This window comes from Oncorhynchus keta, chromosome 2 (assembly GCF_023373465.1).
Source record: "Oncorhynchus keta strain PuntledgeMale-10-30-2019 chromosome 2, Oket_V2, whole genome shotgun sequence".
NCBI lineage: Eukaryota > Metazoa > Chordata > Actinopteri > Salmoniformes > Salmonidae > Oncorhynchus > Oncorhynchus keta.
Window position 1 is genome coordinate 38,674,419 of NC_068422.1, and position 288,358 is coordinate 38,962,776.

The window sequence follows — 288,358 nt, forward strand, 5'->3', positions numbered from 1 at the left end:
AGTATTTGGTCACCTACAAACAAGCAAGATTTCTGGCTCTCACAGACCTGTAACTTCTTTATTAAGAGGCTCCTCTGTCCTCCACTCGTTACCTGTATTAATGGCACCTGTTTGAACTTGTTATCAGTATAAAAGACACCTGTCCACAACCTCAAACAGTCACACTCCAAAATCCACTATGGCCAAGACCAAAGAGCTGTCAAAGGACACCAGAAACAAAATTGTAGACCTGCAGCAGGCTGGGAAGACTGAATCTGCAATAGGTAAGCAGCTTGGTTTGAAGAAATCAACTATGGGAGCAATTATTAGGAAATGGAAGACATACAAGACCACTGATAATCTCCCTCGATCTGGGGCTCCACGCAAGATCTCACCCCGTGGTGTCAAAATGATCACAAGAACGGTGAGCAAAAATCCCAGAACCACACGGGGGACCTAGTGAATGACCTGCAGAGAGCTGGGACCAAAGTAACAAAGCCTACCATCTGTAACACACTACGCCGCCAGGGACTCAAATCTTGCAGTGCCAGACGTGTCCCCCTGCTTAAGCCAGTACATGTCCAGGCCCGTCTGAAGTTTGCAAGAGAACATTTGCATGATCCAAAAGAAGATTGGGAGAATGTCATATGGTCAGATGAAACCAAAATATAACTTCTTGGTAAAAACTCAACTCGTCGTGTTTGGAGGACAAAGAATGTGAAGCATGGGGGTGGAAACATCATGCTTTGGGGTTTTTCTGCAAAGGGACCAGGACGACTGATCCGTGTAAAGGAAAGAATGAATGGGGCCATGTATCGTGAGATTGAGTGAAAACCTCCTTCCATCAGCAAGGGCATTGAAGATGAAACGTGGCTGGGTCTTTCAGCATGACAATGATCCCAAACACACCGCCCGGGCAACGAACGAGTGGCTTCGTAAGAAGCATTTCAAGGTCCTGGAGTGGCCTAGCCAGTCTCCAGATCTCAACCCCATAGAAAATCTTTGGAGGGAGTTGAAACTCTGTGTTGCCCAGCAACAACCCCAAAACATCACTGCTCTAGAGGAGATCTGCAAGGAGGAATGGGCCAAAATACCAGAAACAGTGTGTGAAAACCTTGAAGACTTACAGAAAATGTTTGACCTCTGTCATTGCCAACAAAGGGTATATAACAAAGTATTGAGATAAAATAAGTATTTGGTCAATAACAAAAGTTTCCACCATAATTTGAAAATAAATTCATTAAAAAATCAGTGATTTTCTGGATTTTTTAACCTAATTTTGTCTGTCATAGTTGAAGTGCACCTATGATGAAAATTACAGGCCTCTCATCTTTAAGTGGGAGAACTTGCACAATTGGTAGCTGACTAAATACTTTTTTGCCCCACTGTATATTTGAATATAATTTATTTTTCACCCAGAGTACACATTTTTGATTTATTATTGTTATTATTACTACTACTTTACCTGCATTCTTAAAAACAAAAACATAAAAGTGTAATGAAAAATGTAGGAAAAGCCATAAGAGGGAAAAACACGATGGGATGGGTGATTGAAGGATGGGTAGAGAGAACAGTAGAGGGCTCTGAAAACTATTATTGCTGAAATAACCACTTCCATTTGTGACTAGAGAGTCAAATACTATTGAAATGTTCCACATTGACTGACCTTCATGTCTTAAAGTAATGATGGACTGTCATTTTGGTTTGCTTATTGGAGCTATTCTTGCCATAATATGGGCTTGGGGAATTTATCCATATATGGCTCTCTTCTGTTTACCACCCATACCTTGTCACAACACAACTGATGGTCTCAAATGCATTAAGAAGGAAAGAAATTCCACAAATTAACTTTTAACAAGGCACACCTCTTAATTGAAATGCATTTCAGGTGACTACCACATGAATCTGGTTGAGAGAATGCTAAGAGTGTGCAAATCTGTCAAGGCAAAGGGTTGCTACTTTGAAGAATCTCAAATATACTGTATTGGTTTTCCTCATCTGAAGAGTTGTAGTATGGATCGGACCATTTACATTTACATTTAAGTCATTTAGCAGACGCTCTTATCCAGAGCGACTTACAAATTGGTGCATTTGGTGCACCAAAATGCAGCGTGGTTAGTGTTCAACATGTTTAATATAGACGATAAACGAGAACACTACAAAATACAAAAAACAAATGTGAAAACCAAAACAGTCCTATCTGGTGCAATGACACAAAGACAGAAGACAACCACCCACAAAGTACCCACAGAATATGGCTGCCTAAATATGGTTCCCAATCAGAGACAACGATAGACAGCTGCCTCTAATTGAGAACCAGTCTAGGCAACCATAGACATACAAACTAACTAGAAAAGAAACAGCCCCATAAACATACAAAATCCCCTAGACCAGATTAAAAACATAAATCCCCCATGTAACACCCTGACCTAACCAAAATAATAAAGAAAACAAAGATAACTAAGGCCAGGGCTTGACATAAACAAATCAAAATATATTGTATAACTCTTTTTTTGGTTCATCGTTTTGATCTATTTCATATGTTCTCCAATGTAGTAAATAGTAAAAACAAAGAAAACCCCTTGAATGAGTAGGTGCATCCATACTTTTGACTATATATATATATATATTACAATTTATGGGGAAATTGATCCACAGGCCTACAAAAAGGGGTCCATGGGCCTCCAGTTGCCCATCCCTGGTCTAGAGTCTTGAGTGGCCGCCTGTCCTCATCTCCTTCAATTTGTCTGCACTGGTCTGGAAACACAGTAGATTGGAAGCAATGTCAGCACAGCAGCCAATGGTCGAACTTGATTTGACGACTCCAATATAAGATCTGTGTCCATGAAGTAAAGGGACAGAGGAAAGGAAGCTAAATCATTTGGACATTTGCAACAGAATTTCTCACTCCCTTTCTTTCCCTCTCTAGTTCACCCATGATTGTTAGCACCTTTAATGAGTGGTTTCGGTGAACATGAGTATGATTGCATTCATTAAACAATATTTATTTTGATGGCCATTGTCCGGAGCTCAGTAGATGCTGTTGAAGATGTGCTGTGCTGTTATGCAGTAGTGGCCTAACTTGCTACATGCAACAATGAATACAAATGCTTAATAACATGAACAACTCTAAAACCACGAAACGCTAAATAAAGGCTTCACAGGAGTCAGAATGTGTTACATTGTTTTTGACACTCAATTATTTAGAAAAGAGACAAATTCAAAAATAACACTTTCAAGATGTTAGAGGGCATGTCAAAGCAAGTCTTTCAGTTTGAATATCACTTTGGCTGAGACTAAGATACAGTAGAATGTATCAATGTGCTTCGGGGCTCTCACATGGAATTCAGCCAATGAATGTGCTGTCTTCTCCACGCGATCATCAGTGGCAGTGCATCAGAGTGGGTGACCCTCAGGGAGCTGAAATCTAAAGATTGTGGAGCCAACTAGGGGTTAAATCACAAGACCATGATTGTCTCCGAATAATCAGCACAGGCACCAGGGTCTGACAGAGCCTAGAGTTAAAGGTCACTGATCTTATGATAATCTGTCAAGTCCACTATACTTTCACAGGGGAGATTCTTTGGTTTCATGACGCTTGTCATAATAGTTTATGTAACACTACAGTAGTGGAGTTACTACTAAGTAGACCTGAGGTAAGTGTCCCCCCTGTAGTACTAGCTCGATAGCTATTTAGTTTGGTGGTTGGCGTTATGTAGGTATTATGACCACTTCAAGCACAACTTGAACACCACACATTACAGTAGACTACAAGTGTTAGAGTTAGTAGGCTCTACAGTAGAGCCACTTTTACATTGCAGGTTCTCAGCATTAACGAAACTAAATATCCTTCTGTCCCCCACAATTGTATGGTGCCAAGGAAAGGGACTTCTATACATCATCCTTTACCCATAAATAAAGTGTTTTAATCTCTGGCTTTTAGTAGGTTTATATTTGTGGAAATTTAACATGTTTCTGGCAGTGTCTGAGCACATGTTAGAATGTCTGTCTGGTCTGTAGCGACGCCTGTCAGAGCATGTTTGTCAGAGAGTCACATGACACGCTCTTTAACTCAACTCATCATAGTAGCTCTTCTGTATGGATTAATCATGGTCATGTGGATTTTAGTAGCGGCTACAGTTGACAACTGTCTGTCTCATACTGTATGTATGTAGGCCCTGGAATAATAATAAAACACTTGTGACATAGCCGTGGACTAGTGAGGTCATGCAAGTAGAAACTACGCACAAGAAGGATAGAAATTTGTTTAAATAGATGTAGGAGCCTATATAACTGTTTATGATCATGAAGCTACCAGATCCATTAAGCCAATGCTTAGAGGCTTTCACGTCCTGGTGAAACATCTGAGTCCATATACCATTCCTTTGTACTAGTATTCCACATGACTACTGTCAGACACCCCTATATGACCTTTTAAGGCATCACAAGTGCCATTCCGGACAAATTCAGTGTGAGTGTATTAATCAATCATTGCCCAAGGAATCCCCTTCTCTCTTCTATCCCTCCCTTATGTCTATATCTCATGTCTCATGGTATTTTTAACACTCTTTCTCACAGTCTTATACCCATCTCTCTTCAAACGTTGAAGAGTTTTAAATGAACCGTAAAATGTTCCCTTTTGTATTTTCAGTCATGTTTATAACTGCTACCAGTTCGAGGTGGTAGTAAATGCTGAGGGGAAATAGTTAACCCTGGGTAGTTAACTCCTGGGTTGTTGACACAGCTGGGCACTGCTGAGTGTTCAGCTGACCCAGGAATGTGGAGCCCCTGGTGGGCACGGGGTAGCTGAGATCAACTTCACAACCTGGGACAGGAAGGGGGAAGGAGGAGCATTACTAAAATACAGTGTTTACTTTACACACAGTGCATCCACACTTGGCACAGGAGCGAGACAAAGAAGGACAGCCAAAGGAATATGGAAATGTGTATTCTGTTCACTGTTTCCGGGTCCCACAAGTGATGTTCAATTCAGCTTTCAGCAATTGCAAACAACATTTCAAAGTGCAAAAACAAAATTTTGACAGACATTGTCTTCGTCGGGGAACTAGCCTATATAACTCGACACACATAAATATAGGCAACCCGTACAGTCCCTGTGGAATGAGCAGTCCAAGATGACATCAGTTCACTGGAAACAGAGGAACATTAAAGCAGAGTTATGACCTCCGTTCAGCAGTAGAATGGAGGTACACGTAAGCACCAGGGTTTTAGCTCACTAATACACTGCAGACAAGTTAAAGAGACTGGTTCAGCTTAGCAGAGGTTGGGTGTCAGCGGAACACTCTCTCCCCCATCAACGGGTCCTTCCCAGCAGTAGCAAGGCCCCAAGGCCATCTGATTTGTGGGTGTCCTTTTGACTGCCTGTGTCTATCTTTAGCCGGGCAAACTTTTATGAGAGTGTTTAAGTGAAGGCATTCTGTGGCAGTGAGGGTAGGCAGGCCAAAACCCCAGCCACTCGTGACAGGGCCTCCGACATGACTGACATTACATACCCGAGATTCCCGTCATGGTGAGCATGTTTGGATGGCCGGAGGAAGGCGTGCTCGGAATGCCCGGTGCCAGAGGAGAGGAACAGAAGTATTTTATATGTGTAATAGTTGTTGGTTTAACTAGCCAACTCCTATGGCACAGCTGCAAGGACTTTTCAAGTTTACTTATGAGGAATGTTTTTTTTTAATTGTGCTGTTCTTTAAAGCCAATTTTGCTCACAGGACCTACTGCAAATTATATTTTTCTTTAGTCTTATGTTTTGAACATACAAGATTTCTTCCTGCTTTTGCAAGAATATTTGCAATTGACTACAACTGAAATGGAAGTCTGCCTGCTGCCACCCAGGTGTTCAGTGATCATGTTGTTTACTCCACATAAACGGTTGTTTGAAAGCACATGTGTCTGGATATCTTCCACACTCTTCAACAGAGATTCATAATTCAACTATGCCAAACACACAGAACACAGCATGGTACCTAATGCTCCATGAGTCATCAGGTGTGTTTACGCCTTATTACGTAAAAACAACTCTGGAGATAAGAAGTATTCCCCACCAGTGTTGCCACACGTTTCCTTCTCCCAGTAAAATACACAGGAACTCATCTTCCCTGACAGCTTTGTTCTCTGTGACTAAAACAGTGTGGTATGGGTGGTGACCTTTTCAAACAGCTGCTTATCCTGTCTAGACAGTGTCACACACACACACACACACATACACACACACACACACACACACAGAGAGGTAAGGTGGCGATGTCAACAGGGTCAATGCATTTACATCCAGCATTTACATCCAGTTATCCTGTGTTTGACTGGCTGTGTGTCTGAGAGTATCACTGCATTAGTTTGCTGTGTTATACAGTCTGCTACAAACCCAGTGGATGAGAGAGCCTGTTTGTTGTCTTAAGCCTTAGTTGGAGAAGAGGGATTGAGTCCTGCTTACATAACAAATCTTGTCATTTCAAATACATTGGTCTCTGTCAGTCTACTCCATCAGTCCGTATCAGAATCATCTATTTGATTGGGTTGTCATTCAACGTTTTTTTAAAAGCTGTCAAATAAGCAACAGAGTATTCAGATAGATTACCCAGACCTAGATTTAAGAAATAGTAATAGTACAACCATAGAATTAGGATAACATTTCTATGAATAAATTCCCATGCATTAGGCCAGTAGTGCAGTCATAAAAGTCTACAACATAGCAATTCAAGAGTTCTGTTTTTGAGGGAACAACTGGACAAAGACCAATATTAGGACCATAGTGTCATGTATACTCCCTCTCTGGCTCTCGAGATCACCAGGCTGCTAATTATTACGCACACCTGTCACCATCGTTACGCGTAACCAGCGCCTCAAACTCACCTGGACTCCATCAGCTGCCTGATTACCTTCACTATATGTGTCACTCCCTTTGGTTATCTCCCTAGGTGTTATTGTTTCTGTTTCAGTGTTTCATGTCTGTACGCTGCCCGTACAGACATGTTCATTTATTTAATACACTCCCTGAACTTGCTTCCCGACTCCCAGCGTACACGTTACACATAGATAGAGCAGTCCAAGATTACTTTTTTTTCTGCCTCTACGACAGCATGGAAGAGATGGAGTAAAAGCTTGGTAGAAGCATACAATAAAAGTACCCTTAAAAGATGATTGTCCTGAAGAAACCTAGTAAATTGCCATGAAAAGGACACAGAATCTTCCATTTCAGGGTAATGTTCCCTCAAACAAAACTCTTAAAAATCACTGGCCCCTTTAATAATGGAAAACTAGTCACTTTAATAATGTCTACATATTTTTGCATTACTCATCTCATATGTATTTACTGTATCTTAGTCTATGCCACTCTGACATTGCTTGTCCATATATTGATATATTCTTATTTCCATTCCTTTACTTAGATGTGTGTATTGTGTTTATTGTTGTGTAATTGTCAGATATTACTGCACTGTTGGAGCTAGAAACACAAGCATTTAATAACTACTCCCGCAATAACATCTGCTTAACACGTGTACGTGACCAATAAAATGTGATTTGATTTGAATGACACTCCAGTGTACCATTTCCCTGATAGGGTAGCGACAAAAATCAATGCCCTTTCAACCCTAGCAACAGCATAGATATACTGGTGTGATAAAGTGATAAAGTGTACAGTTAGAATCTATTCTACGATTGATTGATCTGCGTTGCCCACTGCACTGTTCCAGTCACGATCCCATCACCCAGAATCTGTCACATCCACTTGGATCACAATTCGTAAAAATTTGGAAAAATGTGGAAAAAGTCAAGGGGTGTGAATACTTTCTGAAGGCACTGTATGATGGACTTTGGAAGGTGAGCAGGAAAACAGAGGCATAATACTATGAACTGCAAATTCTGGATCTCCTGTCACTATTTTTAACAGTCAAGGAATAACTTTCAATGAAAAAAAGACAGAATGACACATTGGCAGTGTACCATTGCTCTGATGGGGCAGCGTCAGGCAGTTTGGGACAGGCGAGAAAAGCGATCCAGGAATAAATGGAGAAACAGGATCCAAAATAATCCTGCTTCAGCTCAGCAGACACAGAGGAAACTCACCTCTCCTCAAAAAATAAGACGATATGTGACTAACCTGGTGCTGAGTGGGGAGAATGACAGGGCAAATCAGACTGATTTGCCTGTCACTTCATATGACCTCCTCTGAGGTTACGCTGAGGTGTCCTTCTCAGATGCCAGCATCAACACTGAGACTGACTACATACAGCAGTGGCAAAGTGAAATCAGAATTTAGGTTATTGACTTTTCCATGGCAATACTTCGCTTCTTAATACTCACAAATGCCTCCTAAATATGTTTTTAAGCAGCTAACTGGCAGAGAGTCCATAACATTGTATTATCTCAGCCTTACAGAGCATATGCTTAAAATTCCAAGAATTTCATAAGGACTATTTTAAAATAAATATTTTTCGAAGTAATATTGCCATCACATATAACCCAACATGGTGAATTGACCTGAAATAAACAGAGTATAGAGTAGAACATTTACTCTGTTGTCTTGTTTGTGCCCATCCCCCACCTGTCTGGATCCTGTTGGGTCACATGATCTGGGTCATTTAGCCAGTCACTCACATGGCACACCTGGATAGTGAGGGGAGGAGAACATTCCAGCCTATGACCTCTGACCTGTTGCTAATCTCACATGCCTGTTCCCTGTGTGTGTCTCTCTACACACCCATCGAGCACAACTGTTCTGGTAATACTGCAAAAGGGGATCTGTCCAACCTCAAGCTGAGTATGATGAAAAACCAACCCAACTTGCAATTTTAACAGACCAAATCATTTCTAAGAGAGGAAGGCACTATGCTCTCAAATTCCAGAGGAGGGAGAACACTGGTTCCACTTCCAATAATCAGTCAATTTGTTTGTTGTTGCTGTGGTGTTATATGTGGGTATGGAGGCCCAGGGACAGGTGGACCTCGTCCCCTCTGAAGCAGACGCCCCAGGTCTGCAGCCAGCATCACAGACACCAGAGGCACCAGCAGCAACTCTATCAACCCCCACCCCCACCACCCTCTGAGTCACAACCCCTCTAAGGTCTCCATACGGGCAGCAGGCAGCCATGAGTGTGTGTGTGTGTGTGAGGTTGTGTACTATATTAGAACATTTGTGGTAGAGGGTGGTTAAGGATTCATAGGGATGTGTGTGCCGGTATAAACGTGTGTGAGTTTGTATGGACGTGTAAAGTGGTGTCTATGTCTATATGCATCTGTGCATATATGTATGCATCCGTGTGTGTGTTACAGGAAAGCAGTGACTAACGTCTGCCCCTGCTCATCTGTAACCTGATCTGTCCCAGGTCTTAATCTGCCCAGAGGCTTTGGGAGCACTGCAAAAACATTGACCAATGCAGTGGCTCCATGTGAAATCATTTGATAACAACAGAGCCACTCACATCCAGTCATACTCTGAGCCAAACAATGAAAGTAAACCAGGGCTACTCAACACATTTAGAACTGATTTTCAATGCTTTAAATTACCACAACCAACAGCCTGTTTCTCAATTACACTGACCTGCTGATCTCTGTGTCAAACCCAGGCCTTTGTGCAAATGTCATTGGATAAATGAGTTAACTGGGTTAACTGCCTTGTTCAGGGGCAGAAAGACATATTTTTCTAGGGATGGTTTTACATTTTCTTGCAAAAAAATAAAAAATAAATAAACTTTACTCAGTACTTTGTTGATGCACCTTTGGCAGCGATTACAGGATCAACTGTGTGGAGTTTGAAGTTTGTGACAGAAACTATATGATCTTATTACTGTAATAGATAGTGCCTTCGGAAAGTATTCAGACCCCTTGACTTTTTCCACATTTTGTTAGGATAACGCCTTATTCAAAAAAAAATTGCCCTCATCAATCTGCACACAATACCCCATAATGACAAAGCAGAAACTGAAATATTACATTTACATAAGAAATAAGACCCTTTACTCAGTGCTTTGTTGAAAAACCTACAGCCTCGAGTCTTCTTGGGTATAAAGCTACAAGCTTGGCACACCTGTATTTGGAGAGTTTCTCCCATTCTTCTCTGCAGACCTTCTTAAGCTCTGTCAGGTTGAATGGGGAGCGTCACTGCACAACTATTTTCAGGTTTCTCCAGAGATAGCCAATCGGGTTCAAGTCTGGGCTCTGGCTGGGAACTCATTCAGAGACTTGTCCCGAAGCCACTCCTGCATTGTCTTGGCTGTGTGCTTAGGGTCGTTGTCCTGTTGGAAGGTATATGTTTGGCCCAATCTGAGGTCCTGAATGCTCTGGAGCAGGTTTTCATCAAGAATCTCTCTGTACTTTGCTCCGTTCATATTTTCCCTGATCCTGACTAGTCTCCCAGTCCCTGCCACTGGAAAAACATCCCCACATCATGATGCTGTCAACACCATGCTTCACCGTAGGGATGGTCCCAGGTTTCCTCCAGACATGACGCTTGGAATTCAGGCCAAAAGTTCAATCTTGGTTTCATCAGACCAGCGAATCTTGTTGACTTTTACTGAGGAGTGGCTTCCATCTGGCCACTCTATCATAAAGGCCTGATTGGTGGAGGGTTGCAGAAATGGTTGTCCTTCTGGAAGGTTCTCCCATCTTCACAGAGGAACTTTGGAGCTCTGTCAGAGTGACCATCGGGTTCTTGGTCATCTCCCTGACCAAGGCCCTTCTTCCCCGATTGCTCAGTTTGGCCGGTCTGCCAACTCTAGGAAGAGTCTTGGTGGTTCCAAACGCCATCCGTTTAAAAATAATGGAGGCCACTGTGTTCTTGGGGACCTTCAATGCTGCAGAATTATTTTGGTACCCTTACCCTTTGTCCCTCAACACAATCCTGTCTTGGACCTCATGGTTTGGCTTTTGCTTTGACATGCACTTTCAACTGTGGGACCTTATGTAGACAGGTGTGTGCCTTTCCAAGTCATGTCCAATCAATTGAATTTACCACAGGTGGACTCCAATCAAGTTGTAGAAACATCTCAAGGATTCTCAATGGAAACAATATGCATCTGAGCTCAAAGTCTCAATGCAAACGGTCTGAAAACTTATGTAAACATGGTATTTCCATTCAAATATCGAAAACCCTGTGTTCGTTTTGTCATTATATTGTATTATGTGTAGATTGTTGCGGAAAAAATGTAATTGAATCAATTTTAGAATAAGGCTGTAATGTAACAAAATGTGAAAAAAGTCAAGGGGTCTGAATACTTTCACGAAGGCACTGTATGTACAGAACATTTGTTAGTGGGATAGAGGATACAGTTAGGATCTAACCTATGATTGATTGATCTGCGCTGCCCAATGCACTTTTCCAGTTATGACCCTGTCACCAGGGCTGGCTGCAGGCATAAGCAATCATAAGCGGACACTAGGGGTCCCCTGAACCAATTTTAGGAACTCCTTTGGGGTCTTAACTTACTCTTGAGAGTTAAAATAGTAGAATATACAAGGAGTAAGTTCAACATTTGGTTGTGTATCAGCAAATTTTAGCCATGTCAGCTAACAATTCCTTGAATAGTAAGTTTGTCTAGCCAGTTATCTAAACTTGTAGAAATCATGGCCGAAAACCATCCGGGCATGCAGGGAACATGCCCAGGGGCCATGGCCTCCAGGGGGCCCCCATTGATTTTGTAAGTCACTCTCACTCAGATATCATCAACATGGCATAAGTCATGGCACAATGTGTAGAATTGCAGGAAATAAGCTTTAAAACGCCTAAACTTTCGCTCCACCACACAGCAAAATGGGTATAATTCCAGGAAATTAGCTTTAAAATTGCAACATTTTCTCTCTGCCCCATGGCAAAATCAGTTGATTTCTTCAAACCAAGCTGCTTACCTATTGCAGATTCAGACTTCCCAGCCTGGTGCAGGTCTACAATTTTGTTTGTGGTGTCCTTTGAAAGCTCTTTGGTCTTGGCCATAGTGGAGTTTGGAGTATGACTGTTTGAGGTTGTGGACAGGTGTCTTTTATACAGATAACAAGTTCAAACAGGTGCCATTAATACAGGTAACGAGTGGAGGACAGAGCAGCCTCTTAAAGAAGAAGTTACAGGTCTGTGAGAGCCAGAAATCTTGCTTGTTTGTAAGTGACCAAATAGTTATTTTCCACCATAATTTGAAAATAAATTCATTACAAATCCTACAATGTGATTTTCTGGATTTTCTTTTCTCATTTTGTCTGTCATAATTGAAGTGTACCTATGATGAAAATTACAGGCCTCTCTCATCTTTTTAAGTGGGAGAACTTGCACAATTGGTGGCTGACTAAATACTTTTTTGCCCCACTGTACATGTGATATGAGTAATGTAAAATATGTAAACATTAAAGTGGCATTATTAAGAGTGCATTGTGTAAAGTGACTAGTGCTAGTGAATGGGTCTCAATGTCGGCAGCTGTTACGGCCGTCGAAAGAAGTGGACCAAAGTGAAGCGTGGTGAGCGTACATTTTCCTTTTATTTAAAATGTCGCCAACAAAACAACAAACAAAGATAAACAACCCTGCCCCAATGACGCTTATGAGGGCTATGATGCCTCTAACAAAGTTAACTGCCCTCACTGAAAGGAGGGAAAAAAAAGGGCTACCTAAGTATGATTCCCAATCAGAGACAACGATAGACAGCTGTCCCTGATCGAGAACCATAACCAGGCCAAAACATAGAAATAAAGAAACATAGAAAACAAAAAATAGAATGTCCACCCAAATCACACCCTGACCAAACTAAAATAGAGACATAAAAAGGTCAGGGCGTGACAGCAGCAGCCTCTCTGAGTCAGATTGCTGTTTCGCAGTCTGGTGGCCTGTTTTTTTAGTCTCTCGGTCCCAGCTTTGATGCACCTGCACTAACCTCGCCTTCTGAATGACAGCAGGGTGAACAGGCAGAGGCTCGGGTGGTTGATGTCCTTGATGATCTTTTTGGCCTTCCTGTGACATCGGGTGGTGTAGGTGTCATGTAGGGCAAGAAGTTTATCCCCGGTGATGTGTTGTGCAGACCGCACTATCCTCTCGAGAGCCCTGAGGTTGTGGGCAGTGCAATTGCCGTACCAGGCAGTGATACAGTCCGACAGCATACTCTCGATTGTGCATCTGTAAAAGTTCGTCAGGGTTTTGGGTGACAAGACACATTTCTTCAGCGTCTTGAGGTTGAAGAGGAGCTGTTGTGCATTCTTCACCACACTGTCTGTGTGGTGGACCATTTCAGTTTGTCTGTGATGTGTACGCCGAGGAACTTAAAACTTCCACCTTCTCCACTGCTGTCCCTGTGATTTGGATAGGGGGGTGCTCCCTCTACTGTTTCCTGAAGTCCACGATAATCTCCTTTGTTTTATTGACATTGAGTGAGGGTTTTTTTTCCTGACACTTCAATTGATTTTGAGAGACCCAGATATGATAGACTACTATGAACTCCACTTGCAAATGTTGGCTCTATTTTTTTATCTCAGAATCTTAATGAAACATTCCCCCGGCAACCCAAGTTGCCCTTACAATTAATTAATTGAGCTGAAATGGAGGGCTCAACATGTGTGTGGGTGTTTGCCTGTGTGTATGACAACATTGGCCTCTCTTTACATTTACCAACTTTTTTTGGTTACTACATGATTCTATATGTGTTATTTCATAGTTTGATGTCTTCACTATTATTCTACAATGTAGAAAATGGTAAAAAATAAGGAAAGACCCTTGAATGAGTATGTGTTCTAAAACTTTGACCAGTGGTGTACATGCCCTAACAATGGGAGTCATTCTCCCAAACGCAAGAAGGCAGGCTACAAGCATTGGGCTTATTTTGAACAGATTTTGGCGAGAGTGAAACCTCTCGCTTCGCCTCTTCCTCTCTGCTACCATGGCTATGCCCCCATAGGGTGACAATGCAACCATCCTCAGGGCACAAGTGGTCACTGAGTGATTTGATGAGCATGAAACTTATGTAAACCTTATGCCATGGCCGTCTCAGTCACCAGATCTCAACCCAATTGAACACCTATGGGAGGTTCTGGAGTGGCACTTGACACAGCGTTTTCCACCACCATCAACAAATCACCAAATGATGGAACTTCTCGTGGAAGAGGCATTGATCCTGTTCTGGCTCGTGGTTGCCCAAGGCCCTACTATGACACTTTATGTTGGTGTTTCCTTAATTTTGTCAGTTGCCTGTAATTGTGTGGGTTGTTATAGCCTAATTGAGTTTCATGTAGTCTAATGAGACAACAATGGGGTGAGTGTTTCTGTCTAACAGGCTCGTGAATCAGATCTCGAGCCAGACCGAGTTTCACTGGGCTACGTTAGCTGCTCGGATCAAAGGGTGTTTGCTGCCATTCCAGAAGCTTTGTGTTGATGATTTCAAGATGGTGAACATTTGTCAATGCAAAAACAATCTCCCTACATGGCTGCAGGAATATGTTTTGGGGTGGGGGTGCTCTCATACAGGAGTAATAATAAAGGCCTAGTTCACTAATTTGGTGGGTATTATTTGTATTTATAAAAAAATAAAAATTATTATTATTTATTTTCGATTCATCAGGGGATGCTGCAGCAACCTCAGCACCCCTATATCCTGTGGCTATGTCTCCCTAGCTTTGGGACACAACATCAGCAGTGCTAAATGACTTAAATGTAAATGTAAATGTGTATTGTTTGGACTTCCTCAGTTGCTAATTAATGGTTTCTAGGTGAGTGGCTACAACAATATAGCAGGCTACACCAAACAAAAACGTTCCCTGTCAATAAAGGAATCATCTATAGGAACTCTACTTACTATATATAACGTGAACTGTGACCCTCCCTATCAAATAAAGGTCTGAATCTAACTTTTTGTTGAACCGCACCATATTCCTGCTGTGTAGACAGTAAATTTAATGGTAGGAGGTATTGAGTGAGGTGCGTGGTCTAATTGGCAGCCCACTGTCTAACTCAACAGGAATATGCTGCTGTTCAGACAAAAGTTGGATTCAGACGTTTATTTGATAGCAAAGGGACACATTTCATTTTACACCTGGTAAGTATTTTTCCTAGAGATTGTGAAAATGCCTTTGTTGACAATAAACCTTTTTTTTAAGCCGGCTATATTGTGGTAGGTTTATTTTCTGTCGCCAGCCACCAGAACGATGCATAACTCATGGAGTCCAACCAATACACAGACTACTGATGTTGTTGTCCCAAAGCTACAATCTTCCACACTATGACAGTCTAGTAGGCTATGTTTCTGTCCAGCATATGGCTTGCCTCCCCAAAGAGGAAGACTGCTGATTTGGTTTCTAAATGAAGGATCATCAATAGGTCCCTGGAGGGTCGGGATATATGTCTGTGGACCAGCAGCCCAGCGGACCAGCGCTGCGGATCTATCAACCGCCCGCTCGGCTGTTTAAACACCGATTTAAATCCCCTCCGTTCAGCACCAACCGAAACAAACACGTGGATTGCAAAGGGATCCTTCCGAATACGCACGGTGGAGCCCGTTTAAGCAGTGGAAACAACGGAATTCTGACCACAAGAAACTGTTTAAATATATGAGTTGTGTTTTTCGAGAATAAACAACCGAGAAGTTTCCGCAGATTTCAAAATGAGTGACCTGGAGGAGGATTTTTCCAAGATTTTAATGTCGAAGGAGGAGAGAATACGAGACTTGGAGATGCGTCTGGCGGACAGGGAGGATGAGATCCAAGAACTGAAGAGGAAACTGCACAAATGTCAGTCCGTTTTGCCCAGCGCCCAACTTATGGGACCGAGGACCAGGACTCGGGCGCAAGGCATCTCGGCGGAGCCTCAAAACTACCAAGACCTGTCGAGGCAAGCCTTTCAGAAATATGACAAGTCCGACTGGTAAGAGTTTGAACCTGGTGTTATTGGTGTCGAATTATTTAGGGTTTTTATACAGCAAAATATGTCTGTTTATCCATCGTGTGTAGTTGACGAGGTAGACTATAGAAAACATATAGAACAAAAATGTAGCCTAATGGGTTGAGTTGCATTTAGACTACTTTAAACAGATAGGTGTGATGTCAGGCCATTGAATGTCAATCATTCACAATGACAACAGGGCTGACCACTAGTTCTACTGTGGAGATGGAGACGCGCTTCCATGAATGGGGCAGTGTGAGCGCGTTCATTCTTGGTGCCGATGACGTAGCTCCACGACAGGCTTCCAAGAGGAGTTTATGGATCCGATCCATCATTGCATTCCCAGCGGAGGTAAAGTGGAGGAAGCAAGAAGCATTATTGGCTTTTAGTAGCTGGATGCTAAGCGATCGAAGTATACGTCTGAGGATATTTAATACTCCATTAGAAAAATATTTTTTGACCATATCCTCTCCTTATCACCTTCCGTTGCACCTTTGTAGCTTCAGTGTTGGATGTTCTAAATTATTAGGGTTCATTCTTTGTAGGACCGACTCCCTTGGCCTGATAACTGGATGAAATTTGATTACAGATGTCACATCGTGAAAGCAAAACAGAGGAATTGAATGGATTCATTGCTGTTCTTTTTTAAGGTACTGAATGCCTCATCTTAGGCCTAATCAGATTGAGTCAATGGTATCCGGCCTAATGAGTTACTAAACATACACTTCAGAAAAAGTATTTGTCAAAAGATTTAAATATATTCCTGATGATTTAACAATGGCAGTTCAACATACCAAAGTCATGCACAAAAAACACCAAAATTACAATTTTGCGGAGATCAATTAGGTTTCCTTTAACTCAACATAAGCCCATTCATAAAGTCTTCACTGTGGATTTCACTGAAATTTCCATTTTACTCTAAAGATTTTTCCTGTGAGATTGACACAGCAACTCATCTTCCCTGACAGCTTTGTTCTCTGTGACTAAAACCGTATGGTATGGGTGGTGACCTTTTCAAACGGCTGCTTACCCTGTCTAGACAGACATTTACACACGTGCACGCATGCACACACACACACACACACATGCACGCGCCTGCCCTCCCTCCCTCCCTCCCTCCCTCCCTCCCTCCCTCCCTCCCTCCCTCCCTCCCTCCCTCCCTCCCTCCCTCCCTCCCTCCCTCCCTCCCTCCCCCCTCCCTCCCTCACACACACACACACACACACACACACACACACACACACACACACACACACACACACACACACACACACACACACACACACACACACACACACACACACACACACACACACACACACACACACACACACACAGAGGGTCTGAATTAGATTAGAAATTGTACCCACTGCACACACAGCAAAAGGCCAATACGAGCTGATTGTCAGGTAACCAGATAGCACTAAAATAACTATACAAGGAGAAGATTATAAGAGTGTTATTAATAATTCAGTGTTCTACTGTTATGTCAGGCCATAATGATCTGTTAGAAATTTAGACATTTTTCAAATTATGTTTTCAGCCCTGCTGGTGTTCCATAGTGAGTCATGCGAGAGCGCAGGGATTTTATGAAGTTAGGAACTAGTGTCACGTGGACAAACAAAAATCTTAATAAAAAAAAATGAGTTCCAAGACAGCTGGCTCCTGGCGACGTGTGTCAGTTTAGCATGACGCCATCTGTCAGAAGACAATGTCATTATCAATAAAGAGTAATGCCATTAAAGTGCAAAATAATTCCTTTCATGTCCTCTGGTATTTGTTCTCTTTCTAGGGTTAATGATCCCTTTAGGTCTTCTAGTACAGTGGTGGTCCAAGGCCACAGGCAGATGATGAAAAGGATGGCATGTCTTGATTCCTGGTTGAAGAATGGGATGCGTGTCATTATTTAATGGATCTGGTTGTGCACCTGCTCGTGGCTCTGCTAGGGGTCAGAGACATTGAGACATAGTGACCTCAATTTGTGTCAGAACCAGGCACCAACGGACAGCCTCCTGATCATCGGATTACAGAACCATGAAGCAATGGATCCTGTTCCTATTGATCACCATAGGAAAGGGCTGAGCTGGAAGTATAGCGAGGTGAAATATAACCCTGTCTCCAACACAGAGGTGGTTTAAAGGGCACAGGGAGGCTGGGAGGGATGTAGGATAAGAAGGGGATGTAGTTGTCTGGTTGTTGAAAGTTGACCTATTGACCTTTATTTGGGAGTGGAAGTGTCCCTAATGGTTCATTGTCAGTAGATTTAAGCAATGCCCAGGGCCAGGAGTCCTTTTTAAATCCAGGAAAGGGAAGTATCGGGATGCAGGGCATGTTTTCCTGGTCGAATCACTTGGTCAGGAAAATAATCCTGGACCTAGAATGCCTCATAGGTTTGTGTAATGAGGTCTCCAGGAAAGTATTTTGTTTAATACTAATACCTTATCTCACGAATTACATCTCAAGCTAAAAGGGAAAAGAGTATAAACTTGCCTCTTAAACTGTTCCCCTTGCAGAAGTGATTAGCATTCTCGTTTTACCAAATCATATATTATGTCAGAGTTGTTTAAACTTTGTTGTCCCTAAAGCACCCACTAAAAGTTTCAGGCTCTTGATCTTCAAGCCAGCTCTCATTGCCACACTATTACAGCCAATATTATATATCACTGTCACTGTTTCATGGCCACCCTTACAGTGTGATAATTGAGCTGTAATAGCATTGTAAAAACAGCTGTTGAGTGGTTGGGCAACACAAACTCTCCTATCCAGACCTTTTGAAAACACATAGAAGGATCCTTCAGACAATGTTTGTGGTCACAGTTTGCTGTCCTCTGTAGCTTATTTTAGCATGGAGCTTGCAACACTTGGATAGCAGGTTAGATTCCTGGGACCACTTGTATGTAAAATGCATGCGCGCATGACTGTAAGTCATTATGGATAAAATAATCTGCTAAATGGCATATATTATTACTATTATGATATATATTATAGTTAAGCATAATTAAGGTCCAATAATGGGATTTATCTAGATAACTGGTTTCTGAGTTTCATTGATTAAATAGTGTGTGTGCACCAGACATTATTTTAGTCTTTAGATATTCTCCCTAACTGCTCAGTCACTGTTATCACATACAACCAAAAGAGGGCAGTTTTGATCTTTTTTTCAAGTCATCATACTGTCTGGTGACTGGCTATGGACAGAGCTACAGTACTTTCTTACCACATGTGATTCTAACCACTAACCCCAACCTTGAATTTAGCCCTGACCCTACCTCTAAATTAAGATTAAAAAGATCATGTAGGCTACTTGCTTGTCGTTAGTGATGATAATGCCACTGGCATTTCTAGTGACTCCTTTGATCTTACAATATCACACATCACTGCATTTTGATGTAACATAAAAGGTGATTACAGATGGGCCGCAATAAACTGCGAAGGTTTCAGACTTCAATTGGATTAGGGCAGAAAAACTCAAGGAGTTTTGCAAGAGGCACGGTACGTGGTGCTCACTGCCGTGAGCGGTGGTGCTGGCTCGGTGCTCGAGGTGGCAAAATATTAGCTGAAGTCTTGAGCGGTCGCCGCGCATGGTTGACCAATGAGCAGAGTTCATCTTGTCAACCAATCAAACTAAGTTTTAATGACAACATTCGAGTTGACAACAACCGGAGAAGGAGGGTGGGAAGGGTAAACTGGTTATCTTTGAAGATGGAGGACAAGGGGAAAAAGGAAGAAACTGGAACATATTATGAACAAATATCAAAATCAAATCAAATTTATTTATATAGCCCTTCGTACATCAGCTGATATCTCAAAGTGCTGTATAGAAACCCAGCCTAAAACCCCAAACAGCAAGCAATGCAGGTGTAGAAGCTAGGAAAAACTCCATAGAAAGGCCAAAATCTAGGAAGAAACCTAGAGAGGAACTAGGCTTTGTGGGGTGGCCAGTCCTCTTCTGGCTGTGCCGGGTGGAGATTATAACAGAACATGGCCAAGATGTTGAAATGTTCATAAATGACCAGCATGGTCGTATAATAATAAGGCAGAACAGTTGAAACTGGAGCAGCAGCACGGCCAGGTGGACTGGGGACAGCAAGGAGTCATCATGTCAGATAGTCCTGGTCCTAGGGCTCAGGTCCTCTGAGAGAGAGAAAGAAAGAGAGGAGAGAATTAGAGAACGCACACTTAGATTCACACAGGACACCGAATAGGACAGGAGAAGTACTCCAGATATAACAAACTGACCCTAGCCCCCCGACACATAAACTACTGCAGCATAAATACTGGAGGCTGAGACAGGAGGGGTCAGGAGACACTGTGGCCCCATCCGAGGACACCCCCGGACAGGGACAAACAGGAAGGATATAACCCCACCCACTTTGCCAAAGCACAGCCCCCACACCACTAGAGGGATATCTTCAACCACCAACTTACCATCCTGAGACAAGGCTGAGTATAGCCCACAAAGATCTCCGCCATGGCACAACCCAAAGGGGGGCGCCAACCCAGACAGGATGACCACATCAGTGAATCAACCCACTCAGGTGACGCACCCCTTCCAGGGACGGCATGAGACGTTCCGACCTTAGTTCTTTTGTTATGTCTTTGTTTTAGTATGGTCACGGCGTGAGTTGGGTGTGTTGTCTATGTTCCTTTTTCTATGTTTTGGGATTTCTGTGTTTGCCCTGGTATGGTTCTCAATCAGAGGCAGCTGTCAATCGTTGTCCCTTATTGAGAACCATACTTAGGTAGCCTAGTTTCACTTTTGAGTTGTGGCCGATTTTTTTTCCTGTGTCTGTGTTTATACCACACGGGACTGTTTCGATTTACGTTTGTTCATTCACGTTGTTATTTTGTATTTTTGTAGTGTTCAGTTTTATATATTAATATGTACACTTACCACGCTGCACAGTGGTCCGGCATCTCTTACTCCTCGTCAGAAGAAGAGGAGAGTCGTTACACTTGCTTAATTAATTTGATTAATATTATGGTTTTAATATTCCATGAAAAATGAAAAACCCTCTGGGTTTCTGTTAGGATGGTACAGAAAATCTGGCCCTGTACAATGTGATGCTCATAAATTCAGAGGATTGGCAGTTTGTAAATTCAGACCATTTCGCCCTCGGAGCGCACACTGGACGTTCGGGCTGAGGAGAAGTTTTTTTTTGTGTTCTGGCCTTACACCGGCAGGCAAGCACCCAAGTTAGCTTAGGATTGTGTCTAGCTTGCTAGCTGCTTCCAGACACAAATGAGATCACTCTGACCATTTTACTCCCCCTAGCTGAGCTGGTAAGGCAGTTTTCGTGTTAACCAGAGCGTTGGTGAATGTAAATGTGCTGCTGGAAACAATTTAATTATGCTTTTTTCCCTAAGTTTACTGACACCGGCCATATACAACGGGTGTTGAGCGCTAAATTAATTATTCTGGGCTGTGGTACACACAAGAGTTTACTGAAATCAGTCTAGATAGTAGGCTGGACACATTACATTTTTAACAACATTCTTTTCTGATAAAAACAAGTTCATTGCATCCGCCGTGGAACCTAGTTTCATAATGACCATATTTCCCAGGAAGGAATCACAAAAAAACAGGCCTTATTTTAGTGCATTTTTCATCATGCCAGGTCCTATTAGTTCTATTAAGCACCGTGGCACCAACTCGCCTTCCGAAAGTTCTATTCCCAGCTTATTGTTAAACGTCAAAATGCCTGCTTCGCTATTGTTGGCAATGAGACGTGCTCACGTTGTTTTATAGTTAAAATGTGAACAACCATTTTTTTTATTGGAACTCTGTGGTCTTCCCATTGTTTCCTATGGGGGAAATATAGGCATGTCTTGTCTATTTCGCCAAAAATCTCGCAATGTGTATAATTAGATTTTTTTCAAACCATTTTAACCATGAGAATCTTCTCTTTCTAATTATGTAAGCCTGGGCAGCTAGTTCGGTTGTCATCAAATGCGAACCCCAAAATACTTTGCCTTTGGGATGCTGAGCTACCCCCATTGTTTTCCTATGGAGAGGCATGCCGTTCTATTTTGCCAAATATCTCACTCTGTATATATATATATATTTATTTCAAGTCGGCACTATTTTAATCAGTAGAATCTCCTCTTTGTAATTATATAAGTCTGAGCATCAAACTCGTAGACCAGAGATAGTCAGAAGTTTTTATTTTTTCCCTACTTTCTCATCATGCAGACATAAGCACAGTTGACACCATTGAGGTACGGATGTTTACTTTCTACATAAGTTTTTTTTTCTTCCAGTTTTGTCCGACAAACAGATTGTAGTGGTAAAATAAAAAGGGCTACATTTTTTGATGCCATTTACACTAAATGGAATTCTAAGCATCACTCCAGTCAAAACAGGCTCTGCGAACGTTCAATTCCATTCATTTGCTATGGGCTCGCGCTAGTGTTCCAGCTTAGCCAATGTTCTTAAGCCGTTTTTCAGCCTTGGGTGAATTTTGACTTGTTCTATTGTCCAGCCTATAGCCAGAGCGAATTTACAAAAGCACCCGAACTTCCATTGAGAATGCACAACCACTATACCATTTAGCTCAGCTAAGAATGACGGGAATAATCAAGTCAATAAATGTTGGGTAGTTAGATAGCCTATAGTTAATATACTGGCAAGTTTGATGTATAACTACTAACATTAGGTAGCTTGCTAACATAGCATATCATTACAGCAGTATGTACCAGCATGTGGTTCGTAAGGACAGCGTAGCAAACAAATTGTCAGCCAACATAATGTGTAAGGTAACTTATTTGAAAAGTCATTACTTTATTATATTGAGTAGCAAGCCCTTGGTCGTTAGGGCAAATCTGGTCTGTGATAGGAGGGGTGGTTTTCACTCCTATCTCGGCTATTAGACTATTCTTTTGCTCAGCTATTAGCCCCCCTCCCCAACTTGCAACAAATTATTGTTGTTCCCATCTCATTCCTTTCCCTCTTCCATGCTCTCACTCTCTCTATCCATCTGTCTCTCGTGTGCAGGTATGTTTTGATGTGAGAGAGGAAGCCTGTCCCATCATCGTCACCTCACCCACTCTTAAGATAACCTTCGGGGCAACTGGTGGCCCAATGCTGGTTAGGAGACACCGCAATTGTGATGAACTGAGAGAATATTAGGGTAGCACTGTAATTCATTAATCATATGCTGTCTGCCTCTGTTCTTACCTCTTTTCCATTCTGTCTCCTACACCTCTCCCCAACTCATCTTTCTTCCTTGTTTTATAATGCACACCATATGTGCATTGAAGTACAGATTGAACTTGTATTTATAATATAATATTACAATTATCATAATTATAATGCATGTATTAATAACACCTGGATAATGAACATCTTTCAATAAAGCATTTCACATTCTCCACTGTCCTGTGTCCTCAGATTAATGCAGAGGAAGGGAGTTATATATGCATCAATTTTTTTAATGCTTATATGAATTACAAATCAGTCATGTTTCTAGTCTATTGCATAGTTACAATGTGTAATTGGAACAGTATAGCTTCCGTCCCTACCTGGGCTTGAACCAGGGACCCTCTGCACACATCAACAACTGACACCCACGAAGAATCGTTATCCATCATTCCACAAAAGCCGCGGCCCTTGCAGAGCAAGGGGAACAACTACTTCAAGGTCTCAGAGCGAGTGACGTCACCGATTGAAATGCTATTAGCGCACACCCTGCTATCTAGCCAGCCATTTCACACCGGTTACATAATCATTGATGTCCCAGGAACAGGAGTGGTAAACACAGTTGAAGTGTATAATTGTAATACAGTGGGGCAAAAAAGTATTTAGTCAGCCACCAATTGTGCAAGTTCTCCCACTTAAAAAGATGAGAGAGGCCTGTAATTTTCATCATAGGTACACTTTAACTATGACAGACAAAATGAGAAGAAAGAAATCCAGAAAATCACATTGTATGATTTTTAATGAATTTATTTGCAAATTATGGTGGAAAATAAGTATTTGGTCACCTACAAACAAGCAAGATTTCTGGCTCTCACAGACCTGTACCTTCTTCTTTAAGAGGCTACTCTGTCCTCCACTCGTTACCTGTAAAAATGCCAAGGGGGATGAATACTTTTGCAAGGCACTGTAGCTCATCTGGTAGGCTCCTGTCACTGGGCAGCTCGCAGCTGGGTTTCCCTTTGTTGTCCGTAATATTTTTCAAGCCCTGCCACATCCGTCGAGCATCAGAGCCAGTGCAGAACACAGGATCCAGCGCTGACAGAGATGGTCGCCTCGCTTCGCGTTCCTAGGAAACTATGCAGTTTTTTGTTTTTTTTACGTGTTATTTCATACATTAGTACCCCAGGTCATCTTAGGTTTCATTACATACAGTCGAGAAGAACTACTGAATATAAGATCAGCGTCAACTCATCATCAGTACGACCAAGAATATGTTTTTCGCGACGCGGATCCTGTGTTCTGCCTTTCAAACAGGACAACGGAATGGATCCCATGCAGCGACCCAAAAAAACGACTCCGAAAAAGAGGGAAACGAGGCGGTCTTCTGGTCAGACTCCGGAGACGGGCACATCGTGCACCACTCCCTAGCATTCTTCTCGCCAATGTCCAGTCTCTTGACAACAAGGTTGATGAAATCCGAGCAAGGGTAGCATTCCAGAGGGACATCAGAGACTGTAACGTTCTTTGCTTCACGGAAACATGGCTCACTGGAGAGACGCTATCGGAGGCGGTGCAGCCAGCGGGTTTCTCCACGCATTGCACCGACAGAAACAAACATCTTTCTGGTAAGAAGAGGGGCGGGGGCGTATGCCTTATGGCTAACGAGACATGGTGTGATGAAAGAATCATACAGGAACTCAAAACCTTCTGTTCACCTGATTTAGAATTCCTCACAATCAAATGTAGACCGCATTATCTACCAAGGGAATTCTCTTCGATTATAATCACAGCCGTATATATCCCCCCCCAAGCAGACACATCGATGGCTCTGAACAAACTTTATTTGACTCTTTGCAAACTGGAATCCATTTATCCGGAGGCTTCATTCATTGTCGCTGGGGATTTTAACAAGGCTAATCTGAAAACAAGACTCCCTAAATTTTATCAGCATATCAATTGCGCAACCAGGGGTGGAAAAACCTTGGATCATTGTTACTCTAACTTCCGCGACGCATATAAGGCCCTGCCCCGCCCTCCTTTCGGAAAAGCTGACCACGACTCCATTTTGTTGATCCATGCCTACAGACAGAAACTAAAACAAGAGGCTCCCACGCTGAGGTCTGTCCAACGCTAGTCCGACCAAGCTGACTCCACACTCCAAGACTGCTTCCATCACGTGGACTGGGATATGTTTCGTATTGCGTCAGATAACAATATTGACGAATACGCTAATTCGGTGTGCGAGTTCATTAGAACGTGCGTTGAAGATGTCGTTCCCATAGCAACGATTAAAACATTCCCTAACCAGAAACCGTGGATTGATGGCAGCATTCCCGTGAAACTGAAAGCGCGAACCACTGCTTTTAATCAGGGCAAGGTGACTGGTAACATGACCGAATACAAACAGTGCAGCTATTCCCTCCACAAGTCTATCAAACAAGCTAAGCGTCAGTACAGAGACAAAGTAGAATCTCAATTCAACGGCTCAGACACAAGAGGCATGTGGCAGGGTCTACAGTCAATCACGGACAACAACAAGAAATCCAGCCCAGTCACGGACCAGGATGTCTTGCTCCCAGGCAGACTAAATAACTTTTTTGCCCGCTTTGAGGACAATACAGTGCCTCTGACATGGCCTGCAACAAAAACATGCGGACTCTCCTTCACTGCAGCCGAGGTGAGTAAGACATTTAAACGTGTTAACCATCGCAAGGCTGCAGGCCCAGACGGCATCCCCAGCCGCGTCCTCAGAGCATGCGCAGACCAGCTGGCCGGTGTGTTTACGGACATATTCAATCAATCCCTATACCAGTCTGCTGTTCCCACATGCTTCAAGAGGGCCACCATTGTTCCTGTTCCCAAGAAAGCTAAGGTAACTGAGCTAAACGACTACCGCCCCGTAGCACTCACTTCCGTCATCATGAAGAGCTCTGAGAGACTAGTCAAGGACCATATCACCTCCAACCTACCTGACACCCTAGACCCACTCCAATTTGCTTACCGCCCAAATAGGTCCACAGACGATGCAATCTCAACCACACTGCACACTGCCCTAACCCATCTGGACAAGAGGAATACCTATGTGAGAATGCTGTTCATCGACTACAGCTCGGCATTCAACACCATAGTACCCTCCAAGCTCGTCATCAAGCTCGAGACCCTGGGTCTCGACCCCGCCCTGTGCAACTGGGTACTGGACTTCCTGACGGGCCGCCCCCAGGTGGTGATGGTAGGCAACAACATCTCCATCCCGCTGATTCTCAACACTGGGGCCCCACAAGGGTGCGTTCTGAGCCCTCTTCTGTACTCCCTGTTCACCCACGACTGCGTGGCCACGCACGCCTCCAACTCAATCATCAAGTTTGCGGACGACACAACAGTGGTAGGCTTGATTACCAACAACGACGAGACGGCCTACAGGGAGGAGGTGAGGGTCCTTGGAGTGTGGTGTCAGGAAAATAACCTCACACTCAACGTCAACAAAACTAAGGAGATGATTGTGGACTTCAGGAAACAGCAGAGGGAACACCCCCCTATCCACATCGATGGAACAGAAGTAGAGAGGGTAGCAAGTTTTAAGTTCCTCGGCATACACATCACAGACAAACTGAATTGGACCACTCACACAGACAGCATCATGAAGAAGGCGCAGCAGCGCCTCTTCAACCTCAGGAGGCTGAAGAAATTTGGCTTGTCACCAAAAGCACTCACAAACTTCTTCAGATGCACAATCGAGAGCATCCTGGCGTGCTGTATCACCGCCTGGTACGGCAACTGCTTCGCCCACAACCGTAAGGCTCTCCAGAGGGTAGTGAGGTCTGCACAACGCATCACCGGGGGCAAACTACCTGCCCTCCAGGACACCTACACCACCCGATGTTACAGGAAGGCCATAAAGATCATCAAGGACATCAACCACCCGAGCCACTGCCTGTTCACACTATCATCCAGAAGGCGAGGTCAGTACAGGTGCATCAAAGCTGGGACCGAGAGACTGAAAAACAGCTTCTATCTCAAGCCCATCAGACTGTTAAACAGCCACCACTAACATTGAGTGGCTGCTGCCAACACACTGACACTGACACTGACTCAACTCCAGCCACTTTAATAATGGGAATTGATGGGAAATTATGTAAATATATCACTAGCCACTTTAAACAATGCTACCTTATATAATGTTACTTACCCTACATTATTCATCTCATATGCATACGCATATACTGTACTCTATATCATCGACTGCATCCTTATGTAATACATGTATCACTAGCCACTTTAACTATGCCACTTTGTTTACATACTCATCTCATATGTATATACTGTACTCGATACCATCTACTTACTGTATCTTGCCTATGCTGCTCTGTACCATCACTCATTCATATATCCTTATGTACATATTCTTTATCCCGTTACACTGTGTATAAGACAGTAGTTTTGGAATTGTTAGTTTGATTACTTGTTGGTTATTACTGCATTGTCGGATACTGCATTGTCGGAACTAGAAGCACAAACATTTCACTACACTCGCATTAACATCTGCTAACCATGTGTATGTGACAAATAACATTTGATTTGATTTGATTTGCTTAATAGACACTTTGCCTGTTTGATGGTTCGTCTGAGGGCATAGCAGGGTTTCTTATAAGCGTCGGGATTAGTGTCCCACTCCTTGAAAGCAGCAGCTTTAGCGTTTAGCTCGGTGCAGATGTTGCCTGTAATCCATGGCTTCTGTTTGGGAAATGCACATACGGTCACTGTGGGGATGACGTCGTCCATGCACTTATTGATGAAGCCGGACTGAGGTTGTATACTCCTCAATGCCATTGGATGAATCCCGGAACATATTCCCTTCTGTGCTAGCAAAACTATCCTGTGGCGTAGCACCGGCATTGTCTGACCAGTTTAATCTGAATAAATGAATAAATTTGTTTTGTTTAGCTTTATTTTGTTAATTATGTGGGCTGATATACAGCCAAAACAGTAGGTGGCGGCATGCACCTATAGCATTTGTTTGTGGATTGCAGTGATAGCAAAGAAGAAGACCCCGTACAGTAGGTGACAGCAATACAACAATAGGTGTAGTGTGCCATAAATCTTGTAGCAGAGGTACTCTGGGTCTTCCTTTCCTGTGGCGGTCCTCATGAGAGCCAGTTTCATCATAGCGCTTGATGGTTTTTGCGACTGCACTTGAAGAAACTTTAAAAGTTCTTTAAATTTTCCGAATTGACTGACCTTCATGTCTTAAAGTAATGATGGATTGTCGTTTCTCTTTGCTTATTTGAGCTGTTCTTGCCATAATCTGGACCAAATAGGGCTATTTTCTGTATACCAACCCTAAATGTAACAACACAAGTGATTGGCTCAAATGCATTAATGAAGAAGAAAATAAATTCCACAAATTAACTTTTAACAAGGCACACCTGTTAATTTAAATGCACTCCAGGTGACTACCTCATGAAACTGGTTGAGAGAATGCAAAGATTGTGCAAAGCTGTCATCAAGGCAAAGGGTAGCTACTTTGAAGAATCTCAAATATAAAATATATTTTGATTTGTTAAACACTATTTTGGTTACTTCATGATTCCTTATGTGTTATTTCATAGTGTTGAAGTGTTCACTATAATTCTACAATGTAGAAAATAGTAAAAATAAAGAAAAGCCCCTGAATGAGTAGGTGTTTCCAAACTGTTGATTGGTACTGTACATAAAATCATGAACATGTAGTGTGTGTGTGCATCTATCAGTTGCACATACATGTCAGTGCATACAAGTAGAGATTGAATATGGATTTGTGAACGTACAAACGCTGAAATCGCTTCACAAGCTCTCTTTCCATTTATTCTGTACACTGGATTCATCTGGTTGTTTTCCGACCCGCATATCACAGTCATAGTAAGCACAGTTTTTCGTCAATAAGTAGCTATCAGCAAAGTCAGTGCTAGTAAGAAAAGACAAGTGTAAGTGTTAGCTCAGCAGAGCCTTCTGTTACAATAAAGGGCTATGGGCTTGAGATGCAAAACCAATTTATGTGCAAATAGTGAATAAGCTTTCTGTTATTTTACCTGGAGTGTAATTCCATGTTGGTTTGTGTAATAGCTTTGATCCTGATATGCAGTTTGGTTTGCTTTGTTCAGAAGATATCCAAATCGGACTATAATGAAGAGCAAACATGATTGATGGTCTGTTTTGATGGTCTGATAACCATTAATTTAGTTGCAGCATTGTGATCTGAATTATGCCATTAGAAAATGCTGTGGCACATAGCTTTGATCTTATCAACACAAACACACACAGACACAGACACGTATCCTACATGGCCTTATGCAGTGGCTCATTACACCAATTTCAAAATATCTCCGTGTGTTTTAAAGCCAACGCAACCTTAGCTAAACTCAACTTTTGTCATTTCTATTGTCAGCAGTGCCTGGGGTGCCTTGTCCAGTTGACCTGTGTTTTCTTCTCACAGGATTGACGGCATTTTACCTCGGATTCCCGTAGTCGCCCTTCTCCCTCGCGCCCTCTCAGAGTCCACAGGAGGACCGGCCTGCTTCACCACTGACACTTTCAACCAGAGAGAGAAAGACAACTTTACATTTCCAGAGACTGCGGTGCTCCCGGGGGTTCACTTTGATAGTCGTCTCATCCATTGTATTTGCTTATTTAGATATTCAAGCACCGGTTGTCAACGGAGATCAAGACGTTCGGAAATCCAGTAGGACTGGAGGGAGGATATCATGTTTAAAGCTGTAGATGCGGGATAAAGTTGTCGGTAAGAGCGGAAAAGGAATAGGCTACAGTATCGACTGGATAGCTTTGGTTAAAGGTTTGTTAAGTCCCCTTGGCGTCGGGATGAACATGGGTACCTTGCGCGACCTCCAATACGCGCTGCAGGAGAAGATTGAGGAGCTGCGGCAACGGGACGCGCTCATTGACGAGCTAGAACTGGAGCTTGACCAGAAAGACGAGCTAATACAAAAACTACAGAACGAGCTGGATAAATACCGGTCCGTTATCAAACCGGCAACCCAACAGGTCGTCAAACAAACTGAGCTGCACGAGCACCAGCGGACTAAGAGACAGGCGATTTCTGCGGAACCCACCGCAATCGACATCCAGGATCTTAGCCATGTCAGGCTGCCTTTCTACCCCAAAAGTCCACAGTAGGTGTACAGTTACAACAGGGGTGCCTGTTTTTGCATTACTGTGTTTTTGCATGACATATTTTTTGACGTTATGTGATACAGCCCGTGGCTGTATTTATCCATTGTGCATTATTCTTAGTGTGCGTAATTCCTCAATGGTGCATTTGGAGCATCAGGTGTGCGACATCTCAGACTCATATGATCGATATTTCATCTAGGATCAGTCAGTATGCTAAAATAATGTGTTTTGCGTTTTTTTCAGCTTCTTCTGAATGTGATATCACACTTGATATGCATCATTGATATGCATCTATGTAAAAACAGTATGGGTTATTACTGACAGTGTGAGGTGAATGTGTCACCTCAGTGACGCAAGAGACCAGTGTTGTTGAGGTGTTAAAGGGTATGAATACAAGCCCGACTCTGGGTAATGTACCTGTGTTTGTTTATTTCAAACTGTGACAAAAGGGTGCCATGATATCTCTCTACGAATTGTTTACATTCTGATGACACACACACACACACGCACGCACACACACACACACACACACACACACACACACACACACACACACACACACACACACACACACACACACACACACACACACACACACACACACACACACACACACACACACACACACACACACACACACACACACACACACACACAGGGCTCTAAAGTTTGACCAACTTGGAGTAAAACATTTGGGGCACAAATGTATTTTTTAATAATAATTGTTCTAATGGTAATGCTTCGCTGTAGTGTTATTTGTCGAGTGCAGCAACGTTAGTGTCATGCTTGCACCATTAGTAGAGCAAAAACGGTTTGTTTCTAACCTAAACAGTTCAAAAGACGCACACACACCTCTTGCTCTCTTCACACATGCAATATGCACCAGTGGGGGTCGGTGCCGTTTAAGATTAGGTAGGATGATAATTTGTTTAGGAGCATGGCCTTATTTCTATTGCAGTATATTGGATGACTGTCATTCATATTCCATTCACCCAGCTCAATATACATTCGATAGGTTTAGGCTGCTACATGATACAACATATTTCCCTATACCCATCATGAGGTTGCTACAAACTAGCCTAGGAATTAAAGTTTACAACAGGTGCACAGATCGAGAGAAAATTTGGAATAGTCAAGGTCACAGACAGTGACACATTTAATACCGCCTAGCACACTCTTGTGTGCATCTCGCTGATCTTGGGTGTAATCATTAGTCCAAACATTTGCAAACAAGATTTTCTATTGGACAAATTCAGTTATGTTGATCCTTGTTTCGTTCCATTTGCTTCCGTTTAAGAAACGTTTTTCAACCGAATTGGCTGAATGAATACACCCCTGATCACCTGCAGACACAGTTCACTTTCATAGCAGCCACATACAAACCGCATGATCAATTTGCTCATTGTTTAATTCTTTCTCAAATCAACATGCTTTCCTCCTCTCACCCTTTCTCTTCACTTGTGGACTTCAGTGTACAACACAACAGCTGTCTGTGACCAGGCAAAAAAAACTTTCCAAGCTAAACCTTCATACCATTACCGCTAACCGCTACACACAGCCTACATCAGTGTCTCCATAGAATCTAACGTCATACTCAACATATCTAGAACTAACGCGTTAGTAAACCAGCTACAATCATGCATTACAATGTACAGCAAGTAGTTTTACAGGGCCCCGGTGGCAATAAATCAATATATCAAAATCTTACCTTGACTTGGAAGAGTTCCAGTGTTGGATAGCCATAGCCAGCTAGCTAACATAGCATATCTCTCTGTTTGAGTAGGCTAAACTAGCTAGCTGCATTCACTAGCTAAGAAAGTGAAAGTGGAAAAAAAATCTCCCTTCTTTTTTCGGGAAGAAATTAACTTGTTCAAAACTGTTATACTATTGTCTTTCTCTCTCTTTGAGTCAATTGCTCACCACCTGTTATGCAGTACTGTTATTCAGTACTAGATTCATTCTCTGACCCTTTGATTGGGTGGACAACATGTCAGTTCATTCTACAAGAGCTCTGACAGGATGGAGGACGTCTTCTGGAAGTTGTCATTAGTGTGTAAATCTATGGAAGGGGTGAGAACCATGAGCTTCCTAGGTTTTGCATTGAAATCAATGTAACCAGAGGAGGACGGAAACGAGCTGTCTTCCGGCTACACCATGGTGCTACCCCATGCTGTGAGAGTGCTGTTGAGGCTACTGTAGAACTTCATTGTAAAACAGTGTGTTTTAATCAATTATTTGGTGACGTGAATATATTTATATTTAAATATCATGTTTTTTGTTTCACACATTTGTTTTCCTTCTGAAATTCACTGAGGAGTATGTTCCTCCCCTCGATCCTCTGAGTAGCTTCCACTGATATGCACATATGCAATCAACACTCATCCCCCCTCTCTCTCTGTTTCTCTCTCTCACTTTCTCTCTTTTGTCAACGAACTTGTGCGTGGTCTCATGGGTTTAGAGACAGATTCCCAGTGATGTAAAGTACTTAAGTAAAAATACTTTGAAGTACTTCTTAATTAGTTTTTATGGGTATCTGTACTTTACTGTTCATTAGTATTTTTGAAAATGTTTACTTCTACTCCACAAGATCACAAAATAAAAAACAGTTGAAGTTGGAAGTTTACATACACCTTAGCCAAATACATTTAAACTCAGTCTCCCACAATTCCTGCCAATTAATAATCATAAAAAGTCCCTGTCTTAGGTCAGTTAGGATCAAATCAAGAATGTGAAATGTCAGAATAAAAGTAGAGAGAATTATTTATTTAAGCTTTTATTTCTTTCATCACATTCCCAGTTGGTCAGACGTTTACATACACTCAATTACTATTTGGTAGCATGGCCTTTAAAATTGTTTAACTTGGGTCAAATGTTTCAGGTAGCCTTCCACAAGCTTCCCATAATAAGTTGGCTCAATAATTTTGGCTCATTCCTCCTGACAGAGCTGGTGTATTTTTTATTTTATTTATTTTATTTCACCTTTATTTAACCAGGTAGGCTAGTTGAGAACAAGTTCTCATTTGCAACTGCGACCTGGCCAAGATAAAGCATAGCAGTGTGAACAGACAACACAGAGTTACACATGGAGTAAACAATTAACAAGTCAATAACATAGTAGAAAAAAAGGAGAGTCTATATACAATGTGTGCAAAAGGCATGAGGAGGTAGGCGAATAATTACAATATTGCAGATTAACACTGGAGTGATAAATGATCAGATGATCATGTACAGGTAGAGATATTGGTGTGCAAAAGAGCAGAAAAGTAAATAAATAAAAACTGTGGGGATGAGGTAGGTGAAAATGGGTGGGCTATTTACCAATAGATTATGTACAGCTGCAGCGATCGGTTAGCAGCTCAGATAGCTGATGTTTGAAGTTGGTGAGGGAGATAAAAGTCTCCAACTTCAGCGATTTTTGCAATTCGTTCCAGTCACAGGCAGCAGAGTACTGGAACGAAAGGCGGTCGAATGAGGTGTTGGCTTTAGGGATGATCAGTGAGATACACCTGCTGGAGAGCGTGCTACGGATGGGTGTTGCCATCGTGACCAGTGAACTGAGATAAGGCGGAGCTTTACCTAGCATGGCCTTGTAGATGACCTGGAGCCAGTGGGTCTGGCGACGAATATGTAGCGAGGGCCAGCCGACTAGAGCATACAAGTCGCAGTGGTGGGTAGTATAAGGTGCTTTAGTGACAAAACGGATGGCACTGTGATAAACTGCATCCAGTTTGCTGAGTAGAGTGTTGGAAGCGATTTTGTAGATGACATCGCCGAAGTCGAGGATCGGTAGGATAGTCAGTTTTACTAGGGTAAGCTTGGCAGCGTGAGTGAAGGAGGCTTTGTTGCGGAATAGAAAGCCGACTCGTGATTTGATTTTCGATTGGAGATGCTTGATATGTGTCTTGAAGGAGAGTTTGCAGTCTAGCCAGACACCTAGGTACTTATAGGTATCCACATATTCAAGGTCGGAACCATCCAGTGTGGTGATGCTCGTCGGGCATGCGGGTGCAGGCAGCGATCGGTTGAAAAGCATGCATTTGGTTTTACTAGAGTATCTGAGTCAGATTTGTAGGCCTCCTTGCTCGCACACGCTTTTTCAGTTCTGCCCACACATTTTCTAAAGGATTGAGGTCAGGGCTTTGTGATGGCCACTCCAATACCTTGACTTTGTTGTCCTTAAGCCATTTTGCCACAACTTTGGAAGTATGTTTGGGAACATTGTTCACTTGGAAGACCCATTTGCGACCAAGCTTTTAACTTGATGTCTTGATGTCTTGAGAGTTGCCTCAATATATCCACATAATTCTCCTTCCTTTGATACCATCTATTTTGTGAAGTCAAATCAAAATCAAATTCAAATCAAATTGATTTATATAGCCCTTCGTACATCAGCTGATATCTCAAAGTGCTGTACAGAAACCCAGCCTAAAACCCCAAACAGCAAGCAATGCAGATGTAGAAGCACGGGGGCTAGGAAAAAACTCCCTAGAAAGGCCAAAACCTAGGAAGAAACCTAGAGAGGAACCAGGCTATGTGGGGTGGCCAGTCCTCTTCTGGCTGTGCCGGGTGGAGATTATAACAGAACATGGCCAAGATGTTCAAATGTTCATAAATGACCAGCAATTGAAACTGGAGCAGCAGCACAGCCAGGTGGACTGGGGACAGCAAGGAGTCATCATGTCAGGTAGTCCTGAGGCATGGTCCTAGGGCTCAGGTCCTCTGAGAGAGAGAAAGAAAGAGAGAAAGAGAGAATTAGAGAGAGTACACTTACATTCACACAGGACACCGAATAGGACAGGAGAAGTATGGTCCTAGGGCTCAGGTCCTCCTCCGAGAGAAAGAATTAGAGAGAGCATACTTGAATTCACACAGGACACCGGATAAGACAGGAGAAATACTCCAGATATAACACACTGACCCTAGCCCCCCGACACATAAACTACTGCAGCATAAATACTGGAGGCTGAGACAGGAGGGGTCAGGAGACACTGTGGCCCCATCCAAGGACACCCCCGGACAGGGCCAAACAGGAAGGCTATAACCCCACCCACTTTGCCAAAGCACAGTCCCCACACCACTAGAGGGATGTGGGGGCTTCTCGCGTGAAGTGCGCCAGACCTTCCTGCAGCAAAGCACCCCCACAACATGATGCTGCCACCCCCGTGCTTCACGGTTGGGAAGGTATTCTTTTTCCTCCAAACATAACAATGGTCATTATGACCAGAGGACATTTCTCCAAAAAGTATGATCTTTGTCCCAATGTGCAGTTGCAAACCACTGTCTTGCTTTTTTATGGTGGTTTTGGAGCAGTGGTTTCTTCCTTGCTGAGTGGCCTTTCAGATAATGTTTATACAGGACTCGTTTTACTGTGGATTAAGATAACGTTGTACCTGTTTCCTCCAGTATCTTCAGAAAATCCTTTGCTGTTGTTCTGGGATTGATTTGCAATTTTCGCACCAAACTACGTTCATCTCTAGGAGACAGAACGCGTCCCCTTCCTGAGCGGTATGGCGCCTGCGTGGTTCCATGGTGTTTATACTTGTGTACTATTGTTTGTACATATGAACGTGGTACCTTCAGGTGTTTGGAAATTGCTCCCAAGGATGAACCAGACTTGTGGAGGTCTACAATTATTTTTCTGAGATCTTGGCTGATTTCTTTTGATTTTCCCGTGTTGTCAAGCAAAGAGGCACTGAGTTTGAAGGTAGGCCTTGAAATATATCGACAGGTCCACCTCCAATTGATTCAAATGATGTCAGTTAGCCTTTCAGAAGCTTCTAAAGCCATGACATAATTTTCTGGAATTTTACAAGTTGTTTAAAGGCGCAGTCAACTTAGTGTATGTAAACTTCTGACCCACTGGAATTGTGATGCAGTGACTTGTAAGTGAAATAATCTTTTATCAATTGTTGGAAAAATGACTTGTGTCATGCACAAAGTAGATGTCCTTACCGACTTGCCAAAACAATAGTTTGTTAACAAGAAATTTGTGGAGTGGTTGAAAAACGAGTTTTAATGACTCCAGCCCAAGTGTATGTAAACTACCAACTTCAACTGTAATTCACAAGTGATATGCTAATATTGTGATAGGCTTATATATATATACATTTACTACATAATATATGTGTGACATTTGTTTTGATTTAGAAATTAGCATTATTATACACCTATATCGAAACAGGGGCAGCGGGTAAAAATACATGTCATTTATGCACTTAAATGGCGAATGGGGGACGCTTTTCCTCGTGGTTTATTTTCATGCCAGCCAGGTAGGCTATACTCCTGTTGTAAATATAAGCAATGTGCTTAATATTTGGAAAGTTGAGAAATAATATAGTCGGCCTAGCTTATAGAAAGCATATGGGATCCTCCTCTTTTTATTAGCGGCCATCACTCTGTTTTCTCCCGCAATTTCATAGCCTACTGAAATGTTTCGCAACATGAGCTCATGGGCTCTCATGAAGTGTTTGATTAGATTTTCGAAAAAACATTTCAATTGCTGTCAGAGTGATTAGAGGGACAATAGAGTGCTGAGTACCAGGCAGTTAGCAAGTTTGTTAAGCTACTAATGACCATCAGCAGCATCAGAGCTTGGAGAAGCCTAATTACCATGACTAAACGGTCATGTGGAATTTGACTGCCTTCATGACTCGTGACTGTGGGTGTGGCGGTAATACGGTCACCGCAACAGCCCTAATCACCACCACAAGCACAAAGGTACACTTTATATACAAAAGTATGTGGGCACCCCTTTAAATGAGGGGATTTTGCTATTTCACCCACACTCGTTGCTGACAGGTGTATAAAATCGAGCACACAGCCATGCAATCTCCATAGACAAACATTAACAGTAGAATGGACTTACTGAAGAGCTCAATGGCTTTCAACATGGCATCGTCATAGGATGCCATCTTTCCATCATGTCAGTTTTCCAAACGTATGCCCTGCTAGAGCTGCCATGGTCAACTGTAAATGCTGTTATTGTGAAGTGGAAATGTGTAGGAGAAACAACAGCTCAGCCGCGAAGTGGTAGGCCACACAAGCTCACAGAATGGGACCGCCAAGTGCTGAAGCACATAAAAATTGTCTGTCCTCCATTGCCACACTCACTACCGGGTTCCAAACTGCCTCTGGAAGCAACGTCTGCACAAGAACTGTTCGTTAGGAACTTGAATGGGTTTCCATGGCCGAGCAACCACACATAAGTTTAATGTGCAAAGCCAAGTGTCAACTGGAGTGGTGTAAAGCTCACCGCCATTGTACTCTGGAGCAGTAGAAACAGCTATGCCCCTTTGTTCAAGTGAAGGGAAATCTTAAAGCTACAGCATACAATGACATTCCAGTCAATTCTGTGCTTCCAACTTTATGGCAACAGTTTGTGGAATGCCCTTTCCTGTTTCAGCACGACAATGCACCCATGCACAAAGCGAGGTCCATACAGAAATGGTTTGTTAAAATCTGTGTGGAAGAACTTCAAAGGCCTGCACAGAGCCTTGACCTCAACCCCATCAAACACCTTTAGGAGGAATTGGAACGCCGACTGCAAGCCAGGCCTAATCACCCAACAACAGTCCCCAAGCTCACTAATGCTCTTGTGGCTGAATCGAAGCAAGCCCCCACAGCATTGTCCAACATCTAGTGGAAAGCTTTCCCAGAAGAGTGGAGGCTGTTATTGCAGCAAAGGGGGCACTAACTCCATATTAATGCCCATGATTTTGGAATAAGATGTTTGACGAGCATGTGTCCACATACTTTTGGTCATGTAGTGTAATTCCTCAGCAAACTTTTGAGCCACTGGAAAGCCTAGAGTTCAAATATCTCCCCTTCAAGACGGCTTTGCTGATTGCCCTTACATCTGCAAGGGGTGTGAGTGAGCTGCACACACTGTCAGTCCACCATTGTGCCTACGGTTTGCCCTGCCTTTATGCCTAAGGTCAGCTGTAATTACAATTGTCTAGCCTTAGAGCTTATGGCCGCCATTTACTTCTACGGACCAATGGCTCCTCCACCATTTATGTCCTGTACGTGCTTTCCATATCTGCTTGGATAGAACGAGAGCATGTCACAAGAGTGACCAACTCTTTGTGTCTTGGCCATCCCCTTGCAAGGGTGGGCCCCTCTCTCGTCAACGGCTATCCCATTGGATAGTGGAGGCTATTCTATTGGCTTATAATAACAAGTGTTTACAGTCCCCGGAGGGCCTGAGGGCTCATTCCACCATAGGTATGGGCACTGTTCTTTTTTTACAAGAGATTTGCGAGGTGGAATGTTGGGCCACCCCTCGTATTTTTATGAGGTTTTACCGACTGGAGGTCACTGCACCTTCATTGGCGCATACTGTCCTACGTATTTGAGCCTCTGAGGGATGATGCTGTTGGAACTACCCTGGCTTCAGAGAGAATGTCTGTGTTACAGGAGTTGGCCATATCCCATAAGTGACACAAAATGAGTAGTAGAAAAATAATTTTGAGTTACTAACGTTACCCTGGTTCTATAAGAACACGAGTGAGATGTTTTACCTCTTTCCCTGCTAGCAAGAGCGCAATGAAGAGAGGCATGTTTGAGAATGACCTGGCGAGTGGCTCCCTTTATGGAGGACAACGCAGACATATAATATATGGTTGTGAATGCTGAGGTACAGAGGAATGAGTTTCAATAGAGCTGCTCCTCTATCGATTAGAACAGAGGACTGTGATGTTTACTCAATGGCGTGGAGATCGATGCCTCTTCTCTGTTTGACCAACTTGTTTGTCAGTTTGGGTTTAGATATCTGAAAAGAAACAGACAAACCAGCACACTGTTCTTGCCAGTAGTACTGTTGATTAAGTTTTTGTATTGGCCTATCAAATTAAATGTATTTATTTAAAATACATAAAATCAAATTGATTTATATAGCCCGTCTTACATCAGCTGATATATCAAAGTGCTGTACAGAAAACCAGCCTAAAACCCCAAATAGCAAGCAATGCAGGTGTAGAAGTATGGTGGCTAGGAAAAACTCCCTAGAAAGGTCAAAACCTAGGAAGAAACCTAGAGAGGAACCAGGCTATGAGGGGTGGCCTCTTCTGGCTGTGCCGGGTGGAGATTATAACAAAACATGGCCAAGATGTTCAAATGTTCATAGATGACCAGCAGGGTCAAATAATAATAATCACAGAGGTTGTCGAGGGTGCAACAGGTCAGCACCTCAGCAGTAAATGTCAGTTGACTTTTCATAGCCGATCATTCAGAGTATCTCTACCACTCCTGCTGTCTCTTAAGAGTTGAAAACAGCAGGTCTGGGACAGGTAGCACGTCCGGTGAACAGGTCAGGGTTCCATAGCCACAGGCAGAACAGTTGAAACTGGAGCAGCAGCACGGCCAGGTGGACTGGGGACAGCAAGGAGTCATCAGGCAAGGTAGTCCTGAGGCATGGTCCTAGGGCTCAGGTCCTCCTCCGAGAGAATGAATTAGAGAGAGCGTACTTGAATTCACACAGGACACCGGATAAGACAGGAGAAATACTCCAGATATAACACACTGACCCTAGCCCCCTGACACATCAACTACTGCAGCATATATACTGGAGGCTGAGACAGGAGGGGTCAGGAGACACTGTGGCCCCATCCGATGATACCCCCGGACAGGGCCAAACAGGCAGGATATAACCCCACTCACTTTGCCAAAGCACAGCCCCCACACCACTAGAGGGATACCTTCAACGTACCATCCTGAGACAAGGCCGAGTATAGCCCACAAAGGTCTCCGCCACGGCAACCCAGGCAGGAAGACCACGTCAATGACTCAACCCACTCAAGTGACGCATCCTCCTAGGGATGCCTTCGCCTTCGTCAGAGGGTTTAGAAAATCGTTTTTGAAAAGAGTTGGCCATTTAAATGCTGAGGTATATTACCTGCCCTGTTCTTTCTTTCCCAGTTTTCCCCCTTTTATCTTTCTAACTGGATTAGTCCTCTGGAATGTGTCTATTGGTCTGTCTCATGTACAGTAGGACCTTAATTTGACTCACTCCGTTGCAGGAGAACTTTCCTGCAATGCAGAAAATGTATAACTTGCAGTGTATTTGAGATTTAAAATAGCTTCTAAATCTGTGATAACACTTTGACATATCAGACATGATTTTTTCCAAAAATGTATCAACCCCTACAAATACGTCCATGAATTATAATCCAGACAATAATTCACATTCCCTGTTGCTGCAGGATTATTTTCCTGCTATAGCAAACTGGCTCCAATTAAGAGCCTACATCTCTATCTCTACTTTCACTCGCTCAGCCTCTCTCTCCCTTATTCCTCTAAAAGAGCATATTTTCTCCTTTTAAGGAAGACGGACTGTATTCGGTCCCCAAAACTGACTGAGTGTGTTTATCTTCCCTTCCAGCACAGAGAAAGAGAAGGAGAGGCGGAGGAGAGGAAGAGGGTTGTTGTGTAATGGGGTAACTGGCGAGAATCTAGAGGACATAAAACAGAGAAATGTCACAGGACTGCAGGCTCCTCCACTTTGAGGTCTGTAGTGTAGTATGCGAGGCCAGGGACCCTCACTCCTTTCCTGTGTGTAAATCTGTCAAAGGGTCAGGGGTTAAGGAGAAAAGCTTCCAGAGGTATGCAAATATTGCTCTTGGGAAACAGGGGAGTACTATAACAATACCGCTCCCTGCTGTGCTTCTCTTTAGGATAGATTGAAAGATAATGTTGTTTTTAAAGTGTGTTCCTTTTATACCTTCATATTATCAACAAAGGATAGGCAGGCCATATGTTTTGGCACAAACTAAATATTGTAGACCTGTAAGTAAAATGTATTCACGCATGACTGTAAGTCGTTTTGAAAAAAAAGTGTCTGCTAAGTTACATACTGTATATTATTATTATATTATGTTTGTGTGGCTGTGTGTGGTCGCTCGTAAAAAGGAAGAGTGGGGTGTTGCCAGAGTGGTGTGTTGCCAGAGATTACTGGATGGGGATTTTAGAAGCTTGGGACACACTTCAAACCGTCTCCCTTTTGTGAGTTCTATTCCCAGCATCTGTTGAGGGGTAGAAAGCATTTCCTGTCCCTTTTTTATCCCCTTAATGACATAGAAGCTTCTCTTTGAAGTCCTTGTTACATGTGATTAGCCCCTTTTACAGTCGGGTGATAAAGCGCTAAAATGACTGTCTGCTTCCTTGTGAAATTATTTCAATACAAAACAGACACAGAAAATCTTTGTATACAGCACTAATTACACCCAATCTTGTCTAATCGAATTCTATGTTCTGGTCAAAAGTAGTGCACTAGGGAATAAGATATATTTTGTGTCTCTGTCTATGGAAGTTATTCAGATGCATCTTTGTAAGATAGTGGAAAAATCATTCTGGTCATGGGGTGCGAATCATCAGGCATCAGACGGAATCAGGTGCAATATTGTGGTATTTATAGTGCATTCAGAAAGTATTCACACCTCTTGACTTTTCCACATTTTGTTGTGTTACAAAGTGGGATTCAAAAATGATTTATTTGTAATTTTTTTGTCAACGATCTACACACAATACTCTATAAAAAGTCAAACATTTGTAAAAAATGAATGAAAAACAAAACACAAATATATTTTGGTTAAATAAGTATTCAATCCCCTGAATCAATTCATGTCAGAATAACCTTTGGCGGCGATTACAGCTGTGAGTCTTTCCGGTTAAGCCTCTAAGAGCTTTTCACACCTGGATCTGTGCAATATTTGCCATTTTTCTTTTCAAAACTCTTTAAGCTAGGTTGAAATGGTTGTTGATCATGGCTAGACAACCATTTTCAGGCCTTGCCATATACAGTATTTTCAAGCAGATTTAAGTCAAAACTGTAACTTGGCCACTCAGGAACATTCACTGTCTTCTTGGTAAGCAACTCCAGTGTAGATTTGGCCTTGTGTTTTAGGTTATTGTCCCGCTGAAAGGTGAATTAATCTCCCAGTGTCTGGTAGAAGGCAGACTGAACCAGGTTTTGCGCCAGGATTTTGGCTGTGCTTAGCTCCATTCCGTTTTTTTTAATCCTGAAAAACTCCCCAGTCCTTAACGACCACAATTATACCCATAACATGATGCAGCCACCTCTATGCTTGAAAATATGGAGAGTGGTACTCTCTAATGTGCTGTATTTGATTTTCCCCAAACAAAACGTTTTATTCAAGACAAAACGTTCATTGCTTTGCCATATTTTTTTGCAGTATTACTTTAGTGCCTTGCTGCAAACAGGATGCATGTTTTGGAATAGTTTTATTCTGTAGAGGCTTCCTTCTATTCAGCCTGTCAATTAGGTTAGTATGTGGAGTAACTACAATGATGTTGATCCATCCTAAGTTTTCTCCTATCACATCCATTAAACTCTGTAACTATTTTAAAGTCACCATTAGCCTCATGGTGAAATCCCTTAGCAGTTTCCTTTTGTATCTTTGTAGTGACTGGATGTATTGATGCACCATCCAAAGTGTAATTAATAACTTCACCATGCTCAAAGGGATATTCACTGTCTGCTTTATTTTTACCCATCTACCAATCTACCCTTGAACACGGCAGGTAAAACCGCTCCCCGGGCACCGATGACATGGATGCCAATTAAGGCAGTCCCCCGCACCTACCTGTTTCAGAGGGGTTGGGTTAAATCCGGAAGACACATTTTGGTTAAATGTATTCAGTTGAGAAACAGACTAGGTATCCCCTTTCCCTTTCCCAATAGGTGCTCTTCTTTGCAAGACATTGGAAAACTTATCTGGTCATTGTGATTTAATCTGTGTTTGAAATTCCCTGCTCGACTGTTACTCCTGAACCTATTTAGGCTTGCCATAACAAAGGGGTTGATTACTTTTTGACTCAAGACATTTCAGCTTTTCATTTGTAATTCATTTGTAAAAAAATTCTATAAACAGAATTCCAGTTATAGGGTATTGTGTGTTGGCCAGTGCCCCACAAAATCTCAATTGAATCCATCTTACATGCTGTTTAAAAATATATATATTTTTAGTAAACCTTTATTTAACTAGTCAAGTAAGTTAAGAACAAATTATTATTTACAATGACAGCCTACCCCGGCCAAACCCTAACCCGGATGACGCTGGGCCAATTGTGCGCCGCACTATGGGAATCCCAATCACGGCCAGTTGTGATACAGCCTGGAATCAAACCAGGGTCTGTAGTGACGCCTCTAGCACTGAGATGCAGTGCCTTAGTCTGCTGTGCCATTCAGGAGCCCAAACACAACAGGCTGTAACACAACATAATATCAAGGGGTGTGAATACTTTCTGAAAGCACTGTATTTACAGGTGCAGAGGGTGAGCCGTAACCATGGATATTAACAAAACACTGACATATAAACATAGACTATCAAAATCATAAAGAGTAATACAAATGGGATTATCCTACATGCACCTTAACCCTACCAGTCCCTAGACCTGTATTTCATTGATCTGACTTTAATTTATCTGCATGTATTTACATTGAGTTTGAGTTTATTTGATTTTTACAGGGACAGTGCACATTAATCAACATTTCAGTTAAAGTGCCGGTTTTAGCCAGCCGGCTAATTTTCAACCGCAGCCCCTGGGCAGGTTATTAAAAACAATTACAATATAGACAATAGCAACATAGGACAAGCAAGACATAGCATACAGACAGAGCAACATAGGACAAAAAGCAGCAAGACAAAATTCATAAAAGCAACAAAGTGTTTCCAAACCTCACAAGTTACCGACAACAGACATGGAAAGCGGCAACACACAGCTAGGGACCATGTTCACAAATCTGATTGACCTTTAGCCATGTCTTCAAGCATTTTGTGAAAGTGTGATGTGTGGTGCAGTTATGTGTGTCTGATGGCAGTGTATTCCAGATATGGGAAGCTCTCACAGAGAAAACGGATTTACTAAAGGTGCTTTTCCTTGTGGATCTGCTGCCATATGTTTGGGTTTTCTGTTTAATAAAAATACTGAGTGGAGGGGGAGCCAGGCCATTTAGGATCTTGAATACAAGACATGCACAAGATTTTCCCAACTCTTGAGCTCATGCTTTCTGAGGATGTAACAGTGATGATGGCTATTGGGTTTCATATCAAGCACTTTGAGAGCCTGTTTGTAGACAGACTGAATAGGTCTTAATGTTGTACAGCAAGCTTGGGCCCAACTAGTCAAGCAGTATGTTAAGTAGGGGAGTATCATAGATTTGAAGTACAGTTTTGCTACCTCTGTAGTCAAACAATTTCGTATAAATCGGAAATTAGCGAAGTTGAATTTAGTTATTTGAATGACCTTTTTCACATGCTTTTTAAAAGAGAGTTTGGAATCAAGTATGATGCCAAGGTACTTAAAATCAGATACCACCTGGAGCTTCTCCCCTGACACATAGACATCTGGCTCAGTAGCATCTGTTGCCCTCTTTCTGAAGAACATGCAAACTGTTTTTTTTTCACATTGAGATGCAACACGAGTCACTGAGCCACTTTGTAACCTGGACCATCACAGAGTTCTTGTGCAGCTTGTTGTTTGCTCTTTCCATGCACATTTATGATTGTATCATCTGCATACATTTGAACTTCAGACCCAGTACAGACAGAAGGCAGATCATTAATGTACAGGCTGAACAGGAGGGGCCCCAGTATTGATCCTTGGGGCACGCCCACATCATAGCTAAGAGTGGGCGACAGCTCATTGCTCACTCTGACACACTGAGTTCTGCCTTCAAGGTATGATTTCATCCATCTCAAGGCCACAGGGGAAAAGTTGAACTTGGACAATTTTGCGATGAGAATCTCATGGTTAACAGTATCAAAAGCCTTCCTTAGGTCCAGAAACACAGCCCCAACAACGCCCCCTTTGTACATCTTGGACTTCACATTTTCCAGAAGAAAGCAGTTGGCCGTTTCTGTGGAGGGTTTCGCTCTGAAGCCAAACTGCATGGAGTGTAATGTGAAGGGGCTGTTGTTGAGGTGGGAAAGTTGTTCTGCTACACACTTTTCAACAACCTTTGACACCACAGGTAGTATACTAATGGGCCCGTAGTTACTTACGTCAGCAGGGTCGCCTGATTTAAAGATGGCCGTTATTATGGCCGATTTCCATACCCTTGGAAACACCCCGAGACCAATAGATGTGATGGTGACCTTAGTAATGGGGCCAATGAGTGACTCTTTGTAGTTTTTAAGAAAGGTAGAGTCCAGCCCAAATACATAATTGGCTTTAGAGTTATTTAGTGAGCTTATCACCTTGTTCACCTTTGACTCAGAAACTTCTCTTATGATGAAGACAGGTTGAGCATCATTTACTAGCACTGAGCCCAAGAAACCAGTGGAGGGGTTCTGTGTCAGTACCTTGACAGAGTCAATAAAGTAGGAATTGAAGGCTATTGCTATTTCGACTGCATCCTGTGTTAGATTGTTATTCACCATGATTTCTAGTCTTTTTGCAGTGTTACTATGGTCTTTCCCTGTTAACTTTTTTAGATTCTCCCAGATCAGTTTAGAATTTCCCTTTGTTAATAAAAAAGTTTGCCTTGGCCTGTCTGATTTCTTTCATCACCTTATTTCTCAACATGGTAAACCTACGTCTGTCATGCTCTAATTTGGATCTTAGGGCTATTTTTAGAGCATAATCTCGTTCTTTCTTAAATTTCCAGATTTCTACATTTAACCAAGGAAGAGTGCTCTTTTGGCCAGGTTTGGATATGATTTTCTTTAGTAAACCATTTATTGTAGTCTGGATTGTGGATAGAAAAACTTGACTATCAGCTTCCACGTTTGTATAGGACAAGAGATCATTCCAGTTAATTATCTTAATTGCGTTTTCAAAATAGCTTAATTCACTCTTAGGTATTCTTAGTTGATCTGGCTTTCTAACAGTAGAGATGTTAAACCTGTCAGATTATGATCAGATAGCCCAGTAACCATATTGAATGATTTAGTCACTCTCTCTGGTTTATTACTGAACACCAAATCAATCTGTGTTTTAGAGCAACAAGTCACATTGGTTGACCCTTTAACTAGCTGTGTAAGGTCAAAAGGTATTAGTGATCCGTTTGAGGGTTTTCCTACAAACCTTGTCTTCATAAATAATGTTAAAATGTCCCATTAAGATTATCTCTTTCCCAAAATCACATTCCCTAAGCATGTTATTAAACTGATCAAAAACACTCTTTTGGTGGAAGGTGGCCTATACATTCCAATGAGGGTAAAAGACATTTGGGGAGACAGTGTAACGTTCAGGCCAATACATTCTAGTTCATTATCACATGACCACTCAATTTGTTTACATCGGATATGTGCTTTAATGTAAATCATCACACCCCCTCCTCTTCCTTCAATCCTGTCTCTCCTGAAAACATTGTAGCCAGGCACAATCAAAGCAGCATATGGAGAGTTTTTATGGAGCCATGTCTCTGAGAGGCAGAGGAAGTCAAGGTTGGAGTCTGTGAGTAGATGTTGAATTTGTCACTTTTTTCTTGGGCTTAGCTCGTGGGTCCCAGATGACTCGAGAGTGATTGACACATTGAAAAAAGTAAAATTTTCAGTGTTTTCTGACAGCTGGGTTTAGGCCGTTTTGTTTCATTCTGACCAGGGGCAGTTCGGTAGCGCAATTAACAATCCCTCCCGCCTGCACTGGATGCGGGGAACTAATTAAAACAGCTTGCGTACCAGAAGCAGAGTCAGGGATCATTTATAGTGACTTGGGTATGTTTGAAGAGTCAAAATCTATCCTGGAGCCGGGTGAGTCGAGAGAAACCATGGTACCATAGCACTCACCCTCTTCCACAGCGGCGACGATCAGTGGACAAGGCCATCCACCGCTTTCCCCTCCGGTGCGTATCGCTGAATCGGTGATGTTGGGCCCAGGATTGAGTTGCACCCTGGAGAGCAGGAGGGTAGTGAACAGGTAGTTTAATAGTTTCCGATAAATGTTGGACTTGTGTTTGTGACGCCTAAGTGGTTCATGGGTATAGGGAGCGAGGTAGACTTGGCCATTATTCAGAACATTATGGTACGCTGTGTACGGTCTGCTTCCGTGGAACGGTGAACCAATGTGTTTGGTGTTGATATTCTCCGGCAGTAGATTTGTGTCATCCCAGCAAGGACGCACTGAGATTATCAGTAGAGTGCTGTAAGTACATAAATTGTTGTTGAAATTAATATCCAACTCGTCAGTGAAAACTGTGTGGAGTTAAGAACAAATTCTTATTTTTTAATGATGGCCTAGGATCAGTGGGTTAACTGCCTTGTTCAGGGGCAGGACAACAGATTTTTCTAGGGATGGTTTTACAAATTCTTGCAAATAAAACCCTAACTTTACTCAGTACTTTGTTGAAGCACCCTTTGCAGCGATTACAGGATCAACTGTGTGGAGTTTGAAGTTTGTGACAGAAACTATATGATCTTATTACAGTAATAGAGTGCATTCGGAAAGTATTCAGACCCCTTGACTTTTTCCACATTTTGTTAGGATAAAGCCTTATTCTAAAATTGATTGAATCATTTTTCCCCCTCATCAATTTGCACACAATACCCCATAATGACAAAGCAGAAACTGAAATATTACATTTACATGAGAAATCAGACCCTTTACTGCTTTGTTGGAACACCTTTGGCAGCGATTACAGCCTTGAGTCTTCTTGGGTATTACGCTACAAGCTTGGCACACCTGTTTTTGGGGAGTTTTTCCCATTCTTCTCTGCAGATCCTCTCAAGCTCTGTCAGGTTGGATGGGGTCTATCCAGAGATGTTAGATCGGGTTCAAATCCAGGCTCTGGCTGGGCCACTCAAGGACATTCAGAGACTTGTGCCGAAGCATTTACATTACATTTACATTTAAGTCATTTAGCAGACGCTCTTATCCAGAGCGACTTACAAATTGGTGCATTCACCTTATGACATCCAGTGGAACATCCACTTTACAATAGTGCATCTAAATCTTTTAAGGGGGGGGGGGGTGAGAAGGATTACTTTATCCTATCCTAGGTATTCCTTAAAGAGGTGGGGTTTCAGGTGTCTCCGGAAGGTGGTGATTGCCTCCGCTGTCCTGGCGTCGTGAGGGAGTGTGTTCCACCATTGGGGAGCCAGAGCAGCGAACAGTTTTGACTGGGCTGAGCGGGAACTGTACTTCCTCAGTGGTAGGGAGGCGAGCAGGCCAGAGGTGGATGAACGCAGTGCCCTTGTTTGGGTGTAGGGCCTGATCAGAGCCTGGAGGTACTGAGGTGCCGTTCCCCTCACAGCTCCGTGGTCTTGTAGCGGATGCGAGCTTCAACTGGAAGCCAGTGGAGAGAGCGGAGGAGCGGGGTGACGTGAGAGAACTTAGGAAGGTTGAACACCAGACGGGCTGCGGCGTTCTGGATGAGTTGTAGGGGTTTAATGGCACAGGCAGGGAGCCCAGCCAACAGCGAGTTGCAGTAATCCAGACGGGAGATGACAAGTGCCTGGATTAGGACCTGCGCCGCTTCCTGTGTGAGGCAGGGTCGTACTCTGCAGATGTTGTAGAGCATGAACCTACAGGAACGGGCCACCGCCTTGATGTTAGTTGAGAACGACAGGGTGTTGTCCAGGATCACGCCAAGGTTCTTAGCGCTCTGGGAAGAGGACACAATGGAGTTGTCAACCGTGATGGCGAGATCATGGAACGGGCAGTCCTTCCCCGGGAGGAAGAGCAGCTCCGTCTTGCCGAGGTTCAGCTTGAGGTGGTGATCCGTCATCCACGCTGATATGTCTGCCAGACATGCAGAGATGCGATTCACCACCTGGTCATCAGAAGGAGGAAAGGAGAAGATTAATTGTGTGTCGTCTGCATAGCAATGATAGGAGAGACCATGTGAGGTTATGACAGAGCCAAGTGACTTGGTGTATAGCGAGAATAGGAGAGGGCCTAGAACAGAGCCCTGGGGGACACCAGTGGTGAGAGCGCGTGGTGAGGAGACAGATTCTCGCCACGCCACCTGGTAGGAGCGACCTGTCAGGTAGGACGCAATCCAAGCGTGGGCCGTGCCGGAGATGCCCAACTCGGAGAGGGTGGAGAGGAGGATCTGATGGTTCACAGTATCGAAGGCAGCCGATAGGTCTAGAAGGATGAGAGCAGAGGAGAGAGAGTTAGCTTTAGCGGTGCGGAGCGCCTCCGTGATACAGAGAAGAGCAGTCTCAGTTGAATGACTAGTCTTGAAACCTGACTGATTTGGATCAAGAAGGTCATTCTGAGAGAGATAGCGGGAGAGCTGGCCAAGGACGGCACGTTCAAGAGTTTTGGAGAGAAAAGAAAGAAGGGATACTGGTCTGTAGTTGTTGACATCGGAGGGATCGAGTGTAGGTTTTTTCAGAAGGGGTGCAAACTCTCGCTCTCTTGAAGACGGAAGGGACGTAGCCAGCGGTCAGGGATGAGTTGATGAGCGAGGTGAGGTAAGGGAGAAGGTCTCCGGAAATGGTCTGGAGAAGAGAGGAGGGGATAGGGTCGAGCGGGCAGGTTGTTGGGCGGCCGGCCGTCACAAGACGCGAGATTTCATCTGGAGAGAGAGGGGAGAAAGAGGTCAGAGCACCGGGTAGGGCAGTGTGAGCAGAACCAGCGGTGTCGTTTGACTTAGCAAACGAGGATCGGATGTCGTCGACCTTCTTTTCAAAATGGTTGACGAAGTCATCTGCAGAGAGGGAGGAGGGGGGGGGAGGGGGAGGAGGATTGAGGAGGGAGGAGAAGGTGGCAAAGAGCTTCCTAGGGTTAGAGGCAGATGCTTGGAATTTAGAGTGGTAGAAAGTGGCTTTAGCAGCAGAGACAGAGGAGGAAAATGTAGAGAGGAGGGAGCGAAAGGATGCCAGGTCCGCAGGGAGGCGAGTTTTCCTCCATTTCCGCTCGGCTGCCCGGAGCCCTGTTCTGTGAGCTCGCAATGAGTCGTCGAGTCACGGAGCGGGAGGGGAGGACCGAGCCGGCCTGGAAGATAGGGGACATAGAGAGTCAAAGGATGCAGAAAGGGAGGAGAGGAGGGTTGAGGAGGCAGAATCAGGAGATAGGTTGGAGAAGGTTTGAGCAGAGGGAAGAGATGATAGGATGGAAGAGGAGAGAGTAGCGGGGGAGAGAGAGCGAAGGTTGGGACGGCGCGATACCATCCGAGTAGGGGCAGTGTGGGAAGTGTTGGATGAGAGCGAGAGGGAAAAGGATACAAGATAGTGGTCGGAGACTTGGAGGGGAGTTGCAATGAGGTTAGTGGAAGAACAGCATCTAGTAAAGATGAGGTCGAGCGTATTGCCTGCCTTGTGAGTAGGGGGGGAAGGTGAGAGGGTAAGGTCAAAAGAGGAAAGGAGTGGAAAGAAGGAGGCATAGAGGAATGAGTCAAAGGTAGACGTGGGGAGGTTAAAGTCGCCCAGAACTGTGAGAGGTGAGCCGTCCTCAGGAAAGGAGCTTATCAAGACATCAAGCTCATTGATGAACTCTCCGAGGGGACCTGGAGGGCGATAAATGATAAGGATGTTAAGCTTGAAAGGGCTGGTAACTGTGACAGCATGAAATTCAAAGGAGGCGATAGACAGATGGGTAAGGGGAGAAAGAGAGAATGACCACTTGGGAGAGATGAGGATCCCGGTGCCACCACCCCGCTGACCAGAAGCTCTCGGGGTGTGCGAGAACACGTGGGCGGACGAAGAGAGAGCAGTAGGAGTAGCAGTGTTATCTGTGGTGATCCATGTTTCCGTCAGTGCCAAGAAGTCGAGGGACTGGAGGGAGACATAGGCTGAGATGAACTCTGCCTTGTTGGCCGCAGATCGGCAGTTCCAGAGGCTACCGGAGACCTGGAACTCCACGTGGGTCGTGCGCGCTGGGACCACCAGATTAGGGTGGCCCCACGGCCACGCGGTGTGGAGCGTTTGTATGGTATGTGCAGACAGGAGATAACAGGGATAGACAGACACATAGTTGACAGGCTACAGAAGAGGCTACGCTAATACAAGGAGATTGGAATGACAAGTGGACTACACGTCTCGAATGTTCAGAAAGTTAAGCTTACGTAGCAAGAATCTTATTGACTAAAATGATTAAAATGATACAGTACTGCTGAAGTAGGCTAGCTGGCAGTGGCTGCGTTGTTGACTTTGTAGACTAGCTGGCAGTGGCTGCGTTGTTGACACTACACTAATCAAGTCGTTCCGTTGAGTGTAATAGTTTCTACAGTGCTGCTATTCGGGGCTAGCTGGCTAGCTAGCAGTGTTGATTACGTTACGTTGCGTTAAAAGAACGACAATAGCTGGCTAGCTAACCTAGAAAATCGCTCTAGACTACACAATTATCTTTGATACACAGACGGCTATGTAGCTAGCTATGTAGCTAGCTACGATCAAACAAATCAAACCGTTGTGCTGTAATGAAATGAAATGAAAATGTGATACTACCTGTGGAGCGAAGCGGAATGCGACCGGGTTGTTGAGTGCGGAAGTTCTATTCAGTAGACGTTGGCTAGCTGTTGGCTAGCTAGCAGTGTCTCCTATGTTAAGGACGACAAATAGCTGGCTAGCTAACCTCGGTAAATTAAGATAATCACTCTAAGACTACACGCTCTAAACTACACAATTATCTTGGATACGAAGACAGCAAAGACAACTATGTAGCTAGCTAACACTACACTAATCAAGTCGTTCACTCCTGTGTTGTCTTGGCTGTGTGCTTTGGGTCATTGTAATGTTGGAAGGTGAACCTTCGCCCCAGTCTGAGGTCCTGAGCGCTCTGGATCAGGTTACGTTAAGGATCTCGCTGTACTTTGCTCCGTTCATCTTTGCCTCGATCCTGACTAGTCTCCCAGTCCCTGCCACTGAAAAACATCCCCACAGCATGATGCTGTCACCACCATGCATCACCGTAGGGATAGTGCCAGGTTTCCTCCAGACGTGACACTTGGCATTCAGGCCAAGCAGTTCAATCTTGGTTTCATCAGACCAGAGAATCTTGTTTCTCATGGTCTGAGAGTATTTAGGTGCCTTTGGGCAAACTCCATGCAGGCTGTCATGTTCCTTTTACTGAGGAGTAGCTTCCGTCTGGCCACTCTTCCATAAAGGCCTGATTGGTGGAGTGCTGCATAGATGGTTCTCCCATCTACACAGAGGAATTCTAGATCTCTGTCAGAGTGACCATCGGGTTCTTGGTCAAATCCCTGACCAAGACCCTTCTCCCCTGATTTCTCAGTTTGGACGAGCGGCCAGCTCTAGGAAGAGTCTTGATGGTTCCAAACTTCTTCCATTTAAGAATGATGGAGGCCACTGTGTTTTTTGGGACTTGCTGTAGAATGTTTTTGGTACCCTTCCCCAGATCTGAGCCTCGACACAATCCTGTTTCTGAGCTTTATAGACAATTCCTTCAACCTCATGGCTTGGTCTTTGCTCTAACATGCACTGTCAACTGTAGGACCTTATATAGACAGGTGTGTGCCTTTCCAATCATGTCAAATGAATTGAATTTACCACAGATGGACTCCAATTAACTTGTAGAAACATTTCAAGGATGACTCAATTTCGAGTCTCATAGTAAAGGGTCTGAATACTTATGTAAAAAAAGGTATTTCTGCTTGTAATTTTCAATACATTTGCAAACATTTCTAAAATCCTTTTATCGTTTTCTCATCATGGGGTATTGTGTGTAGATTGCTGAGGATTTCTAAATCCCATTTCTAAGTGACCCCAAACGTTTGAACGGTAGTGTATATTATTTAGTACATGTAAAGACAAGATTGAGAATAGTCTGATGGGGAAGAGTATTATCACTTGTGAATGATGCCCAGTAGTCTAAGAAACAACGCATCATTTCCCCCCTACTTTTTAAAATCAGAGTCACATGCTTCATGTAGCCTAGCCCATTGATAAGGTTTGTATCACAACCTTATCAATGGCCTAATAACTCTGGAACAGGGTTAGAGAGCCCATAGCCTACAGAGCCTGGTGAAACGTGTTCTTATAAACCCATTCATTGTTCAATTTCGTGTGAAAATAACATTTTGACTGGCCACTATTTAAAAGAGGATCCCAGCTTTCTCGTGCTGCTAGATTTATTTCTCAATTCTTAAAATGATACACATTCATCCTCTTTACAATCGGTGTAGCCTACCTGAGCTATTCTAGTTCAGTTCAGTCTACGGGTGACATATTTGTTGTTGTTGTGGGATATTCAAAATAAAAAATAAACACCAGATTAAATTGAGAATAGGAGGACCTGTTTCAAATGATCACTTTGTTACCCGTTCAACACAGAATGTGTGCATGTGTGCACTCCCTCGGAAATCGTTCAGGGAAAATATATTTTCTGTTTTATTCAGCTATGATCAATTGTGTTCTTCTTACTATACAATAATATAAAATAATGCCACAGGAATTATAAGCAAGTCTTGCCTGCAAAATGTACTAGTCTAGCCCACAGATATATTGTATAGCCAGATCAGTGCCTAACATATGAATATGCTATTCTGTTATTCTGAAATAGGTTTGATTTTCTTCTTCATATCGTAATGTTTCTTTAGACCTGCCTAAAATAAATAAATAATAATTGAGATGGTGTAGGATATATTACATTGATTTATTAGGTTTCTTAAAATGTAGATGTTCCTAATTAAACCTCTACAGGATCGGTGTCCCCCCTGTGGGACGGTTGAGCTAACGTAGGCTAATGTGATTAGCATGAGGTTGTAAGTACAAAGTACAAAAAAATTCCTAGGACATAGACATTTCTGATATGGGCAGAAAGCTTAAATTCTTGTGAATGTAACTACACTGTTCAATTTAAAGTAGCTATTACAGTGAAAGAATACCATGCTATTGTTTGGGGAGAGTGCACAGTTAAGAACTTGGAAATGTATCAATAAACCAATTAGGCACATTTGGACAGTCTTGAAACAACATTTTGAACAGAAATGCAATGGTTCATTGACTCAGTCTATAGTCAATAGTGCACATACACTATTGCCATCTAGTGGCCAACATCTAAATTGCTCCTTGATTCCTTAGTTATACAGTGGGGCAAACAAGTATTTAGTCAGCCACCAATTGTGCAAGTTCTCCCACTTAAAAAGATGAGAGAGGCCTGTAATTTTCATCATAGGTACACTTCAACTATGACAGACAAAATGAGGAAAAGAAATCCAGAAAATCACATTGTAGGATTTGTAATGAATTTATTTGCAAATTATGGTGGAAAATAAGTATTTGGTCACCTACAAACAAGCAAGATTTCTGGCTCTCACAGACCTGTAACTTCTTCCTCTGTCCTCCACTCATTACCTGTATTAATGGCACCTGTTTGAACTTGTTATCAGTATAAAAGACACCTGTCCACAAACAGTCACACTCCAAACTCCACTATGGCCAAGACCAAAGAGCTGTCAAAGGACACCAGAAACAAAATTGTAGACCTGCACCAGTCTGGGAAGACTGAATCTGCAATAGGTAAGCAGCTTGGTTTGAAGAAATCAACTGTGGGAGCAATCTTTAGGAAATGGAAGACATACAAGACCACTGATAATCTCCCTCGATCTGGGGCTCCACGCAAGATCTCACCCCGTGGGGTCCAAATGAGCACAAGAACGGTGAGCAAAAATCCCAGAACCACACGGGGGGACCTAGTGAATGACTTGCAGAGAGGTGGGACCAAAGTAACAAAGCCTACCATCAGCAAGGGCATTGAAGATGAAATGTGGCTGGGTCTTTCAGCATGACAATGATCCCAAGGCAACGAAGGAGTGGCATCATAAGAAGCATTTCAAGGTCTTGGAGTGGCCCAGCCAGTCTCCAGATCTCAACCCCATAGAAAATCTTTGGAGGGAGTTGAAAGTCCATGTTGCCCAGCAACAGCCCCAAAACATCACTGCTCTAGAGGAGATCTGCATGGAGGAATGGGCCAAAATACCAGCAACAGTGTGTGAAAACCTTGTGAAGACTTACAGAAAACTTTTGACCTCTGTCATTGCCAACAAAGGGTATATAACAAAGTATTGAGATAAACTTTTGTTATTGACCAAATACTTATTTTCCACCATAATTTGCAAATATATTCATTAAAAATCATACAATGTGATTTTCTTGATTTTTTCCCCCTCATTTTGTCTGTCATAGTTGAAGTGTACATATGATGAAAATTACAGGCCTCTCTCATCCTTTTAAGTGGGAGAACTTGCACAATTGGTGGCTGACTAAATACTTTTTTGCCCCACTGTATATTGGCCTTTGTCTTGCATTTCAAAGATGAAAAAATATTAACGTTTTTTCTTTGTATTATCTCTTACCAGATGTAATGTGTTATATTCTCCTACATTCATTTCAATTTCCACAAACTTCAAAGTGTTTCCTTTCAAATGTTATCAAGAATATGCATATCCTTGCTTCAGGTCCTGAGCTACAAGCAGTTAGATTTGGGTATGTTGTTTAAGGCGAAAATTGAAAAAGGGGTTTGATCCTTAAGATGTTCACACCTGACCTCTTGATTACGGCACTTTGAATTAGAAGTGTTCATTATACCATCCCCTAGCAACAGGTTGCACTGCATATTCATAGCACAGAATAATGTCAGTTCACATCTCTTCAAATAGCTTTGTGGATTACCCTTGTAGATACGTCTAAGCTCAATTTGTCTTTACACAGGATACTTATGAATCAAATCAATCCATTTCTATTTGGCATGGATTTCTTTTGTTTTTTGAGTTGTTACGGCTGTTGAGACAAATGTAAATAATAAGAGTTATCTTGAAACCACAGAATTTAGAACACATTTTGTTAACGTGGTATTTTCTGAATATTCAGTTGAATAATAATTTTAAATTCAGCAGGCTCACAATACTCCACCTTAGACAAACTGCTGAATGTCCAAACAAGGTACACTCTTTTTGTAGGGCATTATGCAATCAGTGTTTCCAACATGCTTTTCTAGGTACAGTACGATGTAAAATAGAGGCAGAAAAATGGGTAGGGGGTATCCACCACCTAAACAATGCCAAGGAAAACACTAATCACCAATGAGTGTTTTACATGCCCTTACAATGACATATGAATCCCATTTATTTACCTCCTCCTCTGTCCCCCCAGGTCCAAAGACCTGATCAAGGAGGCCATCTTGGACAATGACTTCATGAAGAACCTGGAGCTGTCTCAGATCCAGGAGATCGTGGACTGCATGTACCCTGTGGAGTATGCCAAAGACAGCTGCATCATCAAGGAGGGCGATGTGGGCTCACTGGTCTACGTCATGGAAGGTACATACAGTATCTTTACTCACTCCCTGCATCACACACTGAGATTTGTACTTCTGGCATTGGGGTTTTGTGAGGTTGTGTAAGGCTCTAAAATGTTCTTGTTGTTGTTGTTGTTTGAAACAGGATTCCCATGAGTGGGAATAACCATTACAGTTACAGTGCTTTGCAAAAGTGTTCATCCCCCTTGGAGTTTTCCCTATTTTGTTGCATTGGAACCTGTAGTTTAAATAGATTTTTATTTATTTAATTTAATGTAATGGACATACACAAAATAGTTTGAATTGGTGAAGTGAAATGAAAAAAAATATTTTCAAAAAATTCTAAAATATAAACCATGTAAAAGTGGTGCGTGTGTATGTACTCACCCCGTTTGCTATAAAGCCCCTAAATAAGATCTGGTGCACCTGTGTGCAATCTAAGTGTCACATGATCTCAGTATATATACACCTGTTCTGAAAGGCCCCAAAGTCTGCAACACCACTAAGCAAGGGGCACCACCAAGCAAGCAGCACCATGAAGTCCAAGGAGCTCTCTAAACAGGCCAGGGACAAAGTTGTGGAGAAGTACAGATTAGGGTTGGGTTATAAAAAAATATCAGAAACTTTGAACATCCCACGGAGCACCATTAAATCCATTATTAAAAATGGAAAGAGTGTGGTACCACAACAAACCTGCCAAGAGAGGACCGCCCATCAAAACTCACAGACCAGGCAAGGAGGGCATACATCAGAGAGGCAACAAAGAGACCAAAGATAACCCTGAAGGAGCTGCAAAGCTCCACTGCGGAGATTGGAGTATCTGTCCACAGGACCACTTTAAGTCATACACTCTGCAGAGCTTGGCTTTAAGGAAGAGTGACCAGACAAAAAGCCATTGCTTAAAGAAATAAATAAGCAAACACATATGGAAGAAGGTACTCTGGGCAGATGAGACTAAAATCAAGCTTTTTGGCCACCAAGGAAAATGCCGTCTGGCGCAAACCCAAGACCTCTCATCACACCAAGAATACCAACCCTAAATAGAAATTTGATGGTGTCAGCATCATGCTGTGGGGATGTTTTTCATCGGCAGGGACTGGGAAACTGGTCAGAATTTAAGGAATGATGGATGGCGCTAAATACGGGGAAATTCTTGAGGGGAAACCTGTTTCAGTCTTCCAGAGATTTGAGACTGGGACGGGGGTTCACCTTCCAGCAGGACAATGACCCTAAGCATACCGCTAAAGCAACACTCAAATTATTTAAGGGGAAACATTTAAATGTCTTGGAGTGGCCTTGTCAAAGCCCACACCTCAATTCAATTGAGAATCTGTGGTATGATTTAAAGATTGCTGTACACCAGTGGAACCCATCCAACTTGAAGGAGCTGGAGCAGTTTTGCCTTGAAGAATGGGCAGGGTGTGAATAGTTATGCACACTCAAGTTTCCATTTTTTTGGTCTTATTTCTTGTTTATTTCACAATGAAAAAATATATTGCATCTTCAAAGTGGTAGGCATGTTGTGAAAAGCAAATGATACAACCCCCCCCCCCCTAATTCCAGGTTGTTGAAGCAACAAAATATGAAAATTGACCAGGGGGGTGAATACTTACGCAAGCCACTGTAGGGGGACAGAGTTTGACCAGTCTGTCCAGACTGGATCTCAAGGGATTTTGGAATGGGCCGTTTAGTTAAAATTAGATATTTTCTGATCTTTTTAGACACAAAAAGTTGTCTATATGGCTCCATTCCAGAATTCTAGAATAGCCTGTTGTCTTTTCTGGAAAGGAAAAATAACTCAGAAAGCTTTATTTGTCTAGGACTTTTTTATACAATGTCATTGTGGCAAAGCATTTAAGCGACTTTAAGGGATCTTGACAATGACAAAGGCAATGTACTGCAATATAAACCTCCACAGACCCATAGTAATGGAAAACATGTAAGTTTTGTTTGGTGTTATATTCTCTGCCTCTCTGTGGGGGGATACTTCTCAGAAATGAATGTGTATGTGTGTGTAATAGTTACAGTGACATTTCAAGTAAATTGAAGCGGTTATTGATTGATGCCACTGGAGGAGCATTTATTTTATACAGGCCACTGATTTAATTTATGCAATCTGTAGCAGTGTTTATGGATTCATTATTGGATGAAAAATTGGTAACTGGGAGTTTTCCTAGAAAGACAAAACAAAAGTCTATATATTCTGCAAGAGAGAATGATTGAATACCACGTTTTTTTGTGTGTACAGTAAACATTGTGTGTTCTTGATTAAATGAACCCAAACAGGTGTTTGCTCTCTTTAGATCAGGGCATGGGAGGAACCCCCGTCACTGCCAATGCTGACGGAATATATTTGTATTGATAATATAAATCAAATAAAGTCCCAACATCACTGAAATAGCTGCACAAACTGTACAATGAAAAATGACCAAGATTGAGAATGATGGAAAAATGTCAGGGACACATTTGCATTGTGGTCGTCTAGCTCAGCTAATCCATGTAGGCTACTGAGCAGCGAAATAGTGTTGAAGGAAGTACACTCTCTTTCTCATTGTCACTGACACTGAGGGCTCTTCAACAGGATGGCTGCTAAAATAAACTCCTTTAAGATGAATTATTACTTTGAGTTTAGAGCAACAGCGCTGTTTTCTTTGCCTCTAGACCTAAAATACGAACACATCAAGAGGTAGATATCAGAACTGTGGCATTTCAAGTTGATTGTGTTTGTGAGAAGGTTAGCCTCAGTCAGATTGATTGACATTTTGGGTGTGCAGAGGTTTTCAGATTGTACTGTTTATACAGTGCATTCAGAAAATATTCAGACCCCTTCACTTTTTGTCCACATTTTGTTACATTAGTTTTATTCTAAAATTGATTAAATAAATGCTTTTCCTCATCAATCCACACACAATACCCTGTAAAGACAAAATGAAAAATAGGTTTTTAGATTTATTTCCAAATCTAAAGAGAGCAAAGCCTTATTTACATAAATATTCAGACCAATTGCTACGAGACTCGAAATTGAGTTTCCATTGATCATCCTTTAGATGTTTCTACAACTTGATTGGAGTCCACCTGTGGTAAATGCATTTGATTGGACCTGATTTGTAAAGGCACACACCTGTCTATATAAGGTTACACAGTTAACAGTGCATGTCAGAGCATAAACCAAGCCATGAGGTCGAAGGAATTGTCCGTAGAGCTCTGAGACAGGATTGTGTCGAGGCACAGATCTGGGAAGGGCACCAAAAAATGTCTGCAGCAGTGAAGGTCCAAGAACACAGTGGTCTCCATTATTCTTAAATGGAAGACGTTTGGAACCACCAAGACTCTTCCTAGAGCTGGCCACCCGTCCAAACTGAGCAATTGGGGTAGAAGGGCCTTTGTCAGGGAGGTGACCAAGAACCCGATGGTCACTCTGACAGAGCTCCAGAGTTCCTCTGTGGAGATGGGAGAACCTTCCAGAAGGACATCCATCTCTGCAGAACTCCATCAATCAGGCCATTATGGTAGAGTGGCCAGACAGAAGCCACTCCTCAGTAAAAGGCACATGACAGCCCGCTTGGAGGTTGCCAAAGGGCACCTAAAATCTCTCAGACCATGAAACCAAGATTGAAGTTTTTTGGCCTGATTGACAAGTGCCTCGTTTGAAGGAAACCAGGCACCACTCATCCGCTGGCCAATACCATCCCTATGGTGAGGCATGGTGGTGGCAGCATCATGCTGTGGGGATGTTTTCAGCGGCAGAGACTGGGAAACTAGTTAGGATTGAGGGAAAGATGAACGGAGCAACGTACAGAGAGATTCTTGATCAAAACCTGCTCCAGAGCGCTCAGGACCTCAGACAGGGGCGGAGGTTCACCTTCCAACAGGTCATCAACCCCAAGCACACAGTCAAGACAACGCAGGAGTGGCTTTGGGACCAGTCTCTGAATGTCCTTGAATGGCCCAGGCAGAGCCCGGACATGAAACCGATCGAACATCTCTGGAGAAATCTGAAAATAGCTGTGCAGCGTCGCTCCCCATCCAACCTGACAGAGCTCTAGAGGATCTTCAGAGAAGAATGTGAGAATCCACAAATACAGGTTTACCAAGCTTGTAGTCATACCCAAAAATATTTGAGACTGTAATTGCTGCCAAAAGGTGCTTCAACAAAGTACTGAATAATGTGGAAAAATTGAAGAGGTCTGAATTATTTCCAAATCCACTGTACACAGGTAACTGACAAAATAAAGGAAACACTTGAGTAAACATGGGATACAAATTATATTGAAGGATGCTTCCACACAGGTGTGGTTCTTGAGTTAATTAAGCAATTAACATCCCATCATACTTTGGGTCTTGTATAAAAATGCCCAGTTGCCCATTATTTTGGCTGACATGGCTAGAAGAAGAGATCTCATTGACTTTGAAAGAGGGGCCTCAAAGGAGCATAGGGGGTTTACAGTGTGTGTGTGTGTGTGTGTGTGTGTGTGTGTGTCTCCCAGTCACCAGATCTCAACCCAATTGAACACTCATGGGAGATTCTGGATTGTTTTCTACCACCATCAACAATCCACCAAATTATGGAATTTCTTGTGGAAGAAAGGTGTCACATCCCTCCAATAGAGTTCCAGACACTTGTAGATTTTATGCCAAGGCGCATTGAATTTGTTCTGGCTGCCCAACACCCTATTAAGACAACTTTGTGTTGTTGTTTCCTTTATTTTGGACTGTATGTGTGTGTGATAGAGGTGGAATCCACTCAGGGCTAGTTTTCCTCAAGGTGATCTGTGTATAGATCAATCTGTTAGATTCTGTGCTATGATCTACCTCACCCCTCAGGTTGTATGTATTAGGGATTATATATATTTTTAATCCAGTAGTGTATCGCAATATTATTTTGGACGATATTATATAAATTATTATTATTATTTTTTTGTTTGTGCTCTTCGCTTGTACTTGACATACATACACGTTTATTTCCGTGACTGATCAAAACTTGTTTTATCGCCTCCCGGGTGGTGCAATGGTCTAGGGCACTGTATCGCAGTGCTAGCTGTGCCACCAGAGACTCTGGATTTGAGCCCAGGCTCTTTCGCAGCTGGCCACGACCGGGAGGTCCATGGGGCGACGTGCAATTGGCCTCGTGTCGTCCGGGTTAGGGACATCCTTGTCTCATCGCGCACTAGCGACTCCTGTGGTGGGCCGGGCGCAGTACACGCTAACCAGGTCGCCAGGTGCACAGTGTTTCCTCCAACACATTGGTGCGGCTGGCTTCCGGGTTGGATGCGCGCTGTGTTAAGAAGCAGTGCGGCTTGGTTGGGTTGTGTTTCGGAGGACGCATGGTTTTCGACCTTCGTCTCTCCCGAACCTGTACGGGAGTTGTAGCGATAAGATATTAACTACTAACAATTGGATACCACGAAAAGGGGGTAAAATTAAAAAAAAAATTCTCATGTCTTACTCTTGTCCCTCTGTAGCAGACATATAGTGAGCAATATGTTTGGAACATACTGTATAATCGCAATAAAATTGCAGTATCGAATCTCAATACGTATAGAATCATGATAAATCGTGATTTATTTCTACTATTTATTTATCGTAAGTGGAGATTTTCTCTTTTTTTCTTGTCTGTCCATCTCCTCATTTGAATTCCATCACTGTCACTTGCCCACTCAAGCATGACATTGGTGTCATCTGTTGCCCACCAGATGCATATAGAGAGTTCCTCAATGAGCTTGACACCTTGATAAGCAAATTTCCTGATGATGACTCATCGAACTGGGCGACTTCAACTTCCCAACATCTGCCTTCGATTCATTTCTTTCTACCTCTTTTTCCCCCCTCTTTGCTTCTTTTGACCTCACCCGTGCTCAGTCCCCTCCCACTGTAAATGCAGGTAATATGCTTGTCCTCATCTTTACTAGAGGCTGTTCACCTACTAATCTCACTGCAACCTCCCTCCAGGTCTCTGATCACTACTTTGTTTATTTTCCTGTCTCCCTCTTCTCCAACCCTTCCCACTCAGCCCCTACACAGATGGTCATGCATCTTTGCAATCTTTGCTTTCTCTCTCCTACTACTCTCCTCTTCTTTGCTATCATCTCTCCCTTCTGCTAAATCCTTCTCCCTCATGTCTCCTGATTCTGCCCCATTGACACTACTCTCCTCCCTTTCCGCTACCTATGACTAGCACTGGCCCCTTTCCTTCTGGCCGGCTTGGCCCTCCCCTCCTGCTCTGCGGCTGAGTGACTCGTTGCGAGCCTACAGAACAGGGCTGCGTGCAGCTGAGTGGAAATGTATCCTTGCACTCCCTCCTCTCTACCTTCTCTTCCTCTGTATCTGCTGCTAAAGCCACTTTCTATCACTCTAAATTTCAAGCTTCTGCCTCTACCCTTGGAAACTCTCCCTCCTTTATTCTTCACCTCCTTCCTCCGTCTCTGCGGACAACTTTGTCGACCACTTTGAAAATAAGGTTGATGTCATCCACTCCTCATTCACTCAGCCTATTAAGTCCACTGGTCCCACTCACACAGAACTATCCTTGCGCCTTCACCTCTTTCTCCCCTCTCTCTCCAGATTAAATCCTGCGACTAGTGAGGTCCGACCGCTCGACAACCTGCCCGAATGACCCCCATCCCCTCTCCAGAACATATCTGTAGACCTTCTTCGATTCCGCACTTTCCTCATCAACTCAACCCTGACCCCTCTGACTTCAAAATGCCCAGAGTCGCTCCCCTCCTCAAGAAACCAACACTCGACCCCTCTGATGTCAAACACTTCTTTGTTTTCTTTCCAAAACTCTTGAGTGTGCTGTCTATGACCAACTCTCTCGCTATCTCTCTCAGAACAATCTTCTTGACCCTAACCAGTCAGGCTTCAAGACGGGTCACTCAACTGAGACTACGATCCTCTGTGTCACGGAGGCTCTCTGCACTGCCAAAGCTGATTCTCTGGTTTTATCCTCCTATCCACCCTCTCAGGGCTTTGTGTCTCAGGATCTGCACACTCTTGGATTGTCATCTTACCTGGCAGACCACTCCTACCAGGTGACCTGGGGAGGATCTATGTCTGCACTTTGTAACATCACTACTCGTGTTCCCCAGGGCTCGGTTTTAGGACCTGTCCTTTTTTCTCTATACACCAAGTCACTCAGCTCACTCAGCTCCGTCACATGGTGTCTCTTATCATTGCTATGCCAATGTCACTCAACTGCTTTTCTCCTTCCCCCTTCTGACACCCAGGTGGCGACACACATCACTGTGTGCCTGGCAGATATCTCAGTTTGGATGTCGGCCCACCACCTCAAGCTCAACATCGGCAAGATGGAGCTGCACTTCCTCCCGGAAAGGCCTGCCTGCTCCAAGACCTCTCCATCACGGTTGACAACTCCATGGTGTCCCTTTCCCAGAGTGCAAAGAACCTTTGTGTGACCCTCGATAACGCCCTGTTGCCCTTCTTCCGAAAACATCTGAAACCCTACCTCTTTGAAGACTATCTTAAATAATCCCACAGCACACCTTCTGTCCTTACTTCCCCTCTAGGTCTCTTCCTACACACAATCTGCTTTAGTGGTAAATGTTAGTAGTTTAACCCTGAGGTCAAGAGCCTTGATTTAAGTTGGAAAAAGTCCAGAGTCTGTGACCTTTAAAACGGGACTGTCGACAGGACTGCTAGCTGTGTCCTCCCAAAGCCTGTGACAGTCACCCAGCACCACAGTGCCAGCATCTTCTGGCCATTGTTTCTGATGTCATTGGTGTGACTCAATTTCATTGCTGTTTGTGATGAGCTGTTAGCCCCATGGTGGCCGTTCTTCTTCAGTGGGAGAGCTATCCACTATTACATTTACTGTTAAATTGACCTTTTTTAAATTCAATTGTTGCAGAACTTCTCAATTTCTCAAGTAATGACCTAAATGAACGGGTTTGACTTAATACTCTGTTCTAGTGTAGTCGACATGGAGCTGCTCTTGAACACTGATTACAGTTAAGGAATGAGACTGACGCCCATGTTTATCAGGGGTCCTGATTGGGTGTTTAAAATCTGAACACTCTTGCAGGTCGATAATGGGGATAATTACTATCAAGTGTTTAATTCACTAAACTCCCATTTTGTTATCAAGCTGTAGTAATGATATTAATTCAGTCAGAATTATTTTCTGTTGGGTGCCTGTCTTGTACTGGATTCCCTGCTAAGTAGAGGCAGCTTTTGTTGAGGGCCTCAGCTGAACTAGGCTAGGGGGGTATACCTCATATACCGTATACCGGGGTATTTGGAAATAGCCACAGGATGGTTTTTGAATACTGTCAATATCGTTGAAGTTTTTCAATACATTGTAATATTTGCAGCAATTGTTTAATAGCTGCAGTCAACTTGTGCAATGTGTTAGGAGATGAAAGCAGAATGCGTTCTTATTTCACCTGTCACATTATTTGACATTATGAAGCTTACATAGTTCCCCAGAACAGTTGAGCCAGTAACGTGTTCGTTTGTAAATAGCAGAACTTGAGAAAGTGGGAGCAGGTGAATACCAGCTGTATATTGACAGGGGTCACATTTTATATTTAAAGTCAACAGTGTTTGTCAAGTGTGCTCCCTCTCCGGCCTCTAGGTCACCAGACTGCTCGTTATGGCGCACACCTGTCACAATCGTTACACGCACCTGCGTGTCATCAGTTTCACCTGGACGCCCTATGTCACTCCCTTTGGTTCCTTCCCCAGGCGTTATTGTTTCTGTTCCTGTGCCATGTCTGTGCGTTGTTCGTGTTTCTTATTTTGTATTATGTTGTGTTTATTTATTAAAACACTCACTCCCTGAACTTGCTTCCCAACTCTCAGCGCACATCGTTACAGAGTAACGCCTCACTCACCTAAGGGAAGCGTCAGGGAGTGTTTCTATTTATTTATTTATTTTTCGGTGGGAATGACGTCGGGTCCAGGAGCCGCTACAGGCTCTCACGCCTCAGACAAATCGCCAGGCTCCCCTGCCTCAGCCGGTCTGTCAGGTTCCCACGCTCCAGTCGGCAACAGGTTCCTGCACATCAGCAGGGGTGACCGGTCCGCTCCTGGAACCACTAAGACATTTCCTAGAGCTGGTCGCCTGAGCAAACTGAGCAATTGGGTGAGAAGGGCCTTGGTCAGGGAGTTGACCTTGAATCCATGGTCACTCTGATAGAGCTCCAGAGTTCCTCAGTGGAGTTCCTCGGTACATTGGCAAACATTTTGAAAACCTATTTTTGCTTTGTTATTATGGGGTATTGTGTTTAGATTGATCAGGAAATGTTTTTATTTAATCCATTTTAGAATAAGCCTGTACCATCGTTTTTTGTTTTGTTTTAAAGTCAAGTGGTCTGAATACTTTCTGAATGCACTGTATGTATAACGTTATGAGCTGGATTGCCTGTCTTTGCAATTTGTTAATTTTAGTTTGCACTCGTTAACATATTTGCTAGTAGCATCCATGTAATTCGCTATTACTTGTGCTAATTTTGTTAGCATTCTTGCACTAGACACCCAATGGGCTTTTTTAGCATTTTCTGGTGCTCCCTTTTGTACTAAACCAGTAATACCGTAAATCCTGGGGTGAAAGAAGGACAGTATGACAATATTAAAATCTGAATACATCCAACCCTAAGCTGAAACCCCATCTTTTGATCCCAAGTTTGTCCAGACTTTCCCTTGTTCTCTTCTCAGAACTTCTCTACGAGTCTAGTTAATCCACACAATTGGATTCAGGGGATTTAAAGTTAAAAGGGTCAACCTCTGTGATTTAGTGCTTTGTTGACAGAAATTGGACACACTCAATTGGACACACTCCCCAATTATTATTTTCGACCACACTTGAGAAATGTTGTATTGTGATGTATTTGCTCCTATTAGAGCTCAGTTTGTTGGATTGAAGGCCGGTTTTAGATGTCACTACCGTGTATAGAACCCGTTAGACAAAGACTGACACATTTTGGCAAACGATTCACACTGGCTGAGGCTTATGCAAATTCCCTCGAAAGACGTTGTTAGACTAACAGAGAATTTACATTTTTTGTATCCATTTCCTGGTATGTTTCCAAAACTAACAATGGCCAACTTTGCGTGACGCTTGATTTTATTGTTAATGTTGTGAAATACCTTGACTTGTTTTCCTACGATACTCTAGTTGACATTGTCCAGCTATACCCCTATTCAGATGTGCTCTGCATAACTGTTAATTTTCTAGTCTTCGTATGCATATTAATCTAATATAAAAGCTATCACAAATGTATACAGGTGTTTACTTTTCATTCACTTTTCATTCATTGTGGATATTTTATTCATGTGATGGGCTAATCCGCTAAATTTCCCCACCATCCCCTTCCATCGTCATCTTGTAAGCTACTGGATCTCTTAGAATCATTGCGGAGAGAAATGCGGAGAGATAAATACTTGTTTGTGTACTCTGTGACATTTGCTGTTATAAATTGATGTACTTGCGTAGATATACTTTCGTTTGTTTATGATAATTGATGATATAGATTTTGTGGATGTTTGACATTATGCTCATGTACATTTTAATCTGTTAGAATTAGGGCTGTGACGGTCATGGGATTTTGGATGATGGTAATTGGCCAACCAAAGGACTGCAGTCACTGTAATAACTGTTTGAATAGTACCCCCCAAAAAATGGACACAAATGTTCTCCTTTCCTCCACTCCTGATTGCATGTGCTGCCATAGAAATATAATGAATAGAACGGGCATCCCCATTCAAGTCAATGGTGTTGTCATGGGTGGACTGGCAGCCATTGCGAGTGTACCCATAAGAGCAAAGCAGGAAGTAAAATAGATTATGTGCTGTGATTTGTTGATTAAGCTCAACTAACAATACAAAACATACCTTCCATTGCATGAGCCACATCAGTTTATATCATTTGAATGAACATTCTACATTACCATGGAATTATTGCATCATAATATTAGGCAGCCATTGCCAGTGTACCCATGAGTTTACCAGTCAAATTGCCAGGGTTAGAGGTTCCAAGCATGTTCTATTCATTATATTTCTATGTGTGCTGCTGCTGCATTGTGGTCATTCAGTCAGCTGTTCGTGACTGTCTTCACCCATAACCGTCAGTTAAATGGCCAGGAATCAGATTTGTATCTGACTTCAAACCACCTACGAAGTTGGTTTGAAATGTGGATTGAAATATCCGATTCCCTTTAAGCGGTCCAGACTGCAGGAAAAAGAAGATTAGACTCGAATATGCATTTATACATTTTTTTGAGTCACTTCAAACTGCCAAGGCTTTAGAGAGTTGGGCTTGGTGCTCACTGGCCAATGAGTCAAGGCAGTGAAGAAACACCATCTGGCTTGTCTTTCCCCTCGAGTGGAGCTCAGAAATGGGATCATTGATATGTCTTATGACACAGTGCCAAAAAAGCAATTAATAAAGAGAGGCAATCAAAAGGAAATCAAAACTGGCTTAAATCGTTCTAGTGAGTGTAAATGGTAAGGAAGGACTCATGTTTCACCAACCAAAAACATATTAAATGACACGCTATCAAAGCAATGGAGTTATTTATGTACACTGAACAAAAATATAAATGCAACATGCAACAATTTCAAAGATTTGACTGAGTTACAGTTTATATAAGGAAATCACTGAATTTAAATTAATTCATTAGGCCCTAGTTTATAGATGTCACGACTGGGAATGCAGATAGTGTATGCATCTGTTGGTCACAGAAAATCAGAAAACCAGTAAGTGTCTGGTGTGACCACCATTTGCCTCATGCAGTGCGACACATCAACTTCACATAGAGTTGATCAGGCTGGTGACTGTGGCCTGTGGAATGTTGTCCCAATCCTCTTCAATGGCTGTGCAAAGTTGCTGGATATTGGCGGGAACTGGAACATGCTGTTGTACACGTCGACCCAGAGCATCCCAAATATGCTCAGTGGGTGACATGTCTGGTGAGTATGCAGGCCATGGAAGAACTGGGACATTTTCAGCTTCCAGTAATTGTGTACAGATCTTTGCGACACGGGCTGCGCCTTTTCAAGAGGTTATGGGGACGGATGAATGGAATGACAATGGGTCTCAGGATCTCAACACGGTATCTCTGTATATTCAAATTGCCATCGATAAAATGCAATTGTGTTCGTTGTCTGTAGCTTATGCCTGCCCAATACCATAAGACCACCACCACCATGGGGCACTCTGTTCACAATGTTGACATCAGCAAACCGTTCACCCACACAATGCAATACAAGCTGTCTGCCATCTGCCCGGGTACAGTTGAAACTGGGATTCATTTGTGAAGAGCACACTTCTCCAGCATGCCAGTGGCCATCGAAGGTGAGGTATTTGCCCACTGAAGTCGGTTACGACTCCAAACCGCAGTCAGGTCAAGACCCTGGTGAGGACGACGAGCACGCAGATGAGCTTCCTTGAAAAGGTTTCTGACAGTTTGTGCAGAAATTATTTGGTTGTGCAAACCAATAGTTTCATCAGCTGTCCAGGTGGCTGGTCTCAGATGATCCCGCAGGTAAAGAAACCGGATGTGGAGGTCCTGAGCTGGCATAGTTATACATGGTCTACGGGTGTGAGGCTGGTTGGATGTACTGCCAAATTCTCTAAAATGACCTTGGAGGCAGCTTATGGTAGAGATATTAACATTACATTCTCTGGCAACAGCTCTGGTGGGCATTCCTGCAGTCGGAGCTGCCAACTGCATGCTCCTTCAAAACTTGAGACATCTGTGACATTGTATTTTGTGACAAAACTGCACATTTTATAGTAGCCTGTTATTGTCCCCAGCACAAGGTGCACCTGTGTCATAATCATGCTGTTTAATCAGCTTCTTGATATGCCACACCTGTCAGGTGGATGGATTATCTTGGCAAAGGATAAATGCTGACTAACAGGGAAATAAACAAATGTGTGTGTAACATTTGAGAGAAAGAAGCTTTTTGTGAATATGGACATTTTCTGGGATCTTTTATTTCAGCTCATGAAACATGGGGCCAACACTTTACATGTTGCGTTTATATTTTTTGTTCAGTATATATTAAATGGATGAATGAATTAACAAATGTCCAATTGCATTCTAATTTACTTCAATTGATTCATTAGTTCGTCATATTGAAAGCAGCACAAGTCAAAAATGCTCCTGCACTCAGAGCAACATCGAAGGAAACCTCCAGCTGTCAGGAAATGCACAAAACGGTGACACGCACCTGATGGTTGCTAGGCAACTAAAATAATGGAAATCTCCGGGAGTAGTTATTTGTTTTTGGGACTCTGCAGCCAGTGAAGTAGAAGTAGAGATGTTTGGAGGTCTTGACAGAAATGTGACATGTTTTCACTTCCATACGGCTTTGAATGCGAAGTGATGGTAGGTAAATAAGGTTTGATTCAACCCGCTGTTGAACACTGGTAGATTTGTCCATTTCTATTGAGAAAGTTTCAGAAGTGAAATGTCACACACTTTAACCCTTCTCTATTAAATATTGTAAATGGGCTGTAAAATATGTGCATGTCCGTTTGTGTTTGTATGTGTGTCTCATTAGGCCCTTGCTAAGACCATCACCTTCCACACTGATTCTAATTAGTCCAGGAAGCTCAGTGGAGGTGTAATGGTGGCCCCAAGGGGGTCCAGGTGGGGGGCCTTTAATTGAGATGACATTTACATGATTCCCCCTTCTTGCATTCTCTCCCATGTTCTTTCTGAATGAGGATTAGCACGGGATATTATTCTGTAAACCCACAGGGTTAGCAGGCTGAGGAAACCCGTCAAAAGTATTTAGTGTGTTTTTATGTGTGTCCTCTCCCAGAGTTGATGGGATTTCTGATGTAATCAGGAAGTCGAAAAAGAGATTGTTCTGAAAAAAAGAGCAGTGAAAAAATCCTATTTTTCTATTTTTCACTTTTTTTATCATTTGATTTCTACTTTATATCTGAGAATGGGGAAGTGAAGTAGCTACATATACAGTGCATTCGGAAAGTATTCAGACCCCCTTACTTTTTCCACATTTTGTTACGTTACAGCCGTATTCTAAAATGTATAATTTTTTATGTATTTTTATCAATCTACACACAGTACCCCATAATGACAAAGCGAAAAAACAGGTTTTTGTGAATTTTTGCAGATGTATTAAAAATAAAAAACAGAAATAACTTATTTACATAAGTATTCAGACCTTTTGTTGCTCAGGTGCATCCTGTTTCCATTGATCATCCTTGAGATGTTTTACAACTTGACTGGAGTCCACCAGTGGTAAATTCAATTGATTGGACATGATTCGGAAAGTCACACACCTGTCTAAAAAAGGTTCCACAGTTGACATTGCATGTCAGAGCATAAACCAAGCCATGAAGTCGAAGGAATTGTCTGTAGATTTCCAAGACAGGATTGTGTCGCAACACAGATCTGGGGAGGGGCACCTAAAAATGGCTGAAGCATTGAAGATCCCCAAGAACACGGTGGCCTCTATCATTCTTAAATGGAAGAAGTTTGGAACCACCAAGAACCCGATGGACACTGACAGAGCTCCAGAGTTCCTCTATGGAGATGGGAGAACCTTCCAGAAGGAAAACCATCTCTGTAGCACTCCACCAATCAGGCCTTTATGGTAAAGTGGCCAGACGGAAGCCACTCCTCTTTAAAAGGCACGACAGCCCACTTTCTAGTATGCCAAAAGTCACCCAAAGGACTCTCAGATCTTGAGAAACACGATTCTTTGGTCTGGTGAAACCAAGATTGAACTCTTTGGCCTGAATGCCAAGCATCCCCTTGGAGGAAACCTGGCACCATCCCTACGGTGAAGCATGATGGTGGCAGCATCATGCTGTGGGGATGCTTTTCAGTGGCAGGGACTGGGAGACTGGTCGGGATCAAGGGAAAGATGAACGGGGTACAGACGGATCCTTGATGAAAACCTGCTCCAGTGCGCTCAGGACCTCATACTGGGACGAAGGTTCACCTTCCAACAGGACAATAACCCTAAGCACACAGCCAATACAAAGCAGAAATCAATTTGGCACAAGTCTCTGAATGTCCTTGAGTGGCCCAGCCAGAGCCTGGACTTGAACCCAATCAAACTCATCTCTGGAGAGACCTGAAAATAGCTGTGCAGTGACGCTCCCCATCCAACCTGCCAGCTTGAGAGGATCTGCAGAGAAGAATGGGAATAACTCCCCAAATACAGTTGTGCCAAGCTTGTAGCGTCATACCCAAGAAGACTCAAGGCTGTAATTACTGCCAAAGGTGCTTCAACAAAGTACTGAGTAAAGAGTCTGAATATTTATGTACTTATGTATTATTTCTGTCTTTTTATTCATTTTTTTTTTTAAATGTAAAAACCTGTTTTTGCTTTGTCATTATGGGGTATTGTGTGTAGATTGTTGAAGATTGAAAAAAAAAAAAAAAATTTTAGAATAAGGCTGTAACGTAACAACATGTGGAAAATAATCAACGGGTCTGAATACTTTCCAAATCCACTGCACATAATATGTTAAAATAATTATGTAATTTCAGAAATAGATAAATAAAATAAATACATAAAATTAGCTGTTTACAAAGATAGAGCTTGTGGTTAAAAGGACATGTAATAGAGACTAATACACACCATTCAGGATGTTATTATTGATTTGCTTGCAGAAGCGAACACACATGCACATGGCCAAACAGACTGTTATCCTTCTGGCACACACAACATTAGCAAATGTGTAATTTATGTGCAAATAGTTCCTGGACATGGAGTGCAAACTAATCTAAACTCAATGTGGACATTCACTCTGTCTCTTTATCTGTCCACCTATTTCCCTCGTCTTTGTCCTCCTGTCTTTCTCCATCCCTCATCTCACCTTCTATTCCTCTCTATTTAACTACTGCCTATTCTAGTTTCCCCTATCATTCCCAACATCTTTTTCTCACTCTCTGTCCTTCTCCCTTCTTCACCCTAACATTTCCTTCTCCTTACTTTTTATCTCATTCTCTATTTGTCCCACTTTTCCCTTTCTATCCACTTATTTTATTTTCTCTGCCAGTCCCCTCTTCTTTTTGTCTCTGTATGATGAGTATGTGAAGGATCTATATCTTCTATTCATCCCAGGAGAGAATATTGGTTATTTTTCCCAGTCCGTGGTTTAGAAGAACATGCCTTAGAGAGAGCCTTAATGTGTCATTTGTGAGGGATCTCTGAGTCTTTAATTCTCACTCTGTATACATCTGCTGTGAAGAGTTCCTCAACAATAAGGTCATACATTTATTCTTCATACAGTGGTTCATCCTTTAAAAGTTGCGAGCTTACACCGCGGAACTTAGAGGTACCCAGCGTCACGGCTTCATTGCTCCAGACCACCACAAGGGGGAGGTAGAGCACTCATTATGCATTTGGGTCCCAAGGTTCCAATGACGAATTTGACGCCTGCCATACGTCCCTGGTGACTTCAGCAAATATGACTGACAAAACATTTTGGGGTTGCACATGTAAGTAGTTATAACGTCATAACGAGTCAAGCTAAAAATGTACAATTGAGAGGAATATATTAGTTCATGTAGAGACAAACGATTGTGCATATTCTTTTGCCATAAAGGTAAGTCCAGCGGGCTATCGACTGTGCCCAAATTGATTAATCGGGGTTGGGGCAGATTGTGGCTAAAAACACTTTATCAATTGGAATCTTTAACATGTGAAAAGTATTATTTTTAGTTTTTCACAAGCGTAGCAGGATGGGCTATTAGCTGAACAATAGACTATTCAACCTTTACTAAAGAATTGTCTAATAGCCGAGCAAGGTGTGAACCCACCCCTACCCAACTTGCAACAAATCATTTTCAGAACTATCTAGAAAAAGCAGTGGAGTTGCGCAATAGGTTTCCACAATGTGTGGATGAAGCTCTTAATTTGGCAGTGGGGAAAGCACAGATGAACTGCTACAAAAAAGACCCGCTAAAGCTAAAGAACACTCTGGAATGTTCACAACTACATATACTTTGAAGTCCAGAAAAGTGGGCGATGCGGTCAAGTAACACTGGCCTGTTTTATCATCAGACCCAGCTTTGTCTGCTGAATTTAGGAATCCACCACTGATTGTAAATAGGAGAGGTTGCAATTTACTCGATAAATTGGTCCATGCCGACTGCCAGCCACAAAAGAAAACCAGCCAGGCTCTTTTACACCTTCTTCTTCTTCCAAATGTTATCTATAAATGCAGAGGTTTCGCACAGTGCAACATTATGATGAAGTGTCAATATTTCTGCCACCCACATACAGGAAAACGGTTCCAAATAAATGACATTATTACGTGCTCCACCACCCACGTTACCTACGTTATTAAAAGTCCATGTGGGCTGTGCTATGTAGGTAAAACCTCTTGTTCTCTCAAACAGACAATCAGTGAACATCAAAGTTCAATTTGGAGAAACAACAGCGATTATCCAGCCACAGTACATTTTAATGACCTAAAACATGACATTTCTACCTTTTAGATTTTGTGGCATAGAGAAAGTTAAGATATCAGACAGAAGAGGTGATATAAATAATTCTCTGAGTAAAAGAGAATGTTTTGGGATTTTCACCCTCCAGACATTATTTCCTAAAGATATTTACATTTACATTTTACATTTAAGTCATTTAGCAGACGCTCTTATCCAGAGCGACTTACAAATTGGTGCATTCACCTTATGACATCCAGTGGAACAGCCACTTTACAATAGTGCATCTAAATCTTTTAAGGGGGGGGGGTGAGAAGGATTACTTTATCCTATCCTAGGTATTCCTTTCAGGTGTCTCCGGAAGGTGGTGATTGACTCCGCTGTCCTGGCGTCGTGAGGGAGTGTGTTCCACCATTGGGGAGCCAGAGCAGCGAACAGTTTTGACTGGGCTGAGCGGGAACTGTACTTCCTCAGTGGTAGGGAGGCGAGCAGGCCAGAGGTGGATGAACGCAGTGCCCTTGTTTGGGTGTAGGGCCTGATCAGAGCCTGGAGGTACTGAGGTGCCGTTCCCCTCACAGCTCCGTAGGCAAGCACCATGGTCTTGTAGCGGATGCGAGCTTCAACTGGAAGCCAGTGGAGAGAGCGGAGGAGCGGGGTGACGTGAGAGAACTTGGGAAGGTTGAACACCAGACGGGCTGCGGCGTTCTGGATGAGTTGTAGGGGTTTAATGGCACAGGCAGGGAGCCCAGCCAACAGCGAGTTGCAGTAATCCAGACGGGAGATGACAAGTGCCTGGATTAGGACCTGCGCCGCTTCCTGTGTGAGGCAGGGTCGTACTCTGCGGATGTTGTAGAGCATGAACCTACAGGAACGGGCCACCGCCTTGATGTTAGTTGAGAACGACAGGGTGTTGTCCAGGATCACGCCAAGGTTCTTAGCGCTCTGGGAGGAGGACACAATGGAGTTGTCAACCGTGATGGCGAGATCATGGAACGGGCAGTCCTTCCCCGGGAGGAAGAGCAGCTCCGTCTTGCCGAGGTTCAGCTTGAGGTGGTGATCCGTCATCCACACTGATATGTCTGACAGACATGCAGAGATGCGATTCGCCACCTGGTCATCAGAAGGGGGAAAAGGAGAAGATTAATTGTGTGTCGTCTGCATAGCAATGATAGGAGAGACCATGTGAGGTTATGACAGAGCCAAGTGACTTGGTGTATAGCGAGAATAGGAGAGGGCCTAGAACAGAGCCCTGGGGGACAGCAGTGGTGAGAGCGCGTGGTGAGGAGACAGATTCTCGCCACGCCACCTGGTAGGAGCGACCTGTCAGGTAGGACGCAATCCAAGCGTGGGCCGCGGCGGAGATGCCCAACTCGGAGAGGGTGGAGAGGAGGATCTGATGGTTCACAGTATCGAAGGCAGCCGATAGGTCTAGAAGGATGAGAGCAGAGGAGAGAGAGTTAGCTTTAGCAGTGCGGAGCACCTCCGTGATACAGAGAAGAGCAGTCTCAGTTGAATGACTAGTCTTGAAACCTGACTGATTTGGATCAAGGTCATTCTGAGAGAGATAGCGGGAGAGCTGGCCAAGGACGGCACGTTCAAGAGTTTTGGAGAGAAAAGAAAGAAGGGATACTGGTCTGTAGTTGTTGACATCGGAGGGATCGAGTGTAGGTTTTTTCAGAAGGGGTGCAACTCTCGCTCTCTTGAAGACGGAAGGGACGTAGCCAGCGGTCAGGGATGAGTTGATGAGCGAGGTGAGGTAAGGGAGAAGGTCTCCGGAAATGGTCTGGAGAAGAGAGGAGGGGATAGGGTCGAGCGGGCAGGTTGTTGGGCGGCTGGCCGTCACAAGACGCGAGATTTCATCTGGAGAGAGAGGGGAGAAAGAGGTCAGAGCACAGGGTAGGGCAGTGTGAGCAGAACCAGCGGTGTCGTTTGACTTAGCAAACGAGGATCGGATGTCGTCGACCTTCTTTTCAAAATGGTTGACGAAGTCATCTGCAGAGAGGGAGGAGGGGGGGGAGGGGGAGGAGGATTCAGGAGGGAGGAGAAGGTGGCAAAGAGCTTCCTAGGGTTAGAGGCAGATGCTTGGAATTTAGAGTGGTAGAAAGTGGCTTTAGCAGCAGAGACAGAGGAGGAAAATGTAGAGAGGAGGGAGCGAAAGGATGCCAGGTCCGCAGGGAGGCGAGTTTTCCTCCATTTCCGCTCGGCTGCCCGGAGCCCTGTTCTGTGAGCTCGCAATGAGTCGTCGAGCCACGGAGCGGGAGGGGAGGACCGAGCCGGCCTGGAAGATAGGGGACATAGAGAGTCAAAGGATGCAGAAAGGGAGGAGAGGAGGGTTGAGGAGGCAGAATCAGGAGATAGGTTGGAGAAGGTTTGAGCAGAGGGAAGAGATGATAGGATGGAAGAGGAGAGAGTAGCGGGGAGAGAGAGCGAAGGTTGGGACGGCGCGATACCATCCGAGTAGGGGCAGTGTGGGAAGTGTTGGATGAGAGCGAGAGGGAAAAGGATACAAGGTAGTGGTCGGAGACTTGGAGGGGAGTTGCAATGAGGTTAGTGGAAGAACAGCATCTAGTAAAGATGAGGTCGAGCGTATTGCCTGCCTTGTGAGTAGGGGGAAGGTGAGAGGGTGAGGTCAAAAGAGGAAAGGAGTGGAAAGAAGGAGGCAGAGAGGAATGAGTCAAAGGTAGACGTGGGGAGGTTAAAGTCCCCCAGAACTGTGAGAGGTGAGCCGTCCTCAGGAAAGGAGCTTATCAAGACATCAAGCTCATTGATGAACTCTCCGAGGGGACCTGGAGGGCGATAAATTATAAGGATGTTAAGCTTGAAAGGGCTGGTAACTGTGACAGCATGAAATTCAAAGGAGGCGATAGACAGATGGGTAAGGGGAGAAAGAGAGAATGACCACTTGGGAGAGATGAGGATCCCGGTGCCACCATCCCGCTGACCAGAAGCTCTCGGGGTGTGCGAGAACACGTGGGCGGACGAAGAGAGAGCAGTAGGAGTAGCAGTGTTATCTGTGGTGATCCATGTTTCCGTCAGTGCCAAGAAGTCGAGGGACTGGAGGGAGGCATAGGCTGAGATGAACTCTGCCTTGTTGGCCGCAGATCGGCAGTTCCAGAGGCTACCGGAGACCTGGAACTCCACGTGGGTCGTGCGCGCTGGGACCACCAGATTAGGGTATTAGGATATTAATGATGAAATGCCTATGTATGTTATGTTGTAAATTTGAACATGAATTATGCCCCTATTTCAGATTACTCTGACTTTTCATTTATGAAAACTTGCTTGGTAGGTCGATGTCCTCATTGTGGTGTTTCAGATGTGTTTAATACGTTTTATGTACCCACTTTATTTGAATATTTATGAAATGCATATTGTTATATTTGGTAGCACCTATTTGTTTTTCCTTCGCCTCCAACCTCATTTTATGAGTGGAACCGATGTGGGGGTGGCTAGTTTTACATACTGTAATGGTGCTAATTTAAAAAAATCACAAAAGTTCTGACGAAGGCCGCGAGGCCGATACGTAGAGCTGATTATAGATCAGTGATACGATCAAGAGCAGTGTGCAGTTCTTTTTCCTCTTCTTATCTGGCTGTTGCCATGCACCTGCAAAAAAGATAGTTCAGATGTGCGAGTGCCTTTTGAATTCTGAATTTGACTTTACAAACAACAAGAGGGCTTAATTGGAGTCTATTTCATCTGAGCCCAGACTTATATAAAATAACTTAACTGGCTGAGGTAGGCTATGAAGCTTATCAGCCTAATAGAAGTAGGATTTTTTTTATTAGGCCTACTTACAATTGCAACTGGTCAAAATGTAGCATCCTACATAAAACAATAAATTAAAGAGAAAAAGTCTGCACGTTCGAACTAAAACAATGTAATTAAAAAGAAAGCGCACATTTGTAATTCCCAAACTCGAAAAGTAATTGGAAAGGTAGATACAAATTATGTGTGACATTGTGGTTACAATAAAGCAGCCTTTCTTAAAGTATGGGTTGCGAACCTGTTAATGGTGGGTTGCGAACCTGTTAATGGTGGGTCGCGAACCTGTTAATGGTGGGTCGCGAACCTGTTAATGGTGGGTCGCGATGTGTCAGAGTAAATTTATAATTATTTAGTTAAATTATTGGAATTGATTTGGCCAAGTGCACTCTCTGCTTAGCAGCGGTCTCTGCTCAGTTTGGCTGCTGCGTGAGTGTGAGAGGGATATGCCCGTGTGCTTCGCGGTTTACATTATCTTTTTTCTGCAGTTTTCTTGAAGAGCCTCTCACTGTCAACTGCGTTTGTTTTTTAGCAAACTTAACATGTAAGTATTTGTATGAACATATGATTCAACAACTGAGACATAAACTGAACACGTTCCACAGACATGTGACTAACATAAATTTAATTATGTGTTCCTGAACAAAGGGGTGGCCAAAATCAAAAGTAACAGTCATTATCTGGTGTGGCCACCAGCTGCATTAAGTACTGCCGTGCATCTCCTCCTCATGGACTGGACCAGATTTGCCAGTTCTTGCTGTGAGATTTTACCCTACTCATCCAAGGCACCTGCAAGTTCCCTTACATTTCTGGGGGGAATTGCCCTAGCCCTCACCCTCCAATCCAACAGGTGCCAGATGTGCTCAATGGGATTGAGATCCGGGCTCTTCGCTGGCCATGGCAGAACACTGACATTCCTGTCTTGCAGGAAATCAGGCATAGAATGAGCAATATGGCTGGTGGCATTGTCATGCTGAAGGGTCATGTCAGGGTGAGCCTGCAAGAAAGGTATCACAAGAGGGAGGAGGACGTCTTCCTTGTAACGCACAGCATTGAGATTACCTGCAATGACACGGTCAGTCCGATGATGCTGTGACACACCACCCCAGACCATGATGGACCCTACACCTCCAAATTGATCCCGCTCCAGAGTAAAGGCCTCGGTGTAACACTCATTCCTTCAATGATTAATGTGAATCTGACAATCAACCCTGGTGGGACAAAACTGCGACTTGTCAGTGAAGAGCACTTTTTTCCAGTCCTGTCTTGTCTAGCGACGATGGGTTTGTGCCTATAGGCAAAGTTGTTGCCAATGATGTCTGGTGAGGACCTTCCTTACAACAGGCCTACGGGCCCTCAGTCCAGCCTCTCTCAGCCTATTGCGGACAGTCTGAACACTGATGGAGGGATTGTGCATTCCTGGTGTAACTCGGGCAGTTGTTGCCATCCTGTACCTGTCCCGAAGGTGTGATGCTCGAATGTACCGATCCTGTGCAGGTGTTGTTCCACATGGTCATCCACTGTGAGGATGATCAGCTGTCGATCCTGTCTCCCTGTAGAGCTGTCTTAGGCATCTCACAGTACGGACATCGCAATGTATTGCCCTGGTCACATCTGCAGTCCTCATGCCTCCTTGCAGCATGCCTAAGGCACATTCACGCAGATGAGCAGGGACCCTGGGCATCTTTCTTTTGGTGTTTTTCAGTCAGTAGAAAGGCCTCTTTAGTGTCCTATGTTTTCATAACTCTGACCTTAATTACCTATCGTCTGTAAGCTGTTAGTGTCTCAGCTGTTAGTGTTCATGGTTCATTGAACAAGCACGAGAAACAGTGTTTATACCCTTTACAATGAAGATCTGTGAATTTATTTGGATTTTTAAGAATTATCTTTGAAAGACAGGCCCACGAAAAAGGGACTGTGGCAGTGAATAGGTCCGGAGACATGTTGGACAAACCCCATTGAGCCGATGATGGCTCGGAAAGCCTTTTGGAGTGGGTCTGTGGACTTTTCCATGTGAATATTAAAGTCACCAAAAATTTGAATATAATCTGCCATGACTACAAGGTCCGATAATTCAGGGAACTCAGTGAGGAACGCTGTATATGGCCCAGGAGGCCTGTAAACAGTAGCTACAGTAAGGAGAACAAGTATTTGATACAATGCCGATTTTGCAGGTTTTCCTACTTACAAAGCATGTAGAGGTCTGTAATTTTTTATCATAGGTACACTTCAAATGTGAGAGACGGAATCTAAAACAAAAATCCAGAAAATCACATTTATATGATTTTTAAGTAATTCATTTGCATTAAAAATATTTTGTAAATTGAAATTTGCTATCGTAAATGTTAGCAACACCTCCGACTTTGCGGGATGCACGGGGGATATGGTCTCTAGTGTAACCAGGAAGTGAGGCCTCATTTAACACAGTAAATTTATCAGGCTTGAGCCATGTTTCAGTCAGGCCAATCACATCAAGATTATGATCAGTGATTAGTTCATTGACTATAACTGCCATGGAAGTGAGGGATCTAACATTAAGTAGCCATATTTTGAGATGTGATGTATCACAATCTCTTTCAATAATGGCAGAATGGAGGAGGTCTTTATTCCAGTGAGATTCCTAAGGCAAACACCACCATGTTTTCTCAATGGGGATAGCTGATCTGACTACACTGACTGTGCTAGTGGCAGACTCCACTAAGCTGGCAGGCTGGCCAACAGCCTGCTGCCTGGCCTGCACCCTATTTCATTGTGGAGCTAGGGGAGGTAGAGCCATAACAAATTATTATGGGAATAAAATGAACTGATTTACAGAAATATTGGAACAAAGTTGTCTAATGAAGGCAAAAAAAATAGAATCCTCCAATCCTGTAGCCTACTCCCGACCGTCACGGTATCGGGCCATATTTCCCAGTCCATCCTAACGGAAACCCATGAGGGTTTCGTTTTTTGCTTTTCTCTGAATAGAAACACCATAATTTTAATCAAATTAATTATGCCAAATTTCTTCAAATCAATCCCATATACTATGTTATTACAAAAAAGGTTTTAAATTCTCTGGTAATACCAATACAGAATACTATCAAATGCTTCTCAAAGATGCCCTCGTGTTGTCAAACTAGCAATAACTTGCAGTAACAGAAAAAATGGCTGAGAATGAAATGACGTGCCACAGAATGCTGCGGCAGCATGCAAGGTGTGCCACAGTATGACGCAACATTTAAAGAAGGCACCACTGTACAGTATGTGTGTGTGTATGTGTGTCTGTATGTGGAGGGTGTGTGGGCAGGGGGCGGAGGGGGTGGGGGGGGTGCTGTGGAATTATTTAAGATTCTCTTTGAATAGGTAGGGTTTCAGAAGTTTTCAAAAGATGGGCAGTGACTCAGGGGGAAGCTTGTTCCGCCATTGGGGTGCCATTACAGAGAAGAGCTTGGACTGTGTTAAGCGGAAGCTGCCCTCTCCTATGGGTGGGAGCTCCAAGAGACCGGGGGTGGCAGAACAGAGTATTCGGGTTGGGGTGTAAGGTTTGGACAGCCAGGTTTGTAAGGTTTGGACAGCCTGAGTACTATGGTCTTGTAGGTCTTGTAGTGGATGTGGATACTTTGACTGAAAGCCAGTGGATTGTGCAGAGGAGTGGGATGACATGGGAAAACTTTGGAGTAGCAGCAGCTACTCTTCCTGGGGTCCAGCAAAATTAAGGCAGTTTACAACAGTTTACCTTATGGAACAGCGGGGTGTGTGAAGCAACACAAGCGTTTGCACAGACACACGCACACGCCACACACACACACATTGGCACACACACACACACATTGGCACACACACACACACACACACACACACACACACACACACACACACACACACACACACACACACACACACACACACACACACACACACACACTATACATACACATGGATTTAGTAATGTAGATATGTGGTGGTGGTGAGTAGGGGCCAGAGGGCACACAGTGTGTTGTGAAATCTGTGAATGTATTGTAATGTTAATTTTGTTGGACACCAGGAAAAGTAACTGTTGCTTTGGCAGGGGATTCATAATAAATACAAATACAAATACAAAATACAAATATCAGTGGGCTTTGTGATGAATGAGCCATCTGATTTTTGCCATAAATATAATTTAAGATGCCCCAAAGCTTTTCACTATCATTCTTCATATAATTTATCTTTGTTTCATAGTGTAGTTTATTTTTCTTTAGTTTAGTCACATGATCCTCATTACACACCACAGAACAGCAAATATTCTTTAAATCATCAACATATGAATCACTAGTTTCAGTAGTCCAGACATGAGATGACAAGTGCCTGGATTAGGACCTGCATCACTTCCTATGTGTGGTAGGGTTGTGCTCTACCAATGTTTTAGAACATGAACCTGCAGGAGCGAGTAACTATTTTGATGTTTGCAGAGAACGACAGGGTGTTGTCCAAGGTCACGCCAAGGTTCTTTGCACTCTGGGAGGAGACACTGTGGAGTTGTCAACCGTGATTGAGAGGTCTTGGAGCGGGTAGACCTTCCCCGGTAGTAAAAGCAGCCCCGTCATGTCAAGGTTGAGCTTGAGGTGGTGGGCCAACATCCAAGCTGAGATATCTGCCAGGCACGCAGAGATGCATGTTGCCACCTGGGTGTCAGAAGATGGTAAGGAGAAAAGTAGTTAAGTTTCATCCACATAGCAATGATAGGAGAGACCATGTGTGGATATGACTGAGCAGATAGTCTTGATGTATAGAGAGAAAAGGAGAGGGCCTAGACCTGAGCCCTGGGGATGAGAGTATGTGTTGAAGATGCAGATTCTCTCTACGTCACCTGTTAGGAGCGGTCTGCAAGGTAGGATGCAATCCAAGAGTGTGCAAAGCCTGAGACGCCCAGCCCTGAGAGGGTGGATTGAAGAATTTGATGGTTCGATCACGTTTTTGGGAAGACCCAGATGCAGACAGCATCGAAGTAACAAAAGTTTATTAGTAGAACAGAGGGCAGGCAAAATGACAGGTCAAGGGCAGGCAGAGGTCAGTAATCCAGATCAGAGTCCAAAAGGTACAGAACGGCAGGCAGTCTCAGGGCCAGGGCAGGCAGAGGTCAATAATCCAGTATGGTGCTGCAAGGTACAGGACGGCAGGCAGGCTCAGGGTCAGTGCAGGCAGAATGGTCAAACCGGTTAATCTAGAAAACAGGAACAATATAAAAGACAGGTGCAAGGGAAAAAACTCTGGGAGGCTTGACGAACAAATCGAACTGGCAACAGACAAACAGAGAAAACAGGTATAAATACACAGGGGATAATGAGGGGAGATGTGAGACATCTTGTGGGGGGTGGAGACAAGCACAAAGACAGGTGAAACAGATTAGGGTGTGACAGGTTCATGGTGTTGAAGGCAGATGATAGATCTAGAAGGATGAGAACAGAGGAGGAGGAGGAGTCCTCTTTGCCAGTGAGAAGAGCAGCCTCGGTTGAGTGACCTGACTGGTTAGCCTGTCTAGGACATACATTCCGCTACCGGAACTCCCCCAACATTCAGCTGAAAAGGCAGCGCTGGAAATTCTAAAATATTTTTCCGAAATATTTAACTTTCACACAAGACCAATACAGCAAATTAAAGATAAACATCTTGTTAATCTACCCATCGTGTCCGATTTTTTAAATGTTTTACAGCGAAAACAAAACATATATTTATGTTAGATCACCACCAAACCCCAAGAAACACACAGCCAAAAGCAGAATTAGAGATAAAATGAATCACTAACCTTTGATAATCTTCATCAGATGATACTCATATGACATCATGTTACACAATACATTTATGTTTTGTTCAATAATATGCATATTTATATCCACAAATCTCGGTTTACATTGACGCCATGTTCAGAAATGCCTCCAAAATATCCAGAGTAATTACAGAGAGCTACGCCAGATAACAGAAATACTCATCATAAACCTTGACGAAACAGAAATACGAAATTACATCATAAATATTCCCTTACCTTTGATGATCTTTCATCAGAATGCAGTGCAAGGAGTCCTAGTTCCACAATAAATCGTTGTTTTGTTCCATAATGTCCATTACTAGTGTCCAATTAGTTGCTTTTGCTAGCACGCTTAGTTCACATGTCCAAAAGCTGGCACTGGTCCAGACGAACTCAGACGAAATCTTCAACAAGTTATATTCCAGGTCGAATAAACTGGTCAAACTAAGTAGAGAATCAATCTTCAGGATGTTATTTTCATATATATCCAATAACGTTTCAACCGGAGCATTCGTTTTTGTCTACAGAGTCATGGAACGCAGGCGATATCAACAGTAATGTGCGCAACCAGGAACTGGCATTCTGACAGACCACTGACTCAATCCCCTCCCATCCGGTCATACATCACACTAGAGGCTTCATTCCACGTTCGACTGACTGTTGACATCTAGTGGAAGGCGTAGGAAGTGCGAACCTATCCATATCTTGCTTGGATGTGAATGGGCGATGACTTGAAATTCGACCAGCCCAAGAATTTCCACTTCCTGTTTGGAAATTTGCCTGCCCTATGAGTTCTGTTACACTCACAGACATAATTCAAACAGTTTTAGAATCTTCAGAGTGTTTTCTATCCAATAGTAATAATACTATGCATATATTAGCATCTAGGACAGAGTAGGATGCAGTTCACTATGGGCACGCAATTCATCCAAAGTGAAAATGCTGTCCCCTATCCCTAACAGGCTTAGAGTCAAGAAGATTGTTCTGGGAGAGATAGTGAGAGAGTTGGTCAGAGATAGCAAGCTCAAGTATTTTGAAAATAAAAAAATAAGAGATACCGGTCTGTAGTTTTTGACGTCAGAGGGGTCGAATGTTGGCTTCTTGAGGAGGTGAGCAGTTCTGACATTTTGAATTCAAAGGGGACGCAGCTAGTATTCAGGGATGAGTTGGGTCTGGAGAAGGGAGGGTTGGGGTCAATCAGGTAGATTGACGGGCCGCCAGAACTCACTAGTTGCAGGATTTCATCTGGAGAGAGAGGGGAGAAAGAGGTTAAGGTGTAGGGTAGTTCTGTGTGCGTTGGGCCAGTGGACTAAATAGGCTGAGTGAATGAGGAGCGGATTATGTCAACCTTCTTTTCAAAGTGGTTGACAAAGTCGTCCACAGAGGAGGAGGAGGGAGGGGTGGATGATTAATGAGGAAGGGGTGGAGGATTAAGGAGGGAGGAGAAGGTAGAAGCTTGAAATTTATAAGCTTGAAATTAGAAGCTTTTTTTCAAAAGCTTGAAATTTAAAGTGATAGAAAGTGTTTTTATCAGCGGATACAGAGGAATCTGTGATGCTAGCCACTAATGCCGTAGCATGTTACTTTTGTATGAAAACATAAAACTGCTGCATCCTGGCCCTGACTCCTCCTTTGAATGGAAAATAAGTGTGTACGACTAACCCCCTACATTCTCTGTCATTCAATTCTGTCATACAAGAGAGATAATCACATTTGATGACTGGAGAAGTGGCAGAGATGAAACAGTTACATTATTGTAATGAAAAGGGAGAGAGAGGTTCCACATTACACTAATTTCCCAGAGGTGTCTCAATTTTGCAGCACAGTTGGTGTATCAACTCATGGTCCACCAATTGAGCCTAAAGGTAAGGTTCTCTCTCTCTCTCTCTCTCTCTCTCTCTCTCTCTCTCTCTCTCTCTCTCTCTCTCTCTCTCTCTCTCTCTCTCTCTCTCTCTCTCTCTCTCTCTCTCTCTCTCTCTCTCTCTCTCTCTCTCTCTCTCTCTCTCTCTCTCTCTCTCTCTCGTGAACCTTACACGTTTTTCAACTCCAATTTGCTATTTATGGCCTGTAAGGCCTCATTGACCTGAGCTCATACAACTAGTTTCTGAGTGAAAAAAGCATAATGTATGGATTATTTTGACTAGAACAAATACTCAGATGAAACTTATTGTGTTATTTATCACAGCCTACTTTGTAAAAGTAGTGGCGGATGTGTGGCGGATGTGTTGTTGCCTACCCTCACCACCTGGGGGCGACCTGTCAGAAAGTCTAGGATCCAGTTGCAGAGGGAGGTGTTTAGTCCCAGGGTCCTTAGCTTACTGGTGAGCTTTGTGGGCACTATGGTGTTGAACGCTGAGCTGTAGTCAATGAACATCTTTCTTTCATAAGTATTCCTTTTGTCCAGGTGGGTGGGGGCAGTGTGGAGTGCAATAGAGATTGCGTTATCTGTGGATCTGTTGGGGCGGTATGCGAATTGGACTTGGTCTAGAGTTTTCGGGATAATGGTGTTAATGTGAGCCACGACCAGCGTTTCAAAGCACTTCATGGCTACCAACGTAAGTGCTACCGGGCTGTAGTCATTTAGGCAGGTTATCTTTGCTTTCTTGGGTACAGGGACTATGGTGGTCTGCTTGAAGCATGTAGGTATTGCAGACTAGGTCAGGGAGAGGTTGAAAATGTCAGTGAAGAGACTTGCCAGTTGGTCCACGCATGTTCTGAGTACAAGTCCTGCTAATACATCTGGCCTCGCGGCCTGTTTAAAGGTCTTGCTCACATCGGTTATGGAGAGCGTGATCACACAGTCATCCGGAACAGCTGGTGCTCTCATGCATGCTTCAGTGTTTCTTGCCTCGAAGCGAGCATAAAAGGAATTTAGCTTGTCTGTTAGGCTCGGTACTTGGGCAGATTGTGGCTGTGTTTGTAGTCTATTTGTAGTCCGTAATAGTTTGCATGCCTTGCAACATCCGACGAGCGTCAGAGCCGGTGTAGTAGGATTCAATCTTATTCCTGTATTGGCGCTTTGCCTGTTTGATGGTTCGTCTGAGGGCATAGCGGGATTTCTCATAAGCATCTGGATTAGTGTCCCGCTCCTTCAAAGCGGTAGCTCTAGCATTTAGCTTGGTACGGATATTGCCTGTAATCTAAGGCTTCTGGATAGGATATGTACGTACGGTCACTGTGGGGACAACGTCGTCGATGCATTTATTGATGAAGGTGGTATACTCCTCAATGCCATTGAATGAATCCCGGACATATTCCAGTCTGTGCTAGCAAAACAGTCCTGTAGCGTAGCATCCACGTCATCTCACCACTTCCGTATTGAGCGAGACACTGGTACTTTCTGCTTTAGTTTTTGCTTGTAAGCAGGAATCAGGAGGTTAGAATTATGGTCAGATTTGCCAAATGGAGGGCTAGGGAGATATTTTTATGCATCTCTGTGTGTGCAGTAAAGGTTGGTCTAGATTTTTCCTCTGGTTGCACATGTGACATGCTTGTAGAAATGAGGTAAAATGGATTCAACATTTCCTGCATTAAAGTCCCCAGCCGCTAGGAGCGCAAATTCTGGGTGAGCATTTTCTGGTTTGCTTATGGCCTTATAGAGCTCGTTGAGTGCCGTCCTATTGCCAGCATCGATTTGTGGTGGTAAATTGACGGCTACGAATAACATAGATGAGAACTCTCTTGGTAGATAGTGTGGTCTACAGTTTATCATGAGTTACTCTACCTCAGGCGAGCAATAATATAATATAAATGGATGGATAAATGGATTTATTTGAGTTTTATGGAGATGTTCTAAATGTCTGCATCAGTGGCTTGTAGGCTATGCATGGAAGCCAGGAGATGCTAATCGTGTTTATGTCTGTTAACGTTACCCTTGGTCTGTAAGGACCACGGCTTTTGTGGAGAGATAGGTAATGAAGCTTCGTGGGTGACTTTTGTAAATGTGTGCAGAGGGTCCCTGGTTCAAGCCCAGGCTGGGGCAAGGAGACGGACAGAAGCAATACTGTTACACACGCCAATGCTGTGTGTGAACACTGTCCTTACCTCATGTTCTTGCCAAAGCATACAGAAGTTGTATGTTTTCAAACTCAGTTCAAATGTTATTTTTTGCAAAGTGAAAGTAAAATTTTTTGGAAGTGGTGGGGTGTGCGCCGCATATGCATGACTGACGCAATTGTATTATCACAAACGCTGACAGAAGGGTTTCTCCTTCAAGAAGTGAAAGTTTCTAATCACTTCTCTCTTTTTCTCATTTCTTCTCTTCTCTTACACTATATATACAAAAGTATGTGGACATCCCTTCAAATGAGTGGATTTCACGACAGACCCATGTTTGATCCCGGGCTGTGTCGCAATCGGCTCCAACCGGTAGATCCATGAGGCGTCACACATTTGGCCCATCGTCACCCGGGTTAGGGGAGGGTTTGGCCGGCCGGGATGTCCTTGTCCCATCACGCTCTAGCGACTCTTTGTGGGTGGCCGGTTCGCATGCACGCTGACTTCAGTCACCTGCTGGTCACATTGGTGCTGCTGGCTTCCGGGTTAAGCGAGCAGTGTGTCAAGAAGCAGTGTGGCTTGGCAGGGTCGTGTTTTGGAGGATGCATGGCTCTCGACGTTTGCCTCCGTAGGAGAGTTGCAGCGATTGGACAATACTGTAACTACCAATTGTATATCACGAAATTGGGGAGAAAAAGCAGTAGAAAGTACAAAAATAAGTATTTATATATATATATATATATATATATATATTAATTGTGGATTCAGTTAGCGTATTTCAGCCACACCCATTTCTGACAGGTGTATCAAATCGAGCACACAGCCATGCAATCTCCATAGACAAACATTGGCAGCAGAATGGCCTTACTGAAGAGCTCAGTGGTTTTCAACATCACACCGTCATAGGTAAAATTTCTGTCCCGCTAGAGCTGCCCCTGTCAACGGTAAGTGCTGCTATTGTGATGTGGAAATGTCAAGGAGCAACAACAGCTGTCCTCGGTTGCATCACTCACTACCAAGTTCCAAACTGTCTCTGGAAGCAACATCAGCACAATAGCTGTCGGAAGCATCTTGAAATGGATTTCCATGGCCGAGAAGCCGTGCACAAAAGCCTAAGGGTCCTTCTGTAGCTCAGTTGGTAGAGCATGGCGCTTGTAACGCCAGGGTAGTGGGTTCGATTCCCGGGACCACCCATACGTAGAATGTATGCACACATGACTGTAAGTCGCTTTGGATAAAAGCGTCTGCTAAATGGCATATATTATTATTATTAAGATCACCATGCACAATGCCAAGCATCGGAGTGGTGTAAAGCTCGCCGCCATTTGATCTGGAGCAGTGGAAACGCATTCTTTGGAGTGATGAATCACCATCTGGCAGTCCGACGGACAAATCTGGGTTTAGCGGATGCCAGTAGAACGTTACATTCCCAAATGCATAGTGCCAACAGTAATGTTTTGGGGAGGAGGAATAATGGTCTGGGGCTGTTTTTCATGGTTTGGGCTAGGCCCCTTAGTTCAAGTGAAGGGAAATCTTAACGCTACAGCATACAATGACATTCTAGACAATTCTGTGCTTCCAACTTTGTGGCAACAGTTTGGGGATGGCCCTTTCCAGCATGACAATGCCCCCATGCACAAAGCGAGGTCAATACAGAAATGGTTTGTCGAGCTCAGTGTGGAAGAACATTACTGTCCTGCACAGAACCCTGACCTCAAGCCCATCGAACATCTTTGGGATGAATTGGAATGCCGACTGCAAGCCAGGCCTAATCACCCAACATCAGTGCCCAACCTCACTAATGCTCTTGTGGCTAAATGGAAGCAAGTTCCCGCAGCAATATTCCAACATCTAGTGGACAGCCTTCCTAGAAGAGTGGAGGCTGTTATAGCAGCAAAGGGGGACCAACTACATATTAATGCCCGTCAGAGCAGGTGTCCACATACTCTTGGTCATGTAGTGTATCTTCTGCTTCAGTTATTTTCATCAGATACCTACCCATCACTTTGTTTACTGCCATAGTAATTTTCCCAAGTCAACCTTTTCTTAAACAATCAGAGCTCTCGTTCCTCTGGAGTGTGCTTATTTACGTGATGAGGCGCTTCCAAAACAAAGTATCTGCACTCGGCTCCAATCACAGACAAAAAGGCTTTGCAATCACACTCATCCCCATCCACAAGCCACAATCACACAGAAAGGATGTCCTTAAACTTAACCAGTTCACGGCATAACTGTGTCTCAGTACAATTCCCTTGTTTTGGTTTTAATCTTTTATATTGATCTGTCTTACTGTTGCTAAGCCATTGTGAAATGTGTGATTTCACAGTCTACTCTATTCTGTATCATAGTGCTTAGCTAGTGCATACTAGTTGAAAATAATGTATGATCCATACAGGGATTGAACATACAGTCTATCAGTTTATTAGCATCATGCTCTGATGTACTGTACTTTGCTAGATGGGCGATGATGATGTGCAAAGTCAAGTACAGGTGATATGTCACTTCTTTGTGTATTTTTCAGATACATTTAGGGTGTTTGTGTCTATTTTCCAGATACATTAAGATATCGTGTGTTTGTGTGCATTTTTCAGATGGTAGGGTGGAGGTGACAAAGGAGAGTGTGAAGCTGTGCACAATGGGACCTGGGAAGGTGTTTGGAGAGCTGGCCATCCTCTACAACTGTACTAGGACAGCAACCATCAAGAGTGAGTTTACACACACACACACACACACACACACACACACACACACACACACACACACACACACACACACACACACACACACACACACACACACACACACACACACACACACACACACACAAACCAACCCAGTGATGTGCAGTGAGGTCGGTGGCTATTATCAAAGCCAGATTTACTCACAAATAAACCCCAATGAAGCCCAAGTGAACCTCACACACACACACACACACACACACACACACACACACACACACACACACACACACACACACACACACACACACACACACACACACACACACACACACACACACACACACACACACACACACACGTGATGTGCAGTGAGGTCGGTGGCTATTATCAAAGCCAGATTTATTCACAAATAAACCCCAATGAAGCCCAAGTGAACCTCACACACACACACACACACACACACACACACACACACACACACACACACACACACACACACACACACACACACACACACACACACACACACACACACACACACACACACACACACACACACACACACACAAACCAACCCAGTGATGTGCAGTGAGGTCGGTGGCTATTATCAAAGCCAGATTTACTCACAAATAAACCCCAATGAAGCCCAAGTGAACCTCACAACCAGAGTGATATAGGCTATTAACCAAAATTGACAAACAATTTTTCAAATGTAAATACCTATGTAGCCAAGATACACTACACAAGCAGTAGCCTCCAATGGCGGTATATTTAATGTAAATTCATACTCCATAGTCTTTTCCAACGCACCGGCGCTCACAAACACACACAATAGTTTTATTACGTGAAATATTATTACACACACATACACTGATTATACCAAACATATACCACCCCCCCCCTCCACAAAATATAAAGCAGATTTTGATTTGTTTAACTTTTTATGGCTGCAGGGGCAAAATATTGAGTAGCTTTGATGAAAAGTGCCTATATCAAACGGCCTGTTCCTCAGTCATAGTTGCTAATATTTGCATATTATTATTAGTATTGGATAGAAAACACTCTGAAGTTTCTAAAACTGTTTGAATGATGTCTGTGAGTATAACATAACTCATATTGGCAAAATCCTGAGTTGAAATCAAAACAGGAAGTCAGAAATCTGAGCTTGTATTTATTCACCAGAGTTCCCAATGAAATCCCCTTGAGATATGAATGATGTTGCACTGCCTAGGGGTTCCACTAGATGTCATCCATCAAAATAAATTATAATGAGGCTTCTATGTTGTTGTGGGAGTGAATGAGAGCAGAATATATCAGATGTCCATCAAGCAGCCATTTTGTGATGTCACTTTTTCCTCATGGTAGTCACTTACGTTCCATTGCTCACGTAGACAAGAAGGAATACTCCGGTTGGAACTTTATTGAAGCTATATGTTAAAAACATCCTAATGATTGATTCTGTACTTAGTTTGAAATGTTTATTCGACCGGTAATATCACTTTTTGAGTTTTTGTCCGATATAACACTGACCAGAATTAGCATTTGGATATGTATACCAAACACGCTAACAAAAGAAGGTATTTGGACATAAATAATGGACATTTTCAAACAAAATTAACATTTTTTGTGGACCTGGGATTCCTGGAGTGCTCTCTGATGTAGATCATCAAAGGTAAGGGAATATTTATCATGTCATTTCTTGTTGACGCCAACTTTGCGGCTCTGGTGTTTTTACTTTTGAGCGCCGTCTCAGATTATTGCATGCGTTTTTCTCCCATAAGGTTTTAAAAAAATCTGACACAGCGGTTGCATTAAGGAGAGGTATATCTATAATTCTATGTGTATAATTTGTATTATCATCTACATTTATGATGAGTATTTCTGTTGAATGATGCAAAATCACTTGATGTTTTTGGAACTAGTGAATCTAACACGCCAATGTAAACTCAGATTTTTTTATATAAATATGAACTTCATCAAACAAAACATGCATGTATTGTCTAACATGAAGTCCTATGAGTGTCATCTGATGAAGATAATTCAAGGTTAGTGATTCATTTTATCTTTAATTCTGTTTTTTGTAAATGCTATATTTTGCTGGAAAATGGCTGTGCTTATTGTGGTTTGGTGGAGACCTAACATAATCGTTTGTAGTGCTTTCGCTGAAAAGCCTATTTGAAATCGGACACTTTGTTGGGATTAACCAGCTAGGGAGTTTTATTCCTCTGCTGGTAGCGTGACTACAGCTCAAGCTCATTACCATAACGCACAATGCGCAAAAATATTCCTAAAAATATTTAACCTCCACACATTAACAAGTAAAATAGCTCAAATGAAAGATAAAGTTGTTTATCTAGCCAGCAAGTCAGATTTCTAAAATGTTTTACGGCGAAAACATAGCACATATTTATGTCAAACCACCACCGCAGACATAGCTCATTAGCATAGCCAAGTAGGAAAAAATATGCAATCAACAAACGCAGGATTAAAAGAAAAATCATTTCACTAACCTTTTGAAATCTTCATCAGATGACAGTAATATAACATGTTACACAGTACATTCATTTTTTTTCAATAATATGCTATATATATATCCATAAATCTCTGTTTACAATGATGCATCGTTCAAAAAATGCTACCCAAATGTCCTGAGAAATGACGATAGCCCCGGCAGATAACGTTAGCTAACAAGGAATACACATCATAAACTTTGACTAAATATGCATGTTTTACATATGTATAGCAAGATACACTTCTTCTAAATGCAATTGCATTGTTACATTTAATTTTAACGTTACATTTTGCGTTCACTAGACTATAATATGGAGTCGGCGCTCCCACAGTAGCATAATGACTCCTCTATCTTGGAGTCGACAGAAACCCAAAATTAATACATTAAATATTCCCTTACCTTTGTTATTCTTCCATCAAACGACCTGTAAGGGATTATACTCACCAAATTAGCGTTCAGTTTTCAAGTCTGCGTCTTTCGGTTCTCAAAATAGCCTGATTTTGGTAAAAATGTAGTCAAAATTGAAGTGGTTGCGCACCAAAACTTCGAAAGTATATATATAATATGTCGAGTAAACTTGTCAAACTAACTTCATAATCAAGCTTTAACATGTTATAAAGGTGTACAGCAATTTTGAGAACAAACAGAAACACTTGACTTGACCATTGCGCACAGGTTTTTTTGAGTGACTGAGAGCTTACCGCGTGCTCAAACTCTCGCGAGCGGGCGATTCTCACAATGAGAAGCCCCATTGAAAGCTGAGATCACGCTGAACACGTGGAGACTGTTCCGGGTGCTGTGACTGTTTGGGGAGGGTGTTTGCGATGAGGTCAAAGGTGACCCAACTTTTCAGATGAGAAGAGATATTTTGGGAAAATGCAGATTTTGAGAGTTCTGCTTTACATAGAGACATAATTTAAACGGTTTTAAAAGCTTTAGAGTGTTTTCTATTCGATAATATTTTTTATTTGCATATATTAGCAACTTTTTACAAAAATGTATCATGTTTTATATGGGTACCCAAATCCTCCAGAAGGGGCAGTAAACCGTGGTATCCTGAACAGGTTAACAACGAGAATAGCTTTAAAATGTTATAAAACACATGTATGTTTTAGGAATTGTAATGATGAGATTTCTGTGGTTTGAATTTGGCGCCCTCTATTTTCACTGGTAGTTGTCATATCGATCCCGGTATCGGGATTGCAGCCATAACAGGTTAACACTTTTTTGGTTACTACATGATTCCATATGTGTTATGTCATAGTTTATATGTTGTCACTATTATTCTACAATGTAGAAAAAGGTAAAAGAATCACAGTCAAGGTGAAACAGCCCTCTACCCAGTGGGCACACACTGGTTGAATCAATGCTGTTTCCACACCATTTTAATGAAATTACTTTGATCCGACATCGAATATATGTTGAATTGACGTCTGTGCCCAGTGGGTAGCCACAACATATTGGATTTTGCTCTGGTTGAGTGGCTCAGTAGACAAAAGAGGCGCATGCAGCTCACCATTTTTGTTATTTCCTAATTGTTGTGCTTAAGTTTACACCTTAGGTGTTACCACCATAGGCCGACACACATTTCATTGAGCCTGTGTGTGCTATGAGTCTGTGTCAGGATGAGGGACATGTGTTTATGGAACACAGAGGACATGAGTACAGATTGGAGATGTAGGGTTGGATAGGACTAAAACAGGAACAACACAAGGTGGCAGATAGCCTAGTGGTTAGAGTGGTGGACTAGTAACTGCAAGGTTGCAAGATCGAATCCCTGAGCTTACAAAGCAAAAATCTGTTGTTCTGCTCCTGAACAAGGCAGTGAACCCACTATTCTTAGGCTGTCATTGAAAATAAGAATTTGTTATTTTAACTGACTTGCCTAGTTAAATAAAAAAAAACAGGATCAACATATCACTTTGTGTTAGGACATCTACAATGGATGTATGCTGATTCTGTACAGCTCAATAATGTTGTATCTGAAACTTTATCAGTTTCATTGGCAGGTCCCAGTCAGATTCACATAATATCCCTGAACTTAACCTCTATTGAGTCATTAATAAATTACTCACATAAAGCTGTGATGTATCAGCGACCCAGGTGTGAAGGATAGAGGGTCCTTGAGGAGGGGCGTTGGGGAAGAGGAGAGGGCATGAGGGGGAAAGTTATTTACCTTCCTCACCTATGATTAATAGAGGTGAGGAGGCTGTCAGTCAGCAACCTTCTACCTGTTCCTCTGGCCGGAGTGTTGCATCTCCTGGCTCCGTTGCCATGGTGTTGAGTCCTCAGAGAGGGTTGAGACTAGGTCTCTGGGGTATTCCCTACAGTTAGTGTCTCACCCTTCACAGTCCCCTGCCTCCTTACACTCCCACTCACATGTCCCCCACTACCACTGCTCACACAATGTAGAATTACTCTGTGTGTTTTTGTGTGTGTGCATGTGAGTTATTTAATAAAAACATATATTTTGCTGCCAGTATGAAACATCTGGGAATGGATATGTATAGTATATTTTCTTCCAGGTGACTTTTCAAGTGCGCGCTCCTCTATGTATCATTTCAAATCAAATCTTATTGGTCACATACAAATGGTTAGCAGATGTTATTGTGAGTGTAGTGAAATGCTTGTGCTTCTAGTTCTAATAGTTCAGAAATATCTAACAACTACCTAATACACACACATCTAAGTAAAGGGATGGAATAAGAATATATAGTTGAAGTCTGAAGTTTACATACACCTTAGCCAACTACATCAAACATTTTGGGTAGCCTTCCACAAGCCTCCCACAATAAGTTGGGTGAATTTTGTCCTATTCCTCCTGACAGAGCTGGTGTAACTGAGTCAGGTTTGTAAGTCCTCCTTGCTCGCACATGCTTTTTCAGTTCTGCCCACAAAGTTTCTATAGGATTGAGGTCAGGGCTTTGTGATGGCCACTCCAATACCTTGACCTTGTTGTCCTTAAGCCATTTTGACACAGCTTTGGAAGTGTGCTTGGTTGGGGTCATTGTCCATTTGGAAGACCCATTTGCGACCAAGCTTTAACTTCCTGACTGATGTATTGATGTTGCTTCAATATATCCACATAATTGTCCCTCCTCATGATGCCATCTATTTTGTGAAGTGCACCAGACCCTCCTGCTGCAAACACCCCCACAACATGATGCTGCCAACGCTGTGGTTCACTATTGTGATGGTGTTCTTCGGCTTGCAAGCTTCCCCCTTTTTCCTCCAAACATAACAATGGTAATTATGGCCAACAGTTCTATTTTTGTTTCTTCAGACCAGAGGACATTTCTCCAAAAAGTACGATCTTTGTCCCCATGTGCAGTTGCAAACCGTAGTCTGTCTTTTTTTATGGCGGTTTTGGAGCAGTGGCATCTTCCTTGCTGAGCGGCCTTTCAGGTTATGTCGATAAAGGACTCATTTGACTGTGGATATTGATACTTTTGTACCAGTTTCCTCCAGCATATTCACAAGGTCCTTTGCTGTTGTTCTGAGATTGATTTGAACTTATTGCAAATGTACAAATGTCAGCCAGCAAGTCAGCATCCATCAGTCAATAAGATATCATTCTGAAAATTTTATTTGATTTGACACCAAACCCACTTTGTCCAACTCGTTTAGAAGCCAAATGTCACATTTCAGAGCAGGCGCAAAATTCACAGTGCCTTCTGTTTAAACCATAATAAAAACTTAAAACACGTAGTTATGTTCTAGCTGCGGGTCCAGTTCCAGCATTGTGTTTAGGCCTAGTTGAGGCAACCCTGAATCCCGAGTTTTGGCTCGATAGGTCATTCGGAGCCCGAGCAGCAACCTTAATTAGTGCTGAAAATTCACTTTTTCCGGGCTTTGCTATGGGGTCCCTGAAAGAGCTATCGGACAGAAACTTTAAGGTCCGTATCTATGGGCCGAGGCGGTTTCAATGCACCTTAGACTTGTGACTCTGGGACTTTTCTAAATGTCGACATTCGCGATGGTCAAAATGAATTGAAATCATTGCAAATGTAAATGTTCTTTCATAGTTCGAACGCAGGTAACTATTGCAGGCTCTTTGTGTCTTTAAGCCCCTCACTGTTTCACTCCCCATTGACTGTGTGTGTGTGTGTGTGTGTGTGTGTGTGTGTGTGTGTGTGTGTGTGTGTGTGTGTGTGTGTGTGTGTGTGTGTGTGTGTGTGTGTGTGTGTGATTTCAGAAAATCAAAGACAATCACAGAAATCACGTAGAGCTCCGAAACCCACCTTAACGGATTTGTCTGAACACGCCACAACTGGATCTGTAACACATTTCTTTGACCATCACCAATTGTACATGGTACGATTTCTCGTAAATTACGATAGATAAATGGCTGGTTCTTTTTTCCTGACACCGTAGGTTAATTTACTGTGCCGTGAAGCTGTCAAATTAGCGCTCTACTTTTGTGTTTGACCTTTAAAAACTTCTTAAGGATACCACCCCCCTCTCAATTTCCGCCTGAAGACATACCCAAATCTAACTGTCTGCAGCTCAGGCCCAGAAGCAAGGATATGAATATTCTTGGTATCATTTGAAAGGAAACACTCTGCATTTTGTGGAAATGTGAATTGAATGTAGGAGAATATAACACCATAGATGGTAGAAGAAAATACAAGGAAATAAACATACGTTTTCTGTTTTAATTGTTGCTGCATCACCTTTCAACTGAACAAAAACCGCCAAACATACAGATAGGATGCTGGGGATGATTTGAATGAAGAACATAAGATGGCAACAGTATTTGAAAAAAGTTTCAGAGCATTCTAACACACCCCCCAAAAATGTTTTTTTTTAAATATAAAAAATATTAAAATATGAAAAAATGTAAAATAACAAGGGTAACTTTTAACACACATTCAATGTATATTGTACAATATTGTGAAGACCCTCAGTCCTCTACACAATATTGTGCTTCTGATGCCATGCCCAATAGCAGTCTCTTTCTGCTGTAAAGCAGAGTGTTACTGAACAGGTGGTGCAGGTGATGGGGCATTTCCTGTGACAAAGTGCACATCGACGCCTCCCCACTGTGCCCTTTTTGCCCTGAGGCACATTCATGCCTGCAGAGCTGAATCTGGGCAGGTGAACACCACTGGTTGGAGCAGAAGGGACAGAGGTAGAGGGGGCAGAAGGTGAAAGCATACCTAGCCCAGAACATTGCCCAGTTGACAAATTATTACAAACCGTAACCAGCCAAGCAGAAGCGTTACAAAACTCAGAAATAGAAATAAAATGAATATCTTACATTTGATGATCTTGATATGGAGGAAATCAGAAGACATTCATTTACTCAATAAATGTTCCTTTTGTTCGATGAAGTCTCTTTATATCCAAAAACCTCAGTTTTGTTAGCGTGTTTTCTTCAGTAAAAAATCCAAAGTGTATCCGTAAAGTTCCTAGAAACATGTCAAACAATGTTTATATTCAATCCTCAGGTTGTTTTTTTTGCCTAAATGATCTATAATATTTCAACCGGACAATAATGTCGTCAATATAAAAGGTAAACAAGAAATGCACATGCGCCTGAAAAAACTCTGTGTCACGTTAGGGTCCACTCGTTCAGACTGGTCTTACTCCCTCATTTATAAGAATACAAGCCTGAAATGATTTCTAAAGACTGTTGACATCTAGTGGAAGGCATAGAAACTGCAAATGGAGTCCTAAGTCAATGGATACTGTAATGGCATTGAATAGAAAACTACTTCCTGAATGGATATTTCTCAGGTATTTGCCTGCTAAATCAGTTCTGTTATACTGACAGACACTATTTTAACAGTTGTGGAAACTTTGGAGTGTTTTCTATCCAAATCTACCAGTTGTATATATCTGCATATCATATCTTCTGGGCCCGAGTAGCAGGCCGTTTAATTTGGGCATGCTTTTCATCCAAAATTCCGATTGCTGCCCCCTACCCTAGAGAGGTTAACTCTCTAACTCACTTTCTCTATCAATCTTGTCAATAATATTATGTAGATCTGTATACCTGGAGTTTGCCTTTGATTATCCAGATTTACTCGCCATAATTCTTTCAATAAAATATCAGAAAATGATCTCGACTCAATACTGCTTCGCGCAAACAAAGTGGCTCCTTCGGGTAGAAATTACAATGGTGAATGGCTGTGGTACGCTCGACTTTCGTTTAAGAGCTGGTCTTCCCTGATATAAAAATGAGATATTGCTGTTTACCTCAGCCCATTGGCTATCTACCAAGCGAGATTTCAAGACGATCAGTGGTGATTGGGCAGATATACAGTCATTCAAAGAAGCACTGGTGATATCATTGGCAAGCAGGAGGTCATTGTTTGGTGTGTTCAAATCAGTTCCTTTCGGTCAATACGCCCCGTAAAAAGAACCATCAAGTATGGTTGTGTCACTAACAAACAGAAACCAACCATGACTAGATAAACGTAAATGTAGTGTGATTAATTTTGTCGAATGTTTCATTGAAAGTTGAAGGACACGGAATTCATGACACAAGCCGTTTACAAAATGTGTCGTGTTATGCTATAAAAATGGATTTAATCGAACAAAACAACCATTTATTGTGAAGATTGGACCTTTTGTATAGCCAAAAGAAGATCAACAAAGGTAATTGATTATTTTATTGCTATTTCTGACTTTTGTGACGCTAATACTTGGTTGGAAAATGCTAGTAATACTTGTGTGTGTGGTGCACTGTCGTCAGATTATCGTAAGGATTGCTTTTGCCAAAAAGCATTTTTAAAATCTGTTACTGTGACTCTGGGGGCAGTATTTCCATTTTTTGAGAAAAAAAGTTCCCGTTTTAAACGGTATATATTCTCAGGACAAGATGCTAGAATATGCATATAATTGACAGCTTTGGATAGAAAACACTCTAACGTTTCCAAAACTGTAAAGATATTGTCTGTGAGTATAACAGAACTGATGTTGCAGGCGAAAGCCTGAGAAAAATCCAATCCGGAACTGCCCCAGGTTTTGAAAGCGCTGCGTTCCAATGAGTCCCTATTGAGCTGTGAATGTGCCATCAACGAGTTTACACTTTCTACGTATTCCCCAAGGTGTCTACAGCATTGTGACATAGATTTACGCATTTATGTTGAAGAATAGCCATAGGCGGCCACATTGCGTAAGTGGTCACATGGTGGCTCCGAGAGAGATTCTCGCATAAAATACAGATGTAGCCATTACTCCAATCGGTCCTACTGAAAAACAAATTGTCCCGATATATTATCGAATAGATATTACAAAAACACGTTGATGATTGATTATAAACAACGTTTGCCATGTTTCTGTTGATATTATGGAGCTAATTTGGTAAAAAGTTTGGCGTTGTAGAGACTGGAGCTGTGTTTCTCCTCAAAGCAAACGAAAAATACACGCAGCTGGAGATTACGCAATAATTGCAACGGAGGACACCAAACGGCCACCTGGTAGATGTAGTCTCTTAAGGTCAATCTTCCAATGATTTGCCTACAAATACGTCACAATGCTGTCAACACCTTGGGGAAACGACAGAAAGTCTAAGCTCATTCGTGACCCATACACAGCCATATAAGGAGACATTGGAACACAGCGCATTCAAAATCTGGGGCACTTCCTGTATGAAATTTAATCTTGGTTTCGCCTGTAGCATTAGTTCCGTGGCACTCACAGACAATATCTTTGCAGTTTTGGAAACGTCAGAGTGTTTTCTTTCCAAAGCTGTCAATTATATGCAGTAGTGCATCTTTTCGTGACAAAATATCTTGTTTAAAACGGGAACGTTTTTTTCTACCATAAATTAAAAGAGCGCCCCCTATATCCAAGAAGTTAACCTCACTTGGGTACAGGGCAGTATTTTCACATCTGGATGAAAAGTGCACCCAAAGTAAACTGTCTGTTACACAGGCCCATAAGCTAAGATATGCATATATTTAGTAGATGTGGATAGAAAACACTCAACAATTTCTAAAACTGTTAAAATAAGGTATGTGGGTATAACAGAACTGATATGGCAGGCGAAACCCCGAGGACAAACCATCCCAAAAAAATTAAATTTCAGCCTACCACTATTTTCAATGGCTGTCACTTTTCCCAGGTTGCAGTTCCTAGGGCTTTCACTAGATGTCAACAGTCTTTAGAAAGAGTTTCAGGCTGGGTTTTGGAAAAATGAGCCAGAAATTTTTGTTTTTCTAGGTCGCTCCCATTTTGGCTGTAGTGTTTCCAAGCGTGTGAATGAGAGCGCGTTCTTTGGTATTTTTCTCCGGTAAAGACAATAACGATTATCCGTCTTAAATTGTATTGTTTATTTACATATTAGGGTACCTAAGGTTGGATTATACACATTGTTTGAAGTTTATTAGTAATGTTTGGGATTCATTTTGTATGCGTTTTGTTGGAGGGAAACTAACTAAAGTCTGCTAAACTGAGTTTTTATGGATATAAAGGACATTATCGAACAAAATGACCATTTGTGATGTAACTGGGACCTTTTGGAGTGCCAACAGAAGAAGAACATCAAAGGTAATGCATTTATTATATAGCTATTTCTGAATTTTGTGTCTCACGTGCCTGGTTGAAATATGTTTTTCATTGTTTTGTATGCAGGACGCTGTCCTCAGATAATCCCATGGTTTGCTTTCGCCGTACAGCTTTTGTGAAATCTGACTGAGCGGCTGGATTAACAAGAAGTTAAGCTTTATTTTGATGTATTACACTTGTGATTTTATGAACGTTAAATATTTATAATTCTGTAGTTTGAATTTTGCGCTCTGCAATTTCACTGGATGTTGGCCAGGTGGGACGCTACCTGCCCATAAGAAATTAAAGCCTTTCTGTTGTTGATTTGCTACTGTGTTTTGGGTCGTTGTCCTGTTGCATCGCCCAACTTCTGTCGAGCTTCAATTGGCGGAAAATAACATTACATTCTCCTGCAAAATGTCTTGATAAACATGGGAATTCATTTTGCTGTCAATGATAGCAATCTGTCCAGGCCCTGTGGCAGCAAAGCAGCCCAAACCAAAATGCTCCCTCCACCATACTTTAAAGTTGGGATGAGGTTTTGATGTTGGTGTGCTGTGCCTTTTTTTTATCCACACATAGTTGGAGTGTTGTGTGTTCCTTCTTTCCAAACAACTCAACTTTAGTTTAATCTGTCCACAGAATATTTTGCCAGTAGTGCTGTGGAACATCCAGGTGCTCTTTTGGGAACTTCAGATGTGCAGCAATGTTTTTTTGGACAGCTGTGGCTTCCTCTGTGGTTTCCACCCATGAACACCATTCTTGTTTAGTGTTTTACGTATCGTAGACTTGTCAACTGAGATGTTAGTATGTTCCAGATATTTCTGTAAGTCTTTAGCTGACGCTCTAGGATTCTTCTTAACCTCATTGAGCATTCTGCGCTGTGCTCTTGCAGTCATCTTTCCAGGACGGCCAATCATAGGGAGAGTAGCAACAGTGCTGAACTTTCTCCATTTATAGACAATTTGTCTTACCGTGGACTGATGAACATCAAGGCTTTTAGAGATACTTTTGTAACCATTTCCAGCTTTATGCAAGTCAACAATTCTTAATCTTAGGTCTTCTGAGATCTCTTTTGTTCGAGGCATGGTTCACATCAGGCAATGCTTCATGTGAATAGCAAACTCACATTTTGTGAGTGTTTTTTATATTTCAGGGCAGCTTTTATCAGCTCTTATCTTTTGGAGAAGTCATTAGCCTAGGGGTTCGCATACTTTTTCCAACCTACACTGTGAATGTTATTTACATTTACATTTAAGTCATTTAGCAGACACTCTTATCCAGAGCGACTTACAATAGCTACAATAGTCAATAGTCAGGTGTGATTTACAACATTAACAATGTCTACACTGTATTTCTGATCAATGTGATCTTATTTTTAATGGACAGAAAAGGTGCTTTTCTTTCATTTCATAGTTGATGTTTTCACTATTATTCTACAATGTAGAATATAGTAAAAATAAAGAAAAACTTTTGACCGGGTACTGTATATATTCTGTATATATTCGACTGTCAGTCCTTTCATGAATAGCTCTATGAATATGAGAGCGGTTTCATTTCTCCAGCATCATCTCTCAACTTTTTACCAAAAGAGGCAGGGTCATGCTTTGTTATTGTTTCAACTGCGGATTGCCCCTTTAAGCTAAAGCATGAGTGAGGGTGAAACATTTTAAAATCAACTGGTTTAAAGCAGACATCAACTGACTGTGTCCTGCTCGATCACATTTCCACTAATATACTGTATATGGAAATGCTTATGTGATTGGGGCTTTCTCTTCTTCCTGATGTATATTACTTTCATATAATTATATAGGAAGTAAGTGCTGTTTAAAATTATTAGAACTAATGTTTTTTTCTCCCACAATGTGACTGAACATGTACTAGTCTTTAGACAGGGACTGTCTGTGGAGATGAGGGCACTCAGAACAGAGGGAGGCAGTGAGAGGAGAGCACTTGTACCCCCAGGAGGAGGTGTGCTGTGTATTTGCGTCTCCACTTGTCACACACATCTCATATCACCACAAACAAGAGTCTTTATAGAGTTGGAGTGTCTGCCCTTGAAAGAGAGAGAAAAGGAAATAGAGGGGGCAGAGAGCTGCAGGCATACAGAAAGAGATAGAGGTCAATTCAAATGAGAGATGAGAGAGGAATGCAGACAGAGAACGAGATGAAAAGTGAAGAAGGTGAAGAGAGAGAAATAGAAAGCTCCAGGAATTCAGTGTGAGAATAGCTCTGCATCTTAACAAAAATGTTTTAATGGACATTTTTATGGTAATATCTGTCAATACGAACATAGGCATGGTAAAAGAAAACTATTGAAAATAACATGAGTGATCATTAAGATTCAACTTCAGACAAAATCATTTCTGACATTTTTGTAGGCTATTGTTAGTCAACTTGTCTGTAATTAGATACATGTATCTTCTCTTATGTCATTATATGTTGCCATAGAAGACTATATAAACCCTTTGTCACCAGAATAATGTCATAAATCGATATAATAAATGCTTCAACTTAGTTTACATTTGTAAATCTCTGTCATCTTTCACGGACCAAAGACATTAGGGACCAGGGAGAAAATGTGAAAATAGAAAGCTGTGAAAACGACCCAACATGTTCCGGATAAGATTTCGCTTCGGCGTGGATGCATATTTTATATGGTTGAAATACTATCAGCTTTTATGATGCTGATAAAGATAGCACCTCTACAGATGGTATCTAACTGAGCTTTCACATTCTCTAAAGATGCTGAAGAAAATCATATTTCTCCACTCCTGTTCCCGAGACTAAATTTTTCCTACATTTGGTAGATTGTTTTACTGCAAGAAATGCTTAATTTTGCAGGAGTTAATATTAAGGCTGTGTGAGAGGTTATAGACCTACAGTCAGTGTTCAGATTTCAGTTTTCATATAACCCATCTGAAAAGTAGACTACAGTTCCCTTGACGGGCCATAGGCCTATTTGAAGTCCCAGCCGTGACTTTCGAATTTGTATTGCGCCTCAATCACTACACATAACGTGTCACTGCTCTCATCCTCTTTTACCACTTCACCAAATCTTCCATAAAACATTACTTTCCTGGTCCTCCTTTCTCTTTATTTTCAATTCTCATATTGCAGCTTTTCTCTTATTGAATTGAACTCCAACATTGCCATTTTTGCCTCCGTGGATTGAGTAAACCTTTTTTGCCAGTTCCCAAAAGCATTTGGCCATTTACTTAACTAGGCAAGTCAGTTAAGAACAAATTCTTATTTACAATGACTGCTTACTGGGGAACAGTGGATTAACTGCTTTGTACAGATTTTTACCTTGTCAGCTCAGGGATTCGATTTCAGCAACTTTTCAGTTACTTGTTACTTTACACTCTAACCACTAGGCTATCTGCCACCCTGAAGTTTAGGGACTAATGCTAAGCCTCTCAATGTAGCCTATATAAATACATTTCACAAGAATGATACATTTATGGATGTTTTATCTTTAGTCAAGCCACCTACCTGCCCTTCATCCACACAATATTCGACGACCCTAAACCCGTCCGCCTTGCGGATATAACCATGGGGACTGCGGGTTATGAGTCAACCCGCGCATCACTAGTGTGTGCGTGACTGTGTGCAGGTATCCTTATTTAGACTAAGCTGTCAGTGTCCCACGAGAACAGCTAAACCGAATGGACAATGTATTTTGAGTCACACCCTTGAAACAAGAGTTCCCACAAAAACATTTCTTATTTGGCTGTTTTTCACAGTGATTTTGAACCATGGTTGGTTGCTCGTCTTAATGAGCTATTTCCCACATGGGCTTACAGATGTGTAGTTGAACGCTGGGCCCCTGCTGAGATAGGAAGCTTTTTAAGACCCACGTTAAGACCCACAAAAAGCAGGTCCTAACGTTAACAGTTGATAATGGCATGGAATTTGACTGCGGAAGTGCAGGCTATCCAGCCGTTATGCACAGTGCCCATGGAAGAGAGATGTGATTTTTGTGCCTGTGAATTTTGCCTTTAGAAGCATAAAACTATTGCCCCCCGCCTACTTCTTTAATTTGATTCAAAACCAAGAACAGACTACCCTCCGCTTCAAGGCTGGTTTATCAGCAACGCATAGGTGTGTAATTTTATCCTGGCCATTAGCCAAGTAGCCTATGAATAAAGGGGTTTTAAATGGTCTACTGAGTGTACTTTGAAATATTTTAGGTTTTTGCCATCATGCATCGTGCTTTTTCATTATTCATAATTCATATACTTCATTATGCTTAAGTAGGCTATCCATCCTGATTTTCAAAGAGTGCACTTTGTTGGATTACCAAAAACACGTTCCTCCACAACCTTAGTCCTCCTATAATGCCAAATCAACTGCAGATTTTTTTGAGAATCTACCTCACACATTACCAATGATTCAATTGACAGGAAGAGGTAGGGTTAAAATGTTTTCAGAAGATGAGCAGGGACTCTGCTGTCCTAGCTTCAGGGGGAAGCTGGTTCCACCATAAGAGTGCCAGGACAGAGAAGGGCTTGGACTGGGCTGAGTGCTACCTGCCCTCCCGTAGGGGTGGGAGGGCCAAGTGACCAGAGGTGGCAGAACGGAGTACTCAGGTTGGTGTGTAGGGCTTGAGCAGCCTGAAGGTAAGAAAGGGCAGTTCCTTTTGCTGCTTTGTAGGCAAGTACCATGGTCTTGTAGTGGATGCAGGCGGAACTGCAGAATTCTGGATAAGTTGCAAGGGTTTGATGGTACTGTCGTGTATTAATGTGACAAACTGATGTGGTGACATCCTAAAGGAATGTGAGGGGATTACACGGACTGTGATGAGTAAAGACATGAAATTTACCTCAGACGCTGGTTGATTTAATTCTATGTAATATCTTAACTTAGCACGAGTTATCAGTATAGAATTGAACAATGGCGATGAGGATGTTTGAAAATGACAGTTAAATCTTAAAAGTGAGTTAGTGTTGTCGAAATGGAAAACACTGTGCCAAAGTTTGACTGCTGCAATGAGCCCACTACACTAGGGCCACGCTGGACCTTGTGGTTGATGGCTTTTGAGCTGTTCACGAATGGTAAAGGATCAATACTGTCCAGTGATGTTGATGCGGTTACAAAACAACGGAGGAGAGCTTTGCTTTTACATTAAGCTGGGACAGATGTGCGGGACATTTTCTCCACACTCGCAGACACCGGAGAACCAACGGACCATGTCAGGGCTGTGGCAGCGTTAAAACCCATATTTCGTGCCACAGGTGAACACAGCGTTTGCGGGACAGACATTTTATCAACTGACACAGAAAACTGGTGAGACAGTTCAGCAATTTGTTACTCATCTTAGACAAGCAGCTAAAGACGGACTTTGCTGGAGATGAGGACAATCAGATTAGAGATGCCATAATGAGCAAATGTAATTCTGAATGTGTGCCAAAAACTATTGGAGGACCGTGGGCTAATATTAGGCTGTCACTCGAGCTAGCCACACAATGTGAACGAATTTAAGTGCAAATGGCCGCCATGCATGGGAGTACAAGGGCAGCAGGTAGCCTAGTGGTTGGAGCGTTGGGCCAGTAACCAGAAGGTTGCTGGATCAAATCCCTGAGCTAACAAGGTAAAAATCTGTCGTTCTAGCCCTGAGCAAGTCAGTTCACCGGGCACCGTGGATGTTGATTAAGGCAGCCCCCTGCAACTCTCTGATTCAGAGGGGTTGGGTTAAATGCGGAAGACACAGTTCAGTTGAATACATTCAGTTGGACAACTGACTAGGTATCCCCCTTCCCCTCATAATGCAAGATATGCTGATTTCAAAGCTGACTGTAACCAAAAACATGAATACAGATGCTAAATATGAGACGGTGCATCATGTTTTCATACAGATATAAAAAGACTCATATTTGGAGTAACATCGGCGAGCAGAAAGGGAAATCCAAGACCTATGCAGACAACCGACGTCGGCGATCAGGTTCTCCTAAAACAGGACAAAACAGACAAGTTCACAACAAGATATCACACACTGATCAATAAAGAGGGAAACAATGTGATTGTTCAGTCTCCAACTGGAGCCAGGTATTCAAGGAATACAACAGTCGTGAAGAGGTATATATTTTAGGAGCCGGATCCACAATCAAAGGACAACACACAACTGAAAGAGACTGAAACAGAGTCCTAATCTGAGACCGTACATATAATCCAAACCAGAGACCATCTGTGAGGGATCACCACAGACACCCAAGCCAGTCAGGCCTCAGACAAATTAAACCGCCACAGAAGTTAACAAACTTTGTCATGAAATAATTATCCCGTACTTAAATAAGTGAAAACCAGTATAAACTGAAAAATGTGAAATCTAAAAGGACTAATGCGAAGTCTCAATGTTTGAGTTGTGGAAAAGTGGTTTTGTTACAAGAAAAGGAAAGTCCATTAGAACAGAAATAAGACATTAAACAGATTTCAAATGTTTATTGATAACATAAAGGTTGCTATACAGATAAAGTGCTGTTGTGTATGTCAGGTTGACATTGAAGTTCATATCCAAGTAAAGGGGGATGTCGTGTATTGATGTGACGTACTGAGATACGACGTCACAATAGGAATGTGAGGGGATTACATGGAGAGTGGAGTAAAGACATGTTTAAGTTTGCCTCAGTCTGGTTGATTTAATTCGATATAATATCTTAACTTAGCACGAGTTGTAAGTATAGGACTGGACAGGTACATGTGGGAGCCCAGCCAACGGCGAGTTGCAGTTACAGAGGACAGGGTGTTGATCAGAGTCATTCCAAGGTTCTTTGCACTCTGGGAGGGGGACACCGTGGAGTTGTCAACCACGATGGAGGTCTTGTAGCAGGCAGGCCTTCCCCAGGAGGAAGAGAAGCTCTGTATTGTCTTGGTTGAGCTTGTGAGCCGACATCCAAGCTGAGAAATCTGCCAGGCATGCAGCGATGCATGTCGCCACCTTCGTGTCAGAAAAGGGAGAAGAAGGAAAGTAGTAGTGTCATCTGCATAGCAATGATAGGAGAGACCCTGTGAGGATATGATGGAGCTGAGTGACTTGGTGTATAGAGAGAAGAGGACCTAGAATCAAGCCATGGGGGACACCAGTAGTGAGAGTACGTGGTGCAGACACAGATCCTCTCCGGGTCACCTGCTAGGAGCGGCCTGCCATGTATGATTCAATACAAGAGTGTGCAGAGCCTGAGACACCCAGCCCTGAGTGTGTGGATACAAGGATCTGATGGTTCATGTGTCAAAGGCAGCGGATAGAGGATTGTGGAGGATCATTTCCTAGGGTTAGAAAGTGGCTATAGCAACAGAAGTTTAGTTTGCCTTCATTTTCTCTCAGCCCTGTTCTGTAAGCTTGCAATGAGTTACTCGGCCACGGAGCAGTAGGGGAGAACTGAGCCGGCCAATGAGAGTCATAGGATGCAGAAAGGGAGGACAGTAGGGTCGAAGAGGTAAAATCAGGAGACAGGATGGAGAAGGCTTTAGCAGAAAGGAGTGATGATAGTTTAGAAGAGGAGAGAGAGGGAAGATTGTGTATTGTCTGACTAGTGAGTGGGAGGGGACTGGGAAAGCATAAGGTCAAAAGAGGCAAGTAGGGGAAAGAAATAGTTGTATATTTTTTTTTATCCAAGGCAGACATTGGGAGGTTGAAGTGCCCCGGTATGTAGAGGGGTGAGCCATCGTCAGGAAATGTGCTTATCAAGGTGTCAATCACTCTGAGGAACTCTAATGTACGTTGTCGGCGATAGATGACAACAATGTTAAGAATTAGTGGACAAGTGACAGTGACAGCATGGAATTCAAATGAGGAGATGGACAGGTGAGGGAGAAAAGAGAAAAACTCCACTTAAGAGAAATGAAGATCCCTGTACCACCACCGCGACGGCCAGATCTATTCAGACTATGAGAGAACACGTGGTCAAATGAAGACAGAGCAGATGGACTAGCAGTCTTCTCTGGGGTGATCAATTTTTCCATCAGGGCCAAAAAGTCTAGGGACTAAAGGGCATGATAGGTTCTTCAGTGCAGATCGGCAGTTTCAAACTTTGCCAGAGATCAGGATTTCCACATTGATTGTGTGTGCAAGGTACACTAAATGTGAAGGGTAGCAGTGTGGTGGGGAGCATCTGTAAAGCCTACAGGGAGAAGAACAAACCGGTATCGAAAACACACAGCGTTAACAAAGCTACAAAAGAGCAAAATGAGATTCAAAGTGAGAGAGTGGAGTCTTCCTCTCTTTTCTTTCTCTAATATCTTGGCAGAACCATCTTTATTTCAGAGACACGATCGCCTCTTACAGCTGCCGCTGAGAAAACAAGGGAGACTGAAGTACTAACACTAATTGCTAATTGCCTAGCAGTGGTGAAGGGTACGTCTCACGGTACTAATTGCTGATTGCCTAGGAGAGAAGAAACCACTCTCCCTCCAATACAGCCACTGATTACAAAAACAACAACAGTCACACATTTCCATGCCCCTTAATCCTGGTTGATGTGTCAACAGTCCTCTGCAAGTTATGAGCAGTCAGCTGTTTACACACCAACTAGGCTACTGGGAAGACAGACAACACTTAAAGTAGATGGCCTTGGCTAGTAAAACGACAATACTAGACAACAACAGATTAAGACAAAAAGTATATTTGTCAATGCTGGAGAAATCAGGAGTCCTCCAGCTATAGATTGTCACTGTTTCATAGCGCAGTGTTTTGATGTTTGTTCCATTTTCCCTCAGCAGGAAATGCCATCCCTGAGCTGTCAGGGGACACATTTATGACATTCAGCTGCAGCGTTCCACAAAGACACAGCAGCTAATTTGTTATGGTTATCAGAGGTGAAAGAGGAAGGAGGAATTATGCATATTGTTAAGATGCTCACAGACATTACATCTAGAGCCAGGGTAGTCAAAATAATTCTGCAGTAGGCTCCATGTATATCTGCCTCTGAAATGTTTGGTACATTTTGAGGCTCTTTCAGGAAGGTGCTGGGACCTTGATGTGGTTCCAAAGTGCAACTCAGGAATCAAATATTCTTTGGCAACAGAGATGCATAAACCAGTTGTAGTAGCAACGGTTTAAAGCTTTTGGGGATTTAAAAAAATCTTTATCAATAAATAAATAGTTGTATTCATCATCTTATGTTCTAATGTTGAAGCAGTTTGACCTCTTAAGATGATGGACAGACAGACAGTCTCCTGCTGCAAGGACTTCCCTTACAGAAAAAACTCATACATTTCATGTGATAACATGTGAAGTGTTCCAAAAATATGTTTTCATTTGATCACATGTGATATTATGTGAAGTTAATGTGATTATGTGACAACGTGTAAAGCAACATGTGATAACATTAAACTACATGTGAAAACGTGATCACATGTGAAGTGCTCCAAAAACATGTTTTCACACACTTTCACGTGAAATTCCATGTGAAATCATGTGGTTTTTCTGTAAGGGCTTGGAAACAATGTCCCTTTCATTTCATCAGCCCTGCTCTGTGACACAGGCTATCAACAATGTGACAAAACTAAGTCAATTGTGACAGACAAAAGAATGAGTTAGAGAGATGTGTAAGCAGATATGAGCATGCTGTAGACTGCTGTGTCACTCGGGAGCTAAGACATCTCATTGCTAGAGGCGTCACTACAGACCCTGGTTTGATTCCAGGCTGTATCACAACCGACCATGATTTGGAGTACCATAGGGCGGCGCAAAATTGGCCCAGCGTCGTCTGGGTTCAGGTTTGGCCGGGGGTAGGCTGTCATTGTAAATCTTCTTAACTGACTTTCCTAGTTACACAAAGGTTAAATAATAAAAAATAATAAAATGTACTCACCAAATGATGAATAGAGGTGAAAATTCATTTCTTCTATAGGATTTTCTCAGAATGACCAGACTGAAATGTATCAGGCCACGCCAATAGTAATTCCCTCGGTGGAGAATGATTTTCTGGGTGGTTTTATGTAATGATGTGGAATATAAACAATTAACAATTTATCTTCGAAGGAAACAGTCTATGGTGGAAGGACAATATTGTCTCTGCATTCTAAACTAGCGGGAAGCAGAATCATAACAGCAACAAAGCTTTGTCATTGTCCTCTGTTTCAATTGAGAATTGAAAAGGTAGTTATTATTAACACAATTTCTCCTGACCATTGAACTCACAATTTGAGGCTTTGTAAAGCAGCAGCATTAAATAGAAATATAGCAGAGAGAAGAGAAGACTGAAACTGGCTGAAACGGCTGTTTAATTTTAAACTCTCAGATCAAAGATAAGGAGATCGTTTAAATTAAAAGTATCAATCAATCTATTTAAAAATATAATAACGTTTATTCTAGGAACAACATTCTTCTTCTAGGAGCAGACTTAATTTATAAAAGTAGTGATTTTCTCTCCACATCGTTCCCTCTCAGGATCACCTGGACCTCTCTGCTCTGGCTGAACAAGATGTGTTCATGAAATTAAGGATATGGTCAGTGTTGTATGGTCCAAGGGTGGCATGGTGGTGGAGGACCCCATTGTGGCTCATAGCTGTGCATATGGTGACATTTCCCCACGCTGGCCAGGTACCTCAATGATGGAGCATTGACCAATGATGTTCCTTCTCCTCCTCATCTTCGCTAAATTGAATCCAACTGCATCTATGAATATGAGTTCCCGAGGGATGGGACTTGCATCCAACTACATGATTTTCTGAAATGACAGTAAATACTATAATTGTTGAATAGTAAAATTTACTGGCAACATCAATGCGTTTCTAAGGTTTCAAGAGTCTAATGCTAGTACATTACTTACTTGCACATATTCGTGCCATTTATCCTTCACTCTTTGGGAATTCCTATCAAATGGGTAGATTGACATCCGGAGATGGTGTTTCTTAAGGATGCAGGCTTTGGTTGATAAGCTCTTCTCTGATGTTATGGAATATGGAGTGGTTTTAATCATCTGTTGTTGGATTTCTCGCAGTCTTAGAGCATTATTTTCAACTACCATTTCTGACTCGTTTGAGGAAACTACAGTTGACGCCGGAAGTTTACATACACCTTAGCCAACTACATTTAAACTCAGTTTTTCATAATTCCAGACATTTAATCCTCGTAAAAATGCCCTGTCTTAGGTAAGTTAGGATCACCACTTTTTTAAGAATGTGAAATGTCAGAATAATAGTAGAGAGAATGATTTATTTAAGCTTTTATTTCTTTCATCACATTCCCAGTGGGTCAGAAGTTTACATATACTCAATTAGCATTTGGTAGCATTGCCTTTAAATTGTTTAACTTGGGTCAAATGTTTTGGCTAGCCTTCTACAAGCTTCTTAAAATAAGTTGGGTCAATTGTGGCCCGTTCCTCCTGACAGAGCTGGTGTAACTGAGTCAGGTGTGTAGGCCTCCTTGCTCGCACACGCTTTCACAGTTTTGTGAAGTGCACCAGACTCTTCTGCAGCAAAGCACCCCCACAACATGATGCTGCCACCCGCATGCTTCACGGTTGGGATGGTGTTCATTCGCTTGCAAGCCTCCCCTTTTCCTGCAAACATAATGATGGTCATTATGGCCAAACAGTTATATTTTTTGTTTTATCAGACCAGAGAATATTTCTCCAAAAAGTACGATCTTTGTCCAGTTGCAAACCGTAGTCTGGCTTTTTTATGGCGGTTTTGGAGCAGTTGCTTCTTCCTTGCTGAGCGGCCTTTCAGGTTATGTTGATAAAGGACTTATTTTACTGTGGATATAGATACTTTTGTATTTGTTTCGTCCAGCATCTTCACAAGGTCCTTTGCTGTTCTGGGATTGATTTGCACTTTTCGCACCAAAGTACGTTCATATCTAGGATACAGAACTCATCGGTATGACGGTATGACGGCTGCATGGTCCCATGGTGTTTATACTTGCGTACTATTGTTTGTACAGATGAACCTGGTACCTTCAGGCAATTGCTCCCAAGGATGAACCAGACTTGTGGAGGTCTACCATTTGTTTTCTGAGGTCTTGGCTGATTTCTTTTGATTTTCTCATGATGTCAAGCAAAGAGGCACTGAGTTTGAAGGTAGGTCTTGAAATACATCCACAGGTACAACTCCAATTGACTCAAATGATGTCATTTAGCATATCAGAAGATTCTAAAGACATGACATCATTTTCTGGAATTGCCCAAGCTGTTTAAAGGCACAGTCAACTTAGTGTATCTAAACTATCTGACCCACTGGAATTGTGATACAATTAATTAATTGAAATAATCTGTCTGTTAACAATTGTTTAAAAAAATACTTGTCATGCACAAAGTAGATGTCCTAACCGACTTGCCAAAACTATAGTTTGTTAACATGAAATTTGTGGAGTGGTTGAAAAACTAGTTTTAATGACTCCAACCTAAGTGTATGTAAACTTCCGACTTCAACTGTAGGTGTATGTCGTGCGTCACTACTTCACCTGAGAGCCATTTGAATGTAAACTTGTATCAAAAAGCATTTTTGTCAGAAATGCGTTTTGGAACATGTAAACTTTCATGTGCCTTCGTAACACACTTGTATGCCATCTGTAAATACAAAATAAAATGGTTCAATTACGAGCCTAGTTGGTTTAGCCACAGAAAAATAAAGTTATCTTCCCACTGGCCATGATTGGATGAGATAGTGAGTGGGCTGGACATGCCGAGAGATAAGTTTGGATTGGTCTGCCATGTAGCACGCTCCTGTCTATTTGAGCTGGACAGTATGTGTAGGTGACGATTATGTAGCGAGGACCTGCCAACATAAAAATGGAAAGAATATGGCAAAACAACAAACCTGCCAAGAGATGACCAACCATCAAAACTCACAGACCAGGCAAGGAGGGAACTAATCACAGAGGCAACAAAGAGAGTAAAGATAAACCTGACATAGCTGCAAAGCTCCACAGTGGAGATTGGCGTATCTGTCCATTGGGACCACTTTAAACTTTACACCCCACAAAGCTGGACTTTATGGAAGAGTGTCCAGAAAAAGCCATTGCTTAACTTCTTGACGCACACATTCCGTTAGCAGGATAATTTTCGTCAACATCCGCTAAATTGCAGAGCGCCAAATTCAAATTACTAAAAATATTTAATTTTCATGAAATCACAAGTGCAATATGGCAAAACACAGGTTAGCTTATTGTTAATCCACCTGGCGAGTCAGATTTTTAAAAAAGCTTTTAGCGAAAGCAAACTAAGCGTTTATGTAAGGACATCTCTCTCAGCAGACAAAACATTACAAACAGCTAGCAGCAAAGTAGATTGGTCACGAAAGTCAGAAAAGCAATAAAATGAATTGCTTGCCTTTGATGATCTTCGAATGTTTGCACTCACGAGACTCCCAGCTACACAATAAATGTTCATTTTGTTCCATAAAGATTATTTTTATATCCAAAATACCTCCATTTGGTTGGCGCGTTATGTTCAGAAATTCACAGGCTCGAGCGGTCACGACGGGGCAGACAAATTCCAAATGGTATCCGTAAATTTCATAGAAACATGTCAAACTTTTTAATAATCAATCCTCAGGTTGTTTTTACAATATATAATTGATAATATTTCAACCGGGCAGAAGCTTTTCAATAGGAGAGAGAGAAAAATGTCTGCTCCAAGCTGCTCGCGCATGCAAACGCTGCTGGCATCCAGCCAACCACTGACGCGATGTGATCTTTCTCGCTAATTTTTCAAAATAAAAGCCTGAATATTTGTCTAAAGACTGTTCAGACCATGTGAAAGCCATAGGGATAGGAATATGGTTGATATCCCTTTAAATGGAGGAAGGCATGCAATGGAACAGGGAGCTTCTAAAATAGAAGGCACTTCTTCTTTGGAATTTCCTCAGGTTTTTGCCTACAAAATCAGTTCTGTTATACTCACAGACAATATTTTGACAGTTTTGGAAACTTTAGAGTGTTTTCTATCCTGATCTGACAATTACATGCATATTCTAGATTCTGAGCCTGAGAAATAGGCAGTTTCATTTGGGTACGTTTTTCATCCAAACATCAAAATACTGCCCCCTCAACAAGTTATAGTAACAAATAAGCAAACATGTTTGGTGTTCACCAAAATACATGTGGGAGAATCCCCAAACATATGGAAGAAGGTATTCTGGTCACATGAGACTAAAATTTAGCTTTTTTGCAATCAAGGAAAACGCTATTTCTGGCGCATGCCTAACACCTCATCACCCTGAGAGCACTATCCCCAAGCATGGTGGTGGCAGCATTATGCTGTGGGGATGTTTTTCATCAGTAGGGACTCTGAAAATGGTCAGAATTGAAGGAATGATGGATGGTGCTAAATACAGGGAGTTATTCCAGAGATTTGAGACTGAGACGAATGTCCACCTTCCAGCAGGACAATGACCATAAGCATACTGCTAAAGCAACACTCAAATGGTTTAAGGGGAAACGTTTAAATGTCTTGGAATGGCCTAGTCAAAGCTGTTTACATGCCCTCCACTGCTCATCCTGTGTCTCCTTGACCTGCCGCCACTCCCACAGTGCTCTCTCCCTCTCTATCTGTGTGTGATTGTGTGGGTGGAGACAGGTGTGCTGGAGTCAGAGCAGATCCCCACCAGCTGCAACCGGTTCCATAATCAAGACCTCTACAAATACTCAGTCCTGCCACTTCCACACTGACAGATCATAATCTCTGCTCAACCAGTCTACTTTTCTAGCCGTTTGTTACTATGTAGATCCTGTTATGCTGTTGTTCCCTTTTTCCTTGCCTGACATGGTTTTCCTCTCCGCTACAGTTCTGTCCGCTTTGACTCTGTTGCCTATCTCCAGTCCCACGTCTCCTCATCCTAATACTCTGCCCTGGATTCCCCATTCTACTGCTTCTTTGGATTCCCCTCCTGACCTGCTTACCCTGTCCCAACCTCTCTCGCTCCAGACTCAGCCTCCGCAGGTGGTTTCCTACAACCCAACTGCACTCCATCTTCCCCCTATGTTTGAATTAATACCTTGGTTTCTTCATCCCAGTCTCCTCATCTGAGTATGATCTTGGGTTTCCCTGTTCCACTCCGTGTAACAAAAATCCAGACCTCAATTCAATTGAGAATATGTGGTATGATTTAACCTCTTGCGACGAGCAATCCCGTATCCGGGATCCTATTTATAGCCTCAAGCTCATTACCATAACATAACGTTAACTATTCATGAAAATCGCAAATGAAATGAAATAAATATATTTGCTCTCAAGCTTAGCCTTTTGTTAACAACACTGTCATCTCAGATTTTCAAAATATGCTTTTGAACCATAGCTAAACAAGCATTTGTGTAAGAGTATTGATAGCTAGCATAGCATTAAGCCTAGCATTCAGCATGCAACATTTTCGCAAAAACAAGAGAAGAATTCAAATAAAATCATTTACCTTTGAAGAACTTCAGATGTTTTCAATGAGGAGACTCTGTTAGATAGCAAATGTTCATTTTTTCCAAAAATATTATTTGTGTAGGACAAATCGCTCCGTTTTGTTCATCACGTTTGGGTAAGAAAAAAACAAAAATTAAATCATTACAACGCAAACTTTTTCCAAATTAACTCCATAATATCGACAGAAACATGGCAAACATTGTTTAGAATCAATCCTCAAGGTGTTTTTCACATATCTATCGATGATAAATCATTCGTGGCAGTTGACTTTCTCCTCTGAAGAAAATGGAATCGCACATGGAGCTGGAGATTACGCAATAATTTCGACGGAGGACACCGGGCGGACACCTGGTAAATGTAGTCTCTTATGGGCAATCTTCCAATGATATGCCTACAAATACGTCACAATGCTGCAGACACCTTGGGAAACGACAGAAAGTGCAGGCTCATTCCCGGCGCATTCACAGCCATATAAGGAGACATTGGAACACAGCGCATTCAAAACCTGGACCATTTCCTGTATGAAATGTAATCTTCGTTTCGCCTGTAGCATTAGTTCTGGGGCACTCACAGATAATATCTTTGCAGTTTTGGAAACATCAGAGTTTTTTCATTCCAAAGCTGTCAATTACATGCATAGTCGAGCATCCTTTCGTGACAAAATATCTTGTTTAAAACAGGAACGTTTTTTATCCAAAAATTAAAAGAGCGCCCCCTATCTCGAAGAAGTTAACTTCTTATGGTATAGGGGACGCTTGCGTCCCACTTGGCTAAAAGCCAGGGAAAATGCAGCGCGGCAAATTCAAATAAAATGATGTCAAAAATCAAACTTTCATTAAATCACACATGTAAGATACTAAATTAAAGCTACACTCGTTGTGAATCCAGCCAACATGTCAGATTTTAAAAAGGCTTTTCGGCGGAAACATAAGAAGCTATTATCTGATGATAGCACAACAGTAAACAAAGAGGGTAGCATATTTCAACCCTGCAGGCGCAACACAAAACGCAGAAATAAAATATAAAACATGCCTTACCTTTGAGCTTCTTTTGTTGGCACTCCAATATGTCCCATAAACATCACAATTGGTCCTTTTGTTCGATGAATTCCGTCCATATATACCCAAAATGTCCATTTATTTGGCGCGTTTGATCCAGAAAAAAACAGCTTCCAAATTGCACAACGTCACTACAAAATATTTCAAAAGTTGCCTGTAAACTTTGCCAAAACATTTCAAACTACTTTTGTAATACAACTTTAGGTATTTTTACATGTTAATAATCGATCAAATTGAAGACGGGTCTATCTGTGTTCAATACAGGAAGACAACAAACCAAGCTACTTTTCAAGTCTTGCCCAACTCTCAACAGTGTTACGCAGTTCCTAGATGGCCGTACGTCATCATTGCACAAAGGAATAGCCACAACCAAATTCCAAAGACTGGTGACATCCAGCGGAAGTGGTAGGGACTGAAAACAAGTTCCTAAGAAATATCATTTCCCAATGAGAAGCCACTGAACAGACAGAGAACTCAAAAAAAAAATCTGAATGGTTAGACCTCGGGATTTGCCTGCTACATAAGTTCTGTTATACTCACAGACGTGATTCAAACAATTTTAGAGACTTCAGTGTTTTCTATCCAAATTTACTAATAATATGCATATCTTATTCTTGGCATGAGTAATAGGAAGTTGAAATTGGGCATGCTATTTATCCAAAAGTGAAAATGCTGCCCCTATACCTTAAGAAGTTAAGGAGATGGGTGCGGCGAAAGCTTAAGCGGGTGTGAACAATGCTGAATGGGTGTAGACAAAGAAGAGCTCTCCAGTAGGTGTACCAATAACATTCAACGGCCATTTTCTCAAAAGTGAGGTTACAAGTTTATACAGAATTACTTTCCCGTTGTTCCTCAACTGTAGTGTATGATACATCATTTTCTAGCTCGGAGTCTCTCCTTTAATCCAATGTGAAAAAAATAAAATAAACACATCATTCTGCTACTTAAGAATGAATCGAGCCGGTCGGTCACATTTGCACAATGGCAGCCTCCTGTTCCTCTGTAAATAGATGCTTTCTACCACCACGTGGTGGTCTTCTTTCAGTAAAAAAAAAACAAATAGCATACAGTCCAGTAAACACTATGGTAATACAGTATACAGGATAAACATGTTACAAAGTAGTAGAGCTATGAATTTCATACATACAGTAATATATTAAATCGGTTTACTTTGTTTCCCCTTACAGTGTGAATTGGAAACTACAGTCTTTACTTTGATTTATGTTGTACTACTGTGAAGTACAAGTAGTAGATAGGTCCATTGTCTGCAGTACATACCTATTCTCATTTTGGAACTTCTGGATGATGGATGCTACAGTGAAGTGGTTCAGTGTCACACCTTGGTCATTGTATCTTGTGTTTTTGTTATATGTTTGGGTAGGCCAGGGTGTGACAGAATATCGCCATCCCAAGGAGGAAATAGAGGCAGCTAAAGCGGAGAGGCGCATGTATGAGGAGGCAGCACGGTGACGCGGTTGGAAACCGGAAAGTCACCCCAAAAAATATTGGGGGGGGCTAAAAGGGAGAATAGTTATGCCAGGTAGGAAACCTGCGCATACTCCCTGTGCTCACCGTTGGGCTAGAGACCCGGGCAGGCACCGTGTTATGCTATGGAGCACACGGTGTTTCCAGTGCGGGTGCAGAGCCAGCTGCAACACATACCAGCCCTTCCTATTGGCCGGGCTAGAGTGGGCATCGAGCCAGGTAAGCTTGGGCAGGCTCGGTGCTCTAGAGCTCCAGTGCGCCTGCACGGTCCGGTCTATCCAGAGCCACCTCTACACACCAGTCCTCCGGTAGCAGCTCCCCGCACCAGGCTTCCTGTGCGTGTCCTCGCGCCAGTACCACCAGTTCCAGCACCACGCACCAGGCCTCCAGTGCGCCTCGCCTGTTCAGCGCAGCCAGTGCTTTTCTCCCCTCCTGCGCTGTCGGAGTCTCCCGCTTGTTTAGCGCAACCAGAGCTGTTCTCTTCTCCTGCGCTATCGGAGTCTCCCGCCTGTTTAGCGCAGCCAGAGCCTTTCTCCTCTCTTGCGCTGCCGGAGTCTCCTGTCTGTCCAGCGCCGCCAGTGCTCCCAGTCGGCCCAGCGCGTCCAGTGCGCCTCGCCTGTTTAGCGCAGCCAGAGCTTTTCTCCTCTCCTGCGCTGCCGGAGTCTCCTGTCTGCCCAGCGCCGCCAGTCGGCCCAGCGTCACCAGTCTGCCAGGATCCGCCAGAAGTGCCAGTCTGCCCAGCGCCGCCAGAGCTCCCAGTCTGCCCAGCGCCGCCAGTGCCGCCAGTCTGCCCAGCGCCGCCAGTGCTCCCAGTCTGCCCAGCGCCGCCAGTGCTCCCAGTCTGCCCAGCGCCGCCAGTGCTCCCAGTCTGCCCAGCGCCGCCAGTGCTCCCAGTCTGCCCAGCGCCGCCAGTCTGCCCAGCGCCGCCAGTGCCGCCAGTCCTCCCAGTGCTGCCAGACAACCAGTCTCTTCCAGATCTGCCAGACAACCAGTCTCTTCCAGATCTGCCAGACAACCAGTCTCTTCCAGATCTGCCAGACAACCAGTCTCTTCCAGATCTGCCCGACAACCAGTCTCTTCCAGATCTGCCCGACAACCAGTCTCTTCCAGATCTGCCCGACAACCAGTCTCTTCCAGATCTGCCTGTCAACCTAGATCTTCTAGATCGGCCAGACAACCTGAATCATCCAGGTCCACCAGCCAGCCAGGATTTACCGGAGCCTACTACCTGCCTGAGCTTCCTCTCAGTACTGAGCTTCCTTTCAGTACTAGGCTTCCTCTCTGTACTGGGCTCCCTCTCAGTACCGTGCTTCCCCTCAGTACTGGGCTGCTTCGGTCCCGGGCTGCTCCTCTGTCCCGGGCTGCCCCTCTGTCCCGAGCTGCCCTGCTGTCCCGAGCTGCCCTGCTGTCCTGAGCTGCCCCTCTGTCCCGAGCTGCCCCTCTGTCCCGAGCTGCCCCTCGGTCCCGAGCTGCCCCTCGGTCCCGAGCTGCCCCTCGGTCCCGAGCTGCCCTCAGTTATGTGGGGATCAGGGTGAGGGACTATTAGGCCATGGTCGGCGGAGAAGGTGGATTGTCCCAGGACGCGAAGGGGAGGAACTAGGACATTTATGGAGTGGGGTCCACGTCCCGAGCCAGAACCGCCACCATGGACAGACGCCCACCCGGACCCTCCCTATGCTCTTGAGGTGCGTCCCGGAGTCCGCACCTTGGGGGGGGTTCTGTCACGCCTTGGTCATTGTATCTTGTGTTTTTGTTATATGTTTGGGTAGGCCAGGGTGTGACATGGGTGTGACATATGTTGTATTTCGTATTGGGGTTTGTATTAATTGGGAGTGTGTATTATTAGGGGTGTGTCTAGTTAGGCTTGGCTGCCTGAGGCGATTCCTAATGGAGTCAGCTGATTCTCGTTGTCTCGGATTGGGAACCGTATTTAGGCAGCCTGAGTGCGCGTTGTATTTCGTGGGTGATTGTACCTGTCTTAGTGTTAGTCACCAGATAGGCTGTATTAGTTTCACTCGTTTGTTGTTTTTGTATTTTCAGTTATTTCATGTACCGCATTATTCTTCATTAAAAGTCATGAGTAACCTACACGCTGCATTTCGGTCTGACTCTCTACCAACAACAGACTAAGTTCATTACATTCAGATTGGGCTGCACCTTTTGGCCCTCTTAATGTCAAACCATGGTTGACAACATGATCCACCACAGTCGCCCGAATTTCATCAGAGATTACTCTCCTTGTTCTTGGTCTTAACTTCTTGTCGAGCCACCCCGGATCCGGGATCGTGACTACAGCCTCAAGCTATTACCATAACGCAACGTTAACTATTCATGAAAATTGTCATTTTGGTATAGAAAAAGTTTGATGTGATGTTGTGTTGAAGGCTACTGTTTTGTATTCTGAACCAGGTGAGGTTGGTGGATGTGGGTGGTAGCAAGGATGAAGAACAATGGTTTATTTTCTCAAGCAGCTGCCCCACTGCAGGGACATGGATTCCTCTCTCCCACATGGGGAGAACATTGGCAGCCATGAGATAATGTTTGCCTCTTGCGTCTGATTTAGTTACTCAGTCGTGTGTTATAACGTATCAAGTACATTTAAATTATGATTATGTTTAAGTGCATCATTTATTCCCATAAAACTACCACTGACACCAATGCATGAAAGTTGGAGCTATGCATATACAGTATATCACAGGTCACATGTTAGTTTCTGGTCACAAACTAATCTGAACACACATTCTTGCGGTTCAAGTATTACCTTTTTCAACAAATAGTCAATCCCTTCTTTGAGGCTATAACCCATATTTCAGCGTGCATCTTTAGTAAGATGCTTCCGTTTTTTCTAAATATGTTGTTTTGTTTTGTGCTCTGTCCTACTTTGCCTGGTCGAAATGGCCTGTCCCCCACTCCAAAGAACTCATGCAGATGTAATCAAGTAAGACTTGAGTTATTAATGACTTTGGGGAGATTAAGCCTCTTAGACTTTTACAGCCCACGGCTCTCAGACAAACCATTGGCCCTATGGTAAAATGCCCTGTAAGATGCTCCCCTGAGACAAGACTGATGATATCCCTTTCATACTAAAACGTTTTCCCCCAACTTTACCATACCACCAAATCTTTCCGCCTTTTCCTTGTCTAAAGGTATTTCCATTATCAAAGTGAAACTTTAACAAGTCACTAAAGTAATACTGCAAAAATGTGGCCAAGAAAGTCACAAAGTGTTATGTTTGAGGCAAATATAATACATCACATTACTGAGTATCACTCATATTTTCAAGCATACTGGTGGCTGCATCATGTTATGGGTATGTTTGTAATCGTTAAGAAAAAATGTATTAATAGAATGGAGCCACATGCAAAATCCTAGAGGAAAACCTGGTTCAGTCTGCATTCCACCAGACACTGGGAGATTAATTCATCTTTCAGCAGGACAGTAACCTAAAACACACCTAAAAGGCCACATCTACACTGGAGTTGCTTACCAAGAAGTCAGCGAATGTTCCTGAGTGGCTGAGTTACAGTTTAGACTTAAATCTACTTGACAATTACATTTACATTACATTTAAGTCATTTAGCAGACGCTCTTATCCAGAGCGACTTACAAATTGGTGCATTCACCTTATGACATCCAGTGGAACAGCCACTTTACAATAGTGCATCTAAATCTTTTAAGGGGGGTGAGAAGGATTACTTTATCCTATCCTAGGTATTCCTTAAAGAGGTGGGGTTTCAGGTGTCTCCGGAAGGTGGTGATTGACTCCGCTGTCCTGGCGTCGTGAGGGAGTTTGTTCCACCATTGGGGGCCAGAGCAGCGAACAGTTTTGACTGGGCTGAGCGGGAACTGTACTTCCTCAGTGGTAGGGAGGCGAGCAGGCCAGAGGTGGATGAACGCAGTGCCCTTGTTTGGGTGTAGGGCCTGATCAGAGCCTGGAGGTACTGAGGTGCCGTTCCCCTCACAGCTCCGTAGGCAAGCACCATGGTCTTGTAGCGGGTGCGAGCTTCAACTGGAAGCCAGTGGAGAGAGCGGAGGAGTGGGGTGACGTGAGAGAACTTGGGAAGGTTGAACACCAGACGGGCTGCGGCGTTCTGGATGAGTTGTAGGGGTTTAATGGCACAGGCAGGGAGCCCAGCCAACAGCGAGTTGCAGTAATCCAGACGGGAGATGACAAGTGCCTGGATTAGGACCTGCGCCGCTTCCTGTGTGAGGCAGGGTCGTACTCTGCGGATGTTGTAGAGCATGAACCTACAGGAACGGGCCACCGCCTTGATGTTAGTTGAGAACGACAGGGTGTTGTCCAGGATCACGCCAAGGCTCTTAGCGCTCTGGGAGGAGGACACAATGGAGTTGTCAACCGTGATGGCGAGATCATGGAACGGGCAGTCCTTCCCGGGAGGAAGAGCAGCTCCGTCTTGCCGAGGTTCAGCTTGAGGTGGTGATCCGTCATCCACACTGATATGTCTGCCAGACATGCAGAGATGCGATTCGCCACCTGGTCATCAGAAGGGGAAAGGAGAAGATTAATTGTGTGTCCTCTGCATAGCAATGATAGGAGAGACCATGTGAGGTTATGACAGAGCCAAGTGACTTGGTGTATAGCGAGAATAGGAGAGGGCCTAGAACAGAGCCCTGGGGACACCAGTGGTGAGAGCGCGTGGTGAGGAGACAGATTCTCGCCACGCCACCTGGTAGGAGCGACCTGTCAGGTAGGACGCAATCAAGCGTGGGCCGCGCCGGAGATGCCCAACTCGGAGAGGGTGGAGAGGAGGATCTGATGGTTCACAGTATCGAAGGCAGCCGATAGGTCTAGAAGGATGAGAGCAGAGGAGAGAGAGTTAGCTTTAGCAGTGCGGAGCGCCTCCGTGATACAGAGAAGAGCAGTCTCAGTTGAATGACTAGTCTTGAAACCTGACTGATTTGGATCAAGAAGGTCATTCTGAGAGAGATAGCGGGAGAGCTGGCCAAGGACGGCACGTTCAAGAGTTTTGGAGAGAAAAGAAAGAAGGGATACTGGTCTGTAGTTGTTGACATCGGAGGGATCGAGTGTAGGTTTTTTCAGAAGGGGTGCAACTCTCGCTCTCTTGAAGACGGAAGGGACGTAGCCAGCGGTCAGGGATGAGTTGGTGAGCGAGGTGAGGTAAGGAGAAGGTCTCCGGAAATGGTCTGGAGAAGAGAGGAGGGGATAGGGTCAAGCGGGCAGGTTGTTGGGCGGCCGGCCGTCACAAGACGCAAGATTTCATCTGGAGAGAGAGGGGAGAAAGAGGTCAGAGCACCGGGTAGGGCAGTGTTAGCAGAACCAGCGTTGTCGTTTGACTTAGCAAACGAGGATCGGATGTCGTCGACCTTCTTTTCAAAATGGTTGACGAAGTCATCTGCAGAGAGGGAGGAGGGGGAGGGGGAGGAGGATTCAGGAGGGAGGAGAAGGTGGCAAAGAGCTTCCTAGGGTTAGAGGCAGATGCTTGGAATTTAGAGTGGTAGAAAGTGGCTTTAGCAGCAGAGACAGAGGAGGAAAATGTAGAGAGGAGGGAGTGAAAGGATGCCAGGTCCGGAGGGAGGCGAGTTTTCCTCCATTTCCGCTCGGCTGCCCGGAGCCCTGTTCTGTGAGCTCGCAATGAGTCGTCGAGCCACGGAGCGGGAGGGGGGGACTGAGCCGGCCTGGAGGATAGGGGACATAGAGAGTCAAAGGATGCAGAAAGGGAGGAGAGGAGGGTTGAGGAGGCAGAATCAGGAGATAGGTTGGAGAAGGTTTGAGCAGAGGGAAGAGATGATAGGATGGAAGAGGAGAGAGTAGCGGGGGAGAGAGAGCGAAGGTTGGGACGGCGCGATACCATCCGAGTAGGGGCAGTGTGGGAAGTGTTGGATGAGAGCGAGAGGGAAAAGGATACAAGTTAGTGGTCGGAGACAATCTATGGCAAGACCTGAAAATAGTTGCCTAGCAATGATCAACAACCAATTTTACAGAGCTTGAAGAATTTTAAAAAGAATAATGGGCAAATGTTGCACAATCCAGTTGTGGAAAGCTCTTATAGACTTACCCAGAAGACTCACAGCTGTAATCGCTGCCAAAGGTGCTTCTGCAAAGTATTGTCTCAGGGGTGTGAATAATTATGTAAATTAGACATTTCTGTATTTCATTTTCAATAAATGTGAGAAAAAAAAATGGAATCACGTTTTCACTGTCATTATTAGGTATTGTGTGTAGATGTGTGAGAAGAAATATATACATTTATTCCATTTTGAATTCAAGCTGTAACACAACAAGAAATTGAAAAAGACAAGGGTTATGAATACTTTCTGAAGGCAATGTATACAGGGTCAGTTCCAATGCCACATTTACAATGTGCAGCGATGGAGGTAGATTTGTACTGTATGTCGGTAAGGTGACTAGGCAGATATAAGAATAACAGAGTAGAAGCAGCTTATATGATGATTGTGTGTGTGTGCGTGTATGTGTGTGTGTGTAACCATGGAAACCCATCCAGCTTGAAGGAGCTGGAGCAGTTTTGCCTTGAAGAATGGGCAAAAATCTAAGTGGCTAGATGTGCCAACTCATAGAAACATATCTCAAGAGACTTGCAGCTGTAATTGCTGCAAAAGGTGGTTCTACAAAGTATGACATTGGGGGGGATAGGTATGCACGCTCAAGTTTTCTGTTTATTTCCGCACCACCCTTTGTAGCACCATGTGATCAAAGGCGGTGCTGATGCCATACCAAGCAGTGATGCAGCCAGTCACGATGCTCTCAATGGTACAGTTGTAGAACGTTTTGAGGGTTTGAGGGTCCATGCCAAACCTTTTCCACCTCCTGAGGAGGAAGAGGCGCTGTCACGCCTTCTTCACAACTATGCACATGTGTGGACCATTTTAAGTCCTTAGTGATTTGGACACCGAAGAACTTGAAGCTCTAGACCCACTCGACTGTAGCACCTTCAAAGTGAACGAGGGCATGCTTGTCCCCCTGTTTCCTGTAGTACACGATCAGCTTCTTGGTGTCACTGAGGGAGAGGTTGTTGTCCCAGCACCACACTGCCAGGTCACTGACTTCCTCCCTGTAGGCTGTCTCATTGTCGTCACTGATAAGGCCTACCACCTTTGTGTCATCAGCAAACTTGATGATAGTGTATAAGTCGTGCTTGGCCACGTAGTCGTGGGTGAACAGGGAGTATAGGAGGGAACTAAGTACACGCCACTGTGGGGCCCCAGTGTTAAGGGTCAGCGTGGCGGAGGTGATGTTTCCTACCCTCAACACCTGGGGTTGGCCTGTCAGGAAGTCCAGGATCCAGTTGCAGAGGGAGCTGTTCAGTTCCAGGGTCCTAAGCTTGGTGATGAGTTTAGAGAGGACAATGGTGTTGAACGCTGAGGTGGAGTCAATGAATAACATTCTCACATAAGTATTCCTCTGATTTTGGTGGTGCAATTGAGATTCCATCATCTATGATTTGGTGGGGTGGTATGCAATTTGGAGTGGGTCTAGGGTTTCTGGGATGATGGAGTTAATGTGTGCCATAACCAGCACTTCATGATTACAGATGAGTGCTACAGGACGGTAGTCATTGTGGCATGAAGCCTTAGAGTTGTTGGGAGCAGGAATGATGGTGGTCAGTTTAGGACATGTGGGGATTACAGACTGAGACAAGGAGAGATTGAAAATGACAGTGAATATTGGTGCCAGCTGTTCTGCTAATGCTCTGAGAAAGCACCTTGGAATACCGTCCGGACCTGCGTCCTTGCGAGTTTGGACCTGATTAAAGGCCTTACTCACGTCGGCCTCAGAGAGCGAGATCACCCAGTCCTCTGGGTCAGCGCCGGCCCTCACGCGTGGCACTGTGTTGTTGTTGCCGAGGCGTGCATAAAAAGCATGGAGTTCGTCTGGTAGAGAGGCATCATCGGGCAGATCACGGCTGGGTTTTCCTTTGTAATCCGCAATGGACTGTAGCCCCTGCCACATGCGGCGGGCATCAGAGCCTATGTAATATGATTCCACCTTATTCCTATATTGTCCTTTCGCTTGTTTGATGACTCTTTTAAGGTCGTAGCGGGACATCTTGTACGTGTTTAGCCGTAAGTCTTTAGCCATAAGCTCAGGGTTGTCTGCAATAGCCTTGTGTGTGGTAACCCTGTCCTCTATGTTAACCAGAACTTTTAATTGGGGATGCAGCGAACCCTCACTGTGGCGACAACGTCACCGAAGCATTTCCTAATGAAGCCAGTGACCGAGGTGGTTAGCTCGTCGATGTTATCGGCTGAGTCTCGGGAATATATTTCAATCAATGCTAGCAAATCAGTCCTGTTGCATAATCTCCGATTCTGAAGACCATTTCTCAACGGAGCGATTCACGGGTAGTTCCTGTTTGAGCTTTGATTTGTAAACAAGAACCTGGAGTATAGATTTATGATGTGATTTGCCTAATAGGGGACAATGGAGGGCCTTGTGTGCTTGCTTGTGGGTAGAGTAACAGTGACTGAAGTCAAGCGTGAATGAGGATACACATATAACAGTGACACTAAGTATACAAAACATTAGGAACACCTTCCTTATATCGAGTTGTCAGGACTTGGCATAAGAAGCATAAATCCATGGCCCCATCCTGCCAGGTGTCAACAGTACAGGCCGGTGGCGGTGGTGTAATGGTGTGGCGAATGTTTTCCTGGCACAGGTTAGGTCCCTTGATACCAATTAAGAAATGTTTCCAAGAACTCTGTTCTGGAGGGAAAGGGTGGTCCGACCCGGTATTAGATTGGTGTACCTAATAAACTGAGTATATACTGTATGTGTGTTTGAATCTCTCTCTGAATGTCACACACTGCAATAGTACAACAGCATGTCACTTCTCACTGTGAATGTTCCGACCAAAGTTTGTGCCCAGCAGCAGCAGTTGAGACAGACAAGCCCCCCCGTCCTCTCAGAGCTACCAAACTAACCTCAGGTTAATTATAGAAAGGGCTTCATAATAATTATCAGAGTAGTTAATACCCTAATAACCACTGCTGAGAAAGTTTAGATAAAGACAGGTGTTAATTAATGTTCCTTCAGTATTCCAACACATTTGCCTTTCCATGCGACAGTGATATAATTATAGAGTATGATGAGGGGAAATTGGCCTCCAGAGGGAGGGATGGAGAGAGAGAGAAACATTTGGAAGAGAGAGCGGGGAGGGGGTAGAGAGGTACGAAAGGAGCTAGAACCTTAGAATCTTAAAGGGTTCTTCGACTCTCCCAATAGGATAACCCTTTGAAGAACCCCTTTGGGTTCCATGTAAAACCCTTTCTACAGATAGTTCTGTGGGAAGCCAGGCTTCCCCAAAAATAAATAATAAATACATATTGTCTCTTGCGTCTCTCTGTGTTTTAATAATTTTCTGTCTTTTCACTGCGCCCCTCTGTCTCAGAATGTGTAGCCAAAGTATCTGATAATGTCTGGAACAAAGGAGTATGACATGTTGCCACCCTAGCATTTGATTGATTGATGCCAGCAAGCATTTGGCCTCCCTTGATAAAAAGGATTAGCTGAGCTCAACTGTTGGTTTTCCATGAGCAACAAAAATCTCCCCAAGGGAGGCCAGTTTGAATTTGGTTTAACACCAATCAAATCACATCCTAAGCAAAACATCATCATTATTAGAAAAATGTGTCAGTTTCTGGTCTGCTTGTGTTGATGTCCTGCAATAGCTAGCTTGCTAAATCTGACTTTTCCTAAGCCATGGATGGAGATGGGGATTTGGACTTGGTTTTGAATTCATTCTCTGTACAGGCCAATGGTTATGACGCCGATTCTGATCTAACCATTAATTCATCAATTGTGGCACTGGCCTGAAACGATTGAAGTTCAATATGTAGCCTAGTAGGCTCACATTAACTAGCTAACTAACTTAGCTGGTTCATTGTTACCCATGCAAGGAAGTCAGGCTAGCAAGCATTTTAGCTAGGTAGCATATCACAACAAAAACTTAAAGCTTACTTGTACGACAGAGCCATAGATAGTTTTGCCAACATGAAAGAGAAGAGGATTGCATTAGCGTTCAACTAGTCTACAAGTAGGGTGAGCCATTTAAAAAAAAAAACTTGTGCACGTACGCACACACACACACACACACACACACACACACACACACACACACACACACACACACACACACACACACACACACACACACACACACACACACACACACACACACACACACACACACACACACACAGAAATCAGTACCATGGAAGGCCACATTATATTTAGCAATACTGATTGGACTAAATTGTTTTGGATGTCTTTAAATTTGTGTTCAGTATATTAAACTAAGATGAGAAATAATAAGAAACCCGCACACTGCTCTTGCCCTGCTTTTTATTAAGCTTTACGTATTGGCCTTCAACAGAGAATTGTTTTTGATATCTTTCCATATGTTTTGAATGAATTAAACTAAGCATACAGTATATAGCTTGGTAGATTTGATGATGTTTAAATGTTTAAGTTGAAATGGTGCTGGAAGAGCGAAGGCAGTGCTCCTGTTATCTTTGTGCTGACTTGCGGTAACTCTGTGGTTCTAAATCAGTAGTTGTTTAGTAAACTGTTGAAACCTTGATTGACTATGCAGCAGATCAGAGAACTATTTGTTACATGTGACATTTGCTTTGTGGACTTCACTGGATAGATGTTGCTCTGGTTTTGTGATGAAGCAAACATACGTGTAGTTGAATTTATTCTGCCACTTTGTGACTGTTGTCTTTTTGTTGTCAACACCTTAATGTATATCACAGTGGCATATGAACAAATGGGTTATAGAGCAAACAACGCAAACTTCACAAGATAAATTGTAATATGGCTTTTTTATTGACTTGGCTTCCTTAGTGATATTATACACATACAGCTGCTGTCTACAGAGGGTTCTATGTGGAAGCCAAAAGGGTTCTAAGCTGGAATCAAATAGGGTTATCATATAGGGACAGCCAAATAACCTTTTTGGAACTTTTCTTTTGAAGAGTGTTAATCAGAGAAACATAGTAAGAGAAATACAGTCATTCGATCCTCCATTATAATAGTGGGGTACGGCCCAGAGCCCTCTTACAAAGTAAAACTTTCTAACTCTCCCTTTCTTCTTCAGAAAGCAGTGCCTATGAGTCTAGGCTCATAAACTCTGTGGCCTCTATATCCAGGAACTCTGGTCTTTTTTCCCTAATGAGACCGCTGAAAGGTGGCACTTTTTTTCATGGTCCTTTGAGACAGATATGAACAATTGTCATCCACCCTTTGTCGGAGCTCTTTTTCAGATGTGTTTTTCAGATGCAGTTGTATCCTGTGTGTCTCTTTTCACTGTATTGTTCTCCCTCCATTGGATAGTACAGGACTATGGGACTTGACATGTGTAATGAAATTCACAAAGTACCTTATGCATGTGTCTTTTCCTGTGGTTGTCTTTGTTCCCGTGAAACTGATTGGAGGGGCATTTGTCACAACTCATTATAGTGCTGGTACCATGCAGCTTTTCAAAGCCAAGCTGAGCCATACGGGACCAGAGAGGGACTGTGTATAAAACATACTAGAGTTATTTTCAACTTCATTACACTTTGTAGCACACCAGAGTATTCGACAAGAGATGAATAGTTCAAGGGACTCCCACCCAATATGTTTAGTTCCGTGACCCAACACTATGTTGATGTGCACGCTAATACACACACACACACACACACACACACACACACACACACACACACACACACACACACACACACACACACACACACACACACACACACACACACACACACACACACACACACACACACACACACACACACACACACACACACACACACACACACACACACATCAGTACCATGGACAGCCCCATGATATTTACAGTGACTTCGGAAAGTATTCAGACTCCTTGAATTTTTCTTACGTTACAGCCTCATTCTAAAATGGATCACATATTTTTTTTAATTCAGCAATCTATACACAATACCCCATCATCCCATCATAACAAAGTGAAAACTTTTTTTTTTAAATTGTTGCAAAGGCATTAAAAATAAAAAACAAAAATAAATTTGTAACATACAGGGGGGAGAACAAGTATTTGATACACTGCTGATTTTGCAGGTTTTCCTACTTACAAAGCATGTATAGGTCTGTATTTTTTTTTATCATAGGTACACTTCAACTGTGAGAGACGGAATCTAAAACAAAAATCCAGAAAATTACATTGTATGATTTTAAGTAATTAATTTGCATTTTATTGCATGACATAAGTATTTGATCACCTACCAACCAGTAAGAATTCCAGCTATCACAGACCTGTTAGTTTTCCTTTAAGAATCCCTCCTGTTCTCCACTCATTACCTGTATTAACTGCACCTGTTTGAACTCGTTACCTGTATAAAAGACACACTCAATCAAACAGACTCCAACCTCTCCACAATGGCCAAGACCAGAGAGCTGTATAAGGACATCAGGAGTAAAATTGTAGACCTGCACAAGGCTGGGATGGGCAACAGGAAAATAGGCAAGCAGCTTGGTGAGAAGGCAACAACTGTTGGCGCAATTATTAGAAAATGGAAGAAGTTCAAGATGACGGTCAATCACCCTCGGTCTGGGGCTCCATGCAAGATCTCAACTCGTGGGGCATCAATGATCATGAGGAAGGTGAGGGATCAGCCCAGAACTACACGGCAGGACCTGGTCAATGACCTGAAGAGAGCTGGGACCACAGTCTCAAAGAAAACCATTAGTAACACACCACGACGTCATGGATTAAAATCCTGCAGCGCACGCCAGGTCCCCCCTGCTCAAGCCAGCGCATGTCCAGGCCCATCAGAAGTTTGCCAATGACCATCAGGATGATCCAGAGGAGGAATGGGAGAAGGTCATGTGGTCTGATGAGACAAAAATATAACTTTTTGGTCTCTAGAGTTTCTCTGTGGAGATCGGAGAACCTTCCAGAAGGACAACCATCTCTCAGTCCTTTATGGTAGAGTGGCCAGACGGAAGCCACTTCTCAATAAAAGGCACATAACAGCCCGCTTGGAGTTTGCCAAAAGGCACCTAAAGATTATCTGGGCTCCTGAGTGGTGCAGCGTTCTAAGGCACTGCATCTCAGTGCTAGAGGCATCACTACAGACCCTGGTGTCGATCCCGGGCTGTAACACAACCTGCTGTGATCGAGAGTCCCATAGTGTGCCGCACAGTTGGCCAAGCACCGTCTGGGTTAGGGGTTAGACAGTCATTGTAAAATAAGAATTTGTTCTTAACTGACTTGCCCAGATACATAAAGGTAAAATAAATACAAATATTGAACACTTGGCTTGAATACCAAGCGTCACATCTGGAGGAAACCTGGCACCATCCCTATGGTAAAGGATGGTGGTGGCAACATCGTGCTGTGGGGATGTTTTTCAGCGGCAGGGAATGGGAGACTTGTCAGGATCGAGGCAAAGTGCAGAGAGATCCTTGATGAAAACCTGTTCCATAGTGCTCAGGACCTCAGACTGGGGAGAAGGTTCACCTTCCAACAGGACAATGACCCTAAGCACACAGCCAAGACAACGCAGCAGTGGTTTCGGGACAAGTCTCTGAATGGCCTTGAATGGCCCAGCCAGAGCCCGGACTTCAACTTAATCAAACAACTCTGGAGAGACCTGTAAATAGCTGTGCAGCAACTCTCCTCATCCAACCTGACAGAGCTTGAGAGGATCTGCTAAAAAGAATCGGAGTAACTCCAAAATACAGGCTGCAATCGCTGCCAAAGTTGCTTCAACAAAGTACTGAGTAAATAAAGGGTCTCATTTCACTGTATGGTCTATCTGTTGTATTCGGCTCATATAACAAATACAATTTGATTTAAAGGATTTGAATACTTATGTAAATGTGGTATTTCATTTTAACATTTTTAATACATTTGCTAAAATGTAATACATTTAATACATTTGCTAAAAAGATTGCACTTTTTGGAGAAATGTCCTCTGGACTGATGAAATAAAAATGGAACTGTCTGGCCATAATTATCATTGTTATGTTTGGAGTAAGAAGGGGGAGGCTTGGAAGCCGAAGAACACCATCCCAACCATGAATCATGGGGGTGGCAGCATCATGCTGTGGGGGTGCTTTGCTGCAGGAGGGACTGGTGCACTTCATAAAATAGATGGCATCATGAGGCAGGACAATTATGTGGATATATTGAAGTAACATTTCAAGACATGAGTCAGGAAGTTAAATCTTGGTCGCAAATGGGTCTTCCAAATGGCCAATGACCCCAAAAATGCTTCCAAAGTTGTGGCAAAAAGGACAACAAAGTCAAGGTATTGGATTGGCCACCACAAAGCCCCGACCTCAATCCTATAGAAAATTGTTGTCAGAACTGAAAAAGTGTGTATGAGCAAGGAGGCCTACAAACATGACTCAGTTACACCAGCTCTGTCAGGAGAAATGGTCCAAAATTCACAGAACTTATTGTGGGAAGCTTGTGGAAGGCTACTCGAAACGTTTTACCCAAGTTAAACAATTAAAGGCAATACTACCATATACTAATTGAGTGTATGTAAACTTCCGACTCACTGGGAATGTGATGTAAGAAATAAAAGTTGAAATAAATCATTACCTCTACTATTCTTCTGACATTTCACATTCTTAAAATAAAGTGGTGATCCTAACTGGCCTAAGACCGGGAATTTTTACGGATTAAATGTCAGGAATTGTTAAAAACTGAGTTTAAATATTTGGCTAAGGTGTATGTAAACTTCCGACTTTAACTGCAGATGTTCATTCTCCCCTGTCCTCAGTGATTCTCTCCACAGAACACAGAGACAGGGTGTAGTTTTATACCCCCAACCCTAGCCTGTGGTTGACCAATTTGAATTCCTGGCAATAAAACTGGGCCAGAGGGCAGATAATTATCCTATTTCAGGCTCAGTGTAAAGACAATTTGGGCCAATGAGAACTTGCCATGTAGCTATGAAATTCCCCCAATGTCTCTGACCCATTAATCATTAATTCCCTATTACAGAAAAAACACTATTTCCATTGATCGTTAATTCCCTCTTGACCTCTAGTCCTCTGCATTGTGTATTTATCTTTGAAATATTCTTACACTCACCCAAGACCATTTTAAAAATAAATATACTCTGAGACATGGCTCGATGGGTCAGTTGATGACAATGAGGTTGAGATACCGGGTTATAGCATTCATAGAATTGACTGAAATGGAAACGGTGGCAGCGTGTGTGTTTTTACGAGGAATGATGTTAATTTCAATCCTCTTTCAGATCTGAAATAGATGATCTTGAGATTGCATGGGTAGATATACTTCTTCCTAAATGTTGTCTTATACTTGCTGGTGTGAGCTATCGGCCTCCTATGCAGAATAATTTATTTGATTTACTTGTATCGAGTTGCTGCGCTCACAATGTATTGACTGAAAGGGAATGTATTCCGCTTGCCGATTTTAATACAAATGTGCACTTATCACCCAAGAAAAGTACACCTGTAAATGCCCTGTGTCGTGACTTTCCTTTCATTAATCTTATCTAATCAACTAACTATGTTTAATTGTTACTCAATTAAATTAATCATGTAACAATTAACTCGTTATGATTTGGGGCACCACGAGAGTGGTTGTTTAAAGAGTTACCATCTCCCGAATTAAACTCTACAGGTCTTTACCTATCACATTCATAAAACAGTCAAAGTATTAATCATTAACCACCTATCATATCATAATTCTGAACAGTCATAACCTCCTGCATCTGCAAAACCCCCAGCCTTACTTATAATTCAGTACTACACAAATTGACTTAATTATTTATTTACTAGCTAACTAAATGATAACACAGGATAAACATACACACTTAATACATTAGAAAAAGGTCCCTAGCCAACTGACACAGCATAACATTGTTACAAAGGAGATGGAGAGAGAGAGAGAAAGAGACACTTATCATTGATTCATTTTAGAAACTACTCTCACAGTAGTCATGTACTTTCCACACGAACCACCATCCGTTTGGAGTCAGAAATCATTCATGTATTTACGTGTAAATATCTTCGTTCACAGTGTATCTGTGTCGGGAACCAGGCCTTCTTAGGAAGGATGTTGGGCCTTTCCGCGGCATGCTTGTGTTTGGCCTTTCCGCGGCATTGTCCAAAAATGTCCGTCCCCCGTCTTCTACTGTTGTTCACTCTTGAAGATCCTCCTTTGAAGATATGCTCGCCAGACGTGTCGCCATTGGTTCCCATGAGTGATGAGAGTAGTAGATTACTGTGATTTGAGAAGAGTAGTAGAATAGGATGGTTTGAAGAGTAGTAGAATGGTCCCACTTAAATGCACTTTTCTAGATACTTTACTTAGGACAGCTAATAAGCCACACCAGTGATTGTCCGGGAGGTGACATTATTGTCTCTAACTCGTGTTGAGATTTCAGAGTTTGAACCACTTTGGACGTGAGCTGCAGCTAAAACGTTTCTCTGGTCTGAGATGTTTACTCATGAGGCTACACGAGCTCAGACCTCAATCAAGGTGACTACTCACCTGTACAAAATTCTAGAAACAAATGTCCTCTTATAGTTTCTACGATCACATCCCTCTCTTAACAAAAACATAATTTTTCATATTTCATACACAATGTAGAGTATGGACACTTCACACATAGTGTGTATACTTTTAAAGTTACAGTATTTCCTTTGTAACATTTTTTATGACATCACAAGATAACAACTCATATGACATTAGTGGTCTTTGCGTCTCCTCCGACCATTCCCCACGTTCTATTGTTCCAGTATTCACTTTAGAACGTGTTAAGAGTTTCAGTGGGAAAATGTCTCTTTAGACAAAGCACAGTCCTTTGTGAATTTGGAGACGGAGAACCTGGATCTTCTCTCCTTTAATTTAGAACAGGACTTGAGGTTTCAACCCCTCACACCAATTCCCTCCTCCTGTGGGTCAGAGGGGTCTGGTTTAAGTTTATTCATTGCAAACCTGATCTGACCCATTTTGGATCCTCACAGGACATTCATGACACCAGTGGAATTAGAGTATGATGGCTAAGGAGATGGAGAAAACACCTGTCACCAGATTACATCTTCAAACTAGCTGGCATCCGACAGGAGATGCGTCTATCCATGAATGATGTATACAGCTGTATACAGCTAAGATAGTCTAGCTAGCTACATTTTCAGATATTACACGTTTCTAATTTTGACAGGAAGTGGTTTCATTTGAAGTTATAGTGTACTGTTAGCTAGCTAGCTAGTGTTAGCTGACTGGCTCGCTATCTAACATTACATGTATGATCTTATTATTCGTATCTCAGAGCCATTTGCTTGGCTAGCTATAGCCTAATGTTAGCTAGCTAACATTGAACCTGGTTGGTTAGCTACCTGCAGATTCATGCAGGGTAGTAACATCATAAGTTGGGATTATGGTTCATTGTTTACCTAGCTAGCTACATGTCTGAACAAAAGACTCCAATATGCAAGTAACAATTTTGGGTACGTTCATAAATTCAGTATGGCCATCTACTCCGAATTCAGTGCACTCTTGTCTGAGTGTGCCAGAGCACAGAATACCTGATGAATTTCCGAACGCTCAACATTGTTGAATATGGCCAGTAAACGTCTGCAAAAATTGTTGCCCGGCAGCACAAATACAGTCACCAACACTCTGGATAATACGAAAACAGTCTAACCGGCTTTGCTAGGATGAGTAAAATGGTCACAGTGGGGTGTTCTCTCATTTGTGTCTATAAGTAGCTAGTAAGTTCGCCAATGTTAGCTAATTAGATTGAGTGGTTGACTGCAGTTGTGAGGTCAGAACGTTCAGATCAACCCTACTCATCGCCCAGAGCGTCCATTGTGCGCTCTGAGCGCTCCGAGAGCGAAACACTCTGAATTTACGAACGGACAATCTGAGAGTACAGTTGCAGTCACCAACGCTCTGGATAGCATAACAACCTAACCAGCTCTGCTAAGGCAAATTATGTTCAGTGAGCTGTTCTCTTACTTGTGTCCGGAAGTAGCTAGCAAGTTAGCTCGGATCAACCCTTAAAGAGGGTGTGAACAAAGTTTTTACTCAACTTGAGGGATACCTTCTCGAGCACACACGTCTTTATGAACTCCAATCTGGCTTTAGAACAGCTCATTCCACTGATACTTGCCTTATCCACCTTTTTGACCAAATTAAGCAGGGAAGTGAGAAGGGGAACTATAGAGGTATGGTCATGTTAGACTTGCAGAAAGCTTTTGATACTGTGGACCATGAAATTCTCCTGATGAAACTGAAATGATTGGGGCTTAATGATGTAGCAGTGAATTGGTTTGGGTCTTATCTGACCAACAGAACACAAGTATGTAATGTTGGTGATGTTCTGTCAGAGGCCAAAGAAATATCATGTGGAGTACTGCCGAGATCAACTTATATACGTCAATGATATGCCAGATACAGTAAAGTGCAACTCCTTCTTTATGCTGATGATTCAGCCATACTAGTATCGGGAAAGGATACAGTTTACATAGAGGAGACCCAGAGTAAGGAATTGCATTTTGTTAGAGATTGGTTGACTGACAACAAATTGTCGCTACAACTGAATCGATTTTGTTTGGAACAAAACGTAGATTCCTTAGGGCTGACAAGATAAAGGTAAACTGTGCAGGCAAGGAGATTGAATCTAAAACAAGTGTAATTTATCTTGGTGTGTCCCTAGATACATTTCTTTCTGGAGAGCTGACTGCTGCTAAAATTAGCTCTGAAATGGCAAAAAAATGGGCACTTTTATGTCTTAAGACTAGATATTAAGTTAAGAAACTGCTTGTCTCAACCTTGAATCAGTGTCATTTTGATTATGCCTGCTCTGCTTGGTATAGTGGGCTATCAAAAAAGCTGAAAACAGAATGCAGGTCATACAAAATAATGTTATCATAGCAATGCAGAAGTTCCGGGAGGTGACTTATTGCCTTTGGAGTCCAGAGTGGACCAACTTAAACTTAATCATATGTTTGACATCTTAAATGATCGTGCCCCAGGTTATATGAAAAACCACATTGATATGGTCTATAACCAACAAAGTTACAATACCAGAGCTAGTGTTATGTCTCGTAAAATCCCAAGAGTAAACAATACTGCAAGGAGCACATTTTTCTATACAGGCATTTGTCTATGGAATATCCTCCCCTTGGAGATCAAACGAATAGAAAGTAAACATGTCTTTAAAAAGCAGGAAAAGGTTTTCATTTGGACAAGTTTGTCTAAGTAAGATAAATCACTCCACTGCCCTTTGTGCCCCCCACTATTGGTCGGGTGTATTTATTTCAAGGATAGGTATGATGTGCAATTAATAGATTGTTTTAACGTGAAATTAACATGGTTGATTTTTAAGATTAGGGAAAAGTGCAGTGAATAGTGCCACTTTAGGATGCCAATATAAATGAATGTATTTATGGTTGTTTGTAATTTGGTCTTTCCTTTTTGATCATTATATGTGCTATTGTTTTTACCATCGAGGACCACTTTGGATCAAACGTTTTAATTCATGCTTTCAAGTTATATCCTCTGGGTCCACATTGTACATTTTGTTGCATATGTCTGTTACCCAAAATAAATGACATTTAAACTGTTGACAGCTAGCCCCTATCTCTGCGTGCCCGAGAAAGGAATGAAGGAGAGAGAGGTAATGAGTCAGCGGTAACACTTTATTTGACACCTAGTATCATAACAAGTTAAGGCATAATATGTCATAAGAGCTGACATAACCTGTCATAACATAGTCACAACACTGTGATGAGACATATATTTACAAGTATTGTGACATATATAGCAACATGTTATGTTTTCTTATGACACCTACATAGGCGTGTCAAAGCTCACAAATCCTCCCACACAAGGCAAACCATTCCATTCTACTTGTAAATAGTATATTATATAACATTTCCTAAAATTGGCAAATTTATTAGCATTGTAATTGTACACACATTGATATCAAACATGTTACTAGCCCAATACTCTGTCACTGATGACTGGGATGAATGCAGGAGCATGATAAAACACCCTCTTAGGGACTTATGACAGGCATATGGTAATCTACTATCTGGCTTATATTATTACCCTTACAACAAGAACAAATGTCCTGTGATTGATTCTATAAGTTTCCGTATTTTGGAATCAAAGTTTGTTTGTTCACAACATTATTAATGTAGTTCTACATTGTTTTGCTTTAATAAAGCTAGGTGTATACTTAGCGCTAGCAATAGTGGAAGACATTATAACTGTTAGCTGCAGGTGTGCGCCTCGCCTCATATGTCGGAAGAATGAATCAGGATGAGAAGCACAGAGGAAAAATGCAAATTGTCTGTGTCTCCTTATTCCTCCTGTTTTCAAGTTTGTAACATTTGTAAGCATGGTTTAGTTTTTGAAATCTAGAGACAACATGTTAATAATAAAAACGAATGTGATTTTCCCCTTCATATGAGTATAGCCAAACAAAGCTAGCTAACTTAGTATGTATGTCAATGAGACAAAACAGTGTCTCAGATTAAATGTATTTTCGTAAAGCTGCAATATGTAACTTTTTGTGCAACCTGACCAAATTCACATAGAAATGTGACATAGATCTGTCATTCTCATTGAAAGCGAGTCTAAGAAGTGGTAGATCTGGTCTATGTTCACTATTTCTATGCTTCCCATGCTTAAGTGTTGCGTTTACGTCTTTTACTTTCAGTTTTGTACACAAGCTTCAAACAGCCGAAAATACAATATTTTAGGTTATGGAAAATATATTTCTCAGCGGTTAGATGATACAATGATTCTCTACACTATACGTGCTTGTTTGGTCACATAACCGGAGCAATTTCTGCATAGTGCATCTTAATTTTTATTTGTTCTTTTACAAATTATGGCTCGTATTAACTGTATTTACATGAGTACATATGCATCACTCTAATGATAAATATTTTACAAAGTACATTTTTATGGAATGTGTTTCGAGCAGTCACATGCTAACTGCTAACATTAATGTTAGCCAGCTCAGCATCAGGCGCTAGCTAGCCTGCCATAGCTAGCTAGTTCTTGTTATTGTTTTTTGTTACATATAATACATACATTTATTTTTACAATTAGTACTATATATATATATAGATTGAATCAGATGTACTGTTGTTGCCTCAACAAGGAATGGGTGTATTTAGTTGTTTTGCAGAACACCATTTTAAGTGCTAGTTTAGCTAATGTTAGCTAAACAAACACCTAACTGTTAGATAGCTAGCTACAATACATTAATAGTTGAGAGCTAGCTTTAGCTATGTTATGAAAACATTGAGAAAATGGGATTGTAATGTATTTGAGTGTGTGAAAATGTTTGCTATTGCCATAATATATTTGGTATGAAGTTTTATATTATTATTATATTATTATATTATTATATATATTTTAGTTTTCAGCTTTTTTTTAGCAGTTTCAAACGAAAGGAATCTTTTTGGCAGGGAAAACACATTTGAATAAATATGATTTAGAGTTAAATCCTTTTTTGTTGTTGTTGTTGTAAGGAATTATTTACAGTCATGTTTGAATAACTTGCAGGAAATACACTATATGAAGCATTATGACCATCCTGTGTCACTTTACTTGGACTAAGAAAATACACTTTATGACACTGTCAAGAAACATTATGACCATCATAATCATATAAGTCAGATAGGCCTATCACGTACATGACCTGATATCAGTCATCAGTCACAAAGAGGGTGTCTTGTCCTGCTCCTGAAATCTGCTCCTGCATTCATCTCAGTCATCAGCAACAGGGCACTGGGGTAGGTACATGTCTGACATCAGTGTGTGCACAATTACAATGATAATTTAATATGGTCAATTTTATAAAATGTTATATACTCATGGATAGAAAGTTTGGAGCATAGCATAAGGTAACCAGTGTTTTTTTTTCGGGCTTAGTATGAATAAGCTCTAATATACGTATGGGTGTTCTACATGAAACGTCTTAAATTCCTTGAATTATTCATCACCTTAGAAAGTACCATCCATTTCCTTGTGTTTGGCTTAGAAAAAACATCCGCAATGACTATGTTATTTACTCAGATTCAACATGTTGTTGAATTTCTTTCTTCAAATTGATCATCTAAAAATTAAGCCTAACGGTGAGTGTGGCACCACCAATACATCTCCTTAGTGCATACGAGGAGATTACTGTGATTCAATTCATGACTGCTGGTGTGGCGTTAATACGGTCACCGCAACAGCCCTTGCCCCACCTGAAAATGTAATGTTGTGACATACATTCAGAAGTAAAGATATTCAAATACTTTTTTCTGGTGACTTTAGGTGTAGTAACTTGTTCAATCCTCTTTTGCTCTGTGATATATTCTCTCCAGCCCCTGACAAGCAGAGCTCTGGCCTTCGCTGCTGTACAAGGGATTTAGCAAAGCCTTTCTGTCGCTGAGTGACACAAGGCAAATCAACTGATTCTTTATTACTCACAGACTGAGGAGATCACAATCAACAGCTCAATCGATCAATAGCTTTAAATATTAGTGTTGGCTGGACGGGAGAGGAGGACTGCATAGTAATGGCGGGGCCAGGGGAGCCCATCACACTTGGGCAGGAGAGACTCTTCCAACCGATAGCAATTTCATGGGTTTTTACCGTGATTGATATGTCAGTGTTTCTCGTTGTTAATAGTTGGAGCACCAAGGCTCCTGAAGCAATGACCATCACTTCCAACACCATTGTTATGTGACACAATTCCAGTGAAACAAAAAAAAAAAAAATCTGTCTGAGACAGATAATGTTAGATAGTTGTCTTATATGACTCACAGATGTCCTCTCAACAGGTGCTTTTGAGTGATGGTTGCATCACTGCACTTTTACCTGCTAGGATAATAACAAGAACCTACCCAAGAGCTAGTGGGACAGTTCAAGAAAGGGGAGGGGAAACAACTACAGACTATCAGTACTGCCGCTTTTGGATAAGGGAAGTGGGGAAGAAAAGATATGGGCGAGTGGAAGGATTTTGGCAGTGCAAGTATTGGACAGACAGGCAGAGCTTTTCTGTCAAGGACAAGGTAGAAGCAGAGACTGTTAATGACACCAAATTGAGGTGAGATCACACTCGGTATTGTCCTTTGTACGATGAAGACAGCAGCAGACTTGATCACACACCTTTTTGTGTTAGCAATGGTGTTGTTCCAATTTCTATAAGGGATTATGAGATCCCGTGTGTGTGTGTGTGTGTGTGTGTGTGTGTGTGTGTGTGTGTGTGTGTGTGTGTGTGTGTGTGTGTGTGTGTGTGTGTGTGTGTGTGTGTGTGTGTGTGTGTGTGTGTGTGTGTGTGTGTGTGTGTGTGTGTGTGTGTGTGTGTGTGTGACTGTGTGCTTGTGTGTGTGTGTGACTGTGTGCTTGTGTGTGTGTGTGTCTGTGTACTTAGAGATCAACACACGTTTATGTGTGTGCTGATTTATGTGGGGTACTTCATATGCATGTATTCTCAGTCCACTTCAACATAATTCCCTCACTATCAGACTCCCACACGTCTCAAGCCCCTTACCATTCCACCTCCTTCCCTGCCTGTTTGTCTACCCAGGGCCTGGAGTGGCTTTAATTTGCCTCTGTGTTAAGCTGTCAAGCTAATGGCCAACGGCTCACAAGCATTAAGACATTAATCTACACACACTGCAGGCTAACTAGCTCCCTAAGTCTCACTGCAATTTAGTCAAGTCTCCAAATAACTCACTTTTTTCCTCACTGCAATGCTCTCCAGGCCTCTCAATATCTGATTTCCGCATAACCTGTGAATTGTCCACTTACCGACGTAGCACTCTGTTGGGTCTGTGTTTATACCATCACGTCTCTCCTCTTTAATAGTTGTTGCTTTAGGGCCTAACAGGAGTGTTACTCCAACAGCTTTTCTAGCCCTCTACCCTGAGGCTTGGGTTTTAGAGGACTGGAATGGCAGTCTCTTCCCTAGCAATCCTTTTACAAAAACATGCTCCCATCTCACTGGGCACACACTGGTTGAATCAATCATTTCAATTAAATTACGTTGAACCAACGTGTAATAGACATTGGATTGATGTCTTTGCCCACTGGGTTTCATCTGCCTTTGATTTCATGCAGTAGACAGCCTGATAGCACTGGGAAGCTGAAAGCAATATTGTGGCGAGGTCATTTCACAAAGCCCTTTTGCTAGGCTGTGAAATCTTCATCTGCTATATTGCGTCCATTTAACCAGTGATTCAGCTCCATGTGTGTGAGTTATCTAGGCACAAGAGAAGTAGGTTTTTGGAATGGGACCCAGCCTCAGTGTTTTAGTTATTTAGTGCTGAAAGAAGGATACAGAGTGTTTGTTGCGGTCTCCTTCCTCATTAGTTGGTACGAGGGCTGCAGAGCCTGCATGTGTAATGACAAAATCTCTCCTGTGCTCTCCTGTGTTAGAAGACATGGCTAACACTGGGCTCAAGTTTAGCTCCTGGGAGGTGTGTGGGTCTTCTCATGGTTGGGTTTAAGTGTCTGTTATCTTGCCTGCCCACAAGTGTATGTCTGTCCATGAATATGAGGTGTGTGTGTGTGTGTGTGTGTGTGTGTGTGTGTGTGTGTGTGTGTGTGTGTGTGTGTGTGTGTGTGTGTGTGTGTGTGTGTGTGTGTGTGTGTGTGTGTGTGTGTGTGTGTGTGTGTGTGTGTGTGTGTGTGTGTGTGTGTGTGTGTGTGTGTGTGTGTGAAAACCTACTGTATGAGATTAGGAGTGGATGATTCAGTGTCACAGTGTCACAGACAACCAAGTAGACCTCTCATAACCAAAACAGATAAACATGCATGGACAGGCTCAGCCCCAAAAAATGTTTTACATTTTATTCAACCTTTATTTAACTAGGCAAGTCAGTTAAGAACAAATATTTATTTACAATGATGGCCTACCAAAAGGCCTCCTGCGGTGACTGGGGCTGGGATTAAAAATAATTTAAAAATAAATAAATAAATATAGGACAAAACATACATCACGACAAAAGAGACAACACATCACTACATAAAGAGAGACCTAAGACAACAGCATAGCAAGGCAGCAACACATGACAACGCAGCAAGGTAGCAGCACAAAAGATGGTACAAACATTATTGGGCACAGACAACAGCACAAAGGGCAAGAAGATAGAGACAACAATACATCACACAAAGCAGCCACAATTGGCAGTAAGAGTGTCCATGATTGAGTCTTTGAATGAATAGATTGAGATAAAACTGTTCAGGTTGAGTGTTTGTTGCAGCTCGTTCCAGTCATTAGCTGCAGCAAACTTAAAACACGAGCGACCCAGGGACGTGTGTGCTTTTGGGACCTTTAACAGAATTGGATACATTGGAATGGATCCATTCATCATTGATGAACGTCATGCTAATGATTCTCCTGTTATACTATGTAGCCTTTCTGCTGTGGGGATCTTAGGGGATGTCCAAGTAGATACCTGGTTAATAATATAACTCATTTTATTGTGAAAATGCCCTGCAATCCATGTTTCTCCCTGACCATTCTAATCACTCCTCTCTTCTCCCCACCTTCAGCTCTCACCAATGTGAAGTTATGGGCCATCGACCGACAATGCTTTCAGACTATTATGATGAGGACGGGCCTAATCAAGCACACTGAATACATGGAGTTTTTAAAAAGGTGAGGAACAGAAAGATAGATACTACTACAGATACTAGATACTACTACAGTACAAGGGTTGGCTATATGGTAGAGATTTACCATTGAAATCCCACGCAAGTAAGTAAGCACCCACTGTACCGGAAAAAATAGACATCCCTTCTTCCTGCTCTCTTTCTTCTCCATCTGATGTTGACATTAGCATAGGGTTTGCAGAGGAAATGAGCTGAATATGGGGAAGCCTATTAACATATTAAAGGCAGATAGAATCATATTGTTGCACCCACACACAGTGTGGAATAAAACAAGTCATCTTCAAAAGATGGAGGGAGAAGGGAGGGAGAAGAGAGTGTTATATACATCATACAGGAGGTATGAGATGCCTTGGAAGTGTACTGCCTTCACTGTTTTCCCTCTATGTCCCTCTGTCTGTCCCTCTGTCTGTCCATCTGATTGTCCCCCTGTTCTGTGTTTTACTATCTGACGTTTTTCTTTCTATCGCTCTATTTTTTTGTTGTTGATATTTTGTGAAAATGGAATGACATTTCCTTTCGGTGGGTTTTATTAATGCGGAGTTAATCTGTTTCCCGTAGTTCAAATGTTTAATTGCATAAATAATTTTCATTTATTGAGAGGTTCTCAGAAATACCCTGCTGGGCCCACTACCACTCAGAGGTTTACAGATTTTATTTACTCAGAACAAAGGCCTCATGAATCACACAGTATTCCCTCTCACTCGCTCCTGTCTGAGTTCTAGTGGCAGCCAGGTAAAGTGAAAGCAGGAAACCAGTCAGCCTTTCACTGTAAAAGGAGATGCCCTCAATAGGTGACATTGCAAGGGCAGCCAAGGAAGGTAGAGAGCCTCCTCAGCTCTTTCTATACTGCCATCATAATGGAGATGTACTGTAGTGTACTGTACCAGAGATACCTTTCTGACCAGATAAAGTAGTTTGGGGGTATATTTTGTTCTCAATCTAAAGTCATTTTTGAGACTCAGACTGAGTGGAGCGTGTATCGTGGCAGGTAAGACAGGTGTGTGTTTGAAGCAGATATTTCTGAAAGCAGGATTGATAGGTCAACAAGCTAACTTTCATACATGTTCAGATACAAATCCATATTTCTTGGTTCAAAACGAGTTAAATTTACAGCTGGTTCTTTATTACGGACTTCCTACTTTTCTCGTAATTATTGTTGAAGTTAGCTTGCTATATTTTTGATCTTTATACCCCGGGAGGACAAGTCATTTTGCAATTGTTGTAGTTCTGTGACAATACAGAGGCGGATGCAAGATGCAAGCAACGATGGTTTAATGAATACAGTTTACAACAGCAACAGGACAGACAGACTGTACTCAGACGGAATCCGACCCAGGGACTAGGGCGCATCTTCCAATGATAGCGTGTTGAGAAATCCAGGGGAGTGTGTCCGGATGGGTAGGAAGGAGCACAGCAGATAATCCACACAAGGGCGGCGAGAGAAGAGCACAGACACACGACACAACCTCAGGGAAGTAACAACGATCTGACAACAAGAAACACTGGTTACAGAACATATAAAGGGAAGATAAGTGGTTCCAGCTGGCGCAGACAATCAGGCCGAGATTGGGAACCACGCCCACACAAACACGGGAGAGAGAGAGAGAGAGAGAGAGAGAAAGAGAGGCAGTGGATTCATGAACCGTGACAATACCCCCCCCCCCCCCTAGGAACGCCTCTTGGCGTTCCCAGGCGAATTTACCTGTCGATTGAAATCATCGATAAGGGAGTGATCCAGAATGTCCCTAGCAGGTACCCAACTTCTCTCCTCCGGGCCGTAACCCTCCCAGTCCACCAGGTACTGGAATCCGCGTCCCCTCCTTCTAGAGTCCAAAATACAATTGACAGAAAAGGTGGGTTCCCCATCAACAAGTCGTGGCGGCGGGGGAACCGGGACCGGCGGGTTAATGCGTGCCTGAAACACAGGTTTTATTTTAGACACATGAAAGGTAGGATGAATTCTCCTATACGCCGGAGGAAGCTTGAGCCGGACCGCCACCGGACTAATGATCCTGGTGACTCTGAACGGGCCGATAAATTTGGGGGCAAGTTTGTTCGAAACGGATCGGAGTGGAATGTTCTTAGTAGAAAGCCACACTCTTTGGCCAACGACGTATACCGGAGGCTTCGACCGGTGGCGATCGGCCTTAGCCTTGGTGCGCGCCCCCCACCCGGAGAAGAGTCTCACGGGCTCTGCTCCATGCGTGACGGCACCTCTGGATGAAAGCGTGAGCGGAAGGAACAGTGACCTCGGACTCCGTACTGGGAAAGATAGGTGGCTGGTAACCTAAACTACACTCAAACGGAGAGAGACCCGTAGCTGCCACTGGCAACGAATTGTGAGCGTACTCAACCATAGAGAGTTGTTGACTCCAGGAAGAGGGATTCTTAGAAACCAAACATCGCAACACTCTCTCCAAATCTTGGTTGGCCCTCTCCGTTTGACCGTTGCTCTGGGGATGAAACCCTGAAGACAGGCTGACACTCGCTCCCAGTAACCTACAAAACTCTTGCCAAAACTTGGACACAAATTGGGGCCCCCTGTCAGAAACTACGTCCATCGGCAGGCCATGTAAGCGAAAGACGTGATCCACGACAGCTACCGCTGTCTCCTTGGCAGATGGTAATTTAGGCAAGGGAATAAAATGAGCCGCCTTCGAGAACCGGTCCACCACGGTCAACACCACCGTCTTGCCCTGGGAGGGCGGGAGGCCGGTAACAAAATCTAGCGCGATGTGGGACCAGGGTCTCGAAGGGACCGACAGCGGTTGGAGTAACCCATCTGGGGGTCGATTAGAAGTCTTCCCAGTGGCACAAACCGAGCAAGCCAAGACAAAACTGTGAATGTCACGAGCCATCAGTGGCCACCAAAAGCGTTGCTTAACCAAAAAGCTAGTGCGGCTGACTCCTGGATGACACGCTACGTTGGAGCAATGGCCCCACCGAATAACATCGGACCGACACCCCTCCGGCACAAACAACCGATTAGGCGGGCAACCGGGCGGAGGCGTTACCCCTTCTAAGGCCGTTTTGACCCTCGATTCAACCTCCCATGTGAGTGTGGATACCACTAGGGTCCCGGGTAGGATGTACTCGGGAGTGGATGGGCGTTCGGAATGGTCAAAAATGCGAGAAAGGGAATCGGGTTTGACATTCTTGGAACCCGGGCGATACGAGAGAGAGAAGTCAAAACGTCCGAAAAAGAGTGCCCACCGCGCCTGTCTGGAGTTGAGTCGCTTAGCGGTTCTGATATATTCCAAATTTTTGTGATCGGTCCAAACTATAAAAGGTACCCCGAACCCTCTAACCAATGGCGCCACTCCTCCAGTGCTAACTTCACTGCCAACAACTCTCTGTTGCCAATGTCGTAGTTGCGTTCCGCAGGTGATAACCGATGGGAAAGGAACGCACAAGGGTGCATCTTGTCGTCAGAAGAGGAACGTTGGGAAAGTACCGCACCTACCCCCACCTCTGAAGCGTCCACCTCTACTACGAACTGACGCGAGGGATCGGGAGCTATGAGGATGGGAGCCGAAACAAAGCGGCTCTTGAGTTTGGCGAATGCAGCCTCGGCTGTATCGGACCACCTGAACGGCACTCTGGGGGAGGTTAAGGCGGTAAGAGGAGCGACTATCTGACTAAAGTTGCGAACGAAACGCCGGTAGAAATTGGCGAATCCCAGAAACCTCTGTAGGGCCTTACGGGAATCTGGGCTTGGCCAATCCACCACAGCCTTAACCTTGTCAGGATCCATGCGAATACCTTCAGTCGAGACGATGTAACCTAGGAATGGAACGGATTGTGCATGAAAAATGCATTTCTCCGTCTTGACAAAAAGTCCATTCTCCAACAACCTCTGAAGCACTCGTCTGACGTGCTGAACGTGTTCCTGGAGAGAAGAAGAAAAATCAGTATGTCATCCAGGTAAACATATATGAACTGATCAATCATATCTCTCAGCACGTCATTGACGAGTGCCTGGAAAACCGCTGGGGAGTTGGATAGCCCAAAAGGCATGACCAAATATTCGAAGTGCCCTCTGGGGGTGTTAAACGCGCTCTTCCATTCGTCCCCCCTTATGCGAACCAAATGATATGCATTACGTAAATCCAACTTAGTGAACACGGATGCTCCCTGTAACCTTTCAAAGGCTGAGGACATCAACGGTAAGGGATAGGTATTCTTCACTGTGATGTTATTCAACCCACGGTAATCAACGCAAGGACGCAGAGATCCGTCCTTCTTTCCCACAAAGAAGAACCCCGCCCCGCTGGAGAAGAGGAAGGACGAATGAATCCAGATGCCAGAGAATCAGAGATGTATCTCTCCATAGCCTCCCTCTCAGGAACAGAGAGTGAATATAACTTGCCTTTAGGCGGAGACTCACCTGGCAATAATTCTATTGCACAGTCATAGGGACGATGCGGAGGAAGAGAAGCAGCACGGGACTTACTGAACACCTCCTTCAGGTCGAGGTATTCAACGGGCACGTTAGACAAATCCACTGCCTCCTCTAGAAACACAGAATCAGACACAGACGAACAGGCAGACACTAAACAGGACTCAAGACACTTGTTACTCCACATGGATATAGAGTTATGACCCCAGTCAACTCTGGGGTTGTGTTGGGTGAGCCAAGGGTGGCCGAGAACTAATGGTGCAAGGGGTGAGTCCATGAGTAGAAATGATAGTGTCTCAGTGTGATTGCCAGAAGTGATGAGTGTGATAGGTTCAGTGGTGTGAGAAATGTTGGGGAGTTCTTGACCATTGAGAGCGTTGACGGATATCTTGTGCGTGAGTGAGGTGATAGGAATCTGGAGTTTGTGAGCGAGCTTGAAGTCCATGAAATTACCCTCTGCTCCTGAGTCCAGTAAGGCTTGGGTGTCGTGCGTGTGGGTGGCCCATCTTAGTCTTACCGGGAGGAGAGTAGATGATGAGGTCTTCTCTGTGGTGACACCACCCGATAGTAGCCTCATGTTTACTACCGGGCCTGATCTTTTACCGGGCAGGAGTGGATAAAGTGGCCCGCTCTACCACAGTAGAGACAGAGTCCTTGGGATCTCCGCCTCTCCCTCTCTTCCCGGGAGAGGCGAGCTCTCCCCAGCTGCATGGGTTCGTGAGCGGAGGCTGAACTGGCCGTGTTCCCGCCGCTGGCATGCCCGCCCTCCGTGTCGTTATACGGTCTGTTAGGGCATGCTCGGCGGCCAATACGACTCAGACGAGCGTCGACCCTCAAGGCTAGTTCCACTAGTCCATTTAAACTCCTGGGAAGGTCCAGAACATAAATCTCCTTCTGGATCCGGTCCTCCAGCCCATGCAGGAACATGTCCCACTGCGCCTCCTCGTTCCACTGACACTCTGCGGCCAGAGTGCGGAATTGGATGGAGTATTCCGATACTGAACGGTCTCCTTGGCGAAGGTCAGCGAGTAGTCTGGCCGCCTCCCTACCCGCCACGGCCCGATCGAAGACCCTTCTCATCTCCTCGGAGAGTGTCTGGAAAGACGTGCAGCATGGGTCCTGGTTCGCCCACACCGCCGTTCCCCAAAGAGCCGCTTTGCCTGATAGCAGTGTGAGTATGAATGCTACCTTAGACTGTTCACGGTTGAAGGTCCGTGGCTGCAACGAGAAATGCATGGAACATCTCGTAAGAAAGGCTCTGCAATAGTCAGGATCACCTGAATAACCCTCTGGTGTCGGTAGCCGTGGCTCTAGCTGGGAATCCGGCTCTGGCGGGGCGGGTTGAACAGCCGGTGTAGGTGGCGCAGCGGAACCCCTCAGATGTTGTAATTGTTGGATCAGCTGGGATACCTGCGTCGCAAGGGCTTGTACTGCCCGATCTGTGCTGGAGATGTTCTCCTCTTGTTGATCCATTCTCGTGATACTGCGGGAAATGAATTCGGTCAGACTCGTTGAACTCGCTGCATCCATGGTATGGTCAGATCGTTCTGTGACAATACAGAGGCGGATGCAAGATGCAAGCAACGATGGTTTAATGAATACAGTTTACAACAGCAACAGGACAGACAGACTGTACTCAGACGGAATCCGACCCAGGGACTAGGGCGCATCTTCCAATGATAGCGTGTTGAGAAATCCAGGGGAGTGTGTCCGGATGGGTAGGAAGGAGCACAGCAGATAATCCACACAAGGGCGGCGAGAGAAGAGCACAGACACACGACACAACCTCAGGGAAGTAACAACGATCTGACAACAAGAAACACTGGTTACAGAACATATAAAGGGAAGATAAGTGGTTCCAGCTGGCGCAGACAATCAGGCCGAGATTGGGAACCACGCCCACACAAACACGGGAGAGAGAGAGAGAGAGAGAGAGAGAGAGAGAGAGAGAGAGAGAGAGAGAGAGAAAGAGAAAGAGAGGCAGTGGATTCATGAACCGTGACAAGTTCACTCTATGGATTTTAGATCCCAAGAAGCTCTGCTTGTAGACAGTTCAGCTAATAAAATATTATTAAAGAGCAGTCAGATTACGGTAAACCAACTGTCTCTATGAGTCAACCTTTATGCATTTGTTTTATCTGCAATGAAATTAGACATTCGTCCTCCCTGTACATAGAAGAGGGATATTAATTTAAAACTTCTGCGAGGAGAGGGATAGAAAGTGGGGGAGTATGTGTGCCTCTGTGTGTCTTATCTGGAAGGTATTTTTCTTAGCTCTGTTTAATTACACTCTGGAGCTCAGGAGAAACCGAGACCCCAGCCAATCCCCCTGCTTTCATGAGTTGTGTTGCCTGCAAAGTGTCACTTGGATGGCAAGAGAGCTATTGCTGATCCCCTAACTCAACAGGAACAGCGTTTAGATAGCTGTAGGCGCCTGGACTATCAGAGTTGAGATAGCTAAGAATGTGAAATGATTGATCATGTTAAAGTTTTTTTAGATAGACTGCAGTGGTGTGTAGCTCTGGGCCTGGTTTCCCATAAGCATCTAAAGGCTAAGTTCAACATTAAATCCTTTGTGGGAGCATCATTAAATATCTGAGCTGTTTCCCAAAACCATTGTTACTAAAGTTGCACTTGAAAACGTTCGTAATTTAAATAGATTACTTCTGTCCCCGAAAATAGCGTACTACAGATGTAGGATCTTAGTTTGGGCCAGTTTGCTACAGCAGGAAAATAATCCTCCAGCAACAGGAAATATGAAATTATTATGTGGAATATACTTAATGGACATTTTTTTTGGCGGGGAAGGATATACTTCTTTTGTTTGTGCAAGTCAAGTCTGACATTTAAGGTGGAATTACAGACTTTAGAAGCCTTTTTAGAACCCTTGAATAAATTTCAAGTTTGCATTTCCTGCTGTCTTAGCGACAAAAAGTTATCAAATTAAGATCCGACATCTGTAAATTACATACAGCATGTGCACCACGACATTGCTCTCTCTCTCACTCTGATGTGTGTGCATCTTGTTAGCTGTCACTCAAATGGTAAGGGGCTGAAGCTCATTGGCTGGAACTCAAATTGCAAGGGGGCTGGCCCAGCACAGCTTCCAGAAAAACAGTTGCTTTCAAACTAGGGATTTTGTCACTATTTGAGGTAAGACAGTAATTCTGCTAATAGATTATATGCATGTATGACCTACACATTGACATATCCAGCCCAAAGTGGGAGGTTTTAACAATTCTTAGTAGTCGCCAAAGTTCCAGAGTATATCTTTAACAACTGACTCACAGAACAGCTAAATGAGTCTTGAGATAATTTTTCCCCTTCCACATCACTTAACACACAGACGATCTCTGCTAAACTTAATATCAAAATGTGTATCAGTCTCTCTGAAACTGCAGAACAATGTTTGCAATGTGCTAATAATTGTTACAAAGGAATAAAAGATGTTTCAAATTAAACCTGAGATCACAGCATATAAATTCAGTACCGGCAACATCCCAGTAAGCAAAATAGATATAAAATAGATATTTTCCAGACGTTGAAATCAGGTTCATTTTCGGTTCTGAATTAAAGTTGAAGAGACATAATTCACCGATGATAAACATATACGTATTGTTTTGGTAATTGATTCTATGGCCAAAATTCAACCACACATAAATTCTCAATTAAGCATTAATATATTTTTTTATCTATTTAATATAGGAACGAGGAGCCAGCTGAAGATTGCAGCATATGCTATGTATTATTACTCCAATCTGTCACAAAAGCAACTTGTGTTAGCTTTTTCAAAAGCCTTCAAACTAGCAGCGATGATATTCAAAATAGTCAAATTATCATGACTCTGGATATGACCCAGATGCAGACACAGGAGGAAGATAGTTTGGTTCTCAGAATATTTATTATAACAAAGGGGAAGGCAAAGGGCGGGTCGAGGGCAGGTAGAGGTTCGTAATCCAAGGCCGAGTCAATCAGGGACAGAATGGCAGGCAGGCAGGCTCAGGACAGGCAGAAATGTCAGAACCGGGAAGACTAGAAAACAAAAACTTGGGAACAGGAGAACAGGAGAGATTGATTACACCTGGGTAACCCAGATATCCATCCAATAAATTACCTTAATTTATCAATTAAGGGCCAGGAGGAGTGAAAATCAGCAGCACTCAAGATCAGACGGTTCACATTCACATCTAAGAAGACTGGAGGCTAAGCTATGCACATGTACATCTTCACATACACACCATCCTATTCCACTGTAACAGTTCTTAACCTAACATGCAAAGAACATGATAGAATTAAACATTTTATTACAACCCAATTAAGTTGTTAGATACAGAACTATCCATAACACATGCTTTTTGTTTGTGCTGACTGTTTCATGGCTCGGTCACGTTTTCCATAGTAGTGAACCATCTGACCAGATATTTTCTTGCCGGGATCCATGTAGGAAAGTCTGCACCATGAGTCAGTGCTGAGGCGATATGGTTCAGATTACTGTAATAAAGCATGGGAAATGAGAGGGATGGGGAGATGGAGAAACAGAGAGATGATATGGGGAGATAAAGGCCTTTGTTCCAATGCCTGGGTTATTTGCTTTCTCCTCTGATAAGCATTGGTCCATTTTCTTCGGTCCATGTCGATAACGAGCAAATAGGATTCAGAGGACTGCCAGGAAACACACAGAACAAACATCCTTTTCAACGTCAGTCAGCGTGTGTGTGCATGTATATACTGTACATACAGGATTACAGTGTATTTCTAAAGTTTATTTCTGGAATATACATTATCCAAAATGATGTAAACTGTGAGAGCGGGATGAACAGAAACTCTATTCAGGTTAACCTATCGACTGTGTAGTTGCCGATATATCATTACGTTCCGATCAATGTGTCTATTAGCGGCAACACCCTGTAATATGCAATACAGTATGAATCTCTATTCTTCCTTCTACACTGACTTTCTGACTATTTTCTTCCTGCAGCGTTCCGACGTTCCATGAACTTCCGGAGGAGATTCTAAGCAAGCTAGCTGATGTCCTTGAAGAGGTAGGACCTCTGTTGAAAGACTGTGACGCACAACAAAGGTGTTTTCCAAGGCTACACATTTCTATGGATGCAACAGTGTGTTACTTGAACGGAGAATAAATAACTATAGTTGGGGATGATGTTCTCACTATGCTGGAGGCAGGTTTGAGAGTTCTGAACAACTAGGTATTCTGGATGCGTTATATGGTGTTGATATACTGCATGCGATAAAATGTACTTTACTGTCTATGTACATGGAAAATCCTTCTGTGATGTCAACATACAAATACCAAACACAATACAATATATTACATGCAGTACGGAAAACTGGAATGTTAGTACACAAGTCACAAATGTACATTTCCACATATTCAGTCTCTGCAGCCTATTGTCCGACCATGTATTGGGCCTGCATCTGTCCTATGTCCCACTGTTCAGCAGCCCGATGGCTGATGTAATGAAACTTGCCTTGCTTCCATCCTTACTGAACAATCTCCTTCCAGAGGGCAGCAGCTGAAAACATTGGGCAAGATTGTGTGTGGGGTCGTTTGGCCTTTTCCCTTGCTTGTTTATCATAGAGGCTCAGAAGCCCTCTGCACTGCAGCCCGCAGAGTTTGGACCCCAGGTTCACAGTCCGCCTGAGGATATCCTTAGTATCCTTATTAGCCACTGACAGCCCACAGTAGCAGACCAGGAAACAGAAAGTCAGCACACTCTCTACATGTCAGGTGTAGTAGCTGGAGAGTATCTGGGTGTTGACATTCAGTTGTCTCAGTCTGTGCAGGAGGTCGAGTCTTTGTTGGCATATTTTATTGATGTTATGAGTGTTGTCATTAAAAGAGAGTGTGCTGTCCATAATGGTTCCCAGGTACTTAAAACTCACCACTCTCTATGGCTGTTCACCCCCCCAGGACTAGGTGGCTCACTGGGTCTGCCTTCCTCCAGAAATCAATGAGCAGATATTTTGTTTTGTTGATGTTGAGTATGAGGTAGATGTTATTGCACCAGTTATGAACCCTGTTTACTTCTGTTTGAAAATGCAGTGTGTTAGGTCCTCCAGAGTGGCGCAGAGGTCACTGCATTGCAGTGCTTTAGGTGTCAATACAGACCCGGGTTCGATCCCAGGCTGTGTCACAGCTGGCCGTTACCGGGAGACCCATGAGGCGGCACACAATTGGACCAGCATCATCTGTGTTAGGGGAGGGTTTGGGATTTCCTTGTCCCATCGCGCTCTAGCAACTCCTTGTGGCAGGCCGGGCGCCTGCAAGCTGACACAGTGGTGCGGCTGGCTTATGGGTTAAGAGAGCAGTGTGTCAAAAAGCAGTGCGGCTTGGCAGGGTTGTGTTTCGGAGGACGCATGACTCTCGGCCTTCGCCTCTCTGTAGGGGGGAGAAAAAAGGGGTAAAAGTACACCCGAAATATATGTCCCATCCACCTGCCTAGTGCTCTCTTTGTGTGTCCGTGAGTCAAAGTCTGATTAAACTTCTTGATGCACTCATCCCGTTACCGGGATCATTTTCGTCAACATCCGCTGAATTGCAGAGCGAAATCAAATTAAATTACAAAAAAATATTTAATTTTCATGACGGATAGGGACAATTAATCCACCTGGCGTGTCAGATTTCAAAAATGCTTTTCGGCGAAAGCATAACAAGCGTTTATGTAAGGGCATTACAAACAGCTAGCAGCCAAGTAGATTGGTCACGAAAGTCAGAAAAGCAATAAAATGAATCGCTTACCTATGATGATCTTCGGATGTTTGCACTCACGAGACTCCCAGTTACACAATAAATGTTCCTTTTGTTCCATAAAGATTACTTTTATATCCAAAATACATCCATTTGGTTGGCGCGTTATGTTCAGAAATCCACAGACGAAAATTCGATATAGTATCCGTAAAGTTCGTAGAAACATGTAAAACGTTTTTAATAATCAATCCTCAGGTTGTTTTTACAATATATAATCGATAATATTTCAACCGGGACTGTAGCTCCTTCAATAGGAGAGAGAGAGAAAATGTCTGCTCCAAGCTGTTGCGCATGCAAAACGCTGCTGACACCCAGCCATCCAATGACTCGATGTGATCTGTCTCGCTCATTTTTCAAAATAAAAGCCAGAAACTTTGTCTAAAGACTGTTCACGCCATGGGAAAGCCATGGGAAAGGGAATCTGGTTGATATCCCTTTAAATGGAGCGAAGGCAGGCAATGGAACAGAGACCTTTCAGGAAAAACAGTACATCCGGGTTGGATTTTCCTCAGGTTTTTGCCTGCAATATGAGTTCTGTTATACTCACAGACAATATTTTGACCGTTTTGGAAACTTGTGTTTTCTATCATAATCTGACAATTATATGCATATTCTAGATTCTGGGCCTGAGAAATATGCAGTTTTATTTGGGTATGTTTTTCATCCAAACATCAAAATACTGCCCCCTACACTCAACAGGTTAAGTACATTATTCAGTTGTACATGTCTACCTCGGTAACCTCATTGCTGCTATCCCTGTATTTCAGTTGCATGCCTCCTTGCACTTTCAATTTGCCCATTTCTACTTGCCATCTGCCTTCATTGCACATGTATACATCCCAATGAATATTAACATTGTACATTGTTTTAACATTGTCTTAATTGTTTCTCTGGTAAAAAAAAAATTACTCTTTTATATGCACTTCTGGTCTAATGCTAACTGCATTACGTTGCACTGTACTTGTACTTGTCCAATGAAGTTTAATTACTTTTAATCTAATCTAATAATGCAACAGCACATACAATTGAAATGGAATTCAAATTCTTGAAGGAGTCATTTAACCTCTAGCGACGAGCAATCCCGTATCCGGGAGCGTAATCATAGCCTCAAGCACATTACCATAACGCAACGTTTCCTATTCATGAAAATCGCAAATGAAATGAAATAAATATATTCAAACACAAGCTTAGCCTTTTGTTAACAACACTGTCATCTCAGATTTTCAAAATATGTGTTACAGCCAACGCTAGACAAGCATTTGTGTAAGTTTAGCATGGCATAATGCTATGATAGGCTGTGCTGGCAGCAGGCAACATTTTCACAAAAATAAGAAAAGCAACCAAATTAAATAATTTACCTTTGAAGAACTTCAGATGCTTTCAATCAGGAGACTCCCAGTTAGATAGAAAATGTTCCTTTTTTCCAAAAATAATATTTTTTTAGGCGAAAAACGTCACATTTGTTCATCCTGCTTGGCTGAGAAATCGACAGAAAAATACTTAACGCATTAGCATAACGCAACAAATGAAATGAAATAAATATATTGAAACACAAGCTTAGCCTTTTGTTAACAACACTGTCATCTCGGATTTTCAAAATATGCTTTTCAACCAAAGCTACACAAGCATTTGTGTAAGAGTATTGATAGCCTAGCATAGCATTAAGCCTAGCATTCAGCAGGCAACATTTTCACAAAAACAAGAAAACCATTCAAATAAAATAATTTACCTTTGAAGAACTTCGGATGTTTTCAATGAGGAGACTCAGTTAGATAGCAAGTGTTCATTTTTTCCAAAAATATTATTTGTGTAGGAAAAATCGCTCTGTTTTGTTCATCACTTTTGGCTAAGAAAAAAAAACGAAAATTCGTTCACTACAACGCCAAACTTTTTTCCAAATTAACTCCATAATATCGACAGAAACATGGCTAACGTTGTTTAGAATCATCCTCAAGGTGTTTTTCACATATCTATTCAATGATAAATCCTTCGTGGCAGTTGGGTTTCTCCTCAGTAGCAAACGGAAAAGTACTTGCAGCTGAGATTACGCAATAATTGCAACGGAGGACACCAAGCGACCAACTGGTAAATGTAGTCAATAGGGTCAATCTTGCAATGATATGCCTACAAATACGTCACAATGCTGCAGACACCTTGGGAAAAACGTGGAAAAGGTAAGCTGCCTCCTAGCTCCTCCACAGCCATATAAGGAGTCATTGCCATGAGGCGGTTTAAAAAAATGCGGCACTTCCTGATTGTATTTTTATCTGTTTTTTTTCTGTAACATCAGTTCTGTGGCAATCACAGACAATATCTTTGCAGTTTTGGAAACGTCAGAGTGTTTTCTTTCCAAAGCTGTCGATTATATGCATAGTCAAGCATCTTTTCATGACAAAATATCTTGTTTAAAACGGAAATGTTTTTCATCCAAAAATTCAAAGAGCGCCCCCTATATCGAATAAGTAAAATTCTTGAAGGATTCTCATTGTTCAAATACTTCAGATAATTACTTCTTCGTCAGAGTGATTTTTATACCTGTTCTCTGGCTTTATCTGTATTGCTCATATTATCACAAACAAATTACTAGGGTAGTGAATTGATGACAGCTTCAGTTGTAAGCTAGCAAGGACAGCAACCGGTATCTTCTTGCATTGTAATGTGTTCTAGCCTTTAATGGAGATTGTTTTGCAAACAGTAACTAACAGCTGCAACATTTCAACATGCCGTGTTGTGTTATTCAAGTGTGTTAACTTCTGTGCAGCATGAGTGGTGAGCTAACATGATGCAGCCCAGATTCCCAGTGAGTGAAGTGTTTCCTCAGGACAGGCTTGAGCTAGCAATGAGTATGTGGCGCAGGCATGTTGCGCTCGTGCTATAAGGGGACATCAGATGCGCTGATAGGCAGACTTGATCCTCTCTCAATCAGTAGACAACGCAAGACACATTTTATTGAAGTTCCGAAAGTTAAAAAAAACTAGTACTGAACCATTTTTCATGTTCTAGTAAAAAAACAAGTACCAAAGTGTTGGTATATATCGTGCAACGCTAGTTCATTTGAGCTATAATCTTTTGGTAACACTTTATTTGGATAGTCCATCTGTAGATGCTTTCGTAGCATTTCAACTAACTATCTACTAACCCTAGCTCTAACCTTAACCCTTATCCTAACCCTAAACTTAATCCTTACCTAAGCACTAACCCTAACCTTAACCCTTACCATAACCCTTATTCTAAACCTAACCCTAACTCCAAACGTAACCTTAGTAAGCAGTTGCTTATCAACAGATCATTTGTTGATAGTATGACCATCTGTAAAGCATCTGGGAGCAATCTTTTTTAGCATGCTATTCCTAGTAAAAAGACTTTAAAGTACTATCTGTACTTTACTTTTAGTTCACTACACTCCTAAAGAAAATAATGTACTTTTTACTCCATACATTTTACCTGACACCCCAAAAAACTTGTTACCTTTTGAGTACGTAGCGGGACCGAAAAATGGTCCAATTCTCCAGAACATCCCTGGTCATCTCTAATGCCTCTGATCTGGCGGAATCACTAAACACAAATTATTTGTTTGTAAATTATGTCTGAGTCTTGGAGTGTGCCGCTGGCTATCCATAAAACAATAATAATACAAAAATGGTGCCTTATGGTTTGCTTAATATAAGGAATTTTAAATTATTTATACTTTTACTTTTACAATTGATACTTAAGTACAGTGGGGCAAAAAAGTATTTTGTCAGCCACCAAGTTCTTCCACTTAAAAAGATGAGAGAGGCCTGTAATTCTCATCATAGGTACACTTCAACTATGACAGACAAAATGAGAAAAAAACATCCAGAAAATCACATTGTAGGATTTTTAATGAATTGTTTTGCCAATTATGGTGGAAAATAAGTATTTGGTCACCTACAAACAAGCAAGATTTCTGGCTCTCACAGACCTGTAACTTCTTCTTTAAGAGGCTCCGCTCGTTACCTGTATTAATAGCACCTGTTTTAACTTGTTATCAGTATAAAAGACACATGTCCACAACCTCAGACAGTCACACTATGGCCAAGACCAAAGAGCTGTCAAAGGACACCAGAAACAAAATTGTAGACCTGCACCAGGCTGGGAAGACTGAATCTGCAATAGGTAAGCAGCTTGGTTTGAAGAAATCAACAGTGGGAGCAATTATTAGGAAATGGAAGACATACAAGACCACTGATAATCTCCCTCGATCTGGGGCTCCACGCAAGATCTCACCCCGTGGGGTCAAAATAATCACAAGAACGGTGAGCAAAAATCCCAGAACGACACGGGGGGCCCTAGTGAATGACCTGCAGAGAGCTGGGACCAAAGTAACAAAGCTTACCATCAGTAACACACTACGCCGCCAGGGACTCAAATCCTGAAGTGCCAGACGTGTCCCCCTGCTTAAGCCAGTACATGTCCAGGCCCGTCTGAAGTTTGCTAGAGAGCATTTGAATGATCCAGAAGAAGATTGGGAGAATGTCATATGGTCAGATGAAACCAAAATATAACTTTTTGGTAAAAACTCAACTTGTCGTGTTTGGAGGACAAAGAATGCTGAGTTGCATCCAAAGAACACCATACCTACTGTGAAGCATGGGGGTGGAAACATCATGCTTTGGGGCTGTTTTTCTGCAAAGGGACCAGGACGACTGAAAGAATGAATGGGGCCATGTATCGTGAGATTTTGAGTGGAAACCTTCTTCCATCAGCAAGGGCATTGCAGATGAAACGTGGCTGGGTCTTTCAGCATGACAATGATCCCAAACACACTGTCCGGGCAACGAAGGAGTTGCTTCGTAAGAAGCATTTCAAGGTCCTGGAGTGGCCTAGCCAGTCTCCAGATCTCAACCCCATAGAAAATCTTTGGAGGGAGATGAAAGTCCGTGTTGCCCAGCAACAGCCCCAAAACATCACTGCTCTAGAGGAGATCTGCAAGGAGGAATGGGCCAAAATACCAGCAACAGTGTGTGAAAACCTTGTGAAGAATTACAGAAAACGTTTGACTTCTGTCATTGCCAACAAATGGTATATAACAAAGTATTGAGATAAACTTTTGTTATTGACCAAATACTTATTTTCCACCATAATTTGCAAATAAATTCATAAAAAATCCTACAATGTGATTTTCTGGATTTGTTTTCTAATTTTGTCTGTCATAGTTGAAGTGTACCTATGATGAAAATTACAGGCCTGACATATTTTTAAGTGGTAGAACTTGCACAATTGTTGGCTGACTAAATACATTTTTGCCCCACTGTATGTTTTAGCAATTACATTTACTTTTGATGCTTAAGTATATTTACAGCCAAACACTTAAAACTTAAAAAATTACTGGGTGACTTTTCTATTAAGGTATCTTTACCTTTACTCAAGTATGACAATTGGGTACTTTTTCCACCACTTGCAATTTCTGTACAATTCCTGCCATGCTATAGAAAAGGGAGAATCATTCTGACTACAGTGGTAAAATAAAACAATGGGATAAAAAAGAACAGACCATCTGACCAACGTTTTGGGACATACACTGACTGTCAAACACAATAAAAAACAACGATAATATCATGTTAACAACATGTTTGTGAGCGCCCCTCTCTGTCATTCAATACTCTTTTGTGTTCACCATAGTACTGTCAATCAGGTGCTGTCATATTGATTTCTCTGTCTCTGTCTCTGTCTCTGTCTCTGTCTCTGTCTCTCTCATTCCACTCTGACTCCCTCATACAGATAACATACAGAGTCACTGCCATGGACTAAAGTACATAAAATAGTATAATTTCAAAGAGGAAATACACAGGGGTATTGTGTATTTTGTGACTGAGGAAAATGTCTCTATTTTCTTTTGTAAATCAAAACAAATCAAATTGTATTAGTCACATGCGCCAAATACAACAGTGAAATGTTTACTTACAAGCCCCTAACCAACAACATAGTTAAAAAATATGAATAAGAATAAGAAATAAAAGTAACAAGTAGTTATCCTTTCAGTCTCTTGAGGGGGAATAGGTTTTGTCATGCCCTCTTCACGACTGTCTTGGTGTGCTTGGACCATGTTTGTATGTTGGTGATGTGGACACCAAGGAACTTGAAGCTCTCAACCTGCTCCACGACAGCCCTGTCAAAGAGAATGGGGGCGTGCTCGGTCCTCCGTTTCCTGTAGTCCACAATTATCTCCTTTGTCTTGATTACATTGAGGGAGAGGTTGTTGTCCTGGCACCACACGGCCAGGTCTTTGACGTACTCCCTATAGGCTGTTTAGTCGTTGTCGGTGATCAGGCCTACCACTGTTGTGTCATCTGCAAACTTAATGATGGTGTTGGAGTCGTGCCTGGCTGTGTGTGAACAGGGAGCACAGGAGGGGACTGAGCATGTAGGAGGGGACTGAGCACGCACCCCTGAGGGGCTCCTGTGTTGAGGATCATGGTGGTATTTGTTGTTATCTACTCTTACCACCTGAGGGAGGCACGTCAGGAAGTCCAGGATCCATTTGCAGAGGGAGGTGTTTAGTCCCAGGGTCCTTAGCTTACTGATGAGCTTTAAGGGCACTATGGTGTTGAACGCTGAGCTGTAGTAAATTAATAGCATTCTAACACAAGTGTTCCTTTTGTCCTGGTGGGAAAGAGCAGTGTGGAGTGCAATACAGATTGCATCATCTGTGGATATGTTAGGGCGGAATGCAAATTAGAGTGGGTCTAGGGTTTCTTGGATAATGGTGTTGATGTGAGCCATGACCAGCATTTCAAAGCACTTCATGGCTACAGACGTGAGTGCTATGGGTCAGTAGATATTTAGGCAAGGAATCAAGATGCAAGGAATTTTGCAGGTTCTTCCAACATTAGGGGGCACTAAAACTAAAGGAGGATTTACTTAAATTGGTTGAGACCAGAGGGACTTCAAGAGTTAGCCAACCCTGCGAGCGGGTATGGTTGCTCATTCTTTTATACTTTATCAACGAAGTTAGGTAAGTTGGAAGCTTGTGTAGTAGAGCTTTGTACACAAAAAGGGAGTAATGAAGTGATCTATGGAACTTCAATAAGGACCAGCCAACCTTTTGATGCAGTAATGAGTATTAAAACTGTCACCTGTGATATAGCGAAGGACGCTATAATAGACAGCATCTAAAGTTTTAAGAATAGTGGCTGCTGCTGGTAAATGATGTCACCATAGTCAAGGACTTGCAGGAATTTTGAATGTACAATCTGCTTCCTGCTATTTCTAAGAAAGAAGCCCTCTTTACATTTTTGCTTTTTAACTAGCGCATCCGTATGTTTCTTAATAAACATAAAATCTTTGTCAATCCAGTTGCCCAGATATTTATAGGCGGGAACCCGATCGATGGGAGAACCATCCATTTAATAAATGTATAGTCCATCTGAAACATTTTGGTGAGAATTAGAGAACAATGTATTTAGTGTTGCCCGCAAGTACAATTTTTAAACCAACCTAGGCTTTCTATAAGGCAACAAGATCAGATTGAAGCTCTAACATAACTAAGATCCAATCCAGAGGAAAAACATTTTCATCAAGGCCAGGTGTCAAAGTGTCTCACCCATGGGGCGATAGGATGTATTAGACAGAGGGAGTTGAGAGAGGTGTTTCGGTGACTCATCCTTCTCATCTCTCTTCCCCGCTCTCCTCTTTCATTACAGACACACTATGAGAATGGAGAGTACATCATCAGACAGGGAGCCACAGGAGACACCTTCTTTATCATCAGTAAGGGAATGGTGAGACCATCATCATCCTCATTGTTATCATTGTCATTATTATTAAGACATTATTATTTTTCGTCTTTAATGAAAAACATGGATTGTCACTGCTATGATCATCATCATCATTAACATAATTAGAAAGCAAATTATCAGACACCGCAATATTGATCAACCAGTCAGGTGTTGTGTGGTCTGGTGCAGTATTGAAAGTGGTTAGAGATGGTGGTAGAGATCCAGAGCTCTCAGCAAGACATGTCACTTTCTGTCCCAGTCAAGGAGCCAAATAAGGTCAACAACTCACCCTATTCAAATGATCAAGATGTACTGTATCTGTCTGTCTCTACTAGTAGAACAAATATCTCTCTCTCTCTCTCTCTCTCTCTCCCATTATCCCATTATCCTTCCCTGTCCACATTCATCTATCCTTCTCTCTCTCAATCCCTCTGTTTCTTTTCCTGGCTCTTCCTTTCCCTTTCTGTCCTCCAGATCATATTACAAGTTGAATTATCGCACTGTCCTTTAGATTTATTCAGAGTGATTATGTATTCCTGGAGGACGTGATGTCATACCTGAATACAACAGGCTAATGAATAAAGAGAGAAGCCTTAATTAAGCCAAACGACCTTCTTTATCTTTACTGCTGGACATCCATTGCTCAGTTGTCAGCTAGCTAATGACCTGGTCAGTGGCTCCTCACAGACCATAGCACCAAGATGTCCATATAAAATGTAGAAAGATTTAGCATGCACAGAGATGTCCATCACCCCCTGCTCTATATCAGCCTCACTCTGATGTTTAATAATGTACTGATTAGTGAGCCGTACAGTTACAGAAATGTACATTACAGAAGGGTTTTATGTACAGTGTAGCGCACGGCTTATCACTTTGATGGCTGAGATTGAGTCTGTCCCATAGGTTCCTTCCCTCAGAATGTGTGATTGCTCACTCCCCCTCATGGATTTAAACTGGTACCCACACCCCTGTGTCCAGGTGAATGTGACCAGGGAAGACAAGTCCAACGGGGATCCTGTCTACCTCCGCAGCATGGGGAAAGGAGACTGGTTTGGAGAGAAGGCCCTGCAGGGGTAAGACTGATAAACCCTCTACCCGCACCTCTCTCTCCCTCTCCTTGCCCTCCTCTCTTCTTTCTCTTTACCTCACTCCCTCTCTTTCCTTAATCTATCTTTCTTTCTCTCTCTACCTCTACCCTCTGTCGCTCCCTTTCAATCTCTTTCCCTCTTCTTCTTTCTCCTTGATAGCTGCTCTGTGGTAATGAATGCTAAGAGATGCATTATTTCAGAATTGTGACTAGATAGCATGTTGTGTGCATTCTCCCCATTAACCACATGCATCTCATGGATCTCCCCCCTGACACAATGTTGGGTGCCTTGAGGACCAAATCTATTGGCACCCTTGAACTATTGGCACCCTCTGTTTTTTTCAGAATGTTCTGTTTTTTTTTTCTTTTCAAAACTAGTTGAATGGCATTTTTACTCTAGGCACGTGTATGTAACTTACCACAGGTAAGGTAAATGAGAATCATTGCCTCCAACCAAATTCATTTGAATTTTGAATATTGTTTTCTTGATCCTGTAGAGTTGTAAATCAAACAAATACATGTGTAAACACCAAAAGTGTTCAATTTAATCTTATTTTACAATAAATAAATTGTGAAATAGTGAAGTGGTGAATAGCAAAGAAAATTGCACCGACTCTTTTGCACAGCTTCTATGCACACTCACGGGACTCTACTCACACACTCAAACATCCTACACACACACACACACACACACACACACACACACACACACACACACACACACACACACACACACACACACACACACACACACACACACACACACACACACACACACACACACACACACATTACATGTGCTCACACATACAAAACTTTGCCTTATTGACAGCTTTGCACACTCTTGGAATTTTCTCAACCAGCTTCATGAAGTAGTCACCTGGATGCGTTTGAGCCAGTCATATGTGTTGTGACCAAGTCCATATTATGGCAAGAATAGCTCAAATAAGGAAAGAGAAATGACAATCCATCATTACTTTAAGACATGAAGATCAGTCAATCCATAAAATGTCAAGAACTTTACATTTTTCTTAAAGTGCAGTCACAAAAACCATCAAGCGCTATGAGGAAACAGGCTCTCATGAGGACCTCCACAGGAAATGAAGACCACAGGAAATGAAGACCCAGAGTTACCTCTGCTGCAGAGGATAAGTTCATTAGAGTTTACCAGCCTCAGAAATAGGCAATTAACTACACCTCTGATTGGAGCACAAATAAATGCTTAACAGAGTTCAGACACATGTCGACATCAACTGTTCAGAGGAGACTGTGTGAAACCACTACTAAAGGACACCATTAAGAAGAAGAGACTTGCTTGGACCAAGAAACATGAGCAATGGACATTAGACCGGTGGAAATCTGCCCTTTGGTCTGATGAGTCCAAATTTGAGATTTTTGGTCCCAACCGTCGTGTCTTTGTGAGACGCAGAGTAGGTGAACGGATGATCTCCACATGTGTGGTTCCCACCGTGAAGCATGGAGGAGGAGGAGTGATGGTGTGGGGGTGCTTAGCTGGTGACACTGTCTGTGATTTATTTAGAATTCAAGTCACACTTGACCAACATGGCTACCACAGCATTCTTCAGCGATATGCCATCCCATATGGTTTGCGTTTAGTGGGACTATCATTTGTTTTTCAACAGCACAATGACCCAAATCACACCTCCAGTCTTTGTAAGGGCTATTTGACCAAGAAGGAGAGTGCTGAGTGCTGCATCAGATGACCTGGCCTCCACAGTCACCCATCCTCAACCCAATTGAGATTTTTGGGATGAGTTGGATCACAGAGTGAAGGAAATGCAGCCAACAAGTGCTCAACATATGTGGGAACTCCTTCATGACTGTTGAAAAAGCATTCCAGGTGACTACCTCCTCAAGCTGGTTGTGAGAAGGTCAAGAGTGTGCAAAGCTGTCATCAAGTCAAAGGGTGGCTACTTTGAAGAATCTAAAATCTAAGCTATATTTTGATTGGTTTAATTCTTTTTTTTGGTTACCACATGATTCATATGTGTTATTTCATAGTTTTGAAGTCATCACTATTATTCTACAATGTATAAAATAGTCTAAATAAAGAAAAACCCAGGAATGAGTAGTTGTGTCCAAACTTTTGACTGGTATTGTATATTTGACCTTACTGCTATTAGCCCATACAAATGCATTGAATAGTAGACTCACTACATGGAACAACAGATAGTCCCCCCAAAAAATCTAAACAAAGTTTGTTCTGTAGTGTGTGTCCTATATCTCAGAGATATTAGAAAAATAGTGGTTGTTAATTTCTTTACTATCAAATTAGGAGAGACAAATTTATCACACAAATCAGAGTTATACTTTCTTGACATCAGCAACCGCTGAATAGCATAGTCAAATAATATTACTAAAAAATATTCAAATTCATGAAATCACAAGTGCAATATTGCAAAACACAGCTTAGCCTTTTGTTAATCCACATGTCGTCTCAGATTTTAAAATTATGCTCTCCCCCGAAAGCAATAAAAGCATTTGTGTAAGTTTATCGATAGCATAACATAACATTATGTACACTAAGCATTAAGTAGCTAGGTCACGAAAATCATAAAAGCAATCACATTTTTTTTTACCTTTGATGATCTTCAGATGTTTTCACTCACGAGACTCCCAGTTACTCATCAAATGTTCCTTTTGTTCCATAAAGATTATTTTTATACCCAAAATACCGACGTTTGTTTGTCGCGTTATGTTCAGAAATCCACAGGAAAGAGCGGTCACTACAATGCAGACGTATATTCCAAATAATATCCATAATGTCCACAGAAACATGTCAAACGTTTTTTATAATCAATCTTCAAGTTGTTTTTAAAATATGCAATCAATTATACATCAACCGTGTGTGTAGCTTTTTCAATAACAGCGGGAGAAACATTGGCCACTCTACTCAGTTGCGCAAAACTCACTCTGAGAGCCACCACCTATCCCATTACCCGATGTGATCCTTCAAGCTCATTTTTCAAAATAAAAGCCTGAAACTATGGCTAAAGACTGTTGACACCTTAGGGAAGCCATAGAAAAAAGGAATCATCTGGTTGATATCTCTTTAAATGGAGGATAGGCATGCATAGGAACAGAGAGGTTTCAAAATAAGAGGCACTTCCTGATTGGATTTTCCTCAGGCTTTCGCCTGCAATATCAGTTCTGTTATACTCACAGACAATATTTTTACAGTTTTGGAAACGTTAGAGTGTTTTCTATCCTAATCTGACAATTATATGCATATTCTAGTTTCTGGGGCTGAGAAATAGGCAGTTTCAAATGGGTACGTTTTTTAGCCAAAAACCAAAATACAGCCCCCTACATGCAAAAGGTTAAACTAAATATTTATTAACCTATTAATAAGGGAGCAGGTCACTACAGCACACACAGATAAAGTGAATTGATTGAGTGCTTTGTGATAATGATGGCTGGTTGACGAATCACCCTCAGATGCTTCGTTGAGAGCCCTGAGACAAAGGTAGAAAGGTCTTTTATATCTAAGATACACCCCCTTCAGTTTTCATGACAAAAAACAGATGTATGAAATGGGTCCCAAGGTTAAGATTTGTATGAAAGATACTTATAATTAACAGCAGACAGCATCTGCTGTAAAAACTGTTCTCATTGTGTAGAGACCAGGGTCTGGGCCCCGAATTCTTCTCTCCTTGGTACCTTATACAACAGACACATTAACTCATGCTATGGAATGCGGTCTCTTTAGGTTTATCACCCAGAGACATCATAAATCTTGTGTCCATGTTACATCTCGCAGAGGCCCATCCTCAGTAGAACATACACTGATGTGTGTTCTAACAACCCCTTATTATGTTGCATAAGACAACAATTTGATGCAATAACAGTATTATAACATAATCTTGTAGTTTCTCTCACATTCCCCGATTTTGAGAGTCCTCTCAAATTAAAGGGAAATCACCAATTTGTCTGGGGAGGTCATGATAAACAGTCACCTGCACAAGCCCATGAAGAAAAACAAAATATGCATATAGTTTATACGATTCAAGGCAATATCTTCATATGTCTTCCCATGTCTGGAAAGCCCTGCCATCAGACACACACAACTGTACAACCTATCACACCTTAAAACAAACATGAAGACATGGCTAGAGGCCAATCAGACTAGTGAAAATAATCCCTAGCTGTGTATTGCTACTTTCCATGTTTTGAGGTGTGGAAACACTTTGTTGCTTTTTGCATGCTATGTGTTGCTTTTTCTATGTTGCTCTGCGTGTGCTTACTGTTCATTGATAGTCTGCATTGTTATTGTAATTGTTTTTAATAACCTGACCAGGGATAACCTGATCAACGAGATTAGCAGTCAACGAGTTCATTGACTAGGAAACAGATCTTAACAGATCTTGCACTTTTTAATAAAAGCGGACTATGTTTTCTTATGCAACACATTTCAATTACTTTACTACATCACATTAACTCCACAATGATAAGTAGTTTGATGGATAACCTAGACTTTGTACCACCTTATAAGTTAGGTCGAGATTCCATCTTAATTCGCTCTAACTTTATGGAAAAAGTTTTATTCAATAAATATAGCAACTCCTCTCATACTGGGCCTTTAGGGCAGTTCTATTTCAAATATAGTGCCCGGGTGGAGAAAATCCAATAAGCGTTTTATAGTTACATCGTTAGGGTAAGTTAACCAAAAGTGGACACACTCCAATCAGTTTCTGAGACAATTGCCCAGACTTTGAAGACAGTTTAATAATGCTTAAACCTCATCTCTATCAAATGATCCATTAAGGGGACACACACAAAACCTACATACGTCTACGTATGGGTTGTTTAAGTTGCATCGCATCCCAGTATTACTTTATCAAATCTCTAGTAATCGATTATACACACATACAATTTATCATATTTCCATATCTTCACAGAATTCATATAGAACGTTAGAAATTCTTAGGTACTCACATCAACCAATTCATTGGCTCAGAAATCTCCCAGTGGAAAAAAACCTGGAAGGTTCCCAGACACTGCCTTGCTGGTCATAGGAAAAATGCTCTTCACATTCTCCCGACTTCCAGAAATTATAGACTTGCCTCTACTTTCTAAAATAGCATCCCTCTCTCAATACCACCCGGAGATATTATGTAATGGGCAGTGATGGATGGAATCCCAAAACAACATTTTATCAACACTTATTAACCAACTTATTACCACGCTCACACAGCTCTCATATCACATTCACACAGTACTGTTCCCAGAGACACTTAAAACCTCTTAGGGATAGCCAACTTTTTTTCAATTTTCGCCTAAATGACATACCCAAATCTAACTGCCTGTAGCTCAGGCCCTGAAGCAAGGATATGCATATTATTGGTACCATTTGAAAGGAAACACTTTGAAGGTTGTGGAAATGTGAATTGAATGTAGGAGAATATAACACAATAGATCTGGTTGAAGAAAATACAAAGAAAAAACAACCAGTCTCTTTCTACCACCATCTTTGAAATGCAAGAGAAAGGTCATCGTTCCAGCCATCACTCTGGTTTTAAGTGTCCACAAGATGGCAGCAGTGTATGTGCAAAATTTCAGATGGGTAACTTGAAGAATGACCGACCTACAAGACTTAGTGTGAAGTCCATTTGGACAAATTGTGAAGGAGACATTTGCATTCAAATTCAATTTTTCTGCAAGAATATCATCAAATCTGTATACTTGGACCTTGATTTTTTATATTATATTATAAGTTCAACATTTGCAAACAACCTGTGTTCATAACTTCATAACTCTGAATATCCTTATAATCATTGTCCAAAATGAAAATCATGCTGTCGTACAAGGTTAATACCTACATTTTACGACATAGCCAATGAGCTGGGCAACCATGTAAATATATTTGACAAAGATACAGCCTTTCAAGTGAATTACCGCCTACGTCATCGGCATGCCATGTAGGCATCGCTCTCTGACCAAATATGGTGTCATATAGGATATACTACAAATCCTAATGAAATAGTGAAGTCTTGTTACCGTCTAGGATCTCTGAGGAATAGATACGAACGTGATTTGACTCGTTCAAACAATGTTTAGGGTGAGTTTTTATTTTGCAATTGAACGAGTGGAAATACAAAATTGATCGTGCGTGCTATATGGACCTTTTAGGGAAATGAAAATAGCCTTTTGTTAACAACACTGTCATCTCAGATTTTCAAAATATGCTTTTGAACCATAGCTAAACAAGCATTTGTGTATGAGTATTGATAGCCTAGCATAGCATTAAGCCTAGCATTCAGCATGCAACATTTTCAAAAAAACAAGAAAATCATTCAAATAAAATAATTTACCTTTGAAGAACTTCAGATGTTTTCAATGAGGAGACTCTCAGTTAGATAGCAAATGTTCTGTTTTTTAAAAAAGATTATTTGTGTAGGACAATTCGCTCCGTTTTGTTCATCACGTTTGGCTACGAAAAAAACCTGTATCCAGGAGTGTAATTATCTCCGCAAGCTCATTAGCATAACGCAACGTTGAACTATTCATGAAAATCGCAAATGAAATGAAATAAATATATTAGCTCTCAAGCTTAGCCTTTTGTTAACAACACTGTCATCTTAGATTTTCAAAATATGCTTTTGAACCATAGCTAAACAAGCTTTTGTGTAAGAGTATTGATAGCTTAGCATAGCATTAAGCCTGGCATTCAGCATGCAACATTTTCACAAAAACAAGAAAAGCATTCAAATAAAATAATTTACCGTTGAAGAACTTCAGATGTTTTCAATGAGGAGACTCTCAGTTAGATAGCAAATATTCCGTTTTTCCCAAAAGATTATTTGTGTAGGAAAATCGCTCCGTTTTGTTCATCACGTTTGGGTAAGAAAAAAAACTAAAATTAAGTCATTACAACGTAAACTTTTTTCCAAATTAACTCCATAATATCGACAGAAACATGGCAAACATTGTTTAGAATCAATCCTCAAGGTGTTTTTCACATCTATCGATGATAAATCATTCATGGCAGTTTGGTTTCTCCTTTGAAGAAATGGACCTGGAGATTACGCAATAATTTTGACACAGGACACCGGGCGGACACCTGGTAAATGTAGTCTCTTATGGTCAATATTCCAATGATATGCCTACAAATACGTCACAATGCTGTAGACACCTTGGGGAAACGACAGAAAGTGCAGGCTCATTCCTGGCGCATTCACAGCCATATAAGGAGACATTGGAACACAGCGCCTTCAGAATCTGGGGCATTTCCTGTATGAAATGTAATCTTGGTTTCACCTGTAGCATTAGTTCTGGGGCACTCACAGATAATATCTTTGCAGTTTTGGAAACGTCAGAGTTTTTTCTTTCCAAAGCTGTCAATTACATGCATAGTCGAAGCATCTTTTCGTGACAAAATATCTTGTTTAAAAGGGGAACGTTTTTTATCCAAAAATTAAAAGAGCGCCCCCTATCTCGAAGAAGTTAACTTATCTACTTATTATTATTTATCTCAGGCTCACACAAAGCCTTCATGATCATCAGGATTGATCAAATACTCACTCAGAACATTACTAAATAGCCATCCACACAGGATTGGTCAGACCACTCACACAGAACATAATTGAAAGGTTACCCACACAGAGTCAACCTACCGCGTCCACACAGAACGCTTTTATAAAACACTCACAGAGAGTATCCCAGGGCATACCTGGCTGCATATTTAAAATAATTGGATTTCACCACTTCTGAGGGTCACTTAGACACTTTTCAGAACAAGGTTTTTATTACTCCAGTAGGGCTTCACCAAGTACCGTGTTTCACACAGAACTCACAGTCACCCTGGCCCCTCGCCCCTACAGACCGCATCAATCCCCACTGTGATCATTTCAGTGTTAGGACGGCTCTAAGTCGCCTGCAACCAACCAATGATAGGTGTCTTTGAGTCGACTAACTTTCAGATCATCCTCCACTGACTCAGCACTGTTTACGCCTTCAAGGTGCCCCCTCGCACAGGAATACACACTCAGAGCCTACGTAACAGAGGCTTTTCTTAAAAACTTGACTTTGCGTGTTTCGCTGAACTCTTGCTTTTAAAAAAAATAACGTTTGATTTGATACTATAACCTAGGAAGAGAGTGTATCATGTACATTCATCTCGTTAATAGATGTTCTAGGAAAAGGGAAACACTTTATTTTGTGTCCCTGATAGGTCAGCACAATATCTGATGTCATATTCTTCTTACCATTGAGCTGCCATTTGAGGTCTAGATTCATCAACAGTTCAGACAATGTGTTCTATGCTGCACCGTTCTGTCCTTCCTTCGGGGGAGTGTGTGTATGTGTGTGTGTGCGAGTGTGTGTGTGTGTGTGTGTGTGTGTGTGTGTGTGTGTGTGTGTGTGTGTGTGTGTGTGTGTGTGTGTGTGTGTGTGTGTGTGTGTGTGTGTGTGTGTGTGTGTGTGTGTGTGTGTGTGTGTGTGTGTGTGTGTGTGTGTGTGTGTGAGTGCATTCATGTGTGTGGGTGGATTGGAGGGTCAGTAGAGGATGAGAGATTTTTAAAGAGTGTGGTTTCGTTGACAGAAAATGGAAACAATTTGATTGTTGCTGGTCTCAGACCCCACCCCAGTCTGTATTTCCATAAACCCCTCCTTGGGACACCGGAGCACCATCCAATTACCAGTTGAATTAAAACGTTCAAATGTAAATGAACACCGCCGGCCGGCTCTCTGCTGTGCTGCTCTAAAGGACATTTCAGAAACATGCAGCTGCTCTCTCTCTCTCCCTCTCTCGCTCTCTCGTTCTATGTCCCTCTCTCTCTCACTCTGTGTCTCTCTCACTCTTTTTTTTACAAGCAAATGTGAAGATGCAAATAAATGATTTGAAGAGGTTAAAAACAGACAGCAGAAATTGTTATTCAACTACTGTTGTCAGTATCAACAATTTGACAGCAACAAAATAAATGAACAGGATCCACTAAGGTCCACGATTTCTATCCCACCCGCCGGGCTGTATTGGGTCGTTGGTGTCTTAATGAAAAGGAATCACCATGGTGTGTAAATAATACCTTTTTATGAGGCAAATTAGCGCAGCTGGCAGCTTAGTCTCTGTGTGTATGTAGTAGTTAGGGTAAAGGGCTCTGTTCATTGTCTGAGATAGAAAGCAATAAGGAACTCACAGGGATATCATGTGTGTGCATGTGTGTGTGTTTGTGTGCATTTTCTTCAACATGGAAAAGGACAAATAAATGTACCCAGTCCTTTTGAGACAGGTGTATCTGCCAAAACACTGTTGACAACAGTAGCACAATGGCATAGGGGCTATATTTGGCACATAGTCACAATTCACACTGAGCAGGTGTTTAGGCAGGTACTAGTATGTACCACTCAGGGACTGGATTTGGTTCACTTAATATACCCCTCCTACCCCTTCAGCCTCCCTCCTCCACATGCCTTGTGCGTACCCATGTGAGAAAAGCCCCTCTCTCTTTACCCCATATTTATCCCAGCACTCCGAAATGATTGACTCCTCTCCTCTCCTCTCCTCTCCTCTCCTCTCCTCTCCTCTCCTCTCCTCTCCTCTCCTCTCCTCTCCTCTCCTCTCCTCTCCTCTCCTCTCCTCTCCTCTCCTCTCCTCTCCTCTCCTCTCCTCTCCTCTCCTTTCCTTTCCTTTCCTTTCCTTTCCTTTCCTTTCCTCTCCTTTCCTCTCCTCTCCTCTCCTCTCCTCTCCTCTCCTCTCCTCTCCTCTCCTCTCCTTTCCTTTCCTTTCCTTTCCTCTCCTTTCCTTTCCTTTCCTCTCCTCTCCTCTCCTCTCCTCTCCTCTCTCTCTCCTCTCCTCTCCTCTCCTCTCCTCTCCTCTCTTTTCCACTGGAGAAACCCTTTCGTTTCCAGCAGCGGTGACCTTTTCAGATAGGGAGTGTGTGTGTGTGTGTGTTTGGAAAGTGGGTGGTGGTGGGGGGGTGTATAAGGAGGCTGGATGGCATGAGAAGGACTTGTCACCTTGGTCCATGTGAAATAAGTTGCGTAACTGCGAATACATATGGGTCATTCCTCCCCTGCTTTGACACTAGAGTGCGACACTAGAGTGTGACTTCACTGACATGTCAACAGCTCTAATGGTGGTATGCATTCTCACCGTTCTGGAGTAGAGCTTGATTGCATTCTTGTTTTTTACTGTATTTAGTGTATGCTCGTCTTTTGGCAACAGGGTTTTCCTGTTATGAATTTGGATGAAGTAGAATAGGTTTCATTGTGTCTTAGAGTGGTATCACTTGACTTGACTTGAGATCTGCAAGTGTGTGTAGACAGCTTGCATGGACTCGCCTGCCCAGCAACAAGTGTAGATTTGACTGTGCACAGTGATACAGTCTGTGTGTGAGGACCTAGTCTAGAGGGCTTTAGAGTCCGGGGATGACTAAGACTCTGAGAGCGACTGGGCAGACAAATCCTCGGAAGAAGAGGATATTGATGATACAGAGTAAAACTGGTTATACTTTTGTTACCATTACCTGTCGCTGATGTCCATGTATTTGTCAAAACAAAGCTTTATAATTATATGATGAAATGTTTCTATGGGAAAGTCTGTTTTTTTATGTATCAAATTATAAATGATATTGATTGTAAAGCTGTTTTTTTAATGATTTATCAAAATTAGGAACAAATTGTTTTTTATTGTGTAATAACTATTTTTAATTTTAAACATAATCCAAGTCATTAATGTTTGATAAAATAAAGTGCTGCTGTATTCTGTGTAATGTGTGTTACTAATGATGTATGTGTGTTCCAGCGAGGACATCAGGACAGCAAACGTCATCGCTGCAGAGACCGTGACATGTCTGGTCATTGACAGAGAGTGAGTGTTCAAAACATCCTCAGTACCTACTTTTGTATTCTGAAATGCTTTTGATAATTTGGTCTACAATATCACATAGCAAATGCCATTTAGCAGACACTGTTATCCAAAGTGACTTACAGTCATGCGTGCATACATTTTTTGTATCAGTGGCCCTGGGAATCAAACCCACAATCCTGACATTGCCAACACCATGCTCTACCAACTGAGCCATACAGGACCACTTATTGAATTAATCACATTATTTCAAAATAAATTAATGTTGATCTACGAGATATGTACAGTAAGTGGCATTATTCCTTGAGAGTCTAAGCTGTGGGGGTTCTACTAAGCGAACATATGGAATTAAATGGTCGTACCATTTATCTATTCGTTCTTGAATTTTAGGACCCCTTTAGGTATCATTTAAAAAAAATAATTAAAACATTATTTGATGAAACATTGAATTTGGCCTTACTGTTATTATCCAATAGATATGTATTGCATAACAGATTCATCCATGGAAAAGCATATAGTCAACGTTTTTTAGTGTCCTATATCTGAGAGATATGAGAAAGATCAGGATTTTATTTTTTACCCATGTAAAAAAACAATAATTGGGACACTAAACTACATCCATGTATACTGTACTTCTATCAATTTTTTAAACAGGAACCGGGCTACCATCAGACGAGTCTTGTGAGGCTTGTGGGTGCACTAGGTCAAAACATGTACGTGTTCGTGAGAGTCTCACCTTTCCATAGAGGGGTCATTTTAGTGTTTAGCCCAAACTTCTCGGACGCTACAGCCGTTTTCCTGAAAAGACAGTCTCTCGGGATGTCTCATGGTCTGATAAACAATGCAATAGCTTGGCCACCTTCCATGCAGATGCGGAAGGCCGCCATTAGCGGGTGTGGTAGATTGAGATGCAGCCCATGTAAGAAATCATCTTTAGTTTAAACAGATGGATTTTGATGGGGATGTTTTTATGATGCTAATTACATTTTCCCGCGGGTGTGCAGGCGTTGGCTTTAAGTTAAACAAGGTCTCATTATTAAATCATGGTCTGTCATTGTGTCACCACTAACATCATGCAGTATATGAGTTTGCTGTAATGCAAGAGCAAGGCTGGGTGATATCAGTTGAGCCCCTGTAATGGAGTAGGCCTCTAATGGGCAACCCTGTGTCTTAGTGAGTGAGTCATCTGAATGAGAGTGGTGATTATTATGTTATGTCTCTCTGTCTGTGACTCCAAATGCTCTCTCACCTCAAATAGCCAGCTTACCATATATGTTACCCAGAACTGGTTGGGTTCGGAGCCAGAGTGAGGGAGAGGTTACGGGTGGCAGGCAGCCTGCTATTTTTTCTGGAAAGAAGGAGAGGGAAGAGAGGGAAGAAAAGAGAAAAATAATGAGAGTCAGGGGATAATGGTGAGAAGGAAATTCCAGCACAGATGTGCGTGCTTGCATGCGTGTGCGCTCGTGTGTGTATTTTTGGGAAGAAGATTTAACCTTGTCAGCCAGGTTTGTCAGCTGGTGTTTCAGCTGTAAACATCTCAATTTCAATCATTTGTTATCAATATTATGCATCATTTTCATATTCATGTGTATTAGCTTAATGATTTATGGGTCGAGGGTTTAAGCACATCCAAATAGAGATGATATGTGTAGGGAATCCGGTTATTATAAGGTAAACAGATGGTCTTGGGGTCTTGAAAAGTGAGACCAAGTGGTTATCACTTCAAACAACAATCTTATAAAGGTTTATTAAACATTCATAAAGGTTTCATATGTACTATAAATATGCAATACACTGCTGCACTAGATGAGTCATATGGAGAATAAGTGTCTATCTATATAGGGATATCTATAGATACCTGCTTATTAAGTATGTGCTATCAATCACAAATATCAAGGGGCTGTTATGCCACAGTTAATGAACCAAAACACCAATTAGCAATGTTTTTGTCATTTAGACAACTGGCGTGATTACTTAAAGAGACAACAATACATACAGTATATATCAAGATATAACAGCTTCTTCAATGGAATGGGATCAATGTCTTGAACACATATAACATTTCTCACAAACACTGTTTCAATTCCTGTGCTGCAGCTCGTTCAAGCACCTGATTGGAGGGTTGGAGGAGGTGTCCAGTAAAGGCTGTGAGGATGCTGAGGTCAAGGCGAGGTAAATCACATTTATTTACTCATTTTGATAGCTGGCCTTACTTGGCTTTGAGGTTTGGTCGACCTAAGGTCTGTTACAAAACAACGCAATTATCTGGTGACAGACCAGGAAGTGAAAGTTGTGACCTCTACCGCACCCCTTGGAGGAACCAATATGTCATCTGTAACCGTGGAAGCAGGAGCATAGCACCAGACACCAGGCACCATAGTAAAGGGGCACCTTGGTGCTGTGGTGTGTTGTTGTTGGCATAAAAGGATCCCAGCTCAGAACAGGGTAATCTTGTGAGACAAATTGAGGAGAAACAAAAACCGTGGTTTAAACCATAAACTGTGGATTAAACATGGTTTCATGACAGCTTTGGGAACTCTTTTGGTAGTATTTCGTTCTTTGTTGAAAGTCAGTATGGGATATTTAAATCTGTTGTCGTAAACCTTACATACTGTTATTTTGTGTACCTCATAGTGTATGGTACATTTGAAATGTCAGCCTCTCAAACTGAAATGTATTTTTGGGGGAAGTATAAATCAAAATAACTGTTCACTGTTATGCTTACTTCCTGGAAAAAAGGATGATAATGGAGAGAGAGACTGGTGTTGGTCACTGTCATGAGGCCTCCGTTTGAGACTGACAGTGAATGGAGTCTGTCCTGAAACCTACTGGACAATATGTTGTATCGTGTTCAATATGATACATTGTTAATGTCTTTCAGAATAATTCCATCCCAGGTTGTGCAGTTGGACTGAAGGTTGTTGTATACAATACAAAATGTTGTGTTCTATTGTTGTATCTCATAAAAGATCTCATCTCTCAAAATGAATTTGTCTAGAAACAGAAACAGGGGGGTGCATGTATTTGTTTCATCACACTTGTATAGAATAACTAATTGTTTTTCAGAATATCTGCAATTCTCTGCAATTCTACACATGTTAATGAATTTATTCTTACTTTCATTCTCAACTGCAGAAATAATAGTTTGGTTGAGCTGTTGCAGTCTTTTACCTGTGAATGTAATGGTACAAGTTTGCCATCTAGTGGCCATTAATTAGTCTTACAACATCAAATGAGCTATTGACTGAGGTAGGGCTGAATTGAGCTATAGCGCATCCCTCCTCAGGGCACTTGGTCAGGAAAAATTCCTGGCCTCAACCATCACCCCTTGACTTGTGACACTCTTGACAGGGAGAGGGGACAACTGGGTAGTTCTACCTCAAAAAGCACAAGGAAGAGGATTTTGACAACCACCATCTCAGATTGTTCTGAAATAGCTTGCTGCAACATTATTTTGTTGAAATTAAATTTGATCCCTGGAAAATAAAGCTCATTGATTACATCCAAATTGGCCATTTTAATTTATAGGATTCATAGCATATTCAAAAAATATAGAAATAAAAATCAAATATTCAACCTTTCTTTGAATAGGCAAGTCAGTTAAAAACAAATTATTATTTACAATGACAGCCTACCCCGGCCAAAACCCCCTTTCATTAACCCGGACGACTCTGGGCCAATTGTGCTCTGCCCTCTGCAACTCCCAATCACGGGAGGTTGTAATACAGCCCGGGATCGAACACGGGTCTGTAGTGACGTCTCTAGCACTGTGATGCAGTGCATTAGACCACTACGACACTCAGGATCCATACAAATAGTATTGAGCTGCGGCTCAGAGTAGTGTTTCAGCATCCTATGTAATGTGTTCCCAGTGATTTTGGTGATGTTTTTTCCCCCTGTTCAGAGAAATTAGTAATTAAAGTTGTTGGGTTTATATCCCATCCTACATCCTGATATTACCAGGTTTGTCTGACCACTAGATGGTGCTGTTCCTGATATTAAGTTTTTTTTTTTTAAGAATCCCCCCAAACCCCTCAATGTTTAAGGGATAGTTCACCCAAATTACAAAATGACATTGGTTTACTAACCCTGTTAGCAGACTATTGACAAGGTATGACAGCAACCTATGCTTTGTTTTTTTTGGTCACTGTTTCAGATGCTAACTCTTTAGCACTTGTGGCACAAATCAATGCAAGTCAATGGTACCTACTGTATATTAGCATTTTCACGCTTCATGTTCAAATCATCCTAAAGTATCTTAATAAAATGCATTTTGTAACTCAATTAATGTTACTTATAGATGATTTGGATATGAAGCCTGAAAATGCTAATATAGGTACCATTTGTGGGGTGGGGTAGTGGGGAAGTGAACAAAACCAACGCATGGGTTGCTGTAATACCTTGTCCATAGACTTCTTACATGGTAAGGAAATAATATGCAATTTGAAATTTCAGTGAAAAATCCCTTTGACATTAAAAGGATTCTTCAAACTATATGTTTTGTATCACCTAATAGCAGGAACAGCACCATCTAGTGGTCAGACGAACCTGGTAATATCAGGATGTAGGATGGGACAGAAACCCAACATATTCAATGATTAATTTCTCTGAACATGGGAAAAAAAACAAATTCACAAGGAATTAGGACCATTTCTTTGGATTCCTAATGTCTTACTCATTGTTCGATTTTTTTTGTTGGTCCAAATAGGATGTTAGGTACTATATTTATTGAAAATGATATGAATCCTATAAATTCAAATGACAATTTTGTGTGCAATCAATTAGCTTAATTTCTCAGGGAACAGAGACCGAAGGTGTTGAAGATCCTCTGGCTTGGTTGACCCAGAAACCTTTTATCCTGAGGGCTCGGGCCTATATATGTACTGATTCTCCCAATCACACCATTGAGCTGATAAGGTCCACTGGATTAAACAATAAACAAGAGAAGACACTGGGAGTTGGGGATATCAGCGACTGGGCATGTGGAAAATGGCCCTGTGTCTTGGATGAGGGGAGGGTGACAGTTCAATTGAATTAACATGTCCTTGTCTTTCCCTGTAGGTACGAAGCAGAGAATTCTTTCTTCTCCAACCTCAATCTGGTTGACTTCAACATCATCGACACACTGGGGGTTGGTGGCTTTGGCCGTGTAGAGCTGGTAGGAACCACAGCTGCCAATTGCAGGTCTCCTGACCTAATATCAAGCTATAGCTTTACGAAAGGTGCCTTATGTAGACTTGTGTTGAATGTTGAATAAACTGTCATTTGAACTTCCTCTGCCGGTTGTCCACGTGGGTGGTCCTTATGCAAAAAATATGAGAGAAAATATCCACAGAAAAGTATAATTAAACCAACTTTTTTGAATGCTGGTACTACCATTGAGATCTCTGTTACCTGGCACATGCGCAAAACCGTGCAAACACCTGCATGAGCTTGATTAGTATACATGCATCGCAAGCATATATTTACAATGTGTGTGCCTACCTCAGGTGAACAAACAAACCTTCTGTATTTAGAAGTCGGTTTAATGACACTTTCCTGTGGATATTTTGTTTCACATTTCCAACGGCATAACGACGGATTTAGTGGACAAATGGCAAAGTTAAAATGAAGTTTATTTAACATTCTGACTTGTAAAGGGATTGTTCACTCTTCTGGAATCTACTTTAGTGATGAGTGTGGGACGTCCACACTTGGAAGCGTAAGAGGCTAAGCTGCCACTTTCCAGTGCCATTGGAAAGTATTCAGACCCCTTGACTTTTCCACATTTTGTTACGTTACAGCCTTATTCTAAAATTGATTACATGTAATTGTCCCCCCTCATCAACACAATCAACACAATCTACACAATACCCCATAATGAAAAAGCAAAACAGGGTTTTAGAAATGTTTGCTAGTTTATAGAATATAACAAACTGAAATATGACATTTACAGAAGTATTTAGACCCTTTACTCAGTACTTTATTGAAGCACCTTTGGCAGCGATTACAGCATCAAATCTTCTTGGGTATGACGCTACAAGCTTGGCACACATGTATTTGGGGTGCTGACAATGATCATGTGTCCAGCTCTGTCAGAGTGACCATCTGGTTCTTGGTCTCCTCCCTGACCAAGGCCCTTCTCCCCCGATTGCACAGTTTGGTAGGCGGCCAGCTCTAGGAAGGGTCTTGGTGGTTCCAAACTTCTTCCATTTAAGAACGATGGAGGCCAATGTGTTCTTGTGGACCTTCAATGCCGCATTATTCTTTTGCCGTTCCTTACCCAGATCTGTGCCTCAACACAATCCTGTCTCTATGGACAATTCCTTCAACCTCATGGCATGGTTTTTGCTATGACATGCACTGTGAACTGTGGGACCTTATATAGACAGGTGTGTGCCTTTCAAAAATCATGTTCAATCAATTGAATTTACCACAGGTGGACTACAATGAAGTTGTAGAATCATCTCAAGGATGATCAATGGAAACAGGATGCACCTGAGCTCAACGTAGAGTCTGAATACTTATGTAAATAAGGTATTTCTAACATCCTGTTTTCACTTTGTCATTATGGCGTATTGTGTGTAGATTGCTGAGGAAAAACATCTATTTAATCCATTTTAGAATAAGGCTGTAACATAACAAAATGTGGAAAAAGTCAAGGGGTCTGAATACTTTCTGAAGACACTGTACATTGTATTGCATTGATGTTTAATTTAACCATTGCTTAGAGCTGACAGAGCTCTCCTCTCTCCTGTGTCGACAGGTTCAGCTGAAAAGTGATGAGGTGAAGACGTTTGCCATGAAGATCCTGAAGAAGCGTCACATTGTGGACACGCGGCAGCAAGAGCATATCCGCTCTGAGAAACTCATCATGCAGGAGGCCCACTCTGACTTCATTGTCAGGTAGAGACATGCATGCAACGCCTTTCCACAGACACACTTTTCATTCACAGTCAATCCTACAGAGGACACACCCTCTGTGTTTTGTATTCAGACTGTACAGGACGTTTAAGGACAGTAAGTACCTCTACATGCTGATGGAGGCTTGTCTGGGAGGAGAGCTGTGGACCATTCTTAGAGACCGGTGAGCCTTAAATGGTCAATATTTAAACTAATGTCATTGTGCCCATATGTGTTTCAGTGAGACTATGGAAGATCTGGCCGATGTGTGCCTGTCAAAAATGTGACTTATTTTAAAGAGGTCATTGTCACTTCCTTTTCCAGGGGTTCGTTTGAGGATTCAACCACAAGGTTCTACACAGCGTGTGTGGTGGAAGCATTCGCCTACCTACATTCCAAAGGCATCATCTACAGAGACCTTAAACCAGAGAACCTTATACTGGACCACAAGGGCTATGCCAAGCTAGTAAGAGACACACAACATTGTGGATTCAAAGCTTGATGACCTAAACCTCTAACCCTTTGAACGATTAACACTGCAGGTTACCTCTAAGAATGTATTTCACATGTCCTTTGTATAGGTGGACTTTGGCTTTGCCAAGAAGATCGAGTTTGGGAAGAAAACGTGGACGTTCTGTGGAACACCAGAATACGTTGCACCAGAGATCATTCTGAACAAAGGCCATGACATTTCAGCTGACTACTGGTCTCTAGGAATCCTCATGTTTGAGCTCCTCACCGGCAGGTACAGACAAACCTGATCATCTTAAATGGAAGTGGAAGGCCAGATGTTAACTGAGAAAGGTATACATTTGAGTGTCTATCTCCACCCCTGTCTTCCAGTCCTCCCTTCTCTGGCCCTGATCCCATGAAGACATATAACATCATCTTGAGAGGCATTGACATGATCGAATTTCCAAAGAAGATCACCAAAAACGCTGCCAACTTAATAAAAAAACTATGCAGGTGAGTCGCAGACCATTTTGTCCACCCTCAACGATTACTGTTTAATGTAATTTAGTGTTAACAAGAGTATTAATGATGATGTGTCCATTTTAGGGACAATCCTTCGGAAAGACTAGGAAACTTGAAAAACGGTGTCAAAGACATCCAAAAGCACAAGTAAGTTCATGGATAGCCATATTATTCTACTCATCTTCCCACATTTATATATTTAAAGTAACTATTCAGTGTTTCCAGATTTCTATGAGATATGACCTGTAATTAATTACAAGATGAGTTAAATAGTTTTCCTTCCAGAAAAATAGAAACTAAGTATGTTAAAAAGCTATTTTTCCTTGTTGGAATGGTGTGGGCGTAGCCCAGAAAACAGAATGGTGTGGGCGTATACCAGTCTTTAGAAATATTAATGCAAGTAGACAGCTGTTTGGCCAGCTCATCCTCCTCAGGAGAATGACATCATCCTCTATGAGGAAATAGAAAGCATTTTTTAAACAGTCTGTTTGAGACAGAAGTTTGAGGTGGGATTTAATTTTTTAATTTTATTTATGCTTTGTCAGCAACATTAGAGATTTTCACTGGACAGTTTCTTTAACAATTTCTATACATTTCCAGATGGTTTGAGGGCTTTAACTGGGAAGGTCTCAGAAAAGGAACGCTGACACCCCCTATCATCCCTAATGTAAGTCACAAACCAACATTTCATCAACAAGCTGCTTTCATCAGGGTTTCAAGTGGCTCAATACTGTCTGTCTTTTTCTGTCAATCAGGTGATATCACCAATGGACACGAGTAACTTTGACAACTTCCCAGAGGACAAGGAAGACCCACCCCCAGATGACAATTCTGGCTGGGACAACGATTTTTAAAATGTCACCCCCACCACCAAAACCAAATTATCTTATGTCATTGGCCTGGACACCGACTTCAGGATATAGCTGAATTCTAAAGACTGTGGAGAGTGGAGAGAGGGGAAGTGGAGAGGGGAGTAGAGGAAGAGGACAAAAAAACGCCCTGGGTCAGCAATATGTCTTTGCTACATGTGGCTCTGGCACTAGCATGTAATGACCATAGTACTTTCTCAGGGTTCTCACACATATGCACATGCAAGCAAATACACAAACACACACACACATGTGCACACACCTTACACACCTTACACACACACACACACACACACACACACACACACACACACACACACACACACACACACACACACACACACACACACACACACACACACACACACACACACACACACACACACACACACACACACACACACACACACACACACATACCAGACCAAACTCACACAGAAACACACGAGGCAAGTCCTGGAGCTAAAACAATGCCTATTTATTTAGCAGAGAGGGTGTGTGAGAATGAGAGTATGTACAATATACATCCCAAAATAAAGGGAACACCAACATAAAGTGTCTTAATAGGGTGTTGGTCTACAACAAGCCAGAACAGCTTCAATGCACCTTGGCATTGATTCCACAAGTGTCTGTTGGAGGGATGTGACATCATTCTTCTACGAAAAATTCCATAATATGGGGTTTAGTTGATGGTGGTGGAAAATGCTCCAGAATCTCACATAAGTGTTCAATTGCGTTGAGATCTGGTGACTGAGACAACCATGTCCCGAGTGGCGCAGCGGTCTAAGGCACTGCATCTCAGTGCTAGAGGTGTCACTACAGTCACCCGGGTTAGAATCCAGGCTGTATCACACCTGGACGTGATTTGAGTCCCATAGGGCGGTGCACAATTGGCCGAGCGTCGTCCGTGTTTGGCCGGTGTAGGCCATCATTGTAAATAAGAATTTGTTCTTAACTGACTTGCCTAGCTAAATAAAAATAAATAAATATAGTTTACATAATTTTCATGCTTATCAAACCAGTCAATGACCACTCACCACCCCTGTGGATGGGGGCATTGTCATCCTATGGGGGCATAGCCATGGTCTGCAAAATAATGTCCTCCCCAGCATTTATATACATGACCCTAAGCATGACGGGATTTTAATTGCTTAATTATCTCAGGGACCACACCTGTGTGGAAGCACCTGGTTTCAATATACTTTGCATCCTTCATTTATTCAAGTGTTCCCATTATTTTGTCAGTAACTTGTATATGAGAGTATGTGAGTGTAAGAACACTACAAGAACCTTTAAAACAAGTCAAATTTAGTATAGGGTGGAAGATTAGTTTTCTGTTGCTGCCACGTAGCTGCACTGCTCCTAAAAGGTTGGACAGACAGACGAGCTGGGCAGGCTGGGTCCATGTTTGGAAGGCTTTCTCTCTGCACCCTGTTTTCTCTAAAGACTCCTATTACGGTAGCTGGTCCACAAGGTTTGGCTTACCTACAGTACAACACTGGTATGTGGGCCTCCTCAATAGGGAAACAGGATCTTACCACTGAGTCTGACAAGTCAAACAGGTACCAAGTGCTCATGATGAACCTGAATGTTACTGTTCTTAATATTACTTTTAGACACAGACAGAGTATAGTGCCTTGCAGAAGTTTTCATCCCCCTGGCGTTATTCCTATTTTGTTGCATTACAACCTGTGGATTTATATTTGGATTTCATGTAATGGACCTACACAAAATAGTCTAAATCGGTGAACTGAAATGAAAAAAATTACTTGTTTAAAAAAATTAAAAATTAAAAATGGAAAAGTGGTGCATGCATATGTATTCACCCCCTTTCCTATGAATCCCCTAACTTCAGAGGTCACATAATTAGTTAAATAAAGTCCACCTGTGTGCAATCTAATCTATATACACCTGTTCTGAAAGGCCCCAGATTCCACAACACCAGTAAACAAGGGGCCCCACCAAGCAAGTGGCACCATGAAGACCAAGGATCTCTCCAAACAGGTCAGGGACAAAGTACAGTACAGATCAGGGTTGGTTTATAAAAAAACATCAGAATCTTTGAACATCCCGCGGAGCACCATTAAATCCATTATTCATATATGGAAAGATTATGGCACCACAACAAACCAGTCAAGAGAGGGCCACCCACCAAAACTCACGGAACAAGCAATGAGGGAATTAATCAGAGAGGCAACAAAGAGACCAAAGATAACCCTGCTGCAAAGCTCCAAATCGGAGATTGGAGTATCTGTCCGTAGGACCACTTCAAGATGTACACTCCACAGAGCTGGGCTGTACGGAAGAGTGGCCAGAAACAATCCATTGCTTAAAGAAGAAAATAAGCAAACACGTTTGGTGTTTGCCAAAAGGCATGTGGGAGACTCTCCAAACATATGGAAGAAGGTACTCTGGTCAGATGAGACAAAATTTAGCTTTTTGGCCATCAAGTAAAACATTATGTCTGGCGCAAACCCAACACCTCTCATCACCCCGAGAACACCATCTCCACAGTGAAGCATGGTGGTGGCAGCATCATGCTGTGGGGATGTTTTTCATCAGCAGGGACTGGTAAACTTGTCAGAATTGAAGGAATGATGGATGGCGCTAAATACAGGGACATTTTTGAGGGGAAACCTGTATCAGTCTTCCAGAGATTTGAGACTGGGACGGAGGTTCACCTTCCACCATGACAATGACCCTAAGTATACTCCTAAAGCAACACTCAAGTGGTTTAAGGGGAAACATTTAAATGTCTTGGAATGGCCTAGTCAAAGCCCAGACCTCAATCCAATTGAGAATATGTGGTATGGCTTAAAGATTGCTGTACACCAGTGGAAGCCATCCAACTTTAAGCAGCTGGAGCAGTTTTGCATTGAAGAATGGGCAATAATCTAAGTGGCTAGATGTGCCAAGCTCTATAGAGACATACCCCAGGACTTGCAGCTGTAATCACTGCAAAAGATGGATCTACAATTTATTGACTTTGGGGGAGGGTGAAAAGTTATGTGTAACGGATGTGAAACGGCTAGCTTAGTTAGCGGTGTGCGCTAAATAGCGTTTCAATCGGTTACGTCACTTGCTCTGAGACCTTGAAGTAGTAATTCCCCTTGCTCTGCAAGGGCCGCGGCTTTTGTGGAGCGATGGGTAACGATGCTTCGAGGGTGACTGTTGTCGTTGTGTGCAGAAGGTCCCTGGTTCGCGCCCGGGTATGGGCGAGGGGACGGTTTAAAATTATACTGTTACATATGCACGCTCAAGTTTTCCATTTTTTTGTCTTATTTATTGTTTGTTTCACAATAAAAAATATTTCGCGTCTGCGAAGTGGTAGGCATTTGTGTAAATTTGTGTAACTTTGTGCATTTGTGTAAATCAAATGATACAAACTCCCCCAAAATCAATTTTATTTCCAGGTTGTAAGGCAACAAAATAGGAAAAATGCCAAGGGGAGTGAATACTTTCGCAAGCCAGTGTATATGTACATATTATATGAAGTTACAATCTCACACATACACAGCTGCTACACCCATCTACTTTACTCATTCATGTACAATGTATATAACAGCTACTGTACTTACCTTAAAAAAACACTATTTCTGTTCTGTGTTTCTGATAGAAAAATTGTGACCTTTCACATATTAATTCTTCATTTCTTGAAAGCAATTTGTAATTACGCAGTTATGAACTAATTTAACCAACAACAATAACTAAGATACTCAGATCAACTTTTATTTCACAGGCATAGGACAAATAGTTAATAAAGATGTAATTTAAACGTCCACTACATTTGTTTTAGGCTTAGCTACACATCAACCTTATGTATGGCAAATGTCTGACATCCTCATCCTCTGAGTTGCTCTGTCATCATGTAGCTGCTAACCAATCAATATAAATACCATCCCTTCAATTGGGTAAGTCATATTTTCACTCCACAATAGTTTAATTTACCACTTTTAATGGGGTTTTAATGCCTTCAGTGCTGTCGTTTCTACTGTACTGTAAATATAGGTGCTGTATTAAATATGAATGGATACAATATTATGAGCACTGTATATTGTTTCTGTGTATTGATATTTAAGTGCTGGATTACATTGTAATGCACTTGCTTTATTTATTTAGGAGAATTGTGTTGTTTTGATAATCTGTTTAAAAACTTCTTAGGGCTAGGACCCTATTTACTCAATTTCCGCCTGAATGACCTGATCAAAGTAAACTGCATGTTGTTCAGGCCCTGAATCCAGGATATGCACATAATTGATACCATTGGACAGGAAACACTTTGAAATTTGTAGAAATATTAAAATAATGTAGGACAATATAACACAATAGATATGGTAGGAGAAAATCCAAAGAAAAACCAACCATAATTTTCTTTTGAGAGAGACCATGCTCTTACAATGGCAATTATAAGGGCTTACTCAATTCTAGCTCCCAGGTTTCAGGCTTGTAACTTCCAAAACGAATAAGAAATATCAGTTTTAGTACAGGGACACAGTCTTGGAAATTTGTGTTTTGCGCGCCATGAAGAAAGGACACACCTGCTAAAATCGGTTTCCTATTGAACATACTTCTTTCTGTAAGAAATATCATAGTTTGATTACATTTTAGGGTATATGAGGAGTCAATATAAATGTATTTTGACTTGTTGAAACAAAGTTTAGGGGTAGATTTTCAGATTCCTTTCTCTGCATGTTGAACGAGTGGATTACTCAAATCGAAGGCGCAAACTAAATAAGGATTTTATCTAACAAAACAATCTTAAATGTTATAACTGGGACCCTTTGGATGACAAATCAGAGGAAGATTTTCAAAAAGTAAGTGAATATTTAATCGCTATTTGTGAATTTATGAAACCTGTGCCGGTGGAAAGATATTTTGATGTGGGGCGCCGTCCTCAAACAATCGCATGGCATGCTTCCGCTATAATAGCTGCTGTAAATCAGAGATTAACAAGAATTTAAGCTTTCAACCGATATAAAACCCTTGTATGTACCTAAATGTTTAATATCCATAATTTGTATGATTATTTATTTGAATTGCGCACCTTCTAGTTTCACCGGAAGTTGTCCGTGGGACACCTAGCCCTTAAAAACAGTTGGTGTACTGTACAACCAACATGGTTATGTTTAATGAGTAATGCCAATCATTCATTCATCATTATCTCTACACATGCAGTTGTCACTCACTGTCCGACACCAGTACTCATGAGTCATCAGTATAACAATGCAAGTGTCTTCAATCAATGGAATCCCAATTAACATCATCTCATCGTTTCAAAACTGCATGAACAGTATGCGACTCAAATCTGTTGTTACACCATCTCCTCCCAGATGGCTGATTTTGATAATTTCCAAATATTTAACACTTAAATAAACAAAACACTGTAGACAAGGGGTTCCCTGACATTTTCACTGTGGTCCCCCCTTCCAGCATAGGGGAACATCCCAGGTATGCAATGACGAACATGACAAGAGGAACTGATGATACACTACCCAATTTCGAAATTGCACCTTTTGCAAGTTACTGAGTACCTTAAAAATATATTATATAAAATATATATATTCACATATAAATATATATATTTATTTTCATCATATGTATTTTTTAAGGAACTCAGTATTGATATATACTGCTGCTGAATATATATATATACAAATCATTAAAATCCAGACAGAAAATATTTACACAAGAAGCAATCTAATATCACACACAGTCAAAACCCTCCGTCGTTTAGTTAAGTTCACCATTCTGCGATTCTCACTGTTAATAAACATCAGGCATTTCAACACAACGGCTCTTTATGGCATCATATTCAGCAGCAGTAAAAAGTTGGCTTCTTCCACATTTTGTTACGTTACAGCCTTATTCTAGAATTGATGAAGTGTTTTTTTTTCCTCAATCTACACGTTACCCCATAATGACAAAGCAAAAACTGGTTTTTCATATTTATTTTCACGTGTGTGTGTGTGTGTGTGTGTGTGTGTGTGTGTGTGTGTGTGTGTGTGTGTGTGTGTGTGTGTGTGTGTGTGTGTGTGTGTGTGTGTGTGTGTGTGTGTGTGTGTGTGTGTGTGTGTGTGTGTGTGTGTGTGTGTGTGTGTACAGTTGAAGTTGGAAGTTTACATGCACCTTAGCCAAATACATTAAAATGCAGTTTTTCACAATTCCTGACATTTTAATACAAGTAAAGATTCCCTGTCTTAGGTCAGTTAGGAATAGCACTTTATTTTAAGAATGTTGAATGTCAGAATAATCGTGTTATTTATTTCATCACATTCCCAGTGGGTCAGAAGTTTACATACACTCAATTCGTATTTGGTTGCATTGCCTTAAACTATTTAAACTTGGGTCAAACGTTTCGGCTAGCCTTCCACAAGCTTCCCACAATAAGTTGGGTGAATCTTGGCCCATTCCTCCTGACAGAGCTGGTGGAACTGAGTCAGGTTTGTGGGACTCTTTGCTTGCACATGCTTTTTCAGTTCTGCCCACAAATTTTAGGATTGAGGTCAGGGCTTTGTGATGGCCACTCCAATACCTTGACTTTGTTGTCCTTAAGCCATTTTGCCACAACTTTGGAAGTATGCTTGGGGTCATTGTCCATTTGGAAGACCCATTTGCAAGCAAGCTTTAACTTACTGACTGATGTCTTGATGCTGCTTCAATATATCCACATAATTTGCCTCCCTCGTGATGCCATCTATTTTGTGAATTGTACCAGTCCCTCCTGCAGCAAAGCATCCCCACAACATGATGCTGCCACCCCCACAACATGATGCTGCCACCCCCGTGCTTCACAGTTGGGATGGTGTTCTTTGGCTTTCAAGCCTCTCTTTTTTCCTCCAAACATAACGATGGTCATTATGGCCAAACAGTTCTATTTTTGTTTCCATCAGATCAGAGGACATTTCTCCAAAAAGTACGATCTTTGTCCCCATGTGCAGTAGCAAACCGTAGTCTAGCTTTTTTATGGTGGTTTTGGAGCAGTGGCTTCTTCCTTTCTGAGCGGCCTTGCAGGTTATGTCGATATAGGACTTGTTTTACTGTGGATATAGATACTTTTATACCTGCTTCCTCCAGCATCTTCACAAGGTCCTTTGCTGTTCTGGGATTGGTTTGCACTTTTCGCACCAAGTACGTTCATCTCTAGGAGAGAGAACGCGTCTCTTTTCTGAGCGGTATGATGGCGATGTGGTCCCATGATGTTTATACTTGCGTACTATTGTTTGTGCAGATGAATGTGGTACCGTCAGGCATTTGGAAATTGCTCCAAGGATGAACTCCCAAGAAGTCTACAATTTTTTAAAAATTATTATTATTATTATTATTTTTTTTTTTCCCCTGAGGTCTTGGCTGATATCTTTTGATTTTTCCCATGATGTCAAGCAAAGAGGCACTGAGTTTGAATGTAGGCCTTGAAATACATCCACAGGTACACCTCCAATTGACTCAAATGATGTCAATTGGCCTATCATAAGCTTCTAAAGCCATGACATTTTTCTGGGATTTTCCAAGCTGTTTAAAGGCAGTCTACTTAGTGTATGTAAACGTCTGACTCACTGGAATTGTGATAGTGAAATAATCTGTCTGTAAACAATTGTTGGAAAAATTACTTGTCATGCACAAAGTAAATGTCCTAACCGACTTGCCAAAACTGTAGTTTGTTAACAAGACATTTGTGGACCCCACCTCTTTAAGGAATACCTAGGATAGGATAAAGTAATCCTTCTCACCCCCCTTAAAAGATTTAGATGCACTATTGTAAAGTGGCTGTTCCACTGGATGTCATAAGGTGAATGCACCAATTTGTAAGTCGCTCTGGATAAGAGCGTCTGCTAAATGACTTAAATGTAAAAATGTAAATGAACACACCTACTCATTCAAGAGTTTTTCTTTATCTTTTACTGTTTTCTACATTGTAGAATAATAGTGAAGACTTCAAAACTATGAAATAACACATGGAATCATGTAGTAACCAAAAAAGTATTAAACAAATTAAAATATATTTCATTTTTGATATTCTTCAAAGTAGCCACACTTTGACTTGATGACAGCTTTGCACACTCTTGGCATTCTCTCAACCAGCTTCACCTGGAAGGCTTTTCCAACAGTCTTGAAGGAGTTCCCACATACTGTATGCTGAGCACTTCTTGGCTGCTTTTCCTTCACTCTGCGGTCCAACTCATCCCAAACCATATCAATTGGGTTGAAGTTGGGTGATTGTAGAGGCCATCTGATGCAACACTCCATCACTCTCCTTCTTGGTCAAATGGCCCTAACACAGTCTGGAGGTGTGTTTTGGGTCATTGTCCGGTTGAAAAACAAATGATAGTCCCACTAAGCGCAACCCATATGGGATGGTGTATCGCTGCAGAATGCTGTGCTAGCCATGCTGGTTAAGTGTGCCTTGAATTCTAAATAAATCGCCCCCACACAATCACACCTCCTCCTGCATGCTTCCCAGTGGGAACCACACATGCAGGGATCATCACCTACTCTCACCTACATTCACCTACTCTCACAAAGTGAGACGGGGGTTGAAACCACCAGTTTCCACCGGTCTAATGTTCATCTCTCATGTTTCTTGAACCAAGCAAGTCTCTTGTTCTTATTGTTGTCCTTTAGTAGTGGTTTCTTTGCAGTAATTAGACCTTGAAGGCATGATTCAAGGCCTTAGTCTCCTCTGAACAGTTTATGTTGCAATGTGTCGGTTACTTGAACTTTGTGAATCATTTATTTGCGCTGCAATCTGAGATGCAGTTAACTCTAATGAACTCATCCTCTCCAGCAGAGGTAACTATGGGTCTATGAGCCAGACTGAACTTGAAGAAACATTCTAAGTTCTTGAAAGTCTCCGGATTGACTGACCTTCATGTCTTAAAGTTATGATGGACTGTCGTTTTTCTTTGCTTGTTTGAGCTATTCATGCCATAATATGTGACCGACCAGCTGAAATTGGTCTCATGTAGCAAATTTTAAATTGTGTTTTTAACATTGGATAAAAGTAGAGACTCAATGCTACAAAATGGTATATCATAGACTGCATTTTTCAGGAACAATGGGAAAGTAATTTTGCTTTGAAAGTAAAAATAAACTTGTAAACTCACTTTTGAGAAAATGGCCTTTGAATATTGTGGTACCTACTGGAGAGCTCTCCTTTGTCTACACTCGTTCAGCATTGTTCACACCCTCTTAACCTGTTACTCCTACCCCCTACTTTTTCGAACATTCTGTAAAAAATCGCGCAATATTTCAGCGCCCTGCTGCTCATGCCAGGAATATAGTATATGCATATGATTAGTATGTGTGGATAGAAAACACTCAGACGTTTATAAAACTGGTTAAATCACGGCTGTGACTATAACAGAACGTGAGTTTCATCGAAAAGCGCAGGAAAATCTGATCACTGAAAATTGGAAAATATATCAATGCGCCACTTGCATGTATTGTCTATGGGAAAGCAAATTACCTGGAGCCGAGATTGCAATTCCTACAGCTTCCACACGATGTCAACAGTCTTGTCATTTGCCTAGGCTTTGTTTCTTGGTCAAACGAAGAAGAGACAGCCCATTTCTTCAGGTCTCGGACCGGATATTTTGGTTGAGATTTACCCGGACATTATTTCCAGACGTACCCCTATAGAATATACAGCGCCTCGTGATCAATTTGATCGCTTATTAACGTTTACTAATACCTAAAGTTGCATTACAAAAGTATTTAGAAGTGTTTTGTGAAAGTTTATCGTCTACTTTTTTAATTAAAAAAAATGACGTTACGTTATAAGATGCTATTTGTTTTCGTTTATCACACAGTCTTCATAGATCGATATCTAGGCTATATATGGACCGATTTAATCGGAAAAAAAGACCCAATGGTGATTATGGGACATCTAGGAGTGCCAACAAAGAAGATGGTCAAAGGTAATGAATGTTTTATATTTTATTTGTGCGGTTTGTGTAGCGCCGACTATGCTAATTATTTTGTTTACGTCCCCTGCGGGTCTTTTGGGGTGTTACATGCTATCAGATAATAGCTTCTCATGCTTTCGCCGAAAACATTTTAAAAATCTGACTTGTTGCCTGGATTCACAATGAGTGTAGCTTTAATTCAATACCCTGCATGTGTATTTTAATGAACGTTTGAGTTTTAACTAGTACTATTAGCATTTAGCGTAGTGCATTTGCATTTCCAGATGTCTAGATGGGACGCCTGCGTGTCAGGTAGGAGCAAGAGGTTAAGCCAGCCCCGCCCATTTCTTTAAGGATTCACATGTAAGGTCATGCTAAACAGTGAGTAGTGTAGTAAAGATTAAGACTAAAAGTGGTAAAAGTAGTAGCATCCATAAGGATAAATTCCAGGTAAACAGAAAGTGTCCAGATAAAAATATTTTCTAAATATTAGATGACGCTTACCCAGACACACTTGTCTAAATTGATGGGTCATGTGAAGGAAATGTTATAACCCCCAGTCACACATCTTGCTAAGTGGATGGGTCTCTACAGAAGGTAGGGCCAAATGATTACTTAAATAGTAGCAGTAGCAGAAATAGTGTCAATATAAATAAAATATACAGTATGTACAACAAAAATAGCAATAGCAATATCAGTGATATAGGGGGTAGTTATATGCATACCATCATGGGTAAAGTGGCTGAGCAGCAGGATAAAAAAAGTAGCAGCAACGTATTAGGAGAGAGTCATTTGAATAGACGCACTGCAGAAAGTGCTGATGACTGGTCCGTCCGAACCACGCATGAACAAGGGAATCTATATTCGGAGAGCCTGTTTCTGTCCTGCCCTTTACTTTGGTGCAGAGCTTGTCATGTCCATAGCCTCTTCGTCGCAAAACTCCCCGATCTTCACAAAAATATACGTTTGTCTAGTCGTGTCCAGTCCAGGTGGTGCTTGTACAGGCAGACCATCTATGGGAGGAAGGATGTCAGCGTTGCGCAGCAGCTGGCCCCAACTGAGTCTGAACTCTCCTTGGCGACAACAACACCAGGCTCCAGAGCATTTAAGCTGTAAAACAGGAAACAACAAAAAATGTAGAAGACATTACAACTTTGCAAAACATCAATTCACCTCCCTCCCAAGTTTAGATAAGAAGAAAAACCTCATACAATGCAATGAAAATGATATTCACCTGAAGTGCTGGTACTGCTTAATCTGTAGCAGCAGCCTGAAGTACAGAGTCAGGTGTTGTTGCCAGCCATAGCTTTCCACCAGCACTGTACCATCATCCAGTCCAATCAGCTGTCAGTCTGTCTTTACACAACTCAGTGAAAGGTATTTGCCTGCCTCCCATATACATAGATATACAGTACACTCAAATGTTTATATATATCTATCCATCTATGTCCTCAATCAGTATACAGGAGGAAATATTGGCAGATTGGAAGATCTGAAGGCCTAATAGTTGTTCTTCTGGCACTGCCAGCACAGGTCTGTCCTGGGCTTAGTGCTTGAGATGTGGGGCAGATATTTTCTCCACAGATTCCTGAAGGAAGACAGCCCGACTCCACGTACCTATGGAAAATACATAAATAATGTGAGATCAATATAAGTAGTGCCAATCATGTTGGAGGTCAATTAAATAATAAAAACTTGTTTATGCTTTAAATACCAAGTGTTTAACTTGGGGTATTTTGTTTAGACAGGTAGCTAGCTAGCTAACTAGCCAGCTAAACAATGAACCATAATTCCTATCCATAGAGTACTAGCAATATAAACCGATTGTCATAGCTAGCTAAAATTAACCAAATAGGTTAGCTAGTTAGCTAGGTAACATTAGGCTATAACTAGCAATGGCATTCTGTGAAAACCTCATTAACGTTACACACAGTTACATACATGTAATTTTAGCTAACCAGCCAGCCAGCTAACATCAGCTAACATTTTCTAGCTTATAACAAGCTTTAACTTGGGATCTTTTGTTTAAACATGTAATGTTAACATTAGCTAGCTAGCTAAACAGTGAACTATAATCCCGATCCATAGAGTAACGTTACTATGACTGATTGTCACAGCTAGCTAAAGTTAACCAAATAGGTTCAATGTTAGCTCGCAAGCCAGCCATCAAATGTCAGCTAGCTAGCTAACAGCAAGCTTTATGACTTGAATCCTGCTATCGTGATCGATATGACAACAGCCATTGAAAGTGCAGGGCACCAAATTCAAAACAACAGAAATCTCATAATTAAAATTCCTCAAACATATAAGTATTTTATACCATTTTAAGGATAAACTTGTTGTTAATCCCACCACAGTGTCCGATTTCAAAAAGGATTTACGACGAAAGCACACCAAACAATTATGTTAGGTCTGCACCTAGTCACAGAATAACACAGCCATTTTTCCAGCCATAGAGAGGAGTCACAAAAAGCAGAAATAGAGATAAAATGAATCACTAACCTTTGATGATCTTCATCTGATGACACTCATAGGACTTCATGTTACACAATACATGTATGTTTTGTTCATATTTATATACAAAAATCTGAGTTTACATTGGCGCGTTATATTTAGTAGTTCCAAAACATCCAGTGATTTTTCAGAGAGCCACATCAATTTACAGAAATACTCATAATAAATATTTACAAAAGATACAACTATTATGCATGGAATTATAGATACACTTCTCCTTAATCTGACCGCTGTGTCAGATTTCAAAAAAGCTTTACCGAAAAAGCACACCATGCAATAATCTGAGTACAGCGCTCAGACAACAAATCAAGCCATACAGATATCCACCATGTTGTGGAGTCAACAGAAGTCAGAAATAACATTATAAATATTCACTTACCTTTGATGATCTTCATCAAAATGCACTCCCAGGAATCCCAGTTCCACAATAAATGTTTGATTTGTTCGTTAAAGTCCCTTATTTATGTCCAAAAACCTCATTTTGTTCACACTTTTAGCCCAGTAATCCAAATGCTCAATGCACGATTGATTAGTTCAGACGAAAAGTCAAAAAAGTTATATTACAGTTCGTAGAAACATGTCAAACAAGGTATAGAATCAATCTTTAGGATGTTTTAACATAAATCTTCAATAATGTACCAACCGGAGAATTCCTTTGTCTTCAGAAATGCAATGGAACTCAAGCTAACTCGCACATGAACGCGCATGGTCAGCTCATGCCTCTCTGGCAGACCTCTGACTCAAACCCCTCTCATTCCCCCCTCCTCACAGTAGAAGTATCAAACAAGGTTCTAAAGACTGTTGACATCGAGTGGAAGCCTTAGGAAGTGCAATTTTACCCAATAGACACTGTATATTTGATAGGCAAAGAGTGGATTTTTTCTCAGGTTTTTGCCTGCCATATGAGTTCTGTTATATTCACAGACATCATTCAAACCGTTTTAGAAACTTCAGAGTGTTTTCTATCCAAATCGGATCATCAAATCTAATCATATGCATATATTAGCAACTGGGCCTGAGTAGCAGGCAGTTTACTCTGGGCACCTTATTCATCCAACTCAATACTGCCCCCTGCCATAACAAGTTAACTTGTAATGAAAACAACTTTCTGACAAAATTAGAAATGTATAATATGTGAAACTGTAGCGAGACTCACACGTATACATGGATGAAAGCCTCATGGCAGAAGCTTTCATCCATGGGTTTCATTAAATAACACGTCCTGTGTCGTTTCTGTTTAGTTTGCACAGATATTCCACTGATTTCAAAACGGTCAACTTCTTCCCACTGTTGATCGACGTTTCTTCCCCATCACTGTCTTCAGAAGACTCGACGATGTCTTCTTTAATGTAAATGTTTTTACCTAAATCAGGGATTTCCTCACTCTCTTGATTCATTTTCAGAGTCAAAGAGAGTCCTCCAGAAAGTAGCCCACCACAACTTTTTCCCACTGACCAGCTTTGTCTATAGCGCATGATAAATTCAGAGCAGGAATGTTATTGAGAGCAGTAGCAACATATTTGCAGTTCTCCATTGCTAATGTTTTATCTTTCAAAAAACTGCAGTGGAAAGGATTATCTACGCATAATGAGCAGCTCATTTTATAGACACAAGATGCTACACCGCAGACCAATCTGAAACTAATCTCTCGGCATGTCCAAACAACTCATTATCTCAGCCAATCATGGCTAGCGGCAAGGTTCCTGTCCCTTTCTTTTGCTAAACCAACTAGGCTTGTAATTTAACAACTTTATTCATATTTACAGATGGCATAAAAGTTTTATTAAGGCACATGAACGTTCACATGTTCGAGAATGCATTTGCCAAAAAACGCATTTTGCCCCAAAAAACATTTACGTTCAAATGGCTCTCCTGTGAAGTTGGGACTTGTTTCCTGAAACGGGTCACATATGGACTTGGTATATTTCCAAATAGGGCAATCTTCTATAAACCACCCCTACCTTGTCACAACACAACTGATTGGCTCAAATGCATTAAGAAGGAGAAAAAAAATAAGAATAAGGAAATAAAAGGCACACCTGTTAATTGAAATGCATATAAGTTACTACCTCATGAAGCTGGCTGAGAGAATGCCAAGAGTGTGTATACCTGTCATCAAGGCAAAGGGTGGCGACTTTGAAGAATCTCAAATTTAACAAGAATTTTGATTTGTTTAACAGTATTTTTCTTTCTACATGATTCCATGTGTTATTTCATAGTTTCATTTCATAGATCAAGAAGGAGAGTGATGGAGTGCTGCATCAGATGACCTGGCCTCATCTGAGGCCAAAACCCAATTGAGATGGTTTGGGAAGAGTTGGACCGCAGAGTGAATGAAAAGCAGCCAACAAGTGCTCAGCATATGTGGGAACTCCTTCAAGACTATTGGAAAAGCCTTCCGGGTGAAGCTGGTTGAGAGAATGCCAAGCGTGTGTAATGCTGTCGTCAAGGCAAAGGGTGGCTAATTTGAAGAATGTCAAAAATAAAATATAGTTTGATTTAACACTTTTTTGGTTACTACATGATTCCATATGTGTTATTTCATAGTTTTGATGACTTCACTATTATTCTACAATGTAGAAAACAGTAAAATATTATTTTTTTTAAAACTGGAATGAGTAGGTGTGTCCAAACTTGTGGGGGGCGGGGGGGGCACATAGTCCCCACACATAATCCATATCATACGCCACTGATAAGAGCACATAGCCTACACACTGGGCACAGACATCAATTCGATTGATATTCCACGTTGTTTCCACATCATTTCAACAAATGATTCAACTAGTGTCTGCCCAGTGGGTAGGCCTTCATTATTTATTTTAAACACTATTGTTGTCATAATGCTGGGACCCATAGATAACATAGCAAACATTTCAGTGTCTTGTACATCACTTTGTCATTCATCTTTTTCCAAACACTTACTGCTTTAATTTCCACAGATTTGTGTGTCCCCAACAGTTACAATTTGACTAGCCTGATATATTTTCCTTGTGGTTGTTGTGTTTCTACTGCAAATTCAGCCTCATGACCACTCTTTAAAGAGTAAAGACAAAATATTCCATAGTGTTTTTCTAAGTGTCTTTCCTTCCTGTCGCCAAACTAAAGGTCAATGACGATTTGCTATTCAAAACAAGACTACCAAGTCTATAATACAAAGAAGAACACACCCACAGCCACAAGAGGGAGCATCTTGCTGTTAAGCCAATTGTAGATTAGATTCAATTGAAAGTGACCTGTATAAGCCTATGACAGAAGGACCTACCACTTTTAAGATATGTTTCATCTGGTTAGTAAGTATTTCAAATGGCAGTAACAATGAGACCAATTGACATGCCCTCTAGGCTGACATTTTATTCTAAGTGTGGCCTTTATTTGAAGAGAAGGAATTGACTTATGAGACATCCCACTGGGCAAACTGGTTGAATCAACATAATGTCCACGTGATTTCAATGAAATTATATTGAACCAACTTGGAAGATGTTCAATTGACGTCTGTACCCAGTTGGACAGGCCTAACAGCGTGTCATGATCACCTCTCTGTGATCTTTTAAACTGTTCAAAAAGGGTTCTTGTTAACCCATATTATTTTACACCTACAGGTAAAGCACCGAACTGAACTATTAGTAATAGCACCAATTCATGTTCAGGTAGGCAATATGTTTTTGGCATTATAAACTGGGTAGTTTGAGCCAAGAGTGCGGATTGGCTGAAAACCATGGTATATCAGATCATATATGGGGCGGCAGGCAGGTAGCCGTATGGTTAGAGAGTTAGACTTGAAACCGAAAGGTTGCAAGATCGAATCCTGAGCTGACAAGGTAAAAATGTGTTATTCTTCCCGTGAACAAGGCAGTTAACCCACTGTTCCTAAGCCATCAGTGAAAATAAGATTTTTTCTTAATTGAATTGCCGATATTATGCTCCATGCATAGATACATACAGGCAAAACCTTGTTTCTTCTGGTAGTAAAAAAACACTGAACTATTGCTAATACTAGTTCATAATCTGCTTGCTCCTCATCCGTTAGCTGAAAGCTGTTGTAGACATCAATGGCGTCCGAGCCAGCTAATGAAAAACAGTGTAATCTTCTGTGCGTCGTCTTTTTCACTCACTCCTATCTCCGCTGTCAAGTAGAGGGTGAAACACGGTTTGAACCGCTTCCATTGCTCTTCAACATTGCCTTTAAATTTCAATTATGTTGGAGGCTTTAGTTGCACCATGTCGTAGCCAGCAAGCACTGCAACACGACTAGCTACATGCACTGCACACTCCGTTAGCTCCGGCATGGTTATTTTTGATCTCAGTTTCATTATAACCCAGTGGCTAGTTAGCTATGTTAGTTAGTTGATGTGTAGCCTCTTGGTGCCGTTCTGCATTGTTGAACAAAACTCAATGATGGACAAGTCAAAGGGGAGTTCTGTCACTCCTGGTACCATGTTGTATCTTCTTGTCTAAGAAATACTAAAGAAAACAACTATTCTTTAAGACATAAAACCTTCTTTATTTAAGTTAACTGGAGCCCAGTGGCTGATTTAGGTATAGGCGACATGGGCAGCCGCACAGGGCGTCATCTTGCCAGGGGGTGGCACCGGGTGCCCGCACAAAAAACAATCGGAATGGTGACATTTTCGCAATCGGTTTTCTATCGCTCATTTGCACATCACATGATATCATGTCGCCGTGTGGGACTGTAGGTCAATTAACCTTGTCGGAGTGGGCGCCCTGATTCTACTTTGTGAGCTAGGCAGATCTCCCACTCAGAAGTACAAGATGGGGAGGGGGTGGGGGTAGGTTGACTTCATGTCTCCCCACTGGAAGCCTGAGGTAGGGGTAGCAGGGGAATCTATCAAATAGTGCACCTCTACCTTTGTACAGTACTAATGCAATTAGTCAAATCAGTCACACTGAGAAATGTTATCAAATAAAGAACAATTCATTCATAATACTGTGAAAATATATTTTTACAGACATATTCTTGCATTTTTTCTGGTTTCATTTTTTCTGATTAATCGGTTTCTGATTCTTCGTGACATTTGGAGATCCATTTTGTCCAGAAGTCTACTAGTTAAAGGTGAGTAGGTTTACTTTACTTAGGTACACCACCCGTTCACGAAAATGGATTGTTCCTACATCTACTAGTCCATTTATCCAATCTCCTAGCTACCAGTTTTTGTTTTTTACAGATGGAGAAATTGTGAGACACAATTGAACAAGTGAACCTACTCAACCTCTAAGGTAAATGGCTAATGACTCGATAACACTGAAACATTCACATCGAAACAATGGACCTTATTTTTGTTGTCATAGGCCCAATCACAAATTGACCCCCATACCCTGTGCACTTGTGGATATCTGAGATTATTTGATGGGTCTAAACAATATGTTGAAACTTCCACCTAGCCTATCAAAGGGACAATTAGAATTATTACCAAATGGGGTTGATTTGGGCTTGGGCCATACTTTTGAAAGGAGAACTTGCAAATGAAGTGTCACATACATTATTCTTGCATTTTTTCTGGTTTGTGCGAAATCGTTACGAATAATATAAAACCAATTTGCTCACCACCAAGGTGAATTGTTTGTCTTGACTCTTGGTTGACAGTGTTGGGAGATGGGTAATGTATTGATTTGTCTTTGTTACTTCTTTTTTATATTTATGAGTCTTATTTTTGTATAACTGTTTATATTTATATAGTTTTAAATGTTTTGATTATTTATTTGTGTTCCAAATGTCTGAATAAAAATTACAGTTAGTGCTAAATGGTGTTTAGTTTATTTTGCGGGGGGAGGGCTGAAGGAGGCCAGCTGAAGTGGGGGTTGGCCCAGGGAGCCATACAAGCTAGAACTGCCACTGCCAGAGTATAGTGAATGCAGCTGGGATTTCTCGCTCTCCCACTGCTGTGCCTGGTTTGCGCATCCCCTAAGTGGTCACGTGGCCTCCGATACAATATACCACAGTTCCCAAGCGCAACCTGAGTGCAAGCATGAATGATTAGAGTGGTCTCATATCTCAATGTGCCAGTCAGCCCTGAAACACCTCTCCAAAGACCATGAATTCTGTGCATTTTTCACACATCTTAATGGTTTGCATATCCCGTAATCAATCACACTTCCCAGCTAGCACAGAACGTTCCTGTAACATTTCCTAAAGGTTCTCCTTTAGCTCTTTCACAGAACATTCTGGGAACATTGTGGGAAAGTTATTTCTAAGAAATGAAGGAGAACCTTTAGGGAACATTGTTTTTTTAAGGTAGAAACACATTGTTCTGATAGATTTTTGGGGGGTGAATTCGAATTTTTACATAATGTTTCCCTGTTGGAAAAAAGTTATACATTAGGAACGTTGCATATCTAATGGCCATTGGATCAAACTGATGATAGAGGAGATAAAGTGTGTGCGGAGGTGAGGGCACCCCCCCCCCCCAAAAAAAAAACATGTTTTGAACTCTCCTTTATAAGACAAACAGTCATGTGACACCTTGGTCACCATTGCTGTTGACAGTTGGGTAAATGGCTGACAGGCAGTTTAGCTTGTTTCAAGTACTGCTGATATTACTATTTTTACAGGTGATTAGTCAGAGAAAATAGAACTACAACACTACAACTCCTATTTATATGAACATGTTAGGAGGTAGCATAGTTATTTTTTAATGTGTTGTGTATGCAGAATATATTTTTTTATGCGTAAATCAGCTGGATTAGCTAACAAGTTCCCCAGCTGCATTGGTTGCTAGCTAGGTCTGACCATAAAAAACAATTTTGAAAACATGTTTCCATGGAGAGTGACAAATGAGGTCTGATAACCCTCTTGCTATGTCATAAATTGGGTTATTGGGTTATAATTGTTGAGTATTTTGAAATGGATGGCAATAGATTTGATTTGTTGAATGAATGGGATATGGGATACCATATCTTTTCCATTCGTAATTAATTTTATTGGTCAGAATTGAATAAAAAACGTTTAATTTATATAGAAATTGATCACTTTCTGTTTTACTTTTAGCTTGCTTGGACAGTTTCCCCACCTGCACCATGTGAGTTTTCTTCTAGTCACTGTAATTCTCAACCTTGTATTTGAAGCAGTTTAGCAGAAGTCCACCACAGAGTTGATAAGTGGATGAGAAAACAATACATTTACTGATTAAATGGTTTCTGATTCTTTGTGACATTTGGAGATCCATTTTGTCCAGAAGTCTACTAGTTAAAGGTGAGTAGGTTTACTTTACTTAGGTACACCACCCGTTCACGAAAATGGATTGTTCCTACATCTACTAGTCCATTTATCCAATCTCCTAGCTACCAGTTTTTGTTTTTTACAGATGGAGAAATTGTGAGACACAATTGAACAAGTGAACCTACTCAACCTCTAAGGTAAATGGCTAATGACTCGATAACACTGAAACATTCACATCGAAACAATGGACCTTATTTTTGTTGTCATAGGCCCAATTATAAATGGACCCCCATACCCTGTGCACTTGTGGATATCTGAGATTATTTGATGGGTCTAAACAATATGTTGAAACTTCCACCTAGCCTATCAAAGGGACAATTGCAATTATTACCAAATGGGGTTGATTTGGGCTTGGGCCATACTTTTGAAATGAGAACTTGCAAATGAAGTGTCACATACATTAGACATATGTTATTGTTAACATGTGATTCATTTTGTCTCAAAGACATCTCTCCACCTAACCGTACCACAACACAGTCCCAAAGTCTCTCCACCCAGAAAAGGAGGACATGTTCTCTGTGACAGTAAATAAACACTGAAGCATACATATTAAGTCAAATTCTAATGTTTCTTGTTAGATTAAAGCTAGAATCCTTAATAGAAACAATAAGACAGTGGACATCCCGCCTCCATTTTGATAAAAAGCTGAGGGATGGAGAAATGTAACCACTCTCAAATTCCTAGACAGAGCTATGGATACAAGGACTGTCCATCCATCATATCAAAATTGTTTAACCATGCTTTGGTCTATACAGTGTTTTTTAAAAAGATTTTTACAAGAGTTGCCACATGTTTTTAGGTTAATTAACCTCTATGGGATCGGTGTCCCCCCACGGGAGGGTTGGGCTAACATAGGCTAATGTGATTAGCATGAGGTTGTAATTAACACAAAAAAATCCCAGGACATAGACATTTCTGATATGGGCAGAAAACTTAAATTCTTGTTAATCTAACTGCACTGTCCAATTTACAGTAGCTATTACAGTGAAAGAATACCATGCTATTGTTTGAGGAGAATGCACAATTATGAACTTGAACATGTATTAATAAACCAATTAGGCACATTTGGGCAGTCTTCATACAACATTTGGAACAGATATGCAATGGTTCATTGGATCAGTCTAAAACTTTGCACATACACTATTGCCATTGGGTGGCCAAATATACGTTGTGCCTGGGCTGGAATAATACATTGTTGCCTTTCTCTTGCATTTCAAAGCTGATAGTACAAAACAAATACAAAAAAAATCTGTTTTTTTCTTTGTATTATCATTTACCAGATCTAATGTGTTATATTACCCTACATTAATTTCACATTTCAACAAACTTCAAAGTTTTTCATTTCAAATGGTATCAAGAATATGCATATCCTTGCTTCAGGTCCTGAGCTACAGGCAGTTAGATTTGGGTATGTCTTTTAGGTGAAAATTGAAACCTTAAGAGGTTTTAAGACCTCCTGCATAAAAGTATCATAGACACTATTTAACTTGGATAATCACAGATTACAACCAACTTTTTTGTGTGTATTTTGACAAGGGCATGAGGATTTTATGGTGAAATTATTATTCACTAAGCATAGAAAAACATTTCAATGAGTTTGACTATTGACTTCTACTATACCCTTTGTACTCGACTTAAAACTATTGCAGGATTCCAAACAACCGTGTTATTGAGATCCAGGTGGGACTTTTGCACTTCAGTGACAGCTGCTAGCTGCTGAAGAGCAAGACCTGCCAGATGAAGTCCTGCATATACCTTGTAGGACCAAGGAGGAGTTGGAGGACCTCTGCAAGAGTCTGGAGGAGGCCACCACAAGACGGTAAGAGATGGTATGTATCTTAATCTTTGAAAATGTTCCCAGAACCTTTGGGTGGTGGACTATTCTTGATACACATGGGAAACTTTTAATGTAAAAAGAACAGCAGAGTTGCCGTTCTTGACACAGAATGGTGTGCCTGGCACTTACATACCCTGTTCAAAGGCACTTATATTTGTTGTCTTCCCCAGTCACCCTATGAATGCCACACATACACAATCCATGTCTCAATTGTCTCAAGGCTTCAAAAACCTTATTTAACCCATCTCCTCCCCTTTATCTACACTGATTGAAGTGGATTTAAAAGTGACATAAACAAGGGATCATAGCTTTCACCTGGATTCCTCTGGTCAGTCTGTCATTGAAAGAGCAGGTTGTTCACAATGTTTTGTACACTCAATGTAGATGTCTTTCCAGGGTTTCAAAATTCTTGAACTTTCAATAAAATCCCTTGTTTTCCTGAAATTCCATTTGGATTACCAGTATTTCTGGGAAATCTAGTAATTTATTAAAAGTTTTTGCAACCCTATGGCTGTCTGAATCTTTAGTACCCATTTTTGTAACTTTGACCACATTTTAGCCACACTGAAATCGACATAACCCACGTTATTTTGACCTACATCGCTATACACCTTTGTTCATATTTAATTGTGTAATCCTGGGAGTGTTCTACTTTAACCTCCAGAGAACGTTTCACAGAACGTTCTCTGCTACCTCCATACAACCAAAAGAGAAAGTTCAAAGAACGTTAAGAAAAGCTTGTTCCTTTAGGGAACATTGGTGCAATGTTCAGGGAACGTTCCCACACCTTCAGAGAACATTCCCAGAACCAACATGAGTTTTCTTTGCAGTGCCATAATAAGCCAGGGTTTTTTTTTTGAGCTGTAGGCTATTCTAATGGAATCCTATACCGTTTAAAGGAGGTCTCCGTGTATGCACGTGATGGACGAAATCACAAGAGACTTGTTGATCACTGAAACATTCTGAAACGAACGCTGGAAACGATTTCATCCATCACGTGTTGGCCATTTCCGTACAGTAGAGCTCGGGAGTTTAATAAACGCATTTAGAATTCCACCCGACACCTTTGTTGTGCGCGTGAAGGGGCGGGAATGCAAATAGATCTTCATGTATAAAGAGAACATCGCAGAGCCGTGCGTCAGGATACCTCAAAATACCCTACTAACATACTCTTGAGACTGTGGTAGGATTCAAGACTTTGCGGACTTTTTAAAATACCCTACATTTGACGAATTTTTTATTGATTTTTTAAATTCATAAAATCGATCATTTACTTAAAGAAGTATGCCTAATCTGCCAGTTGGTCGTTTTATGGCCATGTATCTCACGATGTTTGGATACCTTGGGGATGCTAAAGCTGGGGCTGTTTTACTGAACTCTAATGCCATCAAGAACTTGCCCGGTGTCACTGACACGGTTAGCTCGAGCCCACGTCCTTTTTCTTCAGGTAATGACGGACAGAAGGCAGTCGTGGACACTTTGCAGGTAAGCAACTGCACTAGAACGCTCTTGCAGCTGTGCGTAATACCAACACTAACCTATGCCTGAGCGCTTATTGGGCACTTTACCTTACCTACGCTTTTACTGAAATGCGTTTGGCAATTGTGTTCCAATTAAAGTTAATATTGTATTATGTTTTTATGTTAGCCTACTTGCACATACAATGCTGAGTGTGGGGCCGATGAATTCTGCAACGATATCCGAGGCGCGTGTCTCCCATGCCGAAAGACCCGGAAGCGGTGCGCAAGAGATTCTATGTGCTGCGATGGGAAGCGATGCGTCAATGGTGAGCTCAACATATGTAAACGCAACATTTGTTTTTACAACCATTTTCAAATCATCACACTTTTAATTCATGCGAGAACTTTGATGTATTTGCGTTTAATGTGGTAGTAAGATAAAATAAAATAAACATATGGTGAGAAAGATGGGGAATCGTGAGATATTGTAATCATCTTAAAAACTTTACTTGTGTTCAACTGAAGTGACTGTATGATAACGTGTGCCTTTTTCCTCAGGTGTTTGTCAGGCCAGTGATCAAGATGCTGAAACCGCAGTCACTACCAATGTTGAGAATAGGCAGAACAACACCATGGAACACTATGGCAAGAGACTGCCTCTGCCCCAAGGTCAACATTCTGTAAAAGGTAGGTGTGCATTACACATGCACACACATTATCCAGTACCACCCATAAAGATCCTATAGATTTGTCCTTCTTACCAGTCCCCAATTAATAAGTTACCATAAAAACACAAAGCCAAGGGGATTGAAAGGAAACTATGAGGCCTTTCCAACAGAACCCTTCATATTCCTTCTCTCTAGGTCGGGAAGGTGACAACTGCCTAAGGTCCTCCGACTGCTCTGAGGGTCTGTGCTGTGCACGCCACTTCTGGTCTCGTATCTGTAAGCCGGTGCTGACGGAGGGCCAGATGTGCACGCATCACCGTAGGAAAGGCGGCCATGGCCTGGAGCTCTTCCAGCGCTGCGACTGTGGAGATGGCCTCTCATGCAGACTAGAGAGAGGAGAGAAAGACACCGGAGTCAGCAGGACGGCAGTGCGGAACCTGCATACCTGCCAGAGACGCTGACACACATCCGGGACATTCACACTGCCTCAGATGCTGACAAACAGTCTTGAACATACACACTTCCCACAACCAACACATATCTGACAGATGTCAGAGACGCTGACATGCACAGAACACAACCGGAAAGGAAAAATGGGTTCCGGAGAAAAGTGATGCGCCCAGAGGGATGCGATGGACCAATACAATTCCCCTTGATGCTGGAGAATGCAAAATAAAGAAGTTGCCATTGGATGTGTATAGGAAAGATCGATACATGTCATCAAAAATGGCAGAGTTGTTTTGTTTCTTTTAATGAAACTTAACTTTGATTGCAGTAAATTACTGTATTGTTAATACTATACTGGAGGTGGCACTTAACTGAGAATTTGAATTCTGTCTACACCTGTATTATAAATAACTTGGTGCTGCATAGTTAATTTCCAATTTTGTAAATGTGTACACGATGATTTATATTGTTATTTACTGTGTAATGTAAATGTATTTTTTGTTTACTTGCAAAGTGTAAAGATATTTGTTTAAATAAAACATTCTAATTACCTGACCCATGTTGTAAGTGGCTGCTCGAGCTCTACAAGCACAGAGCTTGTCTGGCTGTTACAATGGCCGTCGAACAATAAACTGGTATTTGATATTGTGATCCAGGGGAAAGGTACAAATCAACCCATATGCCAACAATGTTTGAATATCCATCCCAAATATGATGTCCAACAGCTTAATGATTCAGTCAAGCTCTCCAAAGACAGGGTAGGAAATGTTTTTAGCATTCCAATTGTAACGTGGGGGAAATACATGAAATACTATTCCTGTATTAGGTCAACTAAAACAGTCCTCGGGACCAAACTAAACACGTGTTCTTTGCATCAAGAAGTGGAGCATGGAAATGATATAATTTCCACGTCACAAGGCAGTCGCCATAGGCCTACATCATTTCCATGCTACTTCAGCTCCAGGAGCTCCATAAAACTGTCCTAAAAAACAAATATCACTGTGTTTATACGTTTCACTCACATATTCAATCAGCCAATAGTAATGTGTTGCAACATTCACGGAGAATGTGCCCAGGGAGAAGGAGAGCAGGTCTAGTTGGAATATGGGCACCAACGACTAAAAAACCCCACTACATTTACAATTATTCCTATTTCTCATACTTCACCACTACTGTCCTCCCAAGGCACCCCAACCAGCACATAGTACGAGGATCCCCTGATTGACCAAAACAGGAAGGCTTTCAGACAAAAGGCCATGCCCTTAATAAAAAATTGCATACACCTGGCACAGGCAAACCAACAAGTGTGCGTTCAAAATAGTTAGACGGCTCTACCCCATTACACAAGCTTGCAACCACACCTTTTGGGAAGCAAGGAGTTATTCAGTCATGCTCTTGTTGGAATTTAACACCTAACCCGGGCAACACAAATTAGTGGTCAGGACTAGATGGAAAGTTTAAATGTTTGACCCAGATATCCTGGTCATGGTTTTTACACATACACACTAGTGGAGGCTGGTGGTGGGTGTTATAGGAGGATGGCCTCATTGTAATGGCTGGAATGGAACGGCATCAAACACAATACACATATGGAAACAATATGTTTGACTCAGTTGCTTTTATTCCATTCCAGCCATTACAATAAGCCCGTCTTCCTATAGCTCTTCCCACCACACGCACACACACACACACACACACGCATGCATGCACGCACGCATACACGCACACACACACACACACATCACATCACATCAAAATATCACATCACAAAAACATCATACCTTTGTAACAATGTGGGGGGCTTGACCATAGGAGAAATGTCATAGTGGTGAGACAGTCCTTGGGCCATGCATGGCTTTCTGTAAAAACAACACCTAGTTCTTTACAGACATGAGCACTATAGCAGGGCACTACAAATACAATAACACTGTATCTAATGACAAGCGGCCATATCAAATGAAAAGAGTCAATAGCTAGGTTTTCATTTAATTGGCAACAGATTTTCATGTGAATATTCTAAAATCCACATGGAAACTACATGCATATTTTCCCACCATACATGTGTTTCCATCAAACTGAATTGTTGTAGTTAAATTCTCCTTTACCGAATACAAAATACAAGTTAAAAGGTACAATATGTAGAATTTGCTTCACCATTTATTGGTTGCTACAATTCTAATAATTTGCCTAATTTCAGTTTATGTGACAAAGTGTAGTGTGGAGAATCGTTGTACCATCTAAATCACTATGAAATATATTTTCAGTAACCAAAAATATGATTTTGGAATGAGATGTTCGATGAGCAGGTGTCCACATACCTTTGGTCATATAGTGTATTATATCACCAAATTCTACCTGTGTATCTCTAATTAGGACGAAGTGTATCACATGATGGTAAGGGAATGACTGTGTCTTCTGTCCCAGAATAGCAGACCAATTATTTTGTTGATATCCCAGTGATTTGGATCAAAGGCTGACAAAGAGAAACATTTGATTTCTGATCATGCAAAGTGGCCCCCCTGCAACATTTTATGTCACAGCCATATACAGTATGATGGTTAAAGAAGGATGGTGTTCATGCAGTATGGGCCCGATTAAGACAAAGGAAATGTATGCCTTTCCTATGCATTTTGATTTCAGCACTTCTAAGTATTTGGTATTCAGACGTACCTGACGCAGGTGTGCAACAAGCTCTTTGGGAGTGGCTCCCTTAAGCATATGTAATACATTTAGAGTTTTGATTCAATAGGGTTTTTAGTACATACATCTAAAGCCATCCCTTTTAATACGGTGTACCCTAAGTTAAAATGTTCAGACTCAATATAATTTATTGAGAGAATGGGTTCAGAATATTAAGGATCAATGAAAGAAAGCCATCAAAATATGATGAGTTTGACTCCAAAACACTTTATATCTATTTTCAAAAATGTTGGTATATTAGGTAAATTGTTGTGTTTTTTCACTATCTAATCATGACATGAGGTTGTTAAATGACAGAAATTTCAGAGAGACAAATAATCATGTTTGCTAAATGCGATATATCCGCCTCACTCTCAGATAAATAAGTAACACTGCTAGGTTTTAAACAGTCAAATGTTAGAAAATAACTACATTTTTAATAAAGAACTGTAAAAATGCTACATTTGTGACATCAATATATAGTTTTTGTATTTGAAATAACGATTTAATACAGCAATATGAAATCTGTATTTTAAACATTTACATTTTAGTCATTTAGCAGATGCTCTCATCCAGAGCGACTTAAAGGTCCAATGCAGCTATTTTTGTCTACATATCAAATCATATCTGGGTAACAATTAAGTACCTTACTCCGATTGTTTTCAATAAAAAATGTCAAAATGAAACAAAAAATGCTTCTTAGGAAAGAGCCATTTCTCAAGCAAGAATTTTAGTAAGACTACCTGTGAGTGGTCTGAGTGAAGAGGGGAAAACGAAAAACAAGCTGTTATTTGCAGAGGTTTGGAACTCTCTTTCTTATTGGTCTATTAACTAATTCACCAGGCAGGCCAAAAAATCAATCTCACCAAAACAGGGAGAAATTTCAGGCAATCTTTTCAAACAGCTCTTACACTAAAAGGGTGCAATCTGAGAGTTGTGCACACCTGGATTGTATAATATTTGCAGATGGTTTTTATTTTTTATTCTTCAAACTGTCAAGTCGGTTGTTGATCATTGCTACACAGCCATTTTCAATTCTTGCCATAGATTTTTAAGCTGATTTAAGTCAAAACTGTAACTAGGCCACTAAGGAACATTCAATTTCGTCTTGGTAAGCACCTCCAGTGTATATTTGGCATTGCGTTTTAGGTTATTGTCCTGCTTATTGAACTTGCCTCCCAGTGTCTGTTGGAAAGCAGAATTTTGGCTATGCTTAGCTCTATTCCGTTTCTTTTTATATAAAAAAAAACTCCCTACTCCTTGCCGATTACAAGCAGACACATTAAATGATGCGGCCACCACCATGCTTGAAAGTATGAAGAGTGGTATTCAGTAATGTGATGTTGGATTTGCCCTAAAAATAACGCTTTGTGTTCAACACATAAAGTACATTTTGTCACAGTCTTTCGCAGTTTTAATGCCTTATTGCGAAAAGGATGCATGTTTTTATTTTTTAAAATTCTGTTCAGGATTCCTTCTTTTCAGTTAGTATTGTGCAGTAATTACATTGTTGTTGATTCATCCTCAGTTTTCTTCTATCACCGCCATTAAACTCTGTAACTGTTTTAAAGTCATCATTGGACCTCATGGTGAAATCCCTGAGTGGTTTTCTTCTTATCCGGCAAATTAGTTAGGAAGGACACCTGTATCTTTGTAGTGACTGGGTGTATTGATACACCATCCAATGTGTAATTAATAACTGTCTGCTTTTGTTTACCCATTAAGAATAGGTGCCCTTCTTTGCACGTCATTGGAAAACATCCCTGTGGTTGAATCTGTTTTTGAAATTCACTGCTCGACTGAGGGACCTTACAGATAATTGTATGAGTGGGGTACAGAGATGAGGTAGTCATTCAAAAATCATGTTAAACATTATTATTACACACAGAGTAAGTCCATGCAACTTATTATGTCACTTGTTAATCACATGTTTACTTCTGAATATATTTAGATTTGCCATTACGAAGGGGTTGAATACTTATTGACGCAAAACATTTCAGCTTTTCATCTTTTATTAATTTGTAAAAGATTCTAATAGCATAATTCCCCTTTTACATTACGGGGTATTGTGTGTAGACGTAACACACCATTTCAATTTAATCAATTTAGAATTCAGGCTGTACCACAATTTGTATTTTCTGATGACATTATGAGTGCATTCTAAAAATAGAAAAGTGACATTTGACAATAAATTGAATACCTGAATTCCTACTAAAATCCCTGAACTCCATTCATAATTTGTCCATGCCAGTTCAATGTTTTACGTGCTATAATTCCAATATCTGATTGATAAAAACAATTGTTCAAATATTGCATTTATTAGAATTGTTTTTAAAACCAAAACAATTTTGATGACCGTTGCTAAAGTAATAGTAAACATTTCGATTGGGAAACGCTTAGCCTAATAGTTATATGTCCAAGTTATTCTTTAACATAATGTCCAAGTTATTCTTTAACATAATGCTGTGTGTGACTGCTGTCTTTTTATCAGCCCTATGTGTGTTACAAAAAGTGTCCTGTCAACCATGGAGTGTGCTACATTTGACCATCGCTGTCCTTTCAGCATCACACTCACATCCTTTGATGTGTCACTGTTGTCACTTTTGGAGATAGTGTGATAGTGATGGTGTTAGGCTACCATAGGTTGTGAAAGCAGTGTGGTTGTGGTTGCGGTTGTTGTTGTTGTTGCTGGTAGTATTATCCGTGTGGGTGCTGTCTGTGTGAGTGGCAGCCTGAAGCATGGCTCAGCCTCAGGCCTGTTTGATTCAGTTGGTCGAATGAAGTAATGCTATGTTTCTGTTGTTGTTCTTGATTTCAACATGCTGACTCGACCGGGAACGTCTAGTCAGCTAATTTGTCCTGGGACACAAACATTGGGTTGTTATTTTAACTGAAATGCACAAGGTCCTCTACTCCGACAATTCATCCACAGAGAAAAGGGTAACCCTATTTAGTTTCTAGTAATCTCTCCTCCTTCAGTCTTCTTCTTCTGACTTTACATGACGGTTGGCAACCAACTTTAAGGTGCATTATCACCACCGACTGGAGTGTCCACCTCACAATCAACCAGGTGAGTATATGCTCCTAAATACCAATGACGATTTGAGAGAGGTGGGACATGTAGCGCATCAAGCATCAAAAACAGAACCAAAAGTCCATCACACCAAAACAGGCTGAATTTTTTCAAACTGTCTTTTCAAACGGCTCTTACACTAAAAGGGCATTATCATAATTTTCACAATTTCGCAGTATTATTCCAAATTCATAGTGTGGAAATATATATAAAACACAGAAGAATCTTTTTTTGAGTGCACTGGGCCTTTGAGTGCTTTATATTGTATGGGAGAAATTCATCATATCCACCGCATATGTAGCACCCAACCCCGGGTAGTACATGGCAGTTGGCAGAATAACAGGCGCTTGGGTGGACTAACACACATATTTTTTTAACAAGAATATGGAGGCCTACAGTATGTAGCCCATATCTCCTTTAAATTACTGTCCATTTCTGTATCGTCATCATAATGCTGCAGCATCAGCTAAAGCATGTTTTCTGGGAGTCTTGGAATCAGTGTCTCTGTAGAGCCACTTGTAGAGCCACTCTGTAGAGGCACTGTAGAGCCACTTGGCTAACCACACATTGCTACATCCCACAGGCATTTTCAAGAAGGGGGGGTCTTCGTATTAGCAAAATCAAATAAAAATGTTATCAAATTTTATTGGTCACATCCACATATTTAGCAGATGTTATCGCGGGTGTAGCAACATTCTTATGCTCCTAGCTCCAACAATGCAGTAATACCTTACAATACAAAATAATACGTGCAAATCCCCAAAATAAAAATAAAGAAATTAAGAAATGCAGAAATATTAGAATGAGAAATGTCGGAGCCCGAAATATAAATATATATGTATATAATGGTGTACAGCAGTAGTTATGTATGATGAGCCTTGACTGTAAAACAGTACGTAAACGTTACTAAAGTGACCCGTGTTCAATGACTATGTACATGGGGCAGCTGTCTCTAAGGTGCAGGGTTGAGTACCATGACAGTCACTAATGGCACTTTTCTACTGCAGGGCCATGCAGTGAATATCAAGGTTCCTATTTAATTTCCATTTGCCCATGGCCTGCTTGATTCCTGTAACCAAGCGGGATATACAGCCTCGTTTGGTATCTGGTACTGACCTCAAACCAAGTAGGCCGGTGTGTGGCTTTACACATTTCTGTACTCAATGATTGGTCTCATGCAAAGACATCCCAGTGTTGTAAATACTCATGTACGAGTCACTGACTCCATGTTTTAAAAGAGAAGGTGACATCTGACCACGAACAGTACAGCTACACAAACTAATAACACTAAATAAATAAAAAACGAATAATGGAAGCAACAAGTTGGTCAGTTGGAGATGTCTAAGCACTTTTGAGCATCTGGGCAGACACCAGCATCCAGAGGCAACTTCCACCAGGAATGAGAAGATCTTCCAAAAAATATTGGCTACGTTAGTCGTAAAAGATTCAATGCTGTGTTTGGCTACAGATCAGTGATGTCTAGTCTGGGGATGTTGGATTTGACATCACCGACAATGATATTTGAAGCCCTGATAACGCAGAGCAGCGATTATCAGAATGCTAATACATTGTTTTTAGCCAAATGACTATCTAGCTAGCTACCAATGTCTTTAGGGTAGCTAGCTGCAGTGTGTGAGAGTGAGCACTGTGCGATACATCAACCAGGGTCCAAAACTTGTCATATAAACATCCATGGAAGGCTTAGCTACATTTTTGACATTAGCCGGGGTATCCAAATTTACATTAGAAAAACACATTTCTTTAGAGGGCATTCCTGAACCTATGGAATCAGAGGAAGCTGTGTGATTGAATGGTGAAGCCACAACCTCAGAGGCCTGCACCCCCAGATGTCCAGAATCCATCAATACAATACATGCTCCTGCAACACCTGAGCCCGGCACCCCGAGGCACCAAGGGTCCATTCTCATTTGGTAAACAGTTCAATGTCAATCGATTGTCATGTTCACGTGTTTAACCCTAATCACACAATTTAGCTGTCTTCAACAGGAGTGGGCAATCACATCCACAGAGGGCTTTTGTCATGGTTATGTTCCTAAATATTATTCAAGGAGTAGGTTTGGATTTATGAATTTATATATATGGGCTTGCTCCTACCTATCTCTCTTATTTGGTCCTGCCGTACATACCTACACGTACGCTACGGTCACAAGACGCAGGCCTCCTAATTGTCCCTAGAATTTCTAAGCAAACAGCTGGAGGCAGGGCTTTCTCCTATAGAACTCCATTTTTATGGAACGGTCTGCCTACCCATGTCAGAGACGCAAACTCGGTCTCAACCTTTAAGTCTTTACTGAAGACTCATCTCTTCAGAGGGTCATATGATTGAGTGTAGTTTGGCCCAGGAGTGGGAAGGTGAACGGAAAGGCTCTGGAGCAACGAACCGCCCTTGCTGTCTCTGCCTGGCCAGTTCCCCTCTTTCCACTGGGATTCTCTGCCTCTAACCCTATTACAGGGGCTGAGTCACTGGCTTACCTGGGCTCTCTCATGCCGTCCCTGGAAGGGGTGCGTCACTTGAGTGGGTTGATTCACTGATGTGGTCATCCTGTCTGGGTTGGCGCCCCCCCTTGGGTTGTGCCATGGTGGAGATCTTTGTGGGCTATACTCAGCCTTGTCTCAGGATGGTAAGTTGGTGGTTGAAGATATCCCTCTAGTGGTGTGGGGGCTGTGCTTTGGCAAAGTGGGTGGGGTTATATCCTTCCTGTTTGGCCCTGTCCGGGGGTGTCCTCGGATGGGGCCACAGTGTCTCCTGACCCCTCCTGTCTCAGCCTCCAGTATTTATACTGCAGTAGTTTGTGTCGGGGGGCTGGGGTCAGTTTGTTATATCTAGAGTACATCTCCTGTCCTATTCGGTGTCCTGTGTGAATCTAAGTGTGCGTTCTCTAATTCTCTCCTCTCTTTCTTTCTCTCGGAGGACCTGAGCCCTCGGACCATGCCCCAGGACTACCTGACATGATGACTCCTTGCTGTCCCCAGTCCACCTGACCGTGCTGCTGCTCCAGTTTCAACTGTTCTGCCTTATTATTATTCGACCATGCTGGTCATTTATGAACATTTGAACATCTTGGCCATGTTCTGTTATAATCTCCACCCGGCACAGCCAGAAGAGGACTGGCCACACCACATAGCCTGGTTCCTCTCTAGGTTTCTTCCTAGGTTTAGGCCTTTCTAGGGAGATTTTCCTAGCCACCGTGCTTCTACACCTGCATTGCTTGCTGTTTGGGGTTTTAGGCTGGGTTTCTGTACAGCACTTTGAGATATCAGCTGATGTAGAAGGGCTATATAAATACATTTGATTTGATTTTGATATATATACTTATAAGACTTCTATCATTTGCATCATTTGGTGTATCTGGTTGGTAGATCTGGTAGGCCCCACACTGGCCTTTGCTGGATAAGATTATGTGATTTTGATGAGACAATATATGGTTGGAAAACAAACACTGCACTCTCATAGCTTTACTTGGACATTTTGTCCAGGCCATAAAAGGACATTAGACACCAGCAGCAGACATGCAACTAGACTAAACTGGAATAAAATAAACTGGCTGAAGATCTATGTAAAATACTTTCTACTGCAACAAAATTAGTGTGGGGCTTTCAATTACAGTATATTGAATTTAAAACAGCGTTGAGCTAAACTGTAAGTGGTCACTGTCACGGTTTTCTAATGGTGAAGGAGAGTCGGACCAAACTGCAGCGTGTCGATTTCGATCCATGTTTATTTAAACAAACGTAAAACACGACTAAACACGAACACTACAACACTACAAAACAATAAACGAAACCCGAAACAGCCTATACATGTGTCAACTAACATCTAACAAGGACATCAAGACACTCAGGACAATCACCCACAATACAACCAAAGAATATGGCTGCCTAAATATGGTTCCCAATCAGAGACAACGATAACCACCTGCCTCTGATTGAGAACCACTTCAGACAGCCATAGACTTTCCTAGAACACCCCACTAAGCTACAACCCCACTAAGCTACACACCACATACAAAAACCCATGTCACACCCTGGCCTGACCAAATACATGAAGAAAAACACAAAATACTTCGACCAGGGCGTGACAGAACCCCCCTAAGGTGCGGACTCCCGAACGCACCTCAAATCAATAGGGAGGGTCCGGGTGGGCGTCTGTCCATGGTGGCGGCTCCGGTGCGGGACGTGGACCCCACTCAGTTAATGTCTTAGTCCCCTCTCCTTGCGTCCCTGGATAGTCCAACCTCGCCGCCAACTATGGCCTAGTAGTCCTCACCCAGAACCCCACTAGACTGAGGAGCAGATCGGGACTGAGGTGAAGCTCGGGACTGAGGGGAAGCTCATGAGTGAAAGGAAGCTCAGGAGTGAAAGGAAGCTCAGGAGTGAAAGGAAGCTCAGGAGCGAAAAGAAGCTCAGGAGCGAAAGGAAGCTCAGGAGCGAAAGGAAGCTCAGGAGCGAAAGGAAGCTCAGGAGCGAAAGGAAGCTCAGGAGCGAAAGGAAGCTCAGGAGTGAAAAGAAGCTCAGGAGTAAGAGGAAGCTCAGGCAGGTTGATGGATCTACCAGATCCTGGCTGACTGGCAGATCCTGGCTGACTGGCGGATCCTGGCCGACTGACAGATCCTGGCTGACTGACAGTTCTGGCAGATCCCGGCTGACTGGCAGATCTGGAAGAGTCTGGCTGACTGGCAGATCTGGAAGAGCCTGGTTGACTGACAGCTCTGGCAGATCCCGGCTGACTGGCAGATCTGTAAGAGCCTGGTTGACTGGCAGATCTGGAAGATTCTGGCTGACTAGCAGATCTGGAAGAATCTGGCTGACTGGCAGATCTGGAAGAGCCTGGTTGACTGGCAGATCTGGAAGATTCTGGCTGACTGGCAGATCCTGGCTGACTGGCGGATCTTGGCTGACTGGTAGTTCTGGTGGATCCTGGCAGACTGGCGAATTCTGGCAGACTGGCGAATTCTGGCAGACTGGCGGATCCTGGCCGACTGGCGGATCCTGGCTGACTGGCGGATCCTGGCTGACTGGCAGTTCTGGCGGCACTGGGCAGACTGGCGGCACTGGGCAGACTGGCGGCACTGGCGGCGCTGGGCAGACTGGCGGCACTGGTGGCGCTGGGCAGACTGGCGGCTCTGGGCAGACTGGCGGCGCTGGACAGACTGGCGGCACTGGCGGCGCTGGGCAGGCTGGGGGCACTGGCGGCGCTGGGCAGACTGGCGGCACTGGCTTCCCCAGTGATTTTACCCATGCACCGCTACTGGATTTTATAAACAACAATCAAACATTGGTCAACAATAGAAGATACAATTGTGTAGTTGGCTATTCACAGGTAAAAAATTAAACTTAAAAGAATAGACGTCTAACATAAGGGAGTATATAATGTACTTTATTAATCCCCAAGGGTAAATTCATGTGATGGGCATACTGTAAGAAAGAAAGGGAGAGAACCACTGAGGTTATGGACCATTGCCTGGTTTCCCAAAAACATCTTAAGGCTAAGTTCATTTTAGAGCAATAGGACCCTAACACTGAACCTTAAGATGCTTTTTTGGTAAACTGGGCCCAGACTTTGTCTGTCATGCTAATAGTTCTCTTGTTGGTCCAGGTGCTTTGTTGTCCAGAGGGTGTTCGTGGAGCTGGGTGTCTGTGAGAGGAGGGAGAAAATCACAAAGAAAGAAAAAAGTGCAGTCCTGCAATATTACTCTTGCAGTATGTCATGTTCGATGCAATGCTCGGCGTAGGTATGTACAATGTATATCTATAATCATCAAATATTGCGAGAACTTTCATTGTCTGTTTATATTCCCCATTTATTTATCAAACGGTTCTGACTGGTACAGGGAGTACACTGTAAGAACGGCCCGTGTTTTGAATTCTGTCGCTGTACATTTCAAAAGTGCTGTAAAATAAATTTTGCACGCCCAATTTTTCAGTTTTTGATTTGTTAAAAAAGTTTGAAATGTCCAATAAACGTCGTTCCACTTCATGATTGTGTCCCACTTGTTGTTGATTCTTCACAAAAAATACTGTTTTATATCTTTATGTTTGAAGCCTGAAATGTGGCAAAAGGTCGCAAAGTTCAAGGGGGACGAAAACTTTCGCAAGGCACAAGGTGGTCTTCCTACTAGGGCACACTGCCTCAGTGCTAAGAGTGTAACACCGGTTCATAGGCTCATGATTACTGCATACGATAGCTGTAGGATAAACAGAGGTACTCAGGGCAATTAGGGGGACATGAATTAAGTTACTTGCATTGTGTCTGCCAATGACCCTAGGATAATGTCCATTTTATGCTACATTATGATGACTCGTTGTCACAATGATAGGGATTAACTGAGCTGGTCTTGGGTCATTGTAAAGTCATTGTTTCAACGCAGCCTTGAAATGTGTGGAGCCAAGATGATATGGATGGACTCCGACATTATGACGTAGCCATTTAGCAAAATAGATACATTGTACTGTCACACACAGCATACGGCAATAGTAATACCGTATTGCAGGACATCACCTTATTTCAAGCAACTGTAATTGCTGTCCTCATTCAAAATACGTATTGAACAATTCACAAAGACAGATAGCTACACAACAGCTAGCTATCTAAACAGATAGACATACCTCTCTTTGCTGTTATTTCAATGAATAAGCTGGTCTCTTCTTGCAGTCTCTCTGTGCCATCTTTGATGCACCTCTACAGTCTCTGCCTTCTAAATTGTAACGGGGTGAACAGGCCATGGCTCGGGTGGCCAGGTCCTTGATGATCTTCTTGGCCTTTCTGTCACAGCAAGTTCTGTAGATGACCTGGAGGTTAGGCAGTGTACCCCCGTGATGCGTTGGGCTGACTGCACCACCCTCTGGAGAGCCCTGAGGTTGTGGACGGTGCAGTTGCCATACCAGCCCTACAGGATGCTCTCAAGAGGCACTGTGATGCCTTCTTCAATACACTGTCTGTGTGGATGGACCATTTCAGGTTGTCATTGATGTGCATGCCGAGGAACATGCAGCTTTTCACCCTCTCTACTGCGGCCCTGTCGATGTGCATGGGTGCGTACTCCCTCTGCTGTTTCCCGAAGTCCACAATCAGCTCCTTCATTTTGTTGACGTTGAGGGAGAGGTTATTTCCATTGTTGGTAATCAGGCCTACCACTGTTGTGTCATCTGCAAACGTCATGATTGAGTTGGTGACATACGTGGCCATTCAGTGATGGGTGTCACGGCCGTCTTCCTGGAAGGAATAAGTGGACCAAAGCGCAGCGTGATGAACGTACATTTCTGTTTATTAGGTAAATGTCGCCAACAAAACAAAGAAACGACCGTGAAGCTTAACTTAGGCTATGATGCCTCTAACAATGTCAACTTCCCACAATGACAGAAGGGAAAAGGTCTGCCTAAGTATGATTCCCGGCCAAAACATAGAAAACAGAGCATAGAATGCCCACTCAAATCACACCCTGACCAAGCAGAGACATAAAAAGGCTCTCTAAGGTCAGGGCATGACAGTACCACCCCCCCAGAGGTGCGGACTCCGGCCGCAAAACCTGAACCTATAGGGGCGGGTCTGGGTGGGCATCTATCTGCCGTGGCGGCTCTGGTGCAGGACGTAGACTCCGCTCCACCTCTGGCTCACCCCACTTTGGTGGCGCCTCTGGGGCGGGGACCCTCGCCACTGACCGGACTGGGGAACCTCTCTGCGGGCATGAAAAAGCTCTGTGACACGGCAGGGTCCACTCATTCAGACTGCTCTTACTCACTCATTTTTTCAGAATACAAGCCTGAAACAATTTCTAAAGACTGTTGACATCCAGTGGAAGGCATAGGAAATGCAATTTGAGCCCTAAGTCAATGCATACTGTAATGGCATTGAATAGAAAAAAAAGAAATCTTACTACCTGAATGGATTTTTCTCAGGTTTTCACCTGCCAAATCAGTTTGGTTATACTCACAGACATTCTTGAAACTAGGGGGCACTATTTTTATTTTTGGAAAAAAAATAAAGGATATAATGCATATAATTGACAGCTTAGGATAGACACACTCTAAAGTTTCCAACACTGTCAAAATATTGTCTGTGAGTATAACAGAACGGATATTGCAGGCGAAACCCTGAGGAAAATCCAAACAGGAAGTGCCTCTTATTTTGAAACTGTGTTCCTATGCACCCCTATTGGCCATTGAAAGGGATATCAACCAGATTCCTTTTTCTATGTATTCCCTAAGGTGTCTACAGCATTTTGATATAGTTTCACGCCTTTATGTTGAAGAATGAGCGTAAACGACTACATTGCGTAAGTGGCCAGCTGAAGGCTCTCAGAGTGATTCTTGCGTAAAAGACAGAGGTCGTCATTTTTCCTCTCGCTCCTACTGAAAAGCCAATTGTCCCGGTTGATATATTATCGAATAGATATTTGAAAAACACCTTGAGGATTGATTATAAAAAACTTTGCCATGTTTCTGTCGATATTATGGATATCATTTTTTATTTTGTTCGCCGTTGTCGTGACCGCTATTTCCGGTGGATTTCTCAACATAACGTGACCAACAAACGGAGGTATTTTGGGTATAAAAATAATCTTTATGGAACAAAAGGAACATTTGCTGTCTAACTGGGAGTCTCCTCAGTGAAAACATCCGAAGATCATCAAATGTAAACGGTTAATTTGATTGCTTTTCTGATTTTCGTGACCAAGCTTCCTGCTGCTAGCTGGACATAATGCTATGCTAGGCTATCGATAAACTTACACAAACACTTGTCTTGCTTTGGCTGTAAAGCATAATTTCAAAATCTGAGACGACAGGGTGATTAACAAAAGGCTAAGCTGTGTTTCACTATATTTTACATGTGATTTCATGAATATGAATATTTTCGAGTAATATTTTTTGACCGTTGCGCTATGCTAATTAGTGTAGTTGATGACAATTCTCCCGGATCCAGGATCAGTAGTTTCAAACAGTTTTGGAAACTTTAGAGTGTTTTCTATCCAAATCTACTAATTATATGCATATCTGAGTAGAAGGAAGTTTAATTTGGGCATACTTTTCATCCAAAATTCCAAATATAGGAAGGGAGGAGCAGATGGGAGGCATAATCTGATTTGCTGAAGGGAGGGTGGGAAGGGCCGTGTAGCCGTCTCGGAAGGGGAAGTAGCAATTGTCAAGAATTCCTGATGAGCGAGTAGCAAAGACGATGTGTTGATAAAACTTCCTCCTTCCAGCTGTGCGATGTACAAAGAACCCTGTTGACTGTATGGACAGGGACAGTATATCCGGAGAAGAGCCATGATTCTGTGAAACAGAGTTTGTTATAGTCCCTGATGTTTCACTGGAAGGAGATCCTCGCCCTCCGTTCGTCAACTTTATTGTCCAGGGACTGAACATTACAAGTAATATACTCGGAACCGGGGCATGGTATGCACACCTCTTGAGTCGGACTAAAAGCCCATGCTGCCGGCTCTGTGTTGGAGCAACCCCTGCAATACTTCTAGGGCTTTGAGATGTCTCTATTATGACATTGTGTTATCTGTAAATATTAACATAACATAGGAAGAGTTACAATCCAAAGCGCTATATATACAGTTTCAGAAATGTTGGTAAATTAGCCTTTATTGTGTAGCCATTTGCTAAAGTCAAATGTTCTAGTGGCCTCATGGGTGCAATGTTATTAATATTTTTCATAATTGTATAATTAATAAATATGGTGTTTCTATGCCAAATGGTTTAGTTATTTTTCTGAATTCTGTGATGTATATCAAGTTTAATATTAGGATGCAAACTCAAAATGGAATACTTTTCAACTTTATATCTGACATGTTACAGGTGTCACAATCGTCGTATGAGTGAGACCAAGGCGCAGCGTGAATAGAGTTCCACATATTTTTAATGAACTGAAACTCACCAAAACAAAACAACAAACAACTGAATGAAACGTGAAGCTAGTAGTGTGCACACATGCACCTAACTATAGACAAGGTTCCACACCAGAAAGTGGAAAAAAGGGCTGCCTAAAAATGATCCCCAATCAGAGACAACGATAAACAGCTGTCTCTGATTGGGAGCCATATCAGGCCAACATAGCCATACAAAACCCTAGACATACAAAAAAACCTAGACATACAAAAACATAGAGTACCCCCCATAGTCACACCCTGACCTAACCAAAATATATAGAAGACAGAAATATCTAAGGTCAGGGCGTGACAACAGGTGTCTTATTTTTTGTAAGCCCATAACCATGTGTGTGAGGTGTATACTTTTGTTTCAATGTAGATATGTTTAAGACTACCAAGAAACGGTCTGTGTGACCCTGATTTAGCCCACTGTAGTAAAAGGTTATTGAAATTATGAAAGAGATTAGTGTGTTTTTTCACCATCTAATCATGGCATGGAGTTGAATATAGCATTTTGGAAATAAACTCTTCATAAATTGATCTTATCGAGAAAATCACAGAAATGCTCCTGTTCATCAAGTGCACTGAAATGTCAATTTACCATAACGTCATACCACTGATGATGATAGCCATAATTGTTATGTCTTTTGAGGTATGTTTGTGTGTTCAGAAAACCATTTTTACATTTTCCAAATATTTATTGAGTTACAATAACACCCTGCGTACTTGCATTTATTATCAAGCTGTATTCAAACCTCATATCTCATTTTAAGATCTGATAATCACAATAAACTTTTTCTATGCTAGAGTACACAGTGTAACTTTCATTATTACTCTAAGTGGGAATCCAAACATCCCTGACAAGGCTGGGCTGTTTAAACAAATGTACAGTGACACTCATCACAGATAAAAGGCCAAAGAGATGAGGCTGTGTACACATGCGTAATACCTGTTATTCTGTCACATGAAAGGGGCATGTATCTGCGGAATGTGGATCCTGATCAAAACAAGTTCTTAACAAAACATTTTTTCAGGAAGGTGTCATCATACTGTTGGGTGCTGGCACCCGTTTGTGCTATAGAGAGGCACAATGCACACTATTCATCTTTGTGAAGTAATTGCGGTGACTATCTGAGAGATTGAGCAACGGTGGAAATCTCCCTATCGCTGGGAAATTGGTCATTAAAATGGTACACGCCATACTATACAATGCTTTGTGTGTTTGAGCAACTCATTTGAAAACATTTGGTTGCTACTGATTCAAATTCTGAATGACGTATAAAACGATGGAGTCTTTCACACGGTGAGGAAGTTGGCTTGTGTGTCGTAGACTGACCTCACCTGGTGAGTCAGTGTTGTTGATTGCTCTTGTTCCCCAAAGGCCATGATGGGACCTACACTTTCCCCAAAAAGTCAATACATTGCCAATATACTAGTAATAACTAATTAGTAGTATTGACATATTTGCTCAAATGGATTTATGGTTTATTTGAGTTTATGTTACAGTGATGCATCATGTTGACTCATCTATTGCTGTGGCAAATCTGAGTCAATTGGTTCCATTGAACCCTACAGAAGATAATATATTTCTCATCATATGTATTTCTTCCCAATCTGTTTGTCTTAGTCACAGTGATGTCTGCAATGCTCCTCATGTGGTGTCCAGAAGGCATGGCATCTCTCTGTCCTACCCCAAGAACGCTGCTCTGACGCTGGGATGGCTCTCCTATATTCTTACCTGGAACCAAAAAGGATCCTTCAAAGGGTTCTGTCTATCTGTGGCCGACAAGTCCTCTGTGGTCTCAGGTCTGGCCTACTCTGATAATGTCATGCTAAAGGATATTTATCACGACATGCAGTACTTGGAAATGGAGGGAATTGTGAATATTCTAGTGATTTCTGGACCCTTTTCTGTCAAATAATTGGATTGCATTGAGGTCTGAAGTTAGAATAAGGAGCATGCATGTCTTGAAAAGAAACTACAAGTCATACAATATCATTTGAACAAAACATTTCCTATGAACACATTTGCATTGCACTTGATCCTTCTTTTATGTCTTTCTAATTCATGACAGCAAGTGAAGTCAGCCTGTCTACTTAAAGTGCTATCTCGGCAAGTGTCCAGTTTTGAATGTCTCATACACCTGCGTTCTTCAAGTGGATTCCCTCGGTCAACTCTTTCTTCCTGATGTGCCCGATATTCCAGCTCGGCCACAGCTTGGTCCCATTCACTGCAAACAAACAATCTGCCCATTGTTAATACAAATAATAAGCCAACATTCCCAATATTCCCTCTGTGCCAGACAAATACAGTAAACAGATGAACCAGCGGGGCAACATTACAGCCGGGAATATAAATGCCGATTCTACATTATCCCTGATCCAGAACCTCTTCTGTTAGCAGCCAAAAAGCTTGCCTGAATTCTGCTCTATAAAGTGTCCCCGAGCCACAATCACTTTGTGCAACGTCGTTTCACACATTACATTACATTTAAGTCATTTAGCAGACGCTCTTATCCAGAGCGACTTACAAATTGGTGCATTCACCTTATGACATCCAGTGGAACAGCCACTTTACAATAGTGCATCTAAATCTTTTAAGGGGGGTGAGAAGGATTACTTTATCCTATCCTAGGTATTCCTTAAAGAGGTGGGGTTTCAGGTGTCTCCGGAAGGTGGTGATTGACTCCGCTGTCCTGGCGTCGTGGGGGAGTGTGTTCCACCATTGGGGAGCCAGAGCAGCGAACAGTTTTGACTGGGCTGAGCGGGAACTGTACTTCCTCAGTGGTAGGGAGGCGAGCAGGCCAGAGGTGGATGAACGCAGTGCCCTTGTTTGGGTGTAGGGCCTGATCAGAGCCTGGAGGTACTGAGGTGCCGTTCCCCTCACAGCTCCGTAGGCAAGCACCATGGTCTTGTAGCGGATGCGAGCTTCAACTGGAAGCCAGTGGAGAGAGCGGAGGAGCGGGGTGACGTGAGAGAACTTGGGAAGGTTGAACACCAGACGGGCTGCGGCGTTCTGGATGAGTTGTAGGGGTTTAATGGCACAGGCAGGGAGCCCAGCCAACAGCGAGTTGCAGTAATCCAGACGGGAGATGACAAGTGCCTGGATTAGGACCTGCGCCGCTTCCTACACGTACACTGAGTGTACCGAACATTAGGAACACCTTCCTAATATTGAGTTGCACCCCCCCCCCCATTTAGCCTCAGAACAGCCTCAATTCATCGGGGTATGGACTCTACAAGGTGTCGAAAGCGTTCAACAGGGATGCTGGCCCATGTTGACTCCAATGCTTCCCATAGTTTTGTCAAGTTGGCTGGATGTCTTTGGGTGGTGGACCATTCTTGATACACACAAATAACTGTTGAGTGTGAAAAACCCAGCACCTACTACCATATCCCGTTCAAAGGTACTTCAATCTTTTGTCTTGCCCATTCACCATCTGAATGGCACGCAATCTACATTAAATGTCTCAATTGTCTCAAGGCTTAAAAATCCTTATTTAACCTGTCTCCTCCCCTTAATCTAAACTGATTGAAGTGGATTTAACAATAATAAGTGACATGAATAAGGGATCATAGCATTCACCTGGATTCACCTGGTCAGTCTATGTCATGGAAAGAGTAGGTGTTTTTAATGTTTTGTATACTCAGTGTATAAATTACTCAATATTAATAAAGTTAAACGAGTCAAATCCCCCCTTTCTCATGATACATATTGTAATACATATTGCAATATAATCTTGCTTTCCTGTATTATATTTATGCTAAAATGTTCTTCTACTGAGCCATTTACTTTATGTTAGTATTCTTATCTTATATTATCTCTTATTATTGTTGCATTGTTGAAAAGGAACCAGCAAGTAAGCATTTCATTAGACGGTGTATAACATGTGTATCCTGTACTACATATGAGTAAAAAACTTGAAACTTGAGATAAGAATAATTGCAAATGGAGCTACGGAGGAAAATCCTACAGTGACAGATTAAAGACAAATTGCTCAGTAAAAATGAAAGCTACACTGTTATATACTGTTCCAATTGAGTAGACTTTTGGAGTGGCAATGTTTAGAACAGCTGACTCAATGGCACCATATAGTTAATATCCATCCATGACACAGACACATTTGTGGAACGCCAGAAGAAGTGTGAATAGTCAATAATGCAATGCGTGTGTAGACATTTCTGGTGCCCATAGCTATTTCAGCATGCTCACAGGAGACATAGAGAACTACCCCTTAAACGGGAAATAGGTGTCTATGGACTTTCTGTTTGATAACAGAGTTTTGGAAATGAAACTATAAAACCCCTTCGAACAACAGGAGATTAGTCTGTCTACATGACCACATCCCCTCTCACTCCCCTTCTCCATATTGCTCTTCCCTCCCTCCTTCTCTCTCACACTTTTCTCTCTCTTACTTCCTGTAGTATAATTTAACAAAAGTCATTTGAGAACCGAGCTACTAAATTATTACTAACACGTTGACTATCTAACTCCCAGAAATTAGACTCTCAACCACTGCTAAGCGCCTTTATCGACATGGGTGTAAGACCCTCACCTGTCCTTCTTTCGGCAAATCTAACCATGACTCAATCTTGCTTTTCCCCACCTATAAACACAAACTCAAGAGGGAAGTTCCGGTGGTCAGGGCTGTACAGCATTAGTCCGACCAATCACTTGGACTGGAATATGTTCCAGGTCGCCTCTGGAGATTGCTTCAATTAATACGCTGACTCAGTAACCGCTGAGGGGGTGGGGGGGGAATGCATAGATGATGTCATACCGATAATGTCTTTCAAAATGTTTCTGAAACAAAAACCGTGGATTGAAGGCAGCCTTGTAGGAAAACTGAAAGATAGAGATGCTGCTTATAAACAGGCCAAGGTGACAGGGGACAAATGTTTGGTTAAACAGTACAAATAGGACAGCCGCAGATCGATCAAGATGACATATGTGGCAGGGACTCTTAAGGATTACAAAAAAGAAAGCCAGCCACATTGCGGTCATCAACGCCACCCTACCAAAGGAGCTAAACACCCTTTTCTCATGATTCAAGCACAATGACCCTGAGCTGGCGAGGAGAGCCCACGATGACAACATGAGCTATACACTCAAGGTCTCAACAAAGGACGTATGCAAGTCATTCAAGCGTGTTAACCCTCAGAGCATGTGCAGACCAGCTGGCTGTTGTGTTCACTGGCATTTTCAATCTCTTATTAGCTCAGGGTACGATACCCACCCACTTCAAGATGTCAACTATCATCCCCGTGCCCAAGAAAATAAAATAAAAGTAACTGAACTGAATGACTACCAACCAGTAGAACTCACTTCCGTCATCATGAAGTGCTTTGAGAGTCAAAGACCATATCACCTCCTCTCTCCCTGACACACTCAACCCTCTCCAATTCACCTACCGCCTGACAGATCCATGGCCAATGCTTTCGCCATTGCACTGTACACTGCCCTTACCCACTTGGACAAAAGGATGCATATGTGAGGATGCTGTTCATTGTCTACAACTCGGCCTTCAATACCATAGTGCCCTATACGCTCATTACAAAGCTCATGGCCCTGGGTCTGAACTTGTCCGTGTGCATCTGGGTCCTGGACTTCCTGGACTTCACACAGGTGGTGAAGGTAGGAAACATTACCTCCTTGACACGGATTCTTAATACATGATTCCCACAATGGTGCGTCCACTGTCACCTTCTATATTCCCAGGATACCAACGACTGCGTGGCCTCACACAGTTCCAACTGCATCATCAAGTTTTCTGACGACACAACAACAACAACAAGACAGCCTACAGGGAGGAGGTAGGCACTCTGATATCGTGGTGCCAGGTAAACAACCTCTCCCTCAACATTTGCAAAACAAAGGAGCTGATTGTGGAATTCAATAGGAACCAGGCTGGACATGCCACAGTCCTCATCAATGGGGCCGCTGTTGAGACAGTCAATAACTTCAAATTATTTTGCGTACACATCTCACAGAAGCTTAAATGTCCTAACCACACTGACACAGTGGTGAAGAAGGCACGACAGTGACTCTTCAACCTCAGGATGCTGGTGAAATTTGGCCTTTCCCTTCCCTTCCTGTTCTAGGAGATGGTGTGGGGGTGCTTTGCTGGTGACACTGTCTGTGATTTATTTAGAATTCAAGGCACACTTAAGCATTCTGCAGTAATACACCATCCCATCTGGTTTGCGCTTAATGGGACTATTGTTTGTTTTTCAACAGAACAATGACCCAAAACACACCTCCAGACTGTGTAAGGGCTATTTGATAAAGAAGGACAGTGATAGAGTGCTGCATCAGATGACCTGTCCTCCACAATCACTCGACCTAAACCCAATTGAGATGGTTTGGGATGAGTTGGACCGTAAAGTGAAGGAAAAGCAGCCACCAAGTGCTCAGCATATGTGGGAACGCCTTCAAGAAAAGCATTCAAGGTGACTACCTTATGAAGCTGGTCGAGAGAATGCCAAGAGTGTGCAAAACCGTCTTCAAGGCAGTGTGGCTACTTTGAAGAATCTCAAATCACAAATATATTTGATATGTTTCACAATTTTGGCTACTATGGGATGCCATATGTGTTATTTTATAGTTTTGATGTCTTCTCTATTATTCTACAATGTGGAAAATAGTAATAATAAAGAAAAACTTTGAATAAGTAGGTGTGTCCAAACTTTTGACTGGTACTGTATATGAAAAACTTTCATGTGATTGTTTGTCACATGTTTCAGTGAAATTCGAATTAGCAGTTTCACATGTAAGAAAACTCCACATTTACTCCATTGTTTGTAGACAAAATACATGTAAACAAATACTGTATAGGCTAGAAACATGTTTAAAACTATAACTTTAAAATCGTGGATGGTCAGGTCTTGCATCCATGTTTCAATTATGGATTGCCACTTTAACACCTTAATGAGTAATAGTGTTGTTATATGATGCAATCCAATTGTAATAGTGTTATTATATTATGCAATCTTATAGAAGTAGTGTTATTATATTATGCAATCCTATAGTGAGTGAGTTACTTTTGTGCCATTACTATCAGGCAAAACGTCTGAAGTCGAGAACAACATTCTCAGTATTGCAAACAAAATATAATGATTTTGAAAGCAAAACACAAACCCAAACTATTGATGGCAAAACAAAATATTGCAAGGGAATAATTGTTTAAATACAAAAGCAAACTAATTGTAAATGAATGCAACAAAAAATATTTTTTATGAAAACTATTCATGATATATTTATGATAACGCAATTAAATAAAATGCTTTAGCCTTTCCTTTCGCTGCCTTTTTTCCAGTTGCACGTTTTGGCACATTCATTTCAGCAACATAGCACCCTGCATCCCACTGCTGGTTTGCCTCTGAAGTTAAGCAGGGTTGTGTCTACTTAGTCCCTGGATGTGTGAGAACCATGTAGAACCTCACACACACATGTCCCAAAAACAATTTTCACATGTGGGTCTCTCTCACCCCCTGCCCTCTCCTAGCACATAGGACAATATATTACCCCGCCTCTCTCTCCCTCATGCTGATCCCCATGCCTCTACCCCTTCACATTACTTCCTCCCTCTCTATCTCACTCCCCTTTCCAGGAAAACATGGACACTCCTCACCCTGCCTAGGGTCAGCACAGTGGCATCAAAAGAGCAGAGCCCCAGAGCAGCCTCCTCAGCTCAGAGGGGAAGCATCCTATTAGACAATGGCACAGTAATGGCCTCTGAGGGTCCCCATTGTCCCATTAACAGTCATTAGGGCTTAATGGGAAATGCTTGCCCCCCCCAGCCCTACATCCCCCCTCCAAACCGCCACTCACCTAACCCTTTGATTCTCTCCTCCTTCCTCCCTCCATCCCTCCAACCCTCCTTCCTCTTAATGCCCCTGTTTGTTTTGCCATCAAAAGACAGTCTTTAAGTCCTACAAAAGAGGGGGTTGGAGCGCAATCTCATATGCGTGAGAGGACTTTACAAAGTTGGAGTCTGGTAGAATAGAATAAAAAGGGAGACGGTGGGCCTCCGGTGCTTTGATCTCAGTGAGGGGTAAATGGACTGGATTGTCTTGTACCCTGCTGGTGGGCTAAACTGAGACAGAGTGAGTTGCAGGGGGTTAAATCAAAGGTTGGGTTATCTTCACTGCGTCATCTCCATCATATTAGGATGTTGTCTAAATGTTGATTCATTCACACCAACATCTGAGGGTACTTGAGGTGCCAAAAATAACACTCAACAGACCCTCAACACCCCTAAAGGAAGGCAATGGTCAAGTTCACCTCTATAATGCAGACAATATATTCTGATACCCGTCAGTTTTTTCCCCTGTATCTTTCCTTGGTGAACACGGACCTTCAAGGACTATGTCCGTAATATAAAACATCAGCATTTTATTTCTCCCAGGATCATACTCACTCACAGTCCTTACTAGTTGAATCATACTCATAACTGAGGCCCTACAGTTTGACTGACTACATAATCCATGTGCCCTGACCAAGAGAATCTACCTGACAAAGATAAAATACAGGCCTACAGAATTTTCTGGTCAAATCCTTATATTTTACCCTGGGTTTGAGCATCTTGCTATACCAAATCACATTACTGTCACCCTCACAGCTGACATGAATAATGGGACATAATTCACACTAACTCAGCCCTGGACTGTCAACTTGGTCTGAGTCAAATGTATTAATTCTGATCACGCTTGACACACTCTCCTTATGTCATTGACGGTGGTGATGGGACTGGTTTGCCCCATTTGTGGATGTTGAAAGTATTTGTGAAGTTGTCATGCTCTAAGGTAGCCACCCAAGTAGCCAATTGATAACATATTTTAGATCATTTGTTGATAGAATCAAAATGTCCTTACATGTCAGATGCTGTCCCAGAGATGTCTTAATTCTCCAGTAACACCAAACTATTCCCTTGGCTCGGACTACACAGTCACATCAACTCTTAGCCGAGCACCAAATCCTCCAGAATCCTTGGTGATATTTTTGGTCCTATTCTGAAAGACATGGTGATTCAGACATATTAATATTAAAATACTTACTACTTTTGTTGCTATCAGCAAATTCCTCAATGTATGCATTTGACCATCACATTGCACTGAACAAATCTGAATTTAAGAGCTCTTCCATTTTTGGCACCTTAAAAAAAACAGACAATCCCAAAACAACACTGGCAGCCTTACAACAATTTTTCATCTAATTTAAACTGTGTTTTGGGCATTCGGACAACAATAAACATTTGTTTAGAGGAGGATGGTCAGCACATTTCAAAACTAAACCACTCCACTGTCTCCCTCACAAACAATCACACAACATAGTGATAGCAGGGGTTCTGAACAAATACTACATTTTTGTGAAGTGCGCAATCTCCAACATGCCATTCAGTTCTGTCCCACTGGTCTACAAATTACAGTGGCTTGTGAAAGTATTCACCCCCCTTGGCATTATTCCCATTTTGTTGCCTTACAACCTGGAATTAAAATATGTGGGGGGGGGGTGTATCATTTGATTTAACTCTGAAAATGCAAAATAGTTTTTATTGTGACACAAACAAGAAATAACACAAAAAAAGCTGAAAACTTGAGTTTGCATAACTATTCACCAACCCCCAAAGTCAATACTTTCTAGAGCAATCAAGTATCTTGGGGTATGTCTCTATAAGCTTGGCACATCTAGTCACTGGGATTTTTTGCGCATTCTTAAAGGATTACCTGCTCCAGCTCCTTCAAGTTGGGTGGGTTCCGCTGGTGTACAGCAATCTTTAAGTCATACCAAAGATTCTCAATTGGATTGAGGTCTGGGCTTTGACTAGGCCATTCCAAGACATTTAAATGTTTCCCCTAAAACCACTCAAGTGTTGCTTTAGCAGTATAATTAGGGTCATTGTCCTGTTGGAAGGTGAATTTCCATCCCAGTCTCAAATCTCCAGAAGACTGAAAAAGGTTTCCCCTCAAGAATTTCCCTGTATTTAGCGCCATCCACCATTCCTTCAATTATGACCAGTTTCCCAGTCCCTGTCGATGAAAAACATGGGGATGTTGTTCTCGGGGTGATGAGAGGTGTTGGGTTTGCGCCAGACATAGCGTTTTCCATGATTGCCAAAAAGCTAAATTCTTGTCTAATCTGACCAGAGTACCTTCTTCCATAAGTTTGGGGAGTCTCCCACATGTCTTTTGGTGAACACCAAACATGTTTGCTTATTTTTTTCTTTAAGCAATGGATTTTTTCTGGCCACTCTTCCGTACAGCCCAGCTCTGTGGAGTGTACGGCTTAAAGTGGTCCTGTGGACAGGTACTCCAATCTCTGCAGTGGAGCTTTGCAGATCCTTCAGGGTTATCTTTGGTCTCTTTGTTGCCTCTCTGATTAATGCCCTCCTTGCCTGATCCATGAGTTTTGGTGGGTGGCCTTTCTCTTGACTGGTTTGTTGTGGTGCCATTTTCTTTCCATTTCTTAATAATGGATTTAATGGTGTTCAAGGTTTCTGATATTTTTTTATAACCCAAACCTGACCTGTACTTTTCCACACCTTTATCTCTGACCTGTTTGGAGACCTTTTTTGTCTTCATGCTGCCACCTTCTTGGTGATGGCACTTGCTTAGTGGTGTTGTCACATTCGTCATAACGAGGAAACAAAGGCGCAGCGTGATATGAATACATTCCTCTTTAATGAAAGAGAACACTGAACAAATATTACAAAACAACCGTGAAGCTCTATATAACGAGTGCTGACATGCAACTAACCATAGACAATAACCCACAAAATCAAAATGAAAATGGCAACCTAAATAGGATCCCCAATCAGAGACAACGATAAACAGCTGCCTCTTGTTTTAATTCAACATGGCAACCCCTCTCTCTGTCCCATCAAAAATATTGTCTTTAGTTAAACTTCTATTCTTGTCCATTGACATGCCCTGACCTTAGAGAGCCTTTTTATTTCTCTATTTGGGTGGGCACTCTAGTTTGTCTGTTTCTTTGTTGGCCGGGTATGGTTCCCAATCAGAGGCAGGTGTCTATCGTTGTCTCTGATTGGGAATCATACGTAGGCAGCCTTTTTCCCACCTGTGTTTGTGGGTAATTATTTATTTTCTGTGAGTGTTTGTGTGCGCCACGGTTGCGTCATGTTCGGATTCTGTTTACCTGTTTTTGTGAAGGTTTAACTTCAATTAAAGATGTGGAATTACATGCACGCTCCGCCTTGGCTCATTTACGACAGGGAGTTCGAAGACAGTGAACGTGACAGAATTACCCACCACAAAAACACCAAGCAGCGTGCCCCAACTTGGGAGACGAGCTGGACCGGGGAGGATATTATGGCAGGGGACAAGACCCTGTCATGGAAGCCCGAGAGGCAGCTCCCAAAGTTTTTGGGAGGGGCACACGGGGAGATTGGCGGAGTCAGGGTTTAGACCTGAGCCAACTTCCCGTGCTTACCGTGGGGAGCAGGCACCGTGTCAGGCACCGTGTTATGCAGTGATGGGCACTGTGTCTCCAGTGAGCATTCACAGGCCGGTGCGCTCTGTGCCAGTGCCCCGCATTTGCCTCCACGGCCAAATGTATCTGGTGCCTGCTCCACGCACCAGGCTTCCAGTGCATCTCCCCAGTATGGTGAGACCTGTTCCGGTTCCACGTACCAGATCTCCAGTATGTCTCCCCAACCGAACACAGTCTTGTGATATCGGTATCATGTGTTTGTCGGACCATTCATAGATCAGCATAGTAATGTCCCTTACAGGGATCCATCTAACAGAAGGTGGCATTTAAACCCTATGCTATTTAACACACTGGAATTCACCATGTTTTTAAATAATCAATGGAATCTCTATATGGAGAATAATGACATCCCCAACGTATCTCCTTCAATAATTTGGGAAGCAGACAGGGCAGTTATGAGAGGGAATATTATTTCCTATGTCGCAGCTGGACTTAGAGTTAAAAGTAATTCAACTTGAAGACGAATTTAAAAGAACTTCTTCCAAACCGCTCTTCAAATAATTACAAGCTGCAAGATTAATAATAGACCAACTGTTTACAGACAATCTCATTTCCAGGCTAAACAAATTGACTACTCTCAAGACTGTCAAAGAATAAAACTGCACCAGACACTATACCCTTATTAATAAAGGAGCAATCAGGTATGGAACGATTCACCACTAGGGAAATAAATACCATTATGAGGGACTACTACCTGTCACTCTACAGCTCCGAATCCAGCAATAATCTTTCCTGGCAATACATGTGGAAGACAGATAATTATTATGCAAGGAGATATCCAAAGAAGAAATACAAGAGGCAATTAAAACTTGGCAAATCCCCAGGACCTGATTTTTATAAGAATTGTCAAGATTTTATTACGAAACCCCTTCTCAGAGTGTATACAATCTCCTTTGCCAGGGGTGAACTCCCTCCCAATTCTAACCATGCAAATATTGTTCTCATTCTTAAGAAAAATAAACCAGGCGAAGATTGCTCTAACTATAGGACTGTCCCCCTAATTAATGTGGACAGTAAGATCTCATCTAAGTTCCTAACTAGGAGACTAGAACGCCTGCTACCAACTTGAATAAAGTCGGACCAAACTGGTTTATAATGCAAAGGCATTCATTTACAAATGTCAGGCATCTCCTCATCATATTACAACACTGTGAGCAACCACAACATAGAGCAGTGTCTCTATCATTGGATGCCGAGAAGGCATTAGACCAAGTAGAATGGCAAATACCTATTTAAAGTACTTAACTGGTTTGAAGTGGGAGCAAATTTTGTTAACGGATAAAGTTGATATACCATGCCACTCAGGCCGCTGTGATAACAAATGGAATACAGTCACCCACTTTCTTTTTGGGTAGAGGGGCAAGCCAGGATTTCTCACTGTGACCTCTGCTATTGGCCTTGGTATTAGAGCCCCTGGCAGAGGATATACTGTACATACCCAGGAACGTCTTATAAGTGTCAAGACTCAAAAACAAACTCATATTATATCTCTATATGCAGATTATATTTTTCTATTAATTTCTAACCCAGAAGCCTTCTTTTCCCATTGTTATTGACTTCATTAAGAGGTTTAGCTCTTTTTATGGCTACAAAATACATTTGAATGAATCAGATTCATAGCCCCTTGTGAGCTTGAGTGACAACAACAATTTGAATGACTTCCTTTTCAATTGGACAGAAAATAGTTGGTATAAACATTTCAAATAAAGATCACAATCTGTCTAATAGCAACTTTGCACCTGTACTTAGGGCAGTTAATGAAGACATACAGTAGATAGGTGGATGGACCTGCCAAAAAAAGGAAGGAGATTTTTATACAATATGGGACCCCTTTTTCCGATCTCTTCTCCCTTATCTTGCAATGTATTTGTGGATCAACAAGACCTTGGACACTTTCTTGTATAAAATATATTATTGTATAGGCCTCTATGCTCTGTTAAGGCTATTTTACACACTACAGCCACACAATTTGTGGCAGTCAAATTATTAAAGGTATGTAAGGAAAATTAAAAAATAATAAGGTTAATGAAATTAATGAGAAAAAAACATTTATGTAATGAAAAATTATGAGCAGAGAACTGAAAGGGGATGTATGATTCATATTGTTTTTGTATGTTTTGTTTTTGTTTTGGTGTTTGTTGGTTATGTTATGTTTTATGTTACTTTGTTTCATTTTGGAATTCAAATATATGTACAATTTGTTTATGATGTTGACCTGAAACAAGGAAAAGGATATAAGAAAATAAAGAAAGAAATATCTAAAAATAGGATTCCCTCTTACTGACAGTTGTTGCTACTTCGCGTGTTGTATTGTTTTCTCTACCTTCTTGCCCTTTGTGCTGTTGTCTGTGCCCAATAATGTTTGTACCATGTTTTGTGCTGCTACCATGTTGTGCTGCTGCCATGTTCTGTTGCTACCACGTTGCTGTCATGTTGTGTTGCTGCCATGCTATGTTGTTGTCTTAGGTCTAGTGTGTTGTGTTGTCTCTCTTGTAATGATGTGTGTTTTGTCCTATATATATTTTTTAATTCATTTAAAATAAAATTATCCACTGTCCCCGCAGGAGGCCTTTTGCCTTTTGGTAGTCCGACATTGTAAATAAGAATTTGTTCTTAACTGAATTGCCTAGTTAAATAAAGGTCAAATAAATCTAATTTAAAAATAAATAAGGACTTGCAATAACTGCAGCTGTCTTATGTGTCCATGTAAACATTTACAGGACATATTGTATTTCTAAACAGGTTTCTTTGCTCATTCTCATGGGCAATTGAGGACATAGCAGCACCCATTATATTGTTGGACTACAGTAGCCTACCAATAACACACAAACTGTTGTCCTATGCTGAACAAACCTGGCTGGCTGTCAGAGGCATTTAGTCTGCTGAACAACCTTAAAATGACTTTTCTTAACTATGTTTGTTATGTGTACAAAACACAAATCATATTTAGTGCCATTTTGTCTCAGGATAATCTCGAATATGCCACTGTTGTTGCCAGGGCTTCCATTCTCTGGTTCTGAGTGTAAATGTCATATTTTCTCTCTTTTGGCTGTGTGGTTTGCAGCAGCTTAATCACAAGACATAGCCCAGTCATTTTGTTAGGAGCCATCCTGTATATTGTAGAACTCTTACATCAAGCACTTTTTCAGTATGCATGGTGAGCAATTAAAAAATATGCTATATGTTCACACTCATACATAGATAAATACCAAATATGAGAGACGCTATTGTGAAGATATTGAAGACCAATAGGGTCATCCACCCAGAGAAAGATGGAGAGAGAGGGAGGATGATGAATAAAGAGGGGCAAGACACTGCAAGACAATGAGGGATACAGATTCACATACCAACCTAAAGAGTATCATTCCAAGACAAACACTAAGGTCTGGTAGATAGCCATGACCACTGGTTGTCCGACATGCTGACAGCATTACATGTAGTTATCAGTAAGAGACAGATTCCCGAGCATCTGAGTGTCCTGATCTCATCTCGCCCTGTAGTACCACAGGTGTTTCCTATCCTATCCAAACAACCTTGTTTACAAAAACAGCAGCATTTAGAGAAGAATGTCAAAAAGCCAGGACCCACTGCCGTATCACTTCGGCTGCCCCATTTCATCTCTAATTGTGTGTCTGAATACCAAGCGTATGTTTTATTGGGAGTTCGAGCGAGCCATCCCAAAGCAGCCACAAAGGAGGTATTGAAACAATGGTGAGTTGAGAACACTCAAGCGTTGTCCTGATATGCATGTCATTTACAATCAATTTGATGCACCTCAAATGTGCTACTGTTGACTCCCATGGTGCACACTAATCATCTAATTTACAGCACCAATGTTTTTTTTTTATATGTGTTTGCTTTGTGTGGTATGTTCTGAGACTTAACAGTCAGCACTTCATCCATGTTGACCGTAGGAGCTTTCCTGTATTGTATATACAACAACATACAAAAAAAAACTAATTTGGAGAGGCCCGAGACAGTGTTTTAATGTTTGGTAGACCATTGATCAAGACTGCCTTCTTTTGCTTTCCCTGTCTCACTCTTTATCTTATTCTTTGGCTTCTTCCCTTCCTTCTTTGAAGTTCACCACTCCCTCTCCTTTTATCTCACTCTGCCTTCCTTTCCGTCTCCCCTTCTGATCTGCTGGAGACATTGCATGACATCTCTCCCCTTCTCCTCTGAGATCTGTGAATACGTACAGAGGAATGTGTGTCCTTCCTGATATTACAACTCTCTTTATCGCCTAAGAAGAGGAGTAGGAGGCGAGGGGGAGTAAGAGAGGAGGCTGTCAAGATGTTAAGAATGGTTTGGGGTCCGGAGGAAAAAAGAGAGGCCTTTGTGGTATCTTATCTGACAGGATATGAAGGAACAGTCAATGGCTTTGGCATTCGGCGAAACAGTTTCCTTCAATGGGCATTCACTACAACCGACTTTGGCTAACAAGTGGCGGCATAAACATCAGAAGAATCCCTCAAAAACCATTGAAAGAGAAAGAAAGAGAAAGAAAGATATAGGAAGAGAGAGAGAGAGAGAGAGAGAGAGAGAGAGAGAGAGAGAGAGGGGGGAAGACAGCCAAAGGGTGTTTTAGAAGTTCCATATTTTGCTAATTGCCAGCGATAATATGCAGCAGTTTGCCAGTGGTTGTGATTACTATCAATGGAAGCGATTGAACAGATGTTGCTGTGCTGTTAGGGCTGTTTGAAGGCATCTTTCTTTCCAACAACAGCCTGCCTGCTGGAGCTTTTCTAAGGGACGTAATTATCTGACTCTAAGGGGGCAGTTAAAAAAGTCAGTCATTTCAAGTTCACTGAATTTATGACTTGATGAAATTCTCAGGTCAAACGAATTTCCAAACCAAGGTGAACCATCCTCACGATGACACATGCACACGTGCACACACACTATTCCTGCCTTCCTTCCGTGTCCGTGTCCCTCTCTTTGTGAATGAGCTCTACCACGGCATCCTTTTCCTGATGCAGTGTAATTAAAGCTGTTTTATTACAGGGCTGGCTGTTTCTCCCTCTGCTGAGACACATCCTAATGCAGACCCCTGCAATCTATGACCGCCTGGTTATTAGCTCAAGAAGTCCCTGTGGTGTAAAAACACTCTAATGAGAGAGCTCTACTCTTATTTAAAGTTTTAATTTAGATCCTACCCTTTTGACCTTGTGCAGCTTATCCAAAACACATCGTGTCTGGTCCTGGAGACTCCATGGCTCGGCCGGATGAACTATTCCTTTACCCAAGGGGTCACAGTGCGCGCTTGTTTCCAACGTCACTCTCTGTGACCCAATAACTTTGAAAAGCTTAATTCCTTGCATTTATTCTCCTTTGACTTCATGACGACTTTGCGTGAAAGGACTTGATAGATATTAACGATATAACAGTTATATTACAGCGGTCATGAGTAAATAAAGAATATTTTCCTCTTTCATAAGCACTGATAAGTGAGGAGTCCTCTCAGACGTGGGACAAGGAAAGTAGACTATTTGAAATGCATCCACTGCTTTGATTGCACTTTTCCTTTTGCTCATTATCTTATTTTAGTCCATTATAGTAGTTTATCCACAATTATTGAATTTAGCTAATCAAAGTGTTGATTTGGGTCCACTTAGGCTAGGGGATGGCGTCGTCCAGTCAGCTCTATAGCAATGTTTTCCTGATACCTCTGTATGTGTGGGTGGTGATATATAGGTTGATGAAACCCCATGATGACAAGTTGGAGTATTTCACAATGGGGCGAAAGTTATATTATTCTATCCATCTACCTTCATTCCATCCCATGTTATTGTTGCTCTCAACACTTCATGCATGCATCTCAGTACAATAGGCCTTCTCAGAACACAATAGGGCCTTGTCTCTAAACAAATTAACACAAATTTGTCTTAATAAGGTAGAGTTTACAAGCCCATTTATTATAAGGGAACCTTCTGACAGGATCTGGAGTTCCCCGCGGTTAACTCTGATTGGTCATCTCATTCTCTCTGATCGCTCAGGGCACCTGATTGGTTGCACTTGATTTACCTCCAGTGGATTGTACTTTGTTTATACAGTTTTTCCAAGTCACGTCACATTGGTCAGAAAAAACTCCTGGCCCTGGAGACCATATAAGACAGCTCTCGCACAGAACACATTTCTCGCAAAACCCATCACAGATAAATTGGTGTACTTTATTCTGCTCTCTTTTAAAACTAGCATGGTGAGTTCACTACCCATTTGTTTTCATTTACAGTCAATTACAGTCAGACTTGAGGGTGATCCTTTCCACTGTTCACAGCACACTCCTGCAGCTTTGACTATGGCGCACAAAATATTAAGCTAATGAGAGTTTAGCCACACGATTCAGAAGTCTGGGGTATCATGTTCAAATATTCACAGCTCATGTTACATTACATTACAATAAGATAAGAATATGATTCTCAATTACTGGCAAGAATAGAGGAGACGAGTAAGAAAAAGAGAGAGAAGGGAAGAGGAAGAAGCTGACTTGGCCTATTCTAAAGACATACTCTGGTAGAGGCATTACACCCAATTATGGCATATTAGTAGCAAGTAACCATGTGGATTCAGACGTAATAGCATTGAATCCACACATCATGTGACCAGAAGGACAATGTCCCAGGCTCTGTATTGTGAGAAAATGCTCGCTACAGAGGCGGTATGGGGCTGTGAGACAATGAGGAGCCTGGGTGACTAGCCTAGGAGAGACATGGCTACAGCAATACATGTATCAACCCAATGTTTTGTTAGACTACTGAATAAAAACGCATCCCTCCTGGAAATTATATATCAAGAAACTGTGTTTGGCAGATGAATGTGAGGTGTCTATTTCATGAGGTGGCATGAGTGTGACATGTTCTAGCCTATTTGGAAAGGATCATGAAATTCAAATTGTCACGTCCTGACCTTAGTTCCTTTTTTATGTCTCTATTTTAGTTTGGTCAGGGCGTGAGTTGGGGTGGGCATTCTATGTTTGTTCTGTGTGTTATATTTCTAGGTGTTTGGCCTGGTATGGTTCCCAACAGAGGCAGCTGTCAATTTTGTCTCTGATTGAGAACCATACTTAGGCAGCCTGTTTTCCCACTATGGGTTGTGGGGAGTTGTTTTCCGTTTCAGTGATTGCACCATACGGGACTGTTTCGGTTTTCATTTATTCTCTTGTTCTTTTGTATTTAGTGTTCAGCTAATTAAAGGAAATATGAACACGTACCACGCTGCACTTTGGTCTACTCCTTCTTCCTCAGACAAACATCGTTACACAAATGAGAATTTTGTATGGCAGAAGAAGATTATTTGTACAAAAATCTAATAAATCATCATCTAAAAATCATCTAAAATATAAATCCTCCTGATCTCCTCCTCCTCCTCTTGTACTCCTCACCTCCTCCTCTTCTTCATCCTCCTCTTCTCCCCTCCACCTATTCCTATCATCCTGTCTCCTCCTCCTCCCCTCTCCGCCTCCCTTCTCCTCCACATCCTCATCCTCTCCTCCCCTGCTTCTGCTTTCTCCCTTTCTCTTCCTGCTCCTCCTTCTCCTACTGCTTTTCATTCTCCTAGGCTTACACATCTCTCCTTTGTCTTTAATACAATACATGCAACAACTTGTTATTACTATGATCCAAGCTCTTTCAAATTCGTATGTCCCATGTATTTGGGACCTTAGAAGGCTTTGTTTGCATGTCTTTTGTATGTTTTTTTTAATATAATACATGCAACATTTCTGTTATCTAAATGTTAATCAACCATATAAATCAGATATTACATTAATCTTCAATGAACCTTGTAAGTATATTTGCTAGCATATGTATTATACTGAACAAAAATGTAAACGCAACATGCAATAACGTCAAAGATTTTACTGAGTTACAGTTCATATGAGGAAATCAGTCAATTTAAATAAATAAATTAGGTCATAGTCTATGGATTTCACATTACTGGGAATACAGATATGTATCTGCTGGTCACAGATACCTTATTAAAAGAAATGGGCCTTACAATGGGCCTCAGGATCTCGTCACGGTATATCTGTGCATTCAAATTGCTGTTGATAAAATGCAATTGTGTCCATTATCCGTAGCTTATGCCTACTTATAGCATAACCCCACCGTCACCATGGGGCACTCTGTTCACAAAATTGACATCAGTGAACCGCTCGCTCCCACAGGACGCCATACATGTGGTCTGCGGTTGTGATGCCGGTTGGACGTACTGCCAAATTCTCTAAAACAGCATTTGAAGTGGCTTATGGTAAACAAATGAACATTACATTCTCTGGCAACAGCTCTGGTGGATATTCCAGCCATCAGCATGCCAATTGCACACACCCTCAAAACTTGAGACATCTGAGGCATTGTGTTGTGTGACAAAACTGTACTTTTTAAAATTATTTTATTTTATTTGAGCATTTTAGCATTTTCCAATTAAGAACATTCAAAACAAAAAGTGAAAAGATATTAGACAACGATAGGACAAAGTGACTGTAACGGCGTCCTTTCGTCGAAAGAGTCGGACCGAAATGCAGCGTGGTGGTTACTCATGTCTTTAATAAATGAATCGCGATACATGAAATAACTTATACAAATACAAAACAACAAACGGAACGTGAAAACCTAATTACAGCCTATCTGGTGAACACTACACAGAGACAGGAACAATCACCCACGAAATACACAGTGAAACCCTGGCGACCTAAATACGGTTCCCAATCAGAGACAACGAGAATCACCTGACTCTGATTGAGAACCGCCTCAGGCAGCCAACCTATGCTACACCCCTACTCAGCCGCAATCCCAATGCCTACAAAACCCCAATACGAAACACAACACTAAACCCATGTCACACCCTGGCCTGACCAAATATATAATGAAAACACAAAACACTATGACCAAGGCGTGACAGTGACAGTAACAGACGAGTGTAACAAAAAAACAATTATAATTATAATTATATATACAAACATACAATAAGAAAAAAATAACAACAAGACATTGGAACACCTGCCGTAGGCTACTGTACATATTATACATTACGTGTGAAACATTATGTGAGGATTATATATAGATTCAATCAATGAGATGTGGGGGGATTCTCCATATAGTCAATACAGCCAAATTCTGTAAAATGTCTTTAACTTATTCCTCGAGCAGTAAGTGATTTTCTCCAAAGGGATACAACTATTAACTTCCGATAGCCACATTGCAACTGGCAGGGAGGAATCCAATTTCCATTTCAAGGCAACGCATTTCTTGGCAATCGCTAGCAATATTTCTGTTAGCTTTATAGTATGGCTTTGCCTAAGATTGGTGTTAGTAAAGTTACCCAGTAGACAGACCTCCGTGTCTAAAGGGAATGCAACCCCGTGAATTGAGGATATGGTATCGCATACCCCCTGCCAGAAACCGTGTAGTTTTGAACACGGACTGATCCAGTTTAATTTCCTCCATCAGCTCTATATCACCCCATAAAAACTGTACTTTTTAGAGTGGCCTTTATATTGTCCCCAGCACAAGGTGCACCTGTGTAATTATCATGATCTTTAATCAGCTTCTTGATATGTCACACGTGTCAGGTGGCTGAATTACCTTGGCAAAGGAGAAATGCTCACTAACAGGGATGTAAACGAATTTGTGCACAACATTTGAAAAAAATAAATATGTATGGAACAAAGATTTCTGGGAACTTCTATTTCAGCTCGTGGAACATGGGACCAACACTTTATATGTTGCTTTTACATTTTTGTTCAGTGTACTTACATGTTCCAGGTAGAACATATAAGCATCTTGTTAATTAAATTCTTATTTAAAAACAAATGATTAAAAAACAAATAGTTCTCCCACCTTTCACAAAGGAAGAATACATATAATTACATTGATTTTATAATGATGAAAAAAGCATATATACATTTCATAACATAATTATTAACCTTAAGGTGTCCACATGCTTCCCATCCGAAACAGTTCGTAACAGTTCATGCATATTATTATCATGCATATTATGATGACATTTATTTGTTTTGGTCTTCGGCAAGGGTTTTTTGGCTGACAAGCTGAAGTCGGTAGTCAAAGTCTATGCCCCTTCGTCTGTGATCAATGGTAAGGGATTATTCATGTAAGTGTTTCTTGTCATTCAACGAGAGGAATCATTTTATGCACATTTTTTCATTTGGAAAATATTATACCAAACATCTTCGTTAGATGTAAAATTGAGCAACTAAGATCAACAAAAACATTGACAGATTTCATGAGATATCTTAGATATCTTAGACTATTTTGAGGAAATGTATACTGACTACGGTGTCTCAAGATGAACGAACAGTACTATTGGAACAATTCATGCATACACTACATGACCAAAAGTATGTGGACACGTGCTTGTCGAACATCTCATTCCAAAATCATTGGCAGAAGAGTGGAGGCTCTAATAGCAGCAGGTCCTATTCTATTCCCATCTGTGACATTCTCACTCCCCCAGAGTGGCATTTCTCTAAACGTACTGTATACCCTTACGCGGTGCAAAGCTTATTCCTCTAAAACCTTCCCACTCTTCTGGGAAGGCATTCCACTAGATGTTGGAACATTGCTGCGCGGACTTGCTTCCATTCAGCCACAAGAACATTTTTGAGGTCGGTCACTGATGTTGGGCGATTAGGCCTGGTTTCGTAAAGTCTGAGTTCCAATTCATCCCAAACCATTTCCGTATGGACCCCATTTTGTGCATGTGGGCATTGTCATGCTGAAACAGGAAAAGGCCTTCCCCAAACTATTTCCACAAAGTTAGAAGCACAGAATTGTGATCGTATGCTGTACAATTTAGACTTCTTTACACTGGAAGTTAGGGGCCTAGCCCGAACCATGAAAAACAGTCCCAGTCCATTATTCCTCCTCCACCTAAATGTACAGTTGGCACTATGCTTTGGGGCAGGGAGCGTTCTCCTGGCATCTGCCAAACCCAGATTTAATCATCCTGCCTGATGTTGAAGCATGATTCATCACTCCAGAGAACGCGTTTCCACTGCTCCAAAGTCCAATGACGCAAGCTTTACACCACTCTAGCTGATGCTTGGCATTGCACACGGTGATCTTAGGCTTGTGTGCGGCTGCTCAGTCATGGAAACCCATTTCATGAAGCTCCTGACGAACAGTTCTTGTGCTGAAATTGCTTCCAGAGGCAGTTTGAAACTTGGTAGTGAGTGTTGCAACCGAGGACAGACGATTTTTACGCGCTACGTGCTTCAGCACTCAGAGGTCCCATTCTGTGAGATTGTGCGGCTTACCTCTTCACTGCTGAGCCATTGTTGCTCCTAGATGTTTCCACTTCACAATACCAGCACCTACAGTTGACCGAGGAAGCTCTCGCAGGTCACGAATTGGACGAACTGACTTGCTGGAAAGCTGGCATCCTATGATGGTGCCAGGTTGAAGGTCACTGAGCTCTTCAGTACAGGCCATTCTACTAACAATTTTTGTTCATAGAGATTGTGTGGTTTTTAGAGAAATACACTTTGTAAGGGTATACAGTACGTTTAGGGAAATGACACTCTGGAAGAGTGAGAATGTCACAGATGGGAATAGAATAGGAACTGACAGTTATATGATGGTGGTGGTATATCAAGCATCCGGGTGATATGAAGGCAGTGAGGTGATGACACATAAGATGCAGTCATCCAGAAACTGTGAAACAATTAGTACAGTGGTAAACTGGAGTAAAGAGCTCAGAGCTTTCACCAAATCTGCTTTGGTTTATATGGAAATACTGTGGCTGAGGGGCCCGTTCTCAGAGAAACCACATAAGAAGGGGTCATGAGGGAGAAATCTCTCTCTCTCTCCTCTCTCTCTCTCTCTCTCTTTCTCTTTCTCTTTCTCTTCCTCTTTCTCTTTCTCTTTCAATTCAATTCAATTTTCTTTATTGGCATGACGTAACAATGTACATAATGACAAAGCTTATTTTGGATATATACAATATAAAAATAAAATGGGACAACAATAACCAAGTATCAAAATAACCATACATTCAACAATAACAATAAGCATACAGTAGAGTACATGTGCAGGTTGATTGGTCTGTCAGACACTGTCCCTCAACTTATGGCAGGCAGCAATGTAGTGCGTTGCCAACCCACAGATCTCTGCGTCCTCCCCCAACAGGACGGGTAGCCTACTCTCATCAGAGAGGTCTTTGAAACCTTGAATAAGGGTTTCAAATTTTGGGAAATTACACTGTCTAATTGTTTTATATTTTTTACATTTTGTCAGGAAATGCAGCTCCGTCTCAGGTTCTGCTGTTGTGCAGTGGTTGCACAGCCTTTCCTCTACAGGGAGCCAGGTTTTCCGATGTGTCTACCTTTCTCGATGGCAAGGCTGTGCTCACTGAGCCTGTACTTTGTCAAGGTTTTTATAGGGTTTTGATCAGTAACCGTGGTCAAATATTTAGCCACAATGTACTGTTGATTTAGGGCCAGATAGCACAGCATTTTGCTTTGTGTTTGTGCTTCTGTTTCCCAATAAGCAATATAGTTTTGTTTTTACTGTATTGTAATTTGGTCTATCCTGAATGTTTGGATATTCTGTTCCTGAGGCTTCAGTGTATTAGTAGAACAGGTTTGTGAACTCAGCCCCAGGACCAGCTGGATGAGGGGACTCTTTTCTTTGCTCAGCTCTTGGCATTGCAGGGCTTGGTAGTGATATGAGAGGGGGTCACTGTATTTTAGATGTTTCCAAAATTTAATTGCTTTTTTAAAAGTTTTTATTATTAGTGGATATTGGCCTAATTCTGCCCGGCATGCATTGTTTGTAGTTTTCCTCTGGACATGTAGGATAATCTCACAAAACTCTGCATGCAGGGTTTCAATGGGGTGTTTGTCCCATTTGATGAAATCTTGTTTTGCAAGTGGCACCCACAACTCGCTGCCATAAAGTGCAATTGGTTCAATGACATATTCAATTAGTTTTAGACAAATTGTACTAGGTATTTCAATTTGAATGAGCTTTTTAATGGCGTAGAATGCTCTGCGTGCTTTCTCTCTCAGTTCATTCACTGCCTCATTAAGGTGTCCAGTTGAGCTTATTTTTAAACCTAAGTAATTGTAGTGTGTGCAGTACTCTAAAATATTTTGTACCAATTGAGAACTTTGGTCTAATTCCCTGAGATCTGGATCATTATTATTTTTTATTTTTTTTTGGGGGGGGGGTTACTGCCAGGGCCCAGGTCTGGCAGTACTGCTCTAGCAGGTCCAGGCTCTGTTGTAGGCCATGTGCTGTGGGTGACAGCAGGCATAGGTCATCTGCGAAGAGTAGGCATTTAACTTCAGAATTGTGGAGACTAACACAAGGGTCTGAGGATTTTTCTAGAATAGTGATGGTGTAAATGTTGAAGAGTGCAGGGCTCAGGTTGCAACCCTGACGAAAGCCCCGCCCCTGGTTAAAGAATTATTTTATTTTCTTGCCAATTTTAATGATGCACGTATTGCCAGTATACATTGATTTAATTATGTCATATGTTTTACCCCTAACTTTCAATAACTTTGTAGAACATTCCTGTATGCCAAATAGAATCAAATACCTTTGGAAGTCGATAAAGCAAGCGTATATTTTGGTATTATTTTGGTGGACATGTTTATCTATCAGGGTGTGTAGGGTGTAAATATGATAATACTACAGAAAACCTTCCCAGGTTACTGTTCACACAAATACCTCTGTAATTGCTAGGGTCAACTTTGTCTCCGTTTTTAAAGATTGGGGTTAACTGCCTTATTTCCAAATGTCAGGGAAATAACCTACACTCAGGATCAAATTAAACCGTTTTAATAGATCCAATTGAAATTTTGCACTAGTGAGTTTGAGCATCTCATTTAGGATGCCATCAGGTCCGCATGCTTTTTTAAATTTGAGAGCCTGAAGTTTCTTATAGAGCTCCTGGTCAGTAATTGGGGAGTCCAATGGATTTTGATTGTCCTTTATATTTTTTCTAATCCATTCAACTTCTCATGAATTTGGCATTGTTCTGCATTTGTGTCAATTTGAATGGTGTTGTAGAGTGTTTTAAAATGGGTTGTCCATATGTCACCATTTTGTATCGCTAATTCCTCTTGTTAAGATTTTATTAGTTTTTTCCAATTTTGTCATAAGCTGTTTGTGTTTATGGACTCCTCAATTAGTGTCAGCTGCTTGCTTTGTACTGTGCGTTTTTGGTTCTGAGTGTATGTTTATAGAGTTTTTAAGTCTCACAGATGTAATTCACCATTATTTAGGTCTCTGTGCTTTTGGTTGGATAGTGTTCTAAGTGTTTTCCTTATAATTTTACAATCTGCATCAAACCAGTTGTCATCTGTGATCTTTTTTGTTTTGTTTTTTTATCAATTTAATTTGTGCTTTTGCTGTTTGCCTGAATATATAGTTGATGTTTTGTACTGCTAGATTGAGGCCTTCTTTACAGTGAGTGAATGTGGTATCCAGAAAGGATATTTTGGTTACAGGTTGCTTCTGGTATTTTTTCTGTGCTGTTTTGGGCCCATCTGTATGCATTTCTGATGTTGCACAGCTTACTGGGCTGTGAATGTGTGGTTGTTTCCATGTCTGTTCTTTTGAGGAACAACGTAATTTGGCTGTGATCAGACAAAGGTGTTAGTGGCTTGACAGTGAATGAGCTGAGAGAGAAAGGGTTTGTAGTTTTCCTCTGGACATGTAGGATAATCTCACAAAACTCTGCATGCAGGGTTTCAATGGGGTGTTTGTCCCATTTGATGAAATCTTGTTTTGCAAGTGGCACCCACAACTCGCTGCCATAAAGTGCAATTGGTTCAATGACATATTCAATTAGTTTTAGACAAATTGTACTAGGTATTTCAATTTGAATGAGCTTTTTAATGGCGTAGAATGCTCTGCGTGCTTTCTCTCTCAGTTCATTCACTGCCTCATTAAGGTGTCCAGTTGAGCTTATTTTTAAACCTAAGTAATTGTAGTGTGTGCAGTACTCTAAAATATTTTGTACCAATTGAGAACTTTGGTCTAATTCCCTGAGATCTGGATCATTATTTTTGTTTTTTTGGGGGTTTACTGCCAGGGCCCAGGTCTGGCAGTACTGCTATAGCAGGTCCAGGCTCTGTTGTAGGCCATGTCAGGCATAGGTCATCTGCTAAGAGTAGGCATTTAACTTCAGAATTGTGGAGACTAACACAAGGGGCTGAGGATTTTTCTAGAATAGTGATGGTGTAAATATTGAAGAGTGCAGGGCTCAGGTTGCAACCCTGACGAAAGCCCCGCCCCTGGTTAAAGAATTATTTTATTTTCTTGCCAATTTTAATGATGCACGTATTGCCAGTATACATTGATTTAATTATGTCATATGTTTTACCCCTACACCACTTTCAATAACTTTGTAGAACATTCCTGTATGCCAAATAGAATCAAATACCTTTTGGAAGTCGATAAAGCAAGCGTATATTTTGGTATTATTTTGGTGGACATGTTTATCTATCAGGGTGTGTAGGGTGTAAATATGATAATACTACAGAAAACCTTCCCCAGGTTACTGTTCACACAAATACCTCTGTAATTGCTAGGGTCAACTTTGTCTCCGTTTTTAAAGATTGGGGTTATGAAGCCTTATTTCCAAATGTCAGGGAAATAACCTACACTCAGGATCAAATTAAACCGTTTTAATAGATCCAATTGAAATTTTGCACTAGTGAGTTTGAGCATCTCATTTAGGATGCCATCAGGTCCGCATGCTTTTTTAAATTTGAGAGCCTGAAGTTTCTTATAGAGCTCCTGGTCAGTAATTGGGGAGTCCAATGGATTTTGATTGTCCTTTATATTTTTTCTAATCCATTCAACTTCTCATGAATTTGGCGTTCTGCATTTGTGTCAATTTGAATGGTGTTGTAGAGTGTTTTAAAATGGGTTGTCCATATGTCACCATTTTGTATCGCTAATTCCTCTTGTTAAGATTTTATTAGTTTTTTCCAATTTTGTCATAAGCTGTTTGTGTTTATGGACTCCTCAATTAGTGTCAGCTGCTTGCTTTGTACTGTGCGTTTTTGGTTCTGAGTGTATGTTTATAGAGTTTTTAAGTCTCACAGATGTAATTCACCATTATTTAGGTCTCTGTGCTTTTGGTTGGATAGTGTTCTAAGTGTTTTCCTTATAATTTTACAATCTGCATCAAACCAGTTGTCATCTGTGATCTTTTTTGTTTTGTTTTTTTATCAATTTAATTTGTGCTTTTGCTGTTTGCCTGAATATATAGTTGATGTTTTGTACTGCTAGATTGAGGCCTTCTTTACAGTGAGTGAATGTGGTATCCAGAAAGGATATTTTGGTTACAGGTTGCTTCTGGTATTTTTCTGTGCTGTTTTGGGCCCATCTGTATGCATTTCTGATGTTGCACAGCTTACTGGGCTGTGAATGTGTGGTTGTTTCCATGTCTGTTCTTTTGAGGAACAACGTAATTTGGCTGTGATCAGACAAAGGTGTTAGTGGCTTGACAGTGAATGAGCTGAGAGAGAAAGGGTCAATGTCTGTGATCATATAGTCTACTGTACTGTGGTCAAGAGGTGAGGAGTAGGTGAATCTCCCCAAAGATCCCCCCCCGTAACCTACCATTGACAAAGTACAGACCCAGACTTCTACAGAACTGCAACAGATCCCTTCCGTTTTTGTTGACGGTGCTGGGGAGATTAAGACAGTTAGAAACAGTATTTCCTGTAATAAAGCTGTCCCCTTGTGTGCTCGTTAGATCAAGTAGTGTTCCTGTACGCGCATTTGTGTCCCCACAGATGAGCACATTTCCCTGGGCCTGGAAATGATACATCTCATCCTCAAGGGTGGGGAAGATCTCCTCTGAGTAATATGGGGATTCTGAGGGGGGGTATATATTGCTCAAAGGAACACATCTTTTGTTGTCAGTGCAAGTTCTTTTTTCAGTTTTAACCAAATGTGATATTTACCAATTTTGAGGGGATCAATTAGATTTTGTAGTTCGGATTTGTACCAAATGATCAATCCTCTAGAGTCTCTGCCTCTTTTGACAGAGCTGTGTTTCTGTAATAGCACAATTACCTCTCTGTAGCCTGTGGGACAGTCAGTGACAATCTCAGCCTTACACCATGTCTCCTGCAGAATGATGACGTCAACATCTTTAAGATTTTTGTTGAACTCCAGTGCTAAACTCTTCAGTGCAAAGGTTGATCTCTCTCTCTCTCTCTCTCTCTCTCTCTCTCTCTCTCTCTCTCTCTCTCTCTCTCTCTCTCTCTCTCTCTCTCTCTCTCTCTCTCTCTCTCTCCCTCTCTCTCTCTCTCTCTCTGTTCATCATCCCTCCATCCCCTCCCCCATTCTTCCAGAACCAGCAGCATCCAACCCGTTCTCATAAAACTATTTTAAAAAACAGATAAATGATTTACCACCTGGATCAGAAAACACAAAATGGTGGCTTTGGGATGCTGCGTTTTCTGCCGATTTGGATCGGACGAGTGCTTCCTGGGCCAGGCCTGGTCAGTAAGGAGGAGGAGAGGAGATGGGGTGATGTAGGTGGAAGGATGGAGTGAGCGATGGGGCGGGGGTATGGGTGGTTCATATTGGGCTGAAACGTGATTCGGAGGCTGTGTTGCATTAGCCTTAACGGCCCAATGGCAGACGGACTGGCACCACAGACTGGGAGATGGAGGAGGAGGAAAAGGAGGAGGAGGGGAGTGAATCTCTGAACATCCTGTTGCAAGGGAGGCATGTGGAGCCAGAGGTAGAAGGAATGTCACCTTCCAACAGCGGAGTCAGTCTACAGGACTGGTTAATCACAGCTCATACCTCTGTCTGTTTCACCTCCGTAGACACTCACAACACCAACCAGCCTCTCATATCATCAAAAAGGGTCATGGTCAAGCAGCCACTCTCTCTCTCTCTCTCTCTCTCTCTCTCTCTCTCTCTCTCTCTCTCTCTCTCTCTCTCTCTCTCTCTCTCACCCCCCCCCCCCCTCTCTCCTCCATCTATCTTTTTTGGGGTCATGTCATTCTCTTTTGGCCTGTAATTTCCTCTATTTTCCTCTCCTCTTTCCCGTAAAGAATGTGTTTCCCGTTGTTCCTCAGAGTCAGGGTTAAACAGCCCCTCTTAAAGTGTCTGAGTCAGTCACGGAGACCCGGAGGTGTCTGAACTATTCCAAGAATCCCAGCTCTCACATCGAGAGCACTGACGCTAGCTGAGAGAATCTGATGGAGAATACTACAAACACACTTCCTGATTAGAACAACGCAGTTTGGTTACATAGAATCCTACAACATTTTCATTGGAATCCTACAAGATATGAATCCTGCCCGAATAGTCACTTCTAATGGTAAAAAAATGGTCTCGACCCCATATTGAGTGTCTCGGTATTGTCTCTGTGTTGGATACATTTGTACTCAGTCTTGACTTGGTCTCGGACAGTGAGGACTGGTATTTTTTATTTCACCTTTATTTAACCAGGTAAGCTAGTTGAGAACAAGTTCTCATTTACAACTGCGACCTGGCCAAGATAAAGCAAAGCAGTGCGACACAAACAACAACACAGAGTTACACATGGAATTAACAAGCGTACAGTCAATAACACAATAGGAAAAAAAGAAAGTCTGTATACAGTGTGTGCAAATGGTGTGAGGAGGTAGGGCAATAAATAGGCCACAGTAGGGGACTAATTACAATTTAGCAAATTAACACTGGAGTGATAGATGAGCAGATTGTGATGTGCAAGTAGAAATACTGGTGTGCAAAAGAGCAGAAAAGTATGGGGATGAGTAGGTAGATTGGGTGGCCTATTTACAGATGGGCTATGTACAGCTGCAGCGATCAATAAGCTTCCCAGATAGCTGATGTTTAAAGTTAGCTAGGGAAATATAAGTCTCCAGCTTCAGGAATTTTTGCAATTCGTTCCAGTCATTGGCAGCAGAGAACTGGAAGGAAAGGCGGCCAAAGGAGGATTGGGCTTTGGGGATGACCAGATGAGCGCGTGCTACGGGTGGGTGTTGTTATTGTGACCTGTGAGCTGAGATAATCCAGAGCTTTAACTAGCATAGACTTACAGATGACCTGGTTAGCCAGTGGGTTTGGTGACGAATATGTAGCCAGGGCCAGCCAACGAGAGCATACAGGTCGCAGTGGTGGGTGATATAAGGGGGTTTGGTGACAAAACGGATGGCAGAAGAGTTGTGCGATTTTTTGGTCTGACTATAGAATATGCCATTGCTTTTTCAGGATTGCTTTCATTTTCTCCGAACACTTTGTGTACTTGGTGCAAAAGATAATTGCGTTGTTTTTCTTCTTGATTGAGTTTTTAGTAATTCCTCTCTTGGTTTTTGAGATATTTTCATCATTGCAGCATCAATAGTTTTGTCCTTGTAGCCTCTCATTTCTTTTTAGCATTGCTGTCAAAATCTATAAGTATTCCGGCTCTCACAGACCTGTTAGTTTTTCTTTAAGAAGCCCTCCTGTTCTCCACTCATTACCTGTATTAACTGCACCTGTTTGAACTCGTTACCTGTATAAAAGACACCTGTCCACACACTCAATCAAACAGACTCCAACCTCTCCACAATGGACATGGCCAAGGGGCTGTGTAAGGACATCAGGGATAAAATAGTAGACCTGCACAAGGCTGGGATGGGCTACAGGACAATAGGCAAGCAGCTCGGTGAGAAGGCAACAACTGCTGGCACAATTATTAGAAAATGGAAGAAGTTCAAGTTGACGGTCAATCACCCTCGGTCTGGGTCTCCATGCAAGAATTCACCTCGTGGGGCATCAATGATCATGAGGAAGGTGAGGGATCAGCCAGGAACTACATGGCAGGACCTGGTCAATTACCTGAAGAGAGCTGGGACCACAGTCTCAAAAGAAAACCATTAGTAACACACTACGCCGTCATGGATTAAAATCCTGCAGCGCACGTGAGGTCCCCCTGCTCAAGCCAGCGCATGTCTAGGCCCGTCAGAAGTTTGCCAATGACCATCTGGAAGATCCAGAGGAAGAATTGGGGAAGGTCATGTGGTCTGATGAGACAAAAATAGGGGCTTTTGGTCTAAACTCTGCTCGCCGTGTTTGGAGGAAGAAGAATGATGAGTACAACCCCAAGAACACCATCCCAACTGTGAAGCATGGAGGTGGAAACATCATTATTTGGGGATGATTTTCCGCAAAAGGGGACAGGACGACTGAACCGTATTGAGGGGAGGATGGAGGGAGCCATGTAATCGCGAGATCTTGTCCAATAACCTCCTTCCCTCAGTAAGAGCATTGAAGATGGGTTGTGGCTGGGTCTTCCAGCATGACAACGACCCGAAACACACAGCCAGGGCAACTAAGGAGTGGCTCCGTAAGAAGCATCTCAAGGTCCTGGAGTGGCCTACCCATTCTCCAGACCTGAACCCAATAGAAAATCTTTGGAGGGAGCTGAAAGTCTGTATTGCCCAGTGACAGCCCCGAAACCTGAATGATCTGGAGAAGGGCTGTATGGAGGAGTGGGCCAAAATCCCTGATGCAGTGTGTGCAAACCTGGTCAAGAACTACAGGAAACATATGATCTCTGTAATTGCAAACAAAGGTTTCTGTACCAAATATTAAGTTCTGCTTGTCTGATGTATCAAATACTTATGTCATGCAATAAAATGCAAATGAATTACTTAAAAATCAAACAATGTGATTTTCTGGATTTTGGTTTTAGATTCCGTCTCTCACAGTTGAACTGTACCTATGATAAAAAATACAAACATCTACATGCTTTGTAAGAAGGAAAACCTGCAAAATTGTCAGTGTATCAAATACTTGTTCTCCCCACTGTACATAATGTGAATACATAAATGATTTATAATTATGATAATTGTAATATTATAAATACAAGTTAAATCTGTGCTTCAATGCACATATGGTGTGCATTATAAAATTAGGAAGAAAAATTAGTTGGGGAGAGGTGTAGAAGAGGGAAAGAGGTAAGAACAGTGACAGACAGCATATGATTCATGAATTACAGTGCTACCCTAATATTCCGTATCCTAACCAGCCTTGGGCCCCCAGTTGGCTGGAACGTTATCATAATAAGAGCGGGTAAGGTGGCGATGTTGGGACTGGCTTCCTCTCTCACATAAAACAATACAGTGGGGGAAAAGTATTTGATAACCTGCTGATTTTGTACGTTTGCCCACTAACAAATAAATTATCAGCCTATAATTTTAATGATAGGTTTATTTGAACAGTGAGAGACAGAACAACAACAAAAATCCAGAAAAACACATGTCAAAAATGTTATGAATTGATTTGCATTTTAATGAGGGAAATAAGTATTTGACTCCTCTGCAAAACATATGACTTAGTACTTGGTGGCAAAACCCTTGGCAATCACAGAGGTCAGACGTTTCTTGTAGTTGGCCACCAGGTTTGCACACATCTCAGGAGGAATTTTGTCCCACTCCTCTTTGCAGATCTTCTCCAAGTCATTAAGGTTTTGAGGCTGACGTTTGGCAACTCGAACCTTCAGCTCCCTCCAGAGATTTTCTATGGGATTACGGTCTGGAGACTGGCTAGGCCACTCCAGGACCTTAATAATGTGCTTCTTCTTGAGCCACTCCTTTGTTTCCTTGGCCATGTGTTTTGGGTCATTATCATGCTGGAATACCCGTCCACGAGCCATTTTCAATGCCCTGGCTGAGGGAAGGAGGTTCTCACCCAAGATTTTAATGTACATGGCCCCATCCATCGTTCCTTTGATGCGGTGAAGTTGTCCTGTCCCCTTAGCAGAAAAACACCCCCAAAGCATAATGTTTCCACCTCCATGTTTGATGGTGGGGATGGTGTTCTTGGGGTCATATATTCCTCCTCCTCCAAACACGCGAGTTGAGTATGATGCCAAAGAGCTCCATTTTGGTCTCATCTGACCATAACACTTTCACCCAGTTGTCCTCTGAATCATTCAGATGTTCATTGGCAAACTTCAGATGAGCATGTATATGTGCTTTCTTGAGAAGGGAGACCATGTGGGTGCTGCAGGTCCCAGCTGCCTTGAGATCATTGACAAGATCCTCCCATGTAGTTCTGGGCTGATTCCTCACCGTTCTCACGATCATTGCAACTCCAACGAGGTGAGATCTTGCATGGAGCCCCAGGCAGAAGGATATTGACAGTTCTTTTGTGGCTTTTGCAGTGGTACAGCCAGCCTTGTCGTGTTAGCTAGCCTGTTTCAAGCTGTCTCGTGTACCGGATCACCGCTGTTAATAAGCACAAAGCACTCAATGCTAGGCTAACTAAATACAAGATCTAAACTAGCAATAGCCAGACTGGTTAGCCAGCTGGTGTTAGCCATGAGGACTTGTAGCGTGGCTTAAGATTAGTACAGGCCGGTACTCAGTAAAATCGTACAACATTTGCAGGACTTGTTTAGAGCTGCATTAGCATGTTAGTTTCCCATTGCAGGGCCATAATAACTCCAGGGGGAAAGCATTGCTTAACCCGGGTTAAGTGTGTGCTAGTCGACGTTTAGCTGTGAGGCTTTTGTCATTAGCTAGCTAATATTCACCTCGTCGGGTATTAGCTTGGCTAATGTGGTACTAGCTAGCTGAAGACAATCGCATGAATAGCATTGTTTCTCCGGTCTTGAGTCTATTTTGACCATAGCACTGAGGTGTTTCCATTCAGTTTAACCAACGAAAATAAGTGAATGTTAGGTGTACTAATGGAGAAAAGCAAGATGGCCAGTAGTAACTGGCTTTTCAGCATTGCTGTACATTAGCCTTCACAGGTGTAAGCCAGATCATTAGATGACTTGCGGCTAATTGCTAGCTGAAGTGAGCACTGTGTATGAACGCTACAGCTGTGAGGCTACTGTAGACGTTAGCTAGCTACCAACCACCTTGTAAGGCTAAGGCATCAGCCTTCTTCAGTTCGGTTGGCGTCTAGCCGAACTCAGATAGCTGAACCGAATGAGTGTGCTTGCAAAAAAGAAAGAAGTTAAAAGCGGCAATAGTACTGTTTGTCAATTTTGAGACACCATTGCCAGCGCACGCCTCCTCAAAATAGTCTGAATTCATCTATAATAATTCATGAAATGTGTCATTCATTTTGATGTTTTTACTGAGGTCTTTTATTTTAATTGTATTTTTTATTAACCCTTCCACAACCCCTCTCTTCAGAAGACAAATATTTTTTTGTATTTTTTTGCAGCTTTTCTGCTACATATATACAATTTACATACACATTTTATCTATACATTTTACATTCACATTCTGCATACACATTTTACATACATGGTACTTTTATATCAAGCAGTCACATAACAATAATACATTACCAAACATAAACATCTTTAATCCCAACCCCTCAGTCCATCCTACCTATCACCGTAGACCACCGAGGATATCTTAGTCGTGCAATTTTACAGCTAACTAAGATGTTTGGTGGTATTTCTCAATGAAAAAGTGTGCATGAAAACAAGTCATTACTCTGTGAATGACAACAAATACAGTACTTTTTTGTGGGCAGTTCAAGTTCGGGTAGGTATTCTTCCATGACCGTAGAGCCAAAGGTTTTTAGCTAGAATAGGGAAGAGAGCTAGCAAAAGTACCATATTGCAGGTAGTAATGCTGGTGTGGTTAGCTCAGTGTTATGTTCGAGACCACCTAAAGTGAGACCAATTGAAGACCAAGACCGGAGAAAATCGAGTCCGAGTCAAGACCAAGACCAAGACCGGAAGGGAGGCAAGACCGAGACTGGGAGGGGGACAAGGGGTCCGAGAACAAGTCAAGACTGAGACCAGTCCAATTCAAGACCATGATTGTAATTGTGTCAAATCACCACTGTCGTGACGTGACTACCATTAATGTGATTATTGCTATTTATCAAATAATTACCTACACCATTTACATTTTACTCGATTAAATTCATCATGTAACAATTAACTGATTAGGAACTTGGTACACCACAGGAAAAGCTGTTTATGGGTTAATACCACACAGTCAAGGTTAGGCTTGCACAGATCGGGAGGACCTGAGGTTGAATTGTGCTTCAAAACCTAACGGTTCTGCCGTTGCCACCCAAAAGCACCTGAAATTTAGGCCCAGCTTCATTTTGGGCCTGCTCATTTGCACGGTCGCTGCGGTCAGACCGAGTGAGTGTTTTTTCACAAACTGCAGGTTGGGTATATCAAACCACTTTTAGGGTAATTTTCATCACTTCCGGTTGCTCCAGGAAGCTTAGAATCAACACAGGTAGTCCACATAGTGGCCTGATGGACTGTCATCGAAGACAGTTTGAAATGAATTCATAACCCACATAGGCTTCAGGTTGAAGTTAGGGGTGCAGGCAATGTATTCCTATGGGGAGAGGTGTCATTGTAAACTGTGAGATGAAAACACCCTGTTTTCACTGTTAAGGGCACATGGTCAAGGTTAGACTTTCACAGATCGGGGGGACCTTAGGAACGTTCCTGTGGTTGAATTGTGCATCTAACCCTAACGGTTCTGCCACTGTCCCCTAAAAGCACCTGAAATTTAGGCCAGGCTTAATTTTGGGCCTACTTTTTTGCATGGTCACTGCGGTCAGACAGAGCGAGCTACAGTCAAGTGGGGCATTCTCTTGAACTCGACATGGCCAAGAGACTACGGTGATGCCATTTGCCAACTATTTCAGTGTTGATTTCAGTCTGTCATGTTGGTGATGATTTATCACTGTTTGAACTTTTTGAAAATGTTCAAATGCCAGCCAGCAAGTCAGCGTCCATCAGTCAATAAGATATCATTCTGACACCAAACGGATACAAACTGACACCAAACCCACTTTGTCCAACTCGTTTAGAAGGCAAATATTCCATATTTCAGAGCAGGCCCAAATTCACAGTGCCTTCTGTTAAAACCAAAATAATAACTTAAAACACATAGTTACATTCTAGCTGTGGGTTTGTGTTTAGGCCTAGCTGAGGCGATCCCTGAATCACAAGTTTTGGCTCGATAGGTCATTCGGAGCCCGAGCAGCGACCTTAATTAGTACTGAAAATCAACTTTTTCCGGACTTTGCTATGGGGTCCCTGAAAGAGCTATCGGACAGCAACTTTAGGGTCCGTCTCTATTGGCCGAATGCGGTTTCAATGCACCTTAGACTTAGACTCTGGGACTTTTCTAAATGTCGTCATTTTCGTGATGGTCACAATGAATTGAAATAATTGCAAATATACCAGGCTGTTCCTCAAACGGAGAACCTTCTAGAGCCACACAACTCACTGTGCGCGACCGACTGAATTTCTAGAACATGTATATAAAGTTTCAGAGCTCTAGGTCTGACTGTTCTTTGATAGTTCGAACGCAGGTAACTATTGCAGGCTCTGTGTGTCTTTAAGTCCCCCAATGTTTCACTCCCCATTGACTGTGTGTGTGTGTGATTTCAGAAAATCACAGAAATCACATAGAGCTCCGAAACCCGCCTTAACGGATTTGTCTGAACACGCTGCAACTGAATCTGTAAACTTTTGAAGAAAAAAAACAAACTTCTTTGACCATCACCAATTGTACATGGTATGATTTCTCGTAAATGACGATAGATAAATGGCTGGTTCTTTTTTTCCTGACACGTAGGTTCATGGACTTTGATGTGAAGCGGTCAAATTAGCGCTCTACATTCGTTTTTGACCTTTAATCCCAGAAATGGCCATGTCATTTTGGTGATGTTTTGTACATTTGCTATAAGCAGCCATTCTCCATCTGGTGTAATTTTTAGGAACAGCTGATAAATGACCAACATTTGAACATTTTATAAAGTGGAAACCAAATGTCCGAGATACTTTATTTAATGACTTCCCAGAAGATCTGGTCGTGGGGCATGGCCTGAGGCCATGGTGTATTTTAAGAACATTTGCGGATGTCTAGTAAGGAAGCGTACATTGGCAATATGGAGATTCTCATCAATCATACAGCAAATGCTGTTTGTTTCCCTTATGTAGGTCATGTCACAGCATCTTAGAAAGTGCTAGTGGTGTGGGGGCTGTGCTTTGGCAAAGTGGGTGGGGTTATATCCTTCCTGTTTGGCCCTGTCCGGGGGTGTCCTCGGATGGGTCCACAGTGTCTCCTGTCCCCTCCTGTCTCAGCCTCCAGTATTTATGCTGCAGTAGTTTGTGTCGGGGGGCTAGGGTCAGTTTGTTATATCTGGAGTACTTCTCCTGTCCTATTCGGTGTCCTGTGTGAATCTAAGTGTGCGTTCTCTAATTCTCTCCTTCTTTCTTTCTCTCTCTCGGAGGACCTGAGCCCTAGGACCATGCCCCAGGACTACCTGACATGACGACTCCTTGCTGTCCCCAGTCCACCTGGCCATGCTGCTGCTCCAGTTTCAACTGACCTGAGCCCTAGGACCATGCCCCAGGACTACCTGACATGATGACTCCTTGCTGTCCCCAGTCCACCTGGCCATGCTGCTGCTCCAGTTTCAACTGTTCTGCCTTACTATTATTCGACCATGCTGGTCATTTATGAACATTTGAACATCTTGGCCATGTTATGTTATAATCTCCACCCGCACAGCCAGAAGAGGACTGCTCTCTTTCTTTCTCTCTCTCGGAGGACCTGAGCCCTTTACCTGACATGATGACTCCTTGCTGTCCCCGGTCCACCTGACTGTGCTGCTGCTCCAGTTTCAACTGTTCTGCCTTGTTATTATTCGACCATGCTGGTCATTTATGAACATTTGAACATCTTGGCCATGTTCTGTTATAATCTCCACCCGGCACAGCCAGAAGAGGACTGGCCACCCCACATAGCCTGGTTCCTCTCTAGGTTTCTTCCTAGGTTTTGGCCTTTCTAGGGAGTTTTTCCTAGCCACCGTGCTTCTACACCTGCATTGCTTGCTGTTTGGGGTTTTAGGCTGGGTTTCTGTACAGCACTTTGAGATATCAGCTGATGTACGAAGGGCTATATAAATACATTTGATTTGATTTGATTTGATGATCTCAATTTGGTTGAAGTCAGGACTCTGACTGGGCCACTCCAGAAGGCTTATTTTCTTCTGTAACCTCACTTGGGTAGGGGGCAGTATTTTCACGTCCGGATGAAAAGCGTGCCCAAAGTAAACTGTCTGTTACACAGGCCCAGAAGCTAGGATATGTATATATTTGGTAGATTTGGATAGAAAGCACTCTAAAGGGTATGTGAGTATAACAGAACTGATATGGCAGGCGAAACCCCGAGGACAAACCATCCCCAAAAAATACAATTTCAGCATACCACTACTTTTATTATAAGACTAAGTTCCCAGGTTGTAGTTCCTAGGGCTTCCACTATATGTCTTTAGAAAGAGTTTCAGGCTTGTTTTTGGAAAGATGAGCAAGAAATTTTATTTTTTCTAGGTGGCTCCCATTTTGACAGTAGTGTTTCCAAGCGTGTGAATGAGAACGCGTTCTTTGGTATTTTTCTCTGGTAAAGACAATAACGATTCTCTGTCATAAATTGTATAATTTATTTACGTATTAGGGTACATAAAGTTTGATTATAAACATTGTTTGAAGTTTATTAGTAATGTTTGGGATTGATTTTGTATGCATTTTGATGGAGGGAAGCTTTTTTACTGACTGAAGCACGCCAGCTAAACTGAGTTTTTATGGATATAAAGAAGGACATTATCAAACAAAGGGACCATTTGTGATGTAACTGGGACCTTTTGGAGTGCCAAAAGAAGAAGATCATCAAAGGTAAGGCATTTATTATATAGCTATTTCTGACTTTTGTGTCGCACCTGCCTGGTCGAAATATGTTTTTCATGGTTTTGTATGAGGGGCGCTACTCAGATTATCGCATGGTGTGTTTTCACCGCAAAGCCTTTTTGAAATCTGAGCGGCTGGATTAATAAGAAGTTCAGCTTTATTTTGATATATTACACTTGTGATTTTATTAAAGTAAAATATTTATAATTCTGTAGTTTGAATGTCGCTCCCTGCAATTTTACTAGATGTTGGCCAGGTGGGACGCTACCGTCCCACCTGCCCATAAGAAGTTAAAGCCATTCTGTTGTTGATTTGCTACTGTGTTTTGGGTCGTTATCCTGTTGCATCACCCAACTTCTGTCGAGCTTCAATTGGTGGATAGATAACCTTACATTCTCCTGCAAAATGTCTTGATAAACATGGGAATTCATTTTGCAGTCAATGATAGCAAATGTCCAGGCCCTGTGGCAGCAAAGCAGCCCAAACCATAATGCTCCCTCCACCATACTTTAAAGTTCGGATGAGTTTTTGATGTTGGTGTGCTGTGCCTTTTTCTTTCTCCACACATAGTGTTGTGTGTTTCTTCTTTCCAAACAACTCAACCGTAGTTTAATCTGTCCACAGAATATTTTGCCAGTAGTGCTGTGGAACATCCAGGGGCTCTTTTGGGAACTTCAGACGTGCAGCAATGTTTTTCCCATGAACACCATTCTTATTTAGTGTTTTACGTATTGTGGACTTGTCAACTGAGATGTTAGCATGTTCCAGGTATTTCTGTAAGTCTTTAGCTGACGCTCTAGGATTCTTCTTAACCTCATTGAGCATTCTGCGCTGTGCTCTTGCAGTCATCTTTGCAGGACGGCCAATCCCAGGGAGAGTAGCAACAGTGCTGAACTTTCTCCATTTATAGACATTTTGTCTTACAGAGGACTGATGAACATAAAGGCTTTTAGAGATACTTTTGTAACCATGTCCAGCTTTATGCAAGTCAACAATTCTTAATATTAGGTCTTCTTCTTCTTTTGTTCGAGGCATGGTTCACATCAGTTAATGCTTCATGTGAATAGCAAACTCACAAACTTTGTGAGTGTTTGTTATATTGCAGGGCAGCTTTTATTTTTTTATCAGCTCTTATCTTTTGGAGAAGTCATTAGCCTAGGGGTTCACATACATTTTCCAACCTACACTGTGAATGTTTAAATTATGTATTAAATATAGACAAAGAAAATACAATCATTTTTGTGTTATTCGTTTAAGCACACCGTGTTTGGCTTAGTGGGAATATCATTAGGATATATCTATTAGGATATATCAACAGGACAATGACACAACACACCTCCAGGCTGTGTAAGGGCTATTTTACAAAGAAGGATAGTTATATGGAGTGCTGCATCAGATGACATGGCCTCCAGAATCCCCATACCTCAACCAAATTTAGATGTTTGGGATGAGTCGGACCGCAGGGTGAAGGAAAAGCAGCCAACATGTACTCAGCATATGTGGGAACTCCTTCAAGACTTTTGGAAAAGCATTCCAGGTGAAGCTGGTTGAGACAATGCCAAGAGTGTATGAAGCTATCATCAAGGTAAAGGGTGGCTATTTGAAGAATCTAAAATATATTTGAATTTGTTTAACACTTTTCTGGTTACTACGTGATTCCATATGTGTTATTTCATAGTTTTGATGTCTTCAACTACAATGTAGAAAGTAGTAAAAATAAATTAAAAACCCTTGAATGAGTAGGTGTTCTAAATCATTTGACCGGTGTTGTAAGTGAAATAATGTAGGGTTGAAATTTGGCCTTAGAAACAATTACCAAAAAAAATCATATTTTCCACTTATGTAAAATATGTCTTTTTAACTTTCATTTCGAACCAAATATGATCTTGGCCTCAACATCAGTAAAATACGTATTTTCAACGTAAATTTGCTCACCGCCCACTGGGCATAGACTTCAATTCAACGTCAATTCCACGTTTGTTCAGACACGGAAACGTTGATTTAACCAGTGTGTGCCCAGTGGGTGGGTTGTTTCCCTGTTCATGATCTTGTTCTTTTTCAGCTCTTTTTCTGCTTCAGGTAATTGTCTGAACAGACTAATGATGCAAACGCAGATTGAGCTCTCTTCTTGTCTCCATCTATTCAGCAATGGTCTACTGATCATAGAGGACTCTAATGACAGGATGTGGCTGGCTCATCGGGCTTAACTTGTAAGGGCTGGTGGTGGGGGTCAGTTGGTTCATGGAGTAGGAAGAAGTTGACCCTAAACACAAATCTTAGGTCAGTTATGCGTATTTTTCCCCTCTAACGGTTTTGGTTAGGATTTGGCGATGGAAAGCTGATCCTAGATCTGTGCCTCTGGGCATCTTGTGCCCTGAGTTTGTATAACAGTGTTTGATGAGGCACACTTGGTCTCCATCACTGGTGAGCTGGTTGCAGCCACTGTTTTCCAGACCTGTGACTGGGGTCTAGACTTCCTCCAATCAAAGAGGCAATCCATCCCAAGACAAACAGACAAAGTGATTACAATTAAGCACTACTGTTATTAAGGGACATGCTTCAGGCAGATTATGGGAAAGAGGTGAGTCTCTAGTACATATTTGTATTTGATACACTGCCGATTTGCAGGTTTTCCAACTTACAAAGCATGTAGAGGTCTGTAATTTTTATCATAGGTACACTACAACTGTGAGAGACGGAATCTAAAACAAAATCCAGAAACTCACATTGTATGATTTTTAAGTAATTAATTAGCATTTTATTGCATGACATAATTATTTGATACATCAGAAAAGCAGAACTTAATATTTGGTACAGAAACCTTTGTTTGCAATTACAGAGATCATACGTTTCCTGTAGTTCTTGACCAGGTTTGCACACACTGCAGCAGGGATTTTGGCCCACTCCTCCATACAGAAAATACTTTTGGGAGGTTTGTATCATTTGATTTAGACAACATGCCTTCCACTTTGAAGACGCAACATATTTTTTGGGTGAAACAAACAAGAAATAATACAAAAAAAAACAGAAAACTTGAGCGTGCATAACTTATTCACCCCTCCAAAGTCAATACTTTGTAGAGCAACCTTTTGCAGCAATTACAGCTGCAAACATCTTGGCGTAGGTCTCTATAAGCTTGGCACATCGAGCCACTGGTAAACTATAAACAAGGAACAATGGTTTGAGTAGTCAGTAGAGTAAGTAAGTGGTTGCGTGCATACATGTTATAATGAGGGGTGTTGAAAGGTGTCAAAGTAAACAAACAAAACAGCCACAAAAATGCCACAACCAAAATCCAACAGTGTGTCTGCATGGAGAGAGTCTCCTCAATGAATGGGGGAAAGGTGTATTTATCCCCAGGACACACTAGAGCCCAGGTGTGTCCCATTCACTGACGTTCCTCCCGGCTCCACCCACCGACATCCTACTAAGGAAAACAAGCAAAGAGAAACAATTTGGCAGAGTGGGAGGGTCGTCACAGCATGGCTTGTAGATAGAAACTGTCTCTGAGCCTGTTGGTATCAGACTTCATACCGTCTGCCCTGATGGAAAGGACTGAACAACTCGTGGCTCCCTCAGGCACGGTTTCGAGGAGATGGCCTGGATGGGTGCGATCGCGGTCCCAGTGATGTACTGGGCCATCTTTACCAGGGCCTTGCAGTCATAGACAGAGAAATTCACGTACCAGGCCGTGATGAAACAGATCAAGAAGTTCTCAATGGTGGAGCATTTGGAGTATTTTGTAGTATTTGTAGAAGAGGTGGAGAGGGGTTATTTGGGTTTGTTCCATGTCGGCATTGGGGGATCCAAGGAAGTTACCTGGGAGACTCCCACCGATGTCCTAGGAAATTGTCTGGGGGTCCAAGACAATAATTTGGAGAACTCTACCATACCAAGTCTGTTATTGCCATAACCCTCACTTTGTGTGCAATGTACTGCATACAGTTGTAGATATACTCACAATTGTCAAAAGACCTGTAGGCTAAGTGATCACTTTATACTTTATTCATCACAGTTCGTACCCTAGCGTAGCCTGCATATCCTAAAACCATATGCCATCCTATACCTCTTCCCAACAGCCCAAATAAAAATGCCCATCCATTTTGGCTTCAGAAAAAGAGGATCATTCTATTTGTGGAATGTGTTCTGACGTCTTCATAAAACAGGGTAATGGCAGGATTGTGGTCCACCTCTGCCTTGTTTGCATATTTGTTAATGCCATGCACATGTGGGAAATGGCAAGTTTGTATATACTGTTTCACCAGCTGGCACCACTCACTCAGCTGTAAGGATGGTTTGTAGTCTGCTGACATGTAACATATAGGGGGAATGCTAGACATGGTTTGGATATTTGCACTGCCATACAACTTTGATGCTATATAGACTATGTAGATAGTTCGGGTGGGCATTTGATTAGTTGTTCAGCAGTCTTATGGCTTAAGGGTAGAATCTGTTAAATATCCGGTCTATGACTTGGGTGACTGGAGTCTTTGAAATTTGTTGGCCCTTCCTCTGACACCGGCTAGTATATAGGTACTGGATGTCAGGAAGCTTGGACCCAGTAATGTACATGGCGTAGAGAGAACATCCTCTTTGAACAATATACAGGTAACTGACAAAATAAAAGGAACCACCAACATACAGTGCATTCGGAAAGTATTCAGGCCCTTCACTTTTTCCACATTTTGTTACGATACAGCCTTATTCTAAAATGTATTACATAGTTTTTTTTCCCACTCATCAATCGACACAAAATACCCCATAATGACAAAGCAAAACAGGTTAAAATAAATGTTGCAAAAAGACGCTACTTTTCCTGGTGACTTCAACCCCCTTTCAAAACAGACAGAATTGATCTTAAAACTAAAAACACTTTTTATTTCAAGTCTTAGTTACATCTTTTCCATTTAGCTAAGGAGTTGTGTGATTGATGGAGCAATATTTTTTTAAGTTTGACAATGTGCACAACAATTCCGTAACTACAGTCGAGACTCCTCAGAGGAGGAAGGGGACAACCATCCTCCTCATAAAATTACATTTGAAAAAAAGTAAAACATTTTAAAAGTTATCATTTTTTGATAAAACTACACAACCTACAGTAACAGTGAAAAGTTTGGACACACCTACTCATTCCTGGGTTTTCTTTATTTAGACTATTTTCTACATTGTTGATTAATAGTGAAGACATCAACACTATGAAATAACACATATGGAATCATGTAGTAACCAAACAAGTGTTAAACAAATCAAAATATATTTTATATTTGAGATTCTTCCAAGATACCACTCTTTGCCTTGATGACAACTTTGCACACTCTTGGCATTACCTCAACCAGCTTCACCTGGAATGCTTTTCCAAAAAAAGAGTTCCCACATATGAAAGAGTTCCCATATATGCTGAGCACTTGTTGGCTGCTGTTCCTTCACTTCGCTGTCCAACTCATTCCTAACCATCTCAATTGGGTTGAGGTCGGGTGATTGTGGAGGCCAGGTCATCTGATGCAGCACTCCATATCACTCTCCTTCTTGGTAAAATAGCCCTTACACAGCCTGGAGGTAAGTTGGGCCATTGTCCTGTTGAAAAACAAATTAATATCCCACTAAGCGCAAACCAGATGGGATGGCGTATCACTGCAGAATGCCATGCTGGTTAAGTGTGCCTTGAATTATAGGCACACTGTCACCAGCAAAGCACCTCCACACTATCACACCTCCTCCATGCTTCACGGCGGAAACTACACATCCAGAGATCATCAGAGATCACCTACTCTGCGTCTCACAAAGACATGGCGGTTGGAACCAAAAATCTCAAATTTGGACTCATCAGACAAAAGAACAGATTTCCACCGGTCTAATGTCCATTGCTTGTGTTTCTTGGCCCAAGCAAGTCTCTTATTATTGGTGGACCACAGCCAGTCTATGGTGTGCCTGTGCTCTTAGATTTGACCCATTGGAAACAAGCCACAGCTGGGTACCACATGGCATCATATATCTGCTGCATTCCATGTCCACATTCATATTGAAGATGAGATGACTGTTCCCCCGAGTTGCTGTCTCCCACTTTTTTTCACTTTATCTCTCTGTTTTCTTCGCACTTCACCTCTCTCTCTCTTTCCTTGTCTAAGCCAAAGACACGTTGTTAATTTATATAGAGGCTCCCCAGCAGACACGTGCTTTCTGAAGTGGAGAAAGCGTCGGTTCATACAGCTGATGAATGTTGGAATGCGTTTTGTCATATTCATTTTGCTGACATGATCAGACCACAGCGATGCATGCTCGCCACGCTAGGAAAATACAAGCCCCCCGGACAATTGCTCTGAAGTGTGAGATTCTCACTAAATCAATATGGCAGCTTTTTCATTTATCACAGAAAGGCATAGAAGTGCACATGTAGACGGTAGAACAACAGCATCACTAATATTAACGTTATAATAATGAAGTATTGAAGCTTCTTTGGTTGCTAATGCAATAACTGGTGTAGACCATAATGCTTGAACTTTTGCTTTCAGATATTGTCTATATTCAAAATGTGAATTCAGCCATTTCACCAAGACAAGAGCAAGTAACAGCGTTGATGTGTACTGTTCATCAAACACATTTAAAGTGAAAGTCAGTGACAATGTAATGCCAATATCCAAAATAGAAAAATGTCAGTTAGCTGGAGAAGTTCCCAACGTTTTTTTTATAAGGTCAACCACTAGAATACATCTTCATTCTCATTAATACGTAGAGCTCATGTAGAATATTAACTAACGTTGATTGTACATGAATTTAATCCATGTCTGGCTAAATTCCTATAGTTACCATAAGGCTAACCACTGAACTAATAATATGCCTTAGATGTCATTAAATATGGTCACACCAGGGACACGAGGGACTCTATGACTGTCGCCGTTTCAAGCAGTCTGCAGTGCACTGCATACCAGTCTGGTTGTGGTTACACTAACAAAGACAGTAAATCATGACTCCGTGTGAGGCAAATTTGTGGTGGGTGAAAATAAACTGGCCCTGGGTTTATTGAATCGTCGTTGACTAAACCCGACCCATTAACACGTGTGTGGGAGAGAGTCACAGTGGCAGCTAGAGAGAGACTGGGAAGGAACGGGCATTTAATAAAACAGGCTATTTAAGTGCTATTCAGTTTTGTCTTCTTTTGAAACTGTAAAAATATAAGAAAGAGAAATAGCAATATTGAAATGTCAACTTCAGAAAAAAAAAACATGGATCCATGGGTAAAGCCACTTAAGTGTATTGGGATGCATCCCTTCATCTTGCAAGGCCTGATGGTGCCACACTGTTCTCCTTTTTACTTTATACTGTTGCTTGTACTTGATAGTAAAAAATATCACTAAGTGGTTTCAAAAGTTCACCTGTATTTCTGACATTTATGTAACTCTGCTTTCATTTGAGGACCAGATTGCACAGGGACACACTGACTCAAAAGTTTCCACTCTGGTTGGAAGCTAAGCTAGTGAGTCAGTATCAATAACGTGTTAGAGTGATCATGCCTCCTTTGAGTCTGAATAAAAACCCATCAGATAAGCCACACATATCATTTTACTAGGCCAGTGGGGATGAGACGAGGCTTTTCCTCAGCTCTTTCTGTTAGGGAGTCTCATCTCTGTTTGTTTGTTTTGGGACAAAGTATGTCATACAACTGCATACCACAAGATATACAAAATGCAAGTCCTTCCAGGTTGAAAGGGTTGGAGTAACGAGGGGTAGGCCATAAAAAGAGAAATCTACTGAATGACACATTATAAATGTATTGTTGACACAATTATCTTCCCTGAATATCCAGTGTGATACAACGAGCCAAGGTATTTGTGAACAGTAGCCAATATAATTCCGAATTCAACTAGAATAGACATGAACAGCACAAATACTGTAGAAGCCATGGGTGTTATTAAATAATGTCTCAAGTCTCTTTTGTCGCACAAACAAAGCGGGAAAGAGTCTCCACCACAATCTGTGGCTGCTACTGTGTTTTTGTCTCTGCTGCTCCACTTTTCTGTTTTAACCCTTTGAATCATACTCTTTTCTCTCTCGCTGCTTCAGGTCAAATTATTCCCTGGCTTAACAGAGAATGGTTCTGTAGTGGCTCTAGTAATGTCATTTTGTAACTGCTTTGGTGTGCTTCCATCCTGACCGTTATATTACCTGAAGTCTGCTTAGTTGTGTGATGGCTGGAGCAGGCTAAGCGAGCTGGTTGTGCCCATTGGTTGTGCCTGTTGGTCTGGCCTGGAAAGGAACTCGCACACAATCATGTTGCACCTGTTTCCCAGTCTGACCCTGTTTCCCAGTCTGCCCTGTACAGAGATTGAGCACACCCGTTATCCAAACATGCATGGCTTGAGATGAGGTCACCAGTCGAGTGTGTGTAGCTAGCTCCCTAGTTTAAAATGTCAACAGTACTACCACAGCAGCATAACATTTTATTAAGACTTGATAACACTTGATTTACATCATCAATATTCAGTCTGGTTGACTGAAACATGCAGCATAGAAAGGAAGGAAGAAAGAGATAGAGAGGAGCGGCTTCATCAACGACCCCCCGACTCCACTCCATCCCTTATTCTGTCTGGTTGACTGATACATGCAGCATAGAAAGGAAGGAAGAAAGAGATAGAGAGGAGCGGCTTCATCAACGACCCCCCGACTCCACTCCATCCCTTATTCTGTCTGGTTGACTGATACATGCAGCATAGAAAGGAAGGAAGAAAGAGATAGAGAGGAGCGGCTTCATCAACGACCCCTCGACTCCACTCCATCCCTTATTCAGTCTGGTTGACTGATACATGCAGCATAGAAAGGAAGGAAGAAAGAGATAGAGAGGAGCGGCTTCATCAACGACCCCCCGACTCCACTCCATCCCTTATTCTGTCTGGTTGACTGATACATGCAGCATAGAAAGGAAGGAAGAAAGAGATAGAGAGGATCGGCTTCATCAACGACCCCCCGACTCCACTCCATCCCTTATTCTGTCGGAAGTTGCACGGCAGCAGCAACACAGGTAGTCTAGACAGGTAGTCGAGCTAACCACCATAAACTAAAATATCCACATATACCACAAGCCAGCCAGCCATATATCATGAGTTATTAAAAGATTATGAATATTATATTATGTGGTTATTATTTAAGAATTTAAGAGCATTGAAGATAAATCACAATCAGTAAAACAAAACCAAGCTAGCTAACTAGCAGATTTACATCAACATTAGTGATCAGCTGACAGCCCACCCTCTTTTCCAGATGTCAGTCTTGTCTGTAACTAGCTTGCTTACACTTTGTGATGAGTGTGTTGTTCCAAAAAGGTAAGGATTTTGAAAACAAAATAAGTTTTACGGTCAATAATTTGGAACCAAATTCCATCTCCCCATCCATTCATCGTCACTTCCTGTTGAATGAGGAAGAGCTCAGTTTGTTGTTTTGGAAAGCCTGTTGTTGGCATCAGTTGCTGGGACTGCTACCCTCTGTCCAGTGATCATGCCGACCAAGGCCGTATCTGAGGAGCTATTTTGTGTAGCAGCTAGCCTAGCTAATCAAGCATGGTTTTCTTGAGGGCTTGAACGCAGCCAGTGACGTGGTTAGCCATTGTGGCTGGGACTGCGGATTGTCCCGGGCTTGTGGCTGTCTAGATCCCTGCTTTTTGTTGTTGTTTTCAATCTTCCCTGTGACCTGTCTGGAACTGCGAGGAGTAACAGTGTAACCTACGTTGCTAGCTAACGTGACAAAGAACAAAGCTGTAAGGAGTACCGTTGAGGACAGTGTTGCTTCTCTATCAGAGGTGAGGGATCTTTTAAACAAACAAAATAGTTCTACAAGCAGTTGTTACACCAAGAAAATAACTTCAAGTGTTTTGTCCAAATACTTTTGGATTGAACAAATAAAATAATATACAACCTAACCAGAGAGGTCCAGGACCTGAAGTACAGTTTGCATTTCTCCCAGGGTCAATTCTATGTGTTGAAACAGGAAATGCTGACAGCAATCTGTAAGTCATTGAGAGAGGACATAAATTCTGTCTGTGAATCCATGATAACAATTATGGAGAAATGAGGGACAGTCAAGGTGGAACAACATGTTGTGGATGGAATTGCAGAATCTCCACATGAGACCTGGATGGAGTCTGAGGAAAAAGTGAGGGAAATTATCTTTGAGAAATTGAAGATGGACCACAGGATGATTGACGTTGAGCGTTCCCACAAGACTGGAAAACCCACCATTTGCCCGGGTGACAGGCCCAGGCCGATAGTGGTCAAGTTCCCGAGGTTCAAGGACATGGTAGCTGTTCTGGAAAGAGCCAAGAACTTGAGAGGAACGAGGACTACCCTGAAGCTGTGCACCAGAAGAGGAAATAATTAATCCCAGCCATGAAAGCTGCCAGGGGAGGAGGGGACATTGCTACATTGTCCTCCCTCCCTCCCAGAAGCCTGGAAGGGATGATAGAGCCAGCCTATGGGTTCATAGCCTCAACCCCACAGCACACAGACACACACAAACACACACCAATTGATTAATGGACTGCTAAATGTATATATTTTTTCTCTTGCTTTGTTTGCTGTTTTACATATTAAGTCCATCTCTGATAAGCTACCCAAGAAAGGAATGAAAATAGTCCATATGGATATATTTAGCCTTAAAATCAAATCAAATTGTATTTGTCACATGCGCCGAATACAACAGGTAGACCTTACAGTGAAATGCTTACTTACAAGCCCTTAAAATATATACATTTTTAAGTAAGAGATAAGAATAAAAAATAATTAAAGAGCGACAGTAAATAACAATAGCGGGGCTATATACAGGGGGTCAATGTAAGGGGGCACCGGTGTCGATGTAATTGAGGTAATACGTAAATGTAGGCAGAGTTATTAAAGTGACTATGCATAGACAACAACAGAGAGTAGCAGCAGCGTAGAAGAGGGAGGCAATGCAAGTAGTCTGGGTAGCCATTTGATTAGCTTTTAAGGAGTCTTGTGGGTGGGGGTCGAAGCTGTTTAGAACCCTCTTGAACCTCGACTTGGCCGCTCCGGTACTGCTTGCCGTGCAGTAGCAGAGAGAACAGTCTATGACTAGCGTGGCTGGAGTCTTTGATGGTTTTTAGGGCCTTCCTCTGATACCACCTGGTATAGAGGTCCTGGGTGGCAGGAAGCTTGGCCCCGGTGATGTACTGGGCCGTACGCACTACCCTCTGTAGTGCCTTGTGGTCGGAGGTCGAGCAGTTGCCATACCAGGCAGTGATGCAACCCATCAAGATACTCTCGATGGTGCAGCTGTAAAAAGAAATTGAGGATCTGAGGACCCATGCAAAATCTTTTCAGTTTCCTGAGGGGGAAGAGGTTTTGTCATGCCCTCTTCACAACTATCTTGGTGTGCTTGGACCATGTTAGTTTGTTGGTGACGTGGACCCCAAGGAACTTGAAGCTCTCAACGTGCTCCACTACAGCCCCGTCGATGAGAATGGGGGCGTGCTCGGTCCTCCTTTTCCTGTGGTCCACAATTATCTCTTTTGTCTTGATCACGTAGAGGGAAATAGGGTTCATGAAATCATTAACTTGCTCAAATCAGATAATATTCATATATTAGCCATTTCTGAGACTCACTTAGATAATTCAATTGATGATACAGCATTATCAATACAAGTATATAACATCTATAGAATCGACAGATATGCTTATGGGGGAGGTGTTGCTGCAGATATTGAGAGCCATATCCCTGTAATACTTAGAGAAGATCTTATGTCAAGTGTTATTAAAGTGTTGTGGTTGCAGGTTCACTTGGCACATCTAAAGCCTTTTCTATGCCACGAAGTGCTAACAGTCAGTATTTAAATAATATGTGTGAAATGCTTGATAGTGCATGTGATGTACACAGAGAGGTCTACTATCTTGGGGACCTGAATATTGACTGGTTTTCATCAAGCTGTAAGCTCAAAAGGAAGCTTCTCACTGTAACCTGTGCCTGTAACTTGGTTCAGGTTATTAATCAACCTACCAGTGTGTTTACAAACACTATAGGAACAAGATCCTCCACATGTATCGATCACATTTTTACTAATACTGTATAACTTTGTTCTAAAGCAATATCCATACCCACAATATAGTGGCTATATCCAGGAAAGCCAAAGTTTAAAAAGCTGGGCCTAAAATAGTGTGTAAAACAAAGGATTTCGCTATGATGCTTATGTGGATAATTTTTGGTCTGATGTGATTATTAAGGAGTTTCCAGACGCTGTACTTGATGAATTTATGAAATTGCTTCTTCCAATGATAAACATGCACGTTAAGAAACTGACTATTAGAACTGCTAAGGATATATGGTTGATGAGGAATTGAAAAACTGTATGCTTGAAAGAGATGGTGCAAAAGGTGTGGCTAATAAGTCTGGCTGCACATTTGACTGACTTATTTACTGCAAATTGAGAAATTATGTGACTAAACTCAACAAAAAAAGAAGTAACTGTCAAATTAAGCCAAGATCAATGATATAAAGAAAGACAAATTCATCACAAAACCATTTGATGTTGCCAATTGTTTAGATGATTACTTCTTTGGCAAAGTGAGCTAACTTAGGCAGGAAATGCCAAAAGCGAACAAGGAGCCATCGTATTCATGCATAAAAAAACTAATAATGAAAGAAAAGTATTGCAAGTTTGAATTTTGTTAAATTAGTGTGGAAGAGGTGGAAGAATTATTGTTATCGGTCAATAATGACAAACTTCCTGGCATTGACAACTTAGATTGAAAGCTACTGAGGATGGTAGCTGACTCTATAGTCACTCATATCTGTCATCTTTAATCTGAGCCTAGAGGAAAGTCTTTGTCCTCAGGTCTGGAGAGAAGCTAAAGTAATTCCGCTACCCAAGAGTGGTAAAGCAGACCTTTCAGCTTGCTGCCAGCTCTTAGCAAGCTTTAGCAAAAAATGGTCTTTGACCAACTACAATGCTATTTCTCTGTAAACAAATTAACAACAGACTTTCAGCATGAGAGTAGGGCACTCAGCATGTACTGCACAGACACAAAGGACTGATGATAATAAGAAGATGGTGGAAGCTGTTACTGTTAGATTTCAGTGCAGACTTGGATATTATTGACCATAAACTGTTGTTTTTAAAAAACATATATGTTATGTCTTTTCAACATCTGCCCTATCAGGGATTCAGAACTGTCTATCTAATAGAACTCGAAGGGTTTTCTTTAATGTAAGCTTCTCTGATGTCAAACATGTAAAGTGTGGTGTACCACAGGGAAGCTCTCTAGGCCCTCTACTCTTATCTATTTTTACCAAAGACCTGCCACTGGCATTAAATAAAGCATGTGTCCATGTATGCTGATGATTGAACCATATACACATCAGCAACTACAGCTAATGAAGTCACTGAAACCATTAACAAAGTGTTTCAGTCTGTTTTGGAATGGATGGCCAGTAATAAATCTCTAAAACTAAGCTCTGACACACACACTTACCCCACCAGACATGCCACCAGGGGTCTTTTCACAGTCCCCAAATCCATAACACATTTAAGATAGCATACAGTATTATATAGAGCCATGATTGCATGGAACTCCGTTGCATCTCATACTGCTCAAATGAACAGCAAACTTGGTTTCAAAAAACAGATAAAGCAACACCCCACGGCACAACGCCTCTCTCCTATTTGACCTAGATAGTTTGTGTGTATGTATTCATATGTAGGCTATGTGTGCCTTTTTACGTAGTTCTGTCCTTGAGCTGTTCTTGTCAATTAATGTTCTGTATTATGTAATGTTTCATGTTTTGTGTAGACCCCAGGAAGAGTAGCTGCTGCTTTTTCAACAGCTAATGGGGATCCTAATAAAATACCAAACATACCAGATACTAAAACCTATGTTAGATCCCACAGATATAGACTCCCAATTTATTATAGAAAGTATATTTTTTTTGGTAAGGGAATTTCATAAACTCAAAGTTACTTGCATAAGCCTGGTTCTATGAGAATGTGAGTGCAATGTCTCACTATGAGATACACCTAGGGGTGAAATATGCAACCACACAGGGTCTGATGGAGACAGACAGGTCTCGTGGCAAATGAGGGGATCCCCTCGCCTCAAAAAAGGGATCCACTTGCCATTCAACTGGTCAATCTCGAGCATGCCACTGTTCCTTGTGCTTTTATGATGAGGGAAAAGTGATGAGACATCTCACTCATATTCTCATAGAACAGGGATTATGCAGGTAACCTTGAATTGTATTACAAATACTTGTTCGATATCTGACTATGGAATATGGATAACTCCCATAATGCAGACATGCTCCCCAAAGCCAGGGTAGTTCCAACAGAATCACCCCTCAGAGGCTCCGACACTGAGGGAGTATGCCCAACGAAGGTGCAATGACATCCAGTACGTAAAGACCACATAAACGTATGAGGGGGTGCCCATGATGCCATAAAGCAAATCCCTGTTGTAGAACAGCCTGTAACTCTTGCAATTATATTTTCCAATTCAATAGCCTCCATTATCTCAAGATAGCTGTTAATGAGTTAGGGGGCCTCCCCTTGCATGGAGGTGCCCCAAAAACGCAGAGGTCGTTTCCGCTCTAGCACAATACTCTCGCTTTCATCCAAGCAAATGCAGCACACAAACAGTGGAGACGCTCTTCTTCCGTTAATGGGAGGAATGGTGGGTATAACCACAAGCTGCAGGATGCAACAACACCGTTTCTGCTGATCCAAGGCATAAAGGTGGAGTTTGGCTAGTAAGGTACCTAGGAGGACCCCAGGGAAAACTGAATGCAAAGACAGTGGACAGACAGTGAGTGCAGCACACTCACTCGCTTTGCAGGTATAGGGTAAATGGCAAAGTGGGTTAGAAAGAAAGGTATTACATCTCCCCGCTTTCCAGGGGCCCATGAGAAAACCACAATCACAGTAGACGTGCCCCAGTGACGGGGCTAAAGGCTTGGAGGTTTTGCATAAGCGACATTAACTGTCAAAATGACATACCCTGTGTTACCTTGTGTAACTGTCGAGGTCTGTGTGACAGGCGAGATAGCAGTTATTTCTTGTTAAAATGTTTATTGTTCATTCGTTTTATTTTTTTGTAATTTCGAATACTTTTTTAAAATTAGAAACTTTTTAAATTAATATTTTTTTTTCTTCTCTTTGTCTACCCATTTTCTTGGTATCCAAGTGGTAGTTACAGTCTTTTACATCGCTGCAACTCCGGTACGGACTCGGGAGAAGTGAAAGTCGAGAGCCATGCGTCCTTCGAAACACGACCCAGCCAAGCCGCATTGCTTCTTGACACAATGCCCGCTTAACCCGGAAGCCAGCCTCAGAATGTCAGCGTACACCTGGCGACAGTGTCAGCGTGCATCTTTTTTTATTTTTTTTAAATTTGACCTTTATTTAACCAGGCAAGTCAGTTAAGAACATGTTCTTATTTTCAAAGATGGCCTGGGAACAGAACTGCCTGTTCAGGGGCAGAACGACAGATTTGTACCATGTCAGCTCGGGGGTTTGAACTCGCAACCTTACGGTTACTAGTCCAACGCTCTAACCACTAGGCTACGCTGCCCGGCCCGCCATAGGAGTCGCTAGAGCACGATGGGACAAGGACATCCCAACCCTTCCCTAACTCGGACGACGCTCTGTCATTTGTGCGCCACCCCATGGGTCTCCCGGTCACGGCCGGCTGCAACAGAGCCTGAGGTGAGATAGCAGTTAACAAATTGTGGAAAAGGTGAAGGGGTCTGAATACTTTCCAAATGCACTGTACCTCCCAAACACATCACCCTGTCCTCCTATGACTGTAATAGTCCTTGTAATTACTTTCTATTACTAATTTTATTTTAATTTCAGTAGACACATTTTTACCAATATATTTTGTTATTTTCGTATTGAAATCCAGTAGATTAAGTTCAGAACTTCTGAGGTGGGCATGGTTGAAGGTTGTAAACAATTATTTTCAGTTTCACTTCCTCATTAATACATGTCACATATCAGCTTGCAAACAATGTAAAGAAAAATGTATTGCATTAATAAAGCTGCATACAAACATGGTCTCTTTTTTATTTCTTGTGTAAGGCAGCTTCAAAATGCAGGTGTTTCAGCCTAGTCCAGTGCTTTCTGAAGTGGAGGGGAAGCCAGTGAAAAATACAGAGCGTTGGGGTTGGTAATCTTCTCTAGTTGCGCCGTGATTGGTTCAGTGTTTTGTCACTCATGGGGACACTACGTCACCATAAAATCCACAGGGAGAGCAAGAAAGTTCAAGCCCCCCATCCAAGAAGGCTCAAGTTCATTGGTCACAGTTACAATGATGTAAAATCACGTTATATCTACTGTAGCTTTGATTGGACTGATCATGTCAACATCATCCTTTCAAAATCTTAGCTAACAACCTAGACAAGCAGTCATCATCATTAATTACTTTGACAATCTACTAGAAAATCTGTTTCAATCCTTGTCATAAGAAGATAAATTATAGAGAAAACATATCAGTGCTCACAAGCCATTGGACATAAACATTACACAAGTTGGACATCGCATATTCAACAATGAGTGATTTGGAAGGAATCAGTGACTAACTGCAAGCATTGCAAAGCAATCACTATTTTGCTTCCCCTGCCTGCTATTCAGTGGAAAGGGTGTATAGTCCAAGTCTGAGTTGAAGGGTTTCTTTTCCAAGCTCAAAAGGATAAACATTCACACGCAACATCAAGGCCAGAAAAGGTTGAATACATTGGACATGATGTTGATCCAGCATGACTTCTGCTGCGTTCAAAACAACTGGGAACTAGGAAATCTCAGACTTCAGTGAGTTTAAGAAAACTGGGAACCGAGTCATCCAACTCGGAATTCCAAATTGGTTACTCGGGCCTCTTCCTAGAGCTCCGACCTGAAGATCACTGACGCCACGATTTGACCTTGTTCCCATTTTCCATAAATCCAGAGAAGGCCTGACTCTGATGATAATGTTTTACGACAACATTTGCCCACAAGAAGGACCGCTGCACCACCTTCCTGTTCAAGTGAGCACAGCACAATGGTCCAAAAATGTAATATGCAATATGCCAGGGAGATATGTATACTCTAGCTAAGAGAGTAAAACTAAGTGTATGTTGTGTAGTAAGCTGTTAGTAGCCCATGTGCTTCACCCTAATAATTTGGTCCCTTTCCCCCTTATAACTTAGCCTACTCTTCTGACTTGGTGGTGCAAATGTAGTCTATAGCCTGTTTTAGAGAAATGTCATCATCTAATATTTTAAGAGTTTTCATTGTCTGCTTATATGCCCCCTTGATTTATCCTATGTTTCTGACTTGGTGTACAGGGAGAATAATGTTAGAATGTTCCATGTTCTGAATTCTGTCACTGTACATTTCAAAAGTGCTGTACAACTAGTTATATTGACTACGTCTGCCACGACTTCCGCCGAAGTCGGTCCCTCTCCTTGTTCGGGTGGTGTTTGGCGGTTGACGTCACCGGCCTTCTAGCCATCGCCGATCCACCTTTCATTTTCCATTTGTTTAGTCCTTGTCTTACACACCTGGTTTCAATTCCCCAATTACTTGTTCATTATTTAACCCTCTGTTCCCCCATGGTTGATTGTGAGTGATTGTTTGTTTGTAATATGGTCCGTTATTGTGGGTACGATTTATTGTGTTGTATTTGAGTAAATTACGTTTATTACTCAGATCTGCTGTCCTACGCCTGACTCCTCTACACCAGCTACATACGGGCACTATTACAACGTCTGTCTTAGCTCGCTCATTAACGAAAATTACGGATTGCCTTATCAGCTCATCGTTCCCTTATGCCATAGTTAGTACATCTCAATTGTCATTAGAAACCACATTTGTTTAAGCAAGTCAGCCCTATGAGCTATGTTTTTTTAAAGTCCGTAAATGAGTCTGAATTAACTGTTTCGCTGCCAGACAAGGCTCAACTGATAGCTAGGTGAAGTGGTGGTAAGGATTCACTCCATGGTACTGAAAAGAAAGCCACTACTCAACACAACACTATGTAGGCCCCAACAGTTTTGGGCACCGTTTTTCACTGTTATAGTGCATTTCATGTATTGTTTAGTGTTGTGTTGAGTAGTGGCTTTGCTGGCATGCATCCCCAAAAATGTAAATCTGTTTGCCCCACCAACATATACAGGCTAAAATCCCCACTGCTAGTAGTGCAGTTGCGGGAGATGCCTACCTCTACCAACAGACAGTGAATGTCTCGGCTGTCGAGAATGGGACCAGCTAATTCCGATAATGGAGGAGTTAGAAAATCAGGCTGATGATGCAGCAAAAGATGCCGTGTGTAACTAAACACTACAATACAACTACAATCACTCATCAATCTTGGTGTGTTGGAGACTTTCTTCAGAATCCCCAGGATCAACTGGAAGCCTGACGGTCCAAATGGGAAGCTCTCTGAAGCATAAGTGTTTTGGCTAATATTACTCACAGGATATTTATATTACTCTCTAAGATAATAATTAATAGCCTACCTAATGACACCCTTCCAACTGTATCTTCGAGTATCCTACGCAAACTGCATAATATAACTATATACCCCTTCAAGTTTGTCTGACAATGATGACATGCTGGACACGCACCTTGGAAATAGAATTTATAAGACCCACACTTAACAATCTGGGTCTATATAAACAGGAATTTATATTACCGAACAGTATAAGAAGTATAAATTCAATACTGGTAATAGAGAAGAGCATGTTGCTTGCAATTGCCAGTCCAGCTTTTAAACCAATAATATCCTAAAGAGTCTGTAAACCCACACACAAGAGGAAGAAAAACAGCCTCACACTTGAGTTGACTATACTGTCTTCAAGTATACAAGACCAAGAGAGCTTTCAATAGTAGTGGGAGCAACAGTCCGCCGTCTTCCTCAGTCTAGAGGAGTTTGTGATGGAAGTTCGGAAGGTGTTTGATTCCCCATTGACCGGGAGAGAGGATGCTGGTAAGCTTCTCCAGCTATGTCAAGACTCCTGTAGTATGGCAGACTACGTAGTGGATTTTCGCACACTGGCGGCTTAGAGTTCTTGGAACCCGGAAGCATTGTTTGACATGTTCCTTCATGGATTATCGTAGGTGGTCAAAGATGAGCTTGCAGCCCGGGAGCTGCCCATGGACCTTGACTTTCTCATAGCGTTGACCATCCGGATCGATGGGCTGCTTCAAGAACGTAGAAGGGAGAGGGAATCTGTGCCCTCTCGCCCCTTGTTCGCCTTCGATTCCCACCCCAAAGTCAACATGTCCGAGTGAACCCGACATCAACTGAGTTCTCTCTGGAATCACCGAGGGCTGCCAACTCGACTCCTTCAGAGTGCAGGCACCTGGGCAGGGCTAGATGGTCTCCGGCTGATCACTTACCTCGAGAACGGTTTACACCAGACGTCCTAAGAATATTGCTGATCTGAAACAATTTTGTAAGGAGGATTGGTCCAAAATTGCTCCTGGCCGTGGTGCAGGTCTGATCCGCAACTACAGAACCCATTTGGTTGAGGTTATTGCTGACAAAGGAATGTCAACCAGTTATTAAATGCAAGGGTTCACATACCTTTTCCACCATACATTATGAACGTTTACATGGTGTGTTCAAAAAGACATGAACACATATAATTGTTTCTCTGTTATTAGATTAAGCAGACTGTGTTTGTCTATTGTTGTGATTTAGATGAAGATCAGATAACATTTTATGACCAATTTATGCAGAAATCCAGGTAATTCCAAGGGGTTCACATACTTTTTCTTGCCACCGTAAATCACAGAGTGTCACTAGCAAAGCACCCCCACACCATAACACCTCCTCCACCATGCTTTACGGTGGGAAATACACATGCAGAGATCATCCGTTCACTCATACCACATCTCACAAAGACACAGTGGTTGGAACCAAAAACCTCCAATTTGGACTCCAGACCAAATTACAAATGTCCACTGGTTCAATTGCTCATGTTTCTCGGCCCAAGGAAGTCTCTTCATCTTATTGGTGTCCTTTAGTAATGATTACTTTGCAGCAATTTGACAATGGTGTGATTCACACAGTCTCCTCGGAAGAGTTGATGTTGAGATGTGTCTGGAACTTGAACTCTGTGAAGCATTTATTTGGTGTGCAATTTCTGACACTGGTAACTCTAATGAACTTATCCTCTGCAGCAGAGGTAACTCTGGGTTTTCCATTGCTGTGGCGGTCCTCTTGAGAGACATTTTCATCATAGCGATTGATGGTTTTTGCGACTGCACTTGAATAAACTTTCAATGTTCTTGAAATTTCTGTATTGACTGACCTAAATGTCTTAAAGTAATGATGGACTGTCGTTTCTCTTTGCTTATTGGAGCTATTCTTGCCATAATCTGGACTTGGTATTTTACCAAATAGGACTATCTTCTGTACACCCCCCCCCCTACCTTGTCACAACACAGCTGATTGGCTCAAACGCATTAAGAAGGAAATAAATTCCACAAATTAACTTTTAAGAAGGCACACCTGTTAATTGAAATGCATTCCAGGTGACTGCCTCATGAAGCTGGTTGAGAGAATGCCAAGAGTGTGCAAAGCTGTCATCAAGGCAAAGGGTAGCTATTTGAAGAATCTCAAATATAAAATATATATTTTGATTTGTTTAACACTTTTTTGGTTACTAAATGATTCCATATGTGTTATTTCATAGTGTTGATGTCTTATTCAACAATGTAGAAAATTGTAAAAAATAAAGAAAAACCCTTGACTGAGTTGGTGTTCTAAAACTCATGTCAATGAAGATAGCATTATGTAATGTTCAAAAATTTTGTTTCCACTCACAATAGCAAATTGGAGACGGCAGTTTGAAATATCTATTACTGATCCCATATGCCACATGCACTGTACGTATGTGAGCCATTTAAAATGCAGAACTGGCAGTGAGGTTCCTGATTTAACAAACAGAAAACTTGAACTACGAGAACATTCTTAATAACGGTTACATAATTGTTTTACTTGCTATGACGATAATATGTAGTTTTTTCTTTACCTTAGTTGAATACACTGACTGTAATTTGTTCTGGGTGAAGTGTCTGCTAAATTACCAAATTGTAAATGTGAAAATTAAACTTGCAAAGCACTCTAGGTGGTATTCTAATGACCTCAGCCTCCAAACAAGACCAAATTCTGTCAAACCGGATCAAATCTGAACCAGTCAGGTCAAATCAAGACCGGTCTGGACAAGACCAAATCTGAACCAAAGTTTGGGCCAAATCATGGGCGGTCCGGACCAAATCGGAACCAATGATAGACGCCTATTTTTGGGCAATAAATCAAGGCTGGTCCGGACTGGACCAAAATCTACTTCTGTGGACGTTGAAATGAAGGCGGACTGACCAAATTTCAACCACTTGTCAGCCGGTGCTCACTAGCAAACAGGAAAACAAGATTGATTCCATTCCATGAATTTTGTTCCAGCAATTACTATGAGCCCGTCCTCCCCAATTAAGGTGCCACCAACCTCTTGTGGAAGCAATCCAAGAACCAGCATGTGAAGAAGACCATAGGAGACTGTTCTCCAAGGGTGGATAGATTCTAATCTAATAACTTGCTCCCTCTTTTCACTCTGTCCCACCTAGCCCTCTGGTAGCTTTAATGTTTTTTCCACCATTATGCTTATTTTAATCCAATGCCACCAAATCCTCAATTTCCAACCCCAAAATATTGACAGACAATAGTAAACGTTTGTTTGGAATTAGGCATTTTAGGTAATTTTCAATGCATCCTTGACAGTGTTGATCCAAAAGTAAATAATTTTCTCTTTGGTAGCCTGGGTTGAGCAATGTGAGAAGTTTGAGTGACAATCTTGCGTGGGAGTCTAATTGCGTGGGCTTGCGGGCCCACACAGAAAGGTATACAGTCATAAATGTCCTGTTTACCCAGGTGTCGTTATGCTTAGTGTATGTTTGTTCTCATATTGCATATACTGTAAATTTGCCCAACAATATTCACAAGTGCTATTAACTTACCACAGAGCTATAACAGGGAGAGATTCTGCATTAAACAGTTCTGTTCTGAATTGCAAGGATGAGACTGGAAATGATCTTAACATTAAGATGAACATCTCTATCCGATTGAGTCAAGGCCTAAAATGGTCTAAAATGCCTCACTCTAAATCCCCAGTCTTCTAGTTACGATTCAAATGTCACAGGCGCCACAGTCACTGATATTAATAAGACATTCACATCCAAAAATCATAGTTACATCAGTCTAATAGGTCACTAACATACTCCTACATGTTCCTACTGTCACAGAGCCATGCCTAAAAACAGTGGCGCCACAGCCACATATGCAGGTACTAATAAAGCCTTGGACGGTGGCCCATAGATGTGTGAGCTGATATGTTACTCAGAGGGACCCTATGAAAAGACGCGTAGGCGCCTCTCGCAGTGCCTGCTGCTCGCACTAAAGCAACCATTAGAGCTGGGTTTAAAGGGCAGGATATTACGCTGCTGTCGTCTAGTGTCAGTCCACCACGTGGACCGCTACACAGTAAAAACGCTTGTAAATGAACACCACACTTGTATGTGGGGCGGGGAGGGGGACTCGGAATAGACCGCAGGTTTGAACCAGGCTATTTTCAAAGTCCCACCAATCCTCCTCAAGTGCCCCCCATCCGTCCGTCACCGGCCAAGCCCCATTAAAGCCGAGCCAGACCAAATCATCAGCCTCATAAGTCATCCACTAGCCTCAAGACTGGTGGCTCCCCTTTCTGTCTCTCTCTGTCTGTCTGTCTGTCTGTCTGTCTGTCTGTCTGTCTGTCTGTCTGTCTGTCTGTCTGTCTGTCGGTCCCTCTGTCCCCTGGCTCTGCATTAAAGCACTATAAGCACCGTAGCGGCGACATTGGTGATGGAAAAACTGAGGGCTTAGAGTGGTGCTCGGTCTGCCCCTCCCTCCCTCCCTCCCTCCCTCCCTCCCTCCCTCCCTCCCTCCCTCCCTCCCTCCCTCCCTCCCTCCCTCCCTCCCTCCCTCTTTCCTGTCTTCTTTTTCCTGTCTTCTTTGCAACGCACCACACAGATGCTCCAAACCACAACTAAGCCGTCTGGCTGTGATGAGCACATTCACACAGAGGAGTGTGTGGTAATAATCTGTTAACAGCTGAAACAACTCTCATCACTTTACCTTTCAGTTTTGTATCAGATCGACAGGAAACACTGGATCTGAAAGTAGTTTACTGTGTCAGACTGAAGGAGTAAATATATATCTACTATATATAATATATATTTATATATAAGACTTCAGCAGAATTATTTTGAGTTATTCATAATAGCGAATTATCACATATTAGGGATTTGGACCTGTTGCTATGGAAACGGGACCCATAACACACGTCGTGGGTTTTTTCTGAGGATTCTCCACTGGCTGTGGTGATGTAATATTTGGCCAACCATGCAAAGGCTTCTGGTTGTTTACACAGAATCCATCAGTGTTTGATTGAAGTCATTTTAAACTTAACACCAAAACATTTCTTTATGCCACGCAAATCCAATGGAAACATGACAATATAACCAATATAGTGTCTTTCTGTGGAACAGGATAAAAAAATGACCACACAGCATTGGTTGACGTACTGCACAAAGACCATTTCCGGAGACCTTCTCCCTTACCTCACCTCGCTCATCAACTCATCCCTGACCGCTGGCTACGTCTGTCTTCCTTCCGTCTTCAAGAGAGCGAGAGTTGCACCCCTTCTGAAAAAACCTACACTCGATCCCTCCGATGTCAACAACTACAGACCAGTATCCCTTCTTTCTTTTCTCTCCAAAACTCTTGAACGTGCCGTCCTTGGCCAGCTCTACCGCTATCTCTCTCAGAATGACCTTCTTGATCCAAATCAGTCAGGTTTCAAGACTAGTCATTCAACTGAGACTGCTCTTCTCTGCATCACGGAGGCGCTCCGCACTGCTAAAGCTAACTCTCTCTCCTCTGCTCTCATCCTTCTAGACCTATCGGCTGCCTTCGATACTGTGAACCATCAGATCCTCCTCTCCACCCTCTCCGAGTTGGGCATCTCCGGCGCGGCCCACGCTTGGATTGCGTCCTACCTGACAGGTCGCTCCTACCAGGTGGCGTGGCGAGAATCTGTCTCCTCACCACGCGCTCTCGCCACTGGTGTCACTGGTGTCCCCAGGGCTCTGTTCTAGGCCCTCTGCTATTCTCGCTATACACCAAGTCACTTGGCTCTGTCATAACCTCACATGGTCTCTCCTATCATTGCTATGCAGACGACACACAATTAATCTTCTCCTTTCCCCCTTCTGACGACCAGGTGGCGAATCGCATCTCTGCATGTCTGGCAGACATATCAGTGTGGATGACGGATCAGCACCTCAAGCTGAACCTCGGCAAGACGGAGCTGCTCTTCCTCCCGGGGAAGGACTGCCCGTTCCATGATCTCGCCATCACGGTTGACAACTCCATTGTGTCCTCCTCCCAGAGCGCTAAGAACCTTGGCGTGATCCTGGACAACACCCTGTCGTTCTCAACTAACATCAAGGCGGTGGCCCGTTCCTGTAGGTTCATGCTCTACAACATCCGCAGAGTACGACCCTGCCTCACACAGGAAGCGGCGCAGGTCCTAATCCAGGCACTTGTCATCTCCCGTCTGGATTACTGCAACTCGCTGTTGGCTGGGCTCCCTGCCTGTGCCATTAAACCCCTACAACTCATCCAGAACGCTGCAGCCCGTCTGGTGTTCAACCTTCCCAAGTTCTCTCACGTCACCCCGCTCCTCCGCTCTCTCCACTGGCTTCCAGTTGAAGCTCGCATCCGCTACAAGACCATGGTGCTTGCCTACGGAGCTGTGAGGGGAACGGCACCTCAGTACCTCCAGGCTCTGATCAGGCCCTACACCCAAACAAGGGCACTGCGTTCATCCACCTCTGGCCTGCTCGCCTCCCTACCACTGAGGAAGTACAGTTCCCGCTCAGCCCAGTCAAAACTGTTCGCTGCTCTGGCCCCCCAATGGTAGATGCACTATTGTAAAGGGGCTGTTCCACTGGATGTCATAAGGTGAATGCACCAATTTGTAAGTCGCTCGGGATAAGAGCGTCTGCTAAATGACTTAAATGTAAATGTAAATAGTTGCAATTTCCTCTGTCAGCAAACATGTATGGATTTGCCAGAGTCACAGACAGCTAATCAGTCCCAGCCATAAAACAGCATCGACTGTTAATGAACCAAAAACTACTCAAACCACTCAATTACTCTACATTTCTAGTGAAGTGTGTGTGTGTGTGTGTGTGTGTTGTGGTGGCAGAATTTGGGGTGAGCCGTTGTAACTTGCATTTGGAGCCTGTAATCTAACCCACAAATGCTGATGCTCCAGTTACTCAACTAGTCTAAAGAAGGCCAGTTTTATTGCCTCTTTAAATCAGCACAACAGTTTCAGCTGTGTTAACATAATTGCAAAAGGGTTT

The 288,358-nt window shown here is 42.1% G+C and overlaps 2 protein-coding genes across 3 annotated transcripts; both read left to right on the forward strand.

The window, feature by feature from the left end:
• The first annotated feature begins 15,194 nt into the window (after positions 1–15,194).
• LOC118400205 (cGMP-dependent protein kinase 1-like) lies at positions 15,195–188,050 on the forward strand. 2 transcript variants are annotated; one of them, XM_035796846.2, is made up of 18 exons: positions 15,195–15,825; positions 56,164–56,330; positions 89,824–89,937; positions 144,356–144,461; positions 153,853–153,916; positions 163,308–163,385; positions 164,361–164,455; positions 175,232–175,297; positions 177,392–177,466; positions 180,356–180,452; positions 182,040–182,179; positions 182,271–182,360; positions 182,501–182,642; positions 182,758–182,921; positions 183,020–183,142; positions 183,236–183,298; positions 183,752–183,818; positions 183,907–188,050. In XM_035796846.2, exons 1-18 carry the CDS (start codon positions 15,566–15,568, stop codon positions 184,003–184,005), a joined length of 2,010 nt encoding a protein of 669 aa, XP_035652739.1. In that variant the 5' UTR covers positions 15,195–15,565; the 3' UTR covers positions 184,006–188,050. The 2 variants fall into 2 exon arrangements, with proteins under 2 accessions (XP_035652739.1, XP_035652730.1); XM_035796837.2 differs by lacking the exon at positions 15,195–15,825 and adding an exon at positions 29,735–30,144.
• An 18,431-nt stretch (positions 188,051–206,481) lies between these two features.
• Positions 206,482–208,632, forward strand: LOC118361756 (dickkopf-related protein 1-like). The gene is made up of 4 exons (XM_035741956.2): positions 206,482–206,992; positions 207,155–207,293; positions 207,526–207,654; positions 207,831–208,632. The coding sequence occupies exons 1-4, from the start codon at positions 206,792–206,794 to the stop codon at positions 208,094–208,096; spliced, it is 735 nt and encodes a 244-aa protein (XP_035597849.1). The 5' UTR covers positions 206,482–206,791; the 3' UTR covers positions 208,097–208,632.
• Positions 208,633–288,358: the final 79,726 nt, after the last annotated feature.

What these genes read in the sequence shown, in the direction of transcription:
- LOC118361756 (XM_035741956.2), top strand. Translation starts at nt 206,792, where the DNA reads ATGCCTAATCTGCCAGTTGGTCGTTTTATGGCCATGTATCTCACGATG. An exon ending in TGGGAAGCGATGCGTCAATG is followed by an intron (nt 207,294 to 207,525) that starts GTGAGCTCAACA and finishes CTTTTTCCTCAG; the next exon opens with GTGTTTGTCAGGCCAGTGAT. An exon ending in AGGTCAACATTCTGTAAAAG is followed by an intron (nt 207,655 to 207,830) that starts GTAGGTGTGCAT and finishes CCTTCTCTCTAG; the next exon opens with GTCGGGAAGGTGACAACTGC.
- LOC118400205 (XM_035796837.2), top strand. Translation starts at nt 29,735, where the DNA reads ATGCGGGATAAAGTTGTCGGTAAGAGCGGAAAAGGAATAGGCTACAGT. An exon ending in ACTGGTCTACGTCATGGAAG is followed by an intron (nt 56,331 to 89,823) that starts GTACATACAGTA and finishes TGCATTTTTCAG; the next exon opens with ATGGTAGGGTGGAGGTGACA. An exon ending in AAAGACATCCAAAAGCACAA is followed by an intron (nt 183,299 to 183,751) that starts GTAAGTTCATGG and finishes ATACATTTCCAG; the next exon opens with ATGGTTTGAGGGCTTTAACT.